The sequence below is a fragment of the Aedes albopictus genome, chromosome 1, assembly GCF_035046485.1.
Source record: "Aedes albopictus strain Foshan chromosome 1, AalbF5, whole genome shotgun sequence".
NCBI lineage: Eukaryota > Metazoa > Arthropoda > Insecta > Diptera > Culicidae > Aedes > Aedes albopictus.
In genome coordinates this window covers 254257150-254545507 of record NC_085136.1, presented here as the reverse complement: position 1 = coordinate 254545507, position 288358 = coordinate 254257150, and the positions used below count along the sequence as shown (strand labels likewise).

Below are 288358 nucleotides of genomic sequence, written 5' to 3'. Positions count from 1 at the left end.
AACGTTGAAGTATATGTGGGTTTAATAAAGAAAGGAGAAAATGATGTGGAGATGGAAATTTTACAAGCTACGGCTGAATTGGTGGGAAGTTGTGTTAACATTTTTGATAATGAAGGCAACAAGTTCACAATACAACCGTATTCTCAAGGAAGAAACTGTAATTTAGACCTGAATATCTATAAAATAATTGCAGAAGTTAAGTTCGGTAGTATGATACATTTGGAGGACCTAGGAACAGATGGTGTGACAGGTTTAGTTGAACGATATACAGAGATACACGATAAAAAAATGAACAGAGTCATGTTGATACGAAATAAGACAGAAAAAGATTCAGTGGAAGAGGCGATCGTGCATCAACTATTTTGGAATGATGAACAAGAAAAGGTGATAATAAAGATGAAGGATGAGTTGCTTGAGATCAATGAAAGGGAAAATGACAGAATTAGAGGTAGCAATGCTTACTGGAAATCAGTAGCAAACATCTTGAAAAGAAACGTTATAATCGTGATCAAAGGTATTAAAAATAAACAGGTTGAATACAAAAACAAAGATAATAGGAAGGGAGATATCATATTGTGGATGGAGCAATCAGTTGAAGGTAATTTTGGTAGCGTATTAAAAATTGTGGATGAGAATAATGGTGTGTTATCTGAAAGTATGAATAGTGAAGGACGTAGAGATTTGGGAAAGGATTCCAGGAAACAAAATTTATTCAAAGCCATTTCTACGGATAGTAAGAAACAGAAAGAACAATTTGTTTTCATGAAGGAGTTCACTTCAAAGAGAGTGATCAAGATTAAGAAAATGTTAGGGGACGGAAACTGTTTGGTTTGGGCTTTACTTGATCAAGTCAATAGTGGCAAAGAAGTGCAAACTACATTACAAGAGGTAAAGGAAACAAGGAATCGGATTGCTGATTACATGGTTGAACATAGAGACAATTTTGAACCATATTTGGTAGAAAGTCTGGAGGAGAATGGCTTCAGTTCGTTTATTGAAGAAGTTAGAACGCTTGGCAATCATTTGGGACATGAATCGATGGTAGCATTCGGGAGATTGTATAACAGAGCAATAGAGGTATATCAAGAGGATGAGCCAGTCATAAGAATAGGGAGTAATGACGGACATGAGGGAAACGCGATACGAGTATGGTATTGTGCATGTGGAAAGAGTAAAGTAAAAAATCATTATGATAGCGTTGCTGAGATTGGGGATCGTAATGAATCAGGAGGTTACGTCGAATATAGTGATGACAAGGATACTAATGAAGAGGAATCAGTAATTCAACGTCAAAGACTCAATAACTTAGATACAGATTCTAATGAGGGTAGTCAACAAGTTATGTTGGAACAGGCAGAAGTGATTCATCAGGGAAATTGTAAAAATATTGAAGAAAGAATCATTCAGAATACATCAGATGCTACAGCTGAAGTTGAAGGAAAAGATGCCATTACGCAACAGGGAGTAGATTCGGTTGAACACGAAAAAGTTGGAGTTAAATTTGTTAGATTTGGAACACTCAACGTTAGGGGTTGTATGAAGGCATTGAAGAGAGAAGAAATTAATGATGAATTGATGGATCATAATATCGATATCGCCGCACTACAAGAGGTGAATGTGTTGGGCAGTACTGTGGAGACTAAAGATTATAGATGGTTTATTGAGAGGAAGAAAAATAATAAAGCAAGAGGATTAGCATTCTTACTAAGAAAAGGAACGGGATTAGAATTAGGTGAGATCAGGAAAATAGGATCTTTCGCCATTTCTACATCAGTGAAAATCAACCAGAAAGTTAAATTTGTATTAATAAATGTACATGGTCCAAATAAGAAAGCATCCAATTTCTTTACCAGCTTGGGGAAAGAGATAGACAAAGATCATATCAAGAGGAAAATTATAATATTAGGTGACTGGAATGCTCAGATAGGTTCCGAAATGATAGAAAAGGGATTTCACAAGCACGTCGGCAATAAGCTAGGATTTGAAAAATGCAACGAAAACGGAGAAGAGTTTAAGTTATTTCTAGAATTACATAGTTTGCAGAACGTATCCTCAAAAATAGGACAGAACACCGAAGTTACATGGAGGAGTGGGAATAGAGAAAGCCAAATTGATCATATAGTTAAAGCAGTATGTAGCGATGTGAGGATTAGGTTTATCCAAGGGTATTGGAGTATAGTAAGTACTGATCATCGACTCATAGTAATGGATGTGAAGCTGATAGATACTGTTTTAGCAAAAAGAACAAAACAAACTCACAAAGTATTAGACGCAAATGCTCTTAAATATGATGTTATTAGAGAAAAGTATCATGATGAGCTTAAAAAACATAAGCTAGTTGAAGAGTCAAATTTAGATGAGTGTTACGACGGGATCGCGAAAAAAATGAGAATTTCAGCAACAACTGCTTTGAGGACTTCAAAGATGCCATTGACGCCAAAAAGGAAAAGCGCATTGAACCGACTGAATAAAGCGTTGAAATTGTACAGAAAAAGGCCTTACATGATAACATACAAACATAAAGTAGAGAACAGGAAAGAAGAATATCAAAAAGCAATCAAACTACACGAGGAAAAAGTTATCAAAAATTTCTACAATGATTTAAATGACTTTGATGTTGGAGTGAGGATAAGGAAATCGTTTATGTTCTTGAAAAAATATGTTAAAAGGAAGTCATTTAAAAAAGCTGAGGTTACCACAAAAGTTTGGAATGATATATTAAAACAAAGTGCAGGGCCAGATATACAACTAGTAGAGCAACAGGATTTTTGTCCATTAACAGAGCCACCCACAGAAGAACAGATGAAACGAATAGTGCAAATGTCTTGTAACGGAAAATCACCAGGGGCAGATGGAGTTCGAATGGAACATGTTAAATTTGCTGATGAAGAAACATTCCAAAAATTAGTACATACAGGGGATGGCCAAAATGTTTGGGATAGGCAACTTTTTTTTCTCTCACAAAAAAGTTCAACAAGCTATAACTTTTCATAGAGCGCATCAAAAAATCTCAAACTTTGACTGTTTGTCAACCTATTATGTGTGCATCATTGGTACAAATTTGTTCTCGATTGATTAATATTTCGCAAAGTTAGAACCGTTCGGGTAAAACACTATTTTTCAGACCACTCATTTTTGAGGTGTCATATCTCGGAAATCAGTGAACCGAATTGAATGAAATTTTAAACGTACACTAACAATTTATAAATGCTTCACAAACTATTAAAACATAGGTACTTTTTAAACGTTGAAAAAAGTTATCATGGATTTTTCTCGAAAAAATGTAATTTTTTTACATTAATGTCAATAAATTTTAGTGTTGATATCCAAAGATTTTTCACTTCTGTTCTCAAGTTATCTCTAATCAGATATATTGGAGCCTATTTAGATTGAAGGAAGAACACATTTAGTAATTTTTGTGTGGTATTGTAAATTTGACTTATTTTCCTCTATATGGGTGAAAATTTCAATCCGGTATAACTTAATTCGCCGTGAAAAAACATTACATTTTATAACGTCGTATTAAGTTTCAATATATTGTTGATAAACGTTAAAAAATTCATTCACTTCGGTTCAATGGTTTCCGAGATATGACAGTTCAAAAATTAGTTGTCTAAATAACAGTGTTTTACCCAAACGGTTCTAACTTCGCGAAGAATTAATCAATCGAGCCCAAATTTCTACCAATGATGCACATATAATAGGTTGACAAACAGTCAAAATTTGAGATTTTTTGGTGCTTTCTATGAAAAGTTACAGCATGTTGAATTTTTGTGTGGGAGAAAAAAAGTTGCCTATCCCAAACATTTTGGCCATCCCCTGTATATGGAGAAGAATCTGGTTAGAAAATAGAATGCCCATAGAAATGACGAATTCGATACAAGTGCCTATACCCAAGATTTGTAATCCTAAATCGGCAGATGATTTTAGAAGAATTAGTTTATGTAACGTAGTTTACAAGCCGTATGCTAAGTGGTTAAGAGACAGACTAAAGGAATTTACCGGAGATCCGGGATTACATCAAGCTGCGTTTACCGAAGGGCGATCAACAGATGATCATGTGTTCGTAGCAAAAAGGGTGATGGATGAATACTGGAACGCAGGGAAGACTTTGTTTGTAGCATCGGTAGATATAAAGAAAACTTTCGATAATGTGAGCTTGACAAAACTAAGGGACATTTTGAGAGATCTGGATGTTCCTACTCACATTATCGATAGGGTGCTTGTTTGTGTAAAAGAGGATAGAGCTAAGATCAAATGGCAGGGACAGTACTCAGAGACAGTGAAGCGAGGAAAAGGGATAAAACAAGGGTGTCCGTTATCGCCATTTTTATTCAATCTAGTAATACAAAGTGTTTTGAAAAAAGTAGTAGAAAGGGTTCCAAACCTGACTCTTTTGGAAATTGGAGTATTTGTAATACCAATTTTATTGGCTTTCGCGGACGACATCCTTATTATGGCAGAGGACCAGGGTAAAATGGAAGAAATCATTACAGCGCTAGAAGAAGTTTTACGAGAGGTAGGTTTAGAAATCAATAACCAGAAAAGTCAAATCCTAATAAGAATACCAAATGCCATAAATCCACCTCCAAAAACGATTGTTCTAAATGGAAAGGATTATGCAACTTGTGAATCTCTCAGATATCTAGGAGTTATTCTTACTAGTACATTGAACAGGCCAGCTACCACTAGACAGAGATCGATTAATGCGGTTAAATCTGCCAAAAGTGTTGTACAATTTTGTAAAACATTTAAGCCTTCATGGGAAATCGGTAAAATTATTTATAAAACTGTCATCGCTCCAGCCATGCAATATGGTACAAAAGTGTCTACTATCACAAAACGAAGTCGCTTGCAATTAGCGAAATATGAGAAGCTTATTTTAAAGGATATATGGAATAACTGTAGAGACAAGAAGAAAAGGTTTAACATCAAAAAAGAACTGAATGGGAAAACCATTAATAGAAGAGTCAGGGTAGCCAGAATTAATTATTACGGTCATGTGATAAGAAGGCCCAATATGCATCCGTTAAAATCAGCGTATAAATTCAAATTTTGCTTCAAAAAGGAAGGCAGACCTAGTTTTACTTGGAAGGATTCATTGCGGCAGGATCTTAGGAGATACCGAGGGATGACACGACAAGATTGGAAAGAGTTAGCAAACGATAGAGAGAAACTAAAAAAGAAAGCAGAAGAAATTTACAAAGACAGCTGTAGTGAAATTTCAAGCGGAGAGGAAAGTGTGTAAAAAACACAGAAAAGAGACGTTAATCTAGACAGTATTTCAATTGTAAGAACATCTACACGACCAGTTTCAATAAATAGTCAGAATAAGGAAACATACTGTTAAAAGTTCCATTCATTATTGTTTGAAGATACTTAATATAGGATTATTCACTAATCATGGAAAGAAAGAATATGAAGCTACTGCGTCATGGCACAGGAATCAAAATCCCAAGACATGTGAGCGTACCTTTATTATCGGTTTATATCAGCAAAGGTAAGTCATTATTGAACGGTAAAATATTGTTGTGATTTGATTACATATATCTATTTATTCCTTTCACTGTTTATTTGACATAGCTTTTTACAATTTCCATTTTTATATTGTGGGGAGAACACTCACACACACCCACACATACACACGGGGAGGGGTAGCCTAAGGGAGTTAAAAGAACTGATGACCGGACTCAAGTTCGTGGAGTAGCCAGCCTTTTGTCATGAGATAGCAACTTTTGTTGACTACCGAAGGGATTCAGCAATTTTAACTCACCCTGCTACAACAAACCATCACGTAGATAATTCCCTACCGGAATTATTCTGCAGTCATAGGTAATCCTTGCGCTGATGGTGGGTACACATTTATCATCATCATCATATCGAGTTTTGCAACTTTTCAAAATATCTTCTTCTTCTTCTTTGTGGCTCTACGTCCCCACTGGGACTTGGCCTGCCTCGCTTCAACTTAGTGTTCTTTGAGCACTTCCACAGTTATTAATTGAAGGGCTTTCTTTGCCTGCCATTGCATGAATTTGTATATTGTGAGGCAAGTACAATGATACACTATGCCCAGGGAGTCGAGAAAATTTTCCCGACCGGAACGGGAATCGAACCCGCCGTCTCCGGATTGGCGATCCATAGCCTTAACCACTAGGCTAACTGGAGACCCCGTAAATATGTAATTTACTAAAATTCAAATATATTCCGTTTTGTTCAACCAATTTTAAACCTTTTTCCATAAATCAAAAGCTGAATACAATACCATTCGATCATCTGAATACAGGTTTTGATTCAGATTGATGAAATTCAAGATATTAGCGAGTTTTAGGGACGTTCTTCTTAAATTTTATCACAATTACCAAAATTTTTTGAAGAAATGTATTTTTTTTTTCAATAAGAAAAAACCAACATAAAAATTCTTTCTTGACGTTTATTTGACATATCATATGTAAGCGAGTTACAGTAAAAATTTGAGCTCAATCGGAGAATTGATTACGGAGAATGAGATGCTTGAAGTGAGCGACTCTGCTTAAAAATAGAACAAAAATCGATTTCAAATCATCAACCTTGTATGGAAAGTCGAAAAAATCTGCTCTACTGTAATTTTCTTCTTTCGCGTTTTCGAACTCAGGGCACCAAAAATGATCATCAGCTTACCGAGTTCAAAAATGTTGTAAACTAGTGAATTTATGTAAGAAAATTATCTTCACGAACATAAATATAGAATTTTTTTTTCGTAAAGGCGTCTTAACCTAAAAACCTTACCAGTTTTCGGCATGCACTCGATTTTGGAATGGTACCCATATGTTGTCGGAAGACGTTATCCAACGTCAAAACCTTATTTGATCTGATATAATTTCTGTCTATTGTTGACAATGATGAGTTTATTGCTTCCGGGTGGACTGCTCTATGATCTGTAATTCACATATCGAATCTTCCGACACATGCAGCACCAGAGTCAAAGGATTTGCATTCCATCAGGAAGAAAGACGTGACCAGAAATGGCACGTCTTGTTGATGAATAAATTACGCTTTCTGAAAAGAAGCTTATACTCCAAAAGCACGATAATGCTCCACCCCATCAGACCCAGCAGCACTACTCACTTCAATCGAATCCGTTCGTCATCTGTGGGAAATTCAATCTTCGGTGCCATGTAGTTGACCGGCTGAACCTGCACGGTGTAGGTGGCGTTGCTGCACAGCCGGGGACTGTCCGGCAACCGGTCGTACTCGTCTCCTCGGTCGCAAGCCTGGAAGAAAACCGGAGAAAAAAAAAATAGAAGTGAAACTCATGGAAAGCCATGTCCAATACGAATGGTGCAATTAAACCATGGCAATCCCAACCTCAATCTGAATCGTCCAGCGACCGTAGAAAGTTTTCAGATCCTGTCCCACTGTGAGCCGGGTCACATAATCGTCCAGCCTGGAAAGGGTGAAGAGGTCATCGGTGCTATCGTCTTGGTCTTGTTGCTCCTGCTCTTGCAGCTGTTGTCGGTGGTGGTTCATGCCGTCAACAGCCTCCGGGGAATTGTCACCAGCTGAGAATGAAAGTGGAAGGTTGAAAGTTGATTAAAATGCTTCGTTCTTCATCCATTTTATCATACCTAGTGGCTATTTGGTTTCAACCCTACTCCCTTTCTAGAATGTGTTATAGGTATTGCTTTAATATTATTTGCATGTTTTCTTTTGAATCATCAACTGATTTAAGTGTTTTAAATTACACTGAAGTTTTTTTACGCGGTTTTTTTACGCGGTTTTTTTACGCGGTTTTTGTTTACGCGGTCCGTCCTAAAAAAAACCGCGTTATTTCAAAACCCGTCGTAAAAAAAACCGCGTTATTTCAAAAACCGTCGTAAAAAAATCCGCGTTTTTCAAAAACACGCGTAAAATAGTCAGCACCACATCTAACGTGACTTGATTTTTTTAAGACGTTTTTTAAAATAACGCGGTTTTTTTTACGCGGTTTTTTTACGCGGGACCATTACCGTCGTAAAAAAAAACTTCGGTGTATAAAGATTTTCAGACTAACTTAGAGAACTATTATAATGGAAGTCGGACTCAATTATCGGGAGAACACTCCTCCAGGTAGTTCTTCTGAGGATTCTTCATGAAATTTTACCAGGGTATTCAGGATTAATATAAAATCCTTCTGTCAATTCCTCCAAGAACCTTCGTCAGAGGATTACATTATGAATTCCTTTCTCTTAGAGGTCTTGAGAAGTTTTCCAGGAATTGCGTCTGGATTTCTCTCTAAGAACATGGTCTGTCGCCCATCAGCGGAGCCAGCATTTTCTTTTTTCTTACTCACTCTCCTAAACGGGTTACGTACAAAAGGCTGAATCACATAAGGCTGAATGATCAAAAGGCTGAAACACATTAGGCTGAATGATCAAAAGGCTGAAAGCATCAGAAGGCTGAAAGATATGAAAAGGCTAAAAGATATCACCATGTTGAAAAGTTTTGAAAGTTGTAGAGAATCGAATGAAATGACATTTTGGACATTTATGACTAATCTATTGGTCTTTGATAAACATTTAACTCGACTTGAAAATGATCATAGGAAACAAAAGAATCTTTGCTCGAAAGTACATTTGGTCAAAACCCATTTACCGGACGAGGAAGTATATGACATTCAATCGATTTGACTATTCATCGAATGGACATCTGGTCACGTGAGCTAACTCTAACTGATGAAAAGACATTCTAGTGGAACATAATCTTATGGATTTTGGTATCATAATGTCTATGTTATTGTACACTCTTCAGTATCATATCGGCCAAAACCCCGTTAAAACTAAACTATTTTAGCTCAAATTGACAAAGGATTTCGCCAACAATTTATTTCCACTCGTTTGAAGTATTATGTGTGTCAACTCGGAAACTAAGTTGAATAAGTCTTAGATGTAAACAATTGTTCGGGTAATTCGGGTAATAAGCGGTAGTTGAGGCAAAAACTATTGTACCTAACTGTTGCTCAAACATGTTTAAACTTTGTTCAGTTCTAAATTTATAACGCGTGCGAGCTCTAAATTGAACATTAGCGAAATCCGCGAAACTAAAATGGCCATACCTCCATCATGTTTCTACAGATCTTAACAGATCTTACAGGTCTAAATTCAATCGCGGTGCAAATACCACGTGTAGTCGCAGCAGTCATCACATCACCCGGCCACGTGGTGAACTTTTTTCATGAAATACCAAAGAACACTATGAGCATGAGCATGAGCATAGATGAAATACCAAAGAACACTGTGATGGAAAATTTGAAAACCAGGTCTGTTGCCTTAGGCGACTATCTCGCGCGTATCTTTGGCTGCGACCAAAAGTAGTCGCCAAAGTAGATTTTATTTTGATTCTTATTACTAAAATGGTCATATATTTGCGCCATTTCAATTTTGGCAATCTTTTGGGCTAATTCAATCTCTTTTTATTGAAGAGTGAACCAGTCCGACCATCGTGTGTTTCAAAAAATCTAAATTCCTGGAGCTGTATTTCAATATCCGAGACCACAATGTCGTACCAAAGGATCTATGATGCATTTCCCTGTGACATAACATAATAACGACCAAACATGTAGATGCGGCACAAGGTTCTAGTCCTAGGAAAGAAGACACATAGGGTTTAATGAAGATAAGCGCATGTGAATTCAGAGTCGAATGGGAACCGAGCGGGCAAAAGCTCTGACAGGCAAGTTCAATGCTTTGTCGACCAAAAAATTTAAAGGGCTCAGTTCATTTTTGGCTCACGTTCTGTTGGAATACAATACTGCTTGAAAGAATAGCCTATTTTATAAGAAGGAGAAACATCTGGTAAAAAGTGAGCAGCTTCAACACCTGAACTTAAATTATGGTTCCTTCAACATTTTAAAAGAAGGTTTGATAAAAAAAGATGCAGCTAAAACACAGTAAGAACAGCCTATGTTCAAAAGAAGGGGAAATCTCCGATGAATCGTTTTTAAGGAATATGGGCACGCAGAAGCTCGCTGCATTTTACACATTGGTAAGAATGCCAACACTGAATATATGCAAATACCTCAAAAGAACAGCCTATTTTTAAGGACAAACATCTTTAAATCCCGCTTTAACAGTGCATCAGAACTTCAAACGCACAAATCTCAAGAAGCAAGCTTCAAACATCAGTGTGTTGCATTATTTTGCTCTTGCTCACTCGTAACAAGCTTAAACAAAGAAGATCAGGTGGGCTGGTTTTGTTTACGAAGAGATTTGTGCCCTCGAAATCGTGAGTAGGTGCCAAAGTCGGCCATTGTGACGGCCATTTTGGGATTCTAACAAGTCTGTCCTTAATAGAAGGAAAAATCACTCACGGGAGAGTTATTAGTATGCAGATATTATCATCAAACCTTTTTCCTTGGTCGTTATACTGTAATATTTGCGGCCACAATACTTACTCTTCCATCAGAGATTTTTCCCGCTTTTTTAGAAAGGCTGTTCTTTCGAGGTAAATGCATAGATCATAATTTAACCATTCAACTAGGCTGCCTAGTAAACCTCCTTAGTATTAAAATCATTATAACCCATTCGCCTTAGTGGCATTTGAGGCCTGATATCCTTCGGCATAATGACACAGCACCAACGGGAACGACATTTCGGCAAATGCCACTCCGGGGAATAGTATTCCGGAAAATATAATACTTTGTGTAATACCATCTTTTAAATCATTAAACCCTCAGCTCAGATTCTATAAAATTCATTATTATGCATATTTCAAGTTTTGGAATTTGCCATGTTTCAGCCTTTTGTCATTTCAGCCTTTTGAAATTTCAGCCTTTTGTTACATATCCATAGTTTCAGCCTTTTGTATTCAGCCTTATGTGTATTCAGCCTTTTGAAATTCAGCCTTATGTTACCATCCCGAAGCTTTGGTCACTGCCATGTTCGGAACGAAGATTTCCCGTTTGAAATGTGATAATGGAGGTGAATATTGCAACAAGCGATTCGTGGGGTTCTGCCGTAATAAAGGGATTCAAATCGAATGGACTGTGCCTTATACGCCAGGAGCAAAACGGAACCAGTGAAAGAATGAATCGCACTCTTGTTGAAAAAGCGCGTTCGATGCTAGTAGATTCGAAGATCGGAAAAGTGTTTTGGGTCCAAGCAATGCAAGTAGCCGCGTACATCTCGAGTTGAACAAAACCCCTTTCGAACTGTGGGAAGGACGGAAATCGAATGTTTCGAAGCTTCGCGTGTTCGGCTCTGTAGCATATGTCCATGTTCCGAAATAACGTCGTAAGAAGTTGGATCCGAAGGCGAGGAAAGGTATTCTTGTCGGTTATTCGCCAAATGGTTATCGCGTGTGACATCCAGAGAAGAAAGAAATTGTGATTGCGCGTGACGTTGATTTTGTAGAAACGGCGGAATCCGAAGAACATGCCGAAGAAGAAATGAAGAACTCGAAGAATCCAGCGAATGAAGTTGCAGTGATCCGATTGCCCGCAGTGGAAGAAGAAGAAGATGAAGAAGCTGTTTCTGATATCAGTTCTGAGTCCGACGAAGAAGAAGAATACGCAAGTTTCCGCGAAGAACCAGTGCAAGGTTGTAACCGATGGTTTCAAGCTTCAACTCGTAACTTTATCACGAGACATCAACAATCAATTTACCCCCTTAACTGCAACCCTGTGCTATGCTTACTGGAGCTACAAGAAAGTCACTCTTTCTCCCAACACCCAACCTACGGTACCACTCACTATGAGGGAGTTTGTTAACAGCGGTGTGAACTGTGGCAAAAGACACTCAGCCGCAGGAGGCAGTCATAGGTAGGGCGAGGGGCATGGCACTCCCGAATACGAAATGCATGAACACGACGAATTCGGATTCGTTCGTGTGCCTTATGGAAAATTGTACGGTAGCGAGCTTGGCAAATAGCACTGTAACGATTATTCTGTCCCAACCGCTCAAGCGAGTAGAAAGTGCGCGCCGGAAATTTAAACTACGAAGTACGCAAAAAGTGCGAGTGCATGGTGGTGATTTTTTTTAACATGTTTTTTTTGTTCTTTAATCTGTAGGACTAGTGTGGTTAGTACTTTCTTAAAGTAAAGTTAGTAAACTTAAAACTATCCAAGTACGGTTAAAGTGAGTTGTGTGTATTAGAAGCTAAAAATGTATAGAAAACCTAAAATCTATTGTTCTTAAATCTAGGGTAAAGTGGCACATTATCGCCGAACACTTACCGTGCTCATCAAATTAGGATAGATCGTGAAAGAAAAACCATCCGACCCTGTGATTACTGTATCCACTGAGCATAGTACCGGGGGGGTTACAAGGTGGTGGTGGAAACGAGATTGCTGAACGTTCTGAGAAAAGATCAGTACGCGATCGCAAAGCGCCAGGGTGGCATAAAGACTACGAGGTGGAATACGTCAGTTATGCACTCAATGCGCTGAGTTATGTGGACAATTTGCCTGAGAAGTTGTCGGAGTTGAAGATGCGAAGTGATTGGCCGCTATGGAAGAAGGCAATGCAAGAAAAAATGGATTCACTGGCGAAGAACGACACCTGGACTCTTGTACAGCTGCCACAGGAAGAAAAGCAATCACTTGCAAATGGGTGTTCAAGATACAGAAACCCGAAGACGATCAGCCGACTCGCTACAGAGCAAGGCTCGTAGCGAGAGGATTCACCCAGAAGCATGGCTTCGATTATACTGAGACTTACTCACCCGTGGCCCGTTTGGACACTCTGCGCACTGTATTGGCTTCGGCTAATCGTGAAGGAATGGCTGTTCATCAAATGGACGTGAAGACAGCCTTCCTGACCGGTTGATTGTTTGATTTGTCTTTATTAAAGAGATTTTCAGCCCTTGGCTTACCTTCCTGAATGGAAGACTATCTGAGGAAATCTATATGGTGCAACCCGACGGATTTGAGCAACACGAAGGACTAGTCTGTCGGCTGAACAGATCGCTTTATGGGCTGAAACAAGCTTCTCGTTCGTGGAATGAGCGGTTTCATCAATTTGTGCTGCGGCTTGGTTTCAAGAGGAGCGATAACGATCTCTGTTCCAGACTTGTCCAAGTGAGGAACACTGGGTCCATCTTCGTAGAGTTCTGCGCTATGTGAAAGGGGCGATCGACTTCGGACTGGTGTACAAATGAGACAGCAATGGACGTTGCTTGAAGCCTACTCAGTTGCCGACTGGGGCATCCTTCGTCAGATCGTCGGTCGGTTACAGGAGCGGTGTACAAGGTATTTGATTCAACGATTAGTTGGACTGCGAAGAAACAAACCACGGTGGCCTTATCATCAACAGAGGCAGAACTACCCGAGCAGAAGGGCATACCTTACAAATACCATACGAAGAACAACATGTGCTCTAATACCTAAAATTGTTATTGCTGCGTTATTGTACGAAATGTTATGAGAACGTCACAATAACAGTTGTAGATATTTGAGCAGAGTTTGGTATTGATGTAGTGAAAATAGCCGAAGAACAAGATTTGCTATTACATCATGAAGTCATCGAACATATGAAACATTTAATAACAAGAAATGTTATTAGTTTGTTATACAATAACTTTGGAATAGCAAATACAGCAATTGAAATTTAAGGTATGCATTCATTATTGAAATAACAAGACTTGTTATTTTCTAGGTGTTATTTATACAAAATTTTGGTATTCGTTTTTGTTATTTTGCCTCTTATTACCACCTAATGAAGGCATATCAAGGTATGATAGTATTTAAGATAAATACCTTGATATGTTATTCACTTGTTATTTTCTTCTGCTCGGGTAGTTGCTCTGACTGCTGCTGCGTGCCACTGCCAATGGTTGGTGCGTATTGTACGTGATATGGGATTCACTTCAACGAAAGCTGTATTGGTGCACGTAGATAACCAATCAACCCTTCGGATTGCTTCTACCCCCAAAAGGACTAAGCCAGATTAAAGCATGTGGATGGTAAACATTTCTTTGTTCGAGAACTGGTTGATAAAGGATGTAGTGCAGTTGACTACGTTCAGTCTTCAGAACAACAAGCAGATATGCTAACGAAGGGTCTTCCCGCACCAGCGTTTCGGAAGTTTCGTCTCTCTATTGGAGTGGCAGATTGCAGTGTTTGAGCGGGCGTATTGAGTTGGCAATCCCTGCTACCTATATTTCTCTCCCTGAATACGAACCTGATATTGTTCTGTCATTCATATGTATTATGTTTACTATTATATAACCTTGACCTGAAATCATTCAAGACAGGTTTTTTGTACTCGATGTTACCGTTTTATTAGAATAAATGTTTCTATAGTAAATGCGAAGTGAATGTAGTTTTTCGATTCGGTGATTCGACATCTTCCGTCGTGATAACACTTTAAATTCCCCTTACGAAAGTAAAGTTCTTGGACTAACGCCACTTGGGCTGTACCATTTTGCATAAGTCTACAAAGATTGATCGTTGCTGTTCTTTTGTGCTGAAGATTGATCTGCGCTATCCTAACCCGACTAGAAAATTATATCAAGATTATATCATATTGTGTTATGATGTTATACTATTTTTCAATAACTTATTGAGTTATAAACTAGATGCAAGATGATGTTAAAAAAACTAAAATTGTAACAAAAACCACACTGGTCTTATCAAGATAATAACCTATTTTGTCATCATCAGATCAAAATTATAACAGAATGTGATATTTATATTAGCTTCAGGATTTCTAATTTCTATCAAAATGTGATACAATTTTGAAACATTATTGTCCAAATGTCGAAGAATCAAAACTAAATTATATTACAATGAGATGTCAAACAACATTTATAACATAATGTGATATAATTGAATTATAGTTTTTCAAAAACACCAAGGACGTTGAACATGATTATATCACAATGAGTTATAAGTATCATGATTTGTTATAATTATGTTATATTTTTGTTAGAACTTTCTAGTCGGGAACCGTAGCTACTACCCAAACTAGGTAAGATTAAACTCTTAACAATCACAGCACAAAAAAGAACAGCAACAATAAAGCCAGATCGGTATCGATTTGAGTGCGCCAAAGGCAAGGATGCACAGAATATACTGTGTAAAATGCATAATGCGAAACCATATAGGTGAAAATTTAAACTAATTAATAACATCTTCATAATCCCGCCCTTATTCAGCCTCAAGTATGAGATTGAAGAAGGGCAGCTGATTGTCTCGGAGAAACACAAGGTCCACCGCACTATTGCTCCGGTTAGTGCAGTAAGGGCAAAATACTGTGGAGGGTGCCCTGGTACTCCACAGGCTCCGTTTGCGATTAGGTTTTTATAAGACCCCCCTAACCATTCATTCCTAGGCACGGTAAGCGTAAAGCCGCATAACACCTTGAATTAGGGGTCACCTGATTAGTGAACTCCTACCACTGGAACAGGCGGTCCGTAGTGCTATTCTTAGCCAGTTGAACCAACCGCTACCGACACTACACAGCTATCTAGGCTGATCGGGAAAAGAAGTTAATAAATGATCAACTTCAAACGGGCCCGAAAAGCCGTGCTCACTTCTAACAAAAAATACAAAAATAAGAAACAAAACAAACAGCGCATCAATCTTTTGTTTTTCGTGGGATGAAAATGGAAGCCACGTGCTTAATAAGGGAACCAATACCCTAAATTTTCATATTTTTGTATGAACGATATCTACTTTCGAGGCTGAGTTCTAAAATAGGGGGATTAGGGGTGTCGGAGTTCGAGGTAAGCGAAATTGAGCAACCCCTCGGTCATCGGCTACAAATCGCCTACTACCAATATGCAAATTTGTTGGCTATCTATCTGCGCGGGAATTTGCCTGCGATTTTGATAATTTATTAAAACAATAGGTTGGCCTTTTGCTGCACACTTCAGTGCCCATTAGATTTAGTTAGATTGAAAATTGCTATATGGGCAGTCGGCAGTTTAGTGTAGTGCTGTGTTTTTCTAAACCGCGAGTTTCATTATGCTACACTGAAAGAACGCGAGAAACGGTGAAGATTTCACCAATTGTCCGCCACCAAATCCCCGCAATTGCCCCGGATAGCACTGCGTTTGGCACGTTTCAGGGAGGCCAAAACGTAGAGAACTAGTCCAGCTATCGAACAAGGGGCATAATGAACACCCGGGGCGAAATGGGCACCCCTGGTTTTGCCGAAACCATTGACATTTATGTTAAAATTTTAATGCATAAGTGTAAAGGAACAAGACATGGTTCTGTTTTTCAAAAATACCATTTATATTGCTCCAAAATAATCAAAATATCATTGAAATTGAAATGTGTTTTTTATATGGTGAAAATCTTATAATTTCGAAGCAGCAGTAAATAAGGTATTACAAGTGTTGGAGTGTATCCACTATAAAAAACAAGTGAATTGTTACCTCATCTACATGTATACGGAGATTTAGTAATGGCAGACAATTAAACTGTTCATAATAAATACAAAATTTCCCATAAATAATTCGAAAAGGGCCCATATAGCCGAGGCGGTAAACGCACGGGTATTCGGCATGACCATGCTGAGGGTGACGGGTTCGATTCCCGGTCGGTCCAGGATCTTTTCGTAAAGGAAATTTCCTTGACTTCCTTGGGCATAGAGTATCTTCGTGCCTGCCACACGATATACACATGCAAAATGGTCATTGGCAGAGGAAGCTCTCAGTTAATAACTGTGGAAGTGCTCATAGAACACTAAGCTGAGAAGCAGGCTTTGTCCCAGTGAGGACGTTACGCCAAGAAGAGGAGAGAGGAATTCGAAAAGTCCCAGTGAAGAAACAGGGGTGTAAGCAGTAATAAATAACAAAAGTTCCATTAGCATTAGCATTAAGCAAGTCGCACAAATTCGTAGGTGGTACAGTTCTGGATCGCTGTTATGCATCCTTCCTGTCCGTTACCAAAGCACAAAGATTTGGGACTAATCGCTGACTCTTAGAAAAGATTGACGCAATCCTCCAACGGTCGAGTGCTGTCCTGGCCACGTCCTTGCGACAGCTGAGGGAAGGGAAAGGAAGATTAGTTGGGCACCTATGAAAGTATATAGAGACCTCTACATTCTTTCAGGCCTAGGCGTCACGGGAATTTGGGTGTTAGTGGAAGGGTAAAGTTCAAAGGAAACGTTTGGTCAACGTTCAGGTCACTCAATATTGTTGGTTGACGCCTGGTTCCTTTCCCAAATTGGTTCATGTTGGGTGTTCGATTTCAAATCTGAAATTTAAAAGGAGAATTATAGATTTACCTGAATCCTCCTATATGAAATAATAGATTTACCTGAATTCTCCCGAAATAAAACATTTATAATAAATAAAACAGAACACAAAAATAAAGCAAATAATATCAAATATGGATCCTACTATGATCAAATATTTATTTCTGGAAACAGCCAGATTTTAGTTTGAACGCAATTAGTGTAATGAACATGATGATAAGTATTATAGTATAAAACGACAAAAGCTTGAGGTGTAAAAAAGTCACTTAGCGAGACAGGCTATCTAAAGAAGATTGGATTATTAACAGACAGACTACTTAGGTCCATAACTACTAGTCTATTGTGGAATCGGTAAAAGTGTACAGAATTTTAGTTGAAATTTGGAAAGCAAAAAATCAGTTTCAATTCCTTTTCAGGCAACAAAATTCACGAGCGAATAAATCAATCTGATTGATTTTTGAACAGTTCAATTTGTCTTCAGCGCGGCTGTGATTTTATGTTGAAAAAGTTACAAAAATCATCTAGAAGTATGAAAATAGTGAAAATTCTGAATAGTCAATGAATTGTGAAGAAATTCATTCCGAACGAAATAAATCCAGACTAGAGTACGGTGTTGCAATGATCACAACAGTTGTAAAATCACGAAATTTTGGCAGGCCAAACATTGCCGGAACAGCTTGTAATGGCTAGAGGTGTCATACTAACATGTAGGGTACAATATCAACAACAACAATATTGTGGTTTCATAAAATGGATTGTTGGGAAAATTATTGTTAATGATCGAAAAGGAAAGCTTTACGTTAAATAAAATAAATTACCTTTTACCGCTGAAATAATAAGTATTAGTATTAAAGTATTAAAAAAATTACATGAATCATGCATGTATGTGTATTTGCCTGCCAAACGATGCAGTTTTGTACGCACGAGATCTTACGCGAGACATAAATTAGTAACAGCCAAACAAATTTCACAAAATCAATGACCATTAACCTATAAAACTATTTAACACCATACTTCACTACTTTGTCCGTCACGACGTCCACCTGTAATTTCTAGCTGTTTCAGCTCTTCGATTTTCCAGTTATCCCAGATTCCTGCTTCGTTGTCCCCTGGATCTTTATGCTGTCGTGATCCACGGTCGGACTGATGCTACCGGCAAATTTTTACTTCTCCTGGACCAGCAGCCATTTGACCTGCCGCTGTAACTCATCTTGTACACGTTTGACCTGCAGCTGAAGGTCATTCTGCACTTGCAATCTTGGACTCCAGGTTCACGACGTGTTGATCCGCTGCCTGCATGGTTGGGGTCATATCTTTGAGGACACTTTCAAGCTTGATGATTCGTCGTGTAACATTGTCTTCTTGTGAGATTGGTAAACATTTCTCACTTTTATATTTATACATTTGAAAAACAACAAATTTTCAAAATTTTCACTCTGACACACGCGAACAAACACGAAACGCGTCCGTACACGGTAATAAATAACAAAAGTTCCATAAACAAAAAATGCTTAAATAAATCAAAAGTTTCTATAAATAATTGATTTTTGAGCAATTAAAAACGTCAAAAATGCAATGAATAAATTAACTGTTGCCATAAAAAACCATTTTTCCCACCAAATAACTTTGAATTTTCCATAAATAAATCCGATTTTTTCATAAGAAATTAGAAAATTCACAATAAAAAAAAATATCGAAAAAGCAATAAAAAATTCAAAAAATGCAATAAAAAATGACTAAATTACCCATGAAAAACAAATGCAGGAAAGTATGAGGCAGTGAAATGCTGAATCGCACTTATATGACTGGAACGACTGAAAAGCCTGCGTAACTATAATTGCAATTTACCGAGCAATTGCTTGCTGTCCGAAGTCGCTATCGCTCGTCAGGACCTAAAAAAGGGATAACATCTATGTTTGCATTATACCGGGCAAATTCTTGGATCTGTGGTTTGCCTAGAACCGAAACAATGCAATTGCACGCCTTCTGCCGCCTCAGTTCCTCAATCCTCTATGCGGCTTCGCCGCATGGTTTATGTAATTTTTTGGCTCAAAATGCATTTACGTTTATTGCTCGTTTTTTGACATTTATTGATAATTTATTTTTTCGTTTATTGCACTTTTTGAATTATTTATTGATTTTCGGATATTTTTTTATTGTGAATTTTTTAATTTATTATGGAAAAATCGTATTTATTTATGGAAAATTCGAAGTTTTTTGGTGGGAAAAATGGATTTTTTATTGCAACAGTTGAATTATTCATTGCATTTTTGACGTTTTTAATTGCTCAAAAATCAATTAGGGTGCCTGTACCAATTACAGCACTACCTAAGGAAAACTATTTGTACAAAAAATAACGACAAGACCAACGAATGTCACCAATATGTTAAAAGATAGTTTAGTTTCCATACTTTACAGGAAAAATATAAAAACGGAGCAAAAATTATTTTAGTATTTATTATAGCGTGTGCCAATGATAGGAACCCTGTCCCAGTTATGGCTACATTTTATAGCTTCGGTTCCTTTTCGCGCTATTTGCATGCATTTCTTATGGGTTTAGCCATAATTGGTACACTATGGCGAAAAAGGGTGCAAGGAAGCCAAAATTTTAAGGCAAATGATTTATTTCTACCATAATTTGAGCAAAATGTGGACTTTAAATGAATGCAATCATCTTTTGTGAACGTGATCTGTTGTTGACATTTTTTTTATTGTTGATGTATATCGTTAAAGGGTGAAAATCAACTATAGCGAATAAATGGTACTATAGCCATCATTGGTACACTTACCCTATTTATGGAAACTTTTGATTTATTTATGCATTTTTTTATTTGTTTATGGAACTTTTGATATTTATTACTGCTTACACGTCGTGTACTGAGTACACGCACCATGAAAAAAGCACGCTTGTGATACACAGCGTGAGCGTGGAGTTGCTGAGAGTTATCGAAGATGCGACTGCTCGAGGGTTAACCTCGAGGGTTAACCTACAGGCTTCAACTCGTTGTCTAACTAACTACCGTCACTAACTAATTACCGAAAACTTCCAGAAAAAATCCACCAAATAAACAACTCGCAAAAAAATTAGCATTTTTTACATACCAAAGATTTAAAAATAAAGATACGAAAACTCAACAAACATGTGCAAACTACAAATCTTTGGTTCATTTTTTTTGTTTTCAAATTGAGCTTTTGAGCCCACTTTTTGGAGTTTGATCTTAACCCTGGAAGCAGTCGCAGGTCAGTGAAACCATTTGCACTGAGTTAAACTCATTTGAAACTCTTACCAAATGATTGGATCTTTTCCAGGAATGAGTTATGGTCAATTAACTTGAACTTTACGAAATGATCCGGAAAAACCTCGGTAGCAGAAAAAAAAAATCGAAATCGTATGATCCGGATGCAACAGTTTCACATAACATCAACTTTGTTCTTCCAGCAATCTCTGATTGGCCGTATTCCATGCTCTTATCCAAAGTTTCCACAATGGCTGCTTCAAAGGACAAGTCCGCAAATTACGTCACGTTTTAAGGAAGGAGAGTGGCAAGATAAAGTACACTCATTCCAGAGGTTTCATACAAAAAGTGGTCAATTTCTGCGTAACGTAATTTATGGACGTTCCCCAATTAGAAGTCCTCCTTGTCGCAAACTATTCGCAGCGTGAAATCAGTGAACTGTATATCCTCCACTGCACTGCTCATATCATGGTCGCAATTTCCAGGAAGCGAAAATGTCAAATCAATACCACTGACTGCCCGGGAAAATGAATCTTCCACACTGGGGAAGATGACCAAGAGAGTGGTGCATGTACACGTACAGTACAGTACACGGACAAACTGTATCCAATCTTCCTACGACGAAGATTTTCGTTTGCTCGAAACAGTAATTTTCAAAGTGTCAATTGCACTTTAAATTCATCCCATGTGATATCCATCTGCCACGTTCCGTAATAGTTCTGTTGCGTTGGGATGGGATGGGTTCCTCAGTTCCGCTCAGCCATCAACAGAATCAACACATAGACGAACCGAGAACTGATTTGTAGTTTTTTTTTTCTCGCTGTTTCATCCTGTTTCGAAATAGTTCTGTGAGGAATAAGCGAAAGATGTTTCGCCGAACGCAATTTGGGGGTACGTATGTAAGATTTAATACAACAAATATTAAAAAAATTAAGCTAAATGTTGATTAAGATCATAACATTAAGTCTGTCTCCTGTTCTGTTCCTCTATTCTTCTCAACCAATGAAGAACTACAAATTTTAATGATCGTTTTTTTCTGCCAAAACAATCATTTTGAAGTATAACTTGTAAAATTCTCAACTTTTTTTTAAATAACGAACAGTCTTGTGCATGTTCGATTTGAAATTTTGAAATGTTAAATATTTGGTAAATTACGTAGTTCATATTTGAACCTGAAAGAAAAAAAAAACAGGTACTCTGCTCAGAGAAGACATAACTGTTGCAATAAATATCAGGAAAAAGCCACTAAAATACAGCAAATAAATGCGATCCCACTAATGCCGTACCGTCAACAGTGTTTATTCGGCCTCGGATGTTTCCACGGTCTGTACCGACACCACGAGTACATTCACCATTTCGTCACGTTCCACTCATGACTTTCCCGATGCAGCCAGCACAATAAACAAACATCCGCCTTTTTCATCTGTCTCCCACAGCCCCCCCCATCCCAGCTTTTGGATCCGTGACTACCGTTGTATTGTGGTTTCGCTCTTGCTCCGGTGTTAGATTGAGAACCCGGGCTGTGGGCATGGTTTACTTCCTACCATGTTGGTGTGAAATGAATCCCCTGAGAGAATAGTGATGTGAAGTCATTAAACATATTGAAAATCACACATTTTTCAGAACGCTTTTTTAAGCTGTTAAGATTATTTAACTAAATCATGATTAATAACAAATCCAAATTTGTATTAGTATCGGTCGTCGGAGTCGTGTGTTCAGCAGTGCTGTCAAGGTAAAATTGAAGCTGGTTACTCAAAGTTTACAAATTTCAGCGCCCCTATATTGGTACGCGAGATGAATGCAGCATGGGCGAGAATGCTGCAACACCGTACGAGAGCGAATGAGGCACGTTACAAACAGGCGCGGAACAGGCAGAACTCAGTCTTCCGGATGAAGAAGCGCCAGCAGGAAGAACGAGATCGCGAAGGGCTGTACCGTGCTAAGGTCACACGAAAGTTCTACGAGAAGCTGAATCGCTCGCGCAGAGGCGTTGTGCCACAAGCCGACATGTGCCGAGATAATCACGGGAATCTTGTCACGAGCGAGCGTGAGGTGGTCGAGAGGTGGCGGCAGCATTACGATGAGCACCTCAATGGCGACGTTGCAAGTACCGAAGGTGGCGTGGTAACAGATCTAGGAGTATGTGCACAGGACGAAAGACTTCCGGTCCCTGGCCTCCAAGAGATTAAGGAGGAGGTTGGCCGGTTGAAAAACAACAAAGCCGCTGGAGCAGATCAACTACCAAGCGAGCTTCTAAAATACGGTGGAGAAGCACTGGTGAGAGCACTACACTGGGTCATTACCAAGATTTGGGAGGAGGAAGTATTACCGGAGGAATGGATGGAAGGTATCGTGTGTCCCATCTACAAAAAGGGCGACAAGTTGGATTGCGGGAACTACCGCGCGATCACACTACTGAGCACTGCCTACAAGATACTCTCTCAAATTTTATGCCGCCGATTATCACCGATTACAAGAGAGTTCGTGGGGCAATATCAGGCTGGATTCATGGGTGAACGCGCTACAACGGACCAGATGTTCGCCATCCGCCAGGTGTTGCAGAAATGCCGCGAATACAACGTGCCCACAGATCACTTGTTCATCGATTTCAAATCGGCGTATGATACAGTCGATCGAGAACGAGAACAGCTATGGTAGATTATGCACGAATACGGATTCCCGGATAAACTGATACGATTGATCAAGGCGACGATGGATCGAGTGATGTGCGTAGTTCTAGTATCAGGGACACTCTCGAGTCCCATCGAATCTCGCAGAGGGTTACGGCAAGGCGATGGTCTTTCGTGCTTGCTGTTCAACATTGCGTTAGAAGGTGTAATAAGGAGAGCGGGGATAAACACGAGTGGAACGATTTTCACGAAGTCCGTTCAGCTGTTTGGTTTCGCTGATGATATTGATATGATTGCTCGTAAATTTGAGACGATGGCGGAAACGTACATCCGACTAAAGAGTGAAGCCAGGCGAGTCGGATTAGTCATTAATGTTTCGAAGACAAAGTACATGATGGCAAAGGGCTCTAGGAAGGAATCACCGCGCCCGCCACCCCGAGTTTCTATCGACGGTGATGAAATCGATGCGCTTGAAGAATTCGTGTACTTGGGCTCACTGATGACCGCCGACAACGACACCAGCAGAGAAATTCAGAGGCGCATTGTGGCAGGAAATCGTGCTTACTTTGGAATCCGCAGAACTCTACGATCGAACAAAGTTCGCCGTCACACGAAGTTAACTATCTACAAAACGCTGATCAGACCGGTATCCCTCTATGGGCACGAAGCATGGACCCTACGTGCAGAGGACCAACGCGCCCTTGGAGTTTTCGAACGGAAGGTGTTGCGTACCATCTACGGCGGAGTGCAGATGGAAGACGGGAGTTGGAGAAGGCGAATGAACCACTAGCTGCATCAGCTGCTGAGAGAACCAACCATCGTCCATACCGTGAAAATCGGGAGGCTACGGTGGGCGGGTCACGTCATCAGGATGTCGGATAGCAACCCTACTATAATGGTTTTCGAGAGTCATCCCATCGGTACAAGACGACGTGGAGCGTAGCGAGCTAGGTGGGTAGACCAAGTGGAGGACGATCTGCGGACCATACGCAGAGTGGAGACAAACAGCCATGGACCGAGTGGAATGGAGACGGCTACTATATACAGCAAAGGCCACCCCGGCCTTAGCCTGATCGGTAAGGTAAGTATCATCAGTGGAAGTCGTGCCTACTATGGGCTCCAGAAGAAACTGCGGTAAAAAAAGATTCACCCCCGTACGAAATGTACCATGTACAAAACGTTAAAAAGAGCGGAGGTTCTCTACGGACACGAGACATGGACGAACCACGAGCTCGCTGCACTTTACGGCGAACCCAGCATCCAGAAGGTGGCCAAAGCCGGAAGGATACGATGGGCAGGGGATGTTGCAAGAATGCCGGACAACAACCCCGCAAAGTTGGTGTTTGCTAACCATCCGGTTGGTACAAGAAGGCGTGGAGCGCAGAGAGCACGATGGGCGGACCAGGTGGAGCGTGATCTGGCGAGTGTTACGCGTGACCGAGGTTGGAGAGCTGCAGCTGCAAATCGAGTTTTATGGCGGCAAATTGTTGATTCAGTATTATCATGAATTTGATGTTAACTAAATAAATGAATGAGGGAAATGCCTGGCGAAATTCTTCAATATTTTTTGCATGATTATTGCAGGATTTTCTTATAATTATTCCTGGAGAAATCTGTGGACGATATGTATTTCGGAAAACAATAATCCAGTCAGAATACCTGAAGAAACGCATAGATAAACGTTTGCAAAGATCCCTAGATTTAAAAATTCTTGAATTATTTCTAAAAGTTTTTTTTTTCTAAAATTCGTTAAGAATCTACGGAGGAATTGTTGGGGTTACCCTTAGTAAAAATTCCGGATATTTTTTTAAGGAATTTCCTAAGAAATCCCTGTATAAATTCTGAAGGAACCCCTAGACAAATTTCCGATGATTTTTTTAGGCAAATCTCTAGAAGAATTGCTTAAGTAATTCTCGCAGATTTTTTTGAGAAATTCATAAGGGAATATTTGAAAAAAAAAAAAACACTTGAGATTTTTTTAAAAGAATACCTGGAAGAAAAAAAACCGGGAGAGTTTCAGAAACGAACCTTGATAGAATTTAAGACCGAACTCCAGGACTTATGGACTTATTTTAGAAGGAATGCATTGGATTCTTGGACTTTGAAACCAAGAACAAATTTATGGAGTAATCTTAAAAGGAATTTTTGAAGGAATCTCCATGGAGGTTTTTAAAGAGTCCCTAGAAGAATTTCCAAAGAAATCTATGTATGAATTCCTGAAGGAGTCTGTGGAAAATTTTCAAGAGAAATCGTTGAAGAAATTTTTGGATGATCTTTCGATTCTCTGTAGGTATCACTGAAAGCATTGCTGAAGAAATCCGTGATGACTTCCGAAAATCATTCTCGTATGGATTCCAGAAAAAAATGGTGGGATTTTTAAGGAAGCCCATAAAAGCTTTTCAGAGAAATTTCGAATAAATTTCTAGAAGACCTGCTATCGAAAGTTCCGAAGGAAATTCCGAAGCGATCCATGGAAGACGTTCTAAAAACTTTCACAAGAAACCCGTGGAAGATCCTGGATGATTAACCAATAGAATCCTTGCAGCAATATCGGAAGGAAGGTTTTATAAAAAAAAGTCTCTAGATTAATTTCTGGGGTTATTTCCAGAAAACTTGGGATTTTTTTTAAAGGAAACAAAAATTTTTTTTAGAGAACCTCGTATTTCTCATGCTTTTTGATGAAATGGCATGCAATTGATCTTAGTAGGAGTTGTATGGAAATTTCTTATGAAATTTCTTCAAAAATTTTAAAGAAAACTTTATAAAAAGTAATGCTGATAAAACTCCTTTGTTAAATATCTTAATATAGAGATTTTCCGGGTATTCATCCCAAAATTTCCCTATCGATTCCTTCTGAAATTTAAAATTGTTTTTTTTCGCAGGAAAGTTCTCTGAAATTTTTGTTGGAGTTCCTCGAGAGTATGCTTCAAATTTCTCAGTTAACTCCTACTATCTTTCAGTCATTTTGCAAGAAATTCGTTCAAGAATTACAGAAAGAAACCTAGTAGAGATGGTTGTCGTAATTACTCCTGTCATTTTTGTTTTTCTAGAGATTCTTTGACGAATCCTTGGAAGAATTTTCGAAAGATCTATTTTTTTTTAAATCTAAATGAATTTCTGGAAAAAAAATAAAAAAAAAATCCATTGAAAAAAAACTGACGAAATCCCCTGTTGATATTTATGAAGAAATCCTTAGACTACTGAAGGAGTCTTAGGAAATATTGCTGAAGAAATTCCTGAAGATGTTTTAGAAGGAATCCGTGGAGGAATTCCGCAAGGATGTCTTGGTGTTTTTTTTCAATATATCTTCTGTTCAGTTACTGTTGAAATCGATGGGGATATTCTTAAAAAAAAATCCCTTGAGGAATATCTTTAAAAATCACAGAAACACATCTGAACTCAAGAAGAAGTTGTTGGAGAAATTCTTGCAAGAATACCTGGAAAACCCTTTGGTGGAATTGCTATAAGAATTTATTGATAAATATTTAGAAAACAAATCCTCGAGAAAGGTTACAGTATTTTTTGCCAATCATTCAGAGAAATATCCAAAGCCATTTTTTTACTGCTTTAGCAGTTCTTTTGGTAGTTTTCTTAGCAAATGTTTTAACCATATCACTTTCTGGAATTCACCCAGTATTTCCTTCAGCAATCTCTTCGAAAATTGCTTCGGTACTGCCAAATCAACTTTTGTAATTAATCATTAATGTTTTTAAGATTTCTGTAAATCCTCTGGGAAGTTCTACATCTATGTCTTTTGGAATTCCATCGATAATTTCTTTGAGGATTATTTCGGCAATACGTTTTAAAAAATCCGTTAAAAGCAATTTAAAATATTCTTTTGTGAATTCCTTCTGTAATTCCTTTGAATTCTTCAGACAATTCTCTCTTGATTTTTTGGAAATTTCTGTGCTGTTTCTAAAACAATGTCTTCGGTAATTGTTTTGCAACTTGCTTCGAAACTTTCTTTAGGAATTTAATTGACAATCACCACAGATAAAAAGACGTAACACTCTAATTATTCCCGCAGTACTTCCCGAGTAGAAGAGAATAGCAAAATAATAACTACAAAATAACATAACCTTTTTGCCTTTCTCGTACACTAAGTGTACTGGAAAGGCTATATGTTCACTCCAAAAACGACTTTTTGATAGAAGGCCCGGAGGGTCAAGTCACACATACCAATCAACTCAGCTCGACGAATTGAGGTGATGTCTGTGTGTGTGTGCGTGTGTATGTATGTGGACAAAAAACTCACATCACTTTTTGACAGTAAACCTTAACCGATTTTAATGACCGACGGTTCATTCGACGCGGAATCCGGTTCCATTGTTTCCTATTGAAAATGGTTCGGATCAGTCCAGCCGATCCGGAGTTATGGCCATTTACGTGTTCCGGAGCAGTACCCTTGGAAGGGGCCATACATAAAAATGTAGCAAACACATACATGCTACACATCAAACTATGGCTTTTTGGATAACCTGATGAACAGTTAGCAAGAAAACAGTCTCAGACAATATCTGAGCCGGTAGTGTTCCGGAACCGATTTCGGGTGTCCCGCCGGAAGTGGCCAAATATAAAAATGAACCAAATCTATGCATGCGACACATATTGCGTAAATTGCGGCAATTTCAATAACCTGATGGACAGTTAGCAAGAAATCAGTCTTAAACCATATCTGAACCGGTTCCGGATGTCCCGCCGGAAGTAGCCAAATATAAAAGTGAACCAAATCCATACATGCGACACATCAAACTGCGGCATTTTCGATAACCTGATGAGCAGTTAACAAGAAAACAGCCTCAGACTATATATGAACCGGTAGTGCTTCAGAACCGGTTCCGGGTGTTCCGGCGGAGGTGGCCGTATATAAAAGTTGACAAAACTTTTGCATACGGCACATCAAATCACGGCTTTTTCGACAACTTGATGACCGGTTATTGAGGGAGTAGGCTAAGACCACATTATGGACTGTCAGTAGTGCCGAAACTAGTTCCGGGTTTCCCCCCGAAAGCGGCTAAATATAAAATTAAACCAAACCAGGTAACATGTTGAACAGTTGCAAGAAAATAGACGCATGCCATATCAGAGTGTTACGGAACCGATTAAGGGTGTCCCACCAGAAATGGTCAAATGTAAAAAAATACCAATACATGCGACATATCAATGACTTATTCAGTAACAAGATAAACGATTAATCAACAAATAATCTCAGACCATATTTGGAAGAACCGGTAGTGTTCCAGAACTGGTGACAAGACGAGTTACGCGTCACAAGTGGTAAAATATAGAAGGGAACTAAACCATGGCGGCGTTTTTGATAATCTGATGACTGAAAATAGTCTCAGGCCACAGTAGTTCGGAATCGGTTGCGGGTGTGATTTGATAGAAGTGAACCAAAACCATGCATGCGATACATAAAATCGCGGCATTTTCAAAAATTTGCCGAACGGTTAGCAAGAAAATAGCCTCAAATCACATCAATTTCCGGCTTTTCAGGTCACGTGATGAGCAGTTGACTAAAACATAGTCTAAGACCATATTTGAGACAACCGGAATCAGTTCCAGGTGTCCCGCCGGAAGTAGTCAAACGTAAAATTTAACCAAACCCATGCAAGCTGCACATCAAATAGCGGAATTATAAAGGTTAACAAAATAAATGTCAAAGCGATAAATCAAATTGTGGCTTTTTTGATAGCATGTAAACGTTGGGTAAGATTATAAATGAAGAAATGATCAAAGTCTTCATATATGCGAGAGAACGAAATCGTGACCAAAGCGATCTCTTCAAATCACACCATTTCAGATTCCTGCGGTGTAAATGTAATCAATGTTTTATATAAAAATATAATTTAATCTTGTCAACCTAATCCAGTTTTTCAATCTCTAATCTCCTTATGCTTCTAAAGTTACTGCTCACAATTTGGGTGCGGCTGGTTGGCCCTCACTCTTCTCATTCGATTGAATTTTGAATGAAAAATTTACATCTTCTGCATTTTCCTCGTAGGAAGGTCAAATTTTACATGAATCGTGTTACCAATGATTATACAATATAGCCCTAAGTGTGCTGAAATAAACATTGGCGAAGATCACAATCACAGATCACGATTGTGAATAAAGTTAACCTTCTTCAAGCATTAGCTGACGCTCATCCCGCTGCCGTAGTGGATGGAATGGGGTCACAATGACCCCAATACACGACTAGGGTTAAGGTGGCCAAGCAGTCAACTGAGAGGTCTGATCTTTTTCTGCTCTGTTTTGTTGTTGAACATAACATCGGAATATGTATCATCAATAAGTTTCGAAAATCGATGATGGCTTTGTTAAAATTGTTGCTAATATAAAGTGTTTTCAGGATTCAGGAACATTTTGGCTAACGTGGAAGAAAAGTTTATGAGTACATATTCGACGAGAAAGGCACTATCACCACTAGGTGGATTAATCTGGGTTTTTTTAAAGATGAGATTCATGCAGGAATTTCTCCAGAGAATTTCCGGGTATTCATCCCAAAATTTATCTATCGATTCCTTCTAAAATTTAGAATAGCTTTTTTTGCAGGATTTTTTTCTGATTTTTTTGTTGGAGTTCCTCGAGAGAATGCTTCAAATTTCTCAGTAAACTCCTACTATCTTTCATTTTTTTTTAAAATCAGTATTAACGAGATTTTTAGCCCTAGGCTAGTTTATCTCGGGACCCACGCTACTATCTTTCAGTCATTTTGCAAGAAATTATTTCAAGAATTACAGAAAGAAACATAGTAGAGATTGTTGCAATTACTCCTGGCAAGTTTCCAAGCGTTTCCGTGACAAATCCTTGGAAAAATTTCCGAAAGATCTACTGATTTTTTTTTTTTATAAATGAAGATGAATTTCTGGAAAAAAAATGAAAAAAACTGAAGAAATCCCCTGTTGATATTTATGAAGAAATCCTTCAACTACTGAGGAGTCCCAGGAGATATTGTTGAAGATATTCCTGAAGAAGTTTTATAATGAATCCGTGGAGGAATTTCGGAAGAAAGTCTTGGAGGGTTCTTTTTTCAATAAATCTTCAGTTCAATTACTGTTGAAATCCCTGGAGATATTCTTTAAAAAATCCCTTAAGAAAAAAACACAGAAATTCATCTGAAAGAATTCTAGAAGAAGTTGCTGGATAAATTCCTGGAAGAATACCTGGAACTGGGTCTCCAGTTAGCCTAGTGGTTAAGGCTATGGATCGCAAATCCGGAGACGGCGGGTTCGATTCCCGTTCCGGTCGGGAAAATTTTCTCGACTCCCTGGGCATAGTGTATCATTGTGCTTGCCTCACAATATACAAATTCATGTAATGGCTGGCAAAGAAACCCCTCCAATCAATAACTGTGGAAGTGCTCAAAAGAACACTAAGTTGGAGAGCGGCAGGCCAAGTCCCAGTTGGGACGTAGAGCCATAAAGAAGAAGAATACCTGGAAAACCCTTTGGTGGAATTACAATAAGAATTTATTGTGGAGCGGACCTGGTGTGATGGTTAGAACACTTGACTATCACGCCGAGGACCTGGTATCGAATCCCACTCCCGACAAACTTACAAAATGTGAGTTCTTCCTTCGGAAGGGAAGTTAAGCGTGGATCTCGAGATAACCTAGCGTAGGGCCAAAAATAAAAAAGATAAAAAAAGGAATTTATTGAATAATATGTAGAAAACAAATCCTTGAGAAATTCCTTACCAAAATTGACGGAGGACATTCTGAAACAATTCCCGAAGGAATTCGTAAAGGTTTCTGTTTTTGAGAATCCTTGGAAAATGTCAGTAGGTTACAGGGTTTTTTTTCAATCATTCAGAGACATTTCCAAGCATATTTTTTAATTGCTGTTAGCCGGCCCTATTGGACAGCACGCGCCTTCTTGCAACTCTCCTTGGTTTTCATCTCTAGCCTGCGACGTCCATGGACTGGAGTGACAGCTATCGCTATCATTATTCGTGAGTAGCAAAAATTGAAAGTAAACGAAGAAATCGAAACATCATAGTGTAGCTACGAAAACTCTGAATGTTAATCCAAGCTTCTTAAATTAGTTATAATTCCTGAACTAATATTTCTAATTGTGTGAATTGCTTATAATTTGCTAATTAATCTAAAAGGTAACCTACATATCATTGAAATCATGCCTAAATTTAACTGAATTTGTCCTGTTTAGTGTCTAAACGTGAACTCTATGGGCAATCAGTTTGTTGACGGAGCTTGCTCGACCCGAATTATACAATCCTGAATTTATTGGTAAGCTATTAAAATGACAAGGGTCAAATATCTAGAATGTCTTCTAAATCTAACTCAAAACATTCACAGCCGTTTTGGGTTTCAAATAGATAACCAAAAGCTCGACTAAACGACCGGACTGATTACATGAAACGGATATTAAACGTAAGTGACATTAGACAAGTACTTCCTAGTTTGTAACCTAAAATCAGACAGACTTAGACTATGAATCTAATTTGTTATTCCAATTCACCCATTTCAACTCGTCCTGTGTAGGAAATTTATAATCTCTTAATATAGAGCTAACACCAAATTTGCTCTGGAGGTTATTAATACGAAAGAATTTCCCGCGGTCCGGTAGTCAAGCAACAATTGCTTAGCAGTTCTTTTGGTAGTTTTCTTTGCAATTGTTTTACCCATTTCACTTCCTGGAATTCACCCAGTATTTCGGGAATTGCTTCGGTACTGCCGAATCAACTTTTGTAATTAATCGTTAAGGCTTTTTACGGCATCATCAGCAAAGGCAGTCATTTTGGATATGTGGCTCGAAATTTCAAAGTGATAATTCTCTGCCACCAAAGCAAATATTCTTATGAAAAAATATCTTTCCATATGCTCACTCGCACTGATTGCGATGATGCTTTTTCAGCTTCGTTGCTGCTGAATTGACAAAAACGCGAGGCAAACAATCATTGAAAAGCAAAAAGGCAATGATTCGTTTGGAACTTAGTGATGCATCATAACACCTTAATGCTTTTAAGAATTTCTTCAACAATCACCACAGATAAAAAGACGTAACACTCTTATTATTCCCGTACTACATACGCTGATTGACGATTTGTTTTAAACTTCTTGTAACGTTTTTGTTCATTTGCTCACCACCGCCACCAAGTTTATGGTTGACCAAACTCAGTCATTTTTGCATTGGGCGAATATGTTTCCCTGACTATTATTTATGTGCTATGTGTTCTTCACCATATGCTTTGAGAGGTCCTTTAGAAATTCCTGTGTGAATTATTTAAAAAAAAAATATTAAATTTGTTTCGACAAATCCATTGGAAACATTTTCCGATATTTATTTAGATATTCTTCTAAATTCTTTTTGAATTTTCCCTTTCTTTTGTATTTTTCTTTTGCAATAAATGAATTAAAAAATCTTTTAGGAATTCCAATAGTAAATTTTTGAATTTTCAAAGTGATTATGAGAGAAAATGCGATGATCACATTCTTTGAAAACTAGTTGATCGATTTGCAAACTTGCGATTGCATAACGAAAATCGGTTTATTTATCCCCGCAAGTATGGATCCCTTAATATTGCGTTGGAATTTATTAAAAAAAAATACCGAAGGAACTTCCAAAGTTTTGGCAAAGTTGACAACCATTGAACAATTAGCGTGATGCATTTTCATCCAAATCCGTTCAACGGTTCTAAAAAACGGTGCTCTAGAAATTTTGAGCTATGTACTCCAAATACCTTGTCCTGTTAGTTATTATAAGGGAATCTACAAAAAAAAATACGAAATTTCCATCAAATTTATACTAATCAGTATACTTATTCATGCAATGGCTGGCAAAGAAAGCCAACCAATTAATAACTGTGGAAGTGCTCAAAGAACACTAGGTTGGAGAGAGGTAGGCCAAGTTCCAGTGGGAGCGTAGCGTAGAGCCAAACAGAAGAAATAGAAGAAGAAGAAGAACTCTTGATTGTGTTCATGCAATAAAATAAAAATTGCCTGTACATATTATAGGGAATCGCGCCACTTGGGCGGTGGCTTCTATATTCGTCTGTTTACCACTATAACTCAGTCAAATTTGAACCAATTGACACAACTTTTGGAATGTGGTGAGATAGGTATAGTATCTACCCGTGTACAACATTTCAAGTCAATTGGTTCAAAATTGACTGAGTTATAGTGGAAAACAGACGAATTTAGATGCCACCGCCCAAGTGGCGCGATACCCTATATAATTTTGTGAAGATTTTGTCGATTCGCTCTTCTCACAATTGTTCTACAAAAGTGTTCTTCTGTACACATTTTTGCCTTCAAGCAACACAATAAAAAGATTGATGCGGTATTTCTTTATTTTGAACTTAAAATACAAATTTCTTGTATTATGTGTGAACTTATGAAGTCATTTTAGTTTTAGGTTTTCATACTCCTCACAATTGTTTTTTTTTGTTTAGAGAGACTTTACCTCTGGGGCATTAGGTCACAATTGTTTTAGATTACTATTTACATGCACAATAATTTTGTTTAGATTTTATATTTATATAAGAATTACGTATGAAGTAAACTTAAGTTACTGTCGCATATATGTACGGCGGAGGGTCAATTTTCATCGCATATGATGTAATTTTTTGAACTCATTGCGATGTATCTGGTAAAGTCGTCTAACAATGCAAATAAAGTTGTGTAAGCCATGACGACATCGTAGTAAATGATATTCTGATGTTTCATTCCGGTGATCTTAACTTTATTCGCATTAGCGTGCGAGCGAACTCGCAGTATCACATGAATTCGCATAATTGCGTACTGCGATGATTATACGACTTCACACGGTACTTTTCTTATTATGCCAGTCTCGCTCGCATTGGTGTCCGAATAAAATCGCTGAAATGTAAACACACACTCGTAAAAGCGTACATAAAAACTCGCATTAGCTAGAATCGATTATGTTGACATAATGCGATTTGATATGTGATAGCATTAAAAGATCTGCTGTATGACTGCGAATGCAGTGCAAAAAAAAAAAAACTAAAAGCGAGGCTACAAGAAAGTGACCGGCCATCGTTATGGTTACAAAGTCATCATTTTTGTTTCGTGGCCCTGATAATCAACACCTCCATTTTTGTGTGCAGTATTGCTGCATCTTAGGCGATGTAACTTAACAGTATAAAAGTGCGTATAACATGGTTATAAACTCTACTATTCATGCAAATTGGTTGTCTAGGCAATAATAAAGCTTATATTGGGTGGAATACGTTTGTTTATCTCTATGCTGCACTTTATATCGATTTCCCCTCGCACGTCACGATTAGAAAAAAAGAGAAGTTCAAAGGAAAAAAAAACCTAGGTAGGGTATTGGTTCCCTTATTAAGCATGTGGCTCCCATTTTCATCCCACGAAAAACAAAGGATTGAAGCGCTGTTTGTTTTGTTTCTTATTTTTGTATTTTTTGTTAGAAGTGAGCACCCATGAAAACAAAAAGAACGGAGCCAATCGGTGCCGTAATCGCTGGTTTTCGAATAGGATGAAAATGGGAGCATGAGATTACTGATGGCACACATACCCTACAATGCACGAACTTGCACCGGTGACGCCGAGTGAAAATCCGTGCCGGAAAATGTCGCTACGAATTTCCACCTCTTGCAAACCTCGCAGTTGGTGTTTACATACATTTCCTCGTCGTCGGTTCAAGCGGCACACAGCGCAGCATCCCGTTTATATGGAACCATTCTACACAGAACTACCCTCCTTTTTTCTCGTATGAATGTTGTAAACTTTCCTCTCTTGTCGCAGGACAAAGTGTTCACCATGCATTGTTGTTCGGTACATACACCGTCTCTTACTTTGCCGGAATCGTGCAATATGTGTGTTTGAATGAGAATGTGCTTTTCGCTGTTCTCGACAAATTTGACCTGAACCTGGAACGGTGCGGTTTGGCTTTTGAAAGGCAGTAGTTTATTAGGGCACGGGGTAAAGATATTTATGAAAAGGTGTTTTCAGGATAGATTTACGTTCTAGGTATGGGGAATTCAAAATTGGACTGATTTAAGTATGAATAGGTCAGTTTGTCGTTTCTATAAACAATACGTCAGCTGGTGTTGATTGCACTCGCACACCCACATGACTGGACAGATGAGTGTATTAAATAAAGGAGCAAATTGCACCTACCACTTAATTCTTCCATTGATTCTCTTTTACACTATATTTAAGGGCGATTGTTGTGTTGTGTGTGGATTCCTTCAGGAATTCCTCCGGGGATTCCTTCAGGAATTTCTCCAGGGATTCTTCAGGATTTTTTTCCGGGGATTTCTTAAGGAATTCCTCCGAGGTTTCCTTAAAGAATTCCTCTGGGGATTCCTTCAGGAATTTCTTCGGAGATTTTTTCAGGAATTCCTCCGTGGATTCCTTCAGGAATTCCTCCGTGGATTCCTTCAGGAATTCCTCCGTGGATTCCTTCAGGAATTCCTCCGTGGATTCCTTCAGGAATTCCTCCGTGGATTCCTTCAGGAATTCCTCCGTGGATTCCTTCAGGAATTCGACCAGGGAAACCTTCAGGAATTCCTCCGGGACTCCTTCAGGAATTCCTCCTGGGATTCCTTCGGGAATTCCTCCGAGGATTTCTTCAGGATTTCCTCCGGGGATTACTTCAGAAATTACTCCGCGGTTTCCTTAAGGTATTCCTCCGTGGATTTCTTAAGGAATTCCTCCGGGGTTTCCCTAAGGAATTCCTCCGGGGTTTCCTTTAAGAATTCCTCCAGGAATTCCTTCAGGAATTTCTCCGGAGATTTTTTCAGGAATTCCTCCGTGGATTCCTTCAGGATTTCCTCCGTGGATTCCTTCAGGAATTCCTCCGGGGACTCCTTGAGGAATTCCTCCGGGGACTCCTTAAGGAATTCCTCCGGGGATTCCTTCAGGAATTCCTCCGGGGATTCCTTCAGGAATTCCTCCGGGGATTCCTTCAGGAATTCCTCCGGAGATTCCATCAGAAATTCCTCCGGGGATTCCATCAGGAATTCCTCCGGGGATTCCTTCAGGAATTTCTCCGGGGATTCCTTCAGGAATTGCTCCGGGGATTCCTTCAGTTATTCCTCCGGGGATTTCTTCTGGAATTCCTCCGGGGATTCCTTCAGGAGACGGGCTTGGTGGTCTAGTGGCTACCGCTTCTGACTTATATGCAGAAGGTCCTGGGTTCAATCCCTGGCCCGTCCCTTTCCTCCTACTTTGTATCTTTCTATATACTTTCTCTCTGCTCTCTACATATACAACTCATGTATATAAACATGTTCATAGCCGTCGCTAGAACAGAAACGGGTTGAAAAAAAAAAGCCGTTTCCCTTCCTTCCAAACTTTCACTGCACAGTGGTCACAATCCTATTAGAAAACGCCTACAAGTTATGCAATCAAGCGAACTGTGCCGCACATCATCAAAAAATAATAAAAACACACAATTCTATCACCTTACCCTGGTATCCACACACCAATGTGTGAACCTTCTGTCAACCAATTCCCACCAACACTCCAACATCCGCATGAATTTGTGCTGGCGCAGAGGTATATTCGGCCAGATGTGGATACAAACGATTGCAATCATCACTTCCTTACCCCTTCCCCACATTGACCTGCAACCTGACGTGGCAGGCGCCATTGTCGCCCAAAAATAGAAGATCACCAACGCTCACACACTGAAGATGCCTGCTAGTCCCCGGCAGTTATTCTCATTGGTCCTTGTGTGAGTGTAGCTGGTCTGGCGATACTGGAGTAGCATCCACGGGCGGTCAATCAAGCTCAAGCTCAAGCTCAATTCCTCCGGGGATTCCTTCAGGAATTCCTCCGCAGATTCCTTTAGGAATTCCTCAGGGAATTCCTTTAGGAATCCCTCCAGGGAATCCTTCAGGAATTCCTCCGGGGGTTCCTTCAGGAATTCCTCCGGGGATTCCTTCAGGAATTCCTCCGGGGATTCCTTCAGGAATTCCTCCGGGGATTCCTTCAGGAATTCCTCCGGGGATTCCTTCAGGAATTCCTCCGGGGATTCCTTCAGGAATTCCTCCGGGGATTCCTTCAGGAATTCCTCCGTGGATTCCTTCAGGAATTCCTCCGTGGATTCCTTCAAGAATTCCTCCGTGGATTCCTTCAGGAATTCCTCCGTGGATTCCTTCAGGAATTCCTCCGGGGATTCCTTCAGGAATTCCTCCTGGGATTCCTTCGGAAATTCCTCCGGGGATTCCTTCAGGAATTCCTCCGGGGATTCCTTCAGGAATTCCTCCGGGGATTCCTTCAGGAATTCCTCCGGGGATTCCTTCAGGAATTCCTCCGGGGATTCTTTCAGGAATTCCTCCGTGGATTCCTTCAGGAATTCCTCCGGAGATTCCTTCAGGAATTCCTCCGGAGATTCCTTCAGGAATTCCTCCGGAGATTCCTTCAGGAATTCCTCCGGAGATTCCTTCAGGAATTCCTCCGGAGATTCCTTCAGGAATTCCTCCGGAGATTCCTTCAGGAATTCCTCCGGAGATTCCTTCAGGAATTCCTCCGGAGATTCCTTCAGGAATTCCTCCGGAGATTCCTTCAGGAATTCCTCCGGAGATTCCTTCAGGAATTCCTCCGGAGATTCCTTCAGGAATTCCTCCGGAGATTCCTTTAGGAATTCCTCCGGAGATTCCTTTAGGAATTCCTCCGGAGATTCCTTTAGGAATTCCTCCGGAGATTCCTTTAGGAATTCCTCCGGAGATTCCTTTAGGAATTCCTCCGGAGATTCCTTCAGGAATTCCTCCGGAGATTCCTTCAGGAATTCCTCCGGAGATTCCTTCAGGAATTCCTCCGGAGATTCCTTCAGGAATTCCTTCGGAGATTCCTTCAGGAATTCCTTCGGAGATTCCTTCAGGAATTCCTTCGGAGATTCCTTCAGGAATTCCTTCGGAGATTCCTTCAGGAATTCCTTCGGAGATTCCTTCAGGAATTCCTTCGGAGATTCCTTCAGGAATTCCTTCGGAGATTCCTTCAGGAATTCCTCCGGAGATTCCTTCAGGAATTCCTCCGGAGATTCCTGAAGGAATTCCACCGGAGATTCCTTTAGGAATTCCTCCGGAGATGGCTCTGCAATCCTCTCTGGAGCCACCATAAGAGGAATATTTAACACACTGCATCGTTTGAATCAGCAAGTCAATCATGGAATTGATTCATGAGACTTTTGATTAATGGGAATTATTGCTTGTTAAATCGTCTCGCATCAGCACTTGACATTGCACTGCAGGATACAATAAAAAGTATACCCATCACATTTGGCGCTATTATGTCGTCAAATGTGTCAGTTGTATTCCCCGAAAGCTCCCCAAGTTTAATCATCCAGCTTATAGGAATTGAAAGGAATTCCCAGTCGGAAGGAATTTAAAAAGGAATTTCTAGCAGAATTCCTGGTACATGCCCTACCTTGGCTCTCCTACGGCATGTGTGTGGCTTGGAAGGATCCCTGGAGGACAATTGTTAAAATTCCTGATGGAATCACTGAGTAATTTCTGAAGAACTGTTAACTGTTGGAGGGATTTCTGAAGGAATCCCTGGAAATTTTTTGGACAACTTTTTGAGGAAATTCCAGAGAAACCCTACACAAAACATAGAAGGAGATCCCTGGTGGAATATCTGAAGGAATCCTAGGATAACTCTTAAAACAATTGTTGGAGAAAACTCTTTAATCATTCCCGGGGGAATTTCTGAAAGAGTCTCTTGACATTTTTTGTTTGGAATAATCTCTGATGTACATTTTGAAGGAACACCCTCAAACCTATTCTAGGAATCTCCGGAGTTCTTGAAAAAAAAAATCAATGGATAATTTGAAGGATTTGAATGGATCTTGGAGAAAAAAGAACCTCAGTTGATGTTCTTGAAATGTTCGCATGATTAGTTTCTGCAGGGAATAATCTTAAAGAAATTCATGGATGGATACTTGAACAAATCCAAGGATGAACATCTAAAAGATTTCTAAGAGATACTTGTGAAAGAATTCCTGAATAATTTCTTGAAGAACTTCTTGGCTTCGGTAAATTATCTTAAAGAATTCTCATACAAATCGCTGAAGGAATTCCTTTACTGCCGTAATTCTGCAAAGTGACGTAAGCGACATTGATAGTTTTGGTCCATTTTTGGTTACTATGCATAAAACTCTTGCTCATCCACTAAGTTTCTTTCCATAGATGATATATTACGACTAGATCTTACATTCTAATACAGCAGGCATACCACATTGTTGTTTTTACACAAGACATTATATATAATACACCAAAAATATCGACATTTTGAATGGCGCTTACGTCACTTTGCAGAATTACGGCAGTTTAGAAATCCTTTAAGTATTGAAAAAAAAAGATGATGGAAGAGTTTATGAATTTTCTAAAAAGATCGCGAAAGGAATTTCTGAAAGAATCACTAGAAGAATTCCTGGAGCAATCCTTGGTAGAATTCCCGGTGCAATCCCTCGAGGAATTCCTGGAAAAAATCATGGAGAAAACTCTGTCAAAGTTTCTGGAAGAACTTCTTAAAGTATATCTGGAGGAATCCCTGGAATAATCCCTGAAAAAAAAAATCAGGAAAAATCTCTGAAAAAATTCTTAGAAGGATCCTTGGAGAAATTTCCTAAGGATATCTTTTGAGAAATTCCTGAAGAATCCCTGGAAGATTATTTGGAGAAATTCCTGTAGGATATCCTGGAGTAATCCATGGGAGAAATCCTGGAGAAACTTCTGGACAAATTCCTGGTGAAATCCCTGAAGTAGTTCCTGGAGAAATTCGTGGAGAAATCCCTAGAGGCATTCTTGGAGAAATCCCTGGAGAAATTTCTGGAAGAATTTCTGGAGGAATCCCTGAAAAAAAAAAATAGTTGAATTGTAGGAGGAATCTCCGGAGGAGTTTTTGGCGAAATGTCTGAAGATATCTTCAGAGAAGTTCCAGGAGGAATTTCCAGAGGAGTTTCTGGAGGCATTCCTGGAAGAATCCATGAATATATATTTCTGAAGAAATTTCTTGAGGAATTCCTGATGAAATTTCTAGATGAATTTCAGAAGAAAACCCCTGGAGAAATTCCTGGAAAAATTCCTGGAGGAAACACTTGAAGAATTCTTGGAGAAATCGCTGGAGGGTATCCTGGAGGAATCCCAGAAGCAATTCCTGGAGGAAATCCTGGAGGGATGCCTGGAGGAACTTTTGGAAAAAAATCCTGGCGCAATCCTAGGATGAATTCCAGGAGGAAACTCTGAAGAAATTCCTAGTGAAATCCCTAAAGGAATTCTTGGAGGAATCCCTGGAGCAATTTCTGAGGAATCCCTGGAGAAATTCCACGATAAATTGCTGGAGGAATCCCTGGACAAATTCTTGGAGATATTCTTGGAGATATTTCCCTGGAGATATTCCTCTGGAACCCCCAGAGGAATTTTGTGAGAAATTCTTGGATAGATTTCTCGAGGAAATTTCTTGAGAAATTTCTAGAGGAAACCCTGGCAGAATCCCTGATAAAATTCCAAAGGTATTTCTGGAGGAATCCCTGAAGCAATTTCTGGAGGAATCTCTGGAAGAATTGCTGTAGGAATTCCTGGATGAAAGCCTAGTAGAATTCCTGGAGAAATTTCTGGAGGAATTCCTGAAAGAAAGCAATTCCTGGAGGAATCTAGAGAGGAGTCTCTGGAGAAATCCTAGTCGAAATCCCTGGAGGATTCCCTGGAAGAATTCTTGGTTGGAACACCCACAAAACATCCATGGAAAACCTCCTCTAGGAATCTCAGGAGTTCTTGAAAAAAAAAAATCAATGGATAATTAGAAGGATTTCTTGGAGAAAAAAGAACTTCAGGTGATATTCCTGAAATAATCGCAGAATTAGTTTCTGCAAGGAATAATCTTAAAGGATTTCATGAACAAATCCATGGATGAACATCTAAAACATTTCTTAGAGATACTTGTGGAAGAATTCCTGAATAACTCCTTGAAAAATTTCTTGGCTGCTGTATGCATCCTTTCAAAATTATCTTAAAGAATTCTCATACAAATCGCTGAAGGAATTCCTTTAGAAACCTTTAAGTATTGAGAAAACAAACCTTCATGGAGAAATTCTTGGGTGCTTCCCTGGAAAAGATGATGAGATGAGAGATGAATTTATGAATTTTCTAAAAAGATCCCGAAAGGAATTTCTAAAAGAATCACTAGAGAAATTCCTGGAGCAATCCATGGGGAAATTCCTGTCAGAATTCCTGGAAGAATTTCTAAAAGTGTATCTGGAGAAGTTCCTGGAATAAGCCATGAGAAAAGTTCTGGAGGAATCTCTGAAAGAATTCCTAGAGGAACCCTTGGAGAAATTTCCTGAAGACATCTTTTGAGGAATTCCTGAAGAATCCCTAGAATAATTTTTGGAGAAATCCCTGGAGGATATCCTGGAGGAATCCCTTAAGCAATTCATGGAGGAATCTGCAAAAATTCCTGGAAAAATCCCTTGAGGAACTTCTGAACAAATTCCTGGTGGAATTTCTGAAGTAATATCTGGAGGAATTCTTGGTGAAATCTCTAGAGGCATTTTTGTAGAAATCTCTGGATTAATTTCTGGAGGAACCCCTGAAAAAAAAATCTAGATGAAATCAAGGAGGAATCTCCGGAGGAGCTCTTGGCGAAATTTCTGAAGATATCTCTTGAGAAATTCCACAAGGAATTTCTATAGGAATTTCTGGAGGAATCCATGAATATATTTCTAAAGAAATTTCTTGAGGAACTCCTGAAGGGATTCCTAGATGAATGCTGGAAGAAAACTTCTGGAGGAATTCCTGGAGGAATCCCTGGAGGAAACGCTGGAAGAATTTTTGGAGAAATCGCTGGAGGATATCCTGGAGGAATCCCTGAAGCAATTCCTGGAGGAAATCCTAAAGAGATGCCTGGAGCAACTTTTGGAAAAAAAATGTCCTGGCGCAATCCTAGGAGGAATTCCAGGAGGAAACCCTGGAGGAATTCCTTGCGAAATCCCTTAAGAAATTCTTGGAGGAATCCCTAGAGCAATTTCTGAAGGAATCCCTGGAGAAATTCCAGGATAGATTGCTGCAGAAATCTCTGGATTAATTCTTGGAGGAACCTTCAGAAGAGTTCTGTGAGAAATGCCTGAATAAATTTCCCGAGGAAATTTCTTGAGAAGTTCCTGGAGAAATTCCTGCAGGAATCCTTGAAGACATTCCTGGAGGAAGTCCTGGCGGAATCTCTGATGGAATTTGCGAAGAAGGAATTTCTGGAGGAATCCCTGAAGCAATTCCTGGATGAATGTCTGGAAGAATCCCTGGATAAATTTCCAGAGTGAATTTCAGAAGAAATCCCTGAAGAAATTTCTAGTGGAATCTCTGGAAGAATTTCTGTAGGAATTCCTGGATGAAAGCCTGGAAGAATTCCCGGAGAAATTTCTGGAGGAATTCCTTAAAGAATGCAATTTCTGGAGGAATCATAGGCGAAATCCCTTGAGGACCCCCTGGAAGAATTCTTGGATTAATTCCCGGAGGAATCCCTGGGAAAAATGCTGGAGGAATCATTGGGCAAAGAAAACCTTTGATGGGCTCTTAAAGGATATTTGTACATACTGTTCAAGGAATTCCTGGATTTATTTTGAATACTATCTGGTTAAATTTTCTGAAAGAATTCCTGCTATAATACTGCTTACCTATATGATGTCCATGACCTTCCTAACAACTTTGCCGAAGACTTGAACTCTTTATCTCATCAGGATCACAAGAGAAAACTAGTTGAAAGAGCTCATTTTTCCATGTTCACTAGCGTCACCTAGTGGCAGAACTGCGAACCAAACTGCTTACCATTATGATGTCCATGACCTTCCTAACAACTTTGCCGAAGACTTGAACTCTCTATCTCATCAGGATCAGAAGATAGAACTAGTTTGAAATGTTCATTTTCCATGCTCACTAGCGTCACCTAGCGGCAGAGTTGAGAACCAAACTGCTTACTATTATGATGTCCATGACTTTCCGAACAACTTTGCAGAAGACATGAACTCTCTATCTCATCAGGATCACAAGATAGAACTAGTTGTTTTCAGGCAATGCTAAACATTTTGGGGGGTGATGCAATATCCAACTGAGTGTTGCAATACTTTTTCAAGTGAGTCCGTACTTATGACGGGTAGTGAAATACATTCCAAGTCCAAGAGGTTAAGATCACTCACCTGCCTTGATGTCCACTATCCGATAGTTGATCTTCGCATTCGGTGTACTGCGGTCGTCCAAATCGGTCGCTTCAAACCGATCCACTAGTACTGCTCCCTTCGTGGCGTCCTCTGAAAGCTGTAGATCCGTCAGCACGGGCATGCTCGGTTCATGATCATTGACATCCAGCAAGATCAACGTAAAGCTAGCCTCAATGGGGTTCTGGCGCCCGAACCCGTTCGGATTGTCGTAGCCCTTGACGTTGATCGTGAAACGAGCCGTCCCCAGGTCACGATCCAGAACGTCATTGTTTGGCTTCACTCGGACCAAGCCCGTTTGGTTCAACCGCTCGCCCGAATTGTCAACCAGCCGCTCGACGTCGAAGAACTTCTGCAATTCCGGAAACGTTTTGTAATCGATCTCGAACGCAACCGTGTGGAACTGCGCTTCGCGATCCAGATCCTGGACATTCAACTGAAGGACTTCCGTTTCGGATGGGGATTTTTCGAAGATCTCCACGTCGGGAGGTACTGTTGAACTTAAGGAAGGGACTTTGTTATTCGTATCAGTTATCTTGATGGCGATGGATCCTTTGGTAGTGTAGAGTCCGTCGAAAAGAGTGACTTCGAGAGGAATTTCTTGGATGATCGGTACGTCGCAGTCAATAGGTTTTTCCGAAGCATCTACGGTTAGCATTCCGGTAGACGCAATGGCAATCCATCCTTCATGATTAGGGTTTTTTGGGCTAGAACAAAAAAAGTATCGCAGGTAAGGAAGCTTCCTCGCACTAGAAGAAGGTTACTCACGTAATCGAGTAGGTGATCGGGTCTCCATCTCGATCAATGGCTGCAATGGTACCGACAATGGTACCCCTGTCGGCCTCCTCCAACACAACTCGCTCTACATCCAGAGTGTTTCCTACGAACTCCGGTTCGTTGTCGTTGACATTGCCGATCTGAATCACTATAATAGCTTCTGTGTCTCCCGGAGGGATGACTTGTTTCTCGTCGACCAATCGAACCGTTAGAAACAGCGTCTCGTAGGTTTCGTAGTCCAACCGTTCATTGATCGTACTTTGGTTCAGCTCCGGATTTACACGAATCCTACCGGTCACGCGGTTATGATCGGTGGAATCCACGTCAATGATCAAACAACTGTAATGCGTCATAGAGATGGTTTTCAAAAGCGTCACCCTAAATTCTTATGTCATTCTTCTTACTCTTCGAAAACTTCCGGATCTACCGGTTCTCCTGTTTTAACGGCGTAGCTACTCTGCCAATCGATGCTAAACTTTAGTTGAGCTGTAGTGTCTGGATCCGTTCCGATCAGAATCGCATCCTCTTCGGAACCTTCAATTTTCACTAGCGTACCGGGTTCTGAGTTTTCTTCGATGTGCATTCTTCCACGGGGCTGAAATTTGCAGATGTTTAGCAGGATGGAATTCAATGTTCAACCTTCGCTTACCACAGTGATCGACGGTGGTTTGTTGTTGATGTCCCGCACTTTGATCACAACCTGCGAGAAAACCTGATGAATCGGTTCTTGCTTAGCAGTTTGCAGCGTATCCTTCGCTTCCAGTTGAACGATAACCTCCTTTGCTACGTCGTAATCGAAAATTTCGTCCTTAGCAGTGCTAATTTTGAAAACGAACGTTGGCACAGGGAAGTTCTGCTCGGTGGTATCCACGGGTGTAATAGTCAGATATTCACCGTTGCGACTTAGAATGCGAAGCTCTACGGCGTCATCAACATCTCGATCGGTAATCGTCACAGTTACCAGGTCATAAGAGGATCCAACCGTTTCATCGATAGCTACTTCATAGATATCCTTGTCGAATATTGGAACTTCATCGTTCCAGTTGCGGAGTTCAATGTCTACGACCTGATCGCTAGTGTGCGATGGGTCTGCAACTTCCGTAGCCGTGATGATCAAGTCAAACTGGCGCCGTTCCGGTAACTCGTAGTCCAACTGTGCTGCGTTGATGATCGTGATCGTGAAGGTACCTTGCTGGTAGCCATTGTTCGGGATGATACTGAAAGATTTTATTTCAGAGACTATTTGTCCAGATACACGTTCCTGTAGATGGACGTTGTATGTTGCGTGGAGGCCCTGTATGAATGAAATTAAAACTATTAAAAAGTTGAGCAGGGGATTCCGGCGAATCCCAAGGGGGATTCCGGCGAATCCCAAGGGGGATTCCGGCGAATCCCAAGGGGGATTCCGCCGAATCCCAAGGGGGATTCCGGCGAATCCCAAGCGGGATTCCGGCGAATCCCAAGGGGGATTCCGGCGAATCCCAAGCCGGATTCCGGCGAATCCCAAGGGGGTTTCCGGCGAATCCCAAGGGGGATTCCGGAGAATCCCTGGGGCGATTCCGGCGAATCCCAAGGGGGATTCCGGCGAATCCCAAGGGAGATTCCGGCGAATCCCAAGGGGGATTCCGGCGAATCCCAAGGGAGATTCCGGCGAATCCCAAGGGGGATTTCGGCGAATCCCAAGGGGGATTCCGGCGAATCCCAGGGGGGATTCTGGCGAATCCCAGGGGGGATTCTGGCGAATCCCAGGGGGGATTCTGGCGAATCCCAGGGGGGATTCTGGCGAATCCCAGGGGGGATTCTGGCGAATCCCAGGGGTGATTCTGGCGAATCCCAGGGGGGATTCTGGCGAATCCCAGGGGGGATTCTGGCGAATCCCAGGGGGGATTCTGGCGAATCCCAGGGGGGATTCTGGCGAATCCCAGGGGGGATTCTGGCGAATCCCAGGGGGGATTCTGGCGAATCCCAGGGGGGATTCTGGCGAATCCCAGGGGGGATTCTGGCGAATCCCAGGGGAGATTCTGGCGAATCCCAGGGGGGATTCTGGCGAATCCCAGGGGGATTCTGGCGAATCCCAGGGGGATTCTGGCGAATCCCAGGGGGATTCTGGCGAATCCCAGGGGGATTCTGGCGAATCCCAAGCGGGATTCTGGCGAATCCCAAGCGGGATTCCAGCGAATCCCAAGCGGGATTCCAGCGAATCCCAAGCGGGATTCCAGCGAATCCCAAGCGGGATTCCGGCGAATCCCAAGGGGGATTCCGGCGAATCCCAGGGGGGATTCCGGCGAATCCCAGGGGGGATTCCGGCGAATCCCAGGGGGGATTCCGGCGAATCCCAGGGGGGATTCCGGCGAATCCCAGGGGGGATTCCGGCGAATCCCAGGGGGGATTCCGGCGAATCCCAGGGGGGATTCCGGCGAATCCCAGGGGGGATTCCGGCGAATCTCAGGGGGGATTCCGGTGAATCCCAGGGGGAATTCCGGCGAATCCCAGGGGGATTCCGGCGAATCCCAGGGGGATTCCGGCGAATCCCAGGGGGGATTCCGGCGAATCCCAGGGTGGGATTCCGGCGAATCCCAGGGGGGATTCCGGCGAATCCCAGGGGGGATTCCGGCGAATCCCAGGGGGGATTCCGGCGAATCCCAGGGGAGATTCCGGCGAATCCCAGGGGGGATTCCGGCGAATCCCAGGGGGCATTCCGGCGAATCCCAGGGGGCATTCCGGCGAATCCCAGGGGACATTCCGGCGAATCCCAGGGGGCATTCCGGCGAATCCCAGGGGGCACTCCGGCGAATCCCAGGGGGCACTCCGACGAATCCCAGGGGGCACTCCGGCGAATCCCAGGGGGCATTCCAGCGAATCCCAGGGGGCATTCCGGCGAATCCCAGGGGGCATTCCGGTGAATCCCAGGGGGCATTCCGGCGAATCCCAGGGGGAATTCCGGCGAATCTCAGGGGGAATTCCGGCGAATCCCAGAGGGGATTCCGGTGAATCCCAGGGGGGATTCCGGCGAATCCCAAGGGGGATTCCGGCGAATCCCAATGGGGATTCCGGCGAATCCCAAGGGGGATTCCGGCGAATCCCAAGGGGGATTCCGGCGAATCCCAAGGGGGATTCCGGCGAATCCCAAGGGGGATTCCGGCGAATCCCAAGGGGGATTCCGGCGAATCCCAAGGTGGATTCCGGCGAATCCCAAGGGGGATTCCGGCGAATCCCAAGGGGGATTCCGGCGAATCCCAAGGGGGATTCCGGCGAATCCCAAGGGGGATTCCGGCGAATCCCAAGGGGGATTCCGGCGAATCCCAAGGGGGATTCCGGCGAATCCTAGGGGGGATTCTGGCGAATCCCAGGGGGGATTCTGGCGAATCCCAGGGGGGATTCCGGCGAATCCCAGGGGGGATTCTGGCGAATCCCAGGGGGGATTCTGGCGAATCCCAGGGGGGATTCTGGCGAATCCCAGGGGGGATTCTGGCGAATCCCAGGGGGGATTCTGGCGAATCCCAGGGGGGATTCTGGCGAATCCCAGGGGGGATTCTGGCGAATCCCAGGGGGGATTCTGGCGAATCCCAGGGGGGATTCTGGCGAATCCCAGGGGGGATTCTGGCGAATCCCAGGGGGGATTCTGGCGAATCCCAGGGGGGATTCTGGCGAATCCCAGGGGGGATTCTGGCGAATCCCAGGGGGGATTCTGGCGAATCCCAGGGGGGATTCTGGCGAATCCCAGGGGGGATTCTGGCGAATCCCAGGGGGGATTCTGGCGAATCCCAGGGGGATTCTGGCGAATCCCAGGGGGATTCTGGCGAATCCCAGGGGGATTCTGGCGAATCCCAGGGGGATTCTGGCGAATCCCAGGGGGATTCTGGCGAATCCCAGGGGGATTCTGGCGAATCCCAGGGGGGATTCTGGCGAATCCCAGGGGGGATTCTGGCGAATCCCAGGGGGGATTCTGGCGAATCCCAGGGGGGATTCTGGCGAATCCCAGGGGGGATTCTGGCGAATCCCAGGGGGGATTCTGGCGAATCCCAGGGGGGATTCTGGCGAATCCCAGGGGGGATTCTGGCGAATCCCAGGGGGGATTCTGGCGAATCCCAGGGGGGATTCTGGCGAATCCCAGGGGGGATTCTGGCGAATCCCAGGGGGGATTCTGGCGAATCCCAGGGGGGATTCTGGCGAATCCCAGGGGGGATTCTGGCGAATCCCAGGGGGGATTCTGGCGAATCCCAGGGGGGATTCTGGCGAATCCCAGGGGGGATTCTGGCGAATCCCAGGGGGGATTCTGGCGAATCCCAGGGGGGATTCTGGCGAATCCCAGGTGGGATTCTGGCGAATCCCAGGGGGGATTCTGGCGAATCCCAGGGGGGATTCTGGCGAATCCCAGGGGGGATTCTGGCGAATCCCAGGGGGGATTCTGGCGAATCCCAGGGGGGATTCTGGCGAATCCCAGGGGGGATTCTCGCGAATCCCAGGGGGGATTCTGGCGAATCCCAGGGGGGATTCTGGCAAATCCCAGGGGGGATTCTGGCGAATCCCAGGGGGATTCTGGCGAATCCCAAGCGGGATTCCAGCGAATCCCAAGCGGGATTCCGGCGAATCCCAGGGGGGATTCCGGCGAATCCCAGGGGGGATTCCGGCGAATCCCAGGGGGGATTCCGGCGAATCCCAAAGGGGGATTCCGGCGAATCCCAGGGGGGATTCCGGCGAATCCCAGGGGGGATTCTGGCGAATCCCAGGGGGGATTCTGGCGAATCCCAGGGGGGATTCTGGCGAATCCCAGGGGGGATTCTGGCGAATCCCAGGGGGCATTCCGGCGAATCCCAAAGGGGATTCCAGCGAATCCCAAGAAGGATTCCGGCGAATCCCAGGGGGCATTCCGGCGAATCCCAGGGGGCATTCCGGTGAATCCCAGGGGGCATTCCGGTGAATCCCAGGGGGAATTCCGGCGAATCCCAGGGGGCATTCCGGCGAATCCCAGGGGGCATTCCGGCGAATCCCAGGGGGCATTCCGGTGAATCCCAGGGGGGATTCCGACGAATCCCAGGGGGGATTCCGGTGAATCCCAAGGGGGGATTACGGCGACTCCCAAGAGGGATTCCGGCGATCCCCAAGGGGGATTCCTGTGAACCCCAAGGGGGATTCCTGTGAACCCCAAGGGGGATTCCTGTGAACCCCAAGGGGGATTCCGGCGAACCCCAAGGGGGATTCCGGCGAACCCCAAGGGGGATTCCGGCGAACCCCAAGGGGGATTCCGGCGAACCCCAAGGGGGATTCCGGCGAACCCCAAGGGGGATTCCTGTGAATCCCAAGGGGGATTCCTGTGAATCCCAAGGGGGATTCCGGCGAACCCCAAGGGGGATTCCGGCGAACCCCAAGGGGGATTCCTGTGAATCCCAAGGGGTATTCCGGCGAATCCCAGGGGGCGTTCCGGCGAATCCCAGGGGGCATTCCGGCGAATCCCAGGGGGCATTCCGGTGAAGCCCAGGGGGCATTCCGGCGAATCCCAGGGGGCATTCCGGCGAATCCCAGGGGGCATTCCGGCGAATCCCAGGGGGCATTCCGGTGAATCCCAGGGGGGATTCCGACGAATCCCAAGGGGGATTCCGGTGAATCCCAAGGGGGATTACGGCGACTCCCAAGAGGGATTCCGGCGATCCCCAAGGGGGATTCCTGTGAACCCCAAGGGGGATTCCTGTGAACCCCAAGGGGGATTCCGGCGAACCCCAAGGGGGATTCCGGCGAACCCCAAGGGGGATTCCGGCGAACCCCAAAGGGGGATTCCAGCGAATCCCAAGGGGGATTCCGGCGAATCCCAAGGGAAATTCCGGCGAATCCCAAAGGGGATTCCGGCGAATCCCAAGGGGGATTCCGGCGAATCCCAAGCGGGATTCCGGCGAATCCCAAGGGGGATTCCGGCGAATCCCAAGATGGATTCCGGTGAATCCCAAGGGGGATTCCGGCGAATCCCAAGGGGGATTCCGGCGAATCCCAAGGGGGATTCCGGCGAATCCCAAGGGGGATTCCGGCGAATCCCAAGGGGGATTCCGGCGAATCCCAAGGGGGATTCCGGCGAATCCCAAGGGGGATTCCGGCGAATCCCAAGGGGGATTCCGGCGAATCCCAAGGGGGATTCCGGCGAATCCCAAGGGGGATTCCGGCGAATCCCAAGATGGATTCCGGCGAATCCCAAGGGGGATTCCGGCGAATCCTAAGGGGGATTCCGGCGAATCCCAAGGGGGATTCCGGCGAATCCCAAGGGGGATTCTGGCGAATCCCAATGAGGATTCCGAGGAATCCCATAGGGAACGCCGGCGAATCCCATGGGGAATGCCGGCGAATCCCAAGGGAGATACCGGCGAATCCCAAGGGAGATTCCGGCGAATCCCAAGGGGGATTCCGGCGAATCTCAGGGGGGATTTCAGCGAATCCCAGGGGTGATTTCGAAGAATCCCAGGAGGAATTTCTGCGAATCCCAGGGAGGAACTCCGGTGAATCTCTCTTGTATTATAGTTTTTTTAAGGGAACCATTCCTGTTAATTTAGTTGATACTCATTAACACCTACCAGGTCGATGTCTTCGATGTTGAATCGCTCAAACGGCAATTCCATCAAAGTGTTTTCCCAGAAAAACAAAGCACTCGGTTCAACATCGAACGTTGGTACGTGATCGTTCTTGTCTTCGAGAATGATAGCCGCCTCACTGGTAATGTTGTACAGTTCGTTGTCACACTTGTAGGCCATTATCTGCAAATCACGGAAGGTTTGTAAGTGTTATACATATAAGTGAGGTCCTGGATGTACCTTAAACTGGTAGAATTCGTTTTTCTCCGTATCTCGATCGATTTCCTGCACTTTAAGAATACCATTTTTCCGACTTTCGTCCAGTTCGATGCTGAAGTATTTGGCATCTGTGGAAGATTGTACATCGTATTCCTGTGCAACAAATGAAGAATGCTGTTGCTACTTACATGCAGCTACATCTGTCTCCAAATAATAGCAAATGTCGGCGTTGATTCCCGTATCTCCATCGATCGCAGTGACCGTAGCGCTGAAAGGAGTCTTCTCCAAAATGCGCTGCGTAGTGAACGGGCGAGTGAAGATCGGTACACGACTCTCGACGTTCTCAACCTGAACAACGACGTTCAGGGTGAAGCTGTGAGTTTGGTTCAAGTCGTATACCGTGACTGGAAAGTTATAAACCGCCTGTTGGGCATAATCCAGTGCTCGAAGAACGCTGTTGATGGATACCTTGTTGGACTATAGCTTGTGTATTGTTTAGTTGAATTCTTACCTTAATTTGTACTGCTTGTTAAAAGTATCAAATACATCTGCTGGTACCATTTCGAACGTATCTTCAACGTCAGGCATAGCAAAATCCAACCGATTTGTATGCATTCCTTCTATTTCGTTGCGTACGAAACCGTCGTCATGATGAACTGTGTACGTACAGCTGGAGAGGAAGGTTTCTTCGTGCTCTGGTATTCTACAAAGCCCTTCGCTGTACATCGATGGGGTATTGTCCAAAATGTTGATCAAGTTGATAGCCACAGTGAACGAATTCCGCACATCACTTTCAACCACCAGTGTCAGTACCGAGAGCCGCTGACCGGCTTGTTCAAAGTCCATACGATTGTTGACGATGAAGTACCAATGCCCGTCCTCGTGAACCAGCTGCGCTCCTATATGATCTGGTTGAACCCGGATTTGCAGGTCCCCGCCCTTGTAGTTAATCTGCATTATTCGAACCGGAGACGGAATTTCCTCCCACATCGAAATGTCCAGCTCACGAAGCGATGTGGAATATTGACCGATGGTGACCTTGCCTGGCACAAGGGAAACGAAATACGGCTCATCCCATTCTCCTGGAGGTGATTCTTGGGCAGCGGACAAACTGAGGAAGGCGGTCAACAGCAGGAGCAATGAACTCTGTTGGAGTGAGAATACAATATGAAAGTAATTCGTTAATCGCTTATCAAATGTATCTTCTTACTTAAGTAAAAGCAGTGAGATGATATTGTTCCAAATCATGAGGCAGTTTAAAAAAAAGGTTCCTATTTCAAGGGGCACCTGAAGATGTCAGGGGCGCTTTTAAGAGAGCATAGGAGGTTTCAGGGAAGTTTCAGAAGCGTTCCAGGGGTCTGAGAGGCACTTCGGGGAATCTCTGGGGCATTCATGGGCAGTTTAGGGCATCCCAGGAGGTTTCAGGGGGGGATTACCTGGAGGTCTCATGAGCGTTTCAGAGTGCTTCAGGGGATCTCATGGCGTTCCAAGGGGTCTCAGGGGAGTTTCTGGGGTTTTCAGAGGCACTTCAGACAGTCTGAAGGGACGTTCCAGCGGGTCTCAGGGGCACTTCAAAAAAGATTTTATTGCGGTGTGGGGGGGGGGTTGTTACCTGGATGTCCCAAGGGCGTTCCAGGGGATTTCAGGGGGGTTCTAATTCTAAACCTCCTGGGGCGCTTTATACTATTAAAAGGCTCTCGAAATCCTTGTATTCTCATTGCAATATACCTTAAGGGCCTGTCTATAAACTACGTAGAGTCTTAGAGGAGAAGGGGAAGGGGGGTGAGCAAAGTCTGCGCTTCATACAAATTAAAAACAAAATAATGAAAATCTTCGAAGAGGAGCGAAGGGGTTCCGTAGTTTATAGACAGCGCCTAACGTCCCTTAAGTCTTCTGAGGCTCCTTAAAACGCTCCGAAAGGCCTCAATACGCCTTTGAAACCGCTTGAAACGATCTCAAAAGGCTCCAGAGACCCGTCCAGAAAAAAACACCCTTGAAATGCCCCAACATATTCATAATTCCATTTAAATGCCCTTGAATTCTCTGTAATCCATTTGCAATGCCCCTGAAACCTTTTGGAACACCATTCAAAAACTCCTCCAATCCCCCGAAACGATCCTTAAAACCTCTTGCAGCGCTACTGAAATGGGTTGAAACACTCCTGAAAGATCCGTTTTTCTATTGGATCGCTCTCTAAATCCCCGTATTCAAATTGAATTTTTTTTTTTTTTTTAACCAGTTCGTTTATTTACAGGCTCACTCGCCGAGTACAGCTTTACAGAGCCGACCTTCTAGTCTAATTATACATAATATAATTAAGAAAATTTTCCTTTTTTATTTTTCACTGAGAAAACTTTCTCTTTCGACAGAATGTCAATTATGCGTTCTGCAATGTGGCCCGTGTTTGAGGAACACTGGTCATTACGAGAACCATTGCAAGCGTTCTTGTCATCATTCTTCTCCTGTTTCCGCGATCGCCTTCGCTTGTGTGTAACCACACTGTAGTCCGTCGATGAATTCGAGTCATTGTCTTCGATGTCAGTCCAATCCTCTTCAACAATAGGTACGCTCGATGATGCATTCGGTGCGAAAGATGGTGAATTGTGCTGTTGATTGACTATCGGTGGGAAGTCGGCTTGGCTGAACAAATCGGATGATGGCGAAGATGCTGCTGATGGGATTTCGATAACGGTAGTGGGGTTGGGATCCGAGCACTTCTCCCCGGGGTGGGACGTTCCAGTGGATTTAGGTTGATTGGGATATACGACCATCGTTTTCTCATTTTGTATGGAGACAGTTGAAGGAATATCCCGAAAGAGATTCATTCGCAATACTCGCACACCATTTGGCATTCCGGCGAAGTAATGCTTCCATGTTTCATCTCTTATGGAGATTACTTCCCCAAACTTCAACATGAAGTCGCTGACTGCTGTGTTGCTGACCGACGGAGGTAGGTCAAGTACGCGCACCGTTACAGCATCGCAATCGACGAACACCGGGATCCGAAACGCTTTGTTGTCGCAAAGCATTGTTCGTTTCAAATTGTGCTCTGTCTGGTAGCGACACACGATTTCGGTGGAAGCCATTTCGATGAGCACACAGTTGCGAATATGATGCAGCTGTATGCTCCTGACATCCGAATATTGGAGATTTATTTCTGTCTCCAAAAACGCTTGCACTTTCCCAATTTCAGGACGAATCGGAAGCACACTAAAATCGACCACTAAAGTATTTTTCCGCACACCGTACATTTTTTACAAGCGGCGACCGAGAACGGGAGATCAAAAAAGCACGTCTGATGTATGTGGTGTGTGGCTGTAAACTGACAAATTGAATTTCTCATGAAGCCCCTCAGAACGCCCATAAAATCCACCCTAAAACTAAAAACTAAAAAACTAAAGTTTTCGGGGGTTTCGGGGCCTCTCAGGTGCATTACATGGGGTTCGAGGGGGTCTAAGGGGAATTTTAGAAGCATTTAAAAAAGTTTCTGAGCATTTTCAGTGGGATTCAGAGGCGTTACGGATGCGTTACCCTGGAGTTTTCGGGGGTTTTGGACTGTCTCAGTAGCGTTACATGGAGTCCGAGGGGATTTTAGGAGACATTTCAGAAAGTTTCAAAAGATTTTCAGAAACGTCATCACATAAGTAAAAAGAAAACCGTGTTAAGTACTGTTCCTTTGAATTCCACTAAGAATTCACGCTGAAGACGACCTTACAGTTGAGGTCGGAATACGTATCTGTTAAAGGATGCAAATTCTTAGTGGAATTCAAAGGAACAGTACTTTACACGGTTTCCTTTTTACTTACAGATATTTCCCTAACAAGCCCAGGTTCATCATCCTCATCATATAGCTTTGAAATGCCCCTGAATAACTCTTTGATTTAATTTAATTTAATTAATTAATTTAATTTGATTTAACACTGTTCTTGAAACCCTCTGATACAATCCTGACCTAAAATGCCTTCAAACACCTCTGAAACCTTCGTAACCCCATTGAAACGCAGTTTAAAAGGGTCCATAAACCCCCTGAAACGCCTCTGAAATGCTATCAAACGCCTCTAAATCCTCTAGAAACGCCCTTAAAATGTTCCTGAAACACACTGAAACTCTTAAATTACTCTGAAATGACTGAAATACCCCTTGCAACGCATTTTAAAGGATCCTGAAATCCCTTGAATAGCCCTTAAAGCCCCTTGTTACGTCCCTGAAACCCCCTTAACTCTTTGGAGCCGGAGAGGTCATATATGACCCCAACATAGAAACGGTTGTATAAATAATCCCATTCGATAAAACAGAATACTGTCTTCGGCAAAGTTGTTGCAAATTGAGTCCTCTATTAGGAAAAATTGGGATATTTGTATTTGGGACTTCATTGATAACCTAGAACATCCTGAACATCATGAAATTTAAAAAAAAAAACGAAATAATTGACATACCAGTTGTTCTAAAAGCTAAACTGGGATGTGGGTTTCGTTTATATGTATCCATTTAGCCTTAATCAAGAATATCAAAAGGTGTTTTATATTCTGGGATGTTCTAGGTGTTCCAAACTGTCCCGTAGTGAAGTCCTTCAAATCTACAAGAATAATTTTATGTATTTCCGCCACAACTAATAGCGTTGCATAAGCTACTGGGATCCGTGAAGCTCTTGATATTTACAATGTCATTTATAGACGCTATAGGGATATTCCAGGTCAGCCAAACTACCTTGGAGTTCAGGACTTCAGGTCTACACTCGTAATAGTATCCATATTAAACCGAGAAACGCTGCATCTGCATAATAAATCGCAGTCACTGCTGCAATCTGATGTCTAAGAGCTTATTACAAACCTTTGGGACATCTAGGGTCGTCCAAACTGTTATATAATGAAGTCCTTCAAATCTACAAGCATAATTTTATGTGTTTTCAACATATAGAATAGTATTGTATAATCTACTGGGGTCCGCGAAGCTCTTGAAATCTTAGATGTCATTCAGAGACACTTCATGGATATTCCAGGTCAGCCAAACTACCTTGGAGTTTGTAACAGTATCCATATCTGTTATGCTGAGAAACGCTACATAATCATCCGCAGTTACTGGACCAATCTGATGTCTATTTATTTATTATAAACCTTTGGGACATTCAGGTTCGTCCAAACTGTTCTATAATGAAGTCCTGCAAATCTACAAGAATAACTTTATGGGTTTTCGCCATAAATAATAGTATTGCATAATCTGCTGGACACTACAGGGATATTCCAGGTCAGCCAAACTTCCTTGGAGTTCAGGACTTCAGGTCTACACTCGTAACAGTATCCTTATCTGTTATACTGAGTAACGCTGCATAATCAACCGCAGTTATTGGAGCAAATTGAAGTCTACTTTTTTATTATAACCCTTAGGGACATTCACGTTCGTCCAAACTGTTCTATTATGAAGCCCTTCAAATCTACAAGAAAAATGTTATGTGTTTTCACCAGAAAATATAGCGTAGCATAGTCTGCTGAGATCCGTGAAGCTTTTGAAATCTGAAGTGTCATTTAGAGACACTACAGGGATATCCCAGGTCAGCCAAACTTCCTTGGAGTTCAGGACTTCAGGTCTACACTCGTAACAGTATCCTTATCTGTTATACTGAGTAACGCTGCATAATCAACCGCAGTTACTGGAACAATCTGAAGTCTACTTTTTTTTATTATAAAAGTAGGTTCCAGGTCAGCCAAACTATCCATGAGTTCAGAACTTCAGGTCTACACTCGTAACATCAGCTATATCTGACATACTAAGTAACGTTTCATAATTAATAGCAATGACTGGACGAACCTAAAGTCTACTATATATTTTTATGAACCTTTGGGACATTGAGGGTCGTCCAAACTATCCTGAAGTTTAGCTCTTGATAGTAACAGTAGTTCAGTAGGTCGGCTCTAGAGGCACGTTCTCCTCCATTCGGGAAATTTGTGCCAGTAGTTAGTCTCGCAATGAACTTTAGACTGTAATCTGTAATGATAGTTTTGAGATATTCCAGATCAACATCACTACTCTGGAGACCATAGCTTCAGGTCTACACTTGTGATAATAGATTTTGCCACTACGTTAAGGTGTTACATAATCCACTGTACTTACCAAAGCAGTTAGAGGAACAATACGCGTTGTTATATATTTTTGGGATATTACGGGCTCCTTACTGTTATGAAGCTTAGTTGATGAAAACAACAACTGTAACTTTCAGAAGACTTGTTGGACATGATAGATTACAAATCATAGCTTTAATGTAGGAAGTAACCATTACACTCGTAAACTTTAGGATCTAAACTCAAGAACAGTTTAGATGACCTAGGATATCCCGACTGATCTGATATTGTCTATTTACCTTTCAGAAGACTTGCTGGGCATGATAGATTACAAATCGCAGCTTTGTATAATGAAATCAGTTATTGTTACACCCATAGAACTTAGGATCTAAACTCAAGAACAGTTTGGATGACCTAGGATATCCCGAATGATCTGATACTGTCTATTGAATTTTCAGAAGACTTACTGGACATTATAGATTACAAATCGCAGCTTTGTATAATGAAATCAGTTACCGTTACACCCGCAGACTTTGGGATCTAAACTCAAGAACAGTTTGGATGACCTAAGATATCCCGACTGACCTGATATTGTCTATATACCTTTCAAAAGACTTGCTGGACATGATAGATTACAAATCGTCGCTTTGTATTTGTGGTGTAAATATCTTCGGATGATCCTGGAAAAAATCTTGGGCGAATCCCTGGAAAAGACGTTGGACGGAATTTTGAAATTTCTAACCGAACCCCTGAATAAACTTTTGAAAAGATCCCGAGAGGAATTTCTGAAAGCATTTCTACAGGAATTCATGGAGCAACTTGAAAGAACACACGGAGAAATCCCTGGAGGAATTCTAAGAGAAATCTTTCGAGGAATTCATGCAGGTATGCCTGGGGTAAACTTTAGAAATTTCTAAAGAAATCCCTGGAGGAATCCTTAGAACAATTTTGGGTGAAATCTCAAAAAAACTCTGCAGAAATCTCCTGGAATTCATGGAGAAATTCGTAGACAAATTTCTGTAGGAATCCTTGTAAGAACCTCCCGAAGAATTCCTGGAGGAATCCTTAGAAAAATTCTTGAAGAAATCCCTGGCGGAATTCCTGGAGAAATCCCTGATGCAATTTCTAGAGGAATCACTGGAAATCCTGGAGGAACCTCTGGAAAAACTCCTGGCGGAGCCCCTGATTAAATTATTCGAGGAATTTCCGAAAGCATACCTGGAGGAATTCCTGGAGACATCGATAGAGGGTTTTTTGGAGGAATCCCTGGATGAATTTCTGAAGGAATAACTTGAGGGTTTCTTTGAGGCCCCCTGGAGGAATTCGGAACGAATGCCTGGAACAACCCCTGGATGAATTCCTGGTGGAATTTCTAGAAGAATTCTGGGAGAGACCGTTGGAAGAATTGCCGGAATCCCTGGAAAACATGCTGGATGAAACCGTGGAGAATTGCTAAAAGAATTCCTGGAGGAATACCTCCCAGTCAACCAGTCATCGTATAAGATGATGTATACGATGTAAAAGTGGAGGCGATTTGCGTACATTTTACGTGCGCCTAAATTGAGGCATGCATGCATATGGCCTCAACTTTATCATCTTATACGAATACTGGTTGTCTGGGCTGGAAGAAACCCTGAAGGAATTCCAAGGGAAATTCCTGAAGAACTCCTGGATGAATTCATGAAAGAACCCCTGGATGAATTTCTGGAGCATTCCCTAGCGGAATGTTTTGAGGAATTCCTGGATAAATTTTTGAAGAAATTTTTCGAGGAATTCCTGGAGGAATCCTTATAGTACATACCAGAAAATATTTGGAGAAAAAACTTGAGGAAGCTCAAGAGGAATGCCTGGAGGAACTTTTGGAGAAATCCCTAGAGGAGTTCTCTAGGAGATTTCTCCGTGGAGCTATCGCTGGAAGAATTTCTGAAGGAATTCCAAAATAAATTCGTGGAGAAATCTCTGGGAGAACCCTTAGAGGAAACCGTGTTGGAATTTCTGGAGGAGTTGCTGTTGGAATTTCTTGAGGAATCCCTGTAGAAATTCCTATTACACTCAAACCTCCATTTAGGTAGGATCCGTTTAGGTAAAATCTATTTAGGTCCCTCCATTTAGGTAACGTTACCTAAATGGAATTTGATTGTGTTTACCATCATTGATGACGTCAAACCCGACATCAACCTATCATTGACCTGTTTTCATTTTGGCCGGCAAACCCAATATAGACCCAACAGTTGTTCGATGTTGGTCCAACAGTGGCCCAAAATACGATAAAAATTGACCCGACTTTGACCCGACATTGAATAATTTTTCAGTCTGGCGGAATTTTGCAGGGTTTTTCGTGTTTTGTGCCCATCTAGTTGTTTGAATGACAAGTTTGACCTGAGACCCTCCAAAACTCCCGAAAATGCCCCTAAAGCCCCTCCTTTCCTGAGACCAGGCTTGTCCGCACTGAACGCATGAAAATTCTGCTCTTTTGATTTACACCATCAAAACCATCGTATTTATTCAATCTTCCTATTTTACCTGATAGAAGGATGTTTGAATGTCCTAAATGTCATTTCGAACTGTCAAAAAATCGCACCGCAGTGCCGCACTGAGCGTGCAAAGAGAAATTCACTGGGAAGAGTTCACCCGGGTGAAATTCTCTTTGCGCGCACAGTGTGGCACTGCGGTGCGATTTTTTGACAGTTCGAAATGACATTCAGGATATTTCAACATCCTTCTATCAGGTAAGATAGAAAGATTGAATAAATACGATGGTTTAGGGGATGTAAATCAAAAGAGCAGAATTTTCATGCGCTGAGTGCGGACAAGCCTGCCTGAGACTCCCTTGAAAGTCCTCTGAAATTCCGCATGACCCCCTTTAAATCTCCTAGTCACTCTCCCTTCTTGAACTTCTTTTCAACCTTGTACTCCATTTAGGTAATAGACTGAATCCATTTAGGTAATGAATCCATTTAGGTAAAAATTCTATTTAGGCAGTCCCGACTCATTACCTAAATGGAGGTTTTGGTGTAGGTACTACCAAAGGAATCCCTGGAAATTTCCTGGTGGAATTCCTGATTTTTTTAAGTAATCTCTGGAGGATTTCCTGGATCAATTCCTGAAGAAATTTCTAGGGGAATTCCTGAAGAAATACTTGGGGTGATTCCTGAATGAATTTTCGGCCAAATTCTTGATGGAGTCCCTGGTGCAATGCCTGGATGAAGTCCTGGAAAAATGTCAGGAGAAACTTCAGGAAGAAATCCCGGAGAAATTCCTGGAGGAGTACCTGGAATTTCGGAGATTAATTTCTGGGGAAATTTCCGAAGGAATCCCTGGAGAAGTTACCGTAGTAATTTCTGAAGGAATCCCTGGAGAAATTTCCGAAGGAATTCCTGTGGTAATTCCTGGTGGAATTCTTGATGGTATTTCTGGAGGAATCCCTGATTGAAATCATGGGGGAATTGTCTGGAGGAATCCCTCAGAATGAATCCCTAGATAAACTCCTGTAGACATGCCTGTAGGAATTCCTAGAACATTCCTAGAGAAATTCCTTGAGAAATTTTAAAGAAAATCCCTGAAAGAATTCCTGGAGGAATCCCTTGAGCAATTTCTGGAGGAATCTCAGCTCAGGAAGAATTCCAAGCAACCCAAGGAGCAATTTTTGAGGGAATTCCATTTAGAGCTTCTGAAGAAATCCCAGAAGGTATGTAGTACCAAACAAATCGCTAAAATTCCTGAGATAATCTTAAATCTGATATTCGTGAGGAATTCCTAGAAGGAGTACGTAGAGGAGCTCTTGAAAGAAACCTGAAGGAATACCTGGAGGGGTTCCGGAACAAACCCCAAGAGGAATCTCGGAAGGAAATGTCAAAACAGTTCCTGGAGGAAGTCTTGGATTAATTCCTGGAGGAGATTCAAAAACAATTTCAGGAGGTCCTGAAGGCATCCCGGAAGAGTTCTTGGAGGCATTTTTAAAATTATCCCTGGAGTTGTTCTTGTAAGCATTGCAGAACAAATTCCCGAGTGACCCTCCGGAAGAATTCTTGGAGGAACTTCTGAAGAAACCCCATGAGGAATGCCGAAAGCAATCCCATGAGGAATTCTTTAGGGAATCTGAGGAGCGCATTTTAAGCGAATTCCTGGAAGAATTCCCACGAAAACCATGAAAAAAGCACTGGAGGAGCCTCTTAAGATATCCCAGGACAAATCCCCGAAAAATTGTCTGGTGAAATCCCTAGATGAATTCTCAAAAGAATCACTGCAGCAAGCTATAGAAAAGTCCTAGTGAGGTGTATAAATAGAACATCCGGGCCTTAAAAACAATCATTCCAAACAATATCTGAGTAACTCACCGTGACTTTCCCAATATTCCACTCCATGGCAGCTAAAACATCGATGTGATGATCTGTAATGCTTGGATTGAACTCCTTTTTTGATTGAAATTCTTAAAGTCTTCTTATCGTCGCAGTTTGTTACTTTCAGTTATCTTCTTATCTACTTCAGTATGTATTTCTTCCTCCGGAGATTTTTTTTTCGGTAGTAACTTCGTTGGTAACTTCTATATTATTTGAAAACGGCGTTTTATTTAAAATTATCCTTTGAATTACGACAATAACAATAAATCGTGCAAAAAAAAATTCTCACTGAAAGTTTACAAGTTCAGATATCTGAAAACCCAGAGATGTTTCTAATAATTCATTCGGAGTTTGATTAAATTGCTCGTAATTGTAGTGCTAAGGTATTCCTATAAATGTGGATGAGCTTCTGTGAAATGAGATTAGTTCAGACAAAATTATCTGACTCTTCCATGCAGCTAACACTACTTTACATTCACGACTTTCGATAAAATTTCAGCTCTACCCCATTTGGCATAATGCCATTTGGCACAATGCCATTTGGCATAATGCCATTTGGCATAACGCCGTTTGGCATAACACGAAGATCAGCCGTCTTGGTACGAATGTGCATAATATTTGTTATGCCAAATGGCCATTATGCCAAATGACCATTATGCCAAATGGCCTTTATACCAAAAGGCATTATGCCAAACGGCGTTATGCCAAATGGCATTATGCCAGATGGTGTAGAGCCAAAATTTCTTATCAAAACTGTGTGTGAAAAGCGTCTCCGAGATGCTGTACGCAGTACGCAGTAATGTAAACATGATGAAAACTTCGAAATCACATCACAATTGATTGTTCAACAAGTATTCTCTGCACGATTCATTAGGCACACATCAACGGTGAAGAACGCTTCTACATAGAGTTATTACACCTATTCACACGCACTCACAATCGCTTTGATAGTACTTTTCACTCTTATCACCTCGTGATATGGTTTGATCTTATCTAGGTTGCGGTGGGAAGTGTACTTGACTTAGGCATTGGGCAAATAGCCCAATCAAATGCCACACTGCACTGGTCACTCTTTGAGCATTTTCTTCAATAATCGCAATCGGAAGTGTTTGAATGGGTACGAAGAATGTTTCACTGAATCTGATAAGCAGGATTTGCACTATAAGTAGTTGATTGTAGCTTGATGACTCTTTACTAAGAAAACTTTAAGGTTCAATTATTCACAATAAACGACAAAAATAGGTAATGTTTTCGAAAATCTTCGTTTACTTGAAGTAAAGTGCAGATAAAATAGATATAAAGAGAAAATTATTCAAATAACTCATGTTATTCGTCAGATCTTTTGATAGTCATTGTTTGATAAAACTAGAAGTAAATCACTCAATTGTCTTAAGATCTCCAGCCACTTAAATACTTGAATCAATGAATCATTCAATCTTATTTCAGATTTTGGTTATCTGTGTATCACTTCTATTTCATATTTAAAATCAAATAAGCCACCAAGCTTATCTATTGAAAACTACAGTCGGCACTTTTCACACGTTCGATATCTATGTCACTCCACTGTCTTCTATGACAAGAATCGGCCACTTTCAACGTAGTACCCATCAATCAAGCGAAAACGCCTCGTCTCGAAGAATTGGTTGAACACGACAGAATACCGACGGAAGGATCACTTTTTCGTGTGCGTACGCGTGAAAACGATAGAACAAAAAACCCGCAAATACCGATCAGGGCAGGTCGACTAGCGCCTGTCGACTGGCCGGTGTCGTGGAGGCAGAGACCGTTCAATCAAAATTGCGCGTCTTCGACAATTGCGCGTACATAGCCCGTGTAATCATCAATCTCCAATCTAGTGGCTCTCCGTATCAGTTTGGGTGATAAAATTCCCTACTCGGTTGGCTGAACACGGTGTGCGCGTACCGGAGATGGGGGTGTCGGCGAGTCGATGAGAACTAGTTGGGCTATCTGGGTTGGGTTCATATATAAGTGCTCGATTAGATGTAAAAAATGGCATACTAGAGTGGGCTCATCATGTAGCAATCAGCCATTAGCATCATTTTGTATTGTAAGACAACACTGTGAACACGGAAACACACAAACGAACACACAACGAAAATCGCTTCCAGTACCTTTGGACCAACTTTTCTGGGCTTATCTTATTGTTCTTGAGCTACTGGATTGCATCCTTAACTTCCCTCAGCGTGGGAATTGGCTCGTTGTTGCTCCCTGCTGTACTGACGTAGTCATTTCTTTCGCTGCCTTGGTCTTCCATGTCTGCGCTTCGCGTTCCATTCAAGTGGTTGTCGTAGGGGCAGCAGGGACGAAAGTCCTGGGGCCTGACGCACCCCCCGCTTGCGAGTCAGCCGCGTAGTCGCCGGCTAAGAATAGGACTACTAACCCCAATTCAAGGTGTCAAGCGACCCGTGCTGAGGAATGAGTGATCGAGGGGGTGAAAAAGATGCTCGATCTTTAACGGAGCCTGTGGGGTACCTGGGCACCCCCCCCACAGTAAGCTGCCCCTTACCGCGTTAATGCAGGGCTCTGGCGTGGTGGACATACTTTCCCGTGCTACTCGTGGGATTTAATCATGAAGTCAAATAAAAATCAGAATCTAGGTGGAAATAGTGGTGGGATCAACCCCTTCCCAAGAAGCGGGTTGATGAGATCTCCGACAAGGAGAAGTGAGGAGACAGACGCTGGGAGTTGCGTACGCAGCTCAAGCGTGGGTGCTCCAGTCTACTTCCCGGCAAGCCAGCCGGTGGAGTGGAGGTTATGGACGGAGCGTGGTTGTTGAGGGCCGTCAACCGAGTATCCAAAGGACGGTCCGCAATAGAGGTGGCTGAGCAGCAGCTTGGCAAAATCATCGACTTTGCGTCCACTAAGTCGAACATAAGCAAGGACCTGAAAACGGCCTTGCTTCGACTTAGGGCGTCGATCGACGATGCCAAGCAGGAGCACGCGGCACTCGCGTTGCTGACTGCTGCAGCTGCGGAGCCTTCAAATGAGAAAGTGCCGAAGTTTACCCAAACGGAGGCCTTCTCCTTCGCAGGAAGTCCGAATAAGGCGGAAGCGACTGCTCGCGACAAACGGGGCAAGCAATCGCAGAAGCGGGCGAGGCAACCGTCAGGTGAGGAGCTGTCTGGCGGTGCCCGCAAGGCCAGGCGAATCATTACCCCGATAGTCGGTAATAATCCCGGAAGGTCGGACCCCAGCCAGGGTTCCCGGAAAACTGGGAAGGGTGGGCCTGAAAAGGCTGGCCCGTCCCGGAACGATGAGAACAAGGGGTTGTGACCGCTAGTGGGCCCTCAACAGCCACAGAGTAGGGCGATCCAAGGGGAGGACCCCCCTTGGACGAAGGCAGAGCGGAAGAGGAAGAAGAAGGAGAATCCGCAGGCAGAAGTGCAGGACGCCAATCCAAGGCGTAGGAGGGCAGGTGCCAAGCGCGAGAAAGGCGACGCGATCGTCATCAAGACGGAACAGTCCAAGTACTCGGACGTCTTGAAGATGATGCGAAGCGACGCCAAGCTTGAGGGTCTTGGAGCCGACGTACGCAGTATTAGACGTACTCGTACGGGCGAGATGATCCTGGAGCTGAAGCGCCAGAAAGAGCACAAGGGCGCCGCCTATAAGAGGCGGGCAGAAGAGGTCCTTGGTGAGGGTGTGCAGGTGAGGGCTCTGACACATGAGGCGACTCTGAAGGTTAAGGACATTGATGAGATCACCGAAGTGGAAGAGCTCGTCACGGCACTGCGGCAACAGTGCGATAAACAGGTGGCTGTCGCAGCCGTTAAGCTACGGAAAGGGCCAGCAGGGACACAGATAGCTTTGGTTTAGCTACCTGTGGCGGACGTCAAAAAGTCCGTTAAAGTAGGGAGCATAAAGGTGGGTTGGTGTGTATTTCACCTGACATTCTACGAGCCACCAGAGGTTTGCTTCAGGTGTCTGGAACCAGGACACAAGTCGTGGGACTGCAAAGGCCCCGACAGGCGCAAACTGTGCAGGCGATGCGGCGCTGAAGGTCATAAGGCCCAAAGCTGCACGAGTCCGCCCATCTGCATGATCTGTATCGGGAAATCCTCGAACAACAGACATCCGATGGGTGGTCCAAGGTGCCCAGCCTTCAAGAAAGCCGCAGTGAACAACAAATCACAGTGCAGGTAACGCAGCTGAACCTGAACCACTGTGATGTGGCTCAGCAACTGCTTTGTCACGGCAACTGGGTCGCGGATGGGACCAGAAAAATGGCGGCGATATGGACGACGGGTGAATACCCCATCCAGGAGTTGGTGTCTACTACCTACGAGGGCTTCGTGGTCGCCAAAGTAAACGGGGTCTTCTTCTGTAGCTGTTATGCGCCTCCGCGGTGGCCGATCGAGCGGTTCACGCAAATGCTGGACCGCTTAACGACCGTGCTAACAGGGCGAAGGCCGGTGGTAATAGCGGGTGACTTTAATGCCTGGGCTGTGGAATGGGGAAGCCGTTTCACGAACTAGCGAGGTCAGATCCTGCTAGAAACACTGGCCATCTTAGATGTCGACTTGGCTAACGTCGGTACCAAGAGTACCTATAGTCGAAACGGAGCGGAGTCAATTATTGACGTGACCTTTTGTAGTCCTGGCCTAACAAGTAATTCGAACTGGAGAGTAGATGATGGCTACACTCACAGCGACCACCTGGCGGTTCGCTACAGTATCGACTACAACAACAGCAGACAGCGGATAGAAGAAGAGGCGGCTAGGCCAAGGCCAAGCCCTCGCAGGTGGAAGACATCATACTTCGACGAAGGAGTATTTAGGGAGGCGCTCCGCCGTGAGCGAAACTTAATCGGTTTAGACGGCGACGAGCTGGTAGCGGTGCTCTCACGTGCGTGTGATGCGACCATGCCTAGGCGAGTCCACCCTAGAAATGGGAGGCCACCGGCTTACTGGTGGACCGACGCGATTGCGGACCTGCGCCGCGCCTGCCTACGCGCTAGGCGACAGATGCAGCGAGCACGATCAGAGGAAGATCGAAACGAACGGCGGGTAGTGTTCGCCGCTGCAAAAGCCGCGCTCAAGACCGAGATAAGAGCAAGCAAAAAGGCCTGCTTTGAGGGTCTCTGTCAGAGTGCCAATGGGGTGACGCCTACAGAATCGTTATGGCCAAGACGAGAGGTGTGATGGCTCCTACAGAGCAATCTCCAGAGATGTTGGAGGGGATCATTGGAGGACTTTTTCCGCGTCATGATCCTAGTCCTTGGCCTCCTTTCGTAGGACAGCCGGGGACTGGGGCTGGTGATGAGGAGAGGGTCACCGATGTGGAACTTGTGGGGATAGCTAAGTCCCTTAGCGTAGGTAAGGCCCCAGGTCCGGACGGAGTTCCGAACCTGGCCTTAAAAGTAGCTATTGCAGAGGCTCCCGAGATGTTCAGGTCTGCTATGCAGAAATGCCTGGACGAGGGAGTTTTCCCAGAAGCTTGGAAGAGGCAGAGCCTGGTACTATTGCCAAAGGCGGGGAAACCACCCGGAGACCCGTCGGCATATAGACCAATATGCTTGATTGACACGGCGGGGAAGGTGCTCGAAAAGATCATCCTCAATAGAATGTTGAGGTTCACTGAGGGCGCAAATGGTCTTTCGAGCAACCAGTATGGCTTCCGGAAAGGGAGGTCCACCGTAGACGCTATCTTGTCGGTTACAAAAACCGCCGAGAAAGCACTCGAGCCTAAGAGGAGGGGAATTCGCTTCTGCGGGGTAGTGACTCTAGATGTAAGGAATGCATTTAATAGCGCCAGTTGGTCTGCTATTGCCGATGCGCTCTTGCGTCTGGGGATACCGGAGTCCCCTGTACAAGATTCTCGGAAGTTACTTTCAGAATCCTGTACTAGTCTATGACACGGAGGTGGGTCGGAAGTGCTTTCACATAACCTCAGGAGTCCCGCAAGGTTCCATCCTGGGTCCGGTGTTATGGAATGTCATGTACGACGAGGTGTTGAGGTTAGAGTACCCAGTGGGAGTGGTGATTGTCGGATTTACCGACGATATTACGCTCGAAGTCTACGGTGAAACGATCGAGGAGGTAAAGTTGACTACCAACCACTCGATCAAGGTTGTGGAGGCGTGGATGCGGTCCAGGAAACTGGAGCTAGCTCACCACAAGACAGAGGTGACGGTTGTTAACAACATGCAGTCGGCGCAGCAGACGGAGATCAGTGTAGGAGAGTGCACTATCCTGTCAAAGCGCTCTGTCAAACACTTGGGCGTGATGATCGACGATAAGCTTACCTTCGGTAGCCACGTCGATTATGCCTGTAAAAGAGCCTCCACAGCTATTGCGGCACTGTCCCGGATGATGTCCAATAGCTCAGCGATGTACGCCAGTAAGCGCAAGCTTCTGGCTAGTGTTGCTACGTCCATACTTAGGTATGGCGGCCCGGCGTGGGGTACCGCGCTAAGTACTGAATGCTACCGACGGAAGCTGGAAAGTACTTACAGGCTTATGTGCCTGAGGGTTGCGAGCGCGTACCGTACCGTGTCACACGACGCTCTCTGCGTCATTACTGGTATGGTGCCTATCAGCATTCTTATCAGTGAGGACATGGAGTGCTTCGAAATGCGCGCATACGAGGCATACGCAGGACTGCCAGGATGGCCTCTATGGTCAAATGGCAGCGCGCGTGGGACAGTTCCACCAAAGGAAGGTGGACCCATAGGTTGATACCGAGGGTAGATAGTTGGATTAATAGGCGCCATGGGGAAGTTACATTCCACCTGACACAGGTCCTTACAGGTCATGGTTGCTTCCGACAGTAACTACACCGTTTCGGGCATTCGGATTCTCCCGAATGCCCAGTGTGCAATGGTTTAGAGGAAACGGCGGAACACGTTTTGTTCGTGTGCCCGCGTTTTCGCACAATGCGTGACTGCATGCTTGCCACATGCGGGGATGACACAACTCCGGACAACTTGGTCCAGAGGATGTGTAGGGATGAGGTTAGCTAGAATGCCGTTTCATCGGCTATCACCCATATCGTCTGGGAGCTACAGAGGAGGTGGCGCGTGGACTCGGAGAATGGCTAGTCCAGATGCAGTGCAAGAGGTGGTCCAGGGGTTCGAAGTCGGCTTCGTAGGTCATACCGGTGCCCTGCGGTCGAGATCGACCCTTACAGCGATTAAGTGGCCGCGGAGAGGAAGTCCCGGTAGCGGTGCTGTCGTGGCGTCGGTCTACTGGGTTGGATCCGAGCCCGCGGTTGGAAAGGGGTCCCCGGCAAGGGTCGGTGTAGGTGAGACCCTGCTGTCTGCAACCTACGGATGCATCTGATAGGGCCTGAAGGGTAGTGAAACCCTTCCTTTGCGGGCAGGTCAGATCGGGTTGCATGTGGGCATCAGTTCTTGATGCCCGCTCAGCAGTAGGGCGCGGGCGGGGTTGACCCTGCCCGCCTTCCGAGGACAAAGGGAGTGGCGAGGACCACTCGGGAAACTGGCTAAGCGCCAGCATGCTATCGTGATGGACTCTCCAGAGCGAGTCATCGATGTTCGTTGCTGCTAGGCTACGGCAGCTAACCTTGAGGGTGCTATATGCACTAGCCCCTCTCTGAAGCAATACCTTCTTGGTGGTTCCGGAGAGACGTAGGGTTTGGCGACCATAGGAATGTGTTTTAGTGGGTCGAGGAGAGAGTAGTCCTGGCTTCTACTAGTGTTTTAGAAGACGGCCTTAACCCCACACTACCCTAACCTTCCTGTTAGGGTGTCTGATGAGCAGATGTATCCCCCTATGGTTTAGAAGGAAAAAAAAAGACCACGTCTGTCTCCTCCGGAACAACGCTTGACACCGTAAAACTACGCATGCCACCGTACTGGACCTCATAGGTCCACTTGAGGTAGTTGTGGAAAGACACAGAGAATGAGGTTGTCATTCTTCGCCGAACACATCATCTAGAATGTTGCTATAAAGTGCAGGTTCCGTTATACAAACACAGACAATACTTCTTAAAACACAGAATAACAAGCGACAACAGTTATTTTATTTTTTTTTTTCCAAAATATTTATTTATTGGGCTCGATGTTTAATCAAAAACTCTACAGAGCCGAGGAACTTAGCAAAATTTGTTGTAAGAGTAACAATACAATGTCAATAATACATTTTTCGCGCACATTTTTTTCTCGGGACCGTACCCGAACCAGAGCCGGAGCCGGATCCTGAGGCAGCAAATTGAGCTCGTCGCTGCTTCGCCCCTGGATTGGCCATTGCTTCCAGAATTGCCTGACCCACTTCCTCCAATGCTGCTATACCTTGCTGTCTACGCTTCTCCTTGTCCGCTTTGTCCGTCTCTTCGCTAGCTGCACCCGGAGACTGGGCCAGATCCGTGGTATCCGTCGGTTTGTCAAAACTTTCCTCCAGAACTTCGATGATGTCGTCCTCGAAAGCTTCGACCGATGTCTGTTCTACTGGCCCCACTGCAACACCAGCCACAACTCCAGCATATGAAAGCGTCTGCTCCTGTTTCTTTTCTGGCTTATTCCGATTCTTCCTTTGGGGACACGAGTCTTTCCGGTGTCCTATGGCTTGACATAAGAAGCAAGTATCCTTAAGACCGTCATAGAATACATTTCCTCTCCAGCCAGAAACATCAACTGATGGAGGGATATTTTTCTTCACTTCCATATAGACACCTCTCACGCCCGTTAGAAGGTGTCCAAGACCAGATTCCGCTGGAAACTTCTCTCTGACTATCCGTTCGACCTTCCCAAAATCTTGCAGCACCGCTGACAAATTTCCATCACTTATTTCGGGTGGTAGATCAAACACGCGGACGTACCGCATATCGGTGCCCGCGGTTAACATCCGAACTTCAACAGATTTTCCGTTGGAATACACAAATGCTCGTGGTTCCACATTCTTTGCCAACGACTCTTTCATAGCGTCCAAGGAGACAAACTTAATAAAGAGCGACCGATTATGTGCCGTCTTATAAGCAGCCTCCATTTGCATAACATCCGTGTCTAGCTCCTTCAAAAACTTGGAGATTTCATCCCAAGAGGGTCTTGGGCTACCCGGCGGGAACCGAAACTGCACGGTATTCATCACCTCGCTCATTTCAACAATTTGTTGCTGATTCTGATGGGACACAATATGCACCGTCGACCAGCGATGAAAGTGAACGACCGACGAACAATGCAAAGCGCGCGTGTGGTATCACTACCTAACAGCACGGGCTGAAGGCAATCAATTATCCGAGGATGGATTTTGCATGCGTCCGCGTTGAACGACAGCAGCGACAGAACTGACAACAGTTATTTAGTTGCACGCTGACGACCAGCAGCTTTGCAATAGGTGGAGGAATGCATTGCATGAAGTTTGAGGAAAGACCACGTTCCACGTTGAGTCAACCAACCATCCTTTGGGCTTTTTCAATCGATTGTGCGATACAAAGAGTATATGGACCAATTAATTGCTGATAGGGTTGTACATGTGAGTCATCGATTGCCGTGGACTCAGCTCGATAAGATAAGACGGTCTAGTGGCTTCCCTTTGGTACTGTATGCAACGTTTAAGCACTTACTGTGTTGGAACAAATGCCGCTAGAATGCTTGGCTTACAACCTGACGCTCAACTTCAGCTGTTTGGCTGGCAGGAGTGATTGTTTTGATTTCTGTTTGAACAACTTTATGTACATGCTCCGGTGACGGCGGAAGCATGTTAATCAATAAAACCGACACGGCGCGGCAGCACCAGCGCAGCGCCGCGATAAGGATCTAGTTGGTAGGATGGTTCTTCGGTAATCTATGCGTATTACCCCTCCGGATGTCAATGTGAAAAAGCGGTGATTGAATTTGTTATCGCCGGCTTCAGACAGCTTTTTGGCACACGTCAACGAAATTAATCTTTATACCCGAGACATGATGGAAACGGATACAAGCTCCAAACGCGAAAAGTACATTTTAATAAAATCCTACGATGCCTGTATGTTGTGTTGGCGTGTACATCAACAGTTACATTCTCGGAATGTCTCCGTCTAATTAGGTTAGCTTTCCAGAGTGAGTGAAGAGGAACGTTTCATCTTCATCGTGATTGTAGAAAGAAGGAAATTTGGATAATGAGACCATTTACATTCGCTGTAGCGTCGTGCGGAATTAGGATAATGGAAAAGTAAAGATGAATACAAATTCATTGTAGGATGGTTATGTAGGTTTCAGTTCTTGCTGAGTCTTCGAATGTTGCAATTCACAGGACACTAAATCAATGGTATGAAGAGAGAGCAGCTCTTATTCATGCGAACATTGTTTGAAATGCACCCTTGGGTAAGAGTTTCTCTACGCATTTGATCATATTAAGTTTTTTTCTCCTTAAGCAATCTTTGTAGAAGCCTGACAGCTGGCTTTCCTTGCTTGTTTGTATGGCATTCTTTAGTGATTTTATTATCAACCTGTTGTTTCCAGAGAATTTCAAAACTAAGTAGAAAAATCTTGTGCTTGATGCCTACGTGAGCCTGAGAATGTCATGAATATTTTCGGGATCATGTTTATTTTTTGCAAAGAAATGAACCAGCCTAGTGCTGCAAATCTCTATAATACAGTAGTAATAAAAATAATAATAATTTATTTTTGCATTAGAATTATGAGGTCACAGCCAACAGGAAGTCAATAAGTGATTATCGTGGAGGTAAATAAATTATGGTCATTTGAAATGCGCTATCTATCGTTTTCCCCCACTCGTACTTGTCAAACCAATAAACTGATTGTCCTAACATTTTGCTTATCTTGTAAATTTAGCGTCCTTTATTGTCTCTACGTGGTGATTCAACAGATGACTGTATGATTAAATTCTTGAATGATTTATCTGTGCGTGGTGTACGTTGTGAAATGTGATTGTTAGAATAGGAAATGAATTTTTGTTAATCGTAGTGTGGCGAACAAAATAAAAGGGTGTGGGACCATTTGGGCATGTTATCCTATTTTGGGTAATTTTCGCTACAACTCAACCAATTTTGCCCCAATTGACTTTGATTTTTTCCTCCGTAAATGCTGAGTAATATGTAATATAGACCCTTTTAGCCTCTATCCAACAACTTTTATCCCTGTCTCCTCGTGGCACCGCCCGGGCTCGGATCAACTTTAGGGAAGATCGGGTAATCAACTCTGGTGGGAAGTTGGTCGAATGGTGACGCAGAAGGTTTACACCTGCAAACCTGAGGGTATGCTCCCATGATATAGCAATATGGGGGATTCTCATACAAACAGGCGGACAAAAATATTTTGGTCATATTTTCGAGGATTTGTCAGTACATTCTGTGTATTCTGTAGTTGGTTGGGCCAACATATATTGCTAATGAACATTTTTAAACATCACGATCAAGTTTTGAAAAGGGCGTATTTTCAATATGGCCAAATAAATTAAAAAAAAAATAAGAAAAGTTTGGATTTGTTTTATTTTTTAAATATTTATTTAGTTTTTTGTGCATAGAATTATAAAATATATTGTGCATTCAATTTAGAAAATGAGTTCAAAGGGAATTGGCTTAGAATGTTTGAGAATCGTCGTTTAGTCTCAAGTAGCGCGCCTGGGCGTGCCCGTGCGTAAAAAAAAACGCTGAATCTCCCAAGACTGCAATTTACCACAACATTTCACATTGAAAATCGTTAATGTAGACCTAAAGCTTGATCATAAACTGATTTTGGGCCTGGAAATGTTTGAAAAAAAAAAGATGCCGATTAACCAAATTTAATGCCTTTCTCAACTTTTCTTCTTCTTTTACTTTTTTCTTACAATTGTTCAACTATTTCACAAAACCACCTGTTTGTTAAAACGCTTGCTCCATTACCTTACCAATGATGTATTGAAACCAATAGATAATGATGATATTAATTAGAAAGTATCGATTTGAAATTATGTGCTGTTTTTTTTTTGTGAAAATCGCATTTTTTAGCTTTTTTCAACTTTGTCACTCAATATCTTTGTAATTACATCAGCTAGAAACTTGAAATTCTAGAATTCGTTTAGTTGATGTGTTTATTATTGAGAGAAAATTTCAGGACAAGCATTGGTGATAGTCACTTTTCTGATTTTTGTCCAAGGTAGATAGGGACAGCTTGTCGCAAAAGGCCTTTCGACTAAAAACTCGGTACGTGGGACTGCAGAGCTATCAACTTCATCGGGAACACCCACCCCACATACTCACCGTTCTGCTGAAGGATCGCAGTGTTGGAGTAAACAGTGATCGCCCCTTAGTGAAAAGGTTTTAGAATGCAGAGGCTGAGTTGACAGCATTGTGTCAATGCAAAGAGAATGAAACAGAAAAGAAAAGGCGCGCACGACAGGTGCATGTTGTTGTTTTTGCTACTATTTTTTTATTATTAAGCTAACCGTCATTGGAATCAAACCTTATAAATAAGCTCTGTTCGGTAGTAGTACTTTTGTAGTTTATTCTTTCGATTAAGGTAAACAGGTATAATATGCCCCTCCCTAAGCAGAAATGGCAATATATCTGAAACTGGCTCCTTATTCCATCTATTGTTCACTGCAAATCGTTGTTACTGAAGTTAGTGAAGTGTTGCATGCAAACTTTGTCTTTGGAGAGGTGGCTATGGAAGCTTTGAAACATTTTTCGAAAACGTTCCAAAATTTGCATTTCCAAAACAAACGGGGCAATCCGCCCCATCAAAAGAAAAATGTCCAACCCTGTGATAAAACTGCCCCAGGGGATAATTCCACCTCATGCTTATCCTAGGAGGGCCTTTTAACAAGTGTTTAACTGCATAAAAGATACAAAGTAACATAAGCGAACAGAACTAGCTTCGTTTACAATGAAGTCAGCTCACAAGAGGTAAAATATTACACCAAAAGCCTCGGATTTCAGACTTTTTGATATTTTTATTGCTTTTCTGTACCAATCCACAAACGGACCAGCTTGATGGCAATAATTCTTATTTGAGATTTCTAATCGATCACGCATGCGAAAAGCGCTTGAATCGCTAGAAAATGAAGAGGGGCGTTTTGCCCCGGTGGGGCGCATTATACCCTTTTACCCTACATAATCCCTCTGAATCGGTAGACGGCCAACACGCAGCAGGTTCGGCATCGCAGTACCGCAGGAAGTGTGTTGGACAGGATCCAAGGTGTGAACTTTTAGAGGCAACACACGAATCTAAATAGGAGCAGCGTTCATCGTCAGAGACGACGTCAAATTAATCTTTGGAAACCTAAACGCTTATAGACAGACGCGGAACAGACAGAACTCAGGGGGAAGGTATCGTGTGTCCCATCTACCAAAAAGGACGACAAGTTGGATTTCGGGAACTATTGCGCGATCTCACTACTGTTGCGCTACCTACAAGATACTCTCTCAAATTGTATGCCGCCGTCTATGACCGATTGCAAGAGAATTTGTGGGGAAATATCAGGCTGGATTCATGGGTGAACGTGCTACATTGGACCAGATGTTCACCATCCGCCAGGTGTTGCAGAAATGTCGCGAATACAACGTGCCCACACACCACTTGTTCGTCGATTTCATATCGGCGTATGATAATTGATACAATCGATCAAGACCAGTTGTTGCGAAGGAAGCAAGAGGGAACTTTCACCGGGCTGTTAGCAGCACTATCAATAGGTTCGCTTTTGCAGCTTTAAACTGAAATAGAGTTTATTAATTAATTGGGTATATGTGTGTAGGAATTCCATATAACTCACACTTTTCAGTGTACTTGCAAATATACAATATACAATATTTTACCTTATCAACAGGATAGTAATATAATAACTGCAAAGTCACAGCTTTAGAACTTGGCGATTCTAACCTACTTGTTCCCGAAAGGGAAACCGGGTTTTAAAGCAGCCGTTTAGTTTAAAGCGATGCTTAAACTGAAATTTATTAAACGCAATATATAACTATTTTTCTTACATAACTCATCTTTATACTACTCGCAATTAAGTGGTTTCCTCTGCCAAGATTTCTTGTCCGAATGATTCGACCGCGTTGGACGATATTTGGGATCGTTACCCTAACCGGTGTTCGTCGCACGGATGCTAATTTTGGAATTGTAATATGCTCCTTTAATTAACTATGGACAACGTCTTCAGCTTTCGGCTGTACAGACTGTTTTAAACTTAACATTAGACAACGGACAACGGAGCATGCACCAGTGGAAACGGGGAAGTTTCAATGCCCGAAGCGGGAATCAAACCCTCACCCCATAGCATGGTGCGATTATAAGCTTGGGGACCCTAACCGCACGGCTACGAGGCTCCACAACTTTTTGGGCTACTTTTCCTTGTTTCAGGATTCTACAGTTACCGGTAAGTATGTTGCTGGAGGGAAAGATCCAGGTAAGAATAACACAAATAAATTACATTTTTGTTCACTGGTTTCAACTTACTGATCGAGGTACGCATATTGCGGAGATCCCACCTGTTTAGACTCCTGCGCGAAAATTAGTTGCGTGGATTTTTCTTGCGTGGGCTCACAGATATAAAACCAGACCACGTCCTGGTGAATATTTTACGCTGTGTTGTTAGGTACACATTTGGTGATAGTTTTGCATTGTAAACAAACATCTATAACGCACCTAAGCTGAAAATGAGCCTAATCATTTATTTGCGTTGGAATCTATAAATCTTCACAACGGGCAATAATTTCCCGATATAGAATTTCACCGCACTTCTATGTTTTAACTAAATTAAACGCACTTCAATTCAATGTAATTCTGAATAAATTCAAACTGCATCAACTTTGATTGGGTGTTTTTACGATGGCGAAATTGTTTTGATTCTTCTGCCTTCTACTGCATCACACATCTCATATACGTTTTTCTCATTCCACCTACCACTACTATCATGCACACGAACTGTCATGCTGCAGTTACAGTGTATCAAACAATTGTCCGTCAGGGCTGGAATTCTCATCAAAGTGTAAAAACGCAGTGAGCCACTGGCTGCGCGCATTCAATACAAACGAATGTGCTGCGTACGGATGCACATTCTCACGGATCTTTTGCTCTTTGAGGCGCACTGCGTTTTGGCGCAGTGCGTAATGTATCTGTTTCACGCAAAGAGTAGACGACACATGATGTACGCCTACTCAATGCGCTGCTCATTGCGCAGTTGCTTTGACAGAAATCACAGACAAACGAACGCAACACTGACGAAATTTTCTTCCTATATATCTCAGGATCCTGATAACTTACAGAGTTGGTGTTTTCGGCATAATTATTAGGCTGGTCAAGGACCTACTGGTAATGGGTAGTTTGATTCGGAATTCTTCCATTGGGCGGCGCTAGTGATCGAACAAATTTTATATTTCATATATCTCAGGACTCTGATCACTTAGAAAGATGGTGTCTTCGGCATTGTTGTTTGGTAGGTCAAGGGCTTACAGTTCATGGACAATTTGTTTCGGAATTTTGCCACTAGGCGGCGCTAGTTACACATTTGAAAAATCATGCAAATGATTGATTTTTTTCATTAAGTATTCAACATGCTGTAATTTTGTTTTCTTTGAACATATTCAAGTCGAGTCAAATGTTTTACAAAGACCAATATGTTAGCCGTAAATGGGCAAAATTTCATTTCATTCGGATTATTGAATTCTGAAATATAGCAGTTTAATGAAAACTACTCAAATATGAATTATTTAACTAGAATCGCTCTAACTTCATGTAAAATTATCCAATCAAGCCCAAATTTGTACCATTTAGAGCTAACTAGTTGTGCAATAAGCGATAAAAATTTGAGAATGTTTGGTGCACTTATTAAAAAGTTACAGTTTGCTGAATATTTTTGCGATAAATAATTAAAGTTGCATGCTTCTACTCATTTTTAACTAGCGCCACCTAGTGGCAGAATATTGAAACAATTTACCAATCAACTGAAAGGTCTTAACCAACCAAACAACATTGCCGAAGACACCATCTTTCTAAGTGATCACAGTCCTGAGATATATGGAATATAAAATTTGCTTGATCGCTATCGCCACCTAGTGGAGGAATTTATAATTAAACGGCCTATCACCAGCAAGACCTTGACTATCCTAACAACTTTGCCAAACACACTAACTATCTAAGTAATCATGGTTCTGAGATATACGGTATGAAATTTTCACAAGTGTCACATCTTGTTGTCTGTGATTTCTGTTATGTCAGAGACAAACAGGCGTAATACTGACGAGTTTTTTATACCTGTTAAATGCGCAACGTCGACCAGCGAGCCCTCTCTTCCCCCGATTGAGTCTGCTGCAAATGCCAGACACTCCCATTGTCCAACAGAGGGATCGTTAGAGCAATGACTGTTAATTGTTCAACAGCACCATGGACTCAGTTCCTGCTATGTGGACTGCTTGCGGTGCTAAAACAATAGAGGAGATCAACAAACGAACAAGTGGATTGAGTTGGTGCCTAAATTGATTATTGCTCCTATTTTCTTTTTTTGATTATATTTACCTAACTATTATATACAATTTGCTTATCCTAACGGTAAGAAACATGCAATGAATTTGATAACCTATGTAAAACTAAACCTAATTCGTGCCTTAACTAGGAATTCATTACTGTAATTGGATCCTAAATGAAGTGTGCATAGTGTGTGAATTGAAACTATTGCTACAAGGTGAGACAGCACCAACAAATTAAAATCAACAAAATTACTATCTGACTATGTATTATCCAACTAATTAAGGTGTCCACGTCAGGAGTAAAACGCATTACAACTAAACCTACTGTACCAATTGTTGTGCGATAGCGAGGAAATACTAAAGTAGGTATTTATATTAACATGCCATATCCTCATACTAAATCTATTTACATGCTATCGCAGGAATTTTGTAATACGCAGAATAAAGTATTCACGAAATTGGGAACCCTCGTTTTCTATCGACAACAAATTTACAAAATTCTTTACGGGACATTATGGCGAGCCAGAGCAGTTCCCAAAAGCGAAGACATGCGAATGTTCGATATAGCCCAGCCAACGACGGTGATGTGCGTACGGTCAGCGGAAGCCATCCGGATATAGCTCATCCGGAGACGGTAAGACAGTTGGAGAACGTCGTCCGGATTGATTCAAGGATTCAGCCGGAGCAGACAGTACCAAGCCAGGTAGTCCAAAACGAGTCTCAGCCGACGGTCAGCGCGGCCCTCCCTTCTAGCCCTCAGGTAATCGTTAACAGAACGGTGAGTACTGGCAAAGGAGCCATCCCCAAGATCCCCAAGGAAAAAACTGCCAAAAAGAACAAAAGTAAACGAAAGTCAGTCTATGTCACGAGAGCCAGCGAGAATCGTCAACAACTTACTTCACCCCCCAGCATAGTAGCTTCATCCAAGTCGGCTGGCCAATCAAGTAGGCGTAGTGAGAAGAGGAAAATCGAGCTACAGCTGCAGAAACTGGAGGAGGAGCGGGAATGGCATCAACAGTACCTGAAGCAGAAGTACAGCCTGCTGCAAGAACTGGAGAGCGACACTTCATCCAAGATCAGCCACCAAGATTCGATGGAAGAGAATGCGGCGAAAATAGAGCAGTGGATACAAAACACGGCGAATTGTGGAGACGATTCCGGTCTTGTCGATGTAGACCCGGAAGACGAGCCTGTATTGGCTAACGTACAGGAAGTTCAACGGCGGCGTCATCGAGACCAAGGCGAACAGAACTGCGACAGACTCCAAATTACACAAATGATGAACAAGCTGCATGTTTCAGGCCGTCGTGCTCCGTCAAATGCGAATATGCCGGCGCAGAACAACTGCACGAATCATCACGATACCAGTTATCAACCCCCGCGTCTACAAACTAGACGACTGGACACTGATCGTAGACCAACGAATAGCCTAAGAATTGTAGAGCCGCGACAAACTACATCGGAAAGGTTTCAACAGTGTACCGGCAGAACCTTTGATTCTCAAGTTCCGCTATGTGAAGACCCAGTTCCAAACCAAGCGCGATCACAGTACCTTCCAACTTCTGAGCTGCTTCCACGAGCTGAGAACCGTAGGGAAACCAGATTCCTTAGTACTGCTGTAGATTTCGTTCCCGGACTGAGATCCACTCCAGTTACCCAACCGAGAAGAAGAATACCATCTGCAGAGCCCGAGATTGAAGACGACGACGCTGCCTACACGTTAAACCGAAGCCAACTTGCTGCAAGGCAGGCAGTATCCAGAGATTTGCCAGACTTCAATGGCAATCCAGAAGATTGGCCACTCTTCTTCTCGATGTTTGTTTCGTCCACTCATCTCTGTGGATTCTCAAACGAGGAAAATATGCTGAGGCTTCGGAAGTGCCTCAAAGGAAAAGCGCTGGAGGCCGTCAAGTGCCGTATGCTTCATCCGTCAAACGTTCAAGGAGTGATTTCTACCCTCAGGATGCTGTATGGACGGCCTGAAGCCATCATTCAAGCAATCGTTAGGAAGATTCGCTCGTTGCCATCTCCCAGTATCGAAAAGCTGGACACCGTGATCCAGTTTGCCCTCAGCGTAGAGAATCTAGTGGCGACGGTGGAAGCCTGTGAGATAGGTGATTTTATGTATAACGTCTCCCTAAGGTACGAGTTGGTAGAAAGGCTGCCACCAACGTTAAAGCTGGATTGGGCACGGTTCTCTCGGGATCAACCCAATCCAAACCTCCAGGACTTCAGCTCGTGGCTTCGTTTCGTAGCCGAGGATGCCAGTGCCGTCTCCATTTCCATAGATGGTGACCACCGAGCCAAAACAGCGAAAAAGGATGGATTTCTGAATCTGCACTCCGAGGATAGCCAACAACAGCAGTTGGAGAAACCATCGATCGTTTCAGTGAGCAGTAAACCTTCGCCTTCGGAAGAGTTCGTCAAAGAGTGCGTTGGGTGCAAAGGAAGCTGTCTGACGTTGGCCAAATGCAAACGCTTCATGGAGCTTAGTTACGATTCAAAATGGGCAGTTGTACGAGAGTTTAACGTCTGTCGAAAGTGCCTGCGGAGGCATGGCGGTCCGTGCAAGCAGAAAAAGGAATGCGGCACAAATGGTTGCTCCTATCTGCATCATCCTCTCCTACATAACGCGGATCGACACCCAGCTGCGGCATCTCAGGATCCGATCCGATCCACGGAAACCCAACGGAATCAAACTACCAACACCAGCTGTAATATACACCAAGGGCAGTCCGAGGTCTTGTTCAGAATCGTACCAGTGCTTCTGTACGGTCCCTCGAAGGTGATACGAACCTACGCCTTCTTAGATGAAGGCTCGGAATTAACGCTGATGGAGCAGAGTTTGGCGGACGAACTAGGAGCGCAGGGACCGCAAAATTCCCTTTGTCTACGATGGACCGGTGGCACCAACAGGATCGAAGCTCTGTCGCAGAAAGTAAACTTCCAGATTTCCAGCGTTACGAATCCCTTCAAGAAGTTCAGGCTTGGCGAAGTGCATACAGTTGCGAATCTACAGCTCCGACCACAGACAATGCTAGTGGACGTGATGCAAGAGAAGTACCAGTATCTGAAGGGACTACCTGTGGAATCATATCAAGACGTCAGTCCAAGACTTCTCATTGGGCTGGATCATGCGAGCCTCGGTAACGTGATGAAATGTCGCGAAGGCAAGCCAAACGAACCCATAGCAGTGAAGACTCGCCTGGGTTGGATGATTTTCGGATGCTGTTCCCGCACCAGAACCAGTGCAAACTACATCAATCACCATCGTGTCCAACTTTGTCAATGCGAAAGCAACTCGAACGAGGAGCTACATGAGGCTATGAAGCAGTATTTTTCGCTGGAAAGCATGGGTATCAGCAAGCCCAGTAAACTTCTGTTATCCAACGATGATCATAGGGCGAATGAACTGTTGGAAACTCTGACCAGAAACACAAACGGACGCTACGAATGCGGTCTTCTATGGCGATACGACAACGTTCGGCTTCCGGACAGCAAGCCTATGGCACTACGTCGATGGGAATGTCTAGATCGTCGGATGCAGAGGGACGATGACCTTGCGCAAGTGCTCAATGCGAAGATAAATGACTACTTGGCGAAAGGCTACATCAGGAAGCTAACCGCGGAAGAATTGGAGTCACCTTGCAACCGAGTCTGGTACTTACCAATCTTTCCGGTAGTAAACCCCAACAAACCAGGCAAAATCAGACTTGTCTGGGATGCAGCCGCGAAGATCCATGGAGTCTGCCTTAATTCGGTGCTTCTTAAGGGCCCTGATCTGCTGGTTTCTCTCCTGTCAGTCTTAGTACGGTTCCGTGAGTTTCGTGTGGCTTGTTCTGGTGACATCAGAGAAATGTACCATCAGGTGCTGATGAGACCGGCGGACCAGCATTGTTTACGCTTTCTTTGGAAGGATAACGAAGATGCCACAGCCCCCAGCACATACGTCATGCAAGTGGTGTCCTTCGGTGCGTGCTGCTCTCCAAGCACAGCACAATACGTTAAGAACACACATGCCAAGAAATTCGAGCAAGAGTTTCCTGAAGCTGTTCACGCCATCGTTCATGACCACTACGTCGATGACATGCTGATCAGTGTCGAAACTGAGGAGAAGGCGATCCAGCTAGCGACGGAAGTAAAAGGGATCCACGAACGCGGAGGTTTCGAAATGAGAAACTGGGTATCCAACGCACCAGCGGTAGTTGCCGCACTGGACGGAGAGAAAACCGACGAGAAAAACCTGAGCATCGGAGAAACAGACACCACTGAGAAGGTGCTCGGAATGTGGTGGGATACCACAGCAGACTGTTTCACATACAAGCTATCTTCCCGCCACGACGCTGATCTGTTGTCTGGCCGCAAACGACCAACGAAACGTGAAGTTTTAAGGACCCTAATGATGGTGTTCGACCCTCTCGGGCTGATCAGCCACTTCCTGATGTTTCTCCGAAGCCTTTTACAGGAGATCTGGAGAGCATCCGTTGACTGGGACGAGCAAATCCACGATTGTCACTTTGAGAAGTGGCTCATATGGCTGCGGTTTCTTCCTCGTGTAGCGGACATCAAGATTCCTCGTTGCTACCGGACCGTCACGTCTGCAGAAGAAGGAACCATTGTCCAAATGCATACTTTTGTGGACGCCAGCGAGAACGGCTTCACGGCAGTCGTCTACCTCCGTTTCCAGGAGGGAAATACAGTTGAGTGCACTCTAGCAGGAGCCAAAACCCGAGTGGCGCCGTTGAAGTTCCTCTCTATACCCCGATCCGAACTTCAAGCTGCAGTTATTGGGACCAGGCTGGCAGACTCTATCCTGGAGTCCCTTTCGATTAAGATTCATAAGCGATTTTTTTGGACTGATTCCCGGGACGTCATGTGTTGGTTACACTCGGATCACCGACGTTATAGTCAGTACGTAGGTGCTCGAATCAGCGAGGTTCTAGAAACCACGGATCTACGAGATTGGCGGTGGGTTCCTACTAAATTGAATGTAGCTGACGATGGAACCAAATGGAAAAATTCTCCTGACTTCAGCACCTCAAGCCGGTGGTTTCAAGGACCTGACTTTCTTCGGGAATCGGAAGAGCAATGGCCTATCTCTCCTCAGCCCGTTAGAACCACTCCAACGGAACTGCGTCCACATCTTCACCTCCATTTCATAGCCTTCGAGCCAATAATCGATACTAGCAAATTCAGCCAATGGCGTACTCTGCTGAGGACTACAGCGTATGTGTTCAGAGCCATTAAAAATATGCAGCGAACTACACGACAATTGCCTAAAGCCTATGGTCCGCTTACTCGTGATGAGCTCACCAAAGCCGAATCCTATCTGTACCAAACAGCTCAGAGATGTTCGTATGAGGAGGAGGTTGCAATTCTGTCCACAAAGCATCAAGAACCGTCATCAAAGGGAATCTCAAAGAGTAGTCCGTTGTACCGTCTTTGCCCGTTCATGGATGAGAAGGGAGTTCTGAGGATCCGCGGGCGTACCAGTGCCTGCCAATTCATCGACAGCAGCGTTGCCAATCCAGTCATTCTTCCTCGGGAACACAGAGTTACAAAGCTCATCGTATTAGACGTTCATCAGCGATTCCTGCATCAGAATCACGAGACCGCAATCAACGAGCTGAAACAACGCTACTATATCGCCCGCCTGAAAGCTGTCTACAATTCGGTCCGGAACAACTGCCAACTTTGCAAAAACGAACGAGCTTGTCCACAGGCGCCACTGATGAGTGACCTGCCGCACGCACGCCTCGCAGCCTATAGCCGACCTTTCAGCCACATGGGAGTGGACTATTTCGGCCCAATGATGGTAACCGTTGGCCGCCGAGTGGAGAAACGCTGGGGGGTCTTGGCCACTTGCCTGACTGTTCGTGCCATTCATTTGGAGATCGCACACTCACTAACAACTGACTCGTGTATTATGGCTTTACGCAACATAATGGGCAGGAGGGGGGTACCAGTTGCCATATACAGCGACCGTGGTACTAACTTTGTTGGAGCCAACAAACAGCTGAAGACCGCGCTTGACGAACTGGACCACGACAAGATCGTAGCAGAATTCACTTCGCCGCATACGACATGGATTTTTATCCCTCCCTTGTCGCCGCATATGGGCGGAGCCTGGGAGAGGCTGATTCGATCGGTCAAGCAAAACCTGGAAAAGCTGAAACCGAACCGGCTACCGTCTGACGAAACACTACGGAATATACTGATAGAAGTGGAGTACCTCGTGAATTCAAGGCCTCTGACCGACATTCCACTCGACGACGATCAGTCTCCAGTATTGACACCGAATCACTTCATCATTGGGTCGTCAAATGGAGTGCTCCCGTGGACCTGCCTCGATGACAGCCCTGTCCGGCTAAAAGAGAATTGGAAACTTTCGCAGAGTGCAACCAACCAGTTCTGGAAGCAATGGGTGCACGACTATCTCCCGTCTTTGACCCGCAGAGCGAAATGGTTCTCGGAAGTGAAGCCGATCAGGATCAATGACATCGTGGTCATCGTGGATGGAAAATTCCCTCGCAGTTGCTGGCCTAAGGGACGGGTGATAGCCACCAAAGTAGCCCCAGACGGCCAAGTTAGGTGGGCTACTGTACAAACTGCTAACGGGATATACGAGCGACCAGCCATCAAGCTCGCCGTGCTCGACGTTGGCGTAGGAGGAAATGCAACTCAGAGAGATCTTCGGTGCATTGAAGGGGGGAGTGTTAAATGCGCAACGTCGACCAGCGAGCCCTCTCTTCCCCCGATTGAGTCTGCTGCAAATGCCAGACACTCCCATTGTCCAACAGAGGGATCGTTAGAGCAATGACTGTTAATTGTTCAACAGCACCATGGACTCAGTTCCTGCTATGTGGACTGCTTGCGGTGCTAAAACAATAGAGGAGATCAACAAACGAACAAGTGGATTGAGTTGGTGCCTAAATTGATTATTGCTCCTATTTTCTTTTTTTGATTATATTTACCTAACTATTATATACAATTTGCTTATCCTAACGGTAAGAAACATGCAATGAATTTGATAACCTATGTAAAAATACCAAATATCTCATAATCGTGATAACTTCGTAAGTTGATGTCTTCGTAAAACATATTTAGCTGGTTAAGAACTTACCAATTATGATTCGTTTAAATCAAAATTCTTCCACTAGGCGGCGCTACAGAGCAAACAAAATTTTTATTATACTAGCTGTCCCGGCAAACTTTGTCTTGCCGGTGTCCTGCGGTGGTTTGACAACTGTTAAGGTCATCGCAGCAACGCACTCTAGGTTGATTTAATTTTGATCACGCTGAATTTGTTCCCCGCTCATCAAAAATCAGTGTTTTCACTATTTTCATACTTTTTTAAAATAATTTCGTAACTTTTTCTGCATATAAACACAGCCACCATGAATATGAATCAAACCCTGCATAAGTCATCCTGATCGGTTCACCCGTTCATAAGTTTTGTTGCCTCAAACGGACTTCAAACTCATTTATATATATATATAGATATATTTCAGGATTCCGATCACTTAGAAAGATGGTGTCTTCGGCAATGTTGTTTGGTTGGTTAAGGCCAAGGTTAAGGCCTTTCAGTTGATTGGTAAATTGTTTCAATGTTCTGCCACTAGGTGGCGCTAGTTATCAATTAGAAGAAGCATGCAACTTTCATTAATTATCGCAAAAATATTCAGCAAGCTGTAACTTTCTATAGAGTGCACCAAAAATTCTCAAATTTTTATCGCTTATTGCACAACTAGTTAGCTCTAAATGGTACAAATTTGGGCTTGATTGGATAATTTTACATGAAGTTAGAGCGATTCTAGTTAAATGATTCATATTTAAGTATGTTTCATTAAACTGCTATATCTCAGAATTCAGTAAACCGAATGAAATGAAATTTTGCCTATTTACGGCTAACATATTGGTATTTGTGAAACATTTGACTTGACTTAAATATGTGCAAAGAAAACAAAACTACAGCATGTTGAATACTTAATGAAAAAAATCAATCATTTGCATGATTTTGCAAATGTGTAACTAGCGCCGCCTAGTGGCGGAGTTTCGAAACAAGTGGTCCATTTACTTTGAGCCCTTGACGTATCAAACAACATTGCCGAAGACACCAACTTTCTAAGTGATCAGAGTCCTGAGATATATGAAATATAAAATTTGTTTGACCTCTAGCACCACCTAGTGGTGGAATACTGAATCAAACGATCCATTTAGGCCCTTGATCAGCCTAACATCTTTACCGAAAACATCAATTCTCAAAGTAATCAGGATCTTGACAAATATAGGAAGCAAATTTCGACAGTGTTACGTCTGTTTGTCTCTGATTTCACTTCGTTTCGCCTCACTCATTGTCAATTTAAATTTCACACTCTTTCGCAGTGAGCAGAACAAATGACGCAGTGTGTAATGGCAAACTGCTCTCTGCGTGTGAGTTTGCTCACTGCGTTCTTTTTATTTCTCATTGCGTAGCCACCTGCTCTTTGCGCTTTGAGTTTTTGAAACTGCGCATTGCGCGCAGTGAGTGAGGAAATGCCAGCCCTGGTCCGTACAGCAATTTTTTAGCCAATTAATTTTTCATTCAAATGTTCAAAACTTTTTTATACGTCAATCAAAAACGCTGAAATTTTGACCAATCATGAATTATATAATAAAGCTCCATTGGTAAAATTTTGAGCGAGATTGAATAAGTTTTCTGAAAGTTATAGAACTTTTAGAAAAACTAAGATTTTTGAACACATTTTTAAAACATTATATCACAGTATGTACTTGATGAAACATTTTCAATTTTTTTGTGATACAGCTAATAGCTAAGGCTTCCATATGCAGCTACTTTTGAGGTTTTATACATACATACATACATACATTTATTTGTTCAACATAATCAAGACAAGACATAATCAACAATAGTACGCCACAATACTAGGTTTGTGGCTGCCGCTCTCTATCCTCGGTTGCGCCCAATGCTCGCCAAGGCACGCTCCACCTGGTCCGCCCATCGTGCTCTCTGCGCTCCACGCCTTCTTGTGCCAACCGGTTCAGTTGCAAAAACCAGCTTTGCAGGGTTGTTGTTCGGCATTCTTGCAATATGCCCTGCCCACCGTATCCTTCCGGCTTTGGCCACCTTCTGGATGCTGGGTTCGCCGTTAAGTGCAGCTAGCTCGTGGTTCATCCTTCTCCGCCACACACCGTTCTCCTGCACACCGCCGAAGATCGTTCTTAGCACGCGTCGTTCGAAAACTCCGAGTGCTCGCAGGTCCTCCTCGAGCATGGTCCATGTCTCGTGCCCGTATAGGATTACCGGTCTTATTAGCGTTTTGTACATGGTGCATTTGGTGCGTGGGTGAATCTTTTTCGACCGCAGTTTCTTCTGGAGCCCGTAGTAGGCCCGACTTCCGCTGATGATGCGCCTTCGATTTTCACGGCTAATGTTGTTGTCAGCCGTCAGTAAGGATCCGAGGTAGACGAATTCCTCCACCACCTCGAAAGTATCCCCGTCTATCGTAACATTACTACCCAGACGGATCCGGTCGTGTTCGGTTCCGCCTACGAGCATGTACTTTGTTTCTGAGGCATTTACCACCAGTCCGACCTTTGCTGCTTCGCATTTCAGGCGGGTGTACAGCTCTGCCACCGTTCCAAATCTTCTGGAAATAATGCCGACAGCTACACTCGTTGCAGCTACCAGCGGAGGCTCTGATTCCCGATAACCGTGCACGCTACGATCACCGACTACGACTCCTGCACCGCCGACAGCCGTTCACCTCACGGCCACCAGCGCGTTCTCTGCTCGAAGGACCACGGCTCCTTGCCAAACTCTGATGAACCTGCCGTAGCCGCCTGCTTGTCAACGATAACGCGAGAGGAGGGATGCCGGAAAGGAGGAAAATAATCTGAATAACCAGATTCTAAATAACTCTCGACATCCACTCCCCTGGTATCAAGACAAAGCACGACAACCGCCACAGCACCTCCGTAGGAAGCGGCGAGATCACCGCACACAACTGATGAAACCAAACGATGAAAGCGACGCCAGACAGGATGTAACGCGTTCTGCTTGCGCACCAGCTCCGACTCAAGAACACACACACAAACTCGCCACCGGCTCGGGGTGGAAGGAAGGAGAAAACGCCACCACTCTTCGGCACTGGTTAAAGAGAAACACTTTTGCTCCGTTGGTCCGTTCACATCGGCGGTATATTTGAAACTGAATGATAAACATGAGAATGACACACATTAGTCCTGTTCAACGACGCAGGTTGAACTTGCTCGAAGTTGCTGCATCCTACTCTTACCCGTTTTTTGATTAATGGGTAAGAGCAAGATGCAGCAACTTCGACCAAGTTCAACCTGCGTCGTTGAACAGGACTATTATAAAGGTTTGCTTGTCAATGAAATGAGTCGGCCAGCACTCGCTTCGCTGCGCAGCAAGCTCCGCCCATGCGAAGCACAACATACTAGAAACCGCCTGGCTGTCAGCGTTCCGCTGGTATATAACTGTCGGTCGACGCTGGAGTGGCCTTCATTCGCCCTGCACGCGTACGGCGCCTACACCTGCTGAGGCCTTTCTCTGCTCCTATCCTGGATGGTATGCGGGGGAAAGGGTGAACGAAGTTACCCGAACACTTCTTTCTTATGGTGTCTACACCAACTGTCAAAATAATATGTTCACTTATAGCAAGTGAGGCATGCCACAATCCAACATTATATATGACTTTTTATTTTGTTTTGCGGTCTAGATGCTAGAGTGACGTCATTTTTCTTCAAGACTTTTCTCAACTTTTCGCTAAGACCGTGTATATAAGGAATTGTAACATATGCATATTATGCTGTTATTGACTTAATATCGGGGATCATTATCAAATTACAAGTACTTTCGAATAAAATTTTCAAGTTTGTTTTAGGATTTGTGAAATAAACACCAAGTCGTTTTGTCTCATTGACCATCATTAACCGATGTGACCGCATAACAGTCACACTGGGAAAATAGACTGGTTTTGATACGTGTCATCAATCATACTTAAGTCCGATTTATTTTCTGACAATAGGTCCAGCATACAAGAAGTGCTGTAGAAGATCTTATTGCTAAACATTACGAATTAATGAAAAATGTTTACAATTTCGGTTCATTCCCACAATATTAAAATTTGCAACTTTGGGCCCCATTTTCTCTAATGCCTACTTCTATCGAATGTTACTGTTATGCGGTTATGGGCAGTATGAGAGGCGATGAGCCTCAAACTCAAGCGCGACAAGAAGCACAAGGGCGCCGGCGCCACCTACAAGTCTGACAAAAGAGATCCTTGGCGAGTGTGTCGAGATGACGACTTTTGCAGCTCAGGCGACTTTGAACTTTCACCTTCACCTAGATGAGATTTCCGACGCGGAAGAGCTTGTAACGGCATTATTGTGACAATGTGCTGGCGGCCACCGCAGCCATTCGGCTACGGGAGGGCCTGGCAGGGTTACAGGTAGCCTTGGTACAGCATACCTCTGGCGGACGCTAACAAGTCCGTTAAACTAGGGAAGCTCAAGGTGGGGTAGCTAGTATGTCAACCCCTTGAAGCAAACCTCCGGTGGTTCATACGAGGTCAGTTGACAATGTCAACTGACCTCGTATGAACCACCGAAGGTTTGCTTCAAGGGGCCTGGAATCAGGACACAAGTCATGGGGCTGTAAAAGCCCTGATAGGAGCAAGCTGTGCAGAAGATGTGGCGGTGAAGGTCACAAGGCACAAGGCTGAAAGAGTCCACCCAAGTGTTTGATTTATTTTGGGAAATCCGCAAACAACAAGCATCCAACGGGAGGTCCAAGTTGCCCAGTCTTCAGAAGAGCCACAGTAAACCAATCACAGCTGCAGGTAACGCAGCTGAACCTGAACCACTGTGACGCAGCTCAGCATCTGCTGTGTCAGGTAGTTTCTAAGTGGGGGACTGATATCGCCATCATAGCGGACCCAACGGCATTTGAGTCGCGGATGGGTCCGGAAAAATGACGGCGATATGGAAGACGGGTAAATACTCCGTCCAGGAGTTGGTGTTTACTACCTACGAGAGCTTCGTGGTCGCCAAAACAAACGGGGTCTTCTTCTGTAGCTGTTATGCGCCTCCGCGGAGGTTGTTCACGCAGTTCACGCAGATGCTGGACTGTATGACGACCGTGCTGACAGGACGAAAGCCGGTGGTAGTAGAGTGTGACTTCAATGCCTGGACCGTGGACTGGGGAAGCCGTTTAACGAATTAGCGGAGTCAGATCCTGTTAGAAGCACTAACGGTGCTTGATGTCGATCTGGCTGATGTCGACACCAAAGGTACCTTTAGTCGGAACGGAGCGGAGTCGATCATCGAGTAACGTCGACGTTTGTAGTTCTGTAGTTCGAAGTAGTTCGAACTGGAGGGTATACGATGCCTACAATCACTGCGATCACCTGGCGGTTCGCTACAGTATCAACGTCAACAACAGCAGGCAGCGGGAAGAGGAAGGGGCGACTAGGCAAAGGCCAAGCCCTCGTAGGTGGAAGACAGCATACATTGGCGAAAGGGTGTTCAGGAGCTGGTAGCGGCGCTCTCGCGTGCGTGCGATTCGACTATGCCTAGCAAGCCTACTCTAGAAATTGGAGACCACTGGCTTATTGGTGGACCGACGCGATTACATGCCTGTGCCGCACCTGCCTACGGGCTAGGCAGCGGATGCAGTAAGCACGATCAGAGGAAGAGCGAAACAAACGGCGGGTGGTGTTCGCCCATTGGCGTAACTAGAGGGGTGGCCAGGGGGGCCAGGCCCCCCCCAGAATCCGCCAGGCCCCCCCAGAAATTTTTCATGATTTTATATATGGAAATTAGAAAAAATCTGAAAACCACTGTCGTGGTGACAAACATAGATCTATATTCTCAATTTAGTTGAAAATCGGAGTTTTCGACTAGCGAAGTTGGATTTTTTCCAAATCCGTGCGTTGGGAAAAATCCAACTTCGCTAGTCGAAAATTCCGGGTCTCAACTGCACGTACAGTAATAGAAATTTATTTGGCATAATATGTGTTTAAATTGACAGTTATTGGAGACAATTCTCAACTTGTCACTCTTTACAAGATCATTGTCCAAAATAGTCTATGTAATTAGTTAGTTTTGTTTGGAAATATTATATAATCAGAATTATATAAAAAGCAATACTTTGTACATCTTCTTTTTTAAATCGCTGAGAAATTAAATCTAAATGATAATTTCCAGGAATTCCTGGATGGGTATCTTTAAGAATCTTTGAATTTTCAAGCAGCATTACTGCAAAATATGGTTAAGTGATTCTTTATGGAAATCCAGTATCATGTGGGAAAAAAACTCTGGTTGAATTTGGAATGGAATTCCAGCAAAAGTTTGTGAATTCCTAGTGAGAATAGATGTACGTAGCTGAAACGTAAACGCGAGTGTATTCATTAAAAACATGCTGGAGGAGATTTCTAGTCGGTCACTATTAATTTCTTTTATTTCGTGGGCCAGGTGTATTTTTTCGTCTATCAAACAACACACAAATTCAAATGGTCATTGAGGAAGTTTTAATATATTTAATAGCTGGTGCTGCAAGATGTAATCGTTAATTTGAAGGTATTTATGATTGGACTTGTAAAAGACTTGATATTCATGAGATAATTGTGAAAGAATTCCTGGATGATTTCTTGGAGAATTTCTTGGCTTCTATGTCCCTCTAAAATTATCTAAAAGAATTTCAATACAAATCGCTGGAGGAATTCCTCTAGAAAAATTATTCAAATTATTCAAAAAATCTACAAGTAATCCTAAAAAACCCTAGGGTGAATCCCTGAAAAATATTATGAACGGAATACTGTAATTTTTTAACTAACCGCTGAATAAATTTTTAAAAAAATCCCGAGAGAAATTTCGGAAGAAATCATTACAAGAATTCTCGGAGCAATACCTGCAGGAATCCCTGGAGTAATTTGTGAAAGTATACCTGGAGGAATCCCTGGATGAATTCCTGGAGGAATCCGAAAAGCAATTATGCTAGGAATTTCAGGAAAAAAAATCTGAAGAATCCGCATCAGAAATCCCTGCAGAAATTACTAAAAAAATTTTTTTAGATGAATCCTTGGAGGAATTTCTGGATGCATTCCTGGAGGAATCCTTAGAGGAATTCCTAGATGTATTTTTAGAGGATATCCGGGAGAACCTTCTGGAAAAATTCCATGCGGAATCTCTGGAAAAGTTTATGGACTAATGCCTGAAGTATTAGGGGATTTTTTATTATCGTACAAATTGGTATGAAGTTTCTGAAGGTTAATGAAATTAGGTAGGGATCATATATATTTGAAAAACTAAATTGAAAAAAATCAGGGTAGCCTAATTTTCCGGAAAGCTCCAGTGAAAATCAAACATTTTCCACAGACATCACCTACTTTGAAAAATCATAGAACGAAGCATCATAGGCACATTTTTTTTTTTGTGAAATCATAAGCAAATTTTCTCAGCAATTCCAAGATGGATTTCTGGAGGAAATCCTAGAAAATTTTTTGGACAAATTCCTGGCGGATTCCCTGGAAAAGTTAATGGATTGATTGATTGATTTGTCTTTTTTATAGAGACTTTCAGCCCTTGGCTCCGAAGTTAATGGATAAATTTCTGAAGGAGGCATCCCTGGAGAAGTTCCTGGAATAATGCCTGGAGCATTACAGAAATTTCTGATGAAATTCCAAGATAAATTTCTAGAAGAATTCCCAGAGGAATTTCTGGAGGAATTCCAGGAGGAATTCCAGGAGGAATTCTTGGAGGAATCCCTGCAGGAATTTCTGATATATTCTTGGAGGAATTCCTGGTGGAATTTCTAGAAGAACCCGTGAAATAACTCCTGGACGGATTTCTAGAGGAATACCCTGGAGTAGAAATTCATGGATTTATTCCTAGAGGAAACCTGAAAGAATTTCCCTTGGAAAAATTCCTATAGAATTTCCTGAAGAATCTCCTGAAAGAATATCGGAAGCAATCTCTAAAGGATTTCCTGCAGAAATTCCTGGCGGAATGCTGTAGGAATTTCCGAAGAAATTCCTGGAGGGATTCCTGGACCTACGGTAAATCTTGGTGGAATTTCTTGAGGAGCCCCTGGAGACACTGCGGTAGTAATTTCTGAGGAATTCCTGAAGGAATTCCTATATGAATTCCTGAAGGGCTTTCTGAAGGAATTCCTGGAGTATTTCTGAAGAAACCTCATAAGGAATTCCCGCAAAATTTCTTAGAGAAATTTCTACAAAAATTCTTGAAAGAATCCCTGGAGATATTCTTGGAAAGAATCCTGGAGAAATCCCTGAAACAAATTTCTGGAGGAACTTCCGGACAAGTTCCAGGTGGAATATCAGGAGGAATTTCTTGACAAATCTTTATAGAAAATCTTGGGGAAATTCCATGGAACTATTCATGGATGAATTCCAGGAGGAATCCCTTAATCAATTCTTTGAGGAATCCTTCAATGAATTCCTGGAAGAATCTCTAGAGGAATTCTGGAAGGAATCCATGGAGAAATTTCTGAATATATTCATAGAGAAATTCCTAGAAAAATTTCTAGAGGAATTCGAAGAGTAATTTCTAATGAAGTTCCAGGAGAAATTTCCAGAGGAATTTCCGGAGGACTTGCAGGAGCAATTTCAGAAGGAATTTCTGGAAGAATTACTGGAGCAATCTTCGGAGGAATTTCTGGAAAAATCCATGAAATAATTCCTGCAGGAATGTGTAGAGGAAACCTCGGAGAAGAAATTCCTGGATTAATTCTTGGGGGAAACCCTGGAAGGATTTCTGGAGGAATTCCTGGAACAATTCCTGAAGGAATTGCTGTACGAATTTCCGAAGAAATTCCTGGAGGAATTCCTGGATCCATTCCTGAATAAATTACCGAAAGTATTCCTGAAGAAATACTTGGGCTAATTTTTGGTGAAATTCGTGGTAGAACTCCTGGAGGAGTCCCTGGAGAAATGCCTGGATGAAATCCTGGAAGAATGCCAGGAGGAATACCTGGAATAATTCTTGAATAAATTCCAGAAAGAATTTGAGGGGAAATTTTTAAAAGAATCCCTTGAGGATTTCCTGGAGGATTCCTGAAAAAATATTTGAAGGAATTCCTAGAGATATCTCAGGAGAAAATCATTCAGGAATCCCAGGAAGAATTATTGGAATATTTCTTGGATAAACTCCGGGAGGAATTCTTGGGGTAATTTCTAAATGAATCCCTGGAGGATTTTCTAGATAAATTCTTGGAGAAATTGCGGTAGTCATTTCTGAAGGAATCCTGGATTAATGCCTGGAGGAATCCCTATAGAAATCTCTGGAGGAACTTCTGAAGGAATGCCTGGAGTAACCCCTGGATAAATTCCTGGAGACATGCCTGTATCAATTCCTGGAGGAATCTCTCGAGAAATTCCTTAAGAAATCCCTGGAGGATACCCTGGGGAATTTCCTTAAAATATCCCTGGAGAAATTCCTGGACTAATGCCTTGAATAATCTCTGGATACATTTCTAGATGAGTTTCTGGTGGAGTTTTCAGAAGAATTCTCGGAGCAATCTAGTGGAGTTCGGAGTTTTTAGAAGAACTCCCGAAGCAATTTCTAAAGAAACCTCTTGAAAAATTCCTAGAGGAATCCTCAGAGAAATTTCTCGAGAAATTCTTGGAAGAATCCCTGGGAAAATTCTTTGGAAAATCCCTGGAGGAATCCCTGAAGCAATTTCTGAAGAAACCTCAGGAGGAATGCCTGGAAAGTTCTGGACAAATTCATGCAGGAAGTTCTGGATAAATTTTTTGCGGAATCCCAGGAAGAATTCCTGGATTAATCTGTAAAGGAATTTCTGTGGAAATTCCTTGGAACTATCTTTGGAAGAATTCTTGAATGAATTCCTGGAGGAATCTCGAGAGAAATTCTTGAAGCAGTTAATGGAGGAATTTCTGAAGAAATTCCAAAAGAAATTTCTGAAGAAATTCCAAGAGAAATTTCTGAAGAAACTCCAAGAGAAATTTCTGAAGAAAATCCAAGAGAAATTCCTAGAGGAATTCCCAGAGGAATTCCAGGAGGAATTCCTGAAGGAATTGCGGTAGTAATTTCTGAAGGAATTCCTATGGGAGTTCCTGGATCAATTCCTGGAGGACTTTCTGAAGGGATTCTTGGGGAAATACTTAAGTAACCTCTTGAGGAATTCCTGGAGGCATCCTTAGAGAAATTTCTAGAGATTTACTTGGAAGAATCCCTGGGGGAATTCTTGCAAAAAAACCTGGAGGAAACCCTGAATCAATTTCTGGGAGAACCTCAGGAGGAATTCCTGGACAAATCTCTATAGGAAATCTTGGGGAAAATCCGTGGAACTATTCATGGAAGAACTGCAGGAGGAATCCCTAAATGAATATCTTGAGAATCCCTGAATGAATTCCTGCAAGAATCTCTAGAGGAATTCTGGAAGGAATCCATGGAGAAATTTCTGAAGGAATTCCTGGAGAAATTTTTAGAGGAATTCAGAAAGGAATTTCTGGTGGAGTTCCAGGAGGATTTTCTGGAGGAATTACTGCAGGAATCATCGTTGGAATTCCTGGAGGGATCCATGAAATAAATCCTGGAGGAATGTGCAGAGGAAACCCTAGAGAAGAAATTCCTGGAAGAATTTTCGGAGGAATTCATGGAAGAATTCCTGGATCCAAACTTGAATAAATTCCTGGAGTAATTCCTGAGGAAATACCTAGGGTAATACCTGGAGAAATTCTTGGTAGAACTCTTGCAGAAGTCTCTGGAGAAATGCCTGAATGAAATCCTAGAGGCATGCCAGGAGGAATACCTGGAATAATTCTTGAAAAAAATCCGGGAGGAATTTCCGAAGGAGTTCCCAGAGGAATCTCAAGATTTATTCGTGATGAATTACAAAGTTCGATTTCTGAGGGAATTCCAGGAGGATTTTCTGAAGAATTCTCAGGGGAAATACTAAAGAAACCGCTGAAACTCCTGAGGAAATCCTGAAATCCTTGATTAATTCCTGCGGGAGTTTCTGAAGGAATCCCAATAAGAGTTCTTCTAGAAATGTTTAAAATAATCTCGGAATTCGTTTTTGTAAGAATAACAGAAGAAATTTCCGGTGAAGCCCTGGAGGAGCTCTTGAAGTAATTTCTGAAGAAACCCGATGAGGAATCCCGGAAGCAAGCCCCATTAGGAACTCTTTATGGAATCTCAGGAGAGCTTTCTTAGCGAATACCTGGAAGAATTTTTGAAGGAATATTCCTGAATAAAAAAAATTAAGAAATCAATGTATGCAGTATTTGTTGAAGGAATACTAGGATCCCTAGTGAAGTGGACCTGGTGGGATGGTTAGAACACTCCCGACAAACTAGCAAAATGTGAGTTCTTCCTTCGAAAGGGAAGTAAAGCGTGGGTCCCGAGATGAACTAGCCTAGGGCTGTAGTTTTTTTTTATGAGTATTAACGAGATTTTTAAATCTCGTTAATACACATAAAAAAACTAGGATCCCTAAAGGTTTTTTGTACAAATTTTTCAAGCAATTCTTGGAGTGTTTTTCAAGAATCTCTGAGTAAAATTTTCTAAAAGAATTTCTGGAATACATTCGTGCAGAAATACTTCGAATCATTCCAGATGTAATTATTGGAGCAATCTCTAGTGGAATTTTGGAAGGCATATATGGAGATATCCCTGTAGAAATCTCTGAATACCTGCAGAAATACCTTAAAGGATCTCTGGAGAAATTCCTGAAGGAAACTTCGAAAAAAGCACTGGAACAATTACTGGAGGAACCCCTAAAGATATCCCAGGACAAATCCCCGAAAAAATGTCTAGTGGAATCCCTACATGAATTCTTGATTGAATTTCTGGAAGAAGCCAAGATGGAATCACTGAATTAAGCTATGGAAATAAAAACTTGGAGGAATTGTTCGTACTCATATAGTTTACAAAACTATGAACAAATCTGAAACAGTCATTTTGATTACTCAAAACTACAATACTGCCTATAACCGCATAATTGTAACATTTGCATATTATGCTGTTAATGACTTAATATCGGTGATCATCATCAAATTACAAGTACTTTCGACTACCTGAATAAAATTTTCAAGTTTGTTCTAGGATATGTGAAATAAACACCAAGTCGTTTTGTCTCATTGACCTTCATTAACCGATGTGACCGCATAACAGTCACACTGGGAAAATAGACTGGTTTTAATGCCATCAATCATAATTAAGTCCGATTTATTTTCTGACAATAGGTCCAACATACAAGAAGTGCTGTAGAAGATCTTATTGCTAAACAATTGATTACGAATTAATGAAAAATGTTTACAATTCCGGTTCATTCCCATACTATTAAAATTTGCAACTTTGGGTCCCATTTTCTCCAATGCCTACTTCTGTCGAACGTTACTGTTATGCGGTTATGGGCAGAATACTGATTTGCATATTCACATATCGGGCGCCCATCCCGCTTAAAATTCATCTCAAGTCAGGCCCCCCCTGGGCCCCCTCCAGGAAAAAATCCTAGTTACGCCAATGTGTTCGCCGCTGCAAAAGAATGAGATAAGAGCAAGCAAAAAGCCCTGCTTCGAGGGTCTCTGTCAGCGCTCCAGCGTGAGAGGAAGGGGACAATAGTGACTTTGGATGTAAGGAACGCGTTCAATGGCGCCAGTTGGGCGGCTATTACCGATGCGCTTCTCGGGATACCCGGAAACCTGTATAAGATTCTCGGAAGTTACTTACAGAATCGAGTACTAGTTTACGACACCGAGGTGGAGCGGAAGTGCTCCCGCATAACCTCAGGAGTCCGGCAAGGTTCTGTTGTGGCTTACCTTACCACCTTTCTGAAGTCCATAAACTGGCAAATTACCTTACACGTAGTTAGAGAGAATGAGTGCTAGCGTAAGAGTTGTATTTCAGATAGGTGAAATTCAAGTCAGAAATGTTTTAACTGTTGACTTGTGTTTTATTGTATGCCATACAAATCTCCCGTTGGTCATTACAGGTTCCATCCTGGGTCCGGTGTTATGGAAAATCATGTACGACGAAGTGTTGAGGTTAGAGTTCCCTGTGGGAGTGGAGATTGTCGGTTTCGCTGACGACGTTACGCTGAAGGTCTACGGTGAGTCGATCGAGGAAGTGGAGTTTACTACTACCCACTCTATCAAGGTTGTGGAGGCGTGGATGAGGTCCAGGAAACTGGAGCGCTCCGTCAAACACTTGGGGGTGATGATCGACGATGAGCTTACCTTTGATAGCGCCCGCAAAAGAGCCTCCTCAGCTGTAGTGCCACTATCCCGGATGATGCCCAATAGCTCTGAGGTGTATGCCAGCAAGCGCAAGCTTCTGATAAGTGTCGCTTCATATATTCTACGGTATTGAGACCCGGCCTGGGGCAATGCACAAAGTAGCCAAGTAGCTGGAGAGTAATTATAGGCTAATGTGCTTGAGGGTTGCGAGCGCGTACCGTACCGTGTCACACGAAATGCTCTGTCAAATGGCAGCGTGCGTGGGACAGTTTCACCAAAGGAAGGTTGATCCGGAGGGTAGATAGTTAGGTTAAAAGGCGCCGTGGAGAAGTAACATTCCACCTGACACAGGTCCTTTCAGGCCATGGTTGCTTCCGACAATTTCTACATCGTTTCGGTCATGCGGGTTCTCCCGAACCCGGCTATCACGGCTACAGAGAAGGTGGCGCGTGGACTTGGAGAATGGCTAGTTCGGACGCTATACAAGAGGTGGTCCAAGGGTTCAGAGTCGGCTACGTAGGTCACCCTTACAGCGATTAAGTGGTCGCGGAGAGAACGTCCTGGTTGCGTTCATGTCGTGGCGTTGGTCTACTGGGTTGGATCCGAGCCTGCGGTTGGAAAGGGGTCCCCGGTAAGGGCCGGGGCAGGTGAAGGTCCTACTGTCAGCAACCTTTTGGTACAGCTGAAGGAGCCTGAAGGGTAGTGATACCCTTGCCTTCAGCAGGTCAGATCTGGTTGTACGTAGGCATCCGTTCTTGATGCCTGCAAAATAGTTGGGCGCGGGCGTGGGGTCGACCCTGCCCGCCTTCCGAAGACAAAGGGAGTGGTGAGGATCACTCAGGTAACTGGCTAAGCGCCAGAATGCTACCTTGGAGGACTCCCCAAAGCGAGTAATCGATGTTCGTTGCTGCAGGCTACGTATGTAGTTAACCTTGAGGGTGCGATGTGCACTAGCCCCTCTCTAAAGCAATGCCTTCTTGGTAGTTCCGGAGAGACGAAGGGTTTGGCGACCATGGGAATGTTTGGTGAATCGAGGAAAGAGTAGTCCTGGCTTTCATTTTGTTGCAGAAGACGGTCCTTAACCCCGCACTACCTGGACCTCCCTGTTAAGCAGATTATCCCTCCGTAGTGTAGTAGAAAAATAGTGCAAGTTCTCGCCAAACTACTCAGTATACCAAAGGCCAGGAATGTTCAAAACAAGACATTTTTATCGCAGCCTTGTAGTTGGATGTGTAGCCTTCCAGCATGGAACTCCAGTAACAGGTCACCAAACACATGGCAAAGGTGCTTTCCAAATGGCACATCTGATGTGATTACACCCCATAAAAAATTGAGCTCCCATTTTCTCGGAAACTGGCAGACACCGAACAATTTTCTCATAGAGCATGGCGACGACGATGGTGATGAGTTGGAAATCGAATTATCGACAGTTTTCAATCCCATTAGGTACCTAGTCGGTAGCTGAAAGTAGAGGAACGACAAAGTTTTGCACGTTACTGAGCTGAGAAAGGCGAACTGCCGGCACATTTCACAAGATAACATGTTAATTCGTTCGATGATAACAATCTTGATGATGAGATAATAGGTAGGACCTCCCTCCTGGTTGCCAATTTTTTTCACTGGGGCTCCTCCATTCTACCACATACCTCTTACTTTTCTTGACTCATTGCCAAAATTTATCAATGACCTGATGAAAAAGTTTGTTTACGCGGAATCATCGCACTGCCGCTGAACCTAAATGTGCAGGAATAAGGAGAGTAGTGTTTTGACGGAGGGGCGTGAGGTGATTAAAAGGTGGAAGTAACATTTCGATACGCACATGAATAACGCAGATAATGTAGACACAGGGGACCAAGGCAATCGAAGAAACGCCGAGGAGTGGAACAAGGAGTTATCTGCCTCACCCACAAGATTGTGAAAACATCATAGTTGATCACCATTCTGAATATTGCCTAAAAGTTTTATCTCATAATATCTTCCGTTGTCTATCAAATAACGAATGAGTTCGAAGGAAGTAATCTAGCCGGCTTTATCGATGGCCGATCAACAATGGACCAGATCTTTACCGTACATCGGAATCGATTGCTTGGAGCTAAGAAAAATCATAGACGAGAACGGCTTCAATTATCTTAAAACTTATTAAAAGCTCTTGGTTTGTATTCATTTTTTCTACAGCTGACGGGATTTCTTTCAACGAATACAACATAGTCCACAGTCATTTGAATTTAATAAGTTAACTTCCATTATGCATACCGTATATCACTTTCAACTCGCTTAACATCTATACACCTAGTTCTAGCTTCTTACAAAACTGTACAAACATCCAGTCGCCCAGTCTATGTGTCACTCCCAGTTGTTCCACGGTGAATGGGATAAGTACCTCGTACAAATTACTGCAGTGGCTTTTTCAGCGTCCTGGGAATGGTTAGCGCGGCTAGCGCGACGACTGCAAAGATATGGATACATAGGTATAGTTATGTAGATGCAGGAGTTGTTTGACTGACTGACTGACTAAGAGGCTCTGGGCGGGCAGCAGCCCGGCTGGAACCGGAAGAGAAACCAATTAAAACTGCACCATAATGGTCAATTATAATTATGTGGAGGGGGGTGTATTTTTCTCCGGCCTAATTTATTCCGCTAGAGCGGGACTGTGAAATGGTGGATGGGTAGTTGATAAAGTAGGGTATCGCGCCACTTGGGCGGTGGCTTCTATATTCGTCTGTTTCCCACTATAACTCAGTCAATTTTGAACCTATTGACTTGAAATGTTGTACACGGGTAGATACTATACCTATCTCACCACATTCCAAAAGTTGTGTCATTTGTTTCAAATTTGACTGAGTTACAGTGGAAAACAGACGAATATAGAAGCCACCGCCCAAGTGGCGCGATTCCCTATTTTCTTTAGGCACTGAGAATAAATTTGCTCGTTATAAGTTGTGAATAATGTTTGGAAGATTTAGTCATTTTTACAAGACATTTACTTTGTAACTCATTCGCTAAATAATTACTTTCACTTTGAAGTGTTCAGTAATTACAACATATTATATGTAAGGTTTGAATGAAAATAAGTTTTACACATTGGCCAATGTCCATGCTACCTGATCCATAGTTGATTGAGCAGGGACCTGGGACAAACACTCTTTGATAACCCTCGATCGACAGAGTAGAAACAGCGCTCGAGTACACAAAGTTTCCAAAAGAAATATGAATGTTGTTGGCATCCCATATGTGAAGTAGCATCTCTTACACCAATTATGCAAACCTATGAAAATATATTACTAAATAAGAAATTTAACATAATATTCGATTGTGCAAGAGGTGCACTGCGACACGTCATACAAATTTGAATTCCCTCCGCAAATGAAACTCAAATTCCACATCATCGCCACCACATCTACTGCACACCCGTACATTACTGCTGGTAGCCATACAAATGTTGGAAAACGCTATTACGTTCCTCTGCTGCATTGTCTGGTATTTGCCAATTCCGAATATTCCAGAATTCGAGCAGACTCTCCTGCTGGAGAAACCCAGGCGCAGTACGGTACCTGTGTAAGGGATGACAAAAGGTTTTTGCGATAACCTTAGCCGTACCTTCACTAAACTAACAAAAATGGACATTCATCAACATTTAAAAAGTGTTTTATTTATCATTCGATTCTGTCAGTTTTCCTTTCGAAACTTATTGTCATGAAATTTGTTGGCATTCATGATGATACTTTATTATTAAGGGTTTGTTTCTCGAGGGAAATTAATTACAGTTGAGATGTTGTTATGGAATACATAAATGATCACTTTAAATTTATCAATTTTCAATTTTAAGAAGATCTAAATCAACAAGCATTGCTTATACTAATGAGATGAGCATGAGCATGAGCATAGATGACCGTACTATTCGTAGTTGCTACTCCGTGATTGACCAGAACAATCGAAGTTGCACAAGGAACCAACAGACGGAGCTTGGGAGTAGCTTACCGTCCTCAATGTGCATCTTCGAGAATTCCAAACTTTATTAGGTCAATAACGGCGCCGGCCACGTCCTTACGGTCATCGAGGAAGGAAAGGAATGTTATTATGACGTGCGTTGCTTACTAAAGACCGAGATCACCTCTGCGTCTCCACGTCTGTCATGGGAAGGACTTTTTGTTAGTGGGGAAGGGAAAGGGCGCATGATATGAGTTCACTTTGGTAAGTGGAGTGATTCATGCAACCCTATTAATATCATACCACTTATTTTCATTTGGACTAAAACAAAACACATGCCGACATCGAAGATGACGAACCATTCAGATAGTTTTCGAAGTGCGAAAGTTAACGAAAGAGAAAATAAAGTGATTTGAACCAACGTGGCTTTGGAACTTGGGCCGACACTTGACGTGACGAACATTTCAATGTCTGTTGACTAAAATCGCAAAAAATGTTGTTTGTTGCATTTATCGTATCATAAATCGCCCCGTACGAAGATGAGCAGTCAAATAGACGACGACGACGACGACGACGTGCACGCGGACGATCCGAATGAAAACGCGGCCTGTACACTTTGCCACCAAAAACTCACTAAATCACCCCGTACGAAGATGAGCAGTCAAATAGACGACGACCGAATGAAAACGCGGCCTGTACACTTTGCCACCAAAAACTCACTAAATCGCCCCGTACGAAGATGAGCAGTCAAATAGACGACGACGACGACCGAATGAAAACGCGGCCTGTACACTTTGCCACCAAAAACTCACTAAATCACCCCGTACGAAGATGAGCAGTCAAATAGACGACGACGACGACCGAATGAAAACGCGGCCTGTACACTTTGCCACCAAAAACTCACTAAATCGCCCCGTACGAAGATGAGCAGTCAAATAGACGACGACGACGACCGAATGAAAACGCGGCCTGTACACTTTGCCACCAAAAACTCACTAAATCGCCCCATACGAAGATGAGCAGTCAAATAGACGACGACGACGACGACGATGTGCACGCGGACGATCCGAATGAAAACGCGGCCTGTACACTTTGCCTCCAAAAACTCACTAAATCGCCCCGTACGAAGATGAGCAGTCAAATAGACGACGACGATGACGACGACGACGACGTGCACGCGGACGATCCGAATGAAAACGCGGCCTGTACACTTTGCCACCAAAAACTCACTAAATCACCCCGTACGAAGATGAGCAGTCAAATAGACGACGACGACGACCGAATGAAAACGCGGCCTGTACACTTTGCCATCAAAAACTCACTAAATCGCCCCGTACGAAGATGAGCAGTCAAATAGACGACGACGACGACCGAATGAAAACGCGGCCTGTACACTTTGCCACCAAAAACTCACTAAATCGCCCCGTACGAAGATGAGCAGTCAAATGGACGACGACGACGACCGAATGAAAACGCGGCCTGTACACTTTGCCACCAAAAACTCACTAAATCGCCCCGTACGAAGATGAGCAGTCAAATAGACGACGACGACGACGACGACGACGACGTGCACGCGGACGATCCGAATGAAAACGCGGCCTGTACACTTTGCCACCAAAAACTCACTAAATCGCCCCGTACGAAGATGAGCAGTCAAATAGACGACGACGACGACCGAATGAAAACGCGGCCTGTACACTTTGCCACCAAAAACTCACTAAATCGCCCCGTACGAAGATGAGCAGTCAAATGGACGACGACGACGACCGAATGAAAACGCGGCCTGTACACTTTGCCACCAAAAACTCACTAAATCACCCCGTACGAAGATGAGCAGTCAAATAGACGACGACGACGACCGAATGAAAACGCGGCCTGTACACTTTGCCACCAAAAACTCACTAAATCACCCCGTACGAAGATGAGCAGTCAAATAGACGACGACGACGACCGAATGAAAACGCGGCCTGTACACTTTGCCTCCAAAAACTCACTAAACCGCCCCGTACGAAGATGAGCAGTCAAATAGACGACGACGACGACCGAATGAAAACGCGGCCTGTACACTTTGCCACCAAAAACTCACTAAATCGCCCCGTACGAAGATGAGCAGTCAAATAGACGTCGACGACGACCGAATGAAAACGCGGCCTGTACACTTTGCCTCCAAAAACTCACTAAATCGCCCCGTACGAAGATGAGCAGTCAAATGGACGACGACGACGACCGAATGAAAATGCGGCCTGTACACTTTGCCTCCAAAAACTCACTAAATCACCCCGTACGAAGATGAGCAGTCAAATAGACGACGACGACGACCGAATGAAAACGCGGCCTGTACACTTTGCCACCAAAAACTCACTAAATCGCCCCGTACGAAGATGAGCAGTCAAATAGACGACGACGACGACCGAATGAAAACGCGGCCTGTACACTTTGCCACCAAAAACTCACTAAATCACCCCGTACGAAGATGAGCAGTCAAATAGACGACGACGACGACCGAATGAAAACGCGGCCTGTACACTTTGCCACCAAAAACTCACTCCAAGCATTGCTTATACTAATGAGATGATGATAAAGACTGCCCCAGAAAGTATGGACGCACCTAGTCTTTAGTTGTCTGGGCCTGATTGATGGCTCTTGTTTCGGATTTCGTTTTGACTGTTTCTGCTTACTATAAGATCGATAATTCAAACGTTCTTTGCCACGATGAACATTGGAATTCGAAATGATAACTTTTTTGGTCATACCCCGCTCTGTGTAAGTTAGAAGGTTTTTTCTTGTGCTCAAACACCTTCATTATTCGTTTATCCAAACGAGGATTAGCAGGATCTTCATTTTTCTTCCAATTTTTGCCTATGATTAAACGTGTTATCCCCACCATGGTTGCTGATTGCTGCTTGCACGACTTTCTCACTTACTCTCACCATATTTTGCTCATTTCCTAAGTGATCTTTCAAACTCTGTACATCGTTTGTGCACATTTTTTCGATGATGTTTCGCTGAAAGCTCATGTATTTTGAAACAAATTGATGAAATCGCAAAAACCGCTATACAAATGCTGAGAAAATAGGTTGACCAACAGGATGTAGCTTTCGAAAAGAACTAGTCATCAATAATTTGAAATGCCAGTATTTTCTTACTGCGTCCATACTTTCTGGACCGGTCTTTATGTTAAGTTGAACCTAATAAGAGAAAAACAACACTTTATACCCAAGAATTATGATGTGCCAAAACTATTTTAAAAATTCGCTTCAGATTACTACAATTCTTTAGCTACTCATATCCTATTTGTTTAGAACCGGGGCTTCCAGACCGTTTCCGATGATTCCGATTCTTCAGTAGGTGACATCGTAGGATTCCTCTCAGGAGCCACCATTACCATGGTGACTTAAGGTTTACCATTCTTCACAGACAGTGTCATGTTGAGCTAGCTATACCGAAAGTCTTCTAAATACTCCTGATTCTGTCCACAAACCTACCGATGACGCACCGTTTTACCTACAATCAAATCCTGATTACAAACTGTCAGTCACGTGTTTCCACAAACAATTTCATTCTACAAGTAATTACTGATACGTAGTCCTTAACCCATTTACGTCAGAACTCGTCGAAAATCTATTGCACAAGTTTTCAGCTACTCCGTAGAGCTCTTCGCTGTAGCTTTGGCTCGGATGACAAAATATTCAAAAATTTGTGGAAGTATATCAATCTTGATAATCTCCCTTCTTTTCCACTTCTCATACTTACTACTTTTACGTCTTTTTGTGTATTGGAAGCTCGAAGCTCACCACACTCACTGCGTTCAACTACTTTTCCGTGAAGCAATCAAATGTCTCTAAGTTAGAAGTGCTGCCAAAGTTCGTTGAATGGTATTGTATGGTTTTAGTGGAGATAAATCGGAGTTGATGTTTTTATTATGTATTTATGTTTTTTGTTTGTTTTTAATAGAGGCTTTCCACGGACCATCACGAATCCATTTTAATCGATGTTTTTTAATCTACTTGATATTTTTGTATACTATTCCTTTTTATGTGAGAAACCATTTTTTCATATCAAAAGTTCATATTTTGTCTCGACTAACTTTCAAATAGGGCCTATGAAAAAATGGAACACAAGCAAATAAGAAATCATAACACGGAAACGGCTTGTTCTATAGGAAAGGTGTCTTCAGCAAAGTTGTAGAATAATATATGGCGGCTCTCAGAAAAATACACAATAAAAAAATTATTTAGTTTTCCTTCTGGAAAAACTGAGTTTTGTTACTAAAAATTAAATATCTCAAAAAGCTATTTTTTTTACCTCGGTGTTTTTCTGTGAGAATAAAGTTCATTCTGTTAGCTATCATCTGTAAAATTTTTATAGTGGTAAAAAATGTACAAAAAAGTTATGGCACTTTGAACATATCAGGCCAAACAATTAAATAGGTCCTATCTGCATTTGAGAGGCTCTCTTTGTTCACTTTCTCTTTCAATTATTGCAATGTAATGGTACACGTTTTAACTATATTTGCAGTACAAATCAAAAGACGATTGCTTTGACCATCGTTCAATGCAAGAAGACAATCATCATACAAATAAACAACTGAGATTTTAACGAAAGAGAGGGAAACCAAAGAGAGCCTCTCTTCTGCAGATTGGACCTTTAGACATGTTTGGCCTGATATTTGGTTGCGTGTTTTTTTAGAGTGTATGACGAATTTCCCGCAATCTAGATTTTGGGGTTGGCAGCACCCTCTCAGATTTCAATGGAATTGTGTAGGTATGAAGACTATGTACTTTAAAGCAACGTTGCATACCTTGTTGTTTTTTTTTAAAATTTATCTGCACTAATATTTGAAAAGGGCTTAAGTTTTTGACCATTTTTTATACCAATGTAACTTAAAAATAACATGACCTACAAAAATGTGTGGTATGTGTGACTTTAAGGAATTTGTGTGAACTTTCAAGTAAAAAATTGAAATATTGAAAAAACGATCACGCTAAAAAAATTTAAAAAATAAATTGAAGTCAATTTGGAATACATGCCCATTTGCGAAATTAAATTAATCCTATTTCGGAGAACAAAACTCCACACCAACCATTAGGAATAGAATTCAAAATAAATTAGAGTTATTAAATTGCTATTGTCTGAATGTAACCCAACACAAAATGTTTTTTTTTTGAGTCAAACCAATTTTTGGGTATTTTTATACGTGGATTTTTACAAATCAATATTGAACATAGCTTTATATGTTTCAATTATAAATCTATCTAATACAAAGAATATAATTTAGGATTCTCTTTTGAACCAGAACACCAGATCAGTTACACAGAAATTCAGAATATCTACCAGATGTCGAATTTATACTTAAAAGTTTCCTTATTCATAGGAGAGTAAAATAAATACTTTGCATTAGATAGACTTGTGAATCAAACATATGGAGCTATGTTTTATTTAATATATGAAAATATCTGTAAAAAACGCCCTGGTTTTTTTCTACCGAAGAGAAACACGCAAAATGATGACATGAAGTATTTGTTGTTAGGAACCGTCAATTAAAGACGTAGCATTTTAGGGGAAGTTTATGATATTGCTAGGAGCCTTCTATTAGGTTTGGGAGAATATAAGTACTTTAAGAGGGGAGGGGCTGTCAAAATTTTTCCACTTATGCTACCGTGATTTCGAATGCAGCGATATGGTCAAACTCAAACATTACAGAATCCTTGAAAAAGGTTCAATAAGGACCGAAACGTCGGGTTAAGAAAACATATAGTTGTTTTTGATTGACCAAATTAGATTGAAATGCCAATTATTTAATTAAAGATATCATCCAACGTACAGTCGATCACCCAAAGAAAGTCAAACTCAAAGCAATAAAACATGTACGACCACGATACTCATCAGTCAAAAAGATTGAAACTTTCACTACAAATCATTTTATTCCATTAGATAAATATCATTTAAAGTAAAAAATCAATAATTTTGCTCTCGGGATGAAATTGATCAGTAAATGAGCAATCTTGCTTTAAAATACATAGTCTTTAAACCTAATAAATTCCATCGGATTCTGAGACAGTTTTGCCAAACCCCTACGGCGAGTTTGCGTGAATTCGTCATACACTCTAAAAAACACTCAACCGAAAATGTTCAAAGTGCCATAACTTTTTTGTACATTTTTTTTACCATTATGAAATTTCTGCAGATGGTAGCTAACAGAATGAACTTCATTCTCACAAAATATCACGAAGGTAAATAAATAGCTTTTTGAGATTTTTAATTTTTAGTAACAAAATTAAGTTTTTTTAGAGGAAAAACTAAATAAATTTTTCAATGTGTATTTTTCTGAGAGCCATTTATTAATCTACAACTTTGCCGAAGACAGTTTTCCGATCAAACAAGCAGTTTCAGAGATATGATTTTTCATTTGCATGTGTTTTTTTTTGTTCATAGGCCCTATTTGAAATTTAGTCGAGACTCCATAAAAAGTTTTAATATGAAAAAGTGATTATTTATATTGATTAGAGCAGCTGTGCAAAATTATATGCAAATCAAAAATGCAGAATTAAAAAAAAAATGATTTTTTTCGTGCTGCTTCGTGGAAAGCCCATTTAATGTCATAGAATCGGACTGGTGATATGGTGGCTCCGTGGGAGGATTGTAGGATTTGTAGCCTAAACCCGTCAGCTCACACCTGCTCATCACAGCCCATTAATCGTATTTTATTCAAAAGTTATTGCACTGTTTGCTTGCTCATCGACGAAAAAAAAGAAGATTTATACAGAGAAAATAAATAAATCGTAAACATGTTTCGTTGCCGCCACAATGCCACCAAAACAATCGATCTAAAAACAGGGTACGGCACGACAGGGCATTTTGACCGATTAATGCAAGTAATGAAAAGGAACCAACATCTGATCGACATCATGCGACCTGATCTGGCTCTGTTTCTACTGCCTTCCGCTTCAATTTTTAAAGTGTTCTAAGCTGAAAACATCCCATGCCGCGTATACATGAAGCACGCTTATTACAACAGTAAGCACAATTTCTAAAGAAATTCCACCGTGGAGAAATTAATGAAATATCAGGAAAAGTTTTCGGAGGAATCTTTATGGAAGAATCTCCAGAGTCACCTCTAAAAACTTCAAGAGGAATAATTGGAGACACTCTTCATGAAATTTTAGGAGAAATTCTTGTATAAGTTCCTGGAGAAATAATCCGAAGAATTACAAGACAAAACCCTACCGGAATTTCATAAAAATATCTTTTGAGGAGTTCCCGGATAAATCCCTTGAACAATTTTTCTATTTCAATCTGCGGAGAAATTCTTATAAAAAATATTTAAGGAATTCCAATTGAAATCTTTGTAGAAATCGCTGTTAGGAATACAGATAAAATTGCAGGAAAAATCCAGGGGGGGATTTCTGTAATTAACTCTGGAAGAATAACTAGACCAATTCCTGGAGGAAATGACATGAATTCCATAAAAAAAATCCAACAAGAATTTCTCAAAGAATTTGCAAGAGGAATTTTCCAAAAAGAACTTCTGGATTCATTTTCGAGTAACTCCTGAAGAAATAACAAAAGGCATCGACAATGATTTTTTATCGAATCCCTGAAATAATCTCCGGAGAAATCTGGAAAAAAACCCGCAGTAATTCCTAAAGGAATGTTTAGGAAAATCCTGAAAGAATTCACAGGAAAATCTCTAGATTAATTTCGACAGAGTTTTTCTAGTAGAGGTTTTTGGCAAAATCTCTTCCGAGGAGTTCCTGTAGGAATTCCTAGAAAGGTCTTGCAGAAATACCAGCAATAATTTCTGGAAGAATCACATGAAAAAAGCCAGGAAAAAATCATAGGGAAATGCGTGAAGGATTTTTTATAAAACCCCGGAAGAATTGCTGGAGGATGTCCTAGAGGAATACTAGCAGAAATTCATGTAAGAATCGCATAACATTATCGAAAACATTCCAACAAATGAAAGCTAAGGATATTCTCTTTCATTTGGTGCTTAGAGGGAAATTTTCTATCAGGGGGTATAGAACAACATATTTTTTTGTGATTTCTAGAACAAATTTCCGAGAATAAGTTTCCTTGTCCTTAATAAAACAAAATTGTAAAAGACCCGTTACTTTGAAAATAAACTTTTAAACTACTAATGAAGAACAGACCCCTAGCTTTCAGTTGGTATGTGACATATAGCTTTTGATTTTTTTTCCAATAATTTTCATCTACCATAGACACCATGGAGGAAACACTACAAGAACACCCGGAGGAATCCCAGCAGCAGCTCATGAACTAACGCCGAGATGAATGCTTCAAAGAATCTCTAAGAAAACTGCTAATTCTTTACATCTTAACCTTCCGTTAATCGCGCTGTTGTACTTTGTACAACACATGAGAATTATCGACTATTACTTTGAAACCATCTTTTCTATCGATGTCAACCCCAAATGTATTCTACAGGAATCTTATTTGGAATATTATAAGACCTTTTTTGAAAACAGTATAACTCCTTATAATGCGGAAAATTGAAAATCGCAATATGAAGAACGTACTATATTTAAGATAAGATAGACAGTTGAATGTGAATTAGTGTATTTCAAAATCTAAATGATCTAGAAATATGGTGTCTTCGGCAAAGTTACTTAGGATATCAAGGGCCTTCGCGAGGTGATCTAAGAAATTCAGATTTCAAACGATAGGCGGCGCTAGTGAGCATGTAATTTTCATATCCCATATAACTCAGGATCCTGAGTACTTAGAAAGATGGTGTCTTCGGCAAAGTTGTTTGGTTGGTTAAACACTAACTGATGGAGAGCCGTTTGGTTTGAAACTCCTCATCTAGGTGGCGTTAGTGGGCATTGAAATTTTATAACTCATACATCTCAGGACCCTGATTACTTAGAGAGATGGTGTCTTCTGCAAAGTTGTTTAGTAGATCAAGTACTAACTGATGAAGACAAGTATGATGTGGAATTCCACATCCAGGTGGCGTAAGTGAGTACTCAAATATTATAACTCATAAATCTCGAGATCCTGATTACTTAGAAAGATGATGTCTTCAGCAAAGTTGTTTAGTAGATCGAACACTAAGCCGTATGATTTGAAACTCCACATCTAGGTGGCGCTAGTGGGTATTCAAATTTTATAACTCATATGTCTCAGGACCCTTATTACTTAGAAAAATTTTGTCTTCTGAAAAAATGTTTAGTAGATCAAACACTAACTGATGAAGACAAATATGACGTGCAATTTCACATCCAGGTGGCACTAGTGAGCATTCCCATTTTATACCTCATATATCTCAAGATCCTGATTACTTAGAAAGATAATGTCTTTGACATTGTTAAAGGATGGATGTACTTATCCCGTGACATTGACAACCTTAAGATAGAGTATATTGAAATACGACGGTCAGATATTGAATATTTTACTAAGCGCTTTAACTTCATGTCAAATTAATCAATCAAGTGCAAATTTAAACAAATTATAATCAACTAGTTGTGTAATTTTCAAATTTTGAAAACTTTCGGAAGTATACAAATTTACAGCTCGTTGATTTTTTTCTAGATGAATAATAACACGTTCATGCTTTTGCAAATTTACTACTAGCGTCTTCTGGTGGCAGAAGCACGAATCAAATGGTCAATCAACTGAAAGCCCTTGATCTACCAACCAACCTTGCCAAAGATATCAACTTCCCAGGTAATCAGACTCGGAGATATATAAGATATAAAATTTGCACACTCATTAGCACCACTTACTGGCGAAATATTGATTTCAACGACCAATCAACCAAATGCACTTAACCTATTTGATAACTTTGCCGAAACCACCATCTCTCTTCTAGTAACCAGGATCCTGAGAACTATTGCATGCATATACATTTTTTATGTTCACTAGCGTCATCTAGTGGTGAAATTACGATTCAAACGGACAACTATCTGTAAGTTTTCGATCTTTCAGAAGGTCGGCACGAGAGGTAACTTTTCCTCCATTTGGTCTTTGATCTACCAAACAACTTTGCCTAAGACACCATTTTTCTGAGTAAAGTGGAGCTTTGTGGCCGTTCGGTTAGCGTCACTAAGCGTGTAACCGCACCATGCTATCCACTGGTGCATGTAATGTATGTCATGTCCATGGTCTAGTGTTAAGTTCTGTTCAGTCTGTACAGCCTTTGGCTGAAGACGGTGTCCCGTGCCTTTTTAAACGGGATCCAGAACTACATGAGATTAAAAATTTACATGCTCACGCTGTCACTCATCTATAAGCCCTTGATATACCAAACATCTTTGTCGAAGACACCATCTTTCTAAGTTATCAGGTTCCCGAGATACATAAGATAGATAACGTTTATTTGCTCACTAGCGCCGCCTAGTGGTGAAATTTCCAATTAAACGGCCAATAATCTGTAAGCCGTTGACTTACCAAACAACTTTGCCGAAGACACCATCTTTCTAAGACATCAGGATCCTGAGATATAAGATATAAAATGATATTGCTCACTAGCGCCGCCTAGTGGACGTATTACGAATCATCTTTGTCAGCATCAAGTAGCCCATGAAATTTACAACAACTTTGCCAAAGACAGTCCTCCTCTAAACAATCAGGATCCTTAGATATTTCAGAATGTATGGGTGTTGTACAAAGTACAACGCGCGACTGCTCGCGTTACAAAAATTGGCGCGAGTACTGAAAGGTTTTAAAAAAGTAATAACGTCACATGTTTGGGATGTTTAACTTATAGTCACATCTAAGTGCTTTTAAAGATAGACCTATGTAATCTTCCAGAGGCAACTAAAAAGAAAAGCCTATCAGCCAAAAAAGCAATCCATGAGACAGATGGATCAGTTGAGTTTTCTGTTAACCATGTGCTTTGACATCCGATGAACGGAGTGACAGTTGAACGCAAAGGAATTTGTTAAGCACCGACTTGAGTACAATGATACATATTGCCCATTTTACTGGCATTTTACCAGATTTGCTGGTATGTCTGAAACATACTGGAACAACTTGTAATTAGAAGGCACGAAATGTTGGTTATTGACAAATTGAGAGATGAAATTTGTGAAAAAAATCGCGTTCTGGTGGGATTCGAACCCACGACTCCGTATTCGCTAGACCGGCGGTTTAACCAACTAAGCCACAGAACATGTAATGATTCTGCGGAATAGAAAGCCAAACCTGGAATTACCTTTTTGAGCTTGTCAGCCGGGCAATACAACGACAAAGTGGTCCTCTTAGGAGGTGGCGCTTAAGCCACATTTGGAAAAAATCCCTAATTTACAGCGCACAGAAATTAAGACATTGCGCGCTGATTATATGGAATCAAACCATTATGCTATCATGTGCCTCCAACTCCTGCATGTGCAGATGGGAAGGGTTCGATGGAGCCCCTTGGTATTTCAAAACAATTCAAAGCGCGAAATGCCAGCGGGCGTTTTGCCTCACCCAAAATGGCGCCTCTTACAGTTTTCCGGCACCTAAAAAGCAACACTTTTTTGAATGAATGGGAAATTTTGTGGGCAGGCGGGCCAAAAGTAGAAGTCTCTTAGGTAAGAGAGTAAACTACAAGGCAAAATACACCCATAAAAACAGTATAGTTTGAGGTTTATTACCACACATACTTAGGCGGGGCGTTATGCCTCTCTTTCCCCTAATCTTGTCTGTCGCGACGGGCGGGGTACCTACAAGTTTTTACACTCTTGTGCGTTCTATCAGCTGCAGAGACACTTGGGATTTTGGGGGCTGATCGTCAGTACCGGTTGTGGTGTAGTTTCTGCACTGACGGGGCCTCAACTACCCGAGACTCCCATTCATTTAATTTATTTAGTTTAACATCAAATTCATGATAACACTGAATCAACAATTTTCCGCCATAATACTCGATTTGCAGTTGCAGCTCTCCAACGTCAGTCACGCCCAACGCTCGCCAGATCACTCTCCACCTAGTCTGCACGTCGTGCTCTTTACGCTCCCCCTTTTTTGTATCAACCGAATGGTTGGCAAACACCCACTTTTCAGGGTTCTTGTTCCGATGGTGATGTATTGGTTGAGGGGTAGTTCGTGGATGGGTTTAATGGTGAGTCATTGTGGAAGTTCTACTCTGTTGTCTCCTTTGAGCAAAAGATCTCGGGTTGGTTATACTTAATGAATGTTCCTGTATTATGGTGTTCTCCTATGGTTGTTTGTGGACCTTTGGATCTCGGAGGTGAAGGGTGTTTGACGGCATGACGGACCGGAACTTAGATGATGTAGAGGTCATCTATCTATCTATAAGGAAGTACCAGACGGGCGGCTTGTACTAAGGAAATTACAACACTGAACTGCAGCTCGGAATCCACGATGAAAAAACCTTTCTAATAGAAAGTAGGGTAAGAAATCTAAATTTGAACTAGTCAAAATGTAATCTTAATTACACGTCACCGTGCAAAAGTTTGGGGTCACCCCTTAGTATGCTGCATTGTGCATAAGTTTGGGGTCACCTTCCAAATGGAATCGGAGTCAGTTTTTCATTCAAATCGTCATTTTTTTGGTACAGATTCGGTCATCGTCGTCGTCTATTTGACTGCTCATCTTCGTACGGGGCGATTTAGTGAGTTTTTGGTGGCAAAGTGTACAGGCCGCGTTTTCATTCGGTCGTCGTCGTCGTCTATTTGACTGCTCATCTTCGTACGGGGCGATTTATGATACGATAAATGCAACAAACAACATTTTTTGCGATTTTAGTCAACAGACATTGAAATGTTCGTCACGTCAAGTGTCGGCCCAAGTTCCAAAGCCACGTTGGTTCAAATCACTTTATTTTCTCTTTCGTTAATTTTCGCACTTCGAAAACTATCTGAATGGTTCGTCATCTTGGATGTCGGCATGTGTTTTGTTTTAGTCCAAATGAAAATAAGTGGTTTGATATTAATAGGGTTGCATGAATCACTCCACTTACCAAAGTGAACTCATATCATGCGCCCTTTCCCCTCCCCACTAACAAAAAGTCCTTCCCATGACAGACGTGGAGACGTAGAGGTGATCTCGGTCTTTAGTAAGCAACGCACGTCATAATAACATTCCTTTCCTTCCTCGATGACCGTAAGGACGTGGCCGGCGCCGTTATTGACCTAATAAAGTTTGGAATTCTCGAAGATGCACATTGAGGACGGTAAGCTACTCCCAAGCTCCGTCTGTTGGTTCCTTGTGCAACTTCGATTGTTCTGGTCAATCACGGAGTAGCAACTACGAATAGTACGGTCATCTATGCTCATGCTCAAATCGTCATTTTTTTGGTACAACTCCAATTTCTTCCCTTGGTAGCTGAATTGCAGGACACAGAAATGGTTATAGTATGTTCATAAAGTAAGTTCTAGTCTTCAGGTATCAGGTATCAGTAGGTCGGCTCCAAAGGCACGTTCTCCTCCGTTTGGGAAATTTGTGCCATCGCCATGAACACGAGCCTATTCATCATTTACCTGACGGAGAAGAGAAGGGAAAAGGATAGGACTGGGTAAAGGACAGGTAAGGGAATAGGATCGTCATACTCGCAAAAGCGTACCACAATGGGTTCACATAGCGTCCTGAAAAGGACACTTTAATAACGCATAAGCGTACCACAATGGGTTCAAACAGCGCCCTGAGAAGGGCACTGTGATAACGCATAAAGCGTAAAGAGAGCTATTTACCACAGCGGGTCAAGAACAACAGAACGTCCTGAAGATTCAGGTTTCTGAAGTCAGATTCACTTAATAAGTGTTTTCCGAGTACGCAATTGCACAAAAACTGGACAGTTACATATTAAATGATACGAAGTTCCATAATCGGAATCACAGCTATCACAGGCAAATGAATCAGCTTGCTGAATATTCGCCATGTGATAACTGAGTCGACAGTGGCCAGTCAATGCTTTGACCAGCATACTGCAATGCTGCTTTGACAGATTTGTAAGATACTTCGCTACCCTTGGAGATGGCTCAGTACAATACAATTTGGTTTGACGACATGACTCCAAACTATTCCAGTAGTGTTTGTGCTGAGTGGCAGCCCAGGTCTCAATCTGAAGCTTCACCCAACACTTGGATACCGGAATAGCTGGCTCAGGGCCAATGAAGTCATGTGATGCTCCAGTGCGAGCTAACTCATCAGCCAATTCATTTCCAGCGATGGAAGAATGGCCAGGTACCCATACAAGGTGAACAGCGTTTGCTGAATTCAGCTCCTCGATTTGAGTTCGACAAGCGATAACTATCTTCGACCTGGAGTAGGCCGAAGAAAGTCCTTTAATAGCAGCCTGGCTATCTGAACAGAATTATATTACTTTTCCCATTACGTGCTGCTGAAGTGCTGATTGCACTCCGCACATAAGAGCAAAGATTTCGGCCTGAAAAACGGTGCAGTGTCTACCAAGTCAGTAAGACTGATACAGCCTTAGCTCACGAGAATAAACACCAGCACCTGCTCGACCTTCGAGAAGGGAGCCATCAGTGTAACATACGATGCCGTCTGAAATACTTCTTTCCAGATAACCAAAAGTCCACTCTTCCCGGGAAGGGAATTTCGTGGAAAATGTCCTATATGGGAAATTACAAGCAATTGTAAGATCACTTGGAGCAAGGACAATTTTGTCCTTGACCATTCACCAAAAGTGGAAACAACGAGGTGTGTGTTGATGTGCGGTTCACAGGAGTTTCCTCTAGTAGACCGAGTACCCGTAACCGGTAAGTGCAAGAAAGGGCTTCTTGTTTGAGATGAATGTGTAGTGGGGCAACGTCAAAGAGAACTTCTAGCGCTGCCGTAGAAGTTGAAGAGAACGCTCCAGACATCGCCATTAAGCACATCCTTTGGAGATGGCCACATTTTGATTGGACCGTTCTCACTTCACCCTTTTGCCACCACACAAGACAGCCGTAAGCCAATATTGGCCGAACCACAGTTTTGTAAATCCATTTGATATACTTGGGTTTTAGACCCCAAGTTGTACCAAAAGTACGCCGGCATTGCCCGAAGGCCATACAAGCTTTCTTGATTCTGAAGTCAATGTGAGGTGTCCAGGAAAGCTTGGAATCAAGAATGACTCCAACGTACTTTACCTGTTCAGTCACATCGATTTCAGAATCAAAGAGACGCAAAGGTCGAACGCCATTACGGTTTCGCCTTTCCGTGAAAAGAACAATAGATGTTTTACTCGGATTAACCGAAAGGCCATATTGGCGACACCAAACCTCAACTACCTGAAGGGCGTTTTGCATCAGGTCGAAAAGGGTGCTGATGCACATACCAACTAACAATGTTAGGTAGTCGTCGGCAAAACCATAAGTAGGAAAACCGCTATTATTGAGTTGCCTCAATAGCGTATCTGCTACGAGATTCCACAAAAGCGGTGATAAGACTCCCCCTTGGGGGCATCCACAAACACTCAATTTCCTAATCCCTGCTAGACGCAATGTCGAGAAGAGATATCGGTTTTTGAGCATTTGGTGAATCCAATTGGAAATCATTGGAGATATACCATGACTCCGTGCGGCTTCCAATATGGCATCGAAAGGCACGTTGTCAACGGCACCCTCGATATCTAAGAAAACACCCAAACAAGATTGCTTTTGAGCGAATGCTTTCTCGATGTCGTAAACAACCTTGTGTAAAAGAGTCACAGTGGACTTACCAGATTGGTAGGCATGTTGGTTCACATGAAGAGGCACGTTGGCCAGATGAACATCACGGATGTGATGATCCACAATGCGTTCTAAGCATTTCAGAAGAAAAGAGGTCAAACTGATAGGTCTGAAACTCTTTGCTTCTTCATACGACGCACGACCTACTTTCGGAATAAACTTCACAGTAATATTTCGCCAGGATTTGGGAATATACCCTGTAGCAAAACTGCAAACAAGTAGTTTTTTTCAAAACATGTTTGAAATAATCAAATCCCTTCTGAAGCAAAATAGGATAAATCCCATCTGCCCCAGGAGATTTGAAAGAAGCAAAGCTATGAAGTGCCCACTCAATCGATTCTATAGTTACAGTACTCCGAGCCGAAACCAGGGAATCGTAACTACAAGAAAAGACATCAGGTTCATCCGAAGATGTAATATCCAAACATCCGGAGAAGTGTGTACTGAATAAACATTCCAAAACTTCCTCATCAGAGGAAGTGAAACCACCATTTGGCAAACGAAGTTCGTTTACTTGAAAATCCTTAGATTTGGCAAGGATTTTGTTCAATCGACTTGCTTCACTCAGACTGGAAACATTTGTACAAAGGTTTTTCCAGCCGGATCGTTCAGCAGACCGAAGAGCTTTCAGGTAGGCCTTGCGAGCCGACCTGAAAGCTTTCGATCCAGCCGAACGTCGTCTGTTCCAACTCTTTCTACATTGTTTCCTGAGCTTCGCCAGATCAGAGTTCCACCAAGGAGTATCTCTTGTGGTCTTCGCAGGCCGCAGAGGGCAAGCTTCTTCAAAAGCTTCCATGATGAAGGCCGTTGTAGTATCAACGGCTTCATCTACATCACTTGGAGTGTCAATCGATGGTGAGTATCCATGAAATTTGGCTGCAACCAAATCGGTAAAGAGATCCCAGTTAGTTGACCGGGGGTTCCTGAAACGCAAAGTTTGCGAAGTAACATTCACATGTTCAAACAAGATGTAGCGATGGTCAGATAAAGATTCTTCATCTGACACATGCCAATTGGTCAGCTCGTGACTAATTCTGCTAGAGCAAAGAGTTATGTCTAACACTTCCTCTCTAGCAGATACCATGAAGGTTGGGCGGTTGCCTATGTTAAGTAATCCAAGATCTGTACTACTTAAGTATTCCATCAAACCAGAGCCTCTCAAATTGATGTCTGAGCTGCCCCAGATTATATGGTGAGCATTAGCATCACTACCAACAATTAGCGGAAGGCCTTTTGAAGTGCAGTATGCAATGACTTGCTTGAAAGCATCCGTAGGGGATGGTTCATCATGCGGTAAATAAACCGAACGATAAACGTATTTCCTGTTGAGGTTTCCAACAGATACATCGATTGTGATAGCACATACATCTCTAGTAGTTAGCTCAGAGATGAGTGTAGCAACGATTGCGTTGTTGACAAGCACACATGCTCGAGGCATGACACGTGAGTTTGCCATTTCAATTTTACTGAAAGTAGCAAACACCGGATTCACAAGGTTTCCTAGATAGAAATTCCCCTTACGAAAGTAAGGTTCTTGGACTAACGCTACTTGGGCTGTACCATTTTGCATAAGTCTACAAAGATTGATCGTTGCTGTTTTTTTGTGCTGAAGATTGATCTGAGCTATCCTAACAGTAGCCACTACCCAAACTAGGCAAGAACACGCAACCTGAGATTGGCAGATTCTAATGCATTTGGGTATGAAACATATACAAATATTGTATTAGGGCCTTGCAAATACAAAAATTGGTAGGTGGCAGTATACCAAAAATTGTATTGGCTTCCTAGAACCTGGAAAAGGAAAATTTCGCATGTGTGCGTGTGCTCTGTCGCACTGGTTTCTCATTATTTGTTCTATTTTTAGACTGATCATGGCAGCAGCGGCGGCATCAAATACCAATACATGTTTAAAAAGAAATACGGGCGGCGGCGGGAATCGAACCGAGACACTATCATGGTGATACACGGTATCCTGCGCTCTAACCAGCACGGCTATAACTGCACATGAATATACAAGAGGCTGAAAGCCATCATCATCAACACAAACGTGGCTTGGTGATGGAAGTGATACAGCCGCCACACTGCACAATGGGTCCAGAGCCGTATTTACGAAGACAAAACTGTTTAAGCTTCAGCTTTAAGTTTTTAGACACATATTGTGTTTTAGAAAGGTTATTTTCAATTGTTGACCCTATTCCCTATTATTGTTATGTTAGGGTGGTTCGTCTGGTTAAACTGATTCAAAAATCTGCTTTCTAATAATTTTATTTGCGATGCCATGATGGATGGTGATGGATCGTTTAATTAGAAATTCCACCAATAAACGGCAAATTTTAAATTTCATACATCTCAGGACTCTCACCACTTTTCGTGAAGTAATCAACAAGCTGTAAGTTTGTTTTCTTTGAACGTGTCTAAGTCAAGTCAAAGGTTTTTCAAAGAGCTATGTATTAGTCATAATTGTGCAATGTCGCATTTCATTCGGTCCCCTTGATCCAGAGATATAGCAATTAAACGAAGAACACTCAAATATGAACTACTTTATTAGAGTTGCTCCAATTTTATGTAAAGTTATCCAATCGAGCCCAAATTTGTACCGTTTATAGCTTACTAGTTGTGCAACTGGCAGGACAAATTTGAGAATATTTGGTGCATTATTGAAAAAGTTACAGCTCGCTGAATATATTTGAAATAATAAATTAAAGTTGCATGCTTCAATTAATTCGTAACTAGCGCCGCCTACTGACAGAACCTTGAATCAATCAGCTAATCAACTGAGCGGCCGTAACCAACCTAACAACATCGCCGAAGACGTCAACTTTCTAAGTGATCTGAGCCCTGAGATATATGGAATATAATATTTGTTTGCTCACTAACGCTGCCTTGTGGTGGAATTTTGAGTCAAACGGCTCATCATTTGTTAGTTCTTGACCAGCAAAATAATATTGCCGAAGACACCAACTCTCTAAGTAATCAGGATGATGAGATATTTGGTATAAACATTTCATCAGTGTTACGTCTGTTTGTCTCTGGTATGACAGATATCACAGACAGCAAGACGTAGCACTGGCGAAATTTCCATACCGTACATCTTAGCACCATGATTACTTAAATATTCGGTATACTTGGCCAGCCAAGGTTTTACTGGTGATGGGCCGTTTGATTTAAAATTCCACCACTAGGTAGCGCTGACGATAAATTAATTATTAAATTCCATATATCTCAGAACTCTGATTACTTAGAAAGTTGGTTTCTTCGGCAATGTTGTTTGGTTTATTAAGGCGTTTCAGTTGATTAGCTGATTGGTTCAGGATTCTGCCAGTAGACGGCGCTAGTTGCAAATTAGTAGAAGCATGTATCTTTTACTTATTATCTCGAATATATTCAGCAACCTGTAACTTTCTATAATGTGTAGGGAATATTCTCAAATTTTATCTGCTAGTTGCACAACTAATTAGCTATAAATGGTACAAATTTGAGCTCGATTGGATAATTTTACATGAAGTTGGAGCGACTCTAGTAAAATGTTTCATATTTGAGTGTTCTTCATTAAACTGCTATATATCTCTCTCTCTCTCTCTCTTCTTGGCGTAACGTCCTCATTGGGACAAAGCCTGCTTCTCAGCTTAGTGTTCTATGAGCACTTCCACAGTTATTAACTGAGAGCTTCCTCTGCCAATGACCATTTTGCATGCGTATATCGTATGGCAGGCACGAAGATACTCTATGCCCAAGGAAGTCAAGGGAATTTCCTTTACGAAAAGATCCTGGACCGACCGGGAATCGAACCCGTCACCCTCAGCATGGTCATGCTGAATACCCGTGCGTTTACCGCCTCGGCTATATGGGCTCTGGCGCTGCTATATCTCTGGATTAAGTGAACCAAATGAAATGAAATTTTGCACATTTATGACTAATATATAGCTCTTTGAAAAACCTTTGACTTGACTTAAATATGTTCAAAGATAACTAAATTACAGCTTTTTGATTGCTTTACGAAAAAAACATTCATTTCCATAATTTTGAAAATGTGTAACTTGCGCTTCCTTGTGGCAAAATTTCGAAACAAGTGGACCATTAACTGTAAGCCCTTGACCTACCAAACAACATTGTCAAAGACACCAACTTTGTAAGTGACCAGAATTCTGAGATATATTAAATTTAAAATTTGCTTGACCTCTAGCACCGCCTAGTGGTATATACAAAAGCATGCTAAGTTTTAAAAATTGCCTAAAACATTAATAAAGTCCACCAAAACTATTCAAATTTTAATTACTTGTTCCTCAACGAGTTTGATTTAATTGGTGTAAATTTGGGCTTGATTGATTATTCAACTTTACACGAAATTAGAGCCCTTCTATCTATATCTAGTTTTTGACTTCCGTTTATCAAATTACTGTACCTTAGGACTAAGCGAACCGAATTAAATTAAATTTTGAAAGTTTGTGACTAATGTATTGGTCTTTATGTATCGTTGGACTCGACTAAAATATGACCAAAGGCAAAAAAGTTGCAATTTATTGAAAACTTTTCGAAAAGTTCTAATGATTCGAATGTTTTATCCAAGGGATGAAAGTCTTTTTAATAACGACAAATCAATCAAATCAATCGAATGTTTTATTTTTGTAAATTTGCTATGACTTTGTAAAACATTCTGATATTGTATAGAGAATAATTAACCAGCAGATTTTTGGATAAGCCACACTTGATTGACCGTAATCATTTCACAATAATGAAAAAAAAAAGAAATGACAGAACTTGGCAGAAACATTTTTGTCTTCGTAAATACGACTCTAGACCCATTGTGCACTGAAAAGCCCGCACCGCATCCAGCAGGTTGCTGTTTGCAAGTGGAAAATTCCATGTAGACAATAGGACGCGAAGCTCAGCAGCGAAGCGAAAGTTATTTTTAGACGCAACCCGGTTCAACTTCTCGGGTTTGAATGGAGGTGTTTGTGTGTAGTGGTATGGAAGCTATGGAACCGTGTAGCGCATCTTAATACAACGAATGGATTATGATTTATCACATTTTCTGTACGTTTTTAATACATAAATTGGTAGAAATGGTATATCGCAATTTTTGGTAGCTTTTCTTGTTTTGCGTGAATAAACTCTTAACAATCACAGCACAAAAAAGCACAGCAACAATAAAGCCAGATCGGTACCGATTTGAGTGCGCCAAAGGCAAGGATGCGCAGAATACACTGTGTAAAAGGCATAATGCGAAACCATATAGGTGAAAATTTAAACTAATTAATAACATCTTCATAATCCCGCCCTTATTCAGCCTCAAGTATGAGATTGAAGAGGGCAGCTGATTGTCTCGGAGAAACACAAGGTCCACCGCACTATTGCTCCGGTTAGCGCAGTAAGGGCAAAATACTGTGGAGGGTGCCCTGGTACTCCACAGGCTCCGTTTGCGATTAGGTTTTTATAAGACCCCCCTAACCATTCATTCCTAGGCACGGTAAGCGTAAAGCCGCATAACACCTTGAAATAGGGGTCACCTGATTAGTGGACTCCTACCACTGGAACAGGCGGTCCGTAGTGCTATTCTTAGCCAGTTGAACTAACCGCTACCGACACTACACAGCTATCTAGGCTAATCGGGAAAAGAAGTTAATATTAATGATCAACTTCATACGGGCCCGAAAAGCCGTCAAGTTCTAGACTTAGTTACACTCTTAAGGTAGAAAATGGTATATAAATATACAAACTACTTAATAAACCACATAATAATTTAGATTGACTTATTACATACTCCTTCTTCAATTACTCATATGATGTATCCATTGGTAATCGATGTACTGGTGGGTAGCTTTGAAAATTCTATCCCAAAATCTCAAATAACTGAATGCCGAAGGCCACTCCAGGAACGCACCATTTCACCAAAACCCAAATCCCAATTTGAATAGCAATAGTTTACTCGGAGAAATGGCATTTGTTGTTACGGGTTTCGAGGTAGGGTAGAATTCACAGATCAGTAATTTCACATCTCACTTCCATTCTGTTTCACACTTTATATAACTAACTAAGCTGATTTAGTATGGATTGTATATACCATTTTCAGTACTTAGTCAAGAAATTAGTTTATAAACATTCCAAAACCATTTCTGTGTCTTGCCTTTCAACTACCAATGGAAGAAATAGGAGTTGTACAACAAAAATGATGATTTGAATAAAAATCCGAGTTTTCATTTGGAAGGTGACCCCAAACTTATGCACGACGCAACATACTAAGGGGTGACCCCAAACTTTTGCACGGTAACGTGTAAACCTAACTCGATAATTTAAATTTTGTTTTGAAATTTTCCAATAAAATCTAATGAATGGCTCTCAAAGAGGATAGAAATAGGGTTCTGATGCAACTTTCACTTCAAAATTTGGTCGACCCAATTTTGAAATACACGGAAAACCTTTTTTCGTTCAGATTTAAGAAAAACATGTAAGTTTAGGTAAAGTTTTTATACTAAAAATTCCATATAAAATTTGTGAAAAGTACCTACGAATCCAATCTAAATCTTTATCTTTCGATAGAGTCTAAGCTCGAATGGATTAAATGAAAGATGACTGAGATATGACCGACAAACATTTCCATGTTTTTGAGGGGGTGACCCCAAACTTTTGCACGGAAGTGTATGTACAAATGGATAAATTATTGTTGAAATTAAAAAATCCACAGCTCAGGTGAGATTTGATTAGAGCGCACGACCCTTATACGCTAGCCAAGTGCTTTACCAAGTCAGCTACCGATGTAAATGGCATTTCAGAAAATTCAAATCTCAACGATAATGCAATGCATCATCTTCCCTATCCGCCAATATACGAAGAGTTTAAATTTAACATATTCGTGAAAAATGATTTCAATAACGTTTTAAAATAAGCGTCATATTCTGCTGGCGTATTTACGAAGCTGTCCTCTACCGACCCCAGAGAGCACCCACTGACTGCTGCCCGCAGCGAAGTGTTTGCCCGGCACTTGAGCGAGCTGAAATTCACCCATCGCCGGGCGACCGACTTACCGATCTGTATGCTGCCAATCATGACGAACGGCGGCCAACAGCCCAGGGACATCAGATAGGGAAACAGCAGATTGCCGATGATGGACCCGGTCCGGCCGAACATCATTGTCAGTGAGACGACCATGGTGCTGTGAAATAGACAGACCGAGTGCAGTAGATTAGACCTATGCTGCATGATGAAGGCGCTGCCACAATGCAATGTGTTTCGCTCGCTTACCGCATTGACGTGGGGAACATGGCAACGACCGATCCCACCAGGGCCGTGGATCCTATGCTGGCGGTGGTAATGTAAATCGACGACAGGGCCAGGATGGTCAGCGAGCTGCGGGACCAGTACAGCAGCAAACCGGTCGTTCCGGATGTGAGCAGACCGTACACTGTGGAGAGGGAGTGGAACCGGATGAAGTTATATTCGTATGTATAATGGAACGAGGACATTTGAAAGGAGTATGACAGTCATGCCCGCAAACAAAATCGATGGAAACTTATGCTTGAGTTTAATGCAAATTTACAAATGGATGTTAACTCAAGTAACAGCTCTAGCGTTTGAATACATTAAAGCTCTCTTATAACCAGTATTGAAAAGGATGAATTGTGCGCACTGGTGACAATGACAAACGGTTTGTCGTCGCTTCTAGTGGGGGGGGGGGGGGGGGGAGGGGCTAAAATGGCACAACTAAAAATGTTGAATGATTAGATTAATATTTTCGAAAATTTGGGCTCTGGAGTCACTTTCAACTAATGCACTTATTCATTTCTTTAGAACGGACCGTTCATAAACCACGCAAACTTTTTGACGGGAAGGGGGGAGGGGTGTTGGTATTCTGGCCAAAGTCTACACTTTATACAAATTTCATAATTTTTATAGGGACAGAAGTCTACGAGGCTGGAGGGACGGGTCTGGGATGGGCTAATTTTTGTCTACGTGGTTTATGAACAGCCCCTAAGTTATGAATGGGCTTTCTCTAACCACTGTATCTGGTAGAGGGCTTAGAGGAGTATTCTCAAAACAATTCCAGGAAGATTTCCTGAAGAAACTTATGGAGGAATTTCTAAAGTCATTTGTGAAAATAATTCTGGTGGAATTTCTGACAAAATCATTGGGACAATCTTTGAAGAAATTGCATTAAAAATCGTGGAAAAAATGCTGGAGAAGCTTTTGCAGAAATTCTCAAACAAGAAGAAATGGAGGGAGTTTCAAGAAACCCGTGGAAGAGTTCCACAAGAAATACTGGACGAAATTCTTAAGACATTTTTGGATATACTTCTAGACATATTATTTCAGAAATTCCTGGAAGTATTTCTCAAAACAAAAAAAAATCTGAAAGAATTCCTGAAAAAAAAATCTGAATGAGTTCCTGAAGATTCTGGAATATTACCTGAAGAAATTCCCGGTAATGCCCAAAAAATCTTCTGGAGAAATTTTTGAATCAATTCCTGAAAGGACTCTCGAAGAAGCTCCTGGAGGAATTCCTGAAGAAATATGTGAAAAAAGCTCTGGAAAAATACCTGAAGAAATTCTTGGGGAAATTTCTAGACGAATTCTACAAAATCTTCTAAAAGATTCCTGCAGAAATTCCTGGGGATTCCCTGAAAGAATCCCTGAAGCAATGTCAGAACAAATTCTTTGAACAATTACTGAAGAAATGTCTAGAAGAATTTCTGGAAAATCCTGGAAGAAAATGTGAATAAACTCCCGATGGGATTCCTGAAGAAATTCCAGAGGGGATTCCTGAAAAAAATTCTGGAGTAGTTCCTGAAAAAATCCCTGGAACAATTTGTAAAGAAATTTCAAAAAGAATTCCAATAAAAATTACTGGAAGAACTCGGAACGTCTTGAATTCCTCTCAAACTGCTTGAAATGTTTATGAAACGCTTTGAAGAGCCTTTGAAATCTCCCTGAAGCTCACTTAGGAGCAGTGATCCAAAATGCATTTTGAAAAACTGTAGCCCCCCTCAAATCCTCTGTAACGCCCGAGACCATCTGGAATCCCCCAATACGCCTCTAAAATTTCCTGAAATGTCACCGAAAACCCCTTGAAGCCCCTTCGGACCCCCTGTAACGCACCTGAGACTCTCCTAATTTCCCGAAAACTCCTTTCTAACGCCTCAGAAACTTGCTGAAGCCTATGTAACGCACCTAAGAAACTCCGCAACCCCCAAAAACGCACGCGTAACGCTTCTGAAACCCGCTTAAAGTTCTCCGAAGCTTTCGGAAATACCTTCCAAATCATTCTAAAGCCCCTTCAGATCCCTTGTAACATACCTCATACCTTCCTAATCCCCCATAAATTTCCATGTCACGCTTCTGAAACTTGCTGAAAACCATGTGAATTGTCCTGAAATACCACTGAAAACTCCTGCGACCTGAGACCTTCCAAAACCCCCAGAAATACTTCTATAATGCCTCCAGAACCCTTTGAAAATCCTTTGAAACTATCTGAAATGCCACTGAAAACCCCCTTAAACCTCCTCGGATCTCCTGTAAGGCAGCTGTGGCCACCTGAAATATCTATGAAATGCTTTGAAACGTCTATGAAATCTCCCTGAACCTCATCTGAGAGCCTGTGAAGACCCCTACAGGGCCTCTGAAATCTGCCGAAACCCCCTGAAACACCCCTGTAGCTCTTCCAAAAGCTTTTGTCATCATGAACTCTTTTGTAGATTGCTCCAGCAAAATTTTTTCTGCATTGAACATTGCAGGAGTACCTTCCATCAGCAATGCTATGCAATGGTACAGGAATTCTTTCGAAATTTCCTCCAAGATTTCAATCTGGAACTCTCCAGCAGTACCTCAGGGAATCCCCCTCTGAGATTTAACTCAGGAATTCCTCCCTCAGTTTTCTTGAGAATCACTAAACATGTTCAAGAGATTCATCCATCACTTTTTTGAAAAAAAAAAAATCCACCAAGCATTCCTTTTTGAATTAATCCACGAGGTTCTTTAGTAACTCATGCCTGAGTCTATGCAGGAACCAAATCTTTTAAAAACGTTCATTCGAAAATTCCTCCAGGAGTTCCTTCAAGATTTCTCCAGGAGTTCTTTAAGGAGTTACTTTGACAATTGCTTGAGGAATTCGTCAAAGAGCTTGGAACCGAAATTCCCGAAGAAAATCCACAAAAAATCCTGCGGGAATTTTCCATAAACAAATATGGAGGCTATTCAGGAATTCATCTAGGCAGTTCTCAAGAAATTCGTCCAGAAAAATCTATTGGAATTCTTCCAGAATTTTTCTGAAATTCTTGCAAGGATTTCTTCAGAAATTCCTTCAGGCATTTTTCCAAGAATTCTTCGAGGATTTTTTTCAAGAATTCCTCTGAAAATTTGTCCAGAAATTCCTTCAGGTACATCCCCACGACTTTCTTCCAGCAGTTTCTTCCAGGATTTTTTTTCTGGGCGAAAATTTCTTGCGGAATTCTTCCGGAAAATTGTGCAGTAATGGCTTCAGAGATTTCTTCAGGAATTGTTCCAGACATTTGCCCAGAAATTTCTCCAGGAGTCCTTCCAGGGATTCTCCAAGCATTCTTCCAAACATTTTTTTCAAGAATGGTTTTTCAGTAGTTCCTCCAGGAATTCTTTAGGAAATCATCCAAGGATGTCGTCAAGAAATCCTCCAGGAGCTTTTCCAGGATTTTGTTCAAGAATTGCTTCAGGAACTTTTTCAAGAATTCTTCCAGAAACTTCTTCAGGAATCCCTCTCGGAGAGGAATTCTTCCAGGAATTTATTCATTAACTTCTGCAGAAGATTTTTTTAGAAATCGCTTTAAGTGTTATGCAGGAATTCTTCCAGACATTTCTTCACGAAATATTCTAGAGATTTCGTCAGGAATTCCTTCAAACATTTTTTTAGGAATTCTTTCAGGATTTTTCAAATATTTCTTCAGGAGTTGTTCCAGAGATTTTTTCAGGGAATCCTTCAGCAGTTTCTTGAAACTTGTTTAAATGCATTTTTATAGAATTCCTCCTGGAATTCATTAAGAAATTTCTTCAAGATTTCTATCAGAAATTTCTCCAGGTTTTTTTTCAGGTATTCTTCCGGGAATTTACAGGAATTATTCCAGAAAATGCTTCCGGTATTTCTTCAAGAGTAGGTTTAGGAGTCCTTTCAGGAATTTATTCAAAAGTTGTTTCAGGAAATTAAACCTGGAATTTGTATAGGAAATCTTCCAGAGCTTTCTTCAGGTTTTTTTTTTGCAGGAACTTCATTAGGAGTTTTTTTAGGAATTCTTCCAGAAATTTCCTGAGGAATACTTCCAGAAATTTCTGAGGTAATTTGTTCAGAAATTTTTCCAAGAGTGTCTTAAGGAATCCTACTATAAATTTCCACCTGGGATTTCTTAAGGAATTTTGCCAGGCATTTCGTAAGGAATCCATGTTCCAAATGTTTATTCAAGAATTCACCCAGGAATACCTTCAGAAATTCCTTCGTAAGTTTCTTCCGAAATTCTTTCTGAAATTTCTCCAAGAATTCCTGCAGAAGCTTTTTCGGTATTTTTTTCCGCGGATCCACGGATTTCCTGCAAAAGTTTTTCCAATAATTATTTTAGAAATTTATGCAGGAATTCTCCAAGGAAAAATTCCTTAAGAAATTTGTTCTGGCCTTAAATTGATTTATTAAAGTTTCTTAATTTCCCCAGTAGTTGCATCTGGAATTCCTCCAGGGGTCTATCGAGATTTTTTAAAAGTGCCATTGAGAATGCCCTCCGAATATTCGGCAATTCCGTCAGGAGTTTCATCGGGAATTCTTTCAGATACATAATCGGAAATTTTGTCAGGAGTTTTTTCGAAATTTCCTGTTTTAATTTCTCTGAGAATTATTCCAGAAGTTCCATTGAGTACTTCTTCAGAAGTTCTCTTGAAATCTTATTTTATTTAAAGTGCTTTCGGGAACTTCTCTAGTAGTTTTATAAGAGTTTCAACCAAGTGTTCCTTCAGGAATTGGAGTTCTTTAGGATTTTTTTTTGTTATGTTCGTAAATTTCATCAGAAGTTTGTCCAACAATTCCTGCTAGAGGTCCATCGAAAATTCTCAAGGAGTAAAATCTGAAATTACTCTATGATTTTTTTCAGGAGCTGCAGAAGTTTTTCAGTAATTCCTTCTGGAGTTCAATTTGGAATAACTCTTAGAGCTTCCTTTAGGAATTCATCCGGAAATTCCTTTTCCGGCAGCACTTCCTTCCGGAATTCTTTTAGGAGTTCCTTCGAGAATTCCTTCAGGAGTTATCAAGATTTTCCTTAAATAATTTATCAAGGAGTTTTTTGGGGAATCGCTCAAGAATTCATCCTGGAGTTCCATGCGGAGTTCTTCCAGAATTTTCTGCGGCAATTATTTCAGGAGTTTCTGCACCAGAACATCCTCCAATTCAACCTCATTCAACCAGCAGTTGCTCCAGGAATTCCTCAAAGAGTTTCTTCGGCAGTTTCTTCGTTAGTTCTTTTGGGAATTCTTCCTTGAATTTCTGCAGGAGCTTTTTCTAGTATTAATTTGGGGATTTTGAAATGAAATCTTCTGAAAATCAGAGTTGCATGGAGAATTTCTCCATAACTTTCTCCAGAAGTGCCTTTGTCGGAAATATATCCAGAATTTCCTCCAGAAGTTCCTTTGTAAATGCCTCCAGGAGTTCTATATGGAATTCATACGGAAATATCTCCAACAGTTCCTTCAAGAATTTATTCAGAAATCTCTCTGAAGTTCCCCCGAGAACTCCTCCAGGAGTTTCTTCGGAAGTTCATTCGAAAGTTCCTTCCGAAAATTTCCTCAAACCTTTTTTGAAGTTTTTCTTCAGTTCTTTCAAGCAATACTGCAAAATATCCTTCACAAATTCCTCAAGGGAATTCTCTAAGCAATTTCTCCAGGATTTCCAGAATTCCGGTAATTCTCACAGGTGCTCTTACGAGAAACCCTGTTGGGGTTGCATCTGGAATTCTTCTAAAAGTTTCATCGGGAATTCCCCCAGGAGAACTGCTATGAATTTCTCTAGGAGTTCAAAAGATAACTTGTTACGTTTGTAAAATAGTTTTAAGAATTTTTCATGAATTGCATTCTCCAATTCATGGAAAATTCTACGATTATTGCATGGAGTGTGTTACGTTTGTAAATTGTTGTGAACATTTTGTCAGTTTATATTGTATGTTACACTAAGGTTTGTACATCTGTCCCTGAATTTTAATGTGCATTTGTAGTGCTCCAAACATTTTAGGAGTGATCCAGTACAAAACACGCAAGCCGTCTCCTAACACAGACATCAAATTGTAGACGGTCTTGTGTTGTTGCCCAAATCAGAATGCCCCCTTAGGATTAGAAATTCCTAGACCAAAAACAAGCTATGAATGCAGCAACAGATGCTGCGAACTAAAAGGCGAACTGCCAGAAAAAATACGATTACAGGATTGACTGATGGACCAATAACAAAAATGAAACCTCGTCATCCTGGGTTCGGACTTCGTTATCTATTTGGATAACTGGGCACAATTAATGTTATATGTTGCATGTTTGTGTTTTGTGCATTTGTAATGTTCCATTTTGTTTTTCGTATCTAAGTTCCCAGACGTGGGGCCCGATACGGAAAATAAAATGAACATTCGTAAGGTTCCAATGCATTCCTTATATTGGCGCCCAACGTGGCGCCCATCTGTTGCTGCATTCATAGCTTGTTTTTGGTCTAGGAATTTCTAATCCTAAGGGGGCATTCTGATTTGGGCAACAACACAAGACCGTCTACAATTTGATGTCTGTGTTAGGAGACGGCTTGCGTGTTTTGTACTGGATCACTCCTAAAATGTTTGGAGCACTACAAATGCACATTAAAATTCAGGGACAGATGTACAAACCTTAGTGTAACATACAATATAAACTGACAAAATGTTCACAACAATTTACAAACGTAACAAACTATAGCAGATATTTTGTTGGAAATTCCTCTAGCAGTTCCATTGGAATTAATTTCTCGTAGATTCATCTGGAATTCCTCCGTGAATTCCTCGAGGTGTACGGAGAATTCTTCAAGTGTTGAATATACAATTTCTGCAAAAATCAGGAAACTGTCAATAAATAATTTCATTGGCGTCACTTGGTAAAATTCTTAAGGGGGGGAGGTCTACAGTGCGTTTCTAGGGGGGGGGGGCATCTAAGCCCCCTGTAGCCCCTCCACTTATTTACGCCAATGAATAGTTTCTCCAGGACTTTGTCTTAGAACCCTACCAAGAGTTCTTCCTGGAATTCATTCCGGATTTGTTTTTCGATAATTCTTCCATGCCTTCCATCGGAAAACAAATCCTCAGAAGCTGCATTGAGAATTTCCCCTGGAGTTCCATCGAAAATTACGCCAATGTAACGAATAATACATTGGAACCTTGTAAATGCACAACGCCTCACGTTGGGCGTCAATGTAACGAAAACATGGGAACCTTACAATTGCAGCATTTTATTTTGCATATTGGCCCCACGTTGGGCGCCAATGTAACGAATAAAATTTTGCGGAACACTGGCGGAATTCCCAATTAAACTTCAGGAGAGAGTTTCCCAATAGACCTCTTAGGGTAATTTCCAAAGGAACTCCTAGGCAGATTTTATATGGAACACCTGGAGGAGGTCTCAAAAGAAATTTTGGGGGAGCTTTCGAAGAAAATGCAGGAGAAGGGGGAGGGAGCTTTTAGGAGAATAAAAAAAAAAAAACCTGGGGTGATTCTCGATTTTTTTTTTGGAGAAATTCCTGGAAAGGATTTCCAAACAGATCTTTTCGAGAAATTCCCGATGGAATTGCTAGGAGATCTCTCGATGAAGCTTCTGTAGGAATTCCCGAAGATTGTTTTTTTCAGAAACTATTTCGTGAGCTTCTTTTGAAATTCTTCCAGGAATTTTCTCAGCAATTCCTCCAGGAATTGTTTCTTCTGCAATATCTCCAGGAAATCCATCGGTAAATCCTCCAGTTGTTTCTTCTGGAATTCCTTTAGAAGATTCTCCGAGAAATTGAGCTTCCCTCGAAAGCTCTTTCATAAATTCCTCTAGGTACTCCATCAGGAATTTCTAAAAGAGTTCTTTTGGAAATTACTTTATGAGTGCCACCGGGAATTCAGGTGTTCTTTCGGGAATACCCCCAGAAATTTCAACGAGCGTCCCTCCAAAAGGTCCTCCGGCAATTTCTCTTGAAGTTCTCTCCGCATTTCTTTCGGGAATTCCTTCAGGTATTTCATCCAGCTTTTCCTTCGAGTACTCCTTCATGTACACTTTCGGTAGTTCCTCCAGATGTTCCTTCGGAAATTCTTCCAGGAGTTCCTTTGAGAAATCCTTTAGGTGATCCTTCGGAAATTCCTATAGGAGCGCCTTCATGAACTACTTGAGGAACTCCATCGGGTTTTCCTAAAGGAGTTTCTCCGAGATTTGTATTAGGTGTTTGTTTGGGAATTCCTCAAGTAGTTCCTTCAGGAATTCCTCCAGGAGTTCCTTCGGGAATTCTTCCAGCATTTCCTTCGCGTACTTCTTCATGGGATCTTTCGATAATTTCTCCAAGAGTTCATTCGGGAGCTCCATTGGTAATTCCTCCAGTAATTGAGAATTCCTTAAGGTGCTCCTTCGGAAATTCTTTTATGGCCGCCTGCATGAATTACACGAGGAGCTCCATCGGGTTTTCCTAAAGGAGTTTCTCCGAGATTTGCATTAGATATTTGTTTGAGACTTACTCAAGAAGTTCCTTCAGTATTTCACATGGAATTTCTCCAGGTGGTCCTTCGGGAATTCTTCTAGCAGTTTTTGGGAGAGTTTCTCTATGAGTTCTTTCGAGAATTTCTTTGGAAGTTCTATCGAGTTTTCCCAAAAATATTCTTTATGAATTTCTCTAAAATTTGAATTCCGGTAATACAGTGCGTTTCTAAGGGGGGGGGGGTCTAATCCCCCTGTAGCCCCTCCTTATTTACGCCAATGAATAATTTCTCAAGGACTTTGTTTTAGAACCCTACCAAGAGTTCCTCCTTGAATTCCCTATTAAACTTCAGGATAGAGATTCCCAATGGACCTCTTAGGGTAATTTCCAAAGGAACTCCTGGGCAGATTTTAAAAGGAACACCTGGAGGAGGTCTCAAAAGAACTTTTGTGGGAGCTCTCGAAGAAAATGCAGGAGAAATTTTCAAGGGAGCTTTTAGCAGAATTAAAAAAAACTCTTGGGGTGATTCTCGATTTTTTTTTGGAGAAAGTTCTGAACGAACTCCGTAGGGAATAAACAAAGAAAGAAGAATTCCCGTTTGAACTCCCAAAGAAAATATCGGTAGAACTCAGGGAGGAATTAAAAAAGAAATTCCGGTAAGTATTTTTAATGGAACAAATGAAAAAAATCCCAGTGCACCTGCTGGAGGAATTTCCAATGAAACACCTGGAGAAATGCTCTTGGAATGGAACTTTTGGAAGGATTTCCAAACAGATCTTTCAAGGAATTCTTGATGGAATTGCTAGGAGATTTCTCGATGAAACTTCTGCAGGAATTCCCGAAGATTGATTTTGATTAAGAAACTTTTTCGTGAGTTTCTTTTGAAATTTTTCTAGGAATGTCTTCACCAATTCCTACAGAAATTGTTTCTTCTGGAATTGCTCCAGGAATTCCTTCGGGGATTTATCTCAGAATTACTTCAAGAACTTCTTCAGGAAATCCATCGGTAAGTCCTTCCTTCTGGAATTCCTTTAGAAGATCCTCCGGGAATTTGAGCTTCCCTGGAGTGCTTTTTCAGTACTTCCTCTATGAACTCCATCTGCAATTCCTTAGAGAGTTTCTTTGAAAATTACTTTATGAGTGCCACAGGGAATTCAGGTGTTCTTTCGGGAATACCTCCGGAAATTTCAACGAATGTCCCTCCAGTAGATCCTCCGGCAATTCCTCCTGAAGTTCTTTCGGATTTTTTTTTGCGGGAGTTCCTTCAGAAATTCCTCCAGGAGTTCATGAATTACTTGAGGAACTCCATCGGGTTTTTCTAAAGGAGTTTCTCCGAGATTTGCATTTGGTGTTTGTTTGGGAATTCCTCAAGCAGTTCCTTTTGGAATAAGTCCTAGTATTCCTTCAGGAATTCCTCCAGGGTTCCTTCGGGAATTCTTCCAGCTTTTCCTTCGCGTACTCATTCATGGAATCTTTCGGTAATTCCTCCAACAGTTCATTCGGGAGTTCCATTAGTAATTCCTCCAGTAATTGAGAATTCCTTAAGGTGTTCCTTCGGAAATTCTTTTAGGGGTGCCTGCATGAATTACATGAGGAACTCCATCGGGTTTTCCTAAAGGAGTTTCTCCGAGATTTGCATTAGATATTTGTTTGAGACTTACTCAAGAAGTTCCTTCAGTATTTCACAAGGAATTTCTCCAGGTGCTCCTTCGGAAATTCTTCTAGCAGTTCTTTGGAGAGTTTCTCTATGAGTTCTTTCGAGAATTTCTTTGGAAGTTCTATCGAGTTTTCCCAAAAATATTCTTTATGAATTTATCTAAAAATTCATCAAGAAATTTTTCAGGAGTTCCTTCGGGAATTCCTCCAGGTATTCCATTGATAATTCCTCTGGGATTTTCCGAAGAAATTCCTGGAGGTTTCAAGAAATTCTGGAGTAATTGTTAAAGGAGCTATTAGAGAAGCTCCCGCCGAAATTTTCAAAAAAAAAAGTCTGAAAGAACTTCTGAAGAAATTTTTGACGAAATTACTTAAGACATTCTTTTAAGAACTATTGGAAAAATTCTGGAAAAAACTTCTTGAAGAATTCCCAATGGAGCTGCTGGGGAAATCCCCGATGGAATTCCCAATGAAAAACCTTGTGGAATTCTTAAAGGAATTTCCAATGGAACTTCTGACCGAATTCTCAATGATCCTCTTGGAGTGGTTCTTCATGAAAAACTGGGAAAAAATCACTATGGAACTTCAACAGGATTTCCCGATAGAACTCCCGGGGGAGTTTTTAAGGAAACTTCTTCAGTACTTGTTGTAGAACCTACTGGATAATTTCCCGAAAAACTTTTCAAATAAATCTTGAAAGAACTCCTAGAGAAATTGTTGATTTGTGATCCCGGAGGAATCCCAGAACGAGTTCCTTCGCATAAACACTGCGGCAGAATAATTCAATGAAACATTCACGAATCACCGCACCATCAGCGATCGGTTTCCGTTTTAAATTTCACCAGTTTCGCAAATAATGCATGATTATATTGAGCACACCAGCAGCTACTGCGAATTTGGATATTCAATTCCTAATTCCGGTAATGATTTATGCAATCTGGTTGCAGAAAACCATCACCGATGTGAACAAACGAACGATGCAACGCAGCATATTGTGGGCAGCCTTTGCATTATCTCAAAGCAGCTCCTTCTATAAACCGTCTGAAGCTCTGTCATAAGCCTTTGAAGTCGGAATTTTTCCAAGCGTTGTTTTGGAACTTTTTTTACGTTTTTCTGTTGTTTTGGTGCTCAATAGCATAAAAAATGGGTAGAATATCATGCAGAATTTCTGGATATCCTAGGTCATCCAAAATATTCTTCAGTTCAGATCCTAAAGTCTACTGGTGTAACGGTAACTTCTTTCATTATACAAAGCTACGATTTGTAAATCTATCATGTCCAGTGAGTCTTCTGAAAGTTCAATAGACAGTATCAGATCAGTCGAAATATCCTAGGTCCCCAAAACTGTTCTTGAGTATAGATCCCAAAGTCTACGGGTGTAACGGCAGCTTCCTTTTTTATACAAAGCTACGATTTGTAATCTATCATGACCAATAAATCTTCTGAATGTTCAATGGGCCATAAGATCAGCCGGGGCCATCCAAACTATTATGATGTTCGATATTTTGCATCTACAGCAATTGAGGTTTCTGTTTTGGCTATATAGAATTATGTTGCATAATCTATTATACTTACTGGAACTCACAGAATACACCAAGAGACTACGACATAGCTAAATTATCAAAAAATATTGTGTAATATTACTATCTAAAACGAAATCACCTCATGTCACAGTGGTTGTTTTTATCAACTAAGCTTCATAATAGTAACGAAGCCCATCATATCCCAAAAATATATAACAACGCTTATTGTTCATCCAACTACTTTGGTAAGTACAGTGGATTACGTAACACTACTTAACGTAATGGCAATAGCTATTATCATAAGTGTAGATCTGAGGCTAAGGTCCCCGGAGCAGTCTTGTTGATCTGGAATATCTTGAAACTATCTTGAAATGACTCATGATACATGGTTTACTATCAAGAGCTGAACTTCAGGATAGTTTGGACGACTCTTAATGTCCCAAAGGTTACTTACCTTACCGACCAGGCTATGGCCTGGGTGGCCTCTACTGTACATAGTAGCCGTCTCCATTCTGCCGTGTGCATCATAGTTGTGCCATGTTCTATAGGAATTCCTGTTAACATGGGACAACTATGCTGCCCACGGTAGCATTCCACTCGGTCCATGGCTGTTTGTCTCTAGCTCCACGTATGGTCCGCAGATCGTCCTCCACTTGGTCAACCTTCCTAGCTCGCTGCGTACCACGTTTTCTTGTACCGGTCTGATGACTCTCGAGAACCATTTTAGTCGGGTTGCTATCCGACATACTGATGACGTGAACCCGCTCACCGTAGCCTCCCGATTTTCGCGGTATGGACGATGGTTGGTTCTCTCAGCAACTGATGCAGCTCGTGGTTCATTCGCCTTCTCCAAGTCCCGTCTTCCATCTGCACTCCGCCGTAGATGGTACGCAGCACCTTCCGTTCGAAAACTCCAAGGGCGCGTTGGTCCTCTGCACGTAGGGTCCATGTTTCGTGCCCATAGAGGACGACCGGTCTAATCAGCGTTTTGTAAATGGTTAACTTCGTGTTACGGCGAACTTTATTCGATCGTAGAGTTCTGCGGAGTCCAAAGTAAGCACGATTTCCTGCCACAATGCGTCTCTGAATTTCTCTGCTCGTGTCGTTGTCGTCGGTCACCAGTGAGCCCAAGAACACGAATTCTTCAACCGCCTCGATTTCATCACCGTCGATATAAATTCGGGGTGGCGGGCGCGGTGATTCCTCCCTGGAGCCCTTTGCCATCATGTACTTTGTCTTCGACACATTAATGACTAATCCGATTCGCCTGGCTTCACTCTTTAGTCGGATGTATGTTTCTGCCATTGTCTCAAATTTACGAGCTATAATATCAATATCATCAGCGAAACCAAGCAGCTGAACGGACTTCGTGAAAATCGTCCCATTCCTGTTCATCCCCGCTCTCCTTATTACACCTTCTTACGCAATGTTGAACAGCATGCACGAAAGACCATCACCTTGCCGTAACCCTCTACGAGATTCGAAGGGACTTGAGAGTGTCCCTGATACTCGAACTACGCACATCACTCGATCCATCGTCGCCTTGATCAATCGTATCAGTTTATCCGGGAATCCGTATTCGTGCATAATCTGCCATAGCTGTTCTCGATCGATTGTATCATACGCCGATTTGAAATCGATGAACAAGTGATGTGTGGGCACGTTGTATTCGCGGCATTTCTGCAACACCTAGCGGCGGATGGCGAACATCTGGTCCGTTGTAGCGCGTTCACCCATAAATCCAGCCTGATATTGCCCCACGAACTCTCTTGCAATCGGTGATAGGCGGCGGCATAAAATTTGAAACCTCTGAAACCCCCTTTCTTGAAACGTCTAGCTTGTAAGATCCCTGAAAATCTCATCAATCTGGAACGTCTTGAAGACCTTCTAAAACCACCTGAAGCTCACCTGAAAGCCTGAAAGCCTATGAAGTACAAAAAAGTTCTGCTCAATCAAGCGGACTGCCCTGAAACGCCTCAAAACGTCTCTGAAGTACCCCAGAAACACAACTTGAAATACCCCTGAAGCTCTCCTGAGAGAAAACGAAACCCCCTTAAACACCTCAAAAGTTTCATGGAACTCATGGGCTTGAAACGCCTCGGAAAGCCCTCGCATCTCCGGTGAAACTCATCTGGAAGCCTGTGAAGAGCGCTAAAACCCCTCTGAAACCTCGAGCGATGCCCTGAAATGCCGCGAAACGTCTGGAAACGCCCTCGAACGCATTGAAACACGTCGGAGACTCCCTGAAGCCATCAAACTTACCTGAGAGCCAGTGAAGTCCCCAAAAGCTCCTCTGAAAGTTATATGCTTTGAAACGCTTTTGGAATCCCTGAAGCCCCCAACACGCTCACCTGTGATTGTGTGAGACCCCCTAAAGACCCTCTGAAACCTGCTGATAGGCCCTGAAACGCATTGAAACGCCTCTAAATCCCACTTTTCATAAATTACCCGTGAACCTCGCCTGAGATCCTACCTCTTTTTTTAGTTTTTATTTTTGTGTATTTTAACTTATTGCTAATTCTACACTTGGAGCCTGATCACTGAAATCCCTAAAACATCCTAAAATGGTTTGAAACGCCTTGAAATGTTTCGGGAACTCCTCAAGCCCATGTGAAGCGAGAGCCTATGAAACCCCCTAAAGCTCCTTTGAAAGCTCTTGAAACGGCCTGAGACGCATTGAAGTTCTTTGAAACGCCGCTAAACCTCCCACTTCTCCTGAATCATCCGTTAAGCTCATCTGCGAGCCTGTGAAGCCGTCCGAAACCCCTCCTGAAACGCCTTGACATGCCCTGAAGGCCACGAAACATCTCTGATATCCTCCTGAACCCCTCCGAAGCTCATTTGAGATCCTGCGAAGCCCCTTTACCCTTCAGGACGCGCGCCGTTGTAAAAAGTACAACACCACCAAAAACCCACGCTTGTTGTATACAGCGCGAGCGCGGTGCAGTTTCAGCTGCTTGATGGCGCGCGTCCTGGAAACCGCGGAAACGCCACGAAGGACCTTAGTCAGCCTCTGACCTCCTCACTGAAATACTCTTGAATTCTCCGGGATACGTAAGAGCACCAAAACCCCCCTGAAACCTCCTGAAGCGCCGTGAAACAGTTTGAAACGCCTTAAAACGCGTCGAAACTCCTCCAAAAACTCACCTAAAGCTCACCTGAGAGCATGTGAAGCCTTCTGAAACCCTTCTAAAACAGTTCGACTACGTTTGGAGAAAATTGGGCCTCAAAGGGTTGAGTAGTATTTTGTTTTCTTCTGCTTGATAATTTTCCCTTGACTTACTCGTTTGAACTGCAACTTGTCAAATTCAGTGTTGCTTCCTAGAACCCCTCTAAAATATCCCGAACTGCCCTGAAACGCACTGAAACACCTTGAAACGCCTCTTAACTCCCTCTTTCTCACAAATCATCTTTGAAGCTCGCTTGATAGCCCATGAAGCTGTTTAAACCCGTCTCAAACATACTGCAACGCGTTGAAATGGCTTGAAAGGCCTTGAAGTGCCTTGAAAGGCTTTGAAACGTCTTGAAACACCTGGGAAAGCTTGAAAGCCCATGTATCTCATAAAATCCATCTGAATCCTCTTGAATCGCCCTAAAATGCATTGAACTTTTTGAAACGCCTCTGAACCCTCCTCCCTTTCATGAATTTTCCTTGAAGTTCATTAGAGAGCCTATGAAACCCTCTAAATGTCAATCTAAAAGCTCCTGAAACGCCCTTAAACGCCCAGAAACTATAGACACTATGACTATTTTTGCAAAACGAACTATCAGTTTGTGTAGCCAATCGAGCACAACGTCACGATTTCAATAGCGAAAGTGAGTTGCGTAACGTAATATTCGCTCGCTACACTCTAAAATCATGGTTAAATACCCTAACTTATGTTACTCAACCAGGTCTCTGCGAGTCTATGGTTTCCATAGTGCCTATAATCGGAATGCCTCTGAAATCCATCTGAAACCCCTGCGCAGCCTAAGAGCATGTGAAGCTCCTAAAAACACCTCTGAAATCTCGTGAAACCCCCCTGAAACGTTCTTAACACGCCACAATGAGCCTCTGAACTCCTCCCCAAAATTTCCCTGAAATCTCCGGAAAACTCGCCTCAGACTCTGTGAAGACCCCTAAATCCCATCGAATCCTCCTGAAACGCTCTGAAACACCTTTGGAACCTCAGTAAAACTCACCTGATAGACTGTGAAGGCCCCCACAACCCCTGATTCGCTCTGAAGCACATTGATACGCTTCCTAAACACCCTTCTCCTGAATTGAGAATTATGAGATTATGAAACCCTCCCAGGCCTTCTGAAATTTCTTGAAACACCTCTGAATCTCTCTGAAGCTCACCAGAGGCTATGAAGCCTCTGAAACCCCTCTGAAATCTCATGGAACCCCCGCCACGCCTTGAAACGACTCAGTAAGTGTCTGAAACCCATTTCTCCCTCTCCCGAAGTCTCCCTGAAATCTCCGGAATACTCATTTATGATACTTGTAGACCCCTACAATCACTCTGAAATCTCTTGAAAGTCTCTGTACGACTGGGAAAGCCTTGAGTGCCAGCAAATCCCCCTAAAACTCCTCTGAAACCATCTGAAATGCCTTCAAACGCTTTTGGAACCCCCGAAGCTTTCCCATAGTTCATCTGAGAGCCTGTGAAGTCCCTGAAAATGCTATGAATTTTCCTGAAATCCTTGAAACGCTCTAGAACACCTTTAAATGCCACCTGAAACCATTTGATTACGCTTGGAGAAAAATAGACCTCAAACAGTTAAGGCATAATGTGCAAGTATGTAATATTTAATTTATTTTCGTCCCCTTGATAACTTCGCCTATGAGTCTTCGCTTATTACTCGTATGAACTGTAACTTCTCCTTTGAACGTGACCTTTCGAATGCAAATTACCTGCTTGCCTACTTGCGTGGTGCCTTCGCCAATATTGACGCTTTTACCCGCCCATATGTTTCACAGCTGGATTGCACTTACCGAGGATGTTCCGATTGCCGATGGAATTAATCAGCACCGTGGTCACCAAATAGGCGCCAACCCCGACGGATCCGATGATTAATGAATGAAGGTACATGTTGCCTTCGATTGTCTGAAATAGTGGGGAACAGAAAGGATGGATAGGTATAGCTGGTATGAAACATAGACTGATACATAAGATAGGAAAGTGTCTCTTGAAGCTTGTTATTTCTCCTCTCTGTCAATGATTTAAAAACAATCTGAGCTGAACAATCTTCAAAAAAACAAAAATCAATCAAAAATCATTGAACATAAACCAGCCTATCGACGACCCCACCAAAAGCCATTAACGTACCGCTTCGCACAGGATGACTTTGCTCATGTCCAGCACGTTCGGGTCATCATCGAGGAAGCTTCCAGCAGCTCCCACCCTGCCGTTAAGCACCGGAGTCCGGAACACATCATTCGACGAGAACGAAGACGACGACGACGCAAGAAGTGCATTAGATTTGTTCACTTTGTAGGCCAACATGTCGCACAGAGTACCATCCTGCATCGAGGCCGGATCCGACTCGTACTCGTCGATGATAGTGAAGAGCTGGGGCATCCACAGCCGGAAGGTGTTGAGTCTGGGTGGGAGAGGGAAAAGAACGATGGGAACACGTCGAGTAGATGTAGAACGGCGTAAGGCAATTTAGTTGATGATGCATGTCGTGATGATTTTCTCATATGGGGTCGATCTAGTTGAGGAAATGGTTTCATAAACGGATAATTAAGCGGCGCATTTGCAGTAAAATTTACCACGGTTCATAAACGTTAACCCGATTCTTTAAGAATTCTTCCAAAGATTACGTCAAGCGTTTCTTTTTAGAATTTCATCAATGACCCCGTCAGCAGAATTATACGAGAAATTCTTTGGAATATCCTTTTGTGGTCCCTCAAGAGTCTTTCTAAGATGCGATTCTGGGAAATCAGGATCCTGGGAGAATCCCTCTCTGGATTCTGGGAGAATCCCTCTCTGGATTCTGGGAGAATCCCTCTCTGGATTCTGAGAGAATCCCTCTCTGGATTCTGAGAGAATCCTTCCCAGGATTCAGGGAGAATCCCTCCCAGGATTCTGGGAGAATCCCTCCCAGGATTCTGGGAGAATCCCTCCCAGGATTCTGGGAGAATCCCTCCCAGGATTCTGGGAATATCCCTTCCAGGATTCTGGGAGAATCCCTCCCAGGATTCTGGGAGAATCCCTCCCAGGATTCTGGGAGAATCCCTCCCAGGATTCTGGGAGAATCCCTCCCAGGATTCTGGGAGAATCCCTCCCAGGATTCTGGGAGAATCCCTCCCAGGATTCTGGGAGAATCCCTCGCAGGGTTCTGGGAGTATCCCTTCCAGGATTCTGGGAGAATCCCTCCCAGGATTCTGGGAGAATCCCTTCCAGGATTCTGGGAGAATCCCTTCAAGGATTCTGGGAGAATCCCTCCCAGGATTCTGGGAGAATCTCTCCCAGGATTCTGGGAGAAACCCTCCCAGGATTCTGGGAGAATCCCTCCCAGGATTCTGGGAGAATCCCTCGCAGGATTCTGGGAGAATCCCTCCCAGGATTCTGGGAGAATCCCTTCCAGGATTCTGGGAGAATCCCTTCCAGGATTCTGGGAGAATCCCTCCCAGGATTGTGGGAGAATCCCTCGCAGGGTTCTGGGAGAATCCCTCCCAGGATTCTGGGAGAATACCTCCCAGGATTCTGGGAGAATCCCTCCCAGGATTCTGGGAGAATTCCTCCCAGGATTCTGGGAGAATCCCTCCCAGGATTCTGGGAGAATCCCTCCCAGGATTCTGGGAGAATCCCTCCCAGGATTCTGGGAGAATCCCTCTCAGTATTCTGGGAGAATCCCTCTCAGGATTCTAGGAGAATCCCTCCCAGGATTCTGGGAGAATCCCTTCCAGGATTCTGGGAGAATCCCTCCCAGGATTCTGGGAGAATCCCTCCCAGGATTCTGGGAATATCCCTTCCAGGATTCTGGGAGAATCCCTCCCAGGATTCTGGGATAATCCCTCCCAGGATTCTGGGATAATCCCTCCCAGGATTCTGGGAGAATCCCTCCCAGGATTCTGGGAGAATCCCTCCCAGGATTCTGGGAGAATCCCTCCCAGGATTCTGGGAGAATCCCTCCCAGGATTCTGGGAGAATCCCTCGCAGGGTTCTGGGAGTATCCCTTCCAGGATTCTGGGAGAATCCCTCCCAGGATTCTGGGAGAATCCCTTCCAGGATTCTGGGAGAATCCCTTCAAGGATTCTGGGAGAATCCCTCCCAGGATTCTGGGAGAATCTCTCCCAGGATTCTGGGAGAAACCCTCCCAGGATTCTGGGAGAATCCCTCCCAGGATTCTGGGAGAATCCCTCGCAGGATTCTGGGAGAATCCCTCCCAGGATTCTGGGAGAATCCCTCCCAGAATTCTGGGAGAATCCCTTCCAGGATTCTGGGAGAATCCCTTCCAGGATTCTGGGAGAATCCCTTCCAGGATTCTGGGAGAATCCCTCCCAGGATTGTGGGAGAATCCCTCGCAGGGTTCTGGGAGAATCCCTCCCAGGATTCTGGGAGAATCCCTCCCAGGATTCTGGGAGAATCCCTCCCAGGATTCTGGGAGAATACCTCCCAGGATTCTGGGAGAATCCCTCCCAGGATTCTGGGAGAATTCCTCCCAGGATTCTGGGAGAATTCCTCCCAGGATTCTGGGAGAATCCCTCCCAGGATTCTGGGAGAATCCCTCCCAGGATTCTGGGAGAATCCCTCTCAGTATTCTGGGAGAATCCCTCTCAGGATTCTAGGAGAATCCCTCCCAGGATTCTGGGAGAATCCCTTCCAGGATTCTGGGAGAATCCCTTCCAGGATTCTGGGAGAATCCCTTCCAGGATTCTGGGAGAATCCCTTCCAGGATTCTGGGAGAATCCCTTCCAGGATTCTGGGAGAATCCCTTCCAGGATTCTGGGAGAATCCCTTCCAGGATTCTGGGAGAATCCCTTCCAGGATTCTGGGAGAATCCCTTCCAGGATTCTGGGAGAATCCCTTCCAGGATTCTGGGAGAATCCCTTCCAGGATTCTGGGAGAATCCCTTCCAGGATTCTGGGAGAATCCCTTCCAGGATTCTGGGAGAATCCCTTCCAGGATTCTGGGAGAATTCCGCCCAAGATTCTGGGAGAATCCCTTCCAGGATTCTGGGAGAATCCCTTCCAGGATTCTGGGAGAATCCCTTCCAGGATTCTGGGAGAATCCCTTCCAGGATTCTGGGAGAATCCCTTCCAGGATTCTGGGAGAATCCCTTCCAGGATTCTGGGAGAATCCCTTCCAGGATTCTGGGAGAATCCCTTCCAGGATTCTGGGAGAATCCCTTCCAGGATTCTGGGAGAATCCCTTCCAGGATTCTGGGAGAATCCCTTCCAGGATTCTGGGAGAATCCCTTCCAGGATTCTGGGAGAATCCCTTCCAGGATTCTGGGAGAATCCCTTCCAGGATTCTGGGAGAATCCCTTCCAGGATTCTGGGAGAATCCCTTCCAGGATTCTGGGAGAATCCCTTCCAGGATTCTGGGAGAATCCCTTCCAGGATTCTGGGAGAATCCCTTCCAGGATTCTGGGAGAATCCCTTCCAGGATTCTGGGAGAATCCCTTCCAGGATTCTGGGAGAATCCCTTCCAGGATTCTGGGAGAATCCCTTCCAGGATTCTGGGAGAATCCCTTCCAGGATTCTGGGAGAATCCCTTCCAGGATTCTGGGAGAATCCCTTCCAGGATTCTGGGAGAATCCCTTCCAGGATTCTGGGAGAATCCCTTCCAGGATTCTGGGAGAATCCCTTCCAGGATTCTGGGAGAATCCCTTCCAGGATTCTGGGAGAATCCCTCCCAGGATTCTGGGAGAATCCCTTCCAGGATTCTGGGAGAATCCCTTCCAGGATTCTGGGAGAATCCCTTCCAGGATTCTGGGAGAATCCCTCCCAGGATTCTGGGAGAATCCCTCCCAGGATTCTGGGAGAATCCCTCCCAGGACTCTGGGAGAATCCCTTCCAGGATTCTGGGAGAATCCCTTCCAGGATTCTGGGAGAATCCCTTCCAGGATTCTGGGAGAATCCCTTCCAGGATTCTGGGAGAATCCCTTCCAGGATTCTGGGAGAATCCCTTCCAGGATTCTGGGAGAATCCCTTCCAGGATTCTGGGAGAATCCCTTCCAGGATTCTGGGAGAATCCCTTCCAGGATTCTGGGAGAATCCCTTCCAGGATTCTGGGAGAATCCCTTCCAGGATTCTGGGAGAATCCCTTCCAGGATTCTGGGAGAATCCCTTCCAGGATTCTGGGAGAATCCCTTCCAGGATTCTGGGAGAATCCCTTCCAGGATTCTGGGAGAATCCCTTCCAGGATTCTGGGAGAATCCCTTCCAGGATTCTGGGAGAATCCCTTCCAGGATTCTGGGAGAATCCCTTCCAGGATTCTGGGAGAATCCCTTCCAGGATTCTGGGAGAATCCCTTCCAGGATTCTGGGAGAATCCCTTCCAGGATTCTGGGAGAATCCCTTCCAGGATTCTGGGAGAATCCCTTCCAGGATTCTGGGAGAATCCCTTCCAGGATTCTGGGAGAATCCCTTCCAGGATTCTGGGAGAATCCCTTCCAGGATTCTGGGAGAATCCCTTCCAGGATTCTGGGTGAATCCCTTCCAGGATTCTGGGAGAATCCCTTCCAGGATTCTGGGAGAATCCCTTCCAGGATTCTGGGAGAATCCCTTCCAGGATTCTGGGAGAATCCCTTCCAGGATTCTGGGAGAATCCCTTCCAGGATTCTGGGAGAATCCCTTCCAGGATTCTGGGAGAATCCCTTCCAGGATTCTGGGAGAATCCCTTCCAGGATTCTGGGAGAATCCCTTCCAGGATTCTGGGAGAATCCCTCCCAGGATTCTGGGAGAATCCCTTCCAGGATTCTGGGAGAATCCCTTCCAGGATTCTGGGAGAATCCCTTCCAGGATTCTGGGAGAATCCCTTCCAGGATTCTGGGAGAATCCCTCCCAGGATTCTGGGAGAATCCCTCCCAGGATTCTGGGAGAATCCCTCCCAGGATTCTGGGAGAATCCCTCCCAGGATTCTGGGAGAATCCCTCCCAGGATTCTGGGACAATCCCTCCCAGGATTCTGGGACAATCCCTCCCAGGATTCTGGGACAATCCCTCCCAGGATTCTGGGACAATCCCTCCCAGGATTCTGGGAGAATCCCTCCCAGGATTCTGGGAGAATCCCTCCCAGGATTCTGGGAGAATCCCTCCCAGGATTCTGGGAGAATCCCTCCCAGGATTCTGGGAGAATCCCTCCCAGGATTCTGGGAGAATCCCTCCCAGGATTCTGGGAGAATCCCTCCCAGGATTCTGGGAGAATCCCTCCCAGGATTCTGGGAGAATCCCTCCCAGGATTCTGGGAGAATCCCTTCGAGGATTCTGGGAGAATCCCTCCCAGGATTCTGGGAGAATCCCTCCCAGGATTCTGGGAGAATCCCTCCCAGGATTCTGGGAGAATCCCTCCCAGGATTCTGGGAGAATCCCTCTCAGGATTCTGGGAGAATCCCTTCCAGGATTCTGGGAGAATCCCTCCAGGATTCTGGGAGAATCCCTTCCAGGATTCTGGGAGAATCCCTTCCAGGATTCTGGGAGAATCCCTTCCAGGATTCTGGGAGAATCCCTTCCAGGGTTCTGGGAGAATCCCTTCCAGGATTCTGGGAGAATCCCTTCCAGGATTCTGGGAGAATCCCTTCCAGGATTCTGGGAGAATCCCTTCCAGGATTCTGGGAGAATCCCTTCCAGGATTCTGGGAGAATCCCTTCCAGGATTCTGGGAGAATCCCTTCCAGGATTCTGGGAGAATCCCTTCCAGGATTCTGGGAGAATCCCTTCCAGGATTCTGGGAGAATCCCTTCCAGGATTCTGGGAGAATCCCTTCCAGGATTCTGGGAGAATCCCTTCCAGGATTCTGGGAGAATCCCTTCCAGGATTCTGGGAGAATCCCTTCCAGGATTCTGGGAGAATCCCTTCCAGGATTCTGGGAGAATCCCTTCCAGGATTCTGGGAGAATCCCTTCCAGGATTCTGGGAGAATCCCTTCCAGGATTCTGGGAGAATCCCTTCCAGGATTCTGGGAGAATCCCTTCCAGGATTCTGGGAGAATCCCTCCCAGGATTCTGGGAGAATCCCTCCCAGGATTCTGGGAGAATCCCTCCCAGGATTCTGGGAGAATCCCTCCCAGGATTCTGGGAGAATCCCTCCCAGGATTCTGGGAGAATCCCTCCCAGGATTCTGGGAGAATCCCTCCCAGGATTCTGGGAGAATCCCTCCCAGGATTCTGGGAGAATCCCTCCCAGGATTCTGGGAGAATCCCTCCCAGGATTCTGGGAGAATCCCTCCCAGGATTCTGGGAGAATCCCTCCCAGGATTCTGGGAGAATCCCTCCCAGGATTCTGGGAGAATCCCTCCCAGGATTCTGGGAGAATCCCTCCCAGGATTCTGGGAGAATCCCTCCCAGGATTCTGGGAGAATCCCTCCCAGGATTCTGGGAGAATCCCTCCCAGGATTCTGGGAGAATCCCTCCCAGGATTCTGGGAGAATCCCTCCCAGGATTCTGGGAGAATCCCTCCCAGGATTCTGGGAGAATCCCTCCCAGGATTCTGGGAGAATCCCTCCCAGGATTCTGGGAGAATCCCTCCCAGGATTCTGGGAGAATCCCTCCCAGGATTCTGGGAGAATCCCTCCCAGGATTCTGGGAGAATCCCTCCCAGGATTCTGGGAGAATCCCTCCCAGTATTCTGGGAGAATCCCTCCCAGAATTCTGGGAGAATCCCTCCCAGAATTCTGGGAGAATCCCTCCCAGGATTCTGGGAGAATCCCTCCCAGGATTCTGGGAGAATCCCTCCCAGGATTCTGGGAGAATCCCTCCCAGGATTCTGGGAGAATCCCTCCCAGGATTCTGGGAGAATCCCTCCCAGGATTCTGGGAGAATCCCTCCCAGGATTCTGGGAGAATCCCTCCCAGGATTCTGGGAGAATCCCTCCCAGGATTCTGGGAGAATCCCTTCCAGGATTCTGGGAGAATCCCTTCCAGGATTCTGGGAGAATCCCTCCAGGATTCTGGGAGAATCCCTCCCAGGATTCTGGGAGAATCCCTCCCAGGATTCTGGGAGAATCCCTCCCAGGATTCTGGGAGAATCCCTTCCAGGATTCTGGGAGAATCCCTCTCAGGATTCTGGGAGAATCCCTTCCAGGATTCTGGGAGAATCCCTTCCAGGATTCTGGGAGAATCCCTTCCAGGATTCTGGGAGAATCCCTTCCAGGATTCTGGGAGAATCCCTTCCAGGATTCTGGGAGAATCCCTTCCAGGATTCTGGGAGAATCCCTTCCAGGATTCTGGGAGAATCCCTTCCAGGATTCTGGGAGAATCCCTTCCAGGATTCTGGGAGAATCCCTTCCAGGATTCTGGGAGAATCCCTTCCAGGATTCTGGGAGAATCCCTTCCAGGATTCTGGGAGAATCCCTTCCAGGATTCTGGGAGAATCCCTTCCAGGATTCTGGGAGAATCCCTTCCAGGATTCTGGGAGAATCCCTTCCAGGATTCTGGGAGAATCCCTTCCAGGATTCTGGGAGAATCCCTTCCAGGATTCTGGGAGAATCCCTTCCAGGATTCTGGGAGAATCCCTTCCAGGATTCTGGGAGAATCCCTTCCAGGATTCTGGGAGAATCCCTTCCAGGATTCTGGGAGAATCCCTTCCAGGATTCTGGGAGAATCCCTTCCAGGATTCTGGGAGAATCCCTTCCAGGATTCTGGGAGAATCCCTTCCAGGATTCTGGGAGAATCCCTTCCAGGATTCTGGGAGAATCCCTTCCAGGATTCTGGGAGAATCCCTTCCAGGATTCTGGGAGAATCCCTTCCAGGATTCTGGGAGAATCCCTTCCAGGATTCTGGGAGAATCCCTTCCAGGATTCTGGGAGAATCCCTTCCAGGATTCTGGGAGAATCCCTTCCAGGATTCTGGGAGAATCCCTTCCAGGATTCTGGGAGAATCCCTTCCAGGATTCTGGGAGAATCCCTTCCAGGATTCTGGGAGAATCCCTCCCAGGATTCTGGGAGAATCCCTCCCAGGATTCTGGGAGAATCCCTCCCAGGATTCTTGGAGAATCCCTCCCAGGATTCTGGGAGAATCCCTCCCAGGATTCTGGGAGAATCCCTCCCAGGATTCTGGGAGAATCCCTCCCAGGATTCTGGGAGAATCCCTCCCAGGATTCTGGGAGAATCCCTCCCAGGATTCTGGGAGAATCCCTCCCAGGATTCTGGGAGAATCCCTCCCAGGATTCTGGGAGAATCCCTCCCAGGATTCTGGGAGAATCCCTCCCAGGATTCTGGGAGAATCCCTCCCAGGATTCTGGGAGAATCCCTCCCAGGATTCTGGGAGAATCCCTCCCAGGATTCTGGGAGAATCCCTCCCAGGATTCTGGGAGAATCCCTCCCAGGACTCTGGGAGAATCCCTCCCAGGATTCTGGGAGAATCCATCCCAGGACTCTGGGAGAATCCCTCCCAGGATTCTGGGAGAATCCCTCCCAGGATTCTGGGAGAATCCCTCCCAAGATTCTGGGAGAATCCCTCCCAGGATTCTGGGAGAATCCCTCCCAGGATTCTGGGAGAATCCCTCCCAGGATTCTGGGAGAATCCCTCCCAGGATTCTGGGAGAATCCCTCCCAGGATTCTGGGAGAATCCCTCCCAGGATTCTGGGAGAATCCCTCCCAGGATTCTGGGAGAATCCCTTCCAGGATTCTGGGAGAATCCCTCCAGGATTCTGGGAGAATCCCTCCCAGGATTCCGGGAGGATACCTCCCAGTAATCTGGGAGAATTCCTTCCAGAGCTGAACCAATCTTTTTTTTTTTTTTTTAATATGAATTCAATTCAATTACAAATGCTGATCTGCCAAAGCTTTGCCATAAATTTCATTCCGTTCTTTTATCATGTAAAATTACCTCCCGTAAACGTACTCGGCATACAAATGGAGACAATCGGACAACCATTCAATAAGCAGCATTGCGTCGTCATGGAGCAGCATTTCAAGACGTTTGTAAATCGTTTCACAGATAGAGCATTATTAATGGAAGAAAACTGACTGGGTGCTGCTCAATGCGTACTACTGAAGGCAACCATGGCAGATACATTCGTTATGTTTCCCGGCAGAGCTACTGGAGCTTAGCTCCTGTATCGGAAAGTAGGTCATTCGAAAGCCGTCATTTATTCATGTTGCTTAAGTTGATGTCTCGACCACGGAGGTTTGCCTTGGTCTTAATGCGACAAATGGCAGTTCATGAAGTGAACCGATACAAACAAGGGTCAGGGTACGTGCACCAGTTTTGGACAATGTCCCTTATCTAGTGTTAGCATAGTCCATATATTTTCATTCGAGTTTGCGTTATATGAAGCAAAATAGAACTTGGACCTACTAAATTCATTCATATGTAAAGGAATACGCCGGACGATGAAAGAAATCTATATGAAGGGGTTAGGGTTCCTAGAAGACCGATGATGCATTCAAAGTAATACATTGTTTATTTTCCAATGTAGATAAATCTGTCTTTATGTCCTCTATATGATTCGACTCCATCTGAGAAAACTTTCACAAGCATAACTTACCCGAACAAAATTCCAAACTGAATCCCATAAGCCTGCAGGGAGTTTCTCAGGTGCGGTTGCCGGAACATAACCAAAATTTGCTGCAATCCTGCCTGGAAGCCACTCCTGTTAGTTTTGCTTTCTCCTCCAGCACTAGTGGCACCATTAGCCTTAACTTTTCCGTCCAGGTCCTGGTCAGCACCAGGACTAGTCGTCGCCGCTCCACTTCCTAAAGTTTCATTCACCAGCTCTTTAATCTGCGTGTCCAGAAAAACAAAGTACGGTCCGGAACCGGAAATTACCATCACCGCCCTCGTGTGTGTGTTGTGACCACGTGGCGTTCCAAAATGCGTGCATGCACTGCACAATCGTGAAACTTACCGAATACTGGTGTGGGCTGCGGCCGGTGTTAAGGGCATACAACCGCCGGAATACGGCCATCGCTTCACCGTTGCGGCCCTGGGCCATCAGGAACTTGGGACTCTCCGGGAGGAACATGACACTTATGCCGCTCAGCAGGCTGGGGATGCAGCACACGCCGAGGAAGATTTGCCAGGTGTGGATTTCTGGTGCGGGGGGAATGATGAAGGAGGATAATATTGAAGTAGTGTGAACAATAACAATTATTCTTTTTATATATGAAATAAGTTTTTGTGTTGGTCAGTGCCAGTGCACACTGGGCCAGGAACAGCAATTAGCAAGACAAAACCTCTAGCACATTGGGATTACGTCCTATCAGGTTGGTGTCTTCGGCAAAGTTGCTGGGTTTTATCTGCTCCTAAAATTGCGCTTGGAATTTAGTTCGTAAAGCCGCATAGGTGGCGCTGCGATGCTAACTTCTTTATTTCACATCCTAGAGCTTTGGCGTCTTCGGCAAAGTTGTAGAACAGGCAAAAATATGAAAAGTTGTCTAAGACACCAACATTCTAGCTCTTGAAATAACAAAGTTACATTGCATATTATAAATGAACGACTGAAATTTGCGCTTTTATGTAATTCTCTTGTTTATCAGCCTACATGTTACCATGGCTACAGAAAACAATAATCGCAGTAGTCGAACAAGATCGTGTATTTGAAATTTTATTTCACTCTTGCACAATCATGCGTTTCGAGGAATAATATATACATTTGCCTAGATGTTACTAGTACAAATTCCTGCTTTAGTCTATTTGAGTGTTATATCATTACACAGCGTAACAAAAATTAACTTTTGGTCTGTCTCAAGAGCAAACTTATGTGTCTCTGACAGATTTTGGATTTTGGGCTGCTGAATCCAAATCCGGGCTCAGGTTTGCTCCAGCACGTCACAATTTTGAGCTATACCTCAATTTATAGGGCAAAATATGCGATTCTGGGCTTTTTTTTTTACTGCAAGCCATTAGGCATCGAAATGTATTTTTTATCCATTCAAAGAAAAAATTGGTCAATTAACATCTAAATTAACGACTCATGCAAAATATTACGTTTTACCAAATCGAGTTTGATATAGTTTTAAGCGGTTTTTATGTTAGCTACAAGTCACCCATCAAAAGTTGCATGCAAGTTTACATGCTGACATAAAATGCTTAAATCTATCGAATTTCATTTGGTAAAACAAATCATTTTGCATGCGTCATTAATTTAGATGTTAATTGATCAATTTATCCTTTGATTGCTTAAAAAATATATTTCCATGCATAATGGCTTGCAGCCGAAAAAGCCCAAAATCGCATATTTTGCCCTATAAATTGAGGTATAGCTCCAAATTGTGACGTGCTGGATCAGATCTGAGCCCGGATTCAGTAGCCCAAAATCTGTCAGAGACACATAAGTTTGCTCTAGAGACAAAAAAATATCGCGCTGTGTTATCTGTCGATGTGCACCATGTGCATCTTCCTGATTTTGCCCGAATGAAACGCATTTTTCGTAGGCGAATTCACTTCTTGTATCTTTTATACTTTAGTTTTATTCGTTTTAACATAAAATCAGAAACAATATCAACAGCAAAACTGAAATATTTATCAGATAAAAGTTTAAAATTATTCATTTTCGGCTTTTGTGGGTTGTCAAGATAGCGGACTAAAAGTAAATTATAGTTTGTTTTCAGTATTTGACAAGTCTATAAAGTGGAGCCTAATTTGAGCCTAATCGAATTCAAAAAATAAACTGGATCGAATATAAGGTAGCTGAGATATTGCGGTTGGCGTAAAGTGGATGGCAGCGTCTTATATGAGTCCCAACTGTACTTTTGTTTTATCCATTTTCACGTCAAATCAGAACAATATCAACAGCAACCGAAAATCTGAAAGATTTGTCAGATAAAGATTCCGAATTAATCATTTACGGTTTTTGTGCGATTCCAAAATAGCTGAATGGATGAAGGTAGATTATTTTATTTCACTAATATAGAGTATTGGTACCCTTCTTAAGCATGTGGCTCCCATTTTCATCCTACGAAGAACACGGGATTGAAGCGCTGTTGGTTTTGTTTCTTATTTTTGTATTTTTTGTTAGAAGTGAGCACACATAAAAACAAAAAGAACGGAATCAATCGGTGCCGTAATCGCTTGTTTTTTAGTGTGATGAATTTGTGAAGCGTGAGATTACTTTATGGCACTTATACCCTCATTATTATATCAAGCGTGATGCGACTGCTGAGAGATTTCATGAGGAGCTTTTGAAACATTTCACCATCGGGGCAATAAATTTTAATTTTCATATAATATTTGCTTAATTGGCAGTTTCACCTACGAAAAATGCGTTTCATTCGGGAAAAATCAGAAAGATGCACATGGTGCACATCGACAGATAACACAGCGCGACATTTTTTTGTCTCAAGAGCACATTGACAGATAATGATATAATACTCAAATACACTAAAACAGGAATTTCTACTAGTAATATCTAGGCAATTGTGTATGTTATTCCTCGAAACGCATGATTGTTGCAAGAGTGAATTATTGTTTTCTGTGGCCATGGTAACATGTAGGCTGATAAACAACAGAATTACATTAGAGCGCAAATTTTAGTCGTTCATTTATAATATTCAATGTAACTTTGTTATTTCAAGAGCTAGAGTTTTGGTGTCTTCGACTACTTTTCTTATTTTTGTTATACAACTTTGCCGAAGACGCCAAAGCTCTAGGATGTGAAGTAAAGAAGTTAGCACTGCAGCGCCACCTATGCGGCGGATTTACGAACTAACTTCCAAGCGCAATTTGAGGAGCAGGTAAATCCCAGCAACTTTACCGAAGACACCAACTTGATAGGACGTAACCCCAATGTGCTAGAGGTTTTGTCTTGCTAATTTCTGTTTCTGGCCCAGTGCAGTGATGTCATCGAGGTTGCTCCAAGTTAATATGTGAGTAACCAGCTCTTGATATCATTAAATTAATTTTCTCATATTATGAGCGCCCTTGCATACATGTAAGAAAATAGCTTCTCTGTGAAATTCAGAATTGTTTTCGCCCTACTGGAAATAGGAAAATTACATATTACAAAAACTTCCTTTCTGATATTTAGAATTCTCCCAAGAATCTGAGGTCAATCCTTCCAAGATTCTTAAGACAATCCTCTCAGGATTCTCAGTAGAAACCTCTCAGGATTCTGAGGAAAATCCTCTTTGGATTCTGAAGAGAATCCTCTCCGCATTCTGAGGAGAATCTGCTCCGGATTCCAAGGAGAATCCTCTACGATTTTTGAGGATAATCATCTACGGATTTTGATGAGAACACTTTCAGGATTCTGAGTGGATAACTCTCCAGATTCTGAAGAATATCCTCTCTGGATTCAGAGGAGAATCCTCTCAGGATTCTGAAGAGCATCTCCTAAGAATTCTGAGGAGAATCCTCTCAAGATTCTGAGGAGAATTCTCCCGGGATTCTGAGGCTAATCCTCTCAAGTATCTGAGGCGAATCCTCTCAGAATTATGAGAAGATTTTTTTCAAGATTCTCAGGAGAATCCTCTACAGATTTTGTAGAGAATCCCCTCTGTGAACAATCCTCTCAGGATTCTGATGAGATTCCTCTCAGGATTCTGACGAGAATCCTCTCAGGATTCTGACGAGAATCCTCTCAGGATTCTGACGAGAATCCTCTCAGGATTCTGACAAGAATCCTCTCAGGATTCTGACAAGAATCCTCTCAGGATTCTGACAAGAATCCTCTCAGGATTCTGACAAGAATCCTCTCAGGATTCTGACGAGAATCCTCTCAGGATTCTGACGAGAATCCTCTCAGGATTCTGACGAGAATCCTCTCAGGATTCTGACGAGAATCCTCTCAGGATTCTGACGAGAATCCTCTCAGGATTCTGACGAGAATCCTCTCAGGATTCTGACGAGAATCCTCTCAGGATTCTGACGAGAATCCTCTCAGGATTCTGACGAGAATCCTCTCAGGATTCTGACGAGAATCCTCTCAGGATTCTGACGAGAATCCTCTCAGGATTCTGACGAGAATCCTCTCAGGATTCTGACGAGAATCCTCTCAGGATTCTGACGAGAATCCTCTCAGGATTCTGACGAGAATCCTCTCAGGATTCTGACGAGAATCCTCTCAGGATTCTGACGAGAATCCTCTCAGGATTCTGACGAGAATCCTCTCAGGATTCTGACGAGAATCCTCTCAGGATTCTGACGAGAATCCTCTCAGGATTCTGACGAGAATCCTCTCAGGATTCTGACGAGAATCCTCTCAGGATTCTGACGAGAATCCTCTCAGGATTCTGACGAGAATCCTCTCAGGATTCTGACGAGAATCCTCTCAGGATTCTGACGAGAATCCTCTCAGGAATCTGACGAGAATCCTCTTAGGATACAGACGAGAATCCTCTCAGGATACAGACGAGAATCCTCTCAGGATTCTGACGAGAATCCTCTCAGGATTCTGACGAGAATCCTCTCAGGATTCTGACGAGAATCCTCTCAGGATTCTGACGAGAATCCTCTCAGGATTCTGACGAGAATCCTCTCAGGATTCTGACGAGAATCCTCTCAGGATTCTGACGAGAATCCTCTCAGGATTCTGACGAGAATCCTCTCAGGATTCTGACGAGAATCCTCTCAGGATTCTGACGAGAATCCTCTCAGGATTCTGACGAGAATCCTCTCAGGATTCTGACGAGAATCCTCTCAGGATTCTGACGAGAATCCTATCAGGATTCTGACGAGAATCCTATCAGGATTCTGACGAGAATCCTATCAGGATTCTGACGAGAATCCTATCACGATTCTGACGAGAATCCTCTCAGGATTCTGACAAGAATCCTCTCAGGATTCTGACAAGAATCCTCTCAGGATTCTGACGAGAATCCTCTCAGGATTCTGACGAGAATCCTGTCAGGATTCTGACGAGAATCCTGTCAGGATTCTGACGAGAATCCTGTCAGGATTCTGACGAGAATCCTCTCAGGATTCTGACGAGAATCCTCTCAGGATTCTGACGAGAATCCTCTCAGGATTCTGACGAGAATCCTCTCAGGATTCTGACGAGAATCCTCTCAGGATTCTGACGAGAATCCTCTCAGGATTCTGATGAGAATCCTCTCAGGATTCTGATGAGAATCCTCTCAGGATTCTGACGAGAATCCTCTCAGGATTCTGACGAGAATCCTCTCAGGATTCTGACGAGAATCCTCTCAGGATTCTGACGAGAATCCTCTCAGGATTCTGACGAGAATCCTCTCAGGATTCTGACGAGAATCCTCTCAGGATTCTGACGAGAATCCTCTCAGGATTCTGACGAGAATCCTCTCAGGATTCTGACGAGAATCCTCTCAGGATTCTGACGAGAATCCTCTCAGGATTCTGACGAGAATCCTCTCAGGATTCTGACGAGAATCCTCTCAGGATTCTGACGAGAATCCTCTCAGGATTCTGACGAGAATCCTCTCAGGATTCTTAGGAGAGTCCTCTCAGGATTCTGATGATGATTCTCTCAGGATTCTGAGGAGAATCTTCTCAGGATTATGAGGAGAATCCTCTCAGGATTCTGAGGAGAATCCTCTCAGGATTCTGACGAGAATCCTATCAGGATTCTGACGAGAATCCTCTCAGGATTCTGAGGAGAATCCTCTCAGGATTCTGAGAAGAATCCTCTCAGGATTCTGACGAGAATCCTCTCAGGATTCTGACGAGAATCCTCTCAGGATTCTGACGAGAATCCTCTCAGGATTCTGACGAGAATCCTCTCAGGATTCTTAGGAGAGTCCTCTCAGGATTCTGATGATGATTCTCTCAGGATTCTGAGGAGAATCTTCTCAGGATTCTGACGAGAATCCTCTCAGGATTCTGACGAGAATCCTCTCAGGATTCTAACGAGAATCCTCTCAGGATTCTTACGAGAATCCTCTCGGGACTCTGACGAGAATCCTCCCAGGATTCTCACGAGAATCTACAGAAAAACTTGTAGTTAGAAGACACAGAATGTTGCTAATTGACAAATTGAGGGATGAATTTTTGAAAAAAATCGCGTTCTGGTGGGATTCGAACCCACGACCCCGTATTCGCTAGACCGGTGCTTTAACCAACTAAGCCACAGAACAGGTGATAATTCTGCGGAATAGAAAGCCAAACTGAACCCGAGCCCTCACCATGAACATTCACTTTTTCAAGAACCATCTATCTCTCTTTCGGCTTAGATGTCAATCCACAACACAGCCTCGTTTGTGCCCAACAACTACAAGTGAGAGCGTATTATTTTTATTTGAAGCCGAGACTTACTCTCGCACTCCGCATACCTAGCCACCAAGCAGTCTGTTTGCTGGTGTCTAATTCAGTATGCGTCGAGAGCTCGGCACGGTCGCACGCTCCACGACCAACTGCGCCGATGACGCAAAGGTAGGGTACACTGATATATGTTGCCCTTTACTGGCATTTACCAGGTTAGCTGGTATGTCATAAACCGTGCCGAGCTCTCGACGCATACTGAATTAGACACCAGCAAACAGACTGCTTGGTGGCTAGGTATGCGGAGTGCGAGAGTAAGTCTCGGCTTCAAATAAAAATAATACGCTCTCACTTGTAGTTGTTGGGCACAAACGAGGCTGTGTTGTGGATTGACATCTAAGCCGAAAGAGAGATAGATGGTTCTTGAAAAAGTGAATGTTCATGGTGAGGGCTCGGGTTCAGTTTGGCTTTCTATTCCGCAGAATTATCACCTGTTCTGTGGCTTAGTTGGTTAAAGCACCGGTCTAGCGAATACGGGGTCGTGGGTTCGAATCCCACCAGAACGCGATTTTTTTCAAAAATTCATCCCTCAATTTGTCAATTAGCAACATTCTGTGTCTTCTAACTACAAGTTTTTCTGTATGTTTATGACATACCAGCTAACCTGGTAAATGCCAGTAAAGGGCAACATATATCAGTGTACTCACGAGAATCCTCTCAGGATTCTGACGAGAATCCTCTCAGGATTCAGAGGAGAATCTTCTCAGGATTCTGAGGAGAATCCTCTCAGGATTCTGAGGAGAATCCTCTCAGGATTTTGAGGAGAATCCTCTCAGGATTCTGAGGAGAATCCTCTCAGGATTCTGAGGAGAATCCTCTCAGGATTCTGAGGAGAATCCTATCAGGATTCTGAGGAGAATCCTCTCAGGATTCTGAGGAGAATCCTCTCAGGATTCTGAGGAGAATCCTCTCAGGATTCTGAGGAGAATCCTCTCAGGATTCTGAGGAGAATCCTCTCAGGATTCTGAGGAGAATCCTCTCAGGATTCTGAGGAGAATCCTCTCAGGATTCTGAGGAGAATCCTCTCAGGATTCTGAGGAGAATCCTCTCAGGATTCTGAGGAGAATCCTCTCAGGATTCTGAGGAGAATCCTCTCAGGATTCTGAGGAGAATCCTCTCAGGATTCTGAGGAGAATCCTCTCAGGATTCTGAGGAGAATCCTCTCAGGATTCTGAGGAGAATCCTCTCAGGATTCTGAGGAGAATCCTCTCAGGATTCTGAGGAGAATCCTCTCAGGATACTGAGGAGAATCCTCTCAGGATTCTGAGGAGAATCCTCTCAGGATTCTGAGGAGAATCCTCTCAGGATTCTGAGGAGAATCCTCTCAGGATTCTGAGGAGAATCCTCTCAGGATTCTGAGGAGAATCCTCTCAGGATTCTGAGGAGAATCCTCTCAGGATTCTGAGGAGAATCCTCTCAGGATTCTGAGGAGAATCCTCTCAGGATTCTGAGGAGAATCCTCTCAGGATTCTGATGATGATCCTCTCAGGATTCTGAGGAGAATCTTCTCAGGATTCTGAGGAGAATCCTCTCAGGATTCTGAGGAGAATCCTCTCAGGATTCTGAGGAGAATCCTCTCAGGATTCTGACGAGAATCCTCTCAGGATTCTGACGAGAATCCTCTCAGGATTCTGACGAGAATCCTCTCAGGGTTCTGAGGAGAATCCTCTCAGGGTTCTGAGGAGAATCCTCTCAGCTTTTTTTATGATCTTCAGATCTATAAGCTTATCTTTATCCTACACAAATTATCCGCAGATTGACCCACGAAAACTTTCAAAATATCCTACAAGAATTTTATTGGAGAATGTTTCTAGATTTTTTTCCAAAAATTCATCATTTTTTAAGGAATTCCACCAAAGGTTTCCCACGTTTTCATGAAGTTCCCAAGATATTTCTCCGAAGATTCATTCAGGAATTTCCCTGGGATTTCTTCAGATATTCCTCTAGTGATTCATTTGGTAGAACTTCTCGCGATTTGTACAGGAATTCTACTGGAGATTTCTCCAGAGAAATTCCCTCAGAAATTCTTTCAAAAATTCCTGCTTCGATTCCTAGAAAAATACTTTCAGAGACTTCTTCATTATTTCTTTAGAAGACATCTTCAGGAATTACAGCAGGGAATGAATTTTCCTTGTAGGTTTTCTGAAATTTCTTTGAACAATCTTTGAAAATCCGTCAGAGATTCCTTCGGAAATTCTTCTAAGCGTTCCTTCAAGAATTGCTTGAGATATATCTTTTGGGATTCCTGCAGGAATCCGTACAATGAAGTTTTTGAACTTTTCCTGCAGTTCACTCAGAAATATCTGCTAAAATTTGCTCAGAGTTTTCTTCTGGAATCCTGTGGGGATTATTCTCAGAAGTTTTTACAGAAATTGCAGAAAAAATACAGAAATTATTAATTATTGAAAGAATAATTGAAATCAGACCATGATGTATAAGACCGTGATGTGTTAGTAACTTATTTATCTCAGAGTGAAGAAAGTGCAATTCTAAACTGATCGTATTTCAATCAATCTCCCTACAATCCCGGAAGGAATTTCTGAACAAATCCCAGAAGATTGTCTGAAAGAGGTTTCTAGAAGAAAAAAATTCTTGACAGTTTTTAGGAGGGATTTCTGGCCAAAAATGCTTGAAGCCATTTCTGAAGTTGTCTCTACAGGAATTCCAGAATGAATGCATTGAAGAATCTCTTTAAAATGCCTCCTTAATTCTCAGAAAAAAAAAATCATGAGAAACTTCTGGAGAATAAGGAAGAAAAAAATGCTTGATAAATTATTGGAGGGTTTCCTGGAGAAATCCGTCGAAGAACTTTAGAATAAATCTCTTTAGGCCGATGCAAATATTTAATTTGTTTTATGTCACCCCCCCCTTCAAAAATCTCAAAATATTGAAGGGGCGAAAAAAAAACATGGCGTCTCATGACTCCATTTTCAATAGACAATTTTTTTACAAGCAACTATTTTTCAATAGTTGAAAAATATTTTTTCAATAGTTGGTAAAAATTCCAATTTTTCAATAGTTTTTTTTTCGTTTGTTCCTTATTTATTTTTGTCCCCCCCCCTCGTACCTGATGAGAGGTCTCGGACATAAAAGAAAAATAATATTTGCATCGGCCTTATTATTTAGACTCGGGCTGTTTTGCCGCTGCTGCCACAACATCACTGGCCTTCAACACGTTTGTTATGCTCGGTTTCATTGTCGGGGTCATATGACTCACCCCAAAGGGTTCAGATGTCTGTAGAAATCACTGCAAACATTGCTGACAAATGTACTGTTGGGATTCTTGAAGAAATACCTGGAAGAACTCCTAGAAAAACCTCTGGAGAAATCCTTAGCAGAATTTGTTATATAATGTATGACACACATCTGTACACAAAAATCACTGAAGTACTACTTGGAGAAATTTTGGAAGGAAATTCTGCAGAAGCGAAAAATCCTACAGGATATTTTTTTAAAGAAATATTTGAAAGAATACCCTGAGTCAAGGGCGTAGCCTGCTGTTTGGTCAGAGGGGGGGGGGGGGGGGGGCGCAAGCACCCTTAGCAAATTTGTGCCTACTAGCTTACGCTTATGATGAAATTGAATATAATAACATATTCTAAAAGCATTATTTAACTTTTCAGCAGTCACGCTGTTGTATTTTGTACAATACGTTAAAAGAACTCGCCTGATCTACATGATTCAAGGTGGTGCTGGTAGCGGTGAGCAATTTCTGGAAGATTAAGGATTTTTAGGACTAAAATTCCCTGGTTCTTGTATAAGTCCTTTTTAAATTTCCTTCCAGTACTATTCGCTGGAGGAATTCCTCCAGAAATTCTTGAAATAATTAAAAATAAATCATCAGGTAGCCCTGAAGATGTTTTCGGGTACATCTCTGAAAAGGAAGAAATAATTTGAGGAATTCCTGGAGCAATCCCTGGAGGACTTTCTGGATAAATCTCTGGAGCAATTCCTACAGGAATGCCTGGAGGAAGCCCTATAGAATCCCTGGAGGAAGCCCTATAGAATCCCTGGAGGAATTCCCGGAGGAATTCCTGAAAGAATTCCCGGAGGAATTCCTGAAAGAATTCCCAGAGAAATTCCCGGAGGAATCCCTGGCAGTATTTCTGAAAGTGTATCTGGAGGAATTCCTGTATTAATTATGGTACGGATACCTATAATTATATGAAGAGTTATCATGAGGAAATCCTAGAAGAAATTCTAGATAAATTTCTGGAGGATTCCATGGAGGAAGTTCTGGAAAAATTCCTGGAGGAATTTTGGGAGGAATCCCTATAAAAAGAAACAGAATAAATCTCTTGAAGAACTCGTAAAGGAAATCTTAGAGAAATTTAAAAAAAAATCCTTGGGGTAGTTCTTGGAGAAATCCCTGAAGCAATTCCTTAGATAATCTCTAGAGAGAATCTTGGAGAAATGCCTGGAGAAACTTCTAAACAAATTCTTGACGTAATCCCTGAAGAATTATTGGATGATACCCAACTGGAAATCCTGAATAAATTCCTGGACAAATCTCCAGAGGAATTCTGGGAGGAATTGCTGGAGAAATTTCTGAAAAAATCCCTTGAGAAATTCCAGGAGGATTTCCTGGAAGAATTTCTGCAGGATTTCCGGGAGGAATCACTGGGAATATCCCTGAAGCAATTCTTGGATAAATCTCTGAAAGAATTCCTGGATGAATTCCTTGAAAATTCTTAAAAGTTTTCCCGAAGAATTTCCTGGAAGAATCTCTGAAGGATTTCCTGAATTGCTGACATAATTTCTGAAGGATGTCCAGGAGCAATACCTGCCGAATTTTTTGGAGGAGTTCCTGAAGAAATGCCTGGAGTACTTCCTGCAGGAATTCCTGGATAAAATCCTGTGATATTTGCTGGAGGAATCTCCAGAGAAATTCTGGAAGATTTATATTTCTATATCTGAAAAAAAATCCCTTGAGAAATTCCTGGAGCGAAATTTCTAGAGGAATTCATGGAGAAATTCTTAAAGGAATTCCTGAAGGAATCCTCGGGGGATCCTTGAAGAAATTTGTGGAGAAATCTTTGGAGAAATACCTGGGGGAATCCCTGAAAAATAACCTAAGGTATTCCAAGAAGTTCTCCTCCTGGAAGAATTTCCTGGAAGAATCTTTGAAGGAACTTCTAGAGGATTTCCTGGCGGAATCTTCAAAGGATTTCCTGGGGGAATCCATGGAAAATTGTGCAGAAATCTCGGAGGAATTCCTGAAGCAATATCTGATGGAATCTCAGGAGAATTTTTTGGAGAAATGTCGGAGGAATCCCTAGAGAAATTGCTAACAAAATTAATGAAGGATGTCCTGGGGTAATTCATGGAGGAGTTCCTGGAGAAATTCCTGTATAAAATCCTGGAGGAATTCCTAAAAGTATTCCTGTTAGAATTGCTGGAGGAATCCATGATGAAATTCCTGGAAGAATCTCTAGAGGAATTCTTGAAAGAATAACTGGATAAGTTTCTAGAGGAATCTCCAGATAAATTTTGGGAGATTTATATTATTTTTCTGGAAGAACTTCTGAAAAAATCCCGGAAGATTTTCTGAAAAAAATCCTGGAGAAGTTGCTCACATAATTTCTGAAGGATGTCCAGGGGCAATTCCTGCATCAATTCCTTGAGTAATTACTGGATGAATTCCTGAAGAAATTCTTGGGGTAATTCCTGGAGAAATTCCTGGATTAAATCCTGGAGGAATGCCTGAGGAATTTCTGGAAGTTTTCCTTTGAGAATTGCTGCAGGAATCCTTGAAGAAATTCTTGCAACAATTACTGGATGAATTTCTGGGGGAATCTCTAGAGGAACTCTGGGTGAAATTTCTGAAAAAATCCCTTGAGAAATTTTTGGAAGAATGTGTAGGGAAATTTCTGGAGAAATCCTCAAAGGAATTTCTCAAGAAATCCTTGGGGAAATTCTTGGGGATATTCGTGTAGAAATCCCCGAAGAAGTTCTTGGAGGAATTTTTAGCGAAATTCCTAGAGGAATCCGTGCCTGGAAGTAAATCTACAAGAATTCTTGGAGGAATTCCTGAAAAAATTCTAGAAGGTATTCCTAAAGAAAATCCTGGTAGAAATATTGAAGGAATCCCTGAAGGATTTCCTTGAGAAATTCCTGGATGAGTTTCTGACATAATTTATGATGGCATTCCTTAATTATTCCCTGGTGAAATTCCTGGAGAATTCCCTGAAGAAATTCCTGGAGAAATTCCTCGAGGAGACCCTGGAGAACTTCCTGGATGAAATCCTGGAGGAATGCCATGGATTTCTGAAGGAATCTCAGGAAGAATTCCTGAAACAATTCCAGGAGAAACTCCTGGAACAACTCCTGGGCAATTCTTGGAGGAATTTATGGAGGAATCCCTAAAGCAATTCCTAGAGAAATATCTGGTGGAATTCCTGAAGGAATCGCTTGGTCCAGTCTACCAGTTAACTCTGTTCGAAGGGGATCTTGAATTACTTATGTACGCATCTTTAGGCCTATTTTGCAAGTGCTTAAATTCATAAATGAGCTTTATATTCAATTCGGAAGGGTAACGGGTATCTCACAATTGATTTGGCAGCAATAACCAGATGAAAGTAAAATCTATCGGATGGATTGGGTGTCATTCATCATTTTGAGAACGCTGTCAAGAGAGTTCAGATAGATCTATTTCTACCTAACTGCAATGACTACTGAGTTTTAAAGATGATTATCTGAGCAAAAGATTTCAAGATTGTTTTTGAAAAATCGAACCAAGAGCACTGAGATGGTATCCCATCGGTTGATCTTTATCTTGCTCAAAAGATCGAAAGATGGGATCAAATGCAATGCCTGCTCTAGAGGCATTTCTGAAGGAATCCCTGGATGATTGTTTAGCAGCAATTCACAGAAAAATCCCTGGAATAATTCCGTGAGGAATCTCTGAAAACAAAATCGTGGAGGAATCCCTTGAGAAATTCCTGTAGGAATTCCTGGAGAAATTGCAGATGGAATCCTTAGAGAAATCCTGAAGGAATTCTAAGAAGAGTTATTGGAGGAACTCCTTGAGGAATCCCTGTAGCAAGTTTTAAAGGAATCCCTTCAGGAGCTCCTGAAAAAACCCCAGGAGGAAGTACTCAGGAAGAATTTCAGGAGGAACTACTTTAAAAGTGTTCCTGGGGGAATCGTTCGAGGAATTTTCAAATAATCCCTTGAGTTGTTCCTGAAAGAAACACAGAAGAACTTCACGGGTGAATCCCTGGAGGAATTCTTGAAGGAAAACATAGAGGAATTCCTGAAAAAGAAACATGAGCAATCCATGCAGAAATCCCATGAGGAATTCCTTAGGAAATCCCAGGAAAACTTTCTTAACAATTTCCTGGAAAATATTCTGTTGAAAAAAATGTGGAGGAATGCATGTCTGCAATAATCTTTGGTAGAATTATTGTTGGAATATTTGGATGGACTCAAAAAAGAATGTTTTGTACAATGTTTCAAGAAATTCCTGGATTTTTTTTAGTAAATCTCTGGTAAAATTTCCTGTTAGGGTTTCTGGAAGATATTCCTGCTGAAATACTTCGAATTATTTCAGATTGAATTATATCTGTAGTGAAATTCTTGAAGGAATATAAGTATGGAGTAATTCCTGAAGAAATCTCTGAAGGAACACTTGCAGAAATACCTAAAAGAATTTCTGTTGACATTCCTACAGAGTGACGTAAGCGCCATTCTAAATTTTGACGTTTTTTGGAATGTGTCTGATAATATAAAAACATAATATAAAAACACTGTGATATGCCATTGCTATATAAGAATGCAAGATCTAGTGGTAATCTAGCATCTTTGGAAGAAAACATAGCAAAAGATCAAGAGTTTAATGAATAATAACCAAAAATGTACCGAAATTGTCAATGTCGCTAACGTAACTTTGCAGATGAACGGCAGTGGAGAAGTCACTTGTGGAATTTCTGAAACAATCCCTGAGGAAGTTCCTGAATAAATGCCTAAAGGAATTTCTGAAGGTGTCCTTGAAACTATTCCTAAAGAAATCCCAGGTATTCTGCTCTTAGCATGATATTTGTTTGAATTGAATACAGTTACGTGTTGCAGTAGCACATAACTGTTCTCTATGGCAGCATATGGTTCTACAAAGTCCTTCCTTTTCCCTACCGGAACCGGTTCCGGCATATCTGGAAAATTTGGCATGATGTTTTTTTCATTCAATGAATAAACATCACAAAATTTAGCCATTCAACCAAGCTTGTTATTTGGTAAAAAATCTAAGATAAGATTGAAGTGGTTCTCTTGGAGAAATATTTGGCGAAATTTTCTGTGGTTCTCGAGTACAAAAGGTTTGATAATTTTGAATAATAACCTAAACTTTTGGAATATTTTTTTTTTGAGACATTTTTTGTGGACCTTTGAATTATTGATAATCTTTGAGTTGACTCAATATTAAAAAATAAATCTGGTGGCCGGGGGGGGGGGTGGTTTACGGCCTCTGCCCCCTTCTGGCTACGCCCATGCCCTGAGTAACTCGAAAACCATCTGTAGCTATTCCAAGAAACTGAAAACTCTATAAAAATGCCAAGGGATAAATTCTGGAGTAATTTCTAGTGGAATTTCTGAGAAAATCTATGCAAAAATTCCTGAAGCACCACTGGAAAAAATATCTGACAGAATCCCTGAAGGTTCCATTAGGATCCTTGTTCTGAATAAATCCTAAGCAATCCCTGGAGGAATAACTGAAGGAATTTTTGAAGAAAGCTGTGGATGAACTTCCAGAAAAATCTCTAGAAAGAGTTTCTGGAAATGTTTCTTGAAAAGGAGAGTTTGGGAAGGCCCAAATCATCATTTCTACCTTCTTGAAAAATTTGGGTTTATTCCATTATTCTGGTTTCCAAAAACGACGCCTGCCTTGCGGACTGAAACCTAACGCCAAGAATTCCTCGGTGCAATAAATCTGACTGCCAATCAAATTCGTCAAATTTTGCCGGAGTGGAGGTTGCAATTCGATTACAACCCACCATCTCGCGGTTTTGAAGTGCATTCTTTCTTCTTCCGTAGCAAAAGTCACTTACAATCGCTTCAAGTTCACCGCACCTGGCTGTTGCCAGGATTGCTTTAATACTTCTACGCAAAAAATACGGGACGTAAAATTTTAATCAAAAGCTGACTCAAAGGAAAGTCGAACCTTGGTGAACGAATTTTCTTCGCAATAGGTAGAGCTGTCGTCACCGCGTAACAGAACTGTTACGGAACGCGGTGCGCGGATGCGGATCGGTTGCGAATTGCGATTGCAATTTTGATTTCGATTTCTATCCCATCTTGCGAGTTGGCGGGCAGCTGCAATCTCGTTTTGTCGATGGATATACGGATATACGGAACGTTTCCCACAGATATATATTGCCGGTGAAGACGGATGGATTGGGAAAGTTAGTTAGCACCGTTGTAAATAGCCTGGTGGCTGCGTCTGATGTGCAGCAGCAGCAGAAGGAAGAAAGTTGTTTGTGTGTGCGCGACGGTAACGCATTTCTGATCGGTGGATCGAACATTTTGAGGTGGGAATTGTGTAGATGGTACACTAAAAATATCATTAGATAAAGCCTTGTCTTCATTTGCACCCTTCGAGACCTCAGCTGGTTCGCAGACCGAAAAAAGCTCGGTTCACAGTCGCAAACCATCTTCTCACCCCGTGGGTAACATCATTATCACATGCCAAAAATTTGGCAGCACTGCTTCTGGTAGTTTGTGCAATTATTTCTTGTGCATATTATTTTTAAATGTAGAGTGATATTTATTAAATTTATTCATTTTTGTGATCTTAAAGTGTTTGTGAAAGTTAAAAGTTATAACATAAAGTCGTGTATTTGAAGTTTGTGCGTGAATAAAGGTGGAACATGTTCATTTAATTTCTGTTAATTTATTGATCATCAAAGGTACTTGTCTCACTTCAGCAATCAATTATCTATGTACTGAAGTTAGACACGGCCAGTAATTGTACGTCTGCTGTATTTCGTGTCTCAGATGATAATGGTACAATAAGTGTCATTCTAACCTATGCTAACTAGATGTGCCTAAGCCTGTGCTAACCTGACTGACTTAGCTGCTACAGCTCGGCCATCCTGATCAAACACATCGCCCCCGATGTGTACTATGTTTGATCGACTTCCGTTTTCCACAATTTCATATTGACCGGATCAAAAATACCGGTAAAAGGCAAACGAGATAGTTGATATCCATCAATGTCACCTATGACATAACGATTATTCGCGAGAACTTTCTTAACTACATAAGGCCCCTTGAAATGTGGCTTCAATTTAGACGATCCACCGGAATTAGAATGATGCGGTATATACACCAAATCACCTTCTTGATAGACTGATACAGATTTGCATTTGGCATCATATTGCTTTTTATTATAGAGCTGAATTGCTCTGTTAACCGCTATAGCTTTTTCACGAATTTCTGTCAAATCTCTTCTCATTTCATTGTTTTCATTTAAAACATTTTCCACGTCTCTATTGCCAGAAAACCGCTGAGTAATCCCAAATAAAACTTGTGAATGTGTATTTGCTATTGATCTACAGTAAGAATTATTAATAAAATGTTCAGCATCTTGTAAAATAGAAGTAAAACCACGATATGGAGTAGAATCTACTAATTTAGCTAAAACAGGTGTCAGGACTCTATTGAACCTTTCCACCTGACCGTTAGATTGGGGACAAGCAGTTGCAGTAAGAATTTGTTTCACTTGAGATTGTAATAAGAAATCTTTAAAACTATTAGATGTATAACAACTTCCGCGATCCGAAACAATTTGAACTGGAATTGAATAACAAGTAAAATATGCTCTAAGATGTTTTATTACTTCACTAGTATTCGTTGTTTTGCAAGGATATAATTTAAGAAACTTCGAAAACGCATCAACCACCACAAACACATACTTGAATTTACTATTTGTCAAGGTTAACGGTCCATAATGATCAATGTGAACAGTATTAAACGGCAAATCACCTTTTTCTACAATTTTCAAAGGTCCGTCTCTATTGAAATTCTTCTTAGAGAATACAATACATTTCAAACAATTTTTAATATATTTCGAAATTGTTTCTTTCATTTTTGGAAACCAATACGACTTTATCATATTTGCATATACTTTATCAGTAGAAAAATGTCCAAAATCATCATGATGCATTTTCAAAACTTGGTTGACCATATTTTTCGGAACATAAAATAACAACTGATTCCTTTTAATTTTTTTATACACGATTCCGTTTCTTAATTCAAAATTTTTATCTTCTCGAGTTTCTAATAATTGTCGAATTCTTTCTACTTCCGGGTCTTGAATTTGACTTGCAATAATTGCTCTTTCAAAAGAATTGGGTTCATTTTCAATTAAACAAATTTCAGGAATTCTTGATAAGGCATCAGCATGTTTCATGTTAATCGAATTTCTATGAATTATGTCGTAATCATATTCTGACAAGAAAATCTCCCATCTTGCTATTTTCACGTTAATGTCCTTCCTTTTCAAAGTTTCTTTTAAAGCAATGCAATCTGTTACTATAGTGAATTTGATGCCTTGTAAATATATGTGAAATCTTTTAATACTGTTAACTACTGCTAGTGCTTCCAGCTCAAACGAATGCAATTTTGATTCGCTACTATTGGTTCTTTGGCTATAATACATGATGGGATGCAAATGACCATCCGATTGCTCTTGCATTAGAACACCGCCAAACCCATGGGAACTTGCATCAGTATGGAGTTCTGTTCTTGCATTTGGAGAATATATTTTTAAAATGGGATCCGCAATCAATTTGTCTCTCAATGTTTCAAATGCTTCTAATTGTTGTTTTTGAAAACTAAACTTTTTATCTTTCTTAAGCAAGTCATAGAGTGGCTTAGCAATAATTGAAAAATTAGCTATGAATTTCCTGAAGTAACTCGCAAGTCCAATAAATTTGTTTACATCATGAATGTTTCTAGGAATAGGAAATTTTTTAATGCATTCAATGTGCTTCTCGCTCGGTTGAATACCAGATTCACTTAGTTTGTACCCCAGATATTCAATATTTGTCTTTAAAAATGAACATTTTGCCAGTTGGAGCTGCAAATGGTTCCTATTTAAAATTTCAAAAACTTCCTTAAGTATTTCCAAATGTTCTTCAATTGTTTCGGTAGCAATTAGTATGTCATCCATATAGATTTTTATTTTACCCTTTCTGAGAAGAGGCTGGAATATTTTGTTAATGAATCTCATAAAGGCAGATGGAGCGTTGCATAATCCAAATGGAACTCGTTTATATTCAAATTGTCCTAAATGTGTAACAAATGCCGTGTATTTTTGAGATTTTTTATCAATATGTAAATGATGATAACCGTTTCTTAGATCCAAAGTAGAAAAATACTTTTTGTTTTTCAAACTATCTAACTGCTCTTCAATCAACGGTAATGGATATCTATCTTTTACAGTGATTTTATTTAGCTCCCTATAGTCTACGCACATTCTCCATGTTTTGTCTTTCTTCTTCACCAAAACTATTCGACTAGCATAAGGAGAATTGCTCTCTGTAATTATACCTTCTTTAAGTAACACTAGTTTACAGCATTTTTGAACTCGGTAAGCTGATGATCATTTTTGGTGTAGAATCATGCCCTGAGTTCGAAAACGCGAAAGAAAAAAATTACAGTAGAGCGGAAATTTTTTCGACTTTCCATACAAGGTTGATGATTTGAAATCGATTTTTGTTCTATTTTTAAACAAAGTCGCTCACTTCAAACATCTCATTCTCCGTAATCAATGCTCCGATTGAGCTGAAATTTTTACTGTAACTCGCCTACATATGATATGTCAAATAAACGTCCATGGAGAATTTTTAAGTTGGTTTTTTCTTATTGAAAAAAATACATCTCTTCAAAAAAATTTGGGAATTTTGCTAAAATTTAAGGAAATCGTCCCTAAAATTCGCCAATATCTTGAATTTCATCAATCTGACGCAAAACCTGTATTCGGATGATCGAATGGTATTGCATTCAGCTTTTAATTTATGGAAAAAGATTTAAAATTGGTTGAACAAAACGCAATATATTTGAATTTTAGTAAATTATAAATTTTGAAAAGTTGCAAAACTCGATATTGAACTAAAACTCAAAAACTGTTCTACTTAAAAATTTTTGAAGGTCGGTTTCGAAATCAGCACTAAATTGTGCTTCAAAAATTTTGGTCGTTGGCAGAAGTTCACGACTTCCGTTTTATTTTGTAAACTTGTGTAATTTATCAATCTGTGATTCAACTTCTATTTTTTGACTATGGGATAAACGACGAGGACAAAAATTAAAAGGTCTGTTATCTGTTAAATCTATTCTCATTGTATGCTCAACATCTGGTTGGTCTGGTCTTAAATCGCTATTACTATACATATCAATGAAGAGAGATTTGATTCTGTTTGTATCTGTCAGTGAAGTTCCACTATCACCAATATCTAAAATATCCACATCAGTCTTCAAGAAAGTGTCAGTGCTTACCTCAATGTTGTTTATTTCAAACAGTGGGCCATCAGTTGCTGATGCCAAATTCAAAGTTTGTGCTGCAGTCAGTCTGTTTTTTGAAGCAAATTGTATTGAGCGACCGTCATACTCAACTATCAAGTTGTTGCTTGAAACGAAATCCGACCCCAAAATACACATCGGGCGCATCGTGGAATCTGGCACAATCTTGAACTGTAAGTTATAAATAAAGTTATTAATAACAATTTCAGTATCAAAATATCCTAACACATTAAGTTTTGAATTATTTAACCCAACATATAAATTTTCAGAAAGTTTACGATATTGAATACTACCTGGAACAAGGCTTTTCTTGATTAGACATATAGGACTACCAGTATCAAATAAAGGGTCTGAACTAACTAGATGATTGTTAAACCTGATAAAAATTCCAAAATATACCTGTTCTATGCTAACCCTACCATGATTTTCGATTGATTTTTGTGATGCATAAACATGTTTCTCCTGGATTTGGCCAGCGAACCGGGAAAACCGGGAGAACCGGGAAAAAGCCGGGAATTCATAATCACCGGGATAAAACCGGGAAATATACGGGAATTCAGATTGCCACCGGGAAAACGTTTTACGTTTAACGTTTGTTTTTTATTCTCCATGAGAATAATTTGGAGTGCCGAGCTTGTTGTTGGTTGAACACAATATGCATTGAAAATACAGCTTGCGTTATATTGAGTTGTTAAAAATTTTATTAAATAGGTTATTGTCGTTAGTGAGCCGAATTTTAACAACAGTTATGTTCAGCTAGACTAAAACCAAAACAAATATTTTTTTTTTTTGAGGCTTTAAATTTATTAATTTTAATTCATTCGCCTCCATCAAAACAAATAATTCTTTTATACGGAACATAACAGACGAACACAAAACAATGTAGCCAAAGCTTTACACTTAAATTTGTGAGTGAAAAAATTGCAAAACTATGCAAAATTTAAACATAATAGAGGAAATTACCTATTCTCGACCGTTTTGTTCTCTTCTGTTAGGGGTTTTTTGAAACATATTGAACTCAGAGTTGGTCTCACATCCCAACTAAACTGAATTATATGGCCAAGTTTCAGGCAATTTAGCTGACAAAAATTCCCCATGACGAAGAGAACAAACCTGCCGATAATACCCACTGTCACCCTATAATGTTCTAGCTTAAGGCTATCTCGAACTCTACAGCAGAAATTTGCGTTTTCTCAATGGAATTCAGCAATATGCTTCATGCTAGCGCAACAGCATCATTATAACTGTAATATAATTTCTCTTCATCAAGTTCGAATACTTTTCATGAAAGCCTGTGTGTTAATATTAGCTGAATCTGAACATGTTATTTAAATTAAATTATTGAGAAAAATCTATAAAAATTTTACACTACTACATATCAGACATATTGTGCCAACCTTAGTGGAAATGATATTTTGACTTTCAACCTAAAAAGGAGAAAAAATGTGGAAGTGCTTTACAGTTGCAAAAACGAACAAGTACAGTTTTTACAGATGCCTATAATATGTTTTATTGGAATTGTAAAAAAATGCCACTAGGAAATGGAATTCGTAAAAGTTTATTTCTGAGCTACCCAAAAGATCCTCTTGAAAGTGCTCCAGGGATTTATTCAAAAGTTTCTACGGGAAATCATTTTTTTTCTAAGATTTCCTCAGAAATTACTTATAAGATTTCTACAGGGGTTCTTTCTAAAATTCCGGCAAGTTTCTCTGGGAGGATTTTTTTTGTCTTCTGCAGCAGTTCATGCTGGTCCATGCTTTTGTTCTTGGATTTCTCATACAGTTTCTGCTGGATTCCCTCCAGAATAGTCTTTGGGATTTCTTCAGGATTTCTGTGGATTCTTTGGCAATTCATTTTGGGAATCCTCTAGGAATTCTAATAAGTGTATAGACGTCAAAAGGTAACATTGTGTAATTTTTACTAGGTCAATCCCAAGAATCGGTATAATTAGAATTTCTGAAGAATAGGTTCTACAAACACTGTATTTTTGTGTAACTGTAAAAATACTTCCACAATTTTAATTTTGTTTCTTTGCCATTGATCATATTTTTGCTTAATTATATCATGTAAGAAGAGTGTAGATATTCTAAGTCATTAAAGTTTTCATTACGAACAGTTCCTGTACCGATAGTTTTTCAATTCAAGTAAAAATATTAAAACCGGGAAAAATATAAAAGTTCCGGGAAAAAACCGGGAGAAAACCGGGAAATCAAAATCTGCAAGTCACTGGCCACCCTGCTGGAAGTCAGCTTCTTGTTTCACAGTTTGTGCATGGTTGCCTTGTCCTCCAGTCCGATGTTGGTCCATTTGAAAATGTCCAGATGTTTTCACGTTAATTTGCCTTGACATTGGATTAGAGAGTCTTCCGCCATTGTGATATTCACTGCATTTTGAATTATAAACTGGATATTCATTTTCAGCTACTCTGCTATCCTCTTCTGATTTGAGTGCGTCCATGTTCATTTTCTTTCTGAAACTTTCTTGTCCTTCAATACGCCTCAAAGCCGACACTAACTCTTCCGTTGATTGATAAAACGTTGTGCTGAGTATAGAACGAACCAATGGGTGTGGAATTCCTTGAATAATATACTTCATGACAGCTGAATCACTCATTCTCACTCGCTTGGCCTTGGAGATAATGTCAAACGCAAAATCTTCATATGTTTCATCCAAAGCTTTCGCTCTCTGCATCAACTCCGCATGAACGTCGGCTTCATCAACAGCACCAGAAAACCATTCGACTAACTTGATCTTGAAACTGCTCCAACTCTCGATGCTTTCTTCAACCATCTCATACCAAAGACAGGCATCCTAATCGCATAACCGCCAAATTCAAGAGTAGTCCATTCGAACATCCACTTGCTACACCAAATCGTTCAACGTTCCGTATCCATCGCTTGGCTTCCATGATTTTCGGTTCAAACACAGGAATCATTGCGTTAACGTATTCAGGATGTATGACTACGCCAGAGTGAACTGCTTCCATGATGTCGCGTTGGGTGAAAATTTTCGTGATCCCACTTCTGAACTGAAGTTAGACACGGCCAGTAATTGTACGTCTGCTGTATTTCGTGTCTCAGATGATAATGGTACAATAAGTGTCATTCTAACCTATGCTAACTAGATGTGCCTAAGCCTGTGCTAACCTGACTGACTTAGCTGCTACAGTACATATATCGTATCTGTGTTTGTATTGTGGCGATCAAGCTTGATCTCAAAAGCCGTCATAAAAGTGTTGCGAGGTTCTATAGAACGGCAATTGTGGTTATATCGTTGGTTGTTTTCTGTGATTCGATTATTCAATAGTAGCACACATCAGTGGTTTCTCTGGTCTCTGGCAAGGGCCATCGTCGCTACGTACAACTGCCACCAAGTAGCTTGTATGTATGCAAGTGGTTGCAGTACATTACTGCATTTAGCGAAATTAAGTAGAAAGAATCCAGAAAACACTTCTAGTATATCCATTAGTAGCACACAATAGTGGTTACTCTGGTCTCTGGCTAAAAGGCCTTAATGGGAAGCCTACAAATATCGTCATAAGAGATGAACTCACTCCATTTTCATTGGAGCTTCTTCATGAAATGCGCAGTGTTCAGAAGAACCTGAACCTTAAATATGTTTGGGCGGGCAGAGATGGAGTAATTTCGGTTAAAAAGGAGGAAACGTCAAAACCCATAATAGTTAAAAATAGAAATGATATCAAAAAGCTGGTGCAATCATTATCCCAGTCGCTTGCGAAGGTCAGCATGATTGAGTAACTTTTTACTATTTGTGTGTCCAATTTTTTAAATTATCCTCCTGCAATGGAACATTCGGGGAATGAACGATCTTAGCAAATTTGATTGCATTCTTGAAACACTGGAGCACTGTTATCTACCAATCGATGTCATTGTCATAGGCGAGACTTGGCTTAAAAGTGAAAATGATGCTTTGTATACAGTCAGGTTTTTTTTTTACGCGGGGGATACGTACCGCGTAAAAAAAAAAACTCAGTTCAAAATTCAAAAAACCGCGTAAAAAAAGTCTCACCATTTCTCGACGAATCATGCAAAAATAAGACGATGAACTTTTTTTTTGTATGGAGTTTTCATTTACGCGGCCGCGTAAATGAAAACCGCGTAAAAAAAGACCTGACTGTAATATACCCGGGTTTAATGTTATCTTTTCGTGTAGAGAAAGTTCTAGTGGTGGATTAGCTGTATACGTTAGGAGTAACCTTCATTTTACTGTTCAGTGTAATGTACATATTGAAGGTTTTCATCACATTTACGTAAATGTTTGTCAAAAGAATCGTATTTATGATATTCATTGTTTTTACCGTCCCCCCTCATTCGATGTGAATAATTTTTTAGATACTTTGGAAAATGTATTGAATAATTGTAGCCCAAATAGATCTTGCTTTCTTGTTGGTGATGTTAATATACCTATGAATGCCTTTGGCAATAACGTGGTTGTAAAATACAGGTCACTTTTAGAATCGTATGGGTTTGCATGTTCCAACACCTTCCCTACAAGACCGATAAGTGCTAACTTACTAGATCACGCAATCTGTAAAATGGATATCTGTCACGTACTAGGAATGATACATTTTTTTCGGATCGCAGCGATCACTGCATGATACTCACGTCCTTTAAATTGTTTGAGGAGAGACAAAAACAAACCCTCGTAAAAAATAGTTGATCACCAGAAAATTTCCAATGACTTTAAAACTTATTTGGATTCCTGTGAGGAAGTTCAGGATGCCAATCTATGCTTAGCTAACATCATAGCCACCTATAAAACCTTGCATGATAAATACTCAAAAACTTTAACTAAAAATATTAATGCAAAAGGAAATTTTTGTCCATGCATGAATTTCAATCTATGGTATTTAATTAAAATTAAGAATAATTACATCAAACGTCTCAAAAGAAACCCCAATGATCGCCATCTTCAAGATTTGCGCAAACATGTTTCAAACAAAGTAATTGCAGCGAAAAAAAGTTGTAAAACCTTGTATTATAAAAACCCACTAAATAATACTCCACATTTCAAGCTGTGGACACACATTAATCGAATATTTGAGAAAAGTTCTAAATCAAGCGAAATCACTCTCAAGGATAACGGTACGAAAATTGATAATATTGTGAGATTTTCAATAAATATTTTTCCAGCATAGGTCAAGAGCTTGCCAGTCGCATCGTAGTTGATGTTTCTTCTGATCCATTATCCTGTTTGCAGCGAGTTTCCGGTTCTATTTTTCTAACTCCCGCATCCCCCAGCGAAGTGACATTACTCATTAACGATTTGGCTCCTAAGAAAAGTGGTGGTCCTGATTTTATCACAGCCGAAGTTGTTAAACAAAACTGTGTAAATTTTTCCCGAATCTTGGCACAGATTTTCAATAAGATTATAGGTACAGACACCTTTCCCGATTGCCTTAAAGTGGCTAGAATGGTACCAAATTTTTAAATCTGGCGATGCACATGATGTGAGCAACTACAGACCTATTTTAACGCTTTCCACATTTAACAAAATAATAGAAAAACTACTTATTAATGGACTTGTTCCGTTTTTGAATCAACATAAAGTGCTATATAAATTCCAGTATGGATTTAGCCAGGGTAGTAGCACTGAAACGGCCATTTCTGAACTGCTTGATGATGTAATCAAGGGAATTGATAATAAACAGTTAGTAGGAGCTCTCTTTTTAGATCTTCGGAGGGCATTTGATACCTTTAATCACTCTATACTTTTAAAGAAACTTGAGGCTTACGGGATCCGAGGTATTGCTAACGATATAATTCGCAGCTATCCGTTAGATAGAAGGCAGTTCGTATCAATAGGTGAGGCTGTTAGTTCCTTAAGGCCAATTACTGTAGAAGTGCCTCGGGGAAGCAATATTGGTCCATTATTTTTTTTACTGTACATCAACGACCTTAGCAAGCTTTCACTAAAAGGTGTGCCTCGCCTAATCGCTACAAGCAGTAGCAAACGACATGAATGATGATTTGAAGGTGTTAGCAAAATATTTGGCATCAAATTTACTTTCGTTGAATATATTGAAAACAAAATATATGGTCTTCCGTTCTCCTAGAAAAAGCGTTGATAATAATCTCGTAGTTTCTCTCAATTCATGCTCCATCGAACAAGTGCAGTCTTTTAAGTATCTAGGTTTATTTCTGGATGCTACTTTGAGTTGGTCAGAACACATCAAACATGTAGAGAAAAAAGTGGCGTCACTTTGTGGAATTTTGCGAAGAGTTAGTAGTTTCCTGCCTTTGCCCACATCCATTCAGTACTTACCTATTTAATAATAGCATGGGGTCGTGCCTCCAAGTCATACCTTAGGAGAATACAAACACTTCAAAATAGATGCCTTAAAATTTCCTTCAGAATACCTTTTTTGTTTCCCACTTTACAGCTTTACTCCGACAACTCACATAACATTTTACCTATAAATGGCCTTTGTGAACTGCAAACTGCAATTTTTGTACACGATACACTTCATAGAAATGTTTTCCATCATAATGTTCAAATGCCATCTGTACCACATAGATACGTTTTAAGGCGTCCTAATAATTTATATCAATGCAGAGTTTCAACTACGTTTGGTAAAAAACGGATTTTGATCATTGGGCCTATTAAGTACAACCAATTACCTGATGAAATTAAGCAAGTAACAAATCGTCATATCTTCAAAAGCAAGTTAAAGCACTTCTATAAATTGCGTCTAAGGGCCCATATAGCCGAGGCGGTAAACGCACGGGTATTCAGCATGACCATGCTGAGGGTGACGGGTTCGATTCCCGGTCGGTCCAGGATCTTTTCGAAAAGGAAATTTCCTTGACTTCCTTGGGCATAGAGTATATTCGTGCCTGCCACACGATATACACATGCAAAATGGTCATTGGCAGAGGAAGTTCTCAGTTAAAAACTGTGGAAGTGCTCATAGAACACTAAGCTGAGAAGCAGGCTTTGTCCCAGTGAGGACGTTACGCCAAGAAGAGGAGAGGAGGATAAATTGCGTCTCACCGACATTCTTGGTTGATTTATTTGCAATTTCTACCAGAAGCAAAATTTTGTTATTATTTGTTTTAGTACACAGTGGCTCCCTTAAAAGGAACAATATGTTCCACTGGGATGTCACGCCCCTCACTTTTTGTAATTAAAATAATTTCTTCTTTACTTCTCTTAGTTTTCTTAGTTTAATCTCAGCTCGTTTATTTGTTATACTTTAGTTCAGTTTTTGTGTTGCCAGAAAAGAGCTGAGATAGTAGCGTCCACTACCATGGGGCTCAATGACGAGTCCTTTGGTGTGGGGGATGGATCTATGACAAAAGGTCGAAGGTCAAAAGGTCGAAGGTCAAAAGGTCGAAGGACATAAGGTCGAAAGTCGAAAGGTCGAAAGGACAAAAGGTCGAAGGGTCAAAAGGTCGAAAGGTCGAAATAAAAAAAAATAACTAGGACAAAAGGTCGAAATGACAAGCAGTCAAAAGGTCGAAAGGTCAAAATAACCAAAAATAACTAGGACAAAAGGTCGAAAGGTCGAAGGGTCAAAAGGCCGAAAGGTCGAAAGGTCAAAATAAAAAAAAAACAAGGCCAAATGTCGAGAGGAAGAAGGTTGGAAGATCAAAGGCTCGAAGGCTGTAGTTAGTAATAAAACTGAAAGACCAGGATTCGTTAGGTACGAAAAGCGGATTTCAAATTAACTCAAGTACCTGCAGCGCGATGATTTACTCCATAAATATTTTTCGCATTGCGTCACTCATATTCAATATGAGTTTTTGGATGGAATAAAAAGAAATGGTCAAAACGAGTAGAAAAATAACGTATAAAGTGTCAAAAATGCAATGTCTAATAAGTACATTGAACTAGAGGTTATTTAAAAAATAAAACATAATGTTGATCTTCACATCTTTTGATATTTAAGTAGATCTTTGTAGGAGATCTCTTTGGACATATTTAAAATCAAATTTAAAATAATCGCTGTGATAGTATAACTAGAAAGAACGACCTATTTTTAAAAGAAGGAAAAATATTATACACAATTATATTATTAGTAAGTACGCCAAAAATTATCAAAAAGCATTACTAGAAAGAACAGCCTATGTTCAAAAGAAGGAAAAACTATATAGGAAAAAATAATGTTAGTCACGCCAATAGCTATAAATATGTTACTACAAAAAAATAAATAAAAAAAACAACATAACAACATAATTTGAAATAGTTTACTTATTTAAAAACTCTTAAGGACTAATGCGATTCCTGTTACATGATCTGAAATGTTCCGGTCAGGAAATATTGTCGACTTCTTAGGAATAGTGTATGCTTGTCATATAATATAAAAATTCATACAATGACAGGCAAAGAAAGCCCTTCAGTTAATAACTGCGAAAGTGCTAAAAAAGCACAAAGTTGAACAGATGCAGACCTAGCTGTAGTGAGAATGTAAACTAAGAAGGAAGAGGAAAGAAAGGATTTATGGTTATTTTGATCTTCTGTATCATCGTCATTGTTCCCCTTCATCCATTTTTCAATTCGACCTTTCGACCTTTTGTCCTAGTTTATTTTTTTTCAATTTCGACCTTTCGACCTTTTGACCCTTCGACCTTTCGACCTTTCGACCTTTTGTCCTTTCGACCTTTTGTCCTAGGTATTTTTTTTATTTCGACCTTTCGACCTTTTGACCCTTCGATCTTTTGACCCTTCGACCATTTGACCGTCGACCTTTTGACCTTGGACCTGTCCAAGTATCCGGGTCCATTTGAGCCATGGGCCCAGAAGAGGGTCAGTGTCAGCTGCTCTCAGGGGGAAAGAGCAACTGACGAAAGTGCCGGTCATGGGTTGACCATCTGCAAATGCAAACGTGTGACCAATTGCGCCACGGGCGCTGGTGTGTGTTGGGATTATCGCTCTCGTTGATTTCGCTCCTCCGTTCGTTCAGCTTCTGCCACACCTAATTTTGAATACCGAGTATTGTAATTTTTTGAAGAAAATAGAACAGCTGGACATAGTAAAAACGGATTGTTCACCTTTTGCTCACGTTTTTGGCAGTTTTTGTACTGAGCCTCAGTGAATCGATTACCGAATCTACCGTATAAGTGCTGCTGTTTTGTAAAAAGTAAAAAGTACCGAATTGGTGACTTCTACTGTAGTTATCTGTAGCTTAGTTGGTAAAGCACTTGTCTACCGTATAAGGGTCGTATAAGGCACGGATTGATATTGCCGAAAATTTGCATTTCAAGTGAGTCATCCAGAATATTTTTTTTCCAGGAAATCCCCCGGGAGTTCTTCCAGAAGTGTCAAGGTGTTAATTCTGCGGGGAATTATTACAAAAGTTTACGTGGGGCTTCCTCCAGAAGTTCCTCAAAAAAAAATCCAGAAGCGTTCTGATAGCCCTTCTAGAAGTTCTTTTTGGAATTCTTTTAGAGGTTCTTCCTATAATTTTCCCCCGATAGTTCTTTCCGAATTTAAAATTTCTTCGAGAAGTTTATCCGAGCTTTTTTTATTGAATTTCTTAGTGAATTCTTCTAATAGAGCTTCTAAACATTCTTCCTAAAGTTCTTCTGGGAATTCAAGTAAAATTTCCACCGAGATTTCTGCCACAATTTTCTTTGCGAGTTCTTGAGGAAGTTTATTTTTGAATTTTGTCCACAAATTTATCGAGAAATTCTTCAAGAAGTTTCCCTTGTGGAGCAGACCTAATGTGATGGCTAACGCACGTTATTATCACGCCGAGGACCGGGAATCGATTCTCACTATCGACAACCTCACAAAATGCGGGTTCTACCTTCGGAAGGCAAAAAAAGCGTAGGTCCCGAGATGAACTAGCCCCGGGTTAAAAATCTCGTTAATAAAGATTAAAAAAACCTAATTTATTCACCAAGCGGTGATGGCGCCTTTCTCGTGACTTGTTGACAAATATCGCACTTTCATACGTGTTTAACGAAATCCATCTCATGGCATCAGAGATCTGATATCGTTTATCTGGCTTTTGATTTTTGAGCTTTAAACTCTTGAAAAACAACAGTAATCTTGAATTCTGAGCCACCATTTTGGATTTATGTCCGACAGCTTGTAAATACTGGTCGCCATTTTTGAACCCCAGACTTCTTCTCCATACCAGATGCACCCATCTTGGATTTAAGACCGCCATCTTGGATATTCTGATTGTCATTTTTGGAGTCAATACTTCTTCCCCATATCAAATATACCCATATTACTTTAGATCCTCATACTCCTTTAAACAGCAGCCATTTTGAATGTTGAACCGCCATCTTGGATTTTAGACCGCCATTTTTGGACTCCGGACATCTTCCTCATAACAAATACATCCATATTACATGTTTTCAGGTCCTAAAACTCTATTGAACTGTCGCCATCTTGAATTTTAGGATGCCATCTTGAATATTTTGGACACCATCTTGAATATTTTCATCGTCATTTTTGGACTCCAGACTTCTTTCCTATACCAAATATACCCATATTGCTTGGTTTCAGATCCCAAAACTCCATTAAACACCTTGGATTTGGAGCCGCCATCTTGAATGTTGAACCGCCATCTTGGATATTCTGATCGTTATTTTTTAAAGTTCAGACTTCTTCCCCATACCAAATAAACCCATATTGCATAGTTTTTTTTTGTTTAGAGAGACTTTACCTTGCATAGTTTCAGATCCCAAAACTCCGTTAAACACCTTGGATTTGAAGCCGCCATCTTGAATTTTTAGCCGCCATCTTGGATTTTAGACCGCCATCTTGGATATTCTGGTTGCCATTTTTGGACTCCGTACATCTTCCTCATACCAAATATATTGTCCCGCTTATCTTTTATCAGAGTCCTGCGGCGGTCGTACGCTCGCAAGGCATACAGTTGTAGCACAGGGAAAAATTTCTACTCAATGTCTGAGTTGGTCTTACTCAGAAATCAAAAAAATCCTTTGTTTTCTTACTCAGTTTCCGTTAAAAGTGGGACAACCCATTGCCAATGGGTTGTCCCACTTTTAGCCGAAACTGAGTAGGAAAACAAAGCATTTTTCGATTTCTGAGTAAGGCCTACTCAGTCATTGAGTAGATTTTTTTCTCGGTGAGTGATACTCGCAAGGCAAGACAAAAGGAAATATGTTCCCGCCTAAAACAAAAGCACGTGGGATTCGTGAAGTGACAGATGTTTTTGATTGTATTTGTGATGAACGGCAAGAGTGGTTCAGTGAGATGAGTGTGGTTGCTGTAAAATCCCATATGATGGGATAGAATTATATTGGAATTGGGGACGCTGTTATGGTTAGTAACTGTCACGCTTATATCAGAAGCCGAAGGCAGATTATCGCCATATTTTGATTTTTCTCGAGAGGCATAATACCCATTGTGGTACCCGCGTGTGATAAGCTTGAATGTGTACGCAAGACTGATTATTCCGCAGCAGCGCTGCAGAGCGCATGCTAGGTTTCTAACTATCACACAGGTGCATGCGTGCATGCATACGCGTATACCTTATAACGGTGATTAATAAGATATTCGTCACCACATCCCCCTTTCTTTAATCTAAAATTGTGCAATACAATTTGAACACTGCTACCAAATGTAATCCTTCTGAAAACGGCCATGAGTACTAAGGCAACGCACCCAAAAATTCAAAAAGATATATTTCTTACTACTTTCAGTCCAGTGCAGCCATGTAGAAGCAAGTGTTCTCAATCCTGGGTGATTACCCGCCATCGGCTTCATTTGTAGCCAGGTTAAATTCCGAATGATACACCCAATAATTTGTTGGTTTTAGCTTATGGTACGTTAACAGTGCCTCTCGTTTTAATTTCCAATCATCGATTAACTCCAAGTAGTTGGCCACCTCTTCTCTTCTTCCCACTCAGGCTTAATTCGTTTCTTGAGGCTATAATCGAGGATTGGCTTTACATTTTAAGTCAGTCCTTCACGATCTTATCAAGTATACAATAAGCTACAAAAATATCACTTCAAGTGCAAATTGTACAAACGCAAACAATCTGACTTCGAAAAATAAACACACATTATTTAGGCACATTCTTAGAAAGCCCACACGTTTTGTACAATATTTAGTGAAACAATGTATAAGCTAAGCATCTGATTATTTCGGCATCTGAACACATCTACATAGACTCGATATCAATGTAACTATTTTAACAATAATGTTGGTCTCTGCAACCAAAATCCGTGTACATCATCTATTCAAATGACTTTATTGTAACTCCATCGAAGTTAAGACTCGCTCAGGCTTCGTATGCAACGCAACTATCACCCTGATTAAAACATCCTCATTTCATTTGAAGATTGAATTGCAGCGTCTTTTGTATTGTGTTTCTCATTAGTGTTTATATTTCTGTGATAATTTGAAAATCCACTGAATTATCATTTCCCAGCAACATTTCACACTAATCAAACTTATTCTGTGTAACTGTTTACAACCGACAACCCTGCCATGAGCTCAAGCGAATGTGTGTACATAAGCCACTGCGAAGTCGTGTGCGAAATTCGACTGTGATAATAATGAATTGTGACCGAGTCCAAATGGGTGCAAATATCGCAATATGCAACAAGTGAATTAAATCACAATACATTCCACACGCCTTTAGTGAATTTAATCACAACTGTTACATGCGTTGGAAACAATCAGTCCTAAATGAACACTTTGAAAGCAGCAGGTTGTTACATAGCTAAAATAAATCATGTTGTTTATATATCTGAGTATATATCAACATGGATGTCACTTTTTACTTAATAGACCCTGTACATTAAATTAACATAATTTGATTGTCTTAATCACAACATTGTTCAAGGTATCCGGAGCCAGGTTAATCTTAATACCTCTAACTTTTTTTTTAGAGTCGGCAGTACAAAAGAACATCACTAATCATTTGAAAACGATAAATTGTCTTTAAGAATCACAGGATAGTATTAGGATAGGAGAACAATCTAGCCAAATTACAGCTGTAAATTTCCTCGTTTGCACTTAGAGAAAAATGACGAAGTTACTGGATTATATGGATGAAATGCTTCACTATACTGGGGTTTCTGGGCTTCTTTCAAAATCCTGCCAAGATCGTGTTTCTGATTAAGAAAAAGATAAAAGTAGCCTAAATTGCGTGCATATATACAGTTTTTCTTTAAGATATAATTAAGATATAGTAGGTACGGCGTATTTAGTTCTTACCAGAGCTGAAATATGCCATGAAGTTCACTCAAAAATAGCCAAGAGTAAGAAATCACAGTAAATTCTTGCAATACAAATAACACTGGAGTAACCTAAAATAAAAAAATCAACTTTTTTTTTTTTTTGGGTCGAGAAGTGCGGCTAGCGAAGCCAGTCGCTTAAGAATACATATCGTGAATGTCAAGGAGTGAGAGTTCGATTCGCGTTCCAATTGTTGGAAACTTTTCGGGAATTGAAATCCTCCACTGGTCCGCTGGGTGTTTTGTGTTGTCCGTTGCCTAACATTGTTCAGTCTGTACTGCCTCTGCGTGAAGACGGTGTACTGTCTCCATTTTTCTTTTGGTACTATTTTTCGGTTAATCCGGTCGTAGTGCTTTCTAAATATATTTAACCCTCGAGCGATCGCGTTGTTGTATTTTGTACAACAAGTTGAAAAAATCTCGCTTTTTGTACTCAGCATTAGCGTGATGCTGACGCAAGTAGTCAACCGCGCGAGTTACGGAAGTTTAACGAGGTTTAATGCATGCTTTGCGATACTTTGTTCGTTATTCACCATGTCAATGAATTTAATCATAACTTGCTTAGTTTTAGTGAATTTAATCACATATCCTTCTGGTCACTGCGAGTAGCATCACTTAAGCATTATGAGCTCTTTTTTTATTTCCATTTCAATGAAATTAATCACAGTCCTCTCTTCATTCTCAGTGAATTTAATCACAACTCATTCCGCTGTCAACGAGTTTTATCACTTGCTTGGCACATCGCTCTCCATTTCTTCACCATGCCAGTGAATTTAATCACAGTCTTCTATACGCTCGTGAATTCAATCAGAACTTGCCTTGTTTTCGATGAGTACTTCTTATAGCACTGTTTCGATCTTTACGCAATAGTGAATTTAATCACATCATCTTCAGTGCATTTAATTACGGATATCCCCATGCCTTTGTGTCATTTTTTTTTTTTGCAATATCTATACATTCTAGTGAACCTATCTGCAGTAAAACCATGACTAACTTCATGCCCCGTCAATGAGTTTAATCACATTGTTATAACCATTACAACCGACCAGATCACGAGGTAAATTCTTCAGCATTCTTAGGTTCTGATGAAAAGCCGGTCCTTATCCATCAATTCATTCACTTCGATGAAACGTACGATTGTAGAGATTTATCAAAAATCAAACACGAACACTTCTTTCCATAGAAGTTCGCAAAATCAGATAAAGATTACGAATAAACCATGTATTACGTTTCAACCTCACCGTGGATTTGGTAATATTGACGAACTCTCACACATTTTGTTTGACTCACAGAAAATCCAGATTGGACATTCGAGTTGAAAGATTGCACATATTTTTTTTTAAACGACACACAACATCAAGATCGCAAATACCGTGTGTTTCAAGATACTGTAATAGATCAACGTTTCCATCCACAAACATTGTATCACGTCCTAAATATCAATGGTCCAGCACGGCATTAAATATATGGTTTAGGAGAACCGGCAAACATATAGCTAATTTAAACTGTTGGTGCTCTCTTCGACAGTATACAGCAGAACGGTGCGTGGAATTTGGAAAACACTGGTGAATCTCTGAACGGCGAATACGGCGGACGGCAATCGGAAGCTGACTGAAAGGGTATAAAACGACTTGAGGTACTTGTAGACAATGATGGCCAAATGATGTTATTGTTTAGTTTTTAGAGGGGACGACTAAAGCTGGACTTGAACGTTTAGCAAGCGTAAAGACCGGTCCAGAAAGTATGGACGCAGTAAGAAAATACTCTCATTTCATAACTATTGATGACTAGTTCTTTTTGAAAGCTACATCCTGTTGGTCAACCTATTTTCTCAGCATTTGTATGACGGTTTTTGTGGTTCCAACAGAGTATTTCAAAATACATGAACTTTCAACGGAACATCATTGGAAAAATGTGCACAAACGATGTACAGAGTTTGAAAGGTCACTTAGAAAAAGAACAAAATATGGTAAGAGTAAGTTAGAAAATTGTGCAATCAGCAATTGGCAACCACGATGGAAATAGCACGTTAAAACATAGGCAAAAATTGGGTAAAAAATACAGATCCTGCTATCCCTCGTTTGAATAAACAAATAATGAAGGTGTTTGAGCACAACAAAAAACCTTCTAACTAACACAGAGCGGGGTATGACCAAAAAAGTTACCATTTCGAATTCCAATGTTCATCGTGGCAACGAACATTTGAATTTTCGATCCTATAGTAAGCAGAAACAGACAAAACGGAGCCCGAAACAAGAACCATCGATCAGGCCCAGACAACTGAAGACTAGGTGCGTCCATACTTTCTGGGGCAGTCTTTATAGTTGATAGAAGAAACATTCAACTACGAATGAGATAACTCTGCGCGTAATTGTAGAGTCGGTATTTTTTTCCAATATTGAAAACTATTAGAGACGCTGAAAATCAGTTCGGTTTATAGCACAGTGCAATTTTATACAAACTCGACATGAGCCCTAACTTTAATCATAGTGAATTTAATCACAGCAGTAGAGTTGCTTCCTTTACCTCGAAATCAATCATTCATGTTCGTGTTCGGTGGTTGCACGTATGGATCGCTAAACAGTTTACCTACCAAGGGGCAGTCGAAGCGGAAAACTCGTGAGTATTTAGTAAGACCATGCTGAGGATGACGAGTTCGATTCCCGGTCGGCTCTGGATGTTTTCGTATTGGAAATTTCCTTGAATCCCTTGGGCATAAAAGTGACAGAATAAAGTTTTCAGTTAATTACAATGAAAGTCCTTAGGGAATACTAAGCTGAGAAGAAGTTGACAGACTACGCCAATAAGAAGAAGAACTCCTATTAGAGATTACCTTGGAATGCGAAGGATTTCTCGGTCTCAAACGGTTGATGATGATGATGATGCTGATGGTCCAACCACATAGGTTGTCGAATCAACAATCCTTTAATTTCCTCATGACCATAAAGACGTGGACGGTGGCTTTATCGGCTCGTTTCAAAGCTGGGTGCTTTTACACTGTTAACATGGGAAATGTTTAGCTAGTCCAATTGATTCACTGTGCAATTTCGAATAAGAGCTACGACCGCAGCTCTTGTCCGTACGATGCTCACATGCTTAGTGAATTTAATCACAGTTTCTTATACACAAGACGATCAATCGGATTATACATATATTATTCCTGTCTTAGGGTTATCTGTCTTTTGGCTATTAGTCATTCCATGTAAACAATATACCAACTTCATACAATAAAGCAAACATGCTGAGCTCGACTGCGGTAGAACATCCAAAAACATTTTTTTCCGTGCATTGAACCTCGAGTTCAGCCACTCAATGCCTTTATACACATCGTATTTTATAAAAACATAATGTTAACTATTGACCAGTACTTAATGCATAAGCAATTAAAACAAAGCTTTTTTTTCAGCTGAAAAAAAAAAACGATTCCTATTTTGTCGAATGGAGCAATTACGCATCAAGTACCAAAGGTAACTTATCGCCCCACTCACACGTGGTAACAGTCGAAAATGTGAGTCAAATATTTTAACGCTTCAACTGCCGCGTTGCAGTATAATTTATAAAACATTCGAAAACAATCTCACTGGCTGTGGCTGTACACGGCACCAGCTTTGTGGTATTGGTGGTAGCTCATCTGAATATTGAACAAGCTATCAATTACTACCTACATACCTTTTACAACAGCACACCGTTGGTTCCCAAAACATCGTCACCATAACAAAAGCACCATTTTACACTATCTTCGAAAATCTCTTCCAATTTCTTTTCCGAAGGCACTTCCAAGATCATTTACGCAAGAAATGAAAACCCATCCACAACACAACCGCAGCAGAACGCAATAAATGCAGATTTTCTTTCGCACTCCACTTTCACCCCTCCTTCCGACATGTCGCGACAAGAATGGCGTCGCTTGTTTTCTTTTCATTTATTTGCACTGTAATAATCTGCGTAAGATCACTTCTACTGTGCAATATTTCTTTTTCACAAAACAATTTAATGATATCTTGTACTTTTATTTCACTGCTTTCGCGTTATTTATTTTCACCTCGTCGCCACTTGTGGTACCCGCGTGTGATAAGCTTGAATGTGTACGCAAGACTGATTATTCCGCAGCAGCGCTGCAGAGCGCATGCTAGGTTTCTAACTATCACACAGGTGCATGCGTGCATGCATACGCGTATACCTTATAACGGTGATTAATAAGATATTCGTCACCACACCCATATTGCATGGTTTTAGAGCCAAAAACTCTATTGAACAGCCGCCATCTTGAATTTGGAGCTGCCATCTTGAATTTGGAGCCGCCATCTTGAATATTAGGCTTCCATATTGAATTTTGGGCCAACATCGTGGAATTTCTGGTCTCCAATGTTCATTTTCGCATAAAATTCGTCAACCATACTAAAGGTTACAAAAATCGCCGCAGTTTGATGTGTCGCATGATGGGGCTTGGTTCAATTTTATATTCCACCGGTGTTGGTGCGGATAACTGAAATGGTTATACCTCCGGAACGCCTGGACCGATCCGATCCATTTTTAATAGCAAACAATGCGGTAAAACTACGGCTCGATTCAAGCTATAATCCAAAAATCGACCAATGGGAAGTGCCTTAAAAATGAGTGAAATGTTTTTGCGCACAGACATACATACATACACACATACAGACATCATCTCAATTCGTCGAACCGAGTTGATTGGTATATGTGGCTTGACCCTCCGAGCCTTCTATCGAAAATTCGTTTTTTGAGTGAACATATCGCCTTTCAGTACACTTCGGTGTACGAGAAAGGCAAAAAGTTACTTTTCCAGGAACCGCTGTGGGAATTCTTCAGAGTGTTGCTCTAAGAATTTTTAAAGATGTTCCACCGGAAGATCTTATAGAAAATTCTTGAAGAGTTCTCTCAAAAATTTCCCATTAAGTTATTCCACAAGTATGTTGGATAATTCTTCCAGCAAATCTTTTAGTAATTTTCCACAGCATTGTTAAATACAGGAATCGCTCTAAGCTTTATGATTTTTATTCGTGGAATACAAAAACAACATGCCAATTTTTATGGACATACCGCTTCTGGTAGGGAAAGCGAAGTACTTTCCAGAAATATATGCTGCTATCGATCGTAGTAGCTTAAAATTCACGATTTTTCACTAGTATACAATTCAAACAAACGTAATGCTAAGAAACAAACCTTGGATCTTTTAATGAATTCCTCTAGAGACCACTTCTGAAAATCATCCAGGTATTTCTTTAGGAACTTCTCCATGGAATCCTTCAGGAATTCCTGAAGGGACTTCTCCGGGAATTTCTTCTCCGTGAATTCCTCCGTGGTCGTCTTACGGGGTTGCGATACTGATTGTTTCAGGGCTTGTTCCAATTCCTTCCACGATTCCTTCAGAAGTTTTTACAGTTACAGGAATTTTCCCATAGCTTCCTCCAGAGATTCCGTCAACAATTTACCTTAGGAATTCACCAGTATTCCTCCGGGAGTTTATCTTGGGATATCTATAGAGGTTAATGAGGTGATTGCTTCATGCTTTTTTTGAGGACTATTTCAGGAATATATCCAAGGATCCCCATAGGAATTTCACCAGAAATAAGTACTTATTGATATTTCTGCAGGTATTTCTGCAGATATTCTTTCGGAGATTCCTTCAGGGTAAGGGTATGCGGTATAGGATTTTTTCAAAGCGATACGAAACGAAACGATATTTTGAAATTTTGATATGATTCGGTACGAAACGAAACGAAACTCAAAAATGTTTCGTGAGATCGATACGAAATCTGAATTCACTCGGTATTTTTCGAAACGAAACGAAATTTCCGAAAAAGTTCCGCGGAATCTTGTAGCTACTGTTTTTTTTTTGCAAATTACTACTGTATGTTGACATTGACAAGATTCTATATTGATCCTTTCTCAAACTTGACTGCTTATGGAAGAGGAGAAATATGGAATTCATGGAGAAAAGTATTGGGGAAGGTGGGGTAATATGCATCCCTAAGCATAGTGATCAAATAACAAAAATTAGGATGATTTCATGGGCGTCGTGTGTTTTGAAAGATGGTTTACTACTTTGATTAAAATACGCCAACTTTGGACCGCGTGATATCAAATTTACTGAACCAAATAAACAACTTGAAAAAGTGTTACGCTTTGGCTGCTAACAATTGTTGGGGGCAAAACGACCTCTCCATTTCCGGCATTGAATTCTAATAAATTACCATGGGGCTACATTGAACTGTTTACCGTAGTAACGGGAGGTGTAAGAGGCAGATGGTGTTAATGGTTTTATACAATCAGTGTGCAATCGTTTCCACGCTTTTCATTTGACTATTCTAGTCATACTTGAGCTTGCATTTACGTCTAGTTTGCTTGCATCTGAAGCAAGCTTCATTTATATAATGAAATGGCGTGAGGGAATTTTAACCCAGGTTACCCTATTCAGTACACTGAAGTTTTGTTTTACGACGGTAATGGTCCCGCGTAAAAAAAACACGTCAAAAGCCGCGTTATTTCAAAAAACGTCGTAAAAAAGTCAAGTCATGGTGTATGTGGTCCTGACTATTTTACGCGTGTTTTCGAAAAAAACGCGGATTTTTTTACGACGGTTTTTGAAATAACGCGGTTTTTTTTAGGACGGACCGCGTAAAAGAAAACTTCAGTGTATTGTGTTATATGAGCAATTCCACAGGGGGTTCTATAGGCAAGTCAGCTAGCCTCAAAGTGAGGGTTCTAAATCTACACAAGTTCGGGACACCTATCGTTAACCATTCAGAACGCGCGCCTGATTGATCCTAAAACTGCACCCTGCTCACGCTGGATATGACGAGCGAAATTTTTTGGTGGTGTTGTACTTTTTGCAACGGCGTGCGTCCTGAAAAGTTAACGAAAAACTCTCTACTGGGCCAGTGCAGTGGATGTTTTGTGTGTCGTACTTTGCCTAGCCTTAGTTTCTGGGTGAAGATGGCGTGAGATGTATCTCCATTAGACCCTTACCCCCTGATATTTGTTTACGCTAGAAAATAAAAAAAAAAACGAAAAATTGTGCAATGCGCATTAATAGGAGTGGAAAGAATGTCAAAGAAATATATGCACAACTCATCAGAAAAAGAACCACGATTTCTGAAGATCAGTAAGAACTAAGTCAAATTGCATTACCAAATTTTAGCAATTTTTTTGTCAAACATTTTAATGAAATGCTGCAACTTGTACATGTTCAGTGAAAAACTTTACTGGAAAATGCTTTTAGTTATTATAACATATTCTCAGACGAACATCAATTATTTTGACATTATTTCGTCATGAAATTTCTGCAGGAATACACTTATCATGCTTTCCGACTACAATTCTCCCAAGAATTCCGATACGAAACTCAAGCCCGTCGTTGTCTCCAGAATCCAAAAATGTTTAAGATGTTGACAACAAAAATATTAATTCAATCATATTTTAGAAGTCCTCTTATTATATTATAGGGGATTTTTTTTAGTTCATAGCATAGCTATTCAGCAATTACATTGATTTGATTGCGCGTCCAAGACATAGCGTATACTCGAAATTCTTTAAGTAACTTTAGATGTGCAAGATTTTCGAACGATTGACATTTTGTACTATACATTTTTTTCCGAAATTTTTGAGAAATTTCGCGGAATTCCGTTTTATTTCGTCAGAATGTACTTTTTGGAGGCGAAATTTTTAGAATTTGACGAAACGAAACGAAATTTAAAATAATAAACTTCGCCTAGTTCAATTCCGTGGAATTCCGCGGAATTTCGTTTCGAGGTGTCATTGGCGAAACATTTCGGTATACCGCATACCCTTACTTCAGGGATTTCTGCATACATTCCTTCAAAAATTTCACTAGAGATTACTCCAATAATTCCATCTGGAATTGTTCGAAGTATTTCGGCAGGAATTTAACAAGAGATTTTCCAAAAAATAATCCGGGAATATCTTTTTTTTTTTTTTTTATCTAGTTCATTTATTTGGGGCTCAATCGCGTATAACGCTTTACGGAGCCGAGGATCTTTCTTTGTACTTAATAGTATACATTATACAGAGTAATAACTTTTTAATGATATCTGTTAGTAATGGGTGGAAGCCAGGGTACTCGTGGCAGCTCGAGGTTAGAAGGTCACATTTTGAGGGATGGACAGGGTAAGGATTGGGTCAAAGGTTTCACTGCTGCTCATCCGGTGGTGAATCGCATCTTGCTAGCGTATTCGGTGCCTTGTGGTGTTGGTACCAACTTGTTCTGGGACTTGGTCTTCCGGATGGCCAGGAGCAGCTTGGTAACACAAAGAGGACAAAACAGAGAAAAAAAAAACTGGAGAAGAAAACACAAGCGAATTAAACTTTTATACCAGCAGAGCGAAGAAAGTCGAAAATACATCCCATGTATGTGACATCGCGGGTCCCCAACACATCTCTCACAAGAACAAAGGGTTGTCTACCTCGGGCCTCAAGGGTATCCAATAGTAGCGCTCTGGAGGCGTCATTATCCGGGCATTGCCAAACTACGTGGTCGATGTCATCATAACCGGAACCGCACTTAGTACAAACATTGCTCAACGCGAGGTTAATCCTGTGTAAATGCGCGTCTAGCGAGTAATGGTTGGACATAAGTCTTGACATCACGCGAATAAAATTGCGACTTACATCCAAACCATACCACCACACTCGCAAAGAAACATTAGGAATAATGGAATGTAACCACCGTCCCAGCTGGCCATCTCGCCAATCATTTTGCCAACTTTGAAGAGAACTCTGGCGAACAAAATGGAAAAATTCATCATGTGAAATTCTTCTATCATAGATCTCACCTTCCTGTGCGCCCACCTTTGCGAGAGAGTCCGCCTTCTCATTGCCATAAATTGAGCAATGTGAGGGGACCCATACAAAGGTAATCTTGTATGATCTTTCGACCAGTGCACCCATCTGCTCCCTTATTTTTGTAAGAAAGTAAGATGAATGTTTTACAGGTTTCATCGACCGGAGTGCCTCAATCGAACTAAGGCTATCCGAGAAGATGAAGAAATGGTCTACGGGCATGTTGGAAATCATCCCCAAAGCGAAGTTGATTGCTGCCAGCTCAGCAACATAAACCGAACAAGGTTCCTGAAGTTTGCGGAAGGCAGTGAAATTTTCATTGAAGACACCGAAACCAGTGGATCCATTTATGCGAGACCCATCAGTGAAGAATCTCTTACAGGAATTGACATTTTGGTACTTTTCGTTAAAAATGCGAGGAATAGATATACATCGAAGTTGATCTGGTATTCCATGAATAGCTTGTTTCATGGACAGATCGTATTTAACAGAGGAACTGTCATTAGTGAAGTGTACACGAGGAGGATTATAACCTGGGAGGCTTATATCAGATGACATGTAGAAAAGATAGATTCTCATGAATTTTGACTGAGTGTTCAGATTGAGCATTTCTTCGAAGTTTTCAATAACAAGTGTGTTGCTCACTCCACACTTGATAAGTAACCTTAACGAGAGCTCCCAGAATCGGTTCTGGAGAGGTTTCACCCCTGCCAGGACCTCTAGGCTCGCATTATGCGTTGAGTGCATGCAACCGAGGGCAATACGCAAACAACGATATTGAATTCGTTCCAGCTTCATTAGGTGGCAGTTTGCTGCTGAGTGGAAGCAGAAAGAGCCATACTCAATAACAGAGAGAATAGTCGTTTTGTAAAGTTTTATGAGGTCTTCCGGGTGAGCACCCCACCATGTTCCGGTAATTGTGCGTAGAAAATTGATCCTTTGTTGACATTTTTGCACCAAATACTTGATTTGGGTACCCCAAGTGCCTTTTGAATCAAACCAGACCCCAAGGTATTTCGAAGTCAAAGATTGGTCGATTTCTATTCCCAAAAGATTGAGTTTCAGTTGGGCTGGGTTCCGCTTTCTAGAAAACACAACCAATTGAGTTTTTTGCGGAGCAAACTCGATCCCTAAATCTCTTGCCCAGATTGACAGATTATTTAGAGAATTTTGCAATGGTCTTTGCAACATTTCTGCATGTGGGCCTTTTAGAGAAACCACAGCATCATCTGCAAGTTGTCTTAGCGTGCATTGTCCTTCCAAGCAACTATCAATGTCTTTCACGTAAAAATTATAAAGCAAGGGACTTAAACATGAGCCTTGGGGTAGGCCCATGTAACTAATTCTGGAAGTTGTCAGTTGTCCGAGATTGAAACTCATATGTTTTTCTGACAACAAATTATACAAGAAATTATTTAAAATTCCTGGAAGTCCACTATTGTGCAGTTTTTCTGACAATATTCCTATGGAAACTGAATCAAAGGCGCCCTTAATATCCAAGAAAACTGAAGCCAATTGCTCCTTTTCCGCAAAGGCCAGTTGAATATCTGTTGAAAGCAACGCTAGACAATCGTTTGTTCCTTTGCCCTTGCGAAACCCGAACTGTGTATTTGAAAGCAAGTTATTCGATTCGACCCAATGGTCGAGTCGTGATAGGATCATTTTTTCCAACAATTTCCTTAAACATGATAACATAGCAATTGGACGGTATGAATTATGATCAGACGCTGGTTTACCAGGCTTTTGAATAGCTATTACTTTGACCTGTCTCCATTCATGCGGAACGATGTTGTTCTCCATGAATGAGTTGAACAGGTCCAGTAATCGTCTTTTCGCGATATCTGGGAGATTCTTTAGAAGATTGAACTTGATCATATCGCTTCCCGGAGCGGAATTGTTTGATGAAAGAAGAGCCATAGAAAGTTCCAGCATAGTGAAGGGTCTGTCCAGAGAACCGTCTCTTGGGGATGTTTCCCAAGAAATCGGTTGTGCTGGGACTGAGTCTGGGCAGACCTTTTTCGCGAAGCTGAATATCCAACGGTTGGAGTATTCGTCACTCTCATTAGAAGAAGAGCGGTTTCGCATGTTGCGAGCCACTCTCCAAAGCGTTGTCATTGAAGTTTCTCTTGAGAGACCCTCAATGAAGTGTCGCCAATAACTACGCTTCTTCGCTTTCAGCAGGTTTCTCAGCTGTCTTTCGAGCTTTGCGTACTCTTGATAAAGATCTGAGGTACCGTGCCTACGAAAAGTTTTGAAAGCATCAGATTTTTTAAGATACAACTGGGTGCAATCATCATCCCAGCCTAGTGTGGCTGGTCTTCTTTTGAAGGTTGCACTTGGAACACGTCGTTTTTGTGATTCTAATGCACTCTTATATATCAGTTCAGACAGGAATCGATACTCATCCAAAGGCGGGAGGGGATTGAATGATTCGATGCCAAAAGATACCGCTTCTGCATACTTTTGCCAATCGATATTCCTTGTGAGGTCAAAAGGAACCTGAATTGGATGGTCTGACCTTTCACTATTATGCTTTATGGTGGTTATAATGGGTAAGTGATCACTACCATGAGGATCCTCGATTACCTTCCACAAGCAATCGAATGATAGTGAACTTGACCCCAGTGATAGGTCGAGACGACTTTCTTTGCCGTCAGATGCAATACGTGTCACTTCACCTGTATTTAAAATGTTCAAATTGAAATCGTCGCACAAATCATAGAAAACGGCCGCTCTATTATCGTCATATGGTTCGCCCCACCCTGTACCATGCGCGTTCATATCACCCAGAATTAAAACTGGATGTGATAGTGCAGAAACCGCATTCCAAAGATGACGGCGGTTAATTGAAATTCTTGGAGGAATGTAAACGGAAGCTACGCAAAGTTCTTTACCCTTTACGTTTATTTGGCAAGCGACGATTTCTACGCCAGGATGAGTCGCGATTGGAATTCTATAAAATGAGTAAGTCTTTTTGATCCCCAAAAGAACTCCCCCATAATGGTCATCTCTATCCTGGCGTATAATGTTAAAATCGTGGAAGTTGAGTTCATCTTCAGAAGAAAGCCATGTTTCACAAAGGGCAAATATATCACAATCAGAGTTGTGAATCAAAAACTTAAACTGGTCTAATTTAGGTTTTAGACTATGACAGTTCCACTGTAGCACAGTGATCATATCTTGTACCTCACTTGATGAATTATCCATCGAAAGATATGATCGCAGCAAGGAGGGGCCATGATTGTGTCAGATTCCGAAGATATTCTTCTACTGTAGGTATAAACATATCAATAATGCCTCTAAATGTTTCTGGAAGGCTGAGGGCATCATATAAGCGATCCACGAGAACCCTAAAAGTAAACAGTCCTCGCTTGGGTCTAGGAGGCTTGCTTGAATTGCGAGGAACTTTGGTAGCTTTTTTCTTGCTACCTTGTCGATTATTTCTCTTTGAAGTGTATTTAACAGGCGGAGACGGGGGTGACAGGTTCTTGCTACAACATGGATCTGAAGCTAGAGGAACCTGATTCTTCGGAGTTTTTAAGTTTACCCCGTCCCCTTTGACATTAGGCAAACTTTTGAGGGAAGACTTCAAAAAGACCTTTCGGCGCAATCCCGGGGAAGATGATGACTTCCTTTTTCCAGGTGTGTGTACCTCCGAAAGAGATCCACCCTCATCAGTTTCGCCATCGTCCTGATCATCGGAAGACAACTCCTGATAGGGATTTTCAACTGGGACAGCTGATTCAGACACGGAATCTGGTGTTTTAAAAGATTTCACCATCTCCGCATAGGTCTGCTTGGAGCGCCTTATAATAGAGCGACTCTCATTTCGAATGCGTCTTTTGTAAGCCGGGCAAACTTGCAAGTCGTGTGGATCTCCGCCACAGTAGCTACATTTTTCCGCTTCCTGTGTGCAAGAGTCCTCCAAATGAGCTTGGTTGCATTTGCCACAACGGGGCTTGTTGTCGCAAAAGCTATCACTGTGACCAAACTGCTTGCATTTGGTACAATTAAAAACCTTCGGCCTAAAAAGATGCACTGGGTAAAAACCACCATCAATTACAACAAATTCCGGGAGGACGGAACCTGGAAAAGTCACTCGAAAAAACGCTGAAGGCGAGTACACCTTTTTATTTCCTTCCATGGAAACCTTAGATAAGCGTTTACAGTCTAGGATAGCCACATCAGGAATTGACCTATTTTTGAATCGACCAAAGCCGGTCTTGATGTCCTCACATGTCAGCATTTCGTCGAGGATCTTCCCCTCCACCTCCACTTCTCGTGCTGGCACATAGACGGCGTATTCAACAGTAAACGCTTCGTGTTGAGCAATTTCATTTGCTGCTTTGTAGCTAGGTGCGGTAACACGCAGCTTGGATGCTTTCACTTGGTGAATAACGGTCCCAGGATACTTACGCGTCAGCTCTCGAGAAATCGAAAGCATATTCAATGGTTTGCATTTGCGCCGGAAATAGACAACCCAAGGTCCAGGCGAAGATGGCTGATAAAACCGCGTACGAGCAATGATATCATTAGGAGGCGTTTCGCCTCCAATCGAATCGTCCATGTGGAAACAAATTTATGGAAAATAACTCAAAAGTGCAAAAGAGGAAGAGAAAAACCCTAAAGTATTTACAGTGCACTTTCTTCCTTAGGACGACAACTGTTTGGTTTGTAAACCAAACAATGTTAATAATATATAGAAAAAAAATAAAGCAAAAAAAAAAAAACTTGTACTAATAATATACGAATTCAATTCTTATGTTTATTTTAGCGCACCCTGTAGGATGCAAAAAAACGGTATTGAAAAAAAAAAAAAAAAAGAAAGAATAGCTAATAAAAAAAAAACAAAAAAAAAATGGTCCGTTATTTACAGTTTGTACACCCTTACCCGTATACAGTAGTTTGGGAACCACTGTTATGGATGTCAAAAAAAACACGTGGTCGAATGTGGACTGGAGATACAATAGACAAAAGCGATCAAAACAAATTGGGCGGACAAAAGAGTGTATCGAAAGAGTGATACTTATCTGACCGAAGCAGGTAGATATTTATCACAGGCAGGTCGATGGTAAAGCTGTCCGTCGCGTCTGCCTTCGCACCCGTCGCCGCCGTCCTCTTCGATGACGGAGGGGCTGATGATGGCGATAAAGATGACTTTCTTGGATGCGATGCTTCTTCTTTGATGTACGATGATGCAAGCACCTCGCTTCCCGGGTTGCGCTGGATACCACCTTGCGACACTACACTTCGCACAAGCAGGAAAACGTACGATATAAAAAACCTTCCGCACTTGCGGGGGAAAAAACTCCACTTATACGAGGTCTATCGCGTGGTGAGATACGGAGCACACGTCCGACTCGTCCAAATGCACAACTGGGAATGAATCCGGGAATATCTTTAATATTTTGTACAAAATATCATTTAGGAATTCATCCAAGTATTCCATCAATAACACAAGTTTACAAAATAAAACGAAAGTCGTGAACTTCTGTCAACGACCAAAATTTTTGAAGCACAATTTAGTGCTGATTTCGAAACCGACCTTTAAAAATTTTTCAGTAGAACAGTTTTTGAGTTTTAGCTCAACATCAAATTTTGCAACTTTTCAAAATATGTAATTTACTAAAATTCAAATATGTTGCGTTTTGTTCAACCAATTTTAAATCTTTTTCCATAAATTAAAAGCTGAATACAATACCATTCGATCATCTGAATACAGGTTTTGCGTCAGATTAATGAAAAAATTTTTAGCAAAATTCCCAAATTTTTTTGAAGAAATATATTTTTTTTTCAATAAGAAAAACCCAACTTAAAAACTCTCTCTCGACGTTTATTTGACATATCATATGTAGGCGAATTACAGTAAAAATTTCAGCTCAATCGGAGCATTGATTACAGAGAAAGTGAGCGACTTTGCTTAAAAATAGGACAAAAATCGATTTCACATCATCAACCTTGTATGGAAAGTCGAACAAATTTCCGCTCTACTGTAATTTTTTTCTTTCGTGTTTTCGATCTCAGGGCATGATTCTACACCAAAAATGATCATCAGCTTACCGAGTTCAAAAATGCTGTAAACTAGTGTAATTCATCCAGTAATTACAGCAGGCATGAATTCCTGCAGATCTTTTTTTTAAGACACGGACACGTTTAATGCTTCCAGTGAGCTATTTGCTCTTTGAAGGAAGCACGACACTAGACAACGGACTAGCATGCAACGCCCAGTGGCACAGCCGAAAACTTTTCCTGACAGCTGCGGGGGGAGTCAAACCCGCGCTCCTTAGCACGATGCGAGTAAAGGCTTGGTGACCTTAGCCACGACCACGAAGCCTCATGACAATCACGAAACGCGACGCGCGATAAGACACGATACTTATGATTCTTACAATCGTCAAATTAATTTAAAAAAAAAACGATTGTAAGAACCATAGGTGTTGTGTCTTATCTCGCGTCGCGTTTCGTGATTGCCGTGTTTGTTCGTACGTTGGCACTAAATACATAAATTGATAGTGAATTCCTCTTGGGATTGCTTCCAGGATTTGTCATGCGGTTCCTTCTGGAATTCTCCAGGGATTCACTCGGCAACGCCTTCTGTGATTCCTTCAGGAACAACTCCAGAGATTATTGTTTTAAAAACTCCTACACGGATTCCTCCAAGAACTCTTCTTCAGGCTTCTATTGTTAATCCAGGACTTCCTCCAGGAATGGTTCTCTTGGGAATTCTTCTAGTTATGGCTTCCGGGATTCTCCTGAGTTTTCAGGAGTTTGTTCAAGATCTGCTGCAGGGAACCCTCCAGGAGTTTCTCCATGAACTCTTTTTTTTGATTAATCTAGGATTTCTCCAAGACTTCTTTCTGCAATTCTTCAGTACTTCCTCATGGTACAGTGACCCCACAATTTCTGAATCGGCAAAAATGACCACAGCTTATGGATCACTCATTTCATCAACATGGTGATTCATAAATAGTGTACAAAATTAAGGTGATTCATCGGTGTTGGGTCACTGTATTTCTTTAGAAAATCATTCTGGAAATCCCTCAGGAATTTCTCTATGGATTTCTTCAGAAATTCTTCCTAGGATTCCTCCACTGCCGTTCTTCTACAATGTGACGTGAGCGACATTGACAATGCTGGTACATTTTCTTGGTTATTATGCATCAAACTCTTGATCGTTCGCTATGTCTTCTACTATAGATGCTAGATTACCACTAGATACTGCATTCTAATATAGCAGACATACCACAGTGTTATCATTTCACCATATATAAATCAAAAGACGTCGAAATTTAGAATGGCGCTCACGTCACTTTGCGAAATTATGGCAATCCTGGGATTCCTCCAGGAGCAGGGATTTCTTCGAAAGTTCTTCTTGAAATTTCTTCGTGGAATTTCACCAGAGATTCCTCCAGGAATTCTCCTAGAGATTCATCAGAGAGTTCCTCTAGAGATTCCCCCCAGGGATTCCTACGGGCATTCCTCCAGGATTTTCCCTAGGATTCCTTCAGGAACACCTCCAGCAATTTCTCCTGGAGTTGTTCCAGTGATTCTACAAGGAATTCATCCCGGAATCCCTCCAGTGAATTTTCTAGGGATTCCTGTAGAGATTTCTCCAGGAAATTCACCACAAAATCTCTCAAGAATTCTTCCAGGGATTGCTCCAAGAATTCTTCTAGTGATTCCTCCAGGACTAGGGATTCCTCCAGGAATTGCCGGTGGAATCCCTACAGAAATACCTTTAGGAATTTCTCCATGTATTCCTCCAGGTATTCCTCTAGGAGTTCCTCTGGGAATTCCTCTAGGAGTTTCTCCAGGAGTTCCTTCAGGGATTCCCAAAGGAATTTCTCTAGGTATTCCTCCAGGATCTCCTCTAGGTATTCCTCCAGGAATTCATTAAGCCATTCCTCCAGGATTTTATTCAGGATTTTCTTCAGGGACTCCTCCAGGAATTCCTCCAGGAGTTATCCCAGAAATTTCACCAGGAATTCCTCCAGAAATTCCATCAGAAACTGCTCCTGGAATTCCTATCGAAATTCCTTCTAACATTCGTTTGGAAATTCCTCCTGGCATTCCTTTAGGAATTCCTCCAGAAATTTCTTCAGCAATTGATTTAGAGATTTCTTCAAGAATTTCTCCAGGGATTTCTCCACGAATTTTTCCAAGGATTCCTTCAGAGATTCCTCCAAAGATTCCTCCAAAGATTTCTCCAGAAATTCTTCCAGAAATCCTTCCAGAAATTCCTCTGAGAATTCCTGCAGAAATTTCTTAACGGGTTTCTTCAGAAATTTATCCAGGGATTCCTCCCAGAATTCCTCTAAAGATTTCATCAGGAATTCATCTAAAGATTCCTTCTGAAATTCATAGAATTATTTCAGGGACTTTTCCAAGAAATCCTCTAGGGATTTCTTTCAAGATTGAGGAAATTCCTCCAGGAACTCTTCCAAAAATTAAAAAAAAAATATCTCAGGATTTCTTCATCCGGAAATTCTTTCAGTATTCGACTGATTTTTTTCCAAAAATTCCAGATTTTTTTTCAAAGATTCTTCCAAGAATTGCTCCAATTGCGTATTTTAAAAACCTCTAAGTGTTTCTTCAAGTGTTCCCTCAATAATTAATCCAAAAAATCTCCGGGGAATCTTCCAGAAGTTACGTCCAGGATTCTTCCAGACACTTTTTCTAGAAATGAAACCATGATTTACTCCAAGGATTCCTTATGAAGGATTCATTGAACAATTGTTTCAAGATTCTCCCCCACCTCAAGGAATTCTTACCAAGAAACCCCTGGAAGAATTTCCGGAGAAATTTTTGAGAAAATAAAAAAAAATCCGAAAAAAATCTCAGAGATATTCTTAGACGGAGTCCTTGTAAGAATTTCTGGAAAACATCTACGATAAAACTCCTGAAGGAGGCCTTGCAAGGATCTCTGAATTGCATTTGAAAAGAGTGCCTTCAAACATTCTAGAAAGAATTCCTGAAAAAAAAATCATCGAAAGAGAAATCTTTGCAAAAATTTCTGTACAGATCATTGGAAAAATTACTGGAGGTACCCAAAAAAACATCTGGAGGAATCCTTGGGCAATATTTTAAGGAAATCTTCTAGAGAATCCGTGAAAGAAATTCTTGGAGAATTCAGGAGGAATCACTGAAAGAATTCCTAGATAAATTTTAGAAAAAAAAGTATGCATGGAGTATACATTGGAAAATATTTGGAGAAATCTTTTCTAATCTTTTTAGAGGAATCCTCAAAATAGTTGTTAGAGAAAACCTTGGAAAGTTCGATGGTGAATCTGTGGAAAAGTTTTTGAATGAATCGTCAATTTGGAAGTATTTAAGAAGATTTACCAGATGAGTCCTAGAAGAATTCTGGAAGAGAAATGTTCGGATAAATTCCTACACTGCAAAAACTGCAAATATTTATTTTATGTTTCGTACACATATATTTTTGCAATTTGTCTGGACAAATGATGTTCATGTGTGGCACACACAACGAATATTTTTTGGTATTTATCGTTTCGATGTGTGATTACACATGAAAGCAATTCAGAATGACACATAATATCAATAACGTTGCTTATATATTTGATAGATGTGCTCAAATGGTTTTTATATTAGAGAATATAAGTTTATCGGGGATTAATGTTACAAGATTTATCTAAACAACTTTTAACATGATTTTAAAACAAAGCAATTTGGAAAGATTCCAACATCGTATTGCACTAAAAAGTTGGTCGATTGAGTGAACAATCGATCAACTTTTCAGTTCCGAACCAGGTTTCGAATAATGTTGTAAAGTTGCGCTCTTGAGAATTCCAGATTTTCCAAAGATTTCTCAATTTATAGCGATTGCGGACGACTATTCCATGCTCCAGAGAATAAAGTCGCGATGATTTAGGAATAAATAACTTCACTTTGAACTGCAACTCACGCAGCAAAATATTTGGTAAACGTGTTTCAGTCGCCATCTTTTCACTTTGCATATCGGCGGCCCGACTGACACACACTGATGCAAGCACGGTTTCGCTATACATTGGTGTTATGTGTGTACACACATATTTTTTTTTGCTATGGGTAATCACACATACCAATGATTTGCGAAACTAATCAACAGCATAAGCAATAACTATGCTAGTTATATTTTGGGTAATAAAATATATGTGTGAGAAGGTCGATTGGTTCGATATGTAATTTCACATAAAATAAATATTTGCAGTTTTTGCAGTGTAGGGATTTTTTTTCTGAAGATTTTTCTACACGCAACCGGAGATTGGCAGATTCTAATACAATGCGGTTTGAAACATATACAAATATTGTATTAAGGCTTTGCAAATACAAAAATTGGTAGGTGGCAGTATACCAAAAATTGTATTGGCTTCCTAGAATCTGGAAAAGGAAAATTTCTTATGTGTGCATGTGCTCTGTCGCATTGGTTTCTCTTTATTCGTTCTATTTGTCATGGCAGCGGCGGCGGCATCAATTACCAAAACATGTTTAAAAAGAAAAACGGGCGGCGGCGGGAATCAAACCGAGACAGTATCATATTGATACATAGTACTCTGCGCTCTAACCATCACGGCTACAACTGCACATGGATAGACGAGAGGCTGAAAGCCATCATTAACAACACAAACGTGGCTTGGTGATGGAAGTGATACAGTCACCACACTGCACAATGGGCCCAGAGCCGTATTTACGAAGACAAAACTGTTTAAGTTGTTAGACACATATTGTGTTTTAGAAAGTTTCTTTTTAATTGTTGATCCTTTTCCCCATTATTGTTATGTCAAACATCTGATTAAACTGATTCAAAAATCTGCTCTCTAATAATTTTATTTACGATTCCATGATGGATGGTGATGGATCGTTTAATTGGAAATTCCACCAATAAGCTGCGCCATAGATCAAGCAAATTTTAAATTTCATATATCTCAGGACTCTCACCACTTAGAAAGATGGTGTCTTCGGCAATGTTATTCAGTTAGTCAAGAGCTTACAGTTAATGGTACACTTGTTTCGAAATTTCGTCACTAAGTGGCACTAGTTACACATTTGAAAAATCATTCAAATGATTGATTTTTTTTCGTGAAGTAATCAACAACCTGTAAATTTTGTTTTCTTTGAACGTGTCTAAGTCCAGGGATAGAATGTCACGCAGAAACTGTGCCCATTTACGCTCATCTTTCACTAAACTTCTCAGTTTCATTTACCTTACAAAAGAGAAAGAGAAAAAACGCACAATAAAATGTACATAATTTCTCTCACACAGAGTTTTTGTGTGGGTGATTAGAGTGCTGCGTGAGAGCAATGAGAGCCCGCAAGTCAGATTCCCAGTGCGCAATTTCTGCGCGCACGCAGAAAAAAAAAACAGAACTCAGTGCACACGCAGTGTGTTTAAAGGGGTATGTGTTGTTTGAGCATTTGGTGAACCGAAAGCATGCCAGTGAGTCCAAAACCCACTACGGGGTATCAAATCCTGTGATATCAGAAACAAGCAGACGTCTTAAGCTGGTCAAAGACTTGCAGTTGATTGATATTTTGGTTCCAAATTCCACCAACAGGCGGTGCTAGTGAGCTAACAAATTTTTTTCCATATATATTAGGAAAATTTGCAAAACATTGCAACTAGCGCCGCCTAGCTGCAGAAACTTGAACCAAACGATAATTATTCTGAAAGCCCTTGATCTACCAAACAATTTTGCCGAAGACACCATCTTTCTAAAGAATCAGAATGCTGAGATATGTGAAATGTAAAATTTGTACGCTGTCTAGCGCCGCCTAGTGGTGAAATCACGAATCATACGGTCCATATTCTGAAAGTCCTTGACCAGCTGAACAACTTTGCCGAAGAAATCAACTCTTTAAGTAATCAAGATCCTGAGATATATGGGATGGAAATTTTGTCAGTGTTGCATCTGATTGTCTAAGATATCACAGACACTTCAATTTCAATCTCATATGTCTCATGATCCTGATTACTTAGAGAGTTGGTGTCTTCGGCAAAGTTGTTTGGCTGGTCAAGAACTAACCGATAATAAGACTTAAGGTTCAAAATTCCACCGCTAGGCAGCGCTAGAGAGCAAACAAATTTTAAATTTCGCATATCTCAGCATCCTAATTTTGTAGAAAGATGGTGTCTTCCGCTATATTGTTTGGTACACTGAACGAAAACCCCATCCCGAAATCGACTGATTTGTCCGACCATCCATTCCAAATTACCAAAATCGTGTTCTCGAATGACGAATCAGTCATACGGCAATCATCCTAAAAAGCCGATGACGATCATCTTGTTCGCGTATGAGTCGACGCACGCTGTGTAAATGATTATTAGTTGCAGAGCGTAGGCCGCTCAGATGCACCGAATTTATTCATCGATAGCGTAACAAGTTCCTTGATCGTGACACCCGGGTCGTTGACGATTTTGAGTCGCATGTCTTGGACATGCCATCTTGTCTTATAAAAAGATGCCCGCGAGGGTATCCTGGTCACAAACAAAGCACATCATTTTTTGGAAAAGATAGCGGTGGGTGACATTATTGTTATCAATCGTTAAAAAACAAGGTTGCTCGACCATATGGTTGACATTCAATTTTCATATCACCGTCATGCGGTTTTAGGATGACATCATTCGGTCGGTGGACCATACGGTTTCCGACCAAATGTCGTTAAGGGGCGTGATCGTATCGCCTCTCAGTCGATCTTGGGCGGGGAGTTTCGTTCAGTGTAGATCAAGGGCTTTCAGAATAATTACCGTTTGGTTCAAGTTTCTGCAGCTAGGCGGCGCTAGTTGCAATTTTTTGCAAAGTTTCCTGATATATATGAAAAACAAAATTTGTTAGCTTACTAGCACCGCCTAGCGGTGGAATTTTAAATCTTAAGTCTCATTATCGGTTAGTCCTTGACCAGCCGAACAACTTTGCCGAAGACACCAACTCTCTAAGTAATCAGGATCATGAGACATATGAGATTGAAATTTCGTTAGTGTCACATCTACTTGTCTGTGCACTTGTCGTGCACTGGAAGCACGACTGAGTGCGCTCTTAACACAAATTTTTGTGTGCACATTTTCTGCGCGCACAAAATGTGCAGGCAGAAACTGAAAAAAAAAACATGTTTGTTCTAACATTTGTTTGAGCACTCATTTTGAGAGTGCCGCGATGGATGCCAGAGAGTAAGCGGCTGGTTTGTGTGCAAATTTGCTACAACTTTGTAGAACATTTTGAAATTGTATAGAGAATAATTAATCAGCAGATTTTTGGATAAGCCACACTCGAGTGACCGTACTCATTTCACAATAATACAAAAAAAAAAATGACAGAACTTGGCAGAAACATTTTTGTCTTCGTAAATACGACTCTAAACCCATTGTGCACTGAAAAGCCCGCATCCAGCAGTGTGCTGTTTACTAGTGGAAAGTTCCTAGTAGACAATAGGACGCGAAGCTCGGCAGCGAAGCGAAAGTTATTTTTAGACCCAACCCGGTTCAACTTCTCGGGTTTGAATAGCGGTGTTTGTGTGTAGTAGTATGGAACCTGTGGAACCGTGTAGCGCATCTTAATACAACGAATAGATTATGATTTAACACATTTTCTGTACGTTTTTAATACATTAATTGGTAGAAAAGACATATCTCAATTTTTGGTGGCCTTTCTAGTTTTGCGTGTAGGAGTTCCGTGTGGAGCTTCCTCTAGAAATATTTTTGTAGAATTTTTCTTGGAATTGTGTCTAGGGATTCCAAGCGATTTCTCCAGGAGTTCTTTGGAATTTCTGGAGGAATACTTTAGAACAAATTTCTTGAGAAACCCGTAATAGAGAATCCTAGAGGAATCCCTAGAATGAACTTCAATAGGAACCTGTGAAATGAATTCTTGCAGTAAAGACCAGATGGAACTCCTGGAGAAATCCCGAGACGAAACTTCTGGAGTATTTTTAAAAAGTTACTTCATGAGGTAAGTAGCAAGTCCTGAAGGGATTCCCAAACGGATCTCAAAAGGAATTCCAAGAAAACTTTCAAAAGTGAATTCTTGGCCAAATCTGCTAGGGAAATCAAAGTTACCCCGTAACGTGGGTAGATCACCTTAGAATGGTGCGTTGCGGTGTAAGATCTACCAAATCAAATTTTGATCTTGATATTTACCGTATTTTTAAATATTCTATGATCAAAGTTTGATGCTTTTCCTTGTGTTTTGTAGTATTTGTGTTTCAATGTACTGCTAATTAACATTTTATTTCAGCAGGATTCAGGTAAATGTATCGTACGATATAAATAATATTTTAAAAATATGTAACTGTGGCGAGCGTATCACTAATATGTAGCTTATTTGACGTATGATGTTAATATTATTTTATATTTCAGATTATCAACCGAAGAATCTAGTAATTCAACCAAATGCCAACAAGATGACGAGGAAACCAGGATGAATTGGGCAGACAACTGATTTGAAGCAGTCTAACAATGGTGTGCCTGAACGTTAACCAAGCGTGTCCTTTGGAGTTTACCCTTCTACTAACAACACCCAAATTCCCGTGACACCTAGGCCTGAGAGATCGTAGAGTTGTCTACATTTTTCATAGGTGTCCAAAACTAACCATCCTTTCCCATTCCTCAGCAGTCGCAAGGACGTGGCCAGGACAGTGCTCGACCGTTGGAGGATTGCGTCAGTCTTGTCTAAGAGTCAGAGATTAGTCCCAAATCTTTGTGCTTTGGTTCGAACGGGAAGGAGGCAACCCTCATAACAGCGGTCTAGGACTGTACCACCTACGAATTTGTGCGACTCGCTTAATGCTAATGCTAATGCTAAATCTGCTAGGGAAATCAAAGTAGAATCTTCAGAAAAAAAATCTTGGTGCACTCAAAATCCGAAATTTTCTGGTGGAATCCCCAGAGGGAACTCCTGGAGGAGTCTTCAGAAGAAACTTCTGCGAAACTCGCGAAATTCCTGGAAAATATTCAAATGGTATTTCTAGAGGAATGAAGAGAACTCCTGAGAGATTTCGTAGACGGAACACTTGGAGGAATCCCCAGGAGGATCCTATTTAGAATAACTTTTGCAGGTATCCCTAGAATAAACTCTTGGAGAAATCCCCAGAAGGAACCCCTGTAAGAATACAGGGAAGTCCTGTAGAAGTCTCCAGAAAAAAACTCGGCTGTTTTGGACGCTAAAGAAAATGAAAAAGTGAAAAATCGACCTTAATGGCCCAATCTATAGCCATATCTCTACATATTGCAATACCGAGATATTTTCTTTTGTGTACTTTTGTGAAATAGATCTAACTATTTTCAATTCAATGTTTTTCCACAGGAACATCATTCACCCAGTAAAACCGGCCAAACATCAACGCGTCGAAAAACGCTGAGACTGGCGCCGCCGGCACACAATATTGACTTTGGCGCACCGCGTTTGCAGCCATCAGCAACCTAATAGACTCACCGAATTTTCCGCCAAACAACGTAAAACCCCACTGCTGCGGGATGATGATCCAGGCCAACGACGGCAGCAGCACATTCGCAATGCTGTAGAAGATACCGACCAGTATCATGACCCGGGATCGATGCTGCAGGCTGTGAAACTCGGACAGATAGGCCATCAGCACCGCAAACGGTCCGCATATGCTGCAATAGAGAGAGAGAAAAAAGAAGGAGTTGTGAAATATGGAGGAATAAAACCAAAAAAAAAACGGGAAAACCTCGGAGATTACTTTCGGAATGGAATTGGACTTTACACATCGCTTGTTTCCGTGTGAGATCCGGGTGATGGACGGTGTCACATTTATTCTGATAGAATTTTTCGCTTCTACGAGCTTTAATCGCATCGCCTTTTTTCTTACTGGAACGGACTACAGGACCGCCAATAGGAGGTAAATTGATTTTTATTGCAACATCGACGAATATTAATTTTTTATTGAGTTTTTTCTTGCAATAATATTTGAAGATCCATAATTTAATTGATCAATTCACCCACGGTTTACGGTCCCTAATCCGGGATGTGTAACTTCTATCTCCCCCCGGAAAAACCACATTCATCCAGCAGAGTAGAGCAGAGCAGAGAGTGCATACTTACACAAAACCGCCCATAAATTTGAAGATCATAATTGCGACCACATTCTGACTGATGGCGCAGAGCACGTTGAACGTTCCGTCCAGGAAGAAGCCGTACACCAGAAGACGCTTGCGGCCGTACATATCCGAGAGGAAGCCCCAAAGGAACGCCGATGATATCATGCCTGAAAGTAGAAAGGAAGATGATAATAGACCAAGCTGTGAATCTGTGCGGTTAGAGCTAGTGCGAAATGTAAATTTATTGGGAAACTCATCTAGTCGTCGAATTGCTTTCCGAATTCGGAAAACGCTTTGCGGGTTTGGGTCGAGCTCATTGTGCCGGGATTTGAAGTTTTAGCTATTCTATCTCTATGGCGCTCGGAAGAATAACGGAAGATATGTTCCGAAGCGTGATTCCGAAGAATTCTCTTTTTGTTTTACGCTTGGTTGAATCTTTAGAAATGTGATGAGAACACTATGTGGCTTACATTCACGCCATGCGGTACTCAAAATGTGTTTGTTCGCGCTCTCTTATCTGATCCCGATGACTGACGTCATGTCGAGCTTTGTTCGAATGACGTAGCTGTTATTATAAATATATCACCAAGACATGCTGAAGAGAATTTTTTAGCAAGTAATAAATATTGTCAAGCTAACTCGTTCCACAATTGAATCAAAATGTCATGAATTGACATATGTATAGGATTCCCTGCAGTGCTACTGGATAAGCATCAATGCCATCCCACTGAGGGAGAAAAGTTCTACCAAGACGAAGCATTCAGATGAAAGTAGAAAACAACCTTTGGTGCGTTGACTACGGAGTTTAATCTGGGATTTAAAGTGAATGACTATGCAGCCTTTGATGAGGGAAAATGACGTTTGGACATGGGTAAGAAGAAACAAATCCTTCGAGCAGTAGTATCAGATAGTATCAGCACAAATTGCTAAATGTTTCAGAAAATTGTGCTGGAATTTAGCAATTCGTATTGCTGAATGCATTCAGCATGGCAAAAACCAGCAAAATTTGCTGGCTAGCTGTCAAATATGTTTGGGGTGTAGATAGCCTTGTTCAGCTTGCAGACCTTGGTCCTGTTCTGAATATCTTCGAAGTAGGGCGGTTGCTTCATACATATCTCTTTCGAGAGTTTCGCTTGGAGGAAGGCTGTAACCGAATCCATTTTTAATCCAGATTCAAACGAGCAACCGCCACAAAGAGATATCGCTGCAAACTATACCGTACATCAAAGGAGTATGTTTCTTCATAGTCTGAGTTTCGTCGTCGATGAAGATTATAGAATTAATAATATCTTGAGTGTATACTAGGGTGTCCCAAAATTGCACATGGAGAAAAAGCTTGGGGGCTCACCCTGCAAATGATAGCTAAGGGTGTTAGAAACAAACTTTCGTATGACGGAAACTTTCAGAAATGACGTTTAGTGGTCGCCTGGCGAGATTTTTGAAAAATGGCCATTTTTCGTAATAGATATCATACAAAATTTTTTACCCTACAAAAATTGGCAAAACACACCATTTTTATATTTTTACAGCTTGATATAGATACAAACTCTTGGAAAAAATAATAACCGACATGTTTTGCAGGTAACTTTTTGATACTGATTTTTTGAATTTACTAAAATTTGTCATTTTTTGATATACTATGTATTTCACCCATCAAAAAAAAATGCTAATTCCAAACAATTTCCATAAAAAGATAGAAAAAATCACGAGGAAAAACTTTGCCGAAGACAGCGTGGCGTTTTCTCTATCCGTTTTAGAGTTATTCACGATTTACTTTTGGGGGTGGAAGCTCAGCTAAAATATTATCTCCTGGCTGCCCATTAAAAACACCACCCCCGGCGAAGACTGGCGCTTGAGCTTAGCTATTCTGGACTGTAGTTGGAGGAAATGCCAATGCAGAACCCGAAGATTCCGGAAAGGTAAGCCCAGCTCCTTGCCCAAGTAACATTTTCAGTTTTATGAAACACTAGAAGATAATTATAAACCTACTTCAATAAAACTCTAGTCAAAGTAATGTTTATCCGCATTGCTTCTACCATAATCTCCGGAAGATAACAATCTTGCTAGTTGGCCCATCCTGGTGAAGGTTTTGAAGTGTATTCAAAATAAGTAATCCAGTATTTGTGATAACTATCTCTAGAGTACTCTACCTAGGTGAATGCTATCCCCACTAATAATGACATTCATCGGAACTATTCCGAATTTATATATATAGATTTCGTCTTGATAAATTCATCATGAAAGAACAAACAAAACTGTCAGAGAAATGATAAAAATAATACGTTCCAAATTTACAAATTTTGCACGGTGATTATTTATCGTATAGTGCCGCCAAACCAATTGCCAGATGAAATTTCATGTGGAATATGCCATTGAAGATGCGAAAAAATAAGCGCTCTCTTCGAAATCGTTAATATAACATACAAATGTCACCAGAAAATATGCTTGAAAATCATCATCGAGCTAGAATAACTCTACAATCCAATATGTCGGCGCTGTAAATATCTGTTTTTTAATCATTTCCGCTTTGCTTTCTTAAAAGCATAATTTAACGCATAATGCCTTGTGATTGCATTTGTAAAGACAACCTGTAAGCTAAATGGTTACGTTAAAAGCTGATCTAAAGCCGTTCCCTTATTTTTTTACTTATCACGGGAAAAAATCCGGAACCCGAAACTGGTAAAATGCGTCATGATTGGGCGATAAATGTATGTTTTTATGTTATAAATATATACACCATAAAAAATCATGACGAGTTTTGCCGTGACATAGCTTCGACGCTACATTTCTTATGTTTAGTACAAATAATTATAAATTTGTGGCATGAAATCATGCCGCATGTACACTGCATCATGACGAAAATTTATGAAATCATAAGCCTTATTCATGGAACTCGTACATATCGTTTATGGTTTTGGTTCCATCGGTAAAAAATGCCAATAATTACAAATTTTCGACATGAGGTCATGCCGCCTGTACATCAGAAACATGACGAAAATTTATGAAATCATAAGCCCTATTCATGGAACTCGTATTCATCATTTATGATTTCCATCAAATGGAAACTAGCTACAAATGTTAAACTAAATTAACTTCTTGTTCCAATTACTTTTTGGTAGTTTTTAACTCCGGTAGCATAATTTATGTTGCATGATGCAAAAGGAATTTTGATCATAGGTAATAAAGAAAAATATCTTTTCTGGGAGGTTTCTGCATGCAAACCATACGCCCTTCCTTTTTTTCCGCTGCACTTTTTGCTGAAAAATAAATAAGGATAGAGTTGTACACTTTTTGTTTATTTGAAGAATACTTTGTCTTACCACGAAATACAGCCAATCAGAATGGGTGTGGAGCACGACGCAAACAAGATCGGTCATCTTTGCGGCCGAGGTAATACTTTACCACCGACCGACAGACTTGGTGTGAACGCAACGACACATAGTCTACTGACAGTGTGCGTGGACCGTGTGGTGACGACGTTGATGGGTGGCATTTAGTACAAAGATCGCACCCGTTTGTTTTGTTGCATTGCATCATGCCGCAGTTTTATGGTTTTATGGCTCAGCGGCATAATCCTATGACTCAGCGGCATGGTTCTATGACTTGTAGTCATGTTATCATGAAGCGGCTTATTTTATGATTTCATAACTTTTTCGTCATGTTTTGGTTTCCGGATTTTTACCCGTTTATGAAGACTAAACAGCAACCTATTAAAAATTTGACAGGTGGAATGTGATGTTTACATTTGAGCCATCCATTCGTGGAAAGTTCTTCATTGTGGCTATTTTCTTATCGAAGTGATTATAAACGGCAGCAATTACGTACGATGGATTTTTGCCATCGGTAATCATTTCAAAATATTTAGAACCGACTGGTAAGTAACTGACACACGAGCATTGTTCGCCAATTCTACGTTAAAGTTGACTAGAGATGCCAGCTATGCACGGAGAAAAAAATAAAGTTACATCAATCATATTATGGTCGCAAACAAGCATATTTGTGCACTGAATTTTATATAATCCCTTTTTGAGATTGTATTGCGCATAATACAATAGGATGAAGCATAACAGAAGCTTGAAATGACCTAAATTGATGAACTGATTAGAACAAAAACATATGCTTGCTTCAAGCATATTTTGCTTACATCAACAATACTTATTGTTGGTGATTTGACAGCTCATTTATACCAATGGTAGATTCAAGCATGCTTATGCGCAACTTAAAATTCATTCAAATGAGGTTATGTTGTATATCTAGAATCATTAAAAGCTTTAAAATGTGGATAAACATTGCTATAATGTTCGTATTTTAGTGCAATATGTTCTAATTGTAACAAATTACACTAAAATGCGACCATTATAGGAACGTTTAATTAGCAAACTATTTACTTGCATATTCCTAATTTTTAATGATGATCTGTTCAAATAATTTCGCATATTTTAACACTTAACAAGTTAATTTTATTTCCTAAATAGTGGCATTGTTCCGGAAGTGCAGTCCACGTAGGCCGTACCAGTAGACCAGGGCTTTCGTCTACTTGTGGCAGGTTTCATCAGTGCTAAAACATCGTCACTTCGGCGCATCAATGATGACTCTTCGGTCACGTCGTCCGTCGTCGTTTCGAACTATCATCGGTGGGTGTTCGTGATATGTCCGGCCGGTGGCTTGAAGGATCGAATGATAAAAGCAAGTCACCCAGTTTCTCGGCATGTCCGGGGGAATCGTCCTGGAGGAATCCATTTTTGTACTCCGCTTTTTGTAAATTGGAATATCGGACACCAATTCTCCCTTGTCGATGGTCTTCTTGAGCTGGGCGCTCAGCTCGGAGCCGGCGGAAATTTTCGCTTACAGTATATCCCTATTCAAGTCTTCCTCGGTTCGAAGCGGGCTGTTCCATCAGGATTTCGTGGTGGCTGGCTTTGAGCTGTGTACAAGCTGAAGCTGAAGTGGCGAATTCTGCGGAGTTACATTTTAATTTCTCCCGATAGAAACGATTCACACAATCCCGACACGGTACCGAACGATAATATTTATTTAACATCAAAACGCGGCGACAATATCGTCGTCGTTAATGAACTATTCCGCGGCCATGATGAATTATGACTGAGCAGACAGCAGTCAGGAGGCTCGGCCAACACGGGTTCAAGCAAGGCTTCATGTAATGACATATATGCTTGGTAAAAACATTTGATGGTTGATGTTCAATGATGTTCATTTAAACGAAACATAGGCTTGATGTGGACATCAAAACATTGTGAATCAACCATATGAAGGAATTATGCCAAGAATATCTTATAGGCTTGAGAGAACTATGGAGAAGGTTATATCAATCAGGCAACATTTCTGTCCGTGTGAATCTTCCTCCTGATGTTGCACTGGTGAGTGCTTCGTAAAGTGTCCCGTTTGTGATTCCGTCTGTGGTTCTGCTGTACATCCATGGCCTGGAGTATGTCGTGATGAACTTCCATCCGTAGTTATCTTTGGTTCCAAACATTGATTCTTGATGGCCACTGCAAGATTGCCATTAGGGAATGTGAATTATGGGCTAAAATCAATGATGGCGCTCGGTCAGCAGGCAGCCGCTGATCAGCTGGTTTAAATGCCGTTCGATCGCATATAAAACCGTTTGGCTTACTCGCGTCTTTTATGATAATAAAGTACATTTATAGAACAATATATCACAACATTCATAAGTCCATGTGTATAGTTTCAAACGAACGGTCCTCTAGAGGAACAGAATGCTATGATCAACCTATTTTAAATACCATCCCAAGTAACACAACATGTCTCATACAAATTGTTTCGACTCCAATATGACCAGTTACAAAGTTTTGGTTTGAAACAATGAAACCGATTTTCAGACTGCGATACGACTGAAAAAACGCAGAAGGTGGAGCCTGATGCGCAACATCTTTGTGATGTCATATTCATGTTCTATATGAATCAGAGCATACTTAATTATGTATCTTAGTATGTTTTGTAATATATATTTTCAACAAATTGTAGAAAGCAGTGCCTTGCCCATCAAGATGTTTCAAAATGTCAATAATGAAAATCGACAACTGCGAAAAACGACATGCATCAATAATTCTACCAAGCTACTTTAACTCCTGATAGCCATTCTGTGATCATAAATGTTAATGCCAATCATTTTTTACGGTGAAATAGATTATTGTATCCCGAAAAAAATAATGCGCCTTATAAATCCGTATTGTTGTAGAGTTTTGCATCAAAATAAATAAATAGTATTCATCTTATTTTTACACAAAAACTCAAACATGTTTCTCAAGAATTGTTCAAGTTTATACATACATATCACAAATTATTGAAACATAATAGTATATTTGATAAATATTCAATAATTTAGCAATGAAATTAAATGGTACTCTGCGGCATGGCATGATACATGTTTTGGGATATGATTCAAAATTTGCTTGATTTTCATTATAATGTTATTTTTGTGGATAATTTTATTTGTGGATGTTGTTGGTATCCATGTTTGGTTTGAAATTTGAACGGATTGATATCTGTCACGATATGGAAATAAAAAAAAAGACACTACACAGTCTTCAGCCAGAGGTTGCACAGACTGAACATTATACACACGAGACAACGGACAACACACATAACACCCAGTGGCCCAATGGCGAATTTTCCGTTTGACGAACAGTTTTCCCCGACTGGAGCGGGAATCGAACCCGCACTCCGAGGCTTACGAAACGCCTAGACGACTGACGCCGCTAACCGCACGGCCACGAAGCCCACCAAAATCAAGTAACTAATAATTATCACAGTTTATACATTGAAACGGCTCATAGAACATTATGCTCGGTTAAATCGGCCCTTATATTATCATATAGCAAATTGGGTTTTTAAATTAAGAAAAATGTATTGATTTTTTGATTTTATACGAAAGAGTATCTTTTTCTGAACCACCATGATTTTTTTCAGATTTTTAGAACTTCATTTTGGTACCTAAAATCGATTTCGAAGAGATTTTTCGAAATCACCTTTTGACAGCTGGCCAACTGCTTGACAGCTCCGCCCAGTACAAAATGCGACGAGGGGTGATTCGACAAATCGCTCCCATACAAACTTCAAACTGATTTATAAATAGGTTCCCGGGCACCAAAATTCATGAAAATTTGGATTTCGGCTCTGTTTTGCATGCAGATTCTGAATATTGGATTATCTCAATACCGCTAAAGAAGCCAATTCCTGTCTTCATTTTTTTTTAATATAGGTATTCATTACTAAGATCCTGTTAGGCGTATATTTTTTTACGTAGGTAATAAAAATCGATTCTTCATTTCTCTGATCGGTAGTGTAGCATGGTTTTGTTCAATAAAGTGAAGTAGGTAAATGTTTCACATGTTTTCTATCATACTGCAGAAAACCGAAATTCGACTAATTACGAAACACATTTTGTTTTATCTAAACATTATTAAAAATAAGTCTCAAACAAAAAAAAACTGCAAATGCTACTCTAATGTGACATATAGAACATACTGAGCATGTATGCTAACAAACAAAATGTACATAAATAGAACATACCCAACATAATCGAAAACAACATGCCAGGCTTGTTTGGCAAAACAAAACATATCTTGTATACGACTTCTTAATAGAAGATCACTGTGCTTTTGTTTTTGGAATCATGAAAACGACATATCCATGACATAATATGTTTCGATAAACCTAATAACAACTGCTGTAGGACAAAGTAAATATTTTGCTGTTTCGGATTATGTTTTCAGTGTTACTTGGGATGTCATATTTGGTTTTAAATTTTGGCTACAGAAGGTTGTGCAAACAATTAGAAGTATTTTTTTTATCTGTGGTTATTTTGTATATTTAAATGCTTTCTGTAGACAACGCGGCATGTTTGCTGCTATAATAAAACCTTTATAAAATACTACGAAAGCTGAAAGGTTGTCAATTTGTTACTTGGGTGGGTTACCCGAGGAAAGGCGAAGAACAAAATGATAACAAGTTTTATTACCAGGTTATCATTCGTTTGATAATTGAGTTTGTTATCATTTAGGTTGAATTAAGAGCCAACATAACAAAAAAGATAACTCAAGTTTACTCCTCGAATATGTACTAAAATGATAAGAAGTTAAGTTATTATTGAGTTCAAGTTGATAACTAATTGTGTTATACAATATTTTGTTCAAAATTGCATTTAGTTATCAACATGAAAAAAGACAGCTGATTGATAACAGGATTTATTATCAATTTGCTATCTTTTAGAGCTGTTTATCGACCAAAACAGTAAAAATCTACTTAACCGACATCGATAGCAATTGCAAAAAGTTTCTTACAATTTACAACCCATGCTTTTATCTATTGGGCCCAGCGGGTCTCGAACCCTGATCGAGCGATTGCCGTTCGCAGCCGATAGCCCCCACACCAACGGGACTCAGTGAGAGGGAGAGTAGTTGAAGGCTACGCTTTCGTACTTCCGTCGCATCGGTGGTGAGAAGTAGGATCTATTTTTAAATTCGAGGTTCATCAGACTCTCAGTTTCGGGAAAGCTTTGAGATATGCACTTGGAAACTGATAACATAATAGGGGTACTCACTAAACAGATTAAATTGCTGCGTAAGCCATGATTTTCTGCTTATTTGAAATGTTTCATGATTTTGCGAATGAAATAATCAAAGATTGCTTTGGTGATCGCGACGTTTAATCAGTTTAATCAGTTTACGCTGTTAAGTGAATCCCCCTATTTTGTTATTATTTAGTATTTTTATCGAGATGGACCAAAATGATCGATAACTAAATTTGTTATCATCTGGTTATCATCAATCGGAAAAGATGATAACAAATTATAACACAGTTTATTTTCAAAGTGATATCACTTTGATATCCGCCTTTGCTTGGGTAGTGGGTTGGTGTCAGGCCCTGCGTAAAAAGACTAGCGCCGAAAAATCAACAAGAGAAGAATGCGAACCGATATCAATGGCGACGACCACAACGACGAAAAGGGACTTGCGATTGGAAGCTGGGTACGTGGAACTGCAGATCTCTCAATTTTATCGGGAGCATCCGCATAACAATCACGAAACGCGACGCGAGATAAGACACGACACCAGGGTTGTAAATAGTCATCGGAGCTGAAGCATAATCAGTGACTACGGATAATAAAAAGTTTGCGTCACTGAATCAGCAGCTCTTGAATATTTTTCTTCAAACACCGTCAGGCTGTGACCATAGTGGGTAAGGTGAGATGCGATCGGATACGATAAGTTATGAGATGAGAAGAGGGATGTTTGATAGGCCATAGTGCATGAGGTTTTCAATGAGGGTGCGCATATTGTTTTCACATCCTTTTTCGCCTATTTCGTGCGCATCAACGACTCGCGTGATTTGATCGATGAAGTCGCTTGTATGTTGAAGCGCTTCTTTGGATGTGGGTAGTGAAATGATCGTTTCATCTATAAGACCGGAAAGATAAAATGCACCCGCTTTTTGTTTTGCGCGGGCCGTTCTTTTTTTTGCTATAACTTAGTCAGTTTTGACCCTGTTGCAATAGCAAAAACCGACCAGTTAAAAAAAAATCTGGTGTAACTGTACAAGATTGAGATTATTGAATTAATTATTTGAGAAAAGAATGTATAAAATGTAATTATATCCGCGTGAGCGATGTTTTTATGTAAACATATATTTTTACTTTCCGAACTGGGCTATCTGAGTGTTGATTTCAATTTAAATCAATATGAGACTGTTATACTGATTTTCGGCATTAAAACATTACTTGATTGTGCTGACCTCGGCAAAAAGCAACAAAAATTCGGCAAGTATGTATTATTTAAGGGTATGGGTTTTTTTTTTTATTACAAAATTTTCGGCGATATCTACGAGAAAAGATGTCTCTAATAAGTACACAATATTCATCATATATTAGGTAAAAGAGTATCAATCGAAATCGATGTCTAACTCTTTTCGTTAAGGGATCTAGTTTTGCCTGACAAAGAAAAAAGCAGAACCTTTCTATCAGAATCCTTTTAGCAATTAAGTTGAATACCATAAAACCTTAAACTTTCTAACTTGCACATGAATAACATGCACTGAACAAACGACCATATCAAACATTGATCACTTGATTCAAATCCCGAACAGAGAAAATAAAATGTTTTCTTATACACATATAATAACAAAATTATCGGGGCCCACATAGCCGAGGCGGTAAACGCACGGGTATTCAGCATGACCATGCTGAGGGTGACGGGTTCGATTCCCGGTCGGTCCAGGATCTTTTCGTAAAGGAAATTTCCTTGACTTCCTTGGGCATAGAGTATCTTCGTGCCTGCCACACGATATACACATGCAAAATGGTCATTGGCAGAGGAAGCTCTCAGTTAATAACTGTGGAAGTGCTCATAGAACACTAAGCTGAGAAGCAGGCTTTGTCCCAATGAGGACGTTACGCCAAGAAGAGAGAGAGAGAATAACAAAATTATGCTGTTAAAAACTCAAACGATTTGATGGAATTCTATTTTATATGCAATGAAAAATGTTATTTTACATGGCGATCGATAGACAGTATGATAAATTTTTATTACGTGTGGCCCGTCAAAATGCATGCCATGTGAAAAAGCATTGAGTTATGTTTAAAAACAACAACATATTAACGCATTTTATATTACCTACTAGCATTCCCAACACATTAAATCCGCATTGCTTTACATACACAACGAGCGCAATCATAAAATCCATACCCGACAAGCGTTCTCTTGCGTTCACATGCGTCGAAGCAGCTCCATCGCATCTCCGCACTCATCGCAACTCTTCTACTATGTACGGTTCATGCGTTCTGCATATAGTTTCCACAGAGTGTGCTTCGATGCTTAACCGATCTCTTATCTCTTTGCAACACACCTCAGCCACTATGCACGGTGCTCCCCAGACCGTTATTATAAAATAAAAATCTCCATCCAATCGGTGCCCACCATTCGTTTTCTATGGCTATCCTGCATGTCTGGACAAAATTTGAAAAAAAATCGTAGGGCCCAATTTTTAGTTACGCCCTTTTAAAGGGCGTAAAGTCCAATATTCAGAGAAAAAATCGAAATATTTAGTACTCAACCATTTTTTAACGATTTTGATGAAATATTTTCTTGTAGAATTGTATTACATTGAGTATTAGATTTGTTTAGCATAGTTTTTGTTGAAATAATTGAGTGAACATGTGAAAAGGGCCTAAGTGCTTTTTGTAAACAAACACGTTTCGATCGCTATAGGGCCCAACTGTACCCACGAATATCTGCACCCTCTACCGATAGCCCGAAGATTGCACTTTCTGAAACATGTTTGTTTACAAAAAGCACTTAGGCCCTTTTCACATGTTATGCTAGAAACGATATTATGTGTGTTTGAATAAATGGAAGAAGAGCTGTTGTTTTAAGCCCTTTACATACCAGCTTTATTCGCACAAGACAAAAAAAAACGAATCAATTCTGTATGAAATCATGAACACCAATATGTGATGATTTATAAATTTTTAATGATAATTACATCTAATCAGATAGGTAATAGCGGTACTCACTAAACAGATTAAATTGCTGCGTAAGCCATGATTTTCTGCTTATTTGAAATGTTTCATGATTTTGCGAATGAAATAATCAAAGATTGCCTTGGTGATCGCGACGTTTAATCAGTTTAATCAGTTTACGCTGTTAAGTGAATCCCCCTATTGTATTTGAAAACGTAATATTTTGAATAAGAATGTAGTGTATTATAAATAATAATACCTACACTGAATACCGCTTTACGGTGATAAAGACCACAAAAATGTATTTAAAATTACTATCGGTGCCGAACCCAATCGCGCGCTGTTCGTACGGGCGGTACACAGGTGCTGTGGTTTAGAGAGACTTTTTGCTCACTGCTGAAAACGACTCAAGGCAACTCGCCTATGTTTTCACAAAATAGCAAGGTTGGTTTTAAGTACTATGAAAAAGGTAGCATTTATGCATAGTAAGGGAACTGATATCTTCCGTAGATTATGGACAGCGCCTAAGTTGAAATGAGCAGCGCAAATATATAGATATTTCTTTTTTAAAAAATGAGATATAAACAGACTTGCTTCGGCATTATCGTTTTTCTAAGTCTCTTCAATTGCATCTCGTGTCCACATATTTTTTAAAAGATAAGACAACACGCTGTCAGGAGGCGTTTGTGGTGTGATAATCATGTTTTCCAATAGTAAATTTAAACACATTTTTGTAGTCTCTATCACCGTAAAGCGGCATTCAGTGTAGGTATTATTATTTATAATACACTACATTCTTATTCAAAATATTACGTTTTCAAATACAATACATATCTGATTAGATGTAATTATCATTAAAAAATATAAATCATCACATATTGGTGTTCATGATTTCATACAGAATTTATTCGTTTTTTTGTCTTCTGCGAATAAAACTAGTATGTAAAGGGCTTAAAACAACAGCTCTTCTTCCATTTATTCAAACACACATAATATCGTTTCTAGCATAACGTGTGAAAAGGGCCTGAGTGCTTTTTGTAAACATGTTTCACATTGGCGTAGCTAGCTTTTTCTTTTCTCTCACTCACTCTCCTAAACAACCTCGAGAAAGAGAAGGATGAAAGAGGGGGCACAAGCCCCTCTCATGCTGCTCTTTCTCATGTTTGTTTAGGAGAGTAAGAAAAAAGAAAAAGCTAGCTACGCCAATGATGTTTCAGAAAGTGCAATCTTCGAGCTATCGGTAAAGGGTGCAGATATTCGTGGGTACAGTTGGGCCCTACAGCGATCGAAACGTGCTTGTTTACAAAACGCACTTAGGCCCTTTTCACATGTTATGCAAAATATCTCTTTTTAAGAGCTTTCCTTTCATTTACTTTATTTTTTTGTTTATATACATTTACGTTTTTCTTACCGTATTTGAACCTGAGAAATTACAAATATTATTGAAATATTTTCATATAAATACACTTTTATTTATGTCAACTCACAAAAACGTCAAATAATTTTCTTCAATTATTTCAACAAAAACTATACTAAACAAATCTAATACTCAATGTAATACAATTCTTCCTGAAAATATATCATTAAAATCGTTTAAAAATGGTTGAGTACTAAATATTTCATTTTTTTCTTTGAATATTGGCCTTTACGCCCTTTAAAAGGGCGTAACTCAAAAATGGGCCCTACGATTTTTTCAAATTTTGCCCAGACATGCAGGATAGCCATAGAAAACGAATGGTGGGCACCGATTGGATGGAGATTTTTATTTTATAATAACGGTCTATGAGCACCGTGCTATGTGCTCAACGTCAGTCAGTTTGCTGGTCGCGACGAAAAAGTTTTGCCGTTTCTCTTTATTTGCATTTTCGTTGAGTGACTTGCACCGAACAGGGCAGGTGAACGAATAATCAGCCTCACGGGAATGCCTTATCAGAAAAAAAAAAAATGCAAAAATGGAACACGCCTTCATTCGGAATCGAACCAAAAACCTTCAAATTGACAGCACAACAAGCATACCATCAGAGCTAATCCAACAGCTCCGAAAGACCGAGGCTAAATCGTCAATAAAAGCTTGACTGATTCGCCTTTCGTCTGCAATCGGATGCCATGTGACGAAAACATGTTCGTTTTTCGTCGTTGCAAAAGGAGACAAAAGAGAATGACGAAAACTATAGCTCCCTGTTTTATTTTCGGTTCATCCTCGTCGTGGTTTCTTTGTCGGTCGCTGATGATGATGCAAGTGACGGAGTTTTATTTGCTGACGAACTTTTGTTAATTATTCGTCGTTGGTCGGTGACGAAGCAGATGATTACCAACCCTGCACGACACTTCCCGAGCAGAGTTAAAAAGCTCAATCATATCATATTTTGATACGGAGATCAAAAAGTGATATTTGTTTGTTTGAGATAAGAGATAAAAGTACTGGAAATAATATGTCAATTTAACTCCTGGAACATCATCATCATAGCACATTTGGCTCTTGGTAAGATCTAACCAATAGCAGTGAGCTATTTGATTGATCTTCAAATATCATATTTTGCTACTGGTTAGATGGTTCAAGAACAAATTTTTGCTATTATTTCAGTATTTTTACCTCTTATCTCAAGCAAACCAATATCACATTTTGATCGTCAGTACTTGACCTCTGCCGGGTTATGGTTCTCACAATCATCAAAATAATTAAAAAAATACCTTAACCCATATCCGCCCAGCGTCCTATTTATAGGACAGATGCCCCGAATGCCCAGCGTCCTATAAATAGGACAGTCCTTTTGATGTGCATATCTCCAGAATTATGCAATATTTTAGAATACTTTCTTCGGAGAAGATGGTCTCCACACCCATACCTTGCTCATAGTGGACAATATAGTTTGTGACTGGTTCACTAGGTGGCGTAAACGATGCTGCAAAGATTACATATTGTCACGATCTATGAGCTTCATTTCTAATGTGAATAAAAAACATTTCCATAGAATCTTGACAATGGTTAATAATTTATAGTTTATTTCTTCGGCAGAGTTGTTTATCAATACATACAAAAGTCAATGTATGTATGATTGTATGTTTATATGCTTGTATGTTTATATGTTTGTACGTTTGTCTATTTGTATGTTGATATGTATGTACGTGTGTTTTTTTTTTAGTTTTTTTTGTGTATTTTAACTTAGATGCTAATTCTACACTAAATGTACCTGTGTACATAAATATATATGTATGAATGTTCCGGCATAACTATGGAATGCGTCAAGAAATTTCAATCAAATTTGGCATACACATTCCTTAGGATGTGGATGTGGTAGTAGGGGTATTTGAATTCAAGATGGCGGTTTAGGTTCCAAGATGGCGGTCAAAACTCCAGAATATATGCTTTTTAACGGCAATGCTGTTTCGGATACTATGCAATATGGGTATCTATCGATCGGGCTTCATAAGTAGAACTCAAAAATAAATATCCAACGCCATTTTGAAATCCAAGATGGCGGACCATATCCAAGATGGCGGCCACGGAATGGTAGTTTGAGCAATGATACTATGCAATATGGGTATCTATCGATCGGGCTTCATGAGTAGAACTCAAAAATTAATATCCGACGCCATTTTGAAATCCAAGATGGCGGACCATTTCCAAGATGGTGGTCACGGAATGGTAGTTTGAGCTATTATACCATGCAATATGGGTATCTCTCGATCGGGCTTGATGTGTAGAAGTTAAAAATCAATATTTGACGCCATTTTGAAATCCAAGATGGCGGACCATATCCAAGATTGCGGCCGCAGTATGATAATTTGAGCTATTCGATTGAGCCCCAAATAAACGAACTAGATAAAAAAAAATTTGAGCTATGATACCATGCAATACGGGTATCTATTGATCGGGCTTTATAAGAAAAAGGGCAGAGGGTCATGGTAGATGGTAGGGTAGTGGGTAGGGTAAACGGTGGAGTAGATAGTTTGGTAGAGGGTTTGGGTGAAGGATAGAGTAGACGGAGTGGAGTAGAAGGTTAGAATAGAGGATATGGTAGACGGTAGGAAAGAGGGTAGGATAGAGAATAGGGTTGAGGGTGGGAAAAGGTAAGGGTCAGTGCTGGAAATTTTATTTCGTCATATCTAAATTCAATCACCTACAGCTCATTTTAAAAGCTGAACCTGAGAATATGGTATGTGAAAAAATTGTGCGGCTAGACCAGTTCTGCAAGAAAGTCACGGAAAAACCGCTATTTTTCGAATATTTAAAGTAAATGTCACGGACTATCTTTGAAAAATTTCAAATGATATTCATTGTGAATATCATTGGCATTTTTCGAAGGTAGTCCGCGACATTTACCTTAAATTTTAGAAAAATAGCGGGTTTTTCCCTGACTTTCTTGCAAAACTGGTCTAGGCGCACAAGTTTTTCATATACCATATTCTCAGGTTCAGCTTCTAAAATTAACTGTAGGTGATTCAATTTAGATATGACGAAATGAATTTTTCAGCACTAGTTAGGGTAGAGAGTAGGGTAGACGGTACGATTAAGGCCGCACGGGACGACGTGTAATTTTTTCTCTCTTCCTTCTCGTTCTAACAATTTGCCTCACGATTTTGGAGATGCAAATATCAATTTCCACAGCACTGACGTAGCTGAAACTTTAGCCGATTGTGCACCGCTAGTGGGCAAATGAACGATCAAATTTCTAGCCAATAATATGAAGTAGAAGTTGAGATTTGCATCTTACTAACAACATAGCAATGGCGGACGACCTGTCCGGCCTTAAGCACAATGTTGACTAGAGGGTACGGCAAAGGATAGGGCAGTGGTTACGGTAGAGTATAGGGTAGAGGGTAGGGCAGATGGTAGGCTTGAAGGTTATGATAGAGCGTAGGGTAGAGGGTTGGAATAGAGGGCGAAGAGGACAGTAAGGTAGAGGCAAGAGAGTGGGGTGAAGAATTGAAATAAGATTAGGTTTTTTTTCGAGATACCTGCAGGAATTCTTTCCAGCATTTCTTCAGGCATTCCTTTCGAGAATCATCCCTGGTTTATTCCCGGGATTCCTTCAGATTTTGCTTCCGAGATTGCTGTACGGATTGATTCGGATTGATCAGGTATTTTTGCAGGGTTTGCTTAGGAAAATTCTGAAAGTATTCTTTTAGTTATTCTTTTCTACATTATTTCAGGGATTTGTGCTAAAATTCCTTCAGAGATTCCTTCCCGGATTCCTGCTGTGACTCTTTAGGGGATTCCTCCCGAAAAAAAAATATATGAAAAAATATAGATTTCTTCCGAGATTTTTTTCAGGCAAACCTAGATCATAGAGACATCTTTTATGGTTCTTACAGGAATACCTGCTCAGCTTCTGACCGGCAGGACCAGTCATCAGGAATCATGATCATGATCTCTCTAAGGATTCCATCTGGTAATCTTTACGGGATTCCTTCAGGAAAAACTTCAGATATTTTTGCCAGAATTTCTTTAGAAAATCATGAAAGGATTCTTTCAGAAATTTCAACCACCGTTCTTTCATGGATTTCTACTGGAATTACTTCACAGATTCATTTTAGTATACTTTCAAAGTATTCTGTCGAAACATATTCAGAGAATTCTAATGGTATTCTTTCTACGAACCGGGATCCTCGCTCGGGATTTATACAGCAATTCCTCCCAGGATTTCTTCTGTGATTATTTCAGGGATTCCTATCAAGCTTTCAGCTGAGATTCCCTCAGAATTCTACCAGATATGCCTCTTAGAATTCCTTCAATAAATCCTCCCGGGATTCCTTCAGGGATTAGACTAGTACAATACCTGTAAGTACGAGACACTGAAGACGACCTTATAGTTGAGATCGAAATACGTATCTGTCAAAGGATACAAATTAAAAGGAACAGTACTTAAAACGATTTTCTTTCTAAACATGCAACATTTCTGAAAAGTTTATGTATGGTAAGTACATAAAGAGAGTTTGTGGGGTACTGAAGGAAAAACTCAAATATTAGAAATTATTTATTTCTTCATTAGAAATCATTATCTGTGTAAAATCTAACTTCTACAGTATTTTAATGTTTGGTTATGCTACACATAGTGAGCACTCTTTATTTGATTTGTTTAAAAAATTGAGAATTGTTGAACACTGCAGTCGAAACTACATGAAATTACAAGGACCATGCATTGTATACTTTTAGGCGTTTATTGAGTTATATTTCTGCCCTAATTTATATGTCCTTTTTCTATTCTTTTTGAGTGGTTATTATCTCTCTCACTAGTTTAGAGCTGTATTGTATCTATACGGATCAGAATATAACGATAGCGTAGAAGTTGTTCTGAAATAGAACTCGAGAAAATCAGCAGATATTGAGGACCTACAATGAAGATTTTTTTTGGAACTACACCATAGACTTCCATTTTTTTTTCGTCAAACCATGCTTATTTTATTGGAACTTGACCTTTGATAACAAATTTATTCAAAGATTCAAATTGTGAGACACCTTGGGCGTTAACGGGTTAAAGCCGACCGGTTTCGGGCTCGATGCAGCCCATCTACGGGACAATGTCCGACTGATTGAGCTGTTCCAAGTTTAGAGAGAGAATGCTACTGCTGCTGGTGGTTCGTGTCGACGAGATCGAATAAACTAGACATGATGGGAGGATCGTCTTCATTCATCAGCGGTTTTAGGGCATTGCTGATAAACATTGACTCCCATGCGTTTAAGTAGGAAGCTTTTCTTACAGTTTTAACGATCTCCGCACTCCCCCAATCTATTTCGTGGTCGGTTTCCACCGTATGAGCCGCCACGCTCGATTCGTTTCTCTTCTTAGACACCACGGCGTTCTTATGTTCCCTTATGCGAACTGTGACTTTCCGGCGGGTTTGTCCAATGTAAACCGCCGGACAGTCTTTGCAGGGAATCTGGTATATGCCAGACTGCTCGTCAGGTGGAACCTTGTCTTTGAGGTTGCAAAGCAGGTCACGCATAGTGTTCTCACTTTAGTGAACAACGTGTAACCCTTGTCGGTGAAGTGTGGTTTAAATTGGGTTCGTTATTTTCGGGTAGAATGGCAGGCTGTCTCTTTTAACTTCTTTGGTGTCCGGTTGTAGGGTAGTTATACTGTCGCGCTGTGTTTTTCGCTTATGTTTTCGGATGATTTTATTCACAAAAGTCCTGTCGTACCCATTCACTTCGGCTGCTGAATAAATAGGGTCTTTCTCTTCTTCAAACTCTTCCTTCGCCATGGGTACGTTGAACAACCGGTGTGCCTCGCCGATATACAGTATATCATATACTGAAGGGCCGTGGGTTCTGAATCGTAGCGCTGCAGGAGGTGTGTTGGACGGACAGGATCTATGGTGCGAACGTTTAGAGGTGATCATACCATCTACCAGAGTTGCGGCAACACACGTGAGCTGGGAACAGCTTTTACAGTGATGGGCAACATGCAGAGGCGCGTGATCGGTTGGTGGCTGATCGACGTAAGAATGTGCATGTTGAGGATCAAGGGCCGATTTTTCAACATCAGCATAATAAACGTGCACAGCTTTCATTCCAGAAGCAGTGATGATGACAAAGACGCATTTTACGCGCAGCTCGAACGCGAGTACGACCGCTGCCCAAACCACCACGTCAAGACCATCATAGGAGACCTAAACACTCAGGTACGTCAGGAGGAGGAATTCAGACCGACAATTGTAAAGTACAGTGCCCACCAGCTGACGAACGAAAATGGCCTACGCCTCATCGATTTCGCCGCCTCCAAAAACATGGCCATTTGTAGCACCTTCTTCCATCACAACCTCCCGTATCGTTACACCTGGAGATCACCACATCAAACGGAATCAGCCCTTGATCCTCAACCTCCACATTCTTTCGTCAATCGGCCACCAACCAAACACGTGCCTCTGCATATCACCCATCACGATAAAAGCTGTTCCCAGCTAGCATGTGTTGTCGTAGCTCTGGTAGATGGTTTGACTACCTCTAAACGTTCGCACCATGGATCCTGTCCAACACACCTCCTGCAGCGCTATGATGCCGAGCCCGCGGTCCTTCAGTAGATCGGCGAGTATGCGGGTGCTCCCAATGAAGTAGAGAAATCGGCGTTCCTCGTACCGAGTTTCCAATCGCAGGTCCTTTTTGTTCGCTGGGGTCATTGCGGTTGGTTTCGGTTCGTATTACATATTCTTTTGCTGCTATTCCGTTACAATGTTTTTTTACGGCTGGCTCGTAGGGCCTGACAACAACCCTCTACTTTCTTGAGGCCCATAGAGTCCTTCCATGGCACTCGGACGTTGATCAGCCGCCCAGCGGACGGGGATCAGACGCTGTTGTGAGCCGCTCCTCCTGGAGAACAGACGCTCATGTTTGCAGAAGCAAACACCCCCCTCCATCCCTGTCAGCCTACGACCAAAGTTCCTACCGGGGCTGGTTACACGATCTTCCCTGAGGTTGCTCGTAGTTTCCGGCCAGTACCACGAGGAGATAGGGATAGGAGTTGCTGGGCAGAGGCTAGTGGATCACAATGGGATCTGAATTGCGCAGCATACCCAGCCTTAACCGTGCCCACAATCTTTTATAACACTTAAATAAATACAACCAGTCCTGAAAATGTTGCTTTTAAAAAGAAATGGGCATATCTATTTTTCATCTCAACGTACCCATCTATTGAATTAAAGGCAAAGCAAGCTCAAATGTCTATGATTATTGAATATTTCTTTCTGATATCTGACTAATTAAGTTTTGACCCTGCAAGAAAGATACAAAGCTCGCGGAATTAATCCAAAGTTTCCACGAAAAATAGTTGCACTCATAATAAATGCATTTTCATAAATTCATTTGAAACTCTATTTGGCAATAATTCACGCATGCAAAGATGACCCCAATGGAATGCTATTTACTCTACAAAGCACTGGCATTGGCAGAATGGAACATACCATGAACCGTACCCATGCTGCAAAGCTAAAGCTTCCCCTTTTCCATGCTCAAACAATTTCCTTTCCTGGTACAGTTGCATTTTCCCATTTAACGCTCAATATTGATAATAACGGACATGGCCTTCTGACGCTGCTGACCTGACCTATTGTGGCCCGTATCGGTGCCCGAGATCCCGCCATCATCCCCAGCTGAACCACGTGCAACGCAAACGCAGTCAGCGCGGTGCAACCCGGAACCTGGTCGACGACCGTTGTTGGCGGCGGTCGCACTGAAATGTGTTCGCAAATATTTGTACCTACCTCCATAGGTGACCGCATTCAGTGTTCCTTTGTCGACCAGCGAGAGATGCAGATCGCACTCTGCGCTTGGAAGCACGTACGAGATGGTGGTCGTCTCAAACACGGTGCACATGCAACAGGGCAGGGCGACCAGCAGCAGCAGGAAGTTGAACTTGCCGTAACCGGTGGCGGCGATGGCCGTCTCGAAGTCGGCGGGCGCTAGAGGTGGGCGAGAGGAAAAAAACATCAAATTTCATGTTGCAATGTTGCATTTCAGAAAAAGGGGGGTTATGAAAATTTTAATAGCGGGAATCGGTGAAGAACGCGACACTTGGCTTAAACCACTTTCCTGCACATTTGAGCAATAATATCCTTCATCCAGCCAACGTAAATTTTTCACCTGCGGAAAAGCACAAAAATAGTCATAAGTTTTTTGCCTTTCTCGTACACCAAGGTGTACCGAAAGGCTATATGTTCACTCCAAAAACGAAAATTTTAAAGAGCCCTCGGAGGGGTCAAGTCTTATATACCAATCGACTCAGCTCGACGAGTTGAGATGATGTCTGTGTGTGTGTGTGTGTGTGTGTGTGTGTGTGTGTGTGTGTGTGTGTGTGTGTGTGTGTATGTATGTGTGTGCCTTGGTGTGTGCGTATATGCGTGTGTGTGTGTGTGTGTGTGTGTGTGTGTGTGTGTGTGTGTGTGTGTGTGTGTGTGTGTGTGTGTGTGTGTGTGTGTGTGTGTGTGTGTACAAAAAGGTCACGTCATTTTTAGATAGTAAATATCAACCGATTTCAACGACCGATGGTTCATTCGACGCGGTATATAGTCCCATTGTTTCCTATTGAAAACGGTTCAGATCGGTCCAGCCGTTCCGGAGTTATGGCCATTTAGGTGTTCCGGATCGGCACCCCAGAAAGGGGCCAGATATGAAAACGCTACAAACCCATCCATGTGACACATCAAACTACGACATTTTCGATAACTTGATGAAAGGCGAGCAAAAAAATTGCCTCAGACCATATCTGAACCGGTAGTGTCCCGGAACCGGTTCCGGGTGTTCCGCCGGAAGTGGCCAAATATGAAAGTGAATCAAACCCATGCATGCGACACATCAAACAGTGGCTTTTTCGATAACCTGATGAACAGTAGGCAGGAAAACATTCTCAGACCATATCTGAACCGGTAGCGTTCCGGAACCGGTTCCGGGTGTCCCGCCGGAAGTGGCCAAATATAAAAGTGAACCAAACCCATGCATGCAACACATCGAACAGTGGCTTTTTCGATAACCTGATGAACAGTAGGTAGGAAAACATTCTCAGACCATAACTAAACCGGTAGTGTTCCGGAACCGGTTCCGGGTGTTCCGCCGGAAGTGGCCAAATATAACAGTGAATCAAACCCATGCATGCGACACATCAAACAGCGGCTTTTTCAATAACCTGATGAACAGTAGGCAGGAAAACATTCTCAGACCATATTTGAACCGGTAGTGTTACAGAACCCGTTCCAGATGTCCTGCCGGAAGTAGCCAACCTGATAAAATAAAATAGAAAATAGTTTCAGACCATATTTGTATCAACCGATAGTGTTCCGGAACCGGTTCCGGATGTTCCGACGGATGTAGTCAAATGTGGAAGAGAACCAAACCCATGTCTGCGGCACATTAAATAGATGAACGATTAGCAAGAAAATAAGCTCAGACCACATCTAAGATCTTTTTAAAGACTCCCGATAGTGTTCCGGAACCAATCTAGGGTGTCCCGCCGGAAGTGGCCAAATGCCAAAATGAACCAAACCCATGCATGCGATACATCAGATAGCGGCTTTTCAGATAACTTGATGAACGGTTAGCAAGAAAATACCCAAGTAACCACGAAGCTGTATATAAGTGCATCAATTTGGCCATATATTTATATTTAAAATTGTGTAAATAATGCTGTACTACTTTAAACACCTCATTGAAGCAATATTGGTGGGCTTCGTGGCCGTGCGGCTAGAGGCGTCAGTCATCTAGACGTTTCGTAAGCCTCGGAGTGTGGGTTCGATTCCCGCTCCAGTCGGGGAAAACTTTTCGTCAAACGAAAAATTCTCCACTGGGCCACTGGGTGTTATGTGTGTTGTCCGTTGTCATATGTTAGTGCTTGTTCAGTCTGTACAACCTCTGGTTGAAGAGGGTGTAGTGTCTTTTTTTTTTAAAGTGACATAAATGCATGTGCTGTACATTTGCATTAGCACAGTTTAATACGTGCAACACGAAAAACCAAAACAAAAATCTATTTTTAGCACCGTTTCGATATCGACGGTACTAATGCCCCCCCCCACATGAATGTTTTAACCATTTTTTTTGTTGCCGTGTCGGGAGTCGAACCAGAAGTGTTGAAGACCGCTAGATGAGTTCCATACGCGCTGGTGCCGTAGACCGTTTCTGCTACAGTGGTAACAAGTGATATTTCTTTAACTAAAAGGAAACCGTTCTTCTGCCTCAACCATTTCAGTAGAGGGCAAACGACAATGGCATATGTAATAGAATCCCTATAATCACATTCTGATAGATCACTAATAAATACATAATGCATTCCAGAAGATATTGAACCAATATAAGAAAATTAAAACACCCTTCGTACACTGCTCATAACATTATGCTAATTGCGGTTTCCATCATTATTGGCATGTGATCATCAGAAAAGAGAAAAGGTCATCTTTAAAATGGTGTTGCTGAAGAAAGTCGTCGATCGGTGGTTCAAACGAAAATTAAGTTGGTCGGGAGTCGAACCAGAAGTGTTGAAGACCGCTATAGTTGACCGTGAAGTTGTTAGCTCTTCTTGATTTCATTTGTTTACCAATAGAGTCAAGCTTTTATAATTGTATTGTTAGAGCAACCTTTGCTAGTTTGTACATTGCATTTATACAGTTTCTGCAGTGTTGAATAATTGAATTATCATATATCACCTTTTAATGCACCCTAATGTAAAGAAAAAATGTAATGCATCAAAACATTGATAATGCCAATCTAATGGATTATTGCATGATAAGTGTACAATTACTGCATTTCGCATTGCAAAGGTTGATATGCAGTCTAATTCGTGCAATGATATAATGCTTGTGGTTACTTGGGTAGGCTCAGACCACTTAAGACAATATCGGTAGTGTTCCAGAACCGTTTCAGTTGTTACGCCGGAAGTGGTCAAATGCAAAAATGAACCAAACCCATCCATTAGACGCATCAATTCATGGCTTTTAGGAAACCTGAAGGACAGATAGCAAGAAACTAGTCTCAAACCATATAGGGGATAATCGGTATTGTCCCGGAATCGGTTCCGGGTGTCCCGCTGGAAGTGGCCAAATGAAAAAGTGATCCTAACCCATACATGCTATACATAAAATCGTGACTTTTTAGATAACCCGAAAAAACGGTTAGCAAGAAAATTGGCTCAGACCGCATTCAAAACTATCGGTAGTGTTCAGGATTGGGTTTCTCGGGTATCCTACCGAAAGTGGCCAAATACAAAAGTGAACCAAACCTATGCATGCGACACATCAAACCGCGGTTTTTTTAATAACCTGAGGAACGATTAGCAATAAAATTGGCTCAGATCACATTGAAGGCTACCGATAGTGATGCAGAACCAGAATTGGGTGGAACAGGAACTACAAAAGTGAATAAAGTCAATGCAAGCGATAAATATGTGTAAGAGAACAAAATCTTGACTGAAATAAGGCCACATATATACAGACGTCTCACTCCAAGGAGAATACATTTTACTAAGGTGGCGCAGATAAACATTGCAAATCACTGGTTGTCTCTTCCATTCTTCTGGTGTTCTTATGGAACTGAAATAGTGACGTCACTATTTTAGTTGCATAAGAACACCAGAAGAGTGGAAGAGACAACCAGTGGTTTGCAATGTTTATCTGCGCCACCTTAGTAAAATGTATTCTCCTTGGTCTCACTCTACTTACTACCCATCGTGCTTGTTTCAACGGTTGAATCAAATATAGATCAAGCCTAACTTTACCAAACACCGTATGTAACATAGAGTAATGCGGGGCAAAAGTGCGCACCTAACAGTATATATCAAATAACTATTTAGGTTGAAGGATTCGTCATTGACATAATCGTCATCATTGAAAATTCGGAAGAAGTTTTCTCGTTCAAAGCTGAAAATACCGCAATGAAAATGTATTCAATGTATTGCAGATGCAGAATGGAGTACAGTGAATACATTTTCAATGTAAACATGCATGTTTTGAGCGAGAAAACTACTTTTGAATTTTCAATGATGACGATTATGTCAATGACGAATCCTTCAACCTTAAACAAAAAGAAAATAATATCATTGTTTCTCGTTAAACGAATCCCTATCATGTTACCTTCGAAACGTAGTACTAGATTTTTCCACGTTCCTTTTGTAGTTCTTGTAATAAATTTTTTAATACAAGTACTCAAATGCGAACTTTTGCCCCATAGTGGGGGCAAAAGTTTGCACTGTGCGGGGCAAAAATTCGCACATTGTGAAGGATAGTTTATTAGCGTGAAGTTCATTTATTTCATGTTAATTCATGTTCACCATTTCACTCTATGCACGAAATGTGTTTCTTTCAATTCATGGCATTACATGCCAATTGGAACACGGTCTCGTACTCAGCTTTAGTATACAGTGTATTTTATGAACACTTCCAAAACGTAAAACAAAGAGCATTTCTTTCCAGCGTTACTGAAGTTGTCAAAATACATTGTGAAGTAATAACAGTTGTAAGTGTTACACAAAATACTTGAAAAAAAAAAACAAATATGCTGCAAAATTTTTGAACGAGACCGTAATTTTAATCTAACCTTCGTCAGTACGGTGATGAATTATAAGTATAAATTTACAAACTAAGCTATGAAAGACCCCAAAAAAAGTAGAACAACATAATATTCCCAAAAACTTTCAAAGGTTGACACGAATATGGCAAAAAAATGTTCCAAAATGTTTTTTCAGCCATTTTTTCATTTTTAAAAGGCGAACACACTGATTGCCTTATAATTGATTTTCTTCCTAAAATAAGTTCAAATCCTCTTTCAGAACGATTTAAAGATGCATACTACACATATTATACATAATATTAGTTTATATACGAAATCGTCATTGCTTCAAATATTTTGTAACTATATTGATGTTCTAGATTCAGAAATATAGTGTGAACTTTTGCCCCACAGCTATTGCGAACTTTTGCCCCACTGTCGAGACTGTTCCTTCTTACAAGAAGCACTAGAAGCTTTTTGTTTATTCGAGTGCACCTCTCGAACTACTATGGAATTACGATTCTACGACATCAAGAGATTTTGTAAATCTTCTTCTTTCGATCATTACAAATTCTTATTACAAAAGATCCAAAAATTACATCAAAACAGCTAGAAACACATTTGTTTACATAACTCTGCCACTACATAACGAAATCGTTCCAGTTTTTATTGACGAGTATCTGGCCTGACAATGTATCGAATCCATACAAGTTTGCCTGGGTTTTTAACTCGTGCGCAGAGTAAGACCCACTGCGAACTTTTGCCCCGCATTACTCTATGTAAACAAAAAAGAGATTTTCACATGAGGCGCTGAATTTCGTTAAGGACTACTTGTATCACTTACCTTTAGGGATGATTTGTGAAAAAAATACCCGGATTTTTCACGTTTTTGAAATGCTCAATGTATTAGTTGCTACGGGAACAGCGAACTTCCCCTTCGATTGTCTCCGTTCGTGGATTTTGTTAGATACGGTATTTGATAAAGTTACGCGTGAAATCGTTTTTGTTCGTTTGACGTTTACTCGCTACCGCCATCAAGCCAGCAGCGATATGTGAAATGCAACCTGATCAGCATTTGGCGATTATTTTTTCGTGACGATGTTGATGATGAATATGTTCCAAATGATATTTCTGTTTGTCTGTACTAAAGCAATCTCAACAAATCACACCATTTCAGATTCCTGAGGTGTAAAAATATACAGTAGGATGGATCAACGTTATATGGGAAAATGAAAATTATCGCATCAACCCCGGACAAAGTTTTTTCAATCCTCTTTTGCGTCTAAAACTATTGGAATTTTTTTTATGGTTTTATTGCTTGCATTTTCTGTCAAATTTTACATGAATCTTGTAACCTATGATAATAAAATATAGCCTAAAGTGTGAAGAAAAAACTTTGTCGAAGACCGTAAAGTTATCTGTGATTGTGAAAGAAGTTATATCCTAGCTTGTAATTATCGTCTTGATGTTGATCGGCCTTCAGTGATAGTGAAGGTGCTCATGCAGTCAACTGAAAATTCTGATATTTTCCAGCTCTGTCTATACGTCGGGATATGTTCCAATAATAAGTTTTCCAATTTTTTTAAAATTATTGCTTTTCTCAATAAAATATTCTCAGAATTCAGGAACAGTTCGGATTACGTCGACGGAAAGATCATGCTTCGGAATGATGGCCCATGCACAGAAATTTTCTATACAAATCAATAGTGGACGATTCCAAAAACAGGGACCGAATTCTAGACCACACGATAGGTAGTAGATTGTCCGCATCACGACGGTTTCAAACCGAACGGACTCAATATATACCAAAACTTCCGTATGAAATTTTTGAGTTTTTTTTTATTCTTAACCACTTAACCTATTTTACAGCTCTTCTGTCTACTAGGGCACTACGTGAGCAATTCCATTATATTCTTATTCTACTATATATTATATTCTTATTCTACTATATCGAACTGGTTTGCCTTTGTGCTACTTTCACTTTTCTACCCTGTCCTCGGTAGAATGATGAGCACGATGATGAAATGATTTGTGGCTGTTGTTCCTTTTCCAGTCCGATTTGGGGTCGTCCAATATGGGTTGCCGTTCGCCAATATCCAATTATCCGGGTCCGTTTGAGCTATGACAGCTCAGAAGAGGGTCAAATGCCAGCCGCTCTTGGGGGGAAGAGCAACCGACGAAGTGCCGTGGCTGGGATCGAACCCTAGATTATCCGCTTATGAAGCGAACGTGTAGCCACTGCGCCACAGGCCCCGGCATTTTTTGAGTTTAGCAAAGCCATCTTGACAAGGAAACCTTGACCGATTGAACCTCTGAAAAAGCCCCATACGGACCGAAACGTCGGAAAAAAGTCATAAACTAGTGTTTTCGATTTCTCCAAAAGACTGTAAAGCCAAAATTCTGAAGCAAAACTATCCCAGTCGTATCCCGACCAAGGAAAGATCATGAGTACATGTTCGACGAGAAAGGCACTATCACCACTAGGTGGATTAATCTAGGTTTTTTTGTTTTTCGATGGATTTTGATGAAATTTTCATAACTTCCCGAAAAACTCTTCTAGTTTTGGATTCCGGGGACATGGGTGCCTGGTCTACATGGTTCCGGAGTTATTCCGGATCGTCTTGGGGTACCAAAATTGGCCACATACTTTGCACAACGCATACCTCAAGATCCTGATGATGTAGAAGAGTAATGTCCGTGTTTTCGGCGAATTTGTTCAGCAGGTTAAGGACTAACTGGCAACGGCGACTTTGGTTCGTGATTCAGCCGCTAGACGGTGCCAGTGTAGAATATGTTCAATCCCTCATATCTTAGAAACCTAATATGATAGAATGATGCCTTCTTCGGCAAAGTTCTTCAGCAAGCTCAGAACTATCTGATAGTAAGGTCTTTGGTTTGGAATTTATTCGCTAGGTGGAGCCTTCTGTCTGAAAAAAAAAATAAACACGTATATCTCGGTACCCTAATGAGCTACAAGCATGCCGCTTTCAACAAAGTTGATCAATAGGCTAAGAACTATCTGGCAATGGCGTCTTTGGTTCGAAAATCGTCCGCTAGGTGGCGCCAGTTTCAAACATGTTCAAACTTCTATATCTCAGAATCCTGATAAAATAGAATGATGCCGTTATCAATAAAGTTCTTCAGCAGGCTAAAAACTGTTTGACAGCCTTAGATACGTGATTTATTCACTAGGTGGCACCTTGTGTCAAATATTTAAACACGTATATCTTGATACTCTAATGAATGGCGTTTTCTGCAAATTTTTTCGGCAGGTTAAGATCTATCCGGCAATGGTGACGTTAGGTAACAACAGCAATCAAAACGTTCTAACAATTTTATCTCAAAACTGAAAACTTTCAGCAAGTTCTTCCGAAAGTTAAGATAAAGTAACACGTATGGTGTCCTTGGTTCTGATATTATTCGATAGGTTCCGTCTAGTCTTAAAACAAAAATACTTGTATAAACAACCTAATAAACAAGAAGTATTCCGTTTTCAACATAGTTGGTCAGCAAGCTAAAATCTATTTGGCAGGATAGTAGACTGTCGAGTACGGTGGTGCGAGAGGCAATACTTTAACACCGTCTTTAACGAATTCCTTTTGGGAATGTCTCCAGGAATTCTTCAAGGAATTTTTCCAGGAATTCCCCAGGTATTCCTCAAGGACTTCCTCCACGAATTTCTTCAGGAAATCCTCCGGGAGTTCCTCTAGGACATCCTCCAGAAATTCCTCCGGGAAATACTCCAAGAAATCCTCCAGGAATTTCTCTGGGTATTCCTCCAGGAAATACTTCAGGGATTTTTCCAGGAATTCCACCAGCAATTTCACCATGAATTCCTCCATGAGTTCCTCTGGGAATTCCTTCATGAAATTCTCCGTGATTTTCTCCAGGAGTTGCATTGTAAATTTCTTCAGGAAACTTTCCGGGAAATCCTCCGGGAATGCTTCCAGGAATTCCTTCAGGGATTCTTCCAGGAATTCTTCCGGGAATTTCTTCAGGAAGTTTTCCGTGATTTTTTTTTCTCAGAAAGCCCTCCGGGAATTTATCCTGGAATTTCTCCGGGAATTTTTCCAGGAATTCATCCGTGGATTTCTCCAGGAATTCCTCTAGGAATGTCTCCGGGAATTCCTCCGTTTTTTTTTTCTTCAGGAAATTTTCTCGGAAATCCTCCATGAATTCCTTCGGGAATTTCTACAGGAAAACTTGTTTTTTTTTCAAGAAAATCCTCTGGGAGTTTCTCCAGGAAGTCTTCCGTGATATTTTTTCCCAGAAATTTCTCTAGAAATTCCTCTAGAACTTCCTCCAGGAAATCATCCGGGAATTTATCCTGGAACTCCTCCGGGAATTTCTCCAGGAATTCCTCCATGGATTTTTCCAGGAATACCTTCGGGAATGTCTCCGGGAATGTTACCGGGAATTCCTCCAGGAACACTTCCTGGAATTTCTTCAGAATTTCTCCTGTAATTCCTTCAGGACTTCCTCCAGAAATTTCTCCGGGAATTCCTCTAGGGCTCACATCAGAAATTACTCCGGTGCTTCCTCCAGGAATTCCTTCGGGTATTTCTGCAGGACTTCTTCCGGATTTTTTCAAGGAACTCCTCCGGGTATTTTTTCAGGAGTTCTTCCGGAAATCTCTCCAGAAATTTCTACAGAAATGTTTCCAGGATTTCTTCCAAGAACTTCACAGAGAATTTCCCCAGGAATTATTCTGGCCGGCCATTGACGTGGATGAAGCAGTCCGGTGAAGGAGAAAGCTTCGACCTCCACGATGCCTGAACACATTCGCTTAGATCTTAACCTCGTATAACAAGTTTTATTTATTGTGTTATACGTAAGTTTTTACTTGTAAACTTTTACCCAAGTTTAATGCACATTTATAGTTCTCTGAAGTGATAGGACACTATGAGAAATCAGTGATATCGTTTTGATGGCCTACATTTAGGTAGTTTCGGGCAATTAATAACTGGAAGACATGTGTAGACCCTTCCCTAACAGGGACATCAAAGTGTAGACGTCTCACAAAATCTGCTTCAGAATGCCCCCTTAGGATTAGAAATTCCCAAACAAAACTCAAGCTATGAAAGCAACTAATGCTGCGAACAAAAGGCAACCTGTCAGAGAAAATACGATTACAGGATTGACTGATGGACCAACAAGAATAATGAAACCTCGTCATCCTGTCATCGGGAATTGTTATCCATTGGGGTAACAGGGCAAAATATATTTTCTGTGTTGTGTATGTCCATATGTGATGTTCTAATTTATTACGCATTTGTAGTGTTCAACTACGTTAATATGAATTTGTAGTGCTCCACTATATTGTTTCGTTATAATGGCGCCCAACGTGGGGCATGTTTTGTGTTGTATATGTCCTTATGTGATGTCCTGTTTTGTTACGCATTTGTAATGTTCCCCTATAATGTAATCTTTTATAGGGATAATGCATTTATAGTGCTGCATTATCTTTCGTAATACTCGTTCACCTCGATCTTCCAGCTGGACGGACAGGTAGTCTACATAGGCTAGGCAGTGACTCTCCGTTGCAGCCGTTAGCCACTATTGCAGTGCCGTCCGCATACAGTGCCAAGGAGCAGTCGCCCGAGAGCTGCGGGATGTCCGAGGTATACAGATTGTACAGGATCGGACCGAGGAGGCTGCCTTGTGGAGCACCTGTTGCAACAGCTTGGACTCTAGATGGTGTACCTGCTAGGTATACCGGGGGGAAAGATCTGTTAGTTAGGTATGCCAGCTTTTTGGATGAGGCCGTTGTGCCAGACTTTATCGAATGCCTTTTCAGCGTCTAGGAATACCATAGCCATGTTCTTCGCGACGGCCTTTGTTCCGGTGGATTATGTTCTCCACACGCACTAGCTGGTGGACGGTGGAGTGCCCCCTTCGGAATCCCAACTGCCATTGGCGTAGCTAGCTTTTTCTTTCTTCTCACTCACTCTCCTAAACAAACGCAAGAAAGAGTGGGATGCAAGAGGGGACCTGTGCCCCTTCTTTGATCCTTCTCTTTCTCGTGTTTGTTTAGGAGAGTGAGTGAGATAAAAGATAAAGCTAGCTACGCCAATGCCAACTGCATCGGTACGGTGAGGTCCCTTTCGTCGATATGAATCATTAAACATCGGATGATCAGGCGCTCGAACACTTTGCTCGCTGCCGATAGCAAAGTGATGGGTCGGTAACTCGTTGCAGCTGTTGGGTCCTTTCTAGGTTTCAGAATGGGGATAACTTCCCCCATCTTCCACCTATATAGTTGGGAAGTGGTTCATTTGGAAGCACCTGGTGAAGATCGCAGCCAGAAAGCGGTACGATTTGCCCGCGAGCTTCTGCAGAACCAGGTCGAATATTCCGACGTTGCCGGGGGTCTTCATATGTTTCGTTCGCTTGATCGCCGACCTAACCTCGTCTTCGGTAATCTGTCCATCGGAAGGGACTTCATCGTTGTCGTCGAGTTGGTTGATGGTTCGTCGGACCGGTTCTTCGTGGGGACTTGGCATGCTGGCTCCGAGGTTGTGCGCCTCTACAAGCTTGGTGGCGATGGCATTTGCTTTCTCCGACGGGGGCACCAAGACGAAGGCTACCGACTTCGTCCTTCATTGCGGGAACAGTTTGTGGTCGTTTCTTCAGGATTTTGGCCACTTCCAGAAGGGCATGGAATGGTCATCTAGCCGACTGATGTTTTCCGAGAATTGTTTGTTCCTCAACGTGTCTATCCGGTTCTTGATTTGGCTGCTGAGGAGGGAAAGTTCCTGCTTTTTCAACAGGCATCTGGTCCGTTGGAACTGCCTTCGGATGGCGTTGCGTTGTTGGATAATCTGGCGGGTGTGGACGTCAATTGCTGCGAATCGACGTTTCACCCGTACCCAGTAGATGTAGGTGTCCTCGGCTGTACGAATGGCTTAATTGAACACGTTCAGATTTCAATGGCTTCGACGGTTGGTAGTTCCGGGCCTTCTGGAAGTTGAGAGCCCACCACCAGGCGGCTGAAAGTCACCCAGTCGACTCGATGGTAGTCCCGTCTCGTCTCATCGCCGGTGGGATTGATGTTGGGGCACATACAAGCTCGCATGTCACCGGGAGGTGATCCGAGCTCAAGTCCTGGTGAGTAGTCGATTTCGATAGGGCCAGATCCGATAGAAAAACGTCCTGCGTCGAAGTTATTCCCGCCGGGGGGATGAACTTGGGTTCGTCGTGATGGTGCAAGACACACGTGCCTGTGTTGAGATGATCTGCCGTTTTTTTTACCTACGTGGTTTCGCTACAGGGAGAGGTAAGCTTTTAGATCGTCAGCCACTACGAAATTCTTCTGGTGGTTTGTCAGCCTACGTGAACAGGTCCGATGTTCCGTTGCTATTCACGCATTGCCGGGGTACGTAGACGGCGATGATTTTGATGCCCCCTTGCAGGATGCTGATTTCAACACCGATGCAGTGTACAGCATAGTTGTCTCATGTTCTATGGAATTCCTATTAACATGGGACAACTATGCTGCACACGGCAGTATAGTGAAGCTAATAAAACAGGCTGCGGTGGGCTGGGCACGTAGCTCGTATGCCGGTGGAACGACGAGCTAAAATCATTTTTGGCAGATAACCAGGAACGGATTGTCGGTTTCGTGGAAGGCCGCGCACTCCACTATGGCCGGCTTACATACAATCCGGCGGCCAAGAATTTTTTTTGGTTTTTTCGTATTATTTATGCGTAAAGTAACTCATATTTGATGTTTTCGCTTAAAAAAAGACGAATTTTTGAAAATGGCTATACAGTACGGACCCGATTTTGTCAGCCCCATTTTGCGACGAACTTTTTGTTCTTATTGTCCAACGGTCAAACTTTGACCAATTCAATTAAGATTATCATCAAACTACTGCTGAAAGGCAGATCATTGGGGGTAAAAAGGGTGAATATCTGTTTAGATTTTTTAGGGGAGCAAAATATGTGTTCCGGAAAGGGGCTGACAAAATCGGGTCATTTATGTAGTCTATTATTGTGATTTTTTTATGAAAATGTGTTTTTTAGTCAATGGCCAAAACTGATAAAAACACTGAAAAAATAGAATATGCCTTAAATAAAAAACGTGCAAGTATTTGTAGCTAAACTCTTCACGAACTATTAGCAGACTTATGTAAGTATGCTCCAATATCAACTTTTGCCTGGGACAACTTGGGACAAAAAAGTATATGATATCTAAAGTTTTTAATATGTTCCACCATTTTATATTTTCCATGTAGATTCTTTATTTTGTAACTTCAAAATACAAATTAAATAATCACTGATTTATTTTTTCCTAGTGGCTTTTTTATGAACTTTCCGACAGTGTGCAAAGATGTGGTCAAAATTTTACATTAATTTAACAAAATTCATTGATTGAGAAACCGTATTATTACTTCTAAAACAATATTTATCATTTGCAAGATACTACTACTACTACTACAACTACAACTTTGACAATGTACACCTCCGAAACCATAACATATAATCAAGGAATAAGAATATCAAGAATGCCCACTACGCTGATGCTCAGGGGGACAGTACCGCAGCGCTATCTGCGGATGAAAGTTCAACCTTCATGCTGTAGTGTGCGTTACTGATAAGTATGCGGATACCAAACACCACCTTCTCTTACACGGACAGAAAATTGTTCACATTGAACTAAAAATAGTGATTGTTGATATTACATACACAAATATCTTTGAAATCATGTAATATATGATTATTTTTACAATTTTCTTCCATTTAAATTTAAATGTATTTCTGTTTGTTTTTACAATATAAAGCTTTATGGAAAAAATTGTAGAAATAATATTATGCTTTTATTTTCAATATACGATACGATAGAAAGTAAAATCAATTTATGTTAAAATCAACAATCCTATTTTAATTTGCACCTGTCAAACAACGAAAGTCGATGGTAGAATCTAACATATTTACTTACTTTCAACAATCAATCATCACTTAAAAACAAACAGACTGGATTGTATAAACAATAATATTTCTTTTTGGGGCCAGAACAAAGTGAAATTTTAATTGATTTTAAGTCTAATATTGTTGTTTTTACCAGACATTTTTCTGCGTGTATGACAAATCACGAACACTGTTACAGAGGGCTTCCACCTTGATACGCTTAGAGAGCGTCACTTGTCTTGTCGCTTGACGTTTACAAAGAAAAAGGCAAGAGAGGGCATTCTTTCTATTTTTATTCTTTGATATAATGCACCGATATTTTGAAATATTCTTAGTAGGAGTGTTTGCTGTCGAATGACTATAAAGAAATATTAATCTGAGCAAATTACTTTTCAGATTTTTAGCCGTCTAATAGCCCATAATGCACTCGTTGGCTTGACGCTGTTTATTGTTTATTGTTATTTACATCAACAGGCCATGAAAGCCCCAATGATGTTAAGTTTTCACAAAATTATTAAATAATCAAAACAATACGACAAAAGTACTACATGATACACACGAAAAGAAATAAGTTATAATTGTCAAAAGGGTGAAACAGTAAAAAAAACAATACTTATCCTATTTCTCTGGCTGCTGTCAAAACGTCTGAAATCCGTTGACGTAATGTGGAACGAGGCAGGTGATAGTCAAACTCGGATGAAAGTTGGTTGAACATTCTCTGGATTCCAACGGTAGCAGTGTTCATTCCATAATTAGTTCGACGGAATGGTGGTCGCAACATAAGGGCTTGTTCACAAATATCATAACGCTGGAGGGGGTGGGTGGGTGTACTTCATGGTGTTACAGCTCGAACAAAAAATTTTTCTTCCCATATAAACAATGTTACGAAGGGGTGGGTGGGTGTCAAAAAAGGCCAATTTTGGCGTTATGACATTTGTGAATGAACCCTAAGACTGTTTCGCAGTGCTCGTGGCTGTACGTTGATGTCAATTTCTTGGAGGATCGCTGCACAATCGATTCTGTTCTGTAGGACGTCGACGACGAATATTGCTCTTGAAATATCTCTCCATGTCTTCAGGGTTTCAATATCGATCAGCAAACAGCGATTCTCGTAGCTCGGCAGCCGGAAGGGATCGCGCCAGGGTAGTCTGCGTAAGGCAAATCTGATGAATCTACATTGAACGGCTTCAATTCGCTCGGCGCCGTTGTTGTATGTAGGGCTCCATACAGGTGAACTAAATTCGAGTATTGAATTTGATAGAAAACAGGCGGCATATTTCATCGGTTTCGGTAGCCAATTCTCCATTCAGTTCTAACGACGATGGAAGACCAGATTCTTTTCGTTGTTTATTCACAAATTTCCAGAACGATTTTGGCTGATTTTTCAACTTTCTCTGGAGATTAAGCTGGTAGGTTAAGTAGCAGCGTTTGCTGACTTTCTTGTACCGGTTGTTAAGTCGTACGTAATGATTTCTGAGAGTTTGGTGCGGTGTTTGGTGTACTTCTTCAACGCTGCTTTTTTCGCGGTTTTTATCAGCCTCAGTTCAGTAGACTGCCAATGGTGTTTCTTTCCGATGTGAATTGCTTTCTTCGGGACGTATCTGTCGAAGGTGTACAACATTACGTGGGTGAAAGTTTAAGCTGCTGCATCAACGTCATTTCTATCGAGATGGAGGTCCCAATCAAAATGCGAGAGGAATTCGGAGAAATCATGTTGGGCTGCGTTCTTGTAGTCATAGTAGATTGGGAATTCGGAAAGTTCAGCTGTAGCTGGCCGTCGATTGTGCAAAGAGAGAACGAGAGGATTATGGCGTGGAACCATTTTCACGAGAGGAGCCGGAGCGATGGGTAGTTTTTGTGGAGCCTCGTAGCCGTGCGGTTAGGGTCACCAATCTTCTAATCGCACCATGCTATGGGGTGAGGGTTCGATTCCCGCTCCGGGCGATGAAACTTTTTGTGAGAATAGTTTCTTCTCCGTATCCACTGGTGCATGCTCCGTGTGTCCCTTGTCTAGTGTTAAGTTTCATTCAGTCTGTGCTGCTTCTGGCTGAAGACGGTGTCCGCGTCTTTTTTTTTAACATCCTGAGCGCTGACAAAGCAAAGGTCTAGACTGCGATTATTCTCGTTGACTGCGTTATTGATTTGCTTGAGAGTAGCGGTACTATAGCTGTCAAGTAAATCATTGGCACCGGAGTGAAAAGTTGAGCAATCCGGGTCAGGATACATAAAGCCACTGTGGGACGGCTTTCACGATATGCCTGGCAGGTTAAAGTCTCCTAACACACATTTCTGACATAATTAACGAGATTGACTGGGTGTGAGCCTCGATCAAATAACGATCGCGTATACCAGTGCTTCCCAAACTGTGCGCCGCGGCGCCCTGGTGCGCCGTGAACATTTCGCTGGTGCGCCGCTGGCTCTTGGGCCAACACAGAACAAAAACAAAAACAATATTGGAACGTATTTTTATGTTTGATATAACTTGGCTTCAGATCATTTTTCCAAAATTTCTCCCAACCTTCGAATATTCTATGGAATTTCTGGTATCCTCCTAAAACATTTAAATTTTGACCAAACTTTCAAATTTAGAGTTTTGTGAAAATTTTGTTAAGATTTTGAAAAAGATAATTGGGTCTTCTAATACTTCAGTTGATTGTACCAAAAGCTTGTAATTGAAAGTAAATATTTCAAAAATTTTATTATTTAAAGCTCTTTCCGGAATAACTTCCGTCAGTTTCCCAGTCTTTGAGTTCTCTACTGGTTTTCGGGACGGCAGGTGTTACTAACGTCACTGTCACAGATTACTTCAGATTACTTATCATTTTTATCAATGGTCGTTCAAAAATAGGCATCCAAATCTCATGTGAAAGATAGCCCTTCAAGCTTTACTCAAGACATAGTGATCAAATGCATGGTAATGAATGATCCATCATCAGCCTGGTCCTGAACATTCTAATTTTGTATCTGCGTTTACTAAATTTTCCACACTAGGGTCTTGTACCATTTGGGCAGGTGTACCTATTTTGGGCACTTGCCGCTATAACTAAGTCAATTTCAAATCGATTGATTTGATATTTTGTACAGAGTTAGGCACGTACAGTATCTAACTCTGTACAAAAAATCAAATCAATCGATTTGAAATTGACTTAGTTATAGGGCAAGTGCCCAAAATAGGTACACCTGCCCAAATGGTACAAGACCCTACATTGTTTTAAAAAACGTCTTTGAAATTTCTGTAATTTCCACAGAATTTTCATAAAACTCTGTTAAATCATTTTAATTCACCCGGAACTATCACATTATTACGACTGTTTTGGTTGAATTTGGAATCAGCAGCTTGAAATAGATGAACATAGAAGTTTTTGACATATTTGTTTAGTTAGTGCAGAGGTTCCCAAACTTTTTGCTATCGCGGCGCCTTTTGAAATTTTTGAAAATTTCGTGGCGCACCAACATTTTTATAACACAGATTTGAGAATTTTCAGTTCCATGTTTTCTCAAAATCCAAATAAAAATGTTTCTTAACATGTTTTCAAAGGATTGCTTAAGGATTTCGCAAATATTTGTTAGATTTCAAATGTCATATTTACTTATCGCACTAACTAAACAAATATGTCAAAAACTTCTATGTTCATCTATTTCAAGCTGCTGATTCCAAATTCAACCAAAACAGTCGTAATAATGTGATAGTTCCGGGTGAATTAAAATGATTTAACAGAGTTTTATGAAAATTCTGTGGAAATTACAGAAATTTCAAAGACGTTTTTTAAAACAATGTAGGGTATTGTACCATTTGGGCAGGTGTACCTATTTTAGGCACTTGCCCTATAACTAAGTCAATTTCAAATCGATTGATTTGATTTTTTGTACAGAGTTAGATACTGTACGTGCCTAACTCTGTACAAAATATCAAATCAATCGATTTGAAATTGACTTAGTTATAGCGGCAAGTGCCCAAAATAGGTACACCTGCCCAAATGGTACAAGACCCTAGTGTGGAAAATTTAGTAAACGCAGATACAAAATTAGAATGTTCAGGACCAGGCTGATGATGGATCATTCATTACCATGCATTTGATCATTATGTCTTGAGTAAAGCTTGAAGGGCTATCTTTCACATGAGATTTGGATGCCTATTTTTGAACGACCATTGATAAAAATGATAAGTAATCTGAAGTAATCTGTGACAGTGACGTTAGTAACACCTGCCGTCCCGAAAACCAGTAGAGAACTCAAAGACTGGGAAACTGACGGAAGTTATTCCGGAAAGAGCTTTAAATAATAAAATTTTTGAAATATTTACTTTCAATTACAAGCTTTTGGTACAATCAACTGAAGTATTAGAAGACCCAATTATCTTTTTCAAAATCTTAACAAAATTTTCACAAAACTCTAAATTTGAAAGTTTGGTCAAAATTTAAATGTTTTAGGAGGATACCAGAAATTCCATAGAATATTCGAAGGTTGGGATAAATTTTGGAAAAATGATCTGAAGCCAAGTTATATCAAACATAAAAATACGTTCCAATATTGTTTTTGTTTTTGTTCTGTGTTGGCCCAAGAGCCAGCGGCGCACCAGCGAAATGTTCACGGCGCACCAGGGCGCCGCGGCGCACAGTTTGGGAAGCACTGAGTTAGTGCGATAAGTAAATATGACATTTGAAATCTAACAAATATTTGCGAAATCCTTAAGCAATCCTTTGAAAACATGTTAAGAAACATTTTTATTTGGATTTTGAGAAAACATGGAACTGAAAATTCTCAAATCTGTGTTATAAAAATGTTGGTGCGCCACGAAATTTTCAAAAATTTCAAAAGGCGCCGCGATAGCAAAACGTTTGGGAACCTCTGGCGTATACGATCGGGTGGAAAGTAATCTAGGCATAGATATGCAACACGGTCACTAAGGTCGATTGCTACCCACGTTTGTTCAACACTTTTCCATACATCGTTTACAATGGCTCTCGCTTTCAGCCTTTTGCTTACAGCAATAGCGACGCCGCCGCCGGTGACCTTCAAACTGTTATTTGAATTACGGTCACAGCAAAAAACTTCGTACTCAGAATCAAACGCTTGGATTGATAGGGTCCGCGAGTCAAGCCAACTTTCAGTAAGGGCAATAACAGCATAGCAATTATCAGCAACAGCAAGTCTGTAGTCTTCTACGGTCGAATTTATCCCGCCAACGTTCTGGTAGTAGATCAGCAGTTTATCCGCTTTGTCTACTACTTCCTGTTGTCGTGAGTTTGCTTGTCGTTGGAATGATGTACATTTGCTGGAAATGGAGTTATTCTCAGATGCAGGATATTCGACTGATACACTGTACTTGGCCATTGAAAGATTTCAGAAGATCCCATCTCCTAGCTCAGAGACAGGACCGGGACGGCTGATGGTCGCTGGCAGGAGAGGCTCGACTGTACTGAGGAGGATAGGGGCTTCCTCGAGGCTGTGGGCAAAAATGCGTCCCTGTGTACACGTTGCTGAGTTCGATCGTAACAGATTTGGCTGGTTTGATGGATATTGACTGAAAGCGGCGTATGGTTCTGGGATTGGAGGACATGGAAATACAGCGTACTTGCCCGTAGCTGGAGTTCGGTAGACCCCATCTACCAGCTCAAACGCGGGACGACTGCTGGTCGCTGGCAGTAGGGGCGCGACTGCGTTGAGTGGAATAGAGGCTTCCTCAATGCTGGTGGTAAGTTTGCGTCCCGGTATCCTAGTCGCTGCGGGTGACGATGATAGTGTCGGCAAAGGTGCGCTACGAACAACGATAAATTCAGGGGACGAAGTGTTCGAAACAGTAACGTACTTGTCTAGGCTGGGAATTCGGAAGACCCCGTCTCCCAACTCAAACGCAGGACCGGGACGACTGCTGGTCGCTGGCAGGAGGGGCGCGACTGCGATGAGTGAGATAGGGGCTTCCTTGAGGCTTGCGGCAATTGTGCGTCCCGGTGTAGATCGCTGATGAATTTGAGGGTTCCTTACTCCATTAAAACTACTTTCTCCATTGGAAGGTTCGGCGGAACGTCGGATGTAGCAGCAGGTATTGGTTGCCAAAAATCCTCTTCCGATATACTATTGAACTCCCGGTAGAGAATGCCTTTGGGCCACGTAGAGGTTTAAAGTGCCTGGAATTTCAAATCCACACTCATTTCAATTTTAAAGGTGACAAAAGACAGAGTGCTAATGTCTCTTCCTTTCGCCACAAGTCTTGTGACTTGTATGTCATCAGCATCAAGGCGCTTTTTCGCAAAGGCGCAAATTTGATCAGCCGAAACGTCACAGCGCTGGAGGGACTGTGGCGATCACATTTGACGGAGAAGGCGTGCTTCCAGTTCCAAGTAAGAGAGGAGGTTGCTGATTCGGGATTGATTCTTTAGCTGTGCTGAATAGTATTCGACCCTTAGTGGTCTGTGGATCGAAGCCGACACGTTTGTATGATTTTGGAGTGCACGAGCTAGAGTTGAATAACTTAGCGAAATTGGTTCTGATTTCGGCTTTTAGCTCATTCATTATTTCCGTTTTCAAGCTTTGAATCATGTCACTATTAACTTCTTTCATTAACAACGTACACGACCGACAAAGCCAGTGAACTTGATAATTTCTCATCACTTCTTCAAGCACCTCCGCATGGATTCCAGAGCATCCTGGGTGAAAAATAGCTCTGCAGAAACCTTTGCACTTGACTTTAACATCATCAATTTCACCAGCGTAAGAATGGCAAACAAGGGACATTTTTTCAGGCATTTACGCTTGCTACAGATTTGGTGTCCAAATTCTAACGTGAACAGTCTTAATATTGCGTTGAGCTACTTGTGTTGAAACTTGCACGAAAGGAGGAGCTTCTATCTATCGCCGAGAAATGGCGCTGCGCTCGGAAAAAATGCGTGGGAAGGTTGTAGAGGGATCGATTTGCAATCACTTCACTAAAATAGTCTTCAGAATTTGGCACAAATTTCACAACACAGAAATAAACTTCAAGCACACAACGAAAGGTAAGTCCACGATTATGAAAAAGATCGACAAATCACAAATTTAGACACAAAAAAATCGGTAAAAATCGCGAATTTAATAGGCGCTGTATAAACACGATTGTAAACAAGCCAGTGTAGCCAGGCGTATCTTCAGTTGAGGAGGACCTAAGGACTCCAAACGTTCAGGGCGACTGGAAGCAATTGGCGTAGAACCATGCGGTATCCGACGTCCGCCTGCTGAATTTCACAAACTTTTAAAAAAATGAACACGGCATCCATTCGCCGCAAAAGTAAAGAAAAAATAAAACAAATCACACCGTCTTCAGCCAGAGGCTGCACAGGTCTGAACACATTACTTACACTAGACAACGGACAACACGTAGAACACCGAGTGGCCCAGTGATGAATTTTTCGTTTGACGAGGAGTTTCCACCGACTGGAGCGGGAATCGAACCCACACTCCGAGGCTTGCGATACGACTAGACGACTGCCGCCACTAACCGCACGGCCACGAAGCCCACAAGTAGTTATTAGACTGATTAGTGTTACTATTCATTAGACCGGTGTCCAACCATATAACTTCAAACACACACAAACAAATCTAGCCGATAGGGCATCCGCATTGGCTGCGATTGTGCAGAAAAACTCGATCCATGCGACAGTTACAGGTTCGGCCGAACCTTACTGGACGAGAGCACTGTAACTATTGAGTCCTTGAAACGAGCAGATTTGGTGAAAATCCGTCGTTTCAAAGAGTAGCGTTAGCCATCTCACGCCTGTGAGATAGGCAACAGTAAGATAAGAAAAGTGCTCGAATTCATAGTTTATATGTGTATGTGTTAAGAGATTAATAGTTGGTGACGAAAGTTGATCAACAGGAAACCCTATGATATGTGATTTTGAACGCAAAAAAATTTTTACATACGAAATTAATATCAAGAAATAAACCGGAAACCCTCGAAACAACTATGAAATGATACATGATAACTTTCTTGGTCAACCGGGAACGACTATTCGTTCTTTCCCTTTTGGACCGCCAAGGAGTCAAGTTATCAGAAGTTTGATATTTAGTACAGTGAGAAAGTGTTCCTTAGCCAATAGCTACTACAAGTATAAAAATATATTAAAAAGAAAAGTGAGTGAAATTTTAACGTTTAAATTCATTGCTTTTTCAGATAAAACTAAAATTTGGCTGTGGTTTAGTCTATTTTCAAAACTCGGTGCACACAGTGCGTTAACTACCTCAATGAAATTATATGAAATGGACGTCGAGCTATGTACAGAAACTAAGAGGAAATGATTAAAGTTTCCCTCATCAAACATGCAGAGTCGGTAATAACAGTATGATGGCATAAGTACCATTCATAAAGCATAACGATGCAGCATAAACAAGATAAAACAGATAATTTTCAGATAAAACCATAATTTTCTTATTAAAACAAAAATCGTGAGTCGTGCTTTTAAAATTGTGCTTAAAAAGTAAATTTCGGGCATATTAGTAAAAAAAGTTTAAGCTTAACTAAAATTTATTTACAAAAAACTAGAGTGCAGAATTCTTTAGAAAGTGAGTCGGAGGCAGAAATTACGGTGTTACTGAAGTGAGGAAGAACAGGTAATTTTGTGGATTGTAAGGGAATATGTGTGTGCTGGGTTCTAAGAATTTGTTTCTGCAGTGGCCACATCTCGGTGGCATCCACCGTTGGGGAATCGGTGTGAGTTCGGTGCATGGCGAACCCGTGATTGAGAAATAGTGGTCGAATCCCCCGCACAGGACGAAAGCGAGTGGATTGGTGCTTGGTACACGGCGAGGTTACCCCGGGTGTACCTATCGTCTCGTGGCTTCGTGCCACTATAGGTACGTCTGGACCTGGAGAGCGTTGGCCATCGGAGTGAAAGCTTGGCCCCCACCGTGAATCACATCCGCTACACGTGATTGTTTGTCGAGTGGGAGTGTCCATTAAAGGGAAAGAATCCCAACGCCAGAGCACCCGCCAGACTCACGTTCCGACGATCTGCCGATCGGAGTGTACCCACCGACTTCCCAGGGAACGGATACGACCCGCGGCGCGGCGAGTATTATCGTTGCTACTGTGCATGCTGCTCCACCACCCCTTGTCGTAAGAGCAGGGGCTGTCCATAAACCACGTGGTCATTTTTTTTGGGACCCCCCCCCCCCCCGCGTGGTCATTAGTCCATACAAAAAAATTTTTTCGTCCATACAAAATGGTCATTGGCCAAACCCCACTTCCCTCCCCCCTCATGACCACGTGGTTTATGGACAGCCCCGCAAGGTAAACAACCACCCGTCTCCACCATCTCCACCCCTCACGGGCCTGAGCCGTGCATCAGTGTATGAGTAGCCAACGGCCGCCAGACGAATCACACACGCCGGTCCCGATCGAAAAGTACTTCGCGATCGAGTTCGCACACAGCAGTCAGCATCGTCGGGATCAACCTATCCCCCCTCATTCCCCCAGACGGGGACTGATCGAGGTCGGTATGCGGCGTCCAACCGTAAGTACACGAACCCAGACAACAACAACACACACGAAACACAACGGGAATTAGTAGGGAAAACACAAAGTGTATTAGTAGGGGAAGAACGAAGACTAGGGGGTTAGAACGACTCACGGAAGACACACGAACAGGGTTGTGACGTCACAGCTAGGGAGTGAGTGATTATCGGTGATGTTCGGTACCATTGGCCAGCGTAAGCTCCGGGAGAACTGCCGATAGCCGCTCAGTAGCCAGCTAGCTCTAATAGGAGGAAGGTCACGGCATTGTAGAGGATTTTTATGAGAAGAAAATACGATGAATTTTTGAACGTTAAAATCGATCTATTCTTTACACTTAGACCGTTTTTCAAAATAAAAATAAACTTTTCTCTCTGCTGCTAAATTCATTTTTTTTACATCGTGTAATTCAGAGAATTACCTTAAATTGAAGCGGAAGTGGAATTTTTTGGGAATATAGAACTTGGGATTTTGGGACTACGGATTATTTGGTGGGTAGGAATTGGAGGTGGATTCTGTTGGTGGGCACTGACGTTGCTAGCTGGGCACTTTGAATCTGGAGCTCTTGGTAGACGACGTCATCGTCTGGCGCTAAAACCAAGAATTTGAGGACCCTGTCGTGACCGCAGCAGATTATTTCTCGTCTACAGAGGCCGCAGTGAGGAAACTCTTCAAAACCTCACTGTGAGCCAACTCTCGACTTGATCCAATCGGCTGCTTTACTGCTACCAGACGCTTCAACGAGACGACGGCGGAACCAACCGCCAGTCTATTGCTGTAGCTAGGTCCGATCGTGTCTGCATTCGTCTATCAACTGATTCGAGCACGGCTCGGCGCACAGTTTACAGCACGCTCACACGTTGCCGCGTTTGTTCGATTTTGACAGTCGCTCACCCTCTGAAACAATGGGCGATCTTGCGACATAGAATTGGGGTATTTATTTATTTTTATCGACTATGTAGATACAAATGTTTCGTAGGAGACTATTTTTGTTACCAACATTCTTTTTTTGATTTCAATATCCAATCTCCTATTCTACAATCCACCTCACCCCTACTCTCTGTTTTTATTGTTGCACAATTTGAAGTACAAATACATTAAAAAGAAAAAAAATCAACAGAGCTTTTTAAATTTTGAATAAGGCTGACACAAATTTCGATTTTCTCTAATGTCACCCCCCCCTCGAAAAATTGTTGTCGGCATTCGACATTTTGAGGAGGGGCACAAATAAATTATTTAGGAATTTTAAAAATTTTAACGTGAAATTAGTGCCGTCGAGAAAATTTCTTAACAAATCCGATGAGTTTGACGATTTTGCCTAATTGTTTGGGTAATTTTTCATGAAATACGTTTATTATTTATCATCCCCCCCCCTTGACGAGTCAACGAGCAAAGTGACAAAAGAAGAAAATGAGATTTGTTCCGGCCTAACAAGGACAACATATATTCAATCAAAATTTCAGGACTAGTTATTTAGGCTATATAATACTGTAAAAGTATCACCAACTATCAAATAATATCAAACAATGTTATTCGTATTTTTAGCGCTTTATATGATGCCTACAAAAACTATAAATATCCAAAGATCGCCGTCAAATAATAAGAAAACCAACCATTTGCATCAAGCTCTAGTTATGAATTAAACAACCTATGATTATATGCATTATCAGCCTTATTATCAGTAATGTTTTACATTTCTTACCTTACCAATGACATACAGCACGATATTTAACCGTATTGCCTCGTTTATTCAACACTCTTAAGCCAATCCTTTTCACTTTCTTTAAATTCACCTATAAAAAATGCATCAACTGATTTTTGTGTGCTTTCTAGATGGTAAATAATACATTGAAAGAAGTTAAATTCACCCTCTTCATTCAATCAAAATACCTGTTTCGTAGCCAAAAGAAGTACCAACAAATCAATTATTTTCCAAGCATCAAACCCACAATATTAAGTTTGACAACTTGAGCAGCTGTAGCTGAAACTGCCTTCCATATTTATTGACCTTGCTTTCTCTAGATGGCTCTCGCATTCTACTTGTAAAAGCTTACTATGATTCAATCATAACCTATCTACCAAGAATTGACTACAAATGATTGAGAATGTGATTACTTCCAATGGAACATCCATGTCCTAGATATTTGAATTTATCTTCAAATCTCACAATTTCATTTCAAATTGCAAAATACCTATCAATCTTTTTTAGCTTTCACAACATTTCACAACACAATATCTACAAGTTCTTCTTACAACATCCGTCTACCGATGATTTCAATCGCACTTTTTTATGTAGTCTAACAGGCTCCGAAAGTAGCCATAAAATTTGAAAATTATTACATTTCAAACTTTTATGTAAATTCACCTAATCGGCTACAGATTCTTTGAATTTCTGTCCAACATACCTTTTGAATTCTTCTTAATTTTAATAAAATTACGATGGCATTGTTTCCATATGCTAAATTTTCAATTCATGCTATAAGAATGTCTCTGTTTAAACATCCCATCAATTAAAAAACATTAAAATTTAGTCGACTAGATCACTAATCAAAGAAAATCATGCGGAAGTCATAATCTCGAAGCACATGCCACCATCTGCCTCAAAATATGTGTTTTATCACTTCAATAATATTGTAACTCGTCTTCATATTTCATTCTCACTGTTCATCAAAATAACTCAGACTGTGATCCCTGGTCATGCATTAGGACGTTGGTATCGGCTCAAGCTCAAACGTGTTAGAAACTATTCGACAAACATAAATGGAACCCTTTGCCGGCCAATTCTGGCATCAACACACACTCTGTTCGCTTCTCACGTCTCACTTAATCACTTTAACTAGGCTGACATTCCGTTTGCTTGGTTTCGTATTTATAAAATAGTTTACTTCTGCCAGTGCGATGCATATTATCATTTGTTCCAAAATGTATCTTGGCAAGCCATCCTATTGATTGATCTTTATTACTTTCATTTTCAAATCTGCATTTTATTCATCTCAAGATTCATTTGCTAATCATATTTCATCGATGGATCATTGGCCAACTAAGCAAATTGCACAATTGTTATCACTGGTTTTGTTTTCCAGAAACCGAAATCATTTTGTGGGTAAGTAAAGCCCAAGTCATCTGTCCTTTTTTTCACGCCAAATGGTTATTTTACATAAATCCTATCAAAGCAGTCCTTTCACACGCCAGCTAGTTTTTTTTTACAGCAGAAAATCTGCCCTGTATCTTACCAGAATTCTACAATCTTATATGCAGTTTTGTCGATTTCTCGCAATTGACAACTTATCACTCCTGCAAAGCAGTTCATTGTCCTTTTATTATCCCAGACTACTGCTATTAGACACTACAGCTTTCATGAATCGGTACCGTTCATTGCGTTTCTCTAATTGTTTTCTTAGAAATTATACTTTTTTCAGGCTCCAGAAATGACTACTCTTTCTACTCTGACCGTATTTACAGATATTATATGATATAAAATGTTTCGAAAATTATTAGTGAGTATCCAATGTATTACATAATCTAAGACAGTTTTTTTTTCAATATCATCAAAACTCAAACATAATTTTCACTGCCAAAAACATAGTCACTGTAACATCATATGTGTTCCATTTTTGGTGTAAATCTCATTTCATTGTCATCAAAGTGCTTTCTGAGATAGAGCTAACCAAGTTCACTACACTAAGTTTTTTTTTACACGGGTAGTTTTTCTGCTATAACTCGGTCAATTTTGAGCAAATTCACATGAAAATTGTACACAGGTAGACACGGTTAGTACTACATGTGTACGGAAAATCAGAAAGGTAGGTTCAAAATTGACCGAGTTAAAGCAGAAAAACTACCCGTGTAAAAAAAGACCTTAGTGTATATTCTTATCAAGCAGCAAAATCAGCAAATGTTCCAAAAGGTATCCATAGTCTTCAATTCTTTAGAGTGACCCTTACCTCTAAAATTCCTCTAGGAAGCTATAGCTTTATTTGTCAGCAAATCTGTTCTTTCTCGCGCCAGACTTCTATTGTCACACTTACTTGTCATTTAACATGCGCTTGCATAGCAGTCCATTTATCCGTAAATCTATTTTCATCTGCATAAAATTCTTTCAAAGATGCAGCTTATTAGGTTCCATATTTCCCTATTAGACAGCAGAATCAATAAATGTTTCAAGCGTCCATAGCCTTCCATTCTTTAGAAGTTCATATTCCATCCATCCATTCATCTAAAATTCATATAGGAAGCTATGGCTTTGCTTACCAGTGGTGTAATTCTTCTATTTCTAATAATGTCATTCTTCTATCAGTAATTTTTCGCTACCGGTAGTTCTAATTAGCGAAAAGAGTGTCTCTGTAACCTATTATTAGGCGCTAATCTATACTTTAGCTAGTCTGTCCTTCTTCTCGCCAGACTGCACAACACTGTAGCAAAGCTGTCCTAACGCGCGCCAACTTGCCTCACAATAATAATTTCAACAAAATTGGTATTTCTTGGCTCTCCAGCTTCTGAACCAGTTTTTTTTGCTTAATCACTTTTTTTATCAGTGCTATATATTTTACATGCATCGGTAAATGGGATATGATTTATAGCTTAATATTTTCTTATTATTAACTTGCAACTTAATTTTGTTTTTGAAAAATTGTCCTTCGTTCTTCGCCAGTTTGAATTCTTTTCTTGCAAGTCTGTCCTTGTTCCCGCCAGACTGCTACGGCTACAGTTTCATATTCGCTTGCATAACTTTCTTATTCATCGCCAAATTTTATTTTCATTTTTCTTTGACAAACTGTCCTTTTTTCACGTAAGATTGCATTCGCCTTTACGAAGCTGTCCTTTTTCTCACCAGCTCGTATAACTTTAGCGAAACTGTCCTTTTTCCCGCCAGTTCGCATTATTTTTTTTAAACAAGTCTGTCCTTTTTCAAGCCAGACTGCAAAAACAAAACTATCCTTGAATCACGCTGATCGTTTTTTTGTTTTTGTTAACCGGTGTCTTGTTTTTAATTTTTGCGTCAGACTACTACTGCCATACTTGCTCAAAGTTTAACTCCATATTCACTAGCAAAACTACATCTTACTCGTCAGTTCGCTGTTTATTTTGCTCTTCTTTGCCAATCTGTTCTTTCCGTATTGAGTTTCTACTGACGAAGCTGTCATTTTTCTCGCCAGCTCATCTTTACTCTAGCGAAACAGTCCTTTCTCACGCCAGTTCGCTTTCGTTTTACAGCTAGTCTGTCCTTTATCACGCCAGACTGCATTTTTCCGAGCACTATTTCTTTTAATACTTACTTCCTGGGAGAACTACTGCGCCAATGTCGTGACCGCAGCAGATTATTTCTCGTCTACAGAGGCCGCAGTGAGGAAACTCTTCAAAACCTCACTGTGAGCCAACTCTCGACTTGATCCAATCTGCTGCTTTACTGCTACCAGACGCTTCAACGAGACGACGGCGGAACCAACCGCCAGTCTATTGCTGTAGCTAGGTCCGATCGTGTCTGCATTCGTCTATCAACTGATTCGAGCACGGCTCGGCGCACAGTTTACAGCACGCTAACACGTTGCCGCGTTTGTTCGATTTTGACAGTCGCTCACCCTCTGAAACAATGGGCGATCTTGCGACATAGAATTGGGGTATTTATTTATTTTTATCGACTATGTAGATACAAATGTTTCGTAGGAGACTATTTTTGTTACCAACATTCTTTTTTTGATTTCTATATCCAATCTCCTATTCTACAGACCCCTAGCAGGATCCTCCTTACATCCTTGAAGAAAGTCCCAAATAAACCGAAACGATGGACAAAATAAAATAACAGCGTTATGATATTGTCAAGACTGAGAAGCCACAACAAGGCGAAAAAGGTGGAGATATGCGCATTCTAAGTATAAAGCAGAGGAACGGCTGGTATCGGAAGCGAGAGTGGTCCATTGAGGAGGCAGTTCGGATTCCGAAAGAGAGTCTTGAAGGTGGATGCAATAGAAAAATCTGCTCCCGATGTTATACAAGTCTAGGCTGAAAAGGTGGCATTATGCATGGCACCTGAAATGAGTATTGCAACACATTCCAAATTAGAAGATCGCTTTCTCTTGAGTACAGCATTCAACCCCTCTCCACCCCTACAATGTGTCGAGTGTGCTTGCGAAAGTTGTATGTTTACTGACACACGATTCCGTGGTAGCGTTAACTGTTGTACAACGTGACATGGTGACTCAGTTCAGAACGAGAAAAAAAAAAGAATGTCCAAGTCATTGAGGCAAACTACTGTTGTTGGCAGGCAAGCAGACATACACTAGGCAGCAGAGGCATTATCCGTTCGTCGAAAGGGGATGATAGCCTAGTTTGTGCTTGGAAAATGGAAGTAGAAAACTTTTTTCTTTTATTTTCTCGTTAGATTACTAGTAGTGGCTAAACTCCTTTCACCACATAGTCTCCGGCAGACCATTATGGAAAACGAAGGATGCGAATGTTATCATCGCTTCCTTATGCTGGTTTATACAACCCCCCTGAGGTTGTAGGTATACAACGAGATGAGTTTCTTGAACGTTACTTCGCAAATCGCAATCGGACTACATAGCAAATCCATTTCAAGTTTTGCAACCACTCTAGCAGTATGTTATCGAAAAGCATACAAGTAAACATCCTTCAAACATCCGTTTCTGGCATTATGCACAGTTCCAAACCGGGATTTAACAAAAATCTTATCTTATAATCTGAGCAGCTATAGATAACGCAACTTAAACATCCAGCCCTGAGATGTTGAATGATGTTGCTGTGGCAATACCAGGAGATGCACATTGTACATACACTCTGGTCAACAAGCTGGAGAATTTTTTTGTTCTGGCAGAAGACTACCCTGTCTACTGATGTTTTAGTAGAGTCTATTAAAACGGCCACACACGTCCAACCGGAATGAGAATTATATTTGAACATCGTTGCAATAACCGCAAGTGCGGAAACTGGCTTACACAGAGAGGCAACCATTCAGAAGCAATTTGAATTGGTGAGCAAATGTTGGTTTATCTTTTGTAGGCGAGACGGTTGGAGTGTGTGCTGAGAAGGTATAAGAAGGAAGCACGGAAGTTTTTATTCAGATTGTGACTTGAAGCGATTTAAATTTGTATTCGGTATGCGGTTTTTATTATACTTCTCCTAATCGTTCATCTCTAGACACGCAACGCGTTTAGCCGCATAACACCATGAATTGGGTTTCACTTATGAAGTGGACTTCTGTCACCGAGACAGGCAATCAGTAGTGTTTTTCATGCCTAGTTGAGATAACCACTAGATACTAGACAACTGACTAGCATGCAATGCACAGTGGCACAGCCAAAAACTGAGAACTACGGTGGAAATCTAAACCACACTTCTCAGCACGATGCGACAAAATCCTCGGTGACACTAGCCGCACGACCATGAAGCCACACAACATGAAGCAAACGAGGAAACGGAAATGTGTTTTGCAAATAATTTGGCCATCGTTAATTCTTCATTTCTTTTTTTTTTTTAAATTGCCAGACGATTTTTCGGCAATTTGTCCAGAAATTTATTTGAGAATTTATTTGTCAATTTCTTCAGTTATTGCCCTGAAGTTAGTTTGGGTATTGTTTCAAAAATTCCCTCGAAAACTCTTTAGTTCATCCTTTAGCAATTTTTTCAGACAATTTCTTTGTTGATTCATGGATAGAATACCCCATCGAAATTGCTGAAAGTATTCGCAAAGGGATCACAAAAGAAAATTCCGATATCCAAAACATTGCAGAAGCCATTTAAAGATGAATCATCGATTCAGTTTTCAAAAGATCTACGGAAGGAATTCTCAGAGGAATTTCTAAAGAAAATAAAAACAATCTTTGTAAAATTTCCAAATGAAGAGAATTATCGAATCAATCGCACGGAAAAAGGCTCCAGAAGAGCCACTCATGAAACTTCCAAAGCAATCACCGCATTATTTTTTTTTTTAATAATTACCGAGTTAATACTCAGAAAAATTACCGAAAACGTTTATAAAGCATTTGTCGCAGACATTCCCAAAGAAACTGCGAAGAGAATTAAATAAAAAAGCCTGAGATTTTTTGGAATCTTATGTAGTGTAGTATGCGAATTCCAAAGAAATGTTCAAAGAGTATTCCAGAGAAATTGATGAAGAAACTCCTGGAAGCAATGCTGAAAAATCCACGAAGAAATTGTCCTAAATGTTCTCAATTTTAAAGGACATTTAGAACAGAAATGAATGATACTTTAAAGTAATTCCCAGTTAAACGATTATGTGGTTACACTGACTGGAACCTGCGTTTAGGTAATGAGTAGTGAGTGCGCAAATAGAATTGTATCCTAAATGAATTCATTACCCAAACGGTGCATTACCTGTATGGATTACAAAATTGCAAATCAGTAAATGAAGAGTTCGGCTAAGAGATTATATGGTAAACATTCGAAGTTTCAAGGTGATTTGAAGGGAGTTTTAGGGGGTTTCAGAGGGGTTTCAAGAAGTTTCTAGATCACAGATTGAGAATTGAGATCTTAATTCCGTGTATTTCCAAGTAACAATTCCATTGTTGATTGGTTTCGTTTGATTTTATTAGGTTTTTATTACAGCAATAACCAAAACTCATATGACTACTTTTATGAAAACCATTGATGAAATGTTTTATAGTATACTTGAAGATATCCATAAAGCTAAATTTTAAGAGTAAACAAAACTCTCCACAATTAATTATTACCACAATAAAACTGTTCAAACTCTCAACAGATGGCGATCCGTTCGATTAGTAACGACATCTGCTTGTGGAAAAGCAGAAACTATGACCAGTGTTGAAAAATTCATTTCGTTATATCTAAATTCAATCACCTACAGCTCATTTTAGAAACTGAACCTGAGACAAGCCCATGTACAAGGGGGGGAGGAGGGTTTCTTAAACCCTCCCCATTACCGACGCTTAATACACTAGGCGCCCCTCCGCCTTTTGCCGAAATCGAAATCGAAATCGAAATCGAAATCGACAAGTTTTTCATATACCATATTCTCAGGTTCAGCTTCTAAAATGAGCTGTTGGTGGTTGAATTTAGATATGATGAAATGAATTTTTCAGCACTGACTTTGACAATGCTAGGTTTACTGCGGTCACCATAAAAGTAATCTTGCTTTTGTCTTATTTTCGCCAATTTCGCCTCTCCGAGAGGTTAACTAGCAGGAAGATGCTCTTAAAGAGGTTATCAAGAGGTTTTGATGTATGAATCAGTTTTATTGCTAGTTTTATAAAACTGGTCATGAAAATCTGTTATAGAGCCGAACAAAACTTTAAATATTCTTTGGGTTCAACGTAAAGAAAGACATACGCTACAGTATCATAACGGTTACAACGATGCAGACAGATGGCAAACTTTTCTGGGCCCATCCTTACCAGCTGTTTGTTGGTTTTGAGCTGGTGAATGGCATCCTTAACTCCCCTCAGCGTAGGAGTTGGTTCATTTCCGTCCTCCGCTGCACTGGCGTCGTCGTTTCCTCCGTTGCCGTGGGCTCCCGTGCCTACGTTCTCCACGCCGTTCAGGTGCTGATCGAAGTGTTGCTTCCACCTTTCGATTACCTCACGTCCGTCCGTCAAGAGGCCTCCGTCTTTATCCCTGCATATTTCGGCTTGCGGCACGAAGCCGTTGCGGAATGCGTTGAGCTTCTGATAGAACTTCCGTGTTTCTTGGAAACGGCATAGCAGTTCCATTTCTTCACACTCCACTTCTTCCAGGCGGCGCTTTTTCTCCCGACAGAGGCGGGTCTGCTGTTTCCGCTTCTGTTTATAACGGTCCACGGTCTGTCGAGTCCCTTGCTGCAGCATTACCGCCCTCGTTGCGTTCTTCTCCTCCAAAACCGTTCTGCACTCTTCGTCGAACCATTCGTTCCGTCGATTGCGTTCCACGTACCCGATGGTGCTCTCGGCTGCGTCGTTGATGGCTGCTTTCACTGAACAGGGTGCGTGCGATATTTTTGCACTAAATCATATCGTAATCATAAAACACGTTTTAAAAATAATTCGACAATAGATCTATACTAAATGATTTTTTCGCGAACAATTGTGATTATTTCAATGATTTAGGGAGAAAAAAGTGGTCCTTATATCGATAACCTTTTTGGAACGATCCTGAGAACCGCTGCAAGTCCGTTTTAGTGTTGTTTTCTATATTTTGGTCAACAATTTTGTTATTTTAGGTAAATCTAGAATAGTTTTTTGTACGAGGAGCTGCAATGGTATCATCGTTATGTGTGCCGTTCAAAAAATATCCCATAAATTTGAAAAAGAGGTTTCTAGAAGATGAAAATGCGAACAACTTGAGTATAAATATATGGAGCAGCTGCATACTATCTGCATTTTCTCAGCTGTCAAGAACGCTATGAAGCTGATTTTTTCAGTGTAGTTGGGGGATTCCATAGGCTTGTTACCTACAAAAAACTACATCGCTGGAATGGAAGATAGCGGAGAAATAACTGGAAGAATTCGGAAATTCTAATTTGAGCAATGGTATTCTATAAGGGCTGCTCAAACATTTATGAGAAAATTTAAAACTAAAATATCCTAAGTCTGACCACCTCAATTTGCTGTTTTAGATTCCCATAAGCTACAGCACAAATTTGAGCTGAATTGATAAGGTCTTAGGTATCGCTCGACTAGTCTGAAGTTTATATGGTAAAACTGGTTCAAATATGTGCAAAAATGGCATAGTTTTAGTTTTCTGCCACTAGATGGCACTGGAAGCGTTCAATAACCCTTATTTTCAGTATTATTATAGGGAATTCTATGCGGAACATCTTTGTTGAAGACCGCTAAGTGATCCGATGCTTGCTAAAAAAAAGTTGTACCCTAGACTTAGTGTATCGAAAAAACAACCAGTTTTTATTGATGCTATTCGATTATGTGTCAATTATTTAAATTATAATTTTTGAAGCATATCTGTATCATTACGTCTTGTGTATCATTATCGGGCTTTTACACATTACATTTTACTGATTTCGTCTTATTTACACAACAAATAGTAGAACCCGAAATATTATTGGGCGCGCTAGTGTAAAACATAGGATCTGAAAATATTTTCTCATACCACCACGTTTTTGATTATTAATGATTTTATATTTTTCACAGTTCACTAGAAATATAGTGCATTTGATGATGTGGGATTTATATTTTTATTGCAACCCTTTGATGAAATATTCCTGTTTGAAGGTTAGTGCAAAATTACCGCACGCACCCTGTACTCCAGTAGTCCTCTAAAGGGGCCTCATCGAGCTCGCCCTCGTCTGGCAACGCGGCCTCGAGATTCTGCGCGTATGCTGAGGCGACATCCGGTTGCTTCAGTTGCTCTAGGTAATACCGTGGCGGTCGCCGGTACCATACATTGTTGATAACGGAGAGTTTTGGGCGCAGTTTGACCATCACCAGATAGTGGTCGGACCTCCAACAGTTAATTTTAATTCTGATCCTAACTGAAACTGCAAGTGTCCTATTTTACATGCCAAAAAATAGACGTTTACCAAGTTAATTCACCTACTCAACCATCCATCCTAATCACACCATAAAATAAAAAAAAACATGTAAAATTCACATACTCATCAATTCACTAACTAATGTCGAATTCGTTTATCCCGACATTCCACTGCACCGGTGTAGCAATTGACACCGGATAAACGAACGGTTTTGGTGCTAGTTTTAGACAGCTCATAATGGTATTAGTGAGAGTGCCAACTAAAACAATGGCGGATGAAAAAGAACAAAATAAAAATTGTCATGACTTCCGCGCGTTGCACAAACTATTATGGCTATTTATCTCAAGTTCAAGAAAAAACAGTTTCAAAAGTTTTTAATAGTTAACCCTCTAATACCCAATCCCGCCTTTAGACGGGGTACAGTTTGAGCATTTTTGTAATTTTTGTTTCGTGGAAAATCAAACTTTTTATATTTTTGGCTGATATTTAGGGCTGTTCTGTATATCTCAAAATGGTTTTTGGTGTAATTTGAAGCGTATTTACATTTTTTAAAAATCTTTGAAAAATTAATGTTTTAGTCGCCTTGTAGAAGTCATTGTTTATTTTGTATTAAATCGCTACAATTGACATATTTTAAATTTTTCCCAAATCATTCTATTCTTGTTTAATAGTTCAAGGGAATCGAATACACTCTAAAATTATTTTCCTTGAAATTACACGGAAAATAATATTTTCTGTGAAAAAAAATTAAAATAATAATATTTCAACAATAATCATAAAATCTCAAAATGTTTTTATCTCAAAAAATCCGTTCCCCAAATTGGCTTCCAGGAAAAATATAAAAGTATGGGGTTGTTCAAAAATAAAAATTAGAAAAATCGAAAACTGAAATTGACGAAATCAAGAATTAAAAAGAATCATCTTCCAAAACATGTTTAAATCAATTTTAGATGACGAAAAATGATATTTAGATCAAAATCAAAAATTTGGGTATTAGAGGGTTAATTTGAACATGTAAAGATAAATCAAAAGTAAGGATCAATGGTACTTCTTGTAAACTTTTATTCAAAATATTGGTACTTTGCAATCATTTACATAAAATATACTTATCTAAATATCGGTTTCTTCTAAACATTCTTTAACAAATCCGATGAGTTTATAATATTTATTTTTCAGATTTTTCATTTTTATCACTCCCTTTGAGCAGCCAAAGAGCAGTGTGACAAATAATAAAATTAATATGAGTATGGGGTCTCCAGTTAGCCTAGTGGTTAAGGCTATGGATCGCCAATCCGGAGACGGCGGGTTCGATTCCGTTCCAGTCGGGAAAGTTTTCTCGACTCCCTGGGCATAGTGTATCATTGTACTTGCCTCACAATATACAAATTCATGCAATGCCAGGCAAAGAAAGCCCTTCAATTAATAACTGTGGAAGTGCTCAAAGAACACTAAGTTGAAGCGAGGCAGGCCAAGTCCCAGTGGAGACGTAGAGCCATAAAGAAGAAGAAGAAGAAGATGAGTATCGGTCTTATGTACTGAGAATAAAACGCACTAAACTAGACGTTTATCAAACAATTTTCGTTCTAAAAATGGTTTTAACACATTTATATACAAAATCTGCACTTGTGTATATAATCGTTCTCCGTTTTTTTGTCACTGGTTAGATGGAAAAACTTAATAGAGAAAGACCAATATTCAGTTTCATTGAATACCTATGGAGGATTTTCGGGCTTTTTCTAAATTTGATACAGAATTGGAATACAAACGGCAAACTATAACGTTAAAAGAGACAGATTGATCGCATCAAAAACTAATATTATTGAATATGCATCATATTCATAGTTTTTTATTGTACTAAAAAAATCAATATTTTAAAATAGAGAAAGTATAAAAGCCGTAAAACTAAACCTTTTTAACGATTGAAAAAAAAAAACTCCAGTAGTTTTTTTTCTAACAAACATACAGGGGACATACAAAATGATCGGGACGAGCAAAATTTTCACTTTTCAAAAAATGTCCAATTAGCTGTAGCTTTCCGAAAAGTGCTTCAAATATTCTCAAATTTTCACTGTGAGCTGATCAACTAGTTGTGTATCAGTGGACAAAATTTGGAAAAGATCGGGCTATTCTGCACGAAGCTATAGAGATTATAAAAAAAGGTATAATTATCCGATAGACAACTTTGAGCTGTTATATCTCCGGATTCAATGAACCGAATGCAATGAAATTTTGACAATTTATGACTTATATAATGAGCTTTGAAAAACTTTTGAAATAACCTAAAATTCTTAACACAAAAGAAAATTATAACGATTAGATTATTTTTCTTATAAAACACCAAATTTTCTTAAATTTCAACATGGTTTCAAAATTTAAGATACTAATTATAGTTCATTTAAATTCCCTAATAGTTGATCAACTTACAGTGGAAATCGGAGAATATATGATGCACTTTTCGAAAAGTTACAGCTATTTGAATTTTTTTCGAGAAGGGAAAATTTTGCCTGTCCCGATCATTTTGCGTATCCCCTGTATTACAAGTGACTCTTATTTTCTCAAATTCAAGAGATGAATCAGTCTAAAACAAAACCTTTATAAATACAATAATTAATCATAAACCTCGAGACATTTGCTCTTATTCAGCAAAATTGCGTATTCATTGAATTTTAAATTTGAGTATTACCCAATAATTGAAAGCGGTGGTTTAAATATATTATTTGTAAATAATATTAAAACGTAAAGAAATAATGCAGTAAAAATCAAAGCATCTCAAAACAAAACAAATATTCAAGAGGAATGTTTTACGTATTGCCGAAGAAAAATCAACATTTCTACCAAAACAAAACCACACGACAAGCACAGCGATAAGCAAGTACACCAAAACCTCCATTTAGGTAATGAGTCGGGACTGCCTAAATACAATTTTTAACTAAATGGATTCATTGCCTAAATGGATTCAGTTTATTACCTCAATGGAGTTGCACTCTAAACAAGGTTGCAAAGAAGCTTAAGAAGGGAGAGTGACTAGGAGATTAAAAGGGGGTCATGCGGAGTTTCAGAGAACTTTCACTCTCCACTGGAGGGGAGGGGCTTTAGGGTAATTTTCGGTGGTTTTGGAGGGTCTCAGCTAAGAATTGTCATTTAAATGACTGGCTGGGCATGAAACACGAAAAACCATGCAAAATTCCGCCAGACTGAAAAAATATTGAATGTCGGGTCAATTTTTATCGTATGTTGGGCCACTGTTGGACCAACATTGAACAACTGTTGGGTCTATGTTGGGTTTGGTGGCCAAAATAAAAACAGGTGAATGATAGGTTGATGTCGGGTTTGACGTTAGAAATGATGCTGAACTCAATCAAATTCTAATTAGGTAACGTTACCTAAATGGAGGGACCTAAATAAATTTTACCTAAATGGATCCTACCTTAATGGAGGTTTGAGTGTATTGGTAAATCTAGCTTACTACTTCTTGGTTTAATATTAAGTTAAGTTATGTTTATGTTTGGTTTACGTGCTGAATGTATCACATTCAACATATAAATGGCATGTACTTTTACTAGATTGAAACTGCTAGTTGTGGAGAACATACACCTGGAGAGCAAATTCTGTTCCAGCTTCAATGTAGTGCTAACAAAAAAGAACATTTACTATGAAGCAATGAAATATTCGTGCTATTAAGTGAAGTAGATAACTAAATATGCCTATAGCATCGATTATGCAGAGAAATTTTATTGAGGGACTATTAAGCGTATAATTTGACTTAATAGTCTTCGAGCATAGTATGCATATTTTATGTTTCTTGAAAATATACAGAACTTTTATTTTGGTACATTTTTATTGTCCGATACTGTATGTAAAAATGGAGCGCACTGTATAAACAAGTCAAAATAGTTAAAGATTACTATGGGACAACTATGCGTAAAACGGCAGTTAACTTCACTTAATTATTTATTAAAGGTTGAAAAAATTGAAATTCTTGTTCTGCGAGTCTAATATCATAACTTTTCTAACTGGTGTTGTGGGCCGCACAAAATGTCCATATTACCGTCCAATTTCTAATTTCCAGATTTAGATTCTCATTCTTCAAAAAGTGGACGAAAATCTCACAATTTCAATTCAATGAGAAACATTATTACCAAAATAGAAACCCATCCATTACAGCCTCGGAGTGAACAGAAATCTAAAATTCAATTACCCCCTTCGCCGAAAGTTGAAACTTACCTCCATCGCAGTCTATCGTCGTCATCGTCGACGTCGGTGTTCCATTGCAGCTTGCACCTTTATCAGCTGCCGAATTCTTGCCATGCGGCTGATGGTGCTGATGTTTCGAAGGATCCGCCATTTCGGCCCCCATTTAGCGAGCGCAGTCACAGCAGTTTAAGCTTCCTGTCTCAAATTCGAATCAATTAACCCGCTTAATGGCGATGCTCTGTTCCCTGCCGAACTTCTGACGAACCGACTCTCGCTCTCGTCAATAATTAATGTGCCAAACGAAGCACGGTGTTGTACGGGCGGACAAACTTCAAAGCACCAACGTGAGTACGTTCCCGCTGGTTCTTCACGTCGTCGTGCTATATTCAATCACTCACGACGCGGCACCACTATAAACGACTACGGTGCACTACTGGGAAGATCACTCGCGAACTAAAACTCCCAGAATGCATTTTATCAGCCGCGGGAAACACGTTCTGCTGCTGCGACGGACGGCGACGGCTACACTACGGCCGATAATGGCCAGAGGATGAATATGGAAGCTCACCGAACGACCTTCCAGGAGATGATGAAGGTGGGTTCACACGGTGTGCGTTGCGGAGAGTGGGTTAGATGCGCCTTTTGAGGATATTATTTAAACAAAGTTTATTTCCCATTTTTTTCTAGAATTTTCTTTTTTTTAGAGACTCCACTATAAGCTTTCTTCTGCACTGCCAAAAATGAACCTTAGCTCTAGTCGCCTAAATCTTTCTTGAGCAAGATCCAGGTCTCATGTCCATAGAGGACTACTGTACTTACTTGATACTTGATGGGTTAAACCCGTAGTGCTGAACCTACGCCGAGTGAAGCATACGCTTCCACTGGTCTGGGGCCGTTCATAAACCACGTAGATTTTTTGGGAGGAGAAGGGGGGGGTCTGGTTACAGTCTACGCTCCATACAAATTTCAAAATTTTTGTATGGACAAAATCTACGAGGGGGCAGGGGGGTCTGAGATGGCCAAATTTTGGTCTACGTGGTTTATGAACAGCCCCTCTCGGTTCTAGGCCAATCGCTTCCAGTCACCCTCAACATTTAGAGTTCTTAGGTCCTGCTCAACTGCACAGCCCAGGTGTGCCTAGTCTTCCACGAAGTATGCGATCTATTCTTGGTTCTCTGCTGAATATGGATTGAGTTTGTTGCTTCTCCGGCATACGAGCTACGTGCCCTCCGCAGGCTGCCGTGTTTTATTCGCTTCACTATATTCATCTCTTCATGTTCACCGCCGAGTATTGTTCGCAACACTTTATGTTTGAAGATTACACAGGCTCTCTGATCTGATGATTCTCTCAACGTCCACGGTTCATGGTTTTATGATGGAACCGTTAGAATCAGATTGTACAAGGCGAGTTTGGTCTTCATTCATCAATATCGCACTTCAACAGAGTACCAAGATGAACAAATTCGTCAATAACATCAAACTTTTCACCACCTAGCACCACTTTATCACCACGGCCACTACCAACGTTGACCAACAGAAACCATGTACTTGGTCTTTGTGCTTTATTTATTTATTTATTTACACATAAAGTCAATAGATAAAATGTTTACCCCAATGACATAAAAAAACGAAAGATACATTATTACAACTAAATTTAACAGAAGATACGCTTAAAGCTACGCTTATTTACTAAACGTGACACATTAAAATCAAATACAAAATAACAAGTATTGAACAAACGGGACACATCACGAACCAGCTCATGTAGGCTGTAATTGGTGTTTGCAGGTGGAAGATTGAGAAACGGGTGAGATCTTAGACTACGGCGGTGTGTGTTTATATGCAGCATTCCTAGAAGATCAGGGCAGTCTATGTTGCCTTGCACAAGATCTCCTACAAAGCAGACTTTGGCCACATTGCGTCTAGCACTGAGAGGTTCCAAGGTAATAAGTTGACAGCGGCTTTCATAGCTAGGCAAAGTTAGCGGATTTCTCCACCTGAGATGGCGTAGCGCAAAACGAATGAATTTGCGCTGGACTCTTTCGATGCGGTTAATTTCATTGTTGTAGTAAGGAGCCCAGACTACTGCCGAGTATTCCAGAATGGGGCGTACAATTGAACAGTATAGCGACTTCAAGCAGTAGATGTCCTTAAATTTTTTGGCAAAGCGAAAGAGGAAGCCAAGCTGCGACGATGCCTTGGCGACGACGTAAGCGACATGGTCGTTAAATGTCAGTTTAAAGTCAAGCAGAACTCCGAGATCCTTGACTGTCGATTCGCGTTTCAACTGAACACCTTCCAAAGCGTAGTCGAAGTGGAGACAGTGGCGTAGCTAGGAATTTGGGGGCCCGGTGCGGAAGCAAATTGGTAGGCCCCCCAGAAAATTTCATAATATGTACATATTTTACAATGATAAATCTATACATTTAACTGTCGAATGATCCGCACTGTTGCATTTTGTACAAAACATTGAAAAAATCTCGCATTTTGTACTAAGCATTCTAGTGATGCTGGCAGTGCACTGCAGTGATGGCCAACGGAAGGTTAAACATTATCTATCTTATATTATTTACTGTATTCCTTCGTGATTTTTTTCTGTGGCGAAAGATTTTTTTATAAGAATTATGCCGAAAAAGTTTTTAACAAATTATTTAGAAATTGCACAAAATAGTCCTTATAAAAGGCTTTCAAAGATTGCTCTCCCGGGTAGACGAGAATATCTAAATCATATCTCAAATCGAACACTTTTTGCTGTTATAGCTAGATGTGATTTTGTAGTGTTATTCAAAAAGCTAATGAATATCGCACGAATAGCTCAAAGTGATATGATATCAGTGTTTGTTCTTGCCGAAATAGCTGAAAATTTCTAAGAACAAGTTCAGCTCTTCTACACGAAATGGAACACATACACCCAAAGAGATGGCTCAATGTTAGTGAAATGCCATGTGTCCTTTTCTGAGCTGTTGAAACGAAGAACCGCATGCTTCCCATGTTATTTACAACAGCGAGCCACAGTTGAGTGGTAAGCATCGCCGCCTGTGAAACCTAAGGTCGTAACTTCGATGCTGGATGCTGATATTTTTTTTCTAGAAAAAATTGACAAATCTTGTCTGCTATTTTTTTTTGATCTTGTAATATCTTAACGAGCTATTATTGAGTAGTTCACCATATAAGATTCTGCTATTATTTGAGGGGCCCAAATGCAAAGGGGTATAAGTGACCATTGTGTCGATTTTGAGCTGAGCATATCAAAAAATTCTTCAGATTTCAAGCTTTCAGGAACTTTTTTAAGTTTGTTTTTACGATGTTTAGAAAAATTACAATAAATCGGAAAAAAATGTGTCGATTTTGCAACTCCATACATTTTATATGGGATGAAAAATTGGTGAAAAACTTTAAACCTCATTTACTCGAAACCGAAAGTGTGTTTTTGTCACTTACACCCCTTTGCTTCTAACCCCCTCATTTCTGTTCTTTTACCTCTTATATCAATCAAACCAATATCAGTTTTTGCTCTTCAGTAATTCAATTCAATCATTACTGAATATGCTATTCATCAGATTTTTCCACCTACTCGGGTTACCTTTTTCTTTGGGACATCTTTCTTGAAAAATAATTTATCTTCAAGAATCTTTTAAGTTGTTAATGCAAGGATGTCATTCAGTATTGAGCATGAGCATGAGCATGATTGACCGCCCGCGGTTGCTCCTCTGTTATTGCAAGGACATCTGCATTTACACAACGAACCAACAGATGAAGCTTGGGACTAGCCTTCTCTCATTGTGTGCAAGGATGTCATTCAGTATTCCTCTTAAAACGCTCCTTCAGGAATAATATTATTATTAGCTTTATTAATGAGGCTTTCAGCCCCTTGGCTGGTTCACCTGAGACATTCAGGAATGTTTTCAAAAGTACTACAGAGTAATTCAAAAGATTCTTGCAAAGGCTTCATCGAGTAAGTCTCGAAATATTAGTTCAGGAATCTATCAATTATGTCTCTGAGGATTTATCTAGAAGATCATCTAAAGAATTCTGGAAAAATTCCAGGAAAAATACTACAAAAAACCACCAATGATTCATTCAGAACCAGATATTCTTCCAAGAAATTACATCTGGATCCCCTCAGAGGAAGAGAAGCCCTTCTAGAATTTCTTTAAACCTTCTTCCGTTTCTTCCAGGGAATCCTCTAAATATTCCTTTGGTGATTTTTGATGAAAGTCAAATATTTCTCCATATACAGGGGATAGACGAAATGATCGGGACAGGCAAAATTTTCACTTCTCAAATTTTTTTCAAATAGCTGTAACTTTTCGAAAGGTGAACCAAACATTCTCAAATTTTCAATGTGAGATGATCAACTAATTGTGTATTAGTGGTCTAATTTTGGAAAAGATCGGGCTATTCTGCACGAAGTTATGAAGATTCTAGAAAAAGGTGTAATTATCTGATAGCCAACTTTGAGCTGTTATATCTCCGAATTCAAATAACCGAATGCAAAGAAATTTCGACCAATTATGACTTACATAATGAGCTTTGGAAAACCTTTGACACAACATAGAATTCTCAACGCGGAAGAGAATTATAACGATTAGATTATTTTTCTAATAAAACACCAAATTATCCAAAATTTCAACATCGTTTCAAAATTCAGGATACTAATTATAGTTCATTTAAACTCCCGCAAATTGAGTTGAATATAAATATGTAATGAAGAAAAGTAACAACATAGCCGGCAATAAATTAAAAAAGTAATGGGGTGCATATTAAAAATCCAGAGATATAACAGCTCAAAGTTGGGTATCGGATAATTATACCTTTTTCAAGAATCTTTATAACTTCGTGCAGAATAGCCTGATCTTTTCCAAAAATGGACCACTAATACACAACTATCATCATCTTACAGAGAAAATTTGAGAATATTTGATGCACTTTTCGAAAAGTTACAGCTATTTGCAATTTTTTTTTGAAAAGTGATAGAGTAAAGTGGGGCAAAAGTTCGAGTGGGGCAAGAGTTTCTTTTGAAGTTTTTGAGCTCAATTCAAATTATTTCTTTCGGGTGTCAAAGTTGTTCGAACCCTTTTTGAAAAAGAGTCTTCCACTCCAAAAATTATGAAAATTGATCAATATTTCCAAAAGTTATGACAAAATATTGGTTTTTGATCAAAAAAATGTAACATGCGATGGTCCTTCCAACGCATTGAATGGAATTGTAATGAAATCGAATTCGATGTTTTATTTCGGGGTGTAACTAGGTATATTTTGAAGATGTTTTAGCATGTATAACATTTTGCAAAAAAGATTTGGAAATCACATTTTACACATAGTGGGGCAAAAGTTCGAATTGTGGGGCAAAAGTTCGAGTCATGTGGCAACTTTAGGTATAAACCTAAAAATCTGCAAAATGTACATATTATTACTAAGAGTGATGGAATTAGAGAGAAAATTCGATTAAAGTTGAAAAAAATATGTTGTTTATCTGAATTTGGCGGAAAACTACTAATTTTTGGTGTAGTAAATTTAACCCTGATTTGGGTAAAATCCAGATCGAATTTTAAAGTGTATTCCTGTTCTGACATCAAATATTAAGTGGTTTCAGGTATTCCTATTACCAAAGTGTCAAAATAGTGTGCTATGTTTAGCGAAACTCCACAAACACTAGATTCGAACTTTTGCCCCAGTAGTGGGGCAAGAGTTCGAATAAAACACACACATACAAAAAGTGTTGTAACTCAAAATTGGAAAGATATTTGGCGTAACTTTGTTCAGAAAAATTTTAGCTCATAGATGGTAGAATCACCACACGGTATTTATTTATTTTTATTTGCTTTAATTTTTTGAAATAGGGTGAATTTTCAACTAGGGTCGAACTTTTGCCCCACCTTACTCTAATTTTGCCTGTTCCGATCATTTTGTCTATCCCCTGTATTCTTCAAGCATTTCTCAGTTATTCCCTCCAATAACTTTATCAGATATTTCTACAATAATTAAACTTGGAATTTCCTCAAGCATTCATAACTTATCTTGGCGTTCTTTTTTAAGATTTCTAAAGAATTATTTCCTAGGATTACTTCAGAGATCCCACCAAAGATTCCTTTTTCCAAAAGTATTCTTCAAGAAGTTTCTCTAAGGTTTTACTAAGAGATTCATCCTAGAATTCCTCCTAGAAATTTCCAAAGAATCAATTGGATAATAATAAAACAAAATCTCCAAGGATTCCTACAGAAGAAATTGAATTAAATAAATTATATTAATTAAATTAAACTTTTAGAAGGACTTCTGTAGGAATTCTTTCGAAAAATACTTCTGGACTTTCAATATCCATCAACTCTAAGAGTTTTCTCAAGAGTTCCTTCAGCAATTTTTGCTAGTATTCCTAGCACTTTTCAAAAAACTTCTATTCCGCTTTTTGATAAGACTCCTTAAAAATTCTTCCAAGAAACCTTTTGAAAAATAATTCTAAGTTTCCATCACGCATCTCAGTGAGGAATTTCTCCAGAATTTATGATTGATTCCTCCAGAATTATTACGTTATTTTTTATATAATCCGTGCTCACTTCTAACAAATATATATATATATATATATATATATATATATATATATATATATATATATATATATATATATATATATATATATATATATATATATATATATATATATATATATATATATATATATATATATATATATATATATATATATATATATATTATTATAGAGGCTTCAAATAAAAATTCATTCGCCTCTTCTCTAACAAATATACAAAAATAAGAAGCAGAACAAAAAGCGCTTCACTCCTTTGTTTTGAGTGGTATGAAAATGGGAGCGTATATAAATAGTAAAAGAACAGATGCCCTATCTTATCAAAACAAATACTTCTCCTGTAGTCTCTCCAAGGATTCCTCCTAAGACTATTTTGCCACTTTCTGCAGGAGTTCTTTAAGAATACCTAGAAGCATCCTTTAAGTAATTAATGCAAGGCTAAGATTTCAAAGAGGATATCCATCGGGATTTTTCCAAGAATCACTTCAAGAATTCATACGGCTATTTTTCCAAGGATTTCTAAAATATTTCTTCAAAAAAAGTCTCCTGGAAATTATCACAAGATTCTGTCAGAATTTCTACAAGGATCTTGTTAGAAACTCCTGCGAAGGTTTCATCAATATTTTAAAGTATTCTGCTTAATTTTTTAATAACAACTCCAAAGCTTCTACCATTACTTTTGGGATTTTTCCAGGAATAAGGTTATTCAATATTCTAAAGGAATTCCTTCAAAGAAGCGTGTAGAAATTGCTCCCAAATTTCCTTCTGGAATTTTTCCAGAGATTTCTTTAGTAGCTCATCCAATAAGTTTTCTTGCAATCTCTCCGAAGATTACTTCAGATTTTATTCAAGTAAGCATTCTCTTAAAATTTCTTTAATTGATTTCATTCATTCATTCTTAAACTGATTTTCCCAGGTATTTAACAAATAATTTTGTACAAGAAATCTTTTGGGATCCTTTCATGCAAGGATTTCTTCTTGTATTAATTCAATTACTCCTGCAAGAGTTTTCCGGAGATTCTTTCACAAATTCCTCCAAGAAATTCTGTAGGAAATCCTCCAGAGGAGGCATTGAGTGTTTTGCTAGTTTATTTTTAGAAATTCCTCTAATAAGCCTATTCAAGGATTCATAAATTCCTCCAATGAATACTTAAGAAACTCAAATAAAAAAATATAAGAATTCTTTCAATTCTCACAGAAATTCCCCCAAGAAATTCTAATGAAATTTCTTCATACATTTTTAGGAAATTGTTTGTGATCTCTTCTGGTAATCATCTTAATTTTTTGGAAATTTGATTAGTAATTCTCTTGAGATTTTTCTCGGTCATTCCGTTGTAAATTCTTTGATTTTTTTTTAAATTTGCAAAAGTGTATCTCGTAGAAAAGTAATAACAAACAAGCTTTTAAAAGTTGTCACTTAAATTTACAAACGAATCGACTAATTAAATTTCAAAGTGCCTATCGAATGAATTTCAACATTGAACTATTGAAAGTATTACAAATGTAATTGTGAGGTATATTTGCAAAGGGACTGCCGGTGGAACTTTCAAAGAAATTGCTAAAATCCCGTGATAAATTTCCAAAGCAGCTGGCCAAAGAGTTTAAAAAAGTGATGTTAAAGATATTTTTACAAATAATAATCTAGTTGAATTAGATTATTATTTGTAAACATATCTTTAACATCACTTTTTTAAACTCTTTGGCCAGCTGCTTTGGAAATTTAATATTATCGCCGAGAAATTTCCAAAAGAGTTATCGAAGATTTCGATGGAAGTGCCGAAATAGTTTTCAAAAACATTTGCAAAGAAAACCCCAAGAATAATTTTATAGGAATTTTCGGATTAAATCCAATCAAAGCATTTCCCAATAATTAGCCAAAAAAACTCTGCCAAAAGATATTCGAATTTTTTTTTCAGGTAACTCACAGAAAACTTGCAAAAAAAAATACCAAAAAAATGCCAGGCGAGTTACCGAATCAATTCCCGTAGGGATTGGCATACAAGTTTCCAGAAACTTATTCCGAAAGTAATTACCAGAGGTTTTCTCAAACGCATTGTCAAAAAAAAATCAGTGAAAAGTTGCAGACGGAATTCCCAACGAAATTTCCGTTGAAATAAAAATCTGAAGAAGTTCGTAGAAATAAAAATCAGAAGCCATTTTTGTAGCATTGCCGAGAATTAGTTGAAGAAGTTTCCAAAGGAATTGCCTAACAATAAATCAAAAGTATCGCCAAAGGAAATTTTCAGAGCAAATGCCGAATGAATTTCCAAATTAATGTTTAAAGATCCTTAATGAATTTGTACACGGGTTTCCGAATTAGTTACTGAAAAAAAAAAAATACTTCAGAAATTCTAATAAATAATGTAAAAATTCTCACAGGAATTCCTCCAAGAAATTCTACTGGAATTCCTCAATGAATCATTTAGAAATTCTTCCAAGTGTTTATTAGATTTTTTCCTATTGATGCCTTAAAGGGTTTATTTAGCGATAACACCAGTTTCGTCCGGATTTCCTTCACGAAACTTTTAAGGAAAGTTTCTAACGATTTCATCAAGCATTTTTTTCCAAGTGCGGAGCTCCAAGAACTCTTTCTGGGACATCTTTTACGATTCTTCTGGGAAATACTTCAAGGACTTCTTTACAAATTCCTCCAAGATTTCCTGCGAAAGTTGCTACAGCGATTCCTTAGGAAATTCCTCCTTCATTTCTGAAGAAATTTCTTCAGTATTATGTAATCCCAAGAACTCCATAAAGAGTTTCTTAAATATATCCACTAACGATTCTTTTGAAGCTACCCCACATGTTTTCTTCAGCATTTTTTCAGAGGAATACTTTAGGAATTCCTTCAAGAATTTTTTTATAAACTTCTTCAAGGGTTCATTTTGCACTGCCTCATATGATTTTGAAGTTCTTTCAAGGATTTCTTAAGAATTTTTTCAAGCATTTCTTTAGTCATACCTGCAGGGATTTCCTCAGAAATTTCTTTAATAATTGCTGTAGGAAATCATCCAAAGATTCCTTAGGCAATGTTTTCAAGTCCTCTTTCAAAATTCGTTCAATAATCTTTCAAGAAATTCCAGTAAAGATTAAATCTTTTCTCCAAGGATTTTTTTCAAGTTACGAATAAAGATTCGTTCATGTATTTTTCATTTTTTCTTCAGATAACCCTACAAAGATGAACACATTCATCCCCAAAGTATTGCTGCACAAATTTCCTCATTTCCTCTCCCTGCCGAAATTCCTCCAAGGAAATATGTAGGAATTATTTTGAAGACTGTTTTTTTTATTTGCACCAAAGAATTTGGAATTCTTTACTAATTCTGTAAAAATACTTCCAGAACATCATCAAATATACCTCCAAAATCAACCCAATGATTCTTTCCTAACACATCTTAAAATTCATCCGGGCGATTTTTCAAGGATTTTTTTTTAGAAATTTCTACAAAAAATGCTACAGACATTTCTACAAGGATTCCTTCGGGAATTCATTCAAATTTCTTTAGAAAATCTCCCAAGGATCCATTCAGGTATGGTATGGCTCCAATCATGATCTCAAAAAATCATAAATGATATTTTCAGTGAGGAACTCCTGCAAGATTCCTTCTTGAAGAAATCTCTAAAATCATACTTGGACAGATTTCTTATGGTCCATCTAAAGGATTTCTTGAAGGGCATTATGACATAATCCTTCAATGACTTTATGATCGTTTCCGAAGAGGTATTTCTGAACGACTGCTTGAAGAAATTCACAAAAAAAAATCTCAAAGGGATTCCTGAAGGATTTTTCGATATTTTTTTGAAGAAATTCCTGAAGAAATGTTAGGAGGAGTTCCTGAAGGAATCATTGTAAGTATTCGTAAACCAATGCTTAGAAAATTTTTTAAGCAATCCCAAAAAAATGTTCTGAAGTAAATCTTAGAGGAATTTTTGTAGAAGTCCTTGAAGTAACTGCCTGATAAATCGTAAAAAGATATTCTTGCCCGAAGGAATTCCCACAGAAAGCCTTCAAGGACGTTGAATGCGTTCAGTTCTTAATTTTGATGAATGGGGCCCCTGAATTTCAGCTGCTATCTTAAGCTGAATCAAGAGCTTTGTTTGGTTCTGTGGTTAGGATATCATGGATGTTTTCATAATGCTCATGAATTTTACTTCCATATCGGTACTGAATATCGTAAAATTCAATTTTGATTTTGAACACATTTTTTATTGTATTTTGGGGCTCCTGCAGGTGCAAAGAGTAGACATCAAACTAATATAAACAAAACTACACGAATAAAGTGTATACATTTTTAATTGTTAATAATAGAACTTCAAAATAGCCATCTGTGTTCCCCATTCCAAAATCTCTTGATAATCACGAAGAGGCCCCTGCATAACTATCAGCAGATCGGCAAGTGTTGAACTTATACTTATAGGAATCTTTCTCTAATCACAGAACTTTATTCAAACTGGGCCCCCGAATTCAGAGGGCCCCCAAATCAGGGATGGTTTATAACACTAGACCTGCCCTGATTTGGAGGCCCCCTGAATCCGGGGGCCCGATGCGGACCGCACCCCCCGCCTCCCCCTTGCTACGCCACTGAGTGGAGAATGGACTTCTTACGGCCGAATGATATGACAGAGCATTTAGATACATTTAGTGACATTCGATTTGATGAGCACCAAACAGCAAAGGTTTCAAGCTGGAGCTGTAGAAACGCTGCATCGGGACGTTGCTTAATCGAGAAATACAGCTTCAGGTCGTCAGCATATGAAAGTTTCATGCATTTAATGATAATGTTGACGTCGTTCATATACAACAGGAAAAGAAACGGACCAAGATGACTGCCTTAGGGAACGCCGGACCATACTGTGAACGGCGAAGAGATGTGGTCACCAATTTTTACAGACATACTGCGTCCAGTTAGATAGGATCGAAGCCACATGAGGAGGTTGTTGTTCATACCTAGTTTATCGAATTTGGCCAGAGCGATTTGGTGATTCATTTTATCGAAGGCGGCAGAAAGGTCAGTATAGATGGCGTCTACTTGATGACCACTTTGAAACTGGCGTATCAGGTACGACGTGAAACACGTCAGATTAGAGGTCGTCGGTCGTTTTGGAACACATCCGTGTTGATCCTCAGAAATGTAATGTGCGTAACTTTGAACTAGTTTGTGTAGAACGATCAACTCCAGTAACTTCGACGTAGCGCACAGTGAAGCAATACCTCTGTAGTTTGAGACAGATCTTTTGCAGCCTTTCTTGGAAACGGGAAAAACGTGCGACTCCTTCCAGCAATTCGGAAAAACGCCGGTTGTCATGGAAAGGTTGAAAACCGTTGTAAGTGGCGCGGCAATAGAATTCAAACAACGTTTAATGACAAGCGACGGGATGCCGTCCGGTCCACATCCAGTTGAGGACTTCAAATCTTTGGCGGCAGCAATAACGACATCGTTGGTGATAGCGAACTGCACTCCAGATGCAGGAAAGCTGGGAACATTCCGTGTGGCTTCGGTGACATCCTGAGGGTCAAGTTGCTCATTGACGAAGACGCTGCTGAATTGTGAACGGTACAAGTCGACTATAGCGGTTGTCGTATCAGCTTCATGGAATCCATCAGTCATCGTAGTCGGCAAACCAGATTCTTTACGTTGGTCGTTGACAAGCCGCCAAAAACTCTTGGGATTAGTTTTCAGGCGGCTTTGTAATCGGCTTAAATGGGCGCTGTAGAGACTATCGTTGAGGTGCTTGTATGCGGTATTCGCTTCCAAATAACTCGCTCTCGTGGTGTCGGTACGGTACTTACTGTGACGCCTCAGAGCTGCCTGTTTTGCTCTTTTGAGATTTTTGAGGGCGGCATTTGACCAAGCCGGCTTAGTCGGTTCCCGCTTCGAAATGACTGGAACAAACTGGTCGATTGCATAGAGCAATACTCCGGAGAGAGTCGAAGCAGCAAGGTTCGCGTCGGATCCGCTAAGAATCTCGTCCCAGTTCACGCGCTCCAGGAAATCATTCATTTCACCGAAATTAGCCCGACTGAAATCATAGGAGACACTTTCTGACGTATCGTGAAAGGTACGAGAAGGACTCGCTTCCAGACACATTAGCAGAGGCGGGTGATGTCTACAAATTTTTACAAGCGGAGCAGGAGCATGCATTAAACTGTAAGTCCAATCACAGACAAACAGACGTAACACTCTGATAATTTCCATCGTACACCGATTTAACGATCTTCTTCAAAATTTGATAGTTGGCCAACTGCACAACCGTGGCGCTTGCATAGTTTTTGTTCGAGTTTGACGTTTGCTCACTACCGCCACCTGGTTGGTGGTCGGCCAACCATAGTCCTTTTAGCATTGGGCGAACATGATTCCGTGACTATGATTTGAATCGAAAAATGTTCAAAGTGTTACGTCTGTTTGTCTGTGGTCCAATCCTCACAGACTCTCTCTTAAAAGGTATGAACGCCTCTTCCTCGATCCCGATGATGTCGATATCGTCCGCCATGCCCAGGAGCATATGCGACTACTTAACAATGGTTCTGACCCGTTTGCTCACCAGCTCTCCTTATCGCTCATTCTACAGCTATGTTGAATATTTAGTTCGAAAGAGCATCACCCTGCCTGCTCAAGGCTACAAACGATGACAAAATTTCATCCGCACCCCGTGCACTTGACTTCGTTCCGTCAAGCATCGCACGAATCAGTCTAATTCGATCATAATCTGCCGAAACTCGTTTATTTCCACTGAATTGTACGCCGCCTTGGAATCAACAATCATGTGGATCTGCACGTTTTTCTCCCGAAATTTATCGCGAAGCTGCCGCATGGTGAACATCTGATCCGTAGCTGATCAGCTGATCGTTGAACCGACGAAGGACTTTGTAATCAGCCTCAGCCTGTTAAACCGTATTCCGTACATAATCTTGTACGCTGAATTGAGAATAGATCAACATTTCATATTAAATCATTGTTGATTTCTGTTCACTAACTTTTCACAAAACTATCCCGTTTTCTAAAAATCAACGTTTTCGCGATTTTACCATACGATTTGACAGTTCTTGACTACCATGCTTCCGTGAGCTTGAGGTGAGAATTTGAGAAAGTTGACAACAGATAGTCGCTGCCGAGCTGTCAGCGCTGAAAACTAGATGCTGTAAAGGTTCTTGTTTACACTTTTCACTGCTGGCGCCAACTGAGAGCAATCAGTAGAAAAGTAAACAGTAATCATTCTTTTCTGTTTGTCGCTCTCCCAGTCCAACCGTTCAACAATTCTTCGAAGTACTCCATCGCCATCCACATTGTTTTGTCTGTGGGAAGCTTTCATCACGGTACAGGAGATGGCGCTGTTTTTCTCTGCACGCCATTGACAGTTTCGTAAAACCTCTGCATATCATTCTGTTCCATACTTTCTTGCGCCTGCCTGAGCAAACACATTTTCCGCATGTTCTATTTTCTTCTGACAAGATTCTAGCTCGTTACCTTATGGCACTCCTCATTGAACCACCCGTTCCAATGTCGTCTTTGAGCAGTGCCTATCACCTCCCACGCAGCCGTAAACATCGCTCCGTGGATAGACTCCCGCAGGGTGTTGAGATTATCGCTCTAGTTGATCTCACTTATCCGCTCGTCCAGGACCTTGTCCGTTGTGCTCCACGTTGTCTTGCATCATCCGGATTTCTTTCAATAGCAATACTTGCAGCGTTGCTATCCGGTAATCTTGCAACATGCTCTGCCTACCGTATCCTCGTCTTTTGGGGTTCCGATAGTGGTTGTTTCAGGGCTTACAGATACTTCTGCAAGGATATTTCGGAGAATTCCTCCAGGAATTTTTCCATAGCTTCCTTCAATCATTCCATCATGGATTCCTCCAGAGATTCATGAAAACTACACAGAAAAAAATAATGAGATTTACACGTCATGTAAACTTCATTTTAGTCATGTAAACTTTGTGTTATGATAGTATGTGTTAGATGTTCATATAATCCCATCCGAAGGAGGTTTGGATTGTGAAAAGAAGATAACCATGTGCGACTGTGGAATCGAGTTCAGTTCTAGGCCTGCTGGCGACGGAGATAGTCGAGTGACTCCGTAGCTTGAAGGAATAAAAGCGCCCGTCTAGCGAATTGGGAGTCGTGAGTTCGAGTCTCACCGGAGTACGTGGATTTCTTTTCATAATTCAAATCTCAATTTGTTCATCGAGCACATGTTCTGTTGTGCACATGGACGTCAAAGCATTTTCAGCAGTGTAATTTCCCACATGGCTTGGTCAGTCAAAGCAAAATCAAGAAATTGACATTCAGAGTCATGCTGAATTACATGACATATAATGGAAGTTTACATGATATTTGATGACTATTACATGATATGTCATGTAAACTTCTGTGATATCCCACGCAATTATGTGCATTATATGTCACAGAATTTTACACTCTTTTTTCGATCTGTGATGGGATTTTAGCCGATGTTCCTCCTTGACTTTCTCCTGGGATATCTTCAGAAATTTCCCCAGTAATTGTTCCAGTACCAGGAATTCTTCCTGGAATTCTTGCAGGAATTCTTGCAGGAATTCTTCCAGCAATTCTTCCAGCAATTCTTCCAGCAATTCTTCCAGCAATTCTTCCAGCAATTCTACCAGGTATTCATCCAGGAATTCTTCCAGGAATTCTTCCAGGAATTCTTCCAGGAATTCTTCCAGGAATTCTTCCAGGAATTCTTCCAGGAATTCTTCCAGGAATTCTTCCCGGAATTCTTCCCGGAATTCTTCCCGGAATTCTTTCCGGAATTCTTCCCGGAATTCTTCCAGGAATTCTTCCAGGAATTCTTCCAGGAATTCTTCCAGGAATTCTTCCAGGAATTCTTCCAGGAATTCTTCCAGGAATTCTTCCAGGAATTCTGCCAGGAATTCTTCCAGGAGTTCTTCCAGGAATTATTTCAGGAATCATTCCAGGAATTCTTCCAGGAATTCTTCCAGGAATTCTTCCAGGAATTCTTCCAGGAATTCTTCCAGGAATTCTTCCCGGAATTCTTCCAGGAATTCTTCCAGGAATTCTTCCAGGAATTCTTCCAGGAATTCTTCCAGGAATTCTTCCAGGAGTTCTTCCAGGAATTATTTCAGGAATCATTCCAGGAATTCTTCCAGGAATTCTTCCAGGAATTCTTCCAGGAATTCTTCCAGGAATTCTTCCAGGAATTCTTCCAGGAATTCTTCCAGGTATTCTTCCAGGAATTCTTCCAGGAATTATTTCAGGAATCATTCCAGGAATTCTTCCAGGAATTCTTCCAGGAATTCTTCTAGGAATTCTTCCAGGAATTCTTCCAGGAATTCTTCCAGGAATTCTTCCCGGAATTCTTCCAGGAATTTTTCCAGGAATTCTTCCAGGAATTCTTCCAGGAATTCTTCCAGGAATTCTTCCAGGAATTCTTCCAGGAATTCTTCCAGGAATTCTTCCAGGAATTCTTCCAGGAATTCTTCCAGGAATTCTTCCAGGAATTCTTCCAGGAATTCTTCCAGGAATTCTTCCAGGAATTCTTCCAGGAGTTCTTCCAGAAATTATTCCAGGAATTCTTCCAGGAATTCTTCCAGGAATTCTTCCAGGAATTCTTCCAGGAATTCTTCCAGGAATTCTTCCAGGAATTCTTCCAGGAATTCTTCCAGGAATTCTTCCAGGAATTCTTCCAGGAATTCTTCCAGGAATTCTTCCAGGAATTCTTCCAGGAATTCTTCCAGGAATTCTTCCAGGAATTCTTCCAGGAATTCTTCCAGAAATTCTTCCGAGAATTCTTCCAGCAATTCTTCCAGGAATTCTTCCAGGAATTCTTCCAGGAGTTCTTCCAGGAATTATTTCAGGAATCCTTCCAGGAATTCTTCCAGGAATTCTTCCAGGAATTCTTCCAGGAATTCTTCCAGGAATTCTTCCAGGAATTCCCCCAGGAATTCTTCCAGGAATTCTTCCAGCAATTCTTCCAGGAATTCTTCCAGGAATTCTTCCAGGAATTCTTCCAGGAATTCTTCCGAGAATTCTTCCAGCAATTCTTCCAGGAATTCTTCCAGGAATTCTTCCAGGAATTCTTCCAGGAGTTCTTCCAGGAATTATTTCAGGAATCCTTCCAGGAATTCTTCCAGGAATTGTTCCAGGAATGCTTCCTGGAATTCTTCCAGGAATGCTTCCTGGAATTCTTCCAGGAATGCTTCCTGGAATTCTTCCAGGAATGCTTCCTGGAATTCTTCCAGGAATGCTTCCTGGAATTCTTCCAGGAATGCTTCCTGGAATTCTTCCAGGAATGCTTCCTGGAATTCTTCCAGGAATTCTTCCAGGAATTCTTCCAGGAATTTTTCCAGGAATTCTTCCAGGAATTCTTCCAGGAATTCTTCCCGGAATTCTTCCAGGAATTCTTCCAGGAATTCTTCCAGGAATTCTTCCAGGAATTCTTCCAGGAATTCTTCCAGGAATTCTTCCAGGAATTCTTCCAGGAATTCTTCCAGGAATTCTTCCAGGAATTCTTCCAGGAATTCTTCCAGGAATTCTTCCAGGAATTCTTCCAGGAATTCTTCCAGGAATTCTTCCAGGAATTCTTCCAGGAATTCTTCCAGGAATTCTTCCAGGAATTCTTCCAGGAATTCTTCCAGGAATTCTTCCAGGAATTCTTCCAGGAATTCTTCCAGGAATTCTTCCAGGAATTCTTCCAGGAATTCTTCCAGGAATTCTTCCAGGAATTCTTCCAGGAATTCTTCCAGGAATTCTTCCAGGAATTCTTCCAGGAATTCTTCCAGGAATTCTTCCGAGAATTCTTCCAGCAATTCTTCCAGGAATTCATCCAGGAATTCTTCCAGGAGTTCTTCCAGGAATTATTTCAGGAATCCTTCCAGGAATTCTTCAAGGAATTCTTCCAGGAATTCTTCCAGGAATTCTTCCAGGAATTCTTCCAGGAATTCTTCCAGGAATTCTTCCAGGAATTCTTCCAGGAATTCCTCCAGGAATTCTTCCAGGAATTCTTCCAGCAATTCTTCCAGGAATTCTTCCAGGAATTCTTCCAGGAATTCTTCCAGGAATTCTTCCAGGAATTCTTCCAGGAATTCTTCCAGGAATTCTTCCAGGAATTCTTCCAGGAATTCTTCCAGGAATTCTTCCAGGAATTCTTCCAGGAATTCTTCCGAGAATTCTTCCAGCAATTCTTCCAGGAATTCTTCCAGGAATTCTTCCAGGAGTTCTTCCAGGAATTATTTCAGGAATCCTTCCAGGAATTCTTCCAGGAATTCTTCCAGGAATTCTTCCAGGAATTCTTCCAGGAATTCCTCCAGGAATTCTTCCAGGAATTCTTCCAGCAATTCTTCCTGGAATTCTTCCTGGAATTGTTCCAGGAATGCTTCCTGGAATTCTTCCAGGAATGCTTCCTGGAATTCTTCCAGGAATGCTTCCTGGAATTCTTCCACGAATTCTTCCAGGAATTCTTCAAGAAATTCTTCCTGGAATTCTTCCTGGAATTGTTCCAGGAATGCTTCCTGGAATTGTTCCAGGAATGCTTCCTGGAATTCTTCCAGGAATTCTTCCAGGAATTCTTCGAGGAATTCTTCCAGGAATTCTTCCAGGAATTCTTTCTGGAATTCTTCCAGGAATTCTTCCAAGAATTCTTCAAGGAATTCTTCCTGGAATTCTTCCTGGAATTGTTCCAGGAATGCTTCCTGGAATTCTTCCAGGAATGCTTCCTGGAATTCTTCCAGGAATGCTTCCTGGAATTCTTCCAGGAATGCTTCCTGGAATTCTTCCAGGAATGCTTCCTGGAATTCTTCCAGGAATGCTTCCTGGAATTCTTCCAGGAATGCTTCCAGGAATTCTTCCCGGTATTCTTCCCGGAATTCTTCCAGGAATTCTTCCAGGAATTCTTCCAGGAATTCTTCCAGGAATTCTTCCAGGAATTCTTCCAGGAATTCTTCCAGGAATTCTTCCAGGAATTCTTCCAGGAATTCTTCCAGGAATTCTTCCAGGAATTCTTCCAGGAATTCTTCCAGGAATTCTTCCAGGAATTCTTCCAGGAATTCTTCCAGGAATTCTTCCAGGAATTCTTCCAGGAATTCTTCCAGGAATTCTTCCAGGAATTCTTCCAGGAATTCTTCCAGGAATTCTTCCAGGAATTCTTCCAGGAATTCTTCCAGGAATTCTTCCAGGAATTCTTCCAGGAATTCTTCCAGGAATTCATCCAGGAATTCTTCCAGGAATTCTTCCAGGAATTCTTCCAGGAATGCTTCCAGGAATTCTTCCAGGAATTCTTCCGGAATTCTTCCCGGAATTCTTCCAAGAATTCTTCCAGGAATTCTTCCAGGAATTCTTCCAGGAATTCTTCCAGGAATTCTTCCAGGAATTCATCCAGGAATTCTTCCAGGAATTCTTTCAGGAATTCTTCCAGGAATTCTTCCAGGAATTCTTCCAGGAATTCTTCCAGGAATTTTCCAGGAGTTCTTCCAGGAATTCTTCCAGGAATTCATCCAGGAATTCTTCCAGGAATTCTTCCAGTTATTTCACCGAGAACTCCTTTAAAAATTACCACAGGAACTCCTCTAGAAATTCCTCCAAGAATTCCACCAGGAATTGCTCCAGGAACTCCTTCAGGCACTCCTCCAGGAACTCCTACAGTAAATTTACTCAGGATTTTTTTAGGAATTGCTCCAGGAATTTCTACATGAATCTTACCACTGCACAATGGTCCACGAACCAGATTTACGAGGAAAGATCAATGCAGCGCCTTCAAATGAATTTTTAGACAAATATAGTCTTCTACAAAGTTGTTGCTTATAATAAGGGCCCTCTTTCCAATGTACATGAAAATTAGGGTGGTCCATATTTTCACAGAAATTGGAAACCTTACTTTTTTATTTGCAAGAATAACTATATACATTCTTCGGAAAAGTTGGAGACCTATCAATTTTGAGCAAGTTTGCTGAAGACAGTTTTTTTGTAGCTCTAAAATTGACCGATCTAGAGATATATTTCTGAATTAGCTTAGGGTGATTCAAGAAAAACAGGGTTTCTGGCTTAAACATTTTCAGTTTCAATTTATCATTAAAGTCGCCCAAGAAACACTTGTAGAACATTTGAAAACGCGTCGTTTCGTGCGCTGAGACGGTCGTTATCTCTTTTGGTTCAAAAGTTATGAGTGTTTTTCTTTAAAAATCATAGTTTATTCAAAAGGCGATATTGCGGGTTGAGGCAAAGATAAAAATTATCTTTTTCCAGCATTCAAAAGAAGAAATATTGTTATAAAACATATCATG

General features: G+C 41.0%; 3 protein-coding genes across 11 annotated transcripts in view; 1 reads left to right on the top strand and 2 right to left on the bottom strand.

Annotated features, from left to right (window-relative positions):
- Nucleotides 1-62912, bottom strand: part of LOC109417893 (protein dachsous) — a 111319-nt gene extending 48407 nt beyond the window's left edge. Inside the window, exons 1-13 of one of the 9 annotated variants that reach the window (XM_062846633.1) lie at nucleotides 62735-62912; nucleotides 62068-62324; nucleotides 61128-61371; nucleotides 51246-51880; nucleotides 50923-51188; nucleotides 50756-50862; nucleotides 50519-50698; nucleotides 44611-45255; nucleotides 44366-44556; nucleotides 43953-44300; nucleotides 43167-43891; nucleotides 7345-7538; nucleotides 7105-7250 (exon numbers count right to left, since the gene is read on the bottom strand). In XM_062846633.1, the coding sequence (XP_062702617.1) occupies nucleotides 7105-7250; nucleotides 7345-7538; nucleotides 43167-43891; nucleotides 43953-44300; nucleotides 44366-44556; nucleotides 44611-45255; nucleotides 50519-50698; nucleotides 50756-50862; nucleotides 50923-51188; nucleotides 51246-51880; nucleotides 61128-61154 (3464 nt within the window). In that variant the 5' untranslated portion in view covers nucleotides 61155-61371; nucleotides 62068-62324; nucleotides 62735-62912. Of the gene's footprint in view, nucleotides 1-7104; nucleotides 7251-7344; nucleotides 7539-43166; nucleotides 43892-43952; nucleotides 44301-44365; nucleotides 44557-44610; nucleotides 45256-50518; nucleotides 50699-50755; nucleotides 50863-50922; nucleotides 51189-51245; nucleotides 51881-61127; nucleotides 61443-62067; nucleotides 62334-62734 lie in introns of those variants that run through there. The other 8 variants (XM_029860638.2, XM_019692073.3, XM_029860639.2 and 5 more) reach the window with 8 other exon arrangements.
- A 15097-nt stretch (nucleotides 62913-78009) lies between these two features.
- Nucleotides 78010-84315, top strand: LOC134291519 (uncharacterized). The gene has a single exon (XM_062859390.1). The coding sequence runs from the start codon at nucleotides 78010-78012 to the stop codon at nucleotides 84313-84315; it is 6306 nt and encodes a 2101-aa protein (XP_062715374.1).
- Nucleotides 84316-99951: 15636 nt separating this feature from the next.
- On the bottom strand, nucleotides 99952-269125 carry LOC109622759 (synaptic vesicle glycoprotein 2A-like). The gene is made up of 11 exons (XM_062846625.1): nucleotides 268594-269125; nucleotides 229750-229947; nucleotides 209056-209218; nucleotides 208426-208607; nucleotides 151152-151336; nucleotides 150792-151027; nucleotides 141465-141738; nucleotides 141131-141242; nucleotides 124552-124711; nucleotides 124335-124462; nucleotides 99952-100187 (listed from the first exon to the last, which is right to left on the bottom strand). Exons 1-11 carry the CDS (start codon nucleotides 268724-268726, stop codon nucleotides 100132-100134), a joined length of 1827 nt encoding a protein of 608 aa, XP_062702609.1. The 5' UTR covers nucleotides 268727-269125; the 3' UTR covers nucleotides 99952-100131.
- Nucleotides 269126-288358: the final 19233 nt, after the last annotated feature.

Excerpts from the sequence above, each read along its gene's own strand:
- LOC134291519 (XM_062859390.1), top strand. The coding sequence starts at position 78,010 with ATGGCGAGCCAGAGCAGTTCCCAAAAGCGAAGACATGCGAATGTTCGA.
- LOC109622759 (XM_062846625.1), bottom strand. The coding sequence starts at position 268,726 with ATGGGGGCCGAAATGGCGGATCCTTCGAAACATCAGCACCATCAGCCG. Across the intron at positions 208,608-209,055 it reads AAATTTATGGGCGGTTTTGT|CATATGCGGACCGTTTGCGG; the intron begins GTAAGTATGCAC and ends TCTCTATTGCAG. Across the intron at positions 124,712-141,130 it reads CGGCAATCGGAACATCCTCG|TGTACGGTCTGCTCACATCC; the intron begins GTAAGTGCAATC and ends CCCTCTCCACAG.